The sequence below is a fragment of the Nomascus leucogenys genome, chromosome 7b (genome assembly GCF_006542625.1).
Source record: "Nomascus leucogenys isolate Asia chromosome 7b, Asia_NLE_v1, whole genome shotgun sequence".
NCBI lineage: Eukaryota > Metazoa > Chordata > Mammalia > Primates > Hylobatidae > Nomascus > Nomascus leucogenys.
Window position 1 is genome coordinate 73838106 of NC_044387.1, and position 288358 is coordinate 74126463.

Genomic DNA, 288358 nt, shown 5'->3' on the forward strand with positions numbered 1-288358 from the left:
AATGCATCCAAATTTACACTGTTTTCCCAAGGTTTTTAAGTTGGGAACTCTCATCTTCTCCTAAGATTTGATAAATAATTTCTTTTCTTCTAGGTTTTTTTCTTAAGTTGGAGATGAGGGGTGGTAGTTAAAAACTCCTGCTTAGCTTATTTTCCCATTAGGGATTCATTACACTTATTTCTGTCTCCCTTGCCTGTGTGAGGAAACCCCTCCAGCCCTGGAGCAACTTCTTGGGGCTTCTAAGTGGATTGAATTCTGGTCCCCAGAAGATATGTCTATGTAGAACCTCAAAATGTGACCTTATTTAGAATAAGCGTCTTTGCCATTGTAATTAAGGTAAGGATCTCAAGATAAAAATCATCCTGGATTAGGGTGGGCCTTAAATCCAATGGTGATTGTCCTCATGAGAGATAGAAAAGGACAGAGAGACACCACAGAGGGAAGGCCATGTGAAGACAGAAACAGAGATGGGAGTGATGCAGCTGCAAGCCAAGGAACACTAAGAATTGCTGGCAGCTGGGCGCGGTGGCTCAGGCCTGTAATCCCAGCACTTTGGGAGGCTGAGGCACGTGGATCGCTTGAGCCCAGGAGAGCAGCCTGGGAAAACTGGCAAAACCCCATCTCTGCAAAAAATACAAACATTAGCTGGGTGTGGTGGCATGTGCCTGTGGCAGTCCCAGCTACGCAGGAGGCTGATGTGGGGGGATCATCTGAGCATAGGAGGTTGAGGTTGCAGTGAGCTGAGATTGCACCACTATGCTACAGCCTGGGAGACAAAGTGAGACCCAGTCTCAAAAGAAAAAAAGAAAAAGAAAGAATTGCTGGCAGCCACCAAAGCTAGGAGAGAGGCAGATTCTCCTTCAGGGCCTCCAGCAGGAGCCCTACATTTGTGTTGTTTTAAGCTCATAGTAATATGTTATGGCAGCTCAGGAAATCAGTACAGGGCCACTAGGTATTTTTGTTGCTACTCTCCTTAGTTCTACCACTATATTTTGTTTCTTCTGTCTGTTCTTCATTCTCTGAACTAATCTTGTTAGAATTTTATTCTCCTAGTATTTGACCATTTCTACCTAGCTGAACATGTTCATTAACTTCTTTTTTTTTGAGATGGATTCTTGCTTTGTCGCCCAGGCTGGAGTGCAGTGGGGCAATTTCAGCTCACTGCAACCTCCGCCTCCAAGATTCAAGCAATTCTGATGCCTCAATCTCCCAAGTAGCGGGGATTACAGGCGTGTACCATTATGCCTGGCTAATTTTTGTATTTTTAGTAAGGACGGGGGTTTGCCATGTAGGCCAGGCTAGTCTTGAACACCTGGCCTCAAGTGATACGCCTGTCTCGGCCTCTTAAAGTGCTGGGATTACAGGCGTGAGCCACTGCGCCTGGCCAGAAAACTGAAACTTTGAGAAGTTAATGAACATTGGCGGGGCAGGGTGGCTCACACCTGTAATCCCAGCACTTCGGGAGGCTGAGCAGAAGGATGGCTTGAGCACAGGAGTTTGAGACCAGCTTGGGTAACATGGCAAGACCCCATTCCTAACACACACACACACACACGCTGGGTGCAGTGGTGCATGCCTGTAGTTCCAGCTACTCAGGAAGTTGAGGCGGGAGGATTGCTCGAGCCCAGGAGGTCAAGGCTGCAGTGAGCCATGATCACACCACTGTACTCCAGCCTGTGGGACAGGGCAAGACCCTGTCTCTTAAAAAAATAAAAATAAAAACGTAAACAAAGTTTCCATTTCCTTGTCTGCAGAATGAGTGTGAGTTCCTATGCCTGGGGTTGGTTGTGAGGATTAAATGAGTCCATACATGTAAATGCTTTAGAACACTACCCAGCACATAACAATGCTGTATTCATGTCATTACCATTATTACTAGGTACTGCTCACACTTTCCAAGGGGTGGCTCTGCTGGTAGCTTCTTCAAAATTAATGGTACATTTTCTTCCATCAGGGTTATTGATGAAATGTTGCATCAGTCTTGGATCTTGGGCAGCAGTGTGAGAAAGTCTTTGTATGGGTCCTGGGATTAATTCTGAACTAGGTTTTCAGCAAATCCCCTTATGATCTCTCCCAACAAATGGAAAACCTTAGTGGTGTTAAAATTAGTCATGGTTTACCTCAACGGGTTGGAGATGAGCAAAGGGCTCCCAGGCCATTACTTGGTCCACCATCGAAGCCGATTTACTGTTCTTCGTTCCACAGCTTCAGCCTAACTTTAGGCATCCTTTTGCAGGTGTGGGCCATTGGTCATATGGAGACCGAGCAAGCAACTGTAGGAGGCTTATAAAAAAACCCATTGGCCTGTTTGGAAAAACAGAAGTCCACACTGTGTTGATGTGTAGTTAGCAGCATCTTCTTCACTGCCTGACTACATATAAAACTGACTTTAGGCCTTGCCACCACTTTCTTTCTCAAAGAAATATGAAGAAATTATGTAGAATAATAAATATGGAGCTTCCACATAGTAAGTTTAATGGAATGAGTTTAGAACTTTTCACCTCTTTAATGGGTTGTGAGCTAACCTAAGATTATTTTTTATCCAAAATTTGCAATTCACTGAGGAACAGCTAAGCAAAACAAAATCAAAAGCCTCATCAAAGCTAAGAAAGATTGCAGCTTTCATTCCTTCTATTTACAAAGCCCTTCAATGTCACTGAAGCCTAAGTCTCTAGCTCCCCTCTTTATCAAGCCATGCTGCCTGTGCATCTGCTATGGACTCAGTGTTTGTGTCCTCCCTTAATCCATCACTGAAATCCTAGTCCCCAGGTGATGGTCTTAGGAGGTGGGGCCTTTGGGAGGTGATTAGGTCATGAGAGCAGAACCCTCATTAATGGGATTAGTGCTCTTATAAAAGAGACCGAGTGGCTCACACCTGTAACCCCAGCACTATGGGAGGCTGAGGTGGGTGGATTACCTGAGGTCAGGAGTTCGAGACCAGCCTGGGAGGTCAGGAGTTCGAGACCAGCCTGTTCAACATGGAGAAACCCCATCTCTACTAAAAATACAAAAAGTTAGTCAGGCGTGGTGACAGGCACCTGTAATCCCAGCTACTCAGGAGGCTGAGGCAGGAGAATTGCTTGAACCCAGGAGGCAGAGGTTCTAGTGAGCCAAGATCGCACCACTGTACTCTAGCCTGGGCAACAAGAGCGAAACTCCGTCTCAAAAAATAAATAAATAAATAAATGAGAGACCCAAGAGCTCTTTTGCCCCTTCTACCCTGTGAGGGCGGCAAAAAGACAGCTGTCTGTTAATGAGAAAACAGGCCCTCACCAATGTGGAATCTGCCAGCACTTTAATCTTGGACTTCCAGCCTCCGGAACTGTAAGACATCAATTCTGGTTGTTTATAAGCCACCCAGCTTATGGTATTTTGTTATAACAGCCCAAATAGACTAAAACAATATTCTTTTTATTATTTTAAAAAAGAAATTGAAGGATTCTAAAACACATAGTTTAAGCTTAGAGATTTGTGATTTCCAGAATCATCTGAGACTTAGGAGGTCTGAGCATTTGATATGGTTTGGCTATGACCCCACCCAAATCTCAACTTGAATTGTATCTCCCAGAATTCCCACATGTTGTGGGAGGGACCCAGGGGGAGGTAATTGAATCATGGGGGTTGGTCTTTACCATGCTATTCTCATGATAGTGGATAAGTCTCATGAGATCTGATGGGTTTATCAGGGGTTTCTGCTGTTGCTTCCCCCTCATTCTCTCTTGCTGCCACCATTCGCCCTCCACCATGATGACGAGACCTCCCCAGCCATGTGGAACTGTAAGTCAAATTAAACTTCCTTTTCTTCCCAGTCTTGGGTGTGTCTTTATCAGCAGCATAAAAACGGACTAGTACAGCATTCATCTATGTATTATCCAAAGGGCCTCTGTTGTGACTTCACCCAGTTCCATTCACCATATTTATATGGTCTCTTGACATGAGAATATAGTTTTATGTGTATATCATTTTTTTAAAAATCAGTAAGCAATTTAATGTTTTCCCCTGGTAAAGTGTTTTGTATGTTGGCAAATCAGGGACTTGATAATGAGTGCAGTACTGGATATTGAGCTAAGTCAGTTAATTGGGCTTCGGCTCTTTAGAAGGGTTTGGTGAAGCTCTGCTTATGGGTAATTGAGGCTTCAGGTTGCCAAGAGTTGGTGGCTAAGAGGTAGCTGTTTTGGATCAAGGGTAAAATTTTAATTAGATGATGAGCATTCTCAAAGGGCATGTAGCAATTTTCTGAACTGCATAATCTAATGGTTTGAAATTTAGAAAGTAGTGATGTCATCTCTCCATCTTTTAAAAGAACACACATCTGCCTCTGTAATCATTTTGTTTATTATTTTTAATAACAGCAATAGGCCAATGCTAAGTGATATGATGATCAGGAAAGAAATAGGCCCCGGGGATATGTGAAACAGCTTTGTCAGACAGTTTCAGCTCTACAGAGTTGTGTTTTCTTGATGAAATTTCTGGTAAAGTCTTCTTTCCATGTTTTCAAAGTCTCCTCTTCCTCCTTGTTCTCAGTTCATTTCCTGTTTCAACCTTCCAAGGGGTTTACCTATGTTAAAATGAACTAAGTTCAAACATAGTCCTTCCCAGATAAAAACTTGTGAATATCTCTTTTCTTGATTGATTTTAATGAAATATATGCTGAAAGAAGCAGGAAACTCACTGAGAATATCAAACATACTCTGCAGGTCATTATATACTCAGAGTTTACAGAGGGTAGGAATGATATCTATTAATACTATGATGAATCTGTTCGCTTGCAGAGTGGCTTTCTGACTTGTTGCCAGCCTGTGCCTGTTCCACACTTACACTTTTTGACATTTAAAATGCTTCTTAATAAATCTTAGTCAGTTATTATTATTATTATTTTCATTTGCATTGGAAAACAGCATTCTTCCTTACCTTCCATAGAAAGGGTGCAAGCAGGTCTACTGGCACCCACCTGCCTCACAGCGCCTGGAGCTTAATAGATGCTGAGTGATGCATAAATATAATGGATGAATTCATTTAATAAATCCTCTTTTTATTTATTTATTTTTTATTGTTATCATTTTTTTTAGAGACAGGGTCTTGCTTTGTTGCCCAGGCTGAAGTGTAGTGGTACCATCATAGCTCATTGAAGCCTCAAATTCTTGTTCTCAAGTGATCCTCCTGCCTCAGCCTCTGGAGTAGCTGGGACTGCAGGCAGGCACCACCATGGCCAGCTAATTTTTTTTTTTTTGAGATGGAGTCTCACTCTGTCGCCCAGGCTGGAGTGCAGTGGTATGATCTTGGCTCACTGTAATGAACCTCTGCCTCCTGGGTTCAAGTGATTCTCTTGCCTCAGCCTCCTGAGTAGCTGGGATTACATGCCCACCTAATTTTTGAATTTTTAGTAAAGACGGGGTTTCTCCATGTTGGCCAGGTTGGTCTCGAACTCCTTACCTCAAGTGACAGGCCTCCCAAAGTGCTGGGATTACGGGCGTGAGCCACTGTGCTCAGCCAGCCAGCTAATTTTTAAAATTGTTTTAGAAAATGGAGTCTCCCTATGTTGCCCATAATCATACAATATGCAACCTTTTGTGTCTGGCTTCTTTCACTTAGCATAATGTTTTAGGGATTCATCTTTGTTGTAGAACTTCATTTCTTTTTATGGCTGAAAAATATTCCATTGTATATGTATACAACAACGTGTTTATCCATTCATCTTTTGATGGACATTTGGGCTGTTTCCATCCTTTAGCTATTGTGAATAGTGCTGCTATGAATATGGGATGTACACATATTTGTTTGAGCCCCCATTTTCAATTGTTTTGGGTATCTATCCAGAAGTAGAATTGCTTGGTCATATGGTAATTCTATGTTTAGCTTTTTGAAGAACTGTAGAGCTGTTTCCCACAGCAGCTGAACCATGTCACATTCCACCAGCAATGTACAAGGGTTCTCGTTTCTCCACATCCTCCTCAACACTTGTTTTCTTCTCTTTTATTAAGAAAAAAAAAAAAAAAATATATATATATATATATATAGCTATGCTGGTAGGTATAAAGTGGCACCTCATCATGTGTTTTTTTTCCTTATTATTGTTATTATTTTTTAATACAGACTGGGTCTCACCATGTTCCCCAGGCTAATCTCTTAAGTCCTGGGCTCAAGTGATCCTCCTGCCTTAACCTCCCAAATTCCTGGGATTACAGGTATGAGCCACCACGCCTGGACTCATTTGGTTTTTTGTTTTTTTTTCTTCTGAGACGTAGTCTTGCTCTGTTGCCCAGGCTGGAGTGCAGTGTCATGATGTCAGCTCACTGCAACCTCCACCTCCTGGGTTCAAGCAATTCTCCTTCCTCAACCTACCGAGTAGCTGGGATTACAGGCATGCATCACCACGCCTGGCTAATTTTTGTATTTTCAGTAGAGACAGAGTTTTGCCATGTTGGCCAGGCTGGTCTCGAACTTCTGACCTCAGATGATCCACCTACCTCAGCCTCCCAAAGTGCTGGAATTACAGGAGTGAGCCACCGTTCCCAGCCTCATTGTGTTTTTGATTTGCACTTCCCTAATGACTAGTGTTGAGCATCTTTTCATGTGTTTGTTGGACATTTATGTATTATTCTTGGAGAAATATCTATTTAAGACCTTTGCCCATCTTTAGGTTGGGTTGTTGGTCTTTTTATTGCTGAATTGCAGGAGTTTTAAAACTATATCCTGGATACTAGAACCTTATCAGATCTATTATTTGCAAATACTTTCTCCCATTCTATAGGTTGTCTTTTCACTTTCTTGATAATGTCCTTTGAAGCACAAAAGGTCTTAATTGTGGCTTTGTGCTGTGGTTTCTGAGCACTTTGGGAGGCCCAAGCAGGAAGATAGCTTGAGGACGGGAGGTAAAAGCTGCAGTGAGCTATGAAGCTATGATCTGGCCACTGCACTCCAGCCTGGGTGACAGAGTAGGACTTTGTCTCTAAAGAAAGAAAAAAATTTAAAATTGTAATGAAGTCCAATTTATCAATTTTTTCCTTTGGCTGCTCATGGTGTCCTGAAGCTTTTTAAAATGACAGGATCCTAACACTTCTGAAGGCTGTGTCACGGGCGTGTCCTCAATCTTGGAAAAATAAACTTTCTAGGTTAATTGAGGGCTGTCTCAGATTTTCTGGGTTCACACACCTTAGGAGAAAACTAGATTCTTTCAAGAAGGTAACCTGTACCTTAAAGTCAAAACTGTGAAAGTATGGATGTAACAGCTCTTTTGGAATAATTAGAAGGATACAGGGGCCAGAAGGAGCCTCATATATCACTTAGAAAAAGTTCTGGAGGAAATTTAATTTAATACAAATTAAACACCAGTGGCAGAATCATACACATTTTCAAACTAACATAGATTAGAAAGGATAGCATTTGGGGATTATTATTTTTATAATCGCATCAGAAGGGCTTGAGAAAAAGTTTGTGGAAAATAAATACATTTCAACATTTTTCTCTGATAATTCATTTTGACAACTACTGTGTTCATTTTGATAACTACTATATCACTTTATAAATGATGAACTATTCCCAATGTAATGACTGTACTTTTCACAGTTTGTATGCCTATAATTTATGCAATGCCACACAATCAACCAAACAGCTCTTATTTTTACTTCAGTGTATTATTTAGAAATTATATAAGGAGGCCGGGTGCAGTGGCTCACGCCTGTAATCCCAGCACTTCGGGAGGCCAAGGCGGGCGGATCACGAGGTCAGGAGATAGAGACCATCCTGGCTGAAACCCATCTCTACTAAAAAAAAAAAAAAAAATTACAAAAAATTAGCCAGGCGTGGCAGCATGCGCCTGTAGTCCCAGCTACTCGGGAGGCTGAGGCAGAATGGCATGAACCCAGGAGGCAAAGCTTGCAGTGAGCCGAGATCACACCACTGCACTCTAGCCTGGGCGACAGAGTGAGACTCCGTCTCAAAAAAAAGAAAAAAAAAATTATGTAACGAATAAAAGCCCTACAGTTTACTTTCTGGTTCTTGGTTATTGTCAAAGGGTATTGGAATGTTAAGCTGGTGTAGTAGCTTTAAAAGTGGATTTAAGGCCGGGCGTGGTGGCTCACGCCTGTAATCCCAGCACTTTGGGAGGCTGAGGCAGGCAGATCACAAGGTCAAGAGATTGAGACCAGCCTGGCCAACATGGTGAAACCTCGTCGCTACTAAAAATACAAAAATTAGCTGGGCGTGGTGGTGCGCATCTGTAGTCCCAGCTACTCAGGAGGCTGAGGCACAAGAATCACTTGAACCTGGGAGGTGGAGGTTGCAGTGAGCTGAGATTGTGCCACTGCACTCAAGCCTGGCGACAGAGCGAGACTCCGTCTCAAAAAAAAAAAAAAAAGAGTGGAATTTAGTTAAGTTTGGGGGACAGAAAGAAGCCACGGCTCTCCTGCCTTCTTCCAAATATACTGAACTTCTGATATGTTTGATCAAATTAAATCCTTATGGTCTGGCATGATTACAGGTCCAAGCCTGTAATCCCAGCTACCAGGGAGGCTAAGGCAGGAGGATGACCTGAGCCCAGGAGTTTGAGGCTACAGTGCACAATGATTGTGCCTGTGAATAGCCACTGCACTCCACCTTGGGTGATATAGTGAGACCCCCATCTCTACACACACACACACACACACACACACACACACACACGAAGAAGAACATAGACACATCAAATGTGAGCCATTTTGCTGACTTGGGCATACAATAAGTCCATATCTCTGGGTTCTAAAGATGTACCAATCTTGCAGTGAGCTGAGATCACACCACTGCACTCCAGCCTGGTCAACACAGCAAGACTCTGTCTCAAAAAAAAAAAAAAAAAATAGTAGGCCAGGTGCAGTGGCACACTCCTGTAATCCCAGCACTTTGGGAGGCCAAGGCGGGCAGATCACTTGAGGCCAGGAGTTCAAGACCAGCCTGGCCAACATGGCGAAACCCCGTCTCTACTAAAAATACAAAAATTCACCAGGCGTGGTGGTGCATTCCTGTAATTCCAGCTACTCAGGAGGCTGAGGCAGGAGAATCACTTGAACCCAGGAGGCTGCGGTTGCAGTGAGCCGAGATTGTGCCACTGCACTCCAGCCTGGGCAACAGAGCGAGACTCCATCTCAATAAATAAATAAATAAATAAATAAATATAAAAAATAAAGATGTGCCAATCAAACAAGCGTTTGCTCTGTAGATGAGGTGAGTGCTCCTGATCAGATAGTATATTCAATAAAATAAGCATGTCATCAAACTAACTTTCTTGGCCTTTGTTCTTTGGTTGAAAAACTCCCGTTGACCTCATGAATACCACATTTATTAACCCTGGAAGACAACAGATAGCTAATGCAACATAAATGTCTGTGGCTTTAAAAATACATATTATTATGTGTGCAGTCTACAAACACTTTCCTGAAATTGGTCTTCTGTGGGCAGTGATTTAAACTTTTCAACTTGGACGCTTTTCCTGCTGGGGGCTGTAAAGATGAGAACTCGGCCCTTACTCTTCAGTGTTTCTCACTCCCGTCTCCCCTACTTCGGAATGAAACACAATATCTTAAGCAAACAGAGCCCAAAGAGGCTGATCATTGGCTCTCATTGTCCCCTGATACTGCAGCCCCGCCCCTTTGGCTTGTGCTGACTAGCTGTTTATATTTTAGTAAGGGCCACCCTTTAACTCGGCAGCTTGATGACTATAATGGGCCCAATTGTCTGCAGGCTGCGGGGAGCTGAGTCCCCAGATTGGAGGAGGCTGGCTCTGGTCTTTGATGCACAGGAGTGGCCGTTATGGAACGCAGGTAAGGACGCTTTTCAATGTGTGATAATTCTTTTTCTGGGCCAGCTGGTTAATCCGGGGCTAGGAGAAACAAGTTGTGATTGAGTTGCTACTTTTTCCTGGTTTTAATTTTTTGCCAGCTGAAGATGGAAGGAAAAGACTGGGATTTGCTGACAAAGCTCACAGTGAGCTCTGTTAATCCAGGCAGGAAGGGAGTAAGGAAGCAAAAAATCGCAGGAGAGACACAGCTGGATTTGACACCAAAGCAACATGAATGTTCCAGTGATGTTGTGAGACTCAAATGCTGTTTTATTTCCTAACATAGCTAGTCACAGTAAGGAGCTTAGCTGTGCCTCTCTGGGGTTTCTGTAAGCCAGCTGCTAGCCGATGTAACTCAGTCGACCCCGTTTGAAAGGACCTAATATCTGCTAGTATTTTCAAAGGACAAACTGTAGTAGTCTTGCATGTTATAAATAGGCCTATTCAGAAATGTGGGAACAGTTTAGAGCAGGCAGGAGACTGTAAAGTTTTACTGCCCCATAAAAGTGCTCAAAGGGTACTATGTCCCTCTGCCGTGGGGCTGTGGAATGAAGGAATAGCCCCAGGTGAATAGAGCGTTTGTCCTTGACTACCCAGGTGAGAAGTCAGCAGAGCCTGGGGACGCCATGTGAGTCAGCGGTGAAGCCTGACGTGGGCTCAGCCAGCCACACCTCGGGGTGCTTGCTGGTTTCCAGGGTGTGAATGGGTGAGGGTGGAAAACCACTCAGGCACCGGTCTTTGGTGCCTGCTTTATCTTCTTGGCTGGCCCATTCGGTGCTCAGCGAGGCACCTGTCGTAGCTCACGGGGTGCGCAAACGTCAAGGAAAGGGTTGTGCTGTCATTATGACCTGCAAGGTGGGGAGGGGGCTACAACATCTCGAGTCCTGGGAATTGCTTTAGAAAGTCCTCCTCCTCCTCCTCCTCCTCCTCCTCCTCCTCCTCCTCCTCCTCCTCCTCCTCCTCCTCCTGCTGAACAAAGAATCACCTACGGCAGCTTTGATCAAATAAGTTTCTGGTGAGCCCCGTGGTGTGGAGTCAGTGAACTTGTAGTTTGTGTTTGTTATCGACAGGAGCCTGATAAAATGAAAAAGTGAGATTTAATTTTTAGATAAAGCTAAAGGTGAACCATGGGACTTAAATACATTTAACGCTTTGAAAGTCTCCCCACCTCTCCAAATTCCCACAACTTGTATCTATTATCTAGGTACACCTTGTTTAAAGCCACCATGCTGTTTGTGGATCCTGGAGGTATTAAGTCAGAATACAAAGGGTATTTTTCAAATGAATTTGACCCCAAGCAACATGAATGCCTGAACCCATTGTATGAAAACAGGTGGTCTCTGAGTGAGGCCAAGATCTCCCAGAGGGGTCCTAGAGCCCTGGAGAGGGATGAGTCGCCCCACGAGGAGGTCCTGACAAAAAACGGAACTTCTGACTCTGCCAGTGAACTTTTGACTCTCCCAGTGAACTTTTGACTCTCCCAGGTGGGGTGGAGGCGCCAAAGGGAAAGGACAGGTGTGCATCATTCGCCCTCCAAGCCCACCGCAGGCCTCACAAATCCCGTTTGGTCAGGTCAATAGATTCTCACCTTCCCACCTAACTTAGGTGTCCCACAGTTTAACTCAATTCTGACACTAACTGCAGTATGTGCAGGCCCTGAGATTTAAGGGCTCAGTCCTACCAGGCTGCCTCGACCTCAGAGGCCAGTTGCAGGCTGAAGGTTGTCACTTGTGCTTCTGACCAGCTGGCTGTCCATGAGAAGTTCTCACGATCCTTCCTCAGGTAGATTACAAGCTGTATAACTTTGTCTAACTTTGTGCCGTAAGTCAGAGATTGACTTCTTGGGGTCACTCTTTTGTTAGCATAGCTCACGGAACTCAGGGAGACACTTAATTCCATTTACCCGTTTATTATAAAGGGTATTACAAAGGATACAGATGAATGACTACATACAGCCAGGTGAAGAGATGGCTAGGGAGGGTCTTGGAGCTTTCATGCCCTCTCCGGGCGCCACTCTCCCAGCGTCTCCATGTGTTCAGCTATCCAGAAGCCCTCCAGACCCGCTCCTTCGGGTTTTTATGGAGGCCTCATTACAAAGGCATGATTGATCAAACCATTGGCCATCGGTGACTGAGTCAACCTCCTGCCCCTCTTTGCTCCCTGGAAACAGGGTCAGGGGGTGTGTATGGGTGGAGTAGGGAGAAAGGGGCTGAAAGTTCCAACTCTCTAATCACTTGCTTGGTTCCCCTGGCAACCAGCCCCCTCCAGAGGCAATCCGGGAGCCCTCAGTCGTTAATGATCTCATTAGCATACAGAAAGGCTCTTTATCACTTTGTACATTCCAAGGGTTTTTCTTTCTCTTTCTTTTTAAAATTTGAGACAGGGTCTTGCTCTGTCACCCAGGCTGGAGTGCAGTGGCACAATCAGGGCTCACTGCAGCCTCGACCCCTTGGGCTCAACTGACCCTCCCGATCCTCCCGCCTCAGCCTCCCAAAGTGCTGGGATTACAGGTGCATGCTCCCATGCCCAGCCAATTGCAAGGATTTTAAGACTATGTGCCAGGAGGCAGAGACAAAACCAAATATATATTTCTTATTATAAATCACGGTATCACACCTTCCTCATGATTCACACTTCAGGTCACTTACTCACTGTGTAACTCTGTGCAAGTTCCCTAACCGCTCTGTGCCCCAGTTCCCTTATCTGTAAAATTCGCTAAATCCCAGGAAGGGCCAGCCACACTGGTAGGCGTATGCGGTGCGGTGGCCGATGGGGGACGGACGACACACAGAGGCAGAAGCCAAAGAACACGGGTTTAAAAACAAGGGGTTAAGAGCAAGAGCTTTGATTCAGACAAACCTGGAGTCGAGCCTCACTTTCGTTGTTTTACTTGTATGTTATTGGGCAAATTACCGAATCTCCCTAAGTCTGTATTCCTTCAGCCAAATAATGGGGATGACAATCTATTTCACTGGATGATTGTGAGGTTTAAATGTGGTCATGCATCAAAGTTCCTTATACAGCACTCAGTGCATAGCAAATATTCAGTGAATATTAATTATTTTATTATGACTGCTACCAGCATGTAACGACAGTCCTAAATACCGTCTAAGTTTACCAAATGTCTCTCTGATTTACTGGTGACATTGGAGAAAGGAAATGCTAAGATAATGCAGTGCAGTGGAAAGAAGGGCGGGCTGGACATCAGCGTTCTGGTCTCCATCCGGGACTGGCCAGCAGGTGGCTCTGGAAAAGGGAGTCCCTCACGGTTTTCTATCTGTCCTGAGGTGTGATCTTCAAAGTCCATTCTAGCTTCTATCTGAGACTTTAGATCTGACGGAAATCTCCCCGGAGGAACTCACGAGCCGTAAGTTAAACGTGGTTTGAAATCACCCTTAAGCTCCTTGCTGATCATGCTTATCCATGTTGAAGGCTCATCCAGGAATAATAGATGGGTCTTGTGTGTGGTTTGAAAAGTTCACTTCTGGCCAGGTGCAGTGGTACACACCTGTAATGCCAGCACTTTGGGAGGCCAAGGTGGAAGGATCGCTTGAGGCCAGAAGTTCAAGACCAGCCTGGGCAACATAGTGAGACTTTGTCTCTAAAAAATAAAAATAAAAAATTAGCCGGGCATGGTGGTACACACCTGTGGTCTCAGCTACTCAGGAGGCTGAGGCGGTAGGACCACTTGAGTCTGGGAGGTAGAAGCTGCAGTGAGCTATGATTGTGCCAGTGCACTCCAACCTGGGTAAGACCTTGTCTCAAAAGGAAAGTACACTTTTATTTTCACAGGAGGTAATGATACATTCAAGTTGGTTACTTTACACAAGAAGAAATTTGTGTAATTTCTTACACAAAGAAATTACACAATTTTAGATAAATTTATCTTTATCCAAAATTATAATAAATAATTTTATTATTTAATAAATAAATCTAAAACTCATTTATGTAAAATTTGTGTTTATCTAAAATTTTCATAGTAAATTGTATGGAAAATATAATATGCCATAGATGTGTCAAGACCAGAACATAGGTCAAACAGAGCTGAACTCGAGTCCCAGGTCGGCTGGTTGACTGCTAGTGACCTTGGGCAAGTCACTCACCCTCTCCAGTTCTTGTTTTCCTCACCTGAAAATGGGAACCATATTGTCTGCCTTATCAGGCTATGATAAGAATGGAAAGCTAGAACATGTAGACTGCCCTCCATAGTGCTTGGCATGGGGTCGTTCCTTTTCCCTCCCAGATGGAACACCGTATCCATCCCGATGGAAGTTTCTAGATGCTGATCCAGAGGATTCCAAGCAGAGAACATTTACAATTTCCATACATTACAAAAGTGTGAGCCTGCAAGGCAAGGTCTGGAGCTGGGAGCACATCTGGAGCAGTGGGTGGGTACTGAGAACCATATCCACACACACAAAGAAATGTGTTCGTTTAGAAGATTCAGCATCAATTCCTTCTTCCTAAGATTTGACAAGACTGGAGTCATTTCTTCACCAGGCCCATTTTATGAAAAACCCTGGGAAAAGTGAGGCGCAGCAGCCAAAGATCTAACACAATGGAATCAGAAAAAATGGTAGACAGGCCCCTGAAGGCATGTAAGGAGCAGGGAGCCTGGTGACCTTGGTGTACCCAAAGCCTCCCTAACTAGAGTAATGGAACACCAATGTGGTTTACATTCATAATCCCTTGCATTTGAGAATTTTTATATCTACTTAAGTTTTCAAACAAGGGACACTCCCACCACCTCCCACACTTATTAGCATGCTGTTTTATCACTCCAATGTGTTCAAGGGACCCACCCCCATAAAAGATGAAAGATGAATCAGAAAACTCAACTGGAATTGCACTCCCTAGAGTGGCCCTGGGAGTTATTTAGATATGCATAGTCTCACCTCAAGGCACCTGCTGGGAACAAGATCCCTTATCACACCTCCAGTCCTGCTCAGCTTTTTAAGGGAGCATTTCCTGATATATAGGTCTTTAACTACCAGGTGTATTTGCCCACTGTCCACCTGTGCCTTCAAGTACGGTACTTAACAAGTTGGAAATGAGGGAATGGTACACTTCACATTTTGCAACTGTTATGCAAATAGAACTTCAATGAAATTCCTCAAACTATTGACTCTAGAAACCACAGGAGACAAAGGGTCAGTGTCTGACTTCACAAACGTTACCAACTTGAAAAATGAGATCTTTTCCTTTGTGTGTGGGAGGAATACATTTAAATCTGTAGTACCCTCAAAGCCTCACTCTAAACCTGGTCTGGCACTCTTCCATGTGTGTTCTTTGATATGGTAAGTAGCTAAGTATATCCCACCAGAGACCTTCCAAGGATGGGTTTTTTTCCTCCATATGACTTCTCTCACTCTTTGCAGGAGAATAAAACAGAGTTTCAACTGAACTTTGAAGCTGTAACCTGACCTCAGAATCATGCACCATAAAGAGCATTTGTGCTTTTCAAGATACTTTCAAATCCATATAGTTTTCCAAGATACTCCTAGTTGCCACATTGGGTGATTTAATTTTTTTTATTTATTTTTATTTTTATTTTTTGAGATGGAGTCTCACTGTCGCCCAGGCTGGAGAGCAGTGGCGAGATCTCGGCTCACTGCAACTTCCACCTCCCAGGTTCAAGCGAGTCTTCTGCGTCAGCCTCCTGAGTAGCTGGGATTACAGGCACCCACCACCACGCTTGGCTAATTTTTGTATTTTTAGTAGAGACAGGGTTGTGCCACGTTGGCCAGGCCGGTCTCAAACTCCTGACCTCAGGTGATCTGCCTGCCTTGACCTTCCAAAGTAATGGTATTTCAGGCATAAGCCACTGTGCCTGGCCTGGGTAACTTAATTTTAAATGTAGGGACATCAAGCAAAATGTTGCTGAGGAGTCTCTTTCACAGCAAAAGTCCTGTGAAATCTGCAACGCCATCTTTTTCCATGGGTCCCCAAATGTTTTACAGGCAACTGGGCAATAATTGCATTTCCAGGAATGCCAAATGGAGCCAAATCATTTTAATAGCTCACTGACATGCAGGTTATTCCACTGGGGACCAAAAGGAAAGAATTAGAGCTCTCAAAATATTTGATTCTTGATTTGTGCTCTTCACTGGATGATTCTATTTTCTTGAGAGCATTTTTAATGAAACAGCAGCAATCAGTGATTTCTTAGAAATGTGGCCCCTTTAAATACACCTTCAGTGAGGCTAGCTCTTGTGTTTCCTGGACACTCTGTGTGTTCTGGACATACTGGAGGCACAGCATAAATATTAATTAATGCTGGCCATTACAAAAAGAAAATGAAAAGACCCCTATAAGGCAGCAGTGACCCTAGAAGCCCCAGAAGTCGTGTTGGAACTGTGACAAGGAAAGATAGTGACAAGATCTGAAAAAAGCAGCTCTTTTCCCAAACTCAACACATGCAGTAAACCCAGACATGCAGGGCACCATTGTCTGAGCTGTCACTGGAGGGCTGGGAGAAGACAGGGGATGGGGCAATGGCAGCCTGCCCACTCCTCCTCATCACTGTACAGGGGCATTCAGGAAACACAGGCTTCCAATATGAGGCTGCCTTTTTTTCTCACAAGTCATGCTCACCAGGAATCCATAGCAGTCATCTGCACACCGACCTGGTGGTGTCTCAAGCTTCCAGGTGTGGTTTTGGGGGCAGGGTCCTTGGGGAAGGGGGAGCTGCTGCCAGTGAGGTAACCTGAGGTCAGCTCTGGACAGGGCTGGGTGGAAGAAGAGTGTAGTGACTGCTGATCCCTGTCCTTTCTAGGAATTGGGGTTACTGGGTCAGAGAAACATCTCAATACCTTCCAGGCTTCCAAGGCTGGTTGTAAACCTGCTCCTTGATAAGAGAAACCACATCCAACCTTTAGGAGCAAGGTGGGGCAACATGGGAGCAGATCCTTGTTCATTTGTTCATTTGTTTTTGCTTGCCTGCTTGCTTTTTTCTTTTTCTTTTTTTTTTTTCTTTTTTTGAGACAGGGTTGCACACTGTTGCCCAGGCTGGAGTGCAGTGGTGCAATCATGGCTCACTGCAGCCTTCACCTCCCAGACAGGTGATTCTCCCACCTTAGCCTCCCAAATACCTGGGACTACAGGCATGCACCACCATTCCTGGCTAATTATTTTTTATTTTTTATTTTTTTTGTAGATATGGGATTTTACCACATTGCCTGGGCTAGTCTCTGAACTCCTGGGCCCAAATAATCTGCCCACCTGGGCCTCCCAAAGTGCTGGATTACAGGCATGAACCACCACACCCAGCCTACAAATTCTTATATGACAATTTGAATCTCTGCTTGGATTTGTTTTATCCTCTCTTGTGCTTGTAACTCAAACTTTAATACTTGAAAAGCTTCATCAAAATTTAAATATACTTTTCTAAATCTGTGAGAAGGCTGTCTCCCAAGATGGTTTGTTATTGCACATCTTTTCCCCCGGCAGATGGAAATATCCCTTCTCTATTCTCTTTCCCTTAGTCTTTCAAAAACTCAGAGTGAGGAGGAAGTGCCTGCTTCTAGCTTCTGGCGGTAGGCTACACTTCCCAGCCTGTCCGAATGGCCTCTCTGCAGGCTTCAACCCTTTATGAGAAATAAAGCTGTCCTTTAGCAAAGTCATCAAGCTAAGTGTCTGTCAACAGATGATGATTAAAGTGTGGTACATATACACCATGGAATACTACTCAGCCATACAAAGAATGAAATCATGCCTTTGGCAGCAGCAGGGATGAACCTGGAGGCCATTATCCTAAGTGAAATGAGTCAGAAACAGAAAGTCAAAAACTGCATGTTCTCAGTTATAAGTGGGAGGTACACAGTGGGTATATGTAGACATAGTGGAATAACAGGCATTGGAGGCTCCAAAAGGTGGGAAGATGGAAGGGGATAAAGGATGAAATATTGCCTATTGGGTATAATGTACATTACTCAGATGATGAGTACACTAAAAGCCCAGACTTCACCATTACACAATATTTCCATGTAAGAAAATTGCATTTGTGGTGGTGTATGCTGTGGTCCCAGCTATTCAGGAGGCTGAGGAGAGAGAATTGCTTGAGCCTGAGAGTTCGAGGCAGTGAGCTGTGATCACACCACTGCATTCCAGCCTGGGCAACCAAGCGAGACTCTGTCTCTAGGAAAAAAAGAAAAAGAAAGAAAGAAAAAGAAAAGAGGTGGATGCAGACTGGAGATTTAGGAAAGCCTTTTCAGCTCCTTTCTCTTGCCAAGTCTTGTTTGTGGCTTTGGTGGGTGGTTTTGTTTGGGGGCCTGTCTTCTTTATTCCCTTTTCTTTTTTCTCTTAATCAAAGCAGTCTGTTCTGATACTGCCAGTGAAACAACTCTTTCCAGTTCCTTCTCATGGTGGTTGTGCACGTAGCCTCCAGGCCTGGACTTGCATCAGTCATTTTGTCTATTCATACAAAGGGAAATTTAGGCTTTGTTCAGTTCATCTCCTACCAGGGTATGTACTTTCACAGCCACTGCCTGGGAAGCTTTGTGTGCATGAGATATCACCGGTCTGCCAGGCTACCAACTTAACTGTAAGTGGAGAGACTAACTGATGAAGCAATGACTGTGTGCCAGGAACTGTTCTAAGTGCTTTATGTGTATGAGCCAGTCAGCCCGCTATTATTGTTCTTCTCCATTTTCAGGTGAGGAAACTGAGGCTCAGATTGTTGAGAAAATTGTCCCAAGCCACACAGCTGGTCAGGGGCAGGCCAGCATTCAGGTTCCAGAGCCTGTGTTTTTAACCATTATGTGACGCCTCCAGGGTACATTATATTCTTTTGTATGAATGTGCAAAAATATGTCTTCATGCTTCTATTTGTGTTCATTTAACTTGTTTCAATTTTTTTCTATCATAAATAATACAGCAATGAATGTTTTTGCAATAATAGCTTATAATAATAGTTAACATTTGTTGAATTGCTAACAATGTGATGGGCTCTGTTTCAAGTTCTTTATGCATCTTAATTAATTTAATCTTTGTAGCAATCCCACTATTATTTTTTATTTATTTATTATTTTTTTTGAGACAGAGTCTCGCTCTGTCACCCAGGCTGGAGTGCAGTGGCACGATTTTGTCTCACTGCAACCTCTGCCTCCTGAGTTCAGCAATTCTCCTGCCTCAGCCTCCCAAGTAGCTGGGATTACAGGTGCATGCCACCGTGCCTGGCTGATTTTTGTATTTTTAGTAGAGACGGGTTTCACCATGTTAGCCAGGCTGGTCTCGAACTCCTGACCTCAGGTGATCCACCGCCTGGGCCTCCCAAAGTGCTGGGATTACAGGTGTGAACCACCGTGCCCGGCGAATCCTACTATTATTACTATTTAACTAATTTAATCTTTGTAACAAACCTACTATTATTACCATTTAACAGAAGAGGGAAATGAGGCACAGGACAGTTGGCTACATATTTTGTTCCAGATTGCACAATTAGAAAGTGGCAGCTTAGCACCATAAGACATGGTGAGGAAAAAAGAAAAAAAAAAGTGGATGGTGGATGGGCTGGCATTGAAACCCAGAGCTGGTACTCTTATGATAGTGTCTAGACAATATCTGCGACCACACCTCTGATAGTGCCTCAAGAAAGATTTTTAAAGTGAAATTACTAGAGCATAAGATATAAACATTTAAAAGATTTTTGATACATCTTACAAAAGTGCTTTTCAATAACACCGGTTGATCATGCTCATTTGCATTTCCACGAGCACTGTGTAATTAATCTAGGACTCTAAAAGTTAGATAAGCCACTGATAAATGGGGATGCCCCTCTAAGTCCCTGGGCAGTAAAACCTGACCAGCATAGGCTCCCATAACCTGCATAATGTTGAGGAGAGCTTGGATTTAAGAGATTAAGAGGGTCAAACTCTTTTCTGTCCATTTTAAAATATAAGTTTTATTTAAGAGGAACTATCTAATGCGCTGAAGACAGTAACAGGTATCTGTAAAATTGCTTTTTGTAACTCAGAATCTTGGAACAAAAGAAACAATAAAGAAAATTTGGAACCAGAACTGTTTACCCTAAGGAAAACTTTGGTCCAAAGCAGCCTCTCAGCATTCCACATCATTTTCATCATTATGAATAACAACAACAGCAACTAAGGTTTATATTGCACTTTTGACCGAACACATGTCTCTCTCATATTTGTTAGACCAAGCCAGTGTTTCTTGTACTTTCCTGAAGATAAGAAATACCAAGAGGTGTTGTTAGCTAGATCATCATAAATAATCAGGCTTCCCCTAGGTAAGTTCTGATTTAGGAGGTCTGGGTTGGAGCCTTAAATCTGTGTTTTGACAAGCATACTAGGTGATTTTTATTTTCTGAGAATTTTGGAAACTACTAGAAAACACAATAAAATAGCTGTAATAAGTTCTTTTTTCAATGTTAAGCTATTAACATTAGAATGCTTGCTTTTAATTGGAATCAGGTGTTACAGAGAAAATCTACAACGATCAGTCATTGCAACGGAAGTAACAATTATATACTAGCCTCGCTTAGCATTCTTCACCCACACTGGTTACCTAAATGTACATTTCTTGATTCTCTTTTTTTTTTTTTTTTTTTTTTTTTTTTTTTTTTTTTTTTTTTTGAGACGGAGTCTCGCTCTGTCGCCCAGGCTGGAGTGCAGTGGCACGATCTTGGCTCACTGCAAGCTCCGCCTCCCGAGTTCACGCCATTCTCCTGCCTCAGCCTCCGGAGTAGCTGGGACCACAGGCGCCCGCCACCGCGCCCGGCTAATTTTTTGTATTTTTTTAGTAGAGACGGGGTTTCACTGTGGTCTCGATCTCCTGACCTCGTGATCCACCCGCCTCGGCCTCCCAAAGTGCTGGGATTACAGGCGTGAGCCACTGCGCCCGGCCCATTTCTTGATTCTCTTGAATGTCCACTATACAGGCAGATGCAACTTGCAAATCACACTAACTCAAACGTACACTTCAGTGCCTCACTAGAACCCCTAATTGGCATCTTTTTCCTAAGTCAGTATACCTGGCATATGCCTGGCTAAAGTGCCACTTTCTCTTGTTTAGACCCTGAAGCTGATGTAGACTGGGAACTGATTACTGAGATCTAGACATAGCTCCTCCTCTCCTCCACATAGGCCCACCCACCAAGAATCCCTACATTGGAAACCCTTGGGGTTCAAGGATCATGAGTCTGGGACATGGCCGCTGGGATCACTGTTCAGAGCTGAAAATGCATTTCCCCATGGAAACATTGATGTTGATGTGGTGCCATTTTGCTAGAGTCCAAGTACATTTTCTGGTTTTTGTGGGCTGATCTGGGCACTTGCTGCCATTTATAATATTTCTATAAAAAAATATATCAGGCTCAAAACTACATTAGGGAGGGGTGCATCTGGAATGTTGGAAATATCCCAGTTCTTGTTCTGGATGGTGTTTTTACCCTGTTATGATCCCTTTGTGATATTTCATTGAGCTGTTGCCTTAGGATTTGTGCACTTCTCTGTTTTTAAATTATATTTATTAAAAATTTCAACGTATGAGGGTTTGCAAGAAAAAAGGTTTCTTAAAACCCTTCCATGTGGAATATAGCCTTTTGGAAATTAAAAACAGCATTGAAATCTATGATTAATATAAAGAATAAGAAAATAAATCAATTTTCATATTTTTTTCAGACTTTGGATGGAAGATTTCAAAAGAAACCCTTTCATGGTTCCTTTTATTTGTTTTTTCATCTGTAATTTGAGAATTAAACAGACATACAGTCACAATAGTCCCAAGCAATACGGTTCAAAAAACTTTTTTGCCTGTTTTTATTTTTTGTTGTTGTTGTTTTATGCAAGTGAGGTTTTTAGCTGGAAACTTCAAAAGCCTGACACATATTAAAAATAAGCAGATTTATGATGAGTGGGATTTTTGGCAAGCAATTGAGAAAAATCACCAAGACTCCAAAGAGAGCTGTTCTCTTTCTGTCTTGGCTGTTTCGTGTGCTCTTTCTTAATATTTGATTTGAAGCAGTGTATGGTTCTGTAATGTGACCTGAAGCCTCTATTGAGTAAGCCTCCCTGGAGACTAAGAAACATCTTTCTATGCTAATGGATTAGTCAAAGAAGATCAATGTATCATCATTTCAAGAAAATATTACAAGAAAGTATGCTCTTACTCTAATGGAAGCCAGTAGCAATTTCCTTGTCAATTTCCCAGCTATTTTTAAATATTATTTTAGTACTTACTTTCCTGTGCTGACTCTATGTTCAATCTAAAATTAATTGTTTGTCCCAGTTCACTTTCTTAGTCCCTAGACTCCAGTTGCAACTTTCATGATATTCTGTTCCTCTCCTGCAGAGGGTTTAAAGGGCTGCAGAGTAAGAGGGCAACTTGTACATTCTTTTGACAAGACAAAAGGAGGCATGTTTCTCAATTCTTCCCTTAGTTTCTATCCCCAGAAGTTCTCAAGATGAATGTCCAAGTCCAATTTGTGCTACTATAACAAAATGCCTGAGGCTGGCGAATTTATAGACAATAGAAATTTATTTTCAGTTCTGGAGGCTGGAAAGTTCAAGATCAAGGCATCGGGAGGTTTGGTGTCTGCTGAGGGCTGCTCTCTGATTCCAAGGTGGTGCCGTGAGCGTCTTTACATTGCGAAGGGGATGGAAGGACAAAAGGGCTTGCTAGTTCCCTCAAGTCCTTTTGTAAAGGCATTAATCCATTCGTGAAAGGGGAGCCCTCATGATCTAAACACTTCCTAAAGGCACCAATCTCTTAATACTATCACACTGGCAGTTAAGTTTCAACATATGAAGTTGGGGGCACACATTCAGGCCATAGCAATGAGATTCTGTGAGTTCTTTGATTTAGATGAACTTTGTTTAGATGAACTTTTATTTCTCCCCAACATCTTACCATAAGCACAGTCAATACAACTGAAAATTAAGCTTTGCTTTTTCCTTTCAAAGTGGCTCTTTTTTTCTGCTCATGTTTCTGTTAAATGACATGATTTTATTTTTTAATTTGTAAAATGTTTTGGGGTTTCTGCTAATTGAATTATGGGACCCTAGACATAAAGAAGACATAAACTCCCCAAGGAGTATACAGGGTAATAAGGAAATGAGGTGCATGTAGAGATAACCCAAGTACCCAGGAGGCTGGAAGTGCTGTCACTGAAATACAAAGTATATGGGATTCAGAGGAAGAGGTCATTCTCATCCATGGGTACCAGTTGAACTTCATCAGAAACGGGCAAGATTTGGACAGGGGAAGATGAAGGAAAGGCCACCCCAGACTCAGCAGGAACAGACACTTCAAAGGCAAGAAAGTGCAGGTCAGTTGAAACCGAGGGAGTCAGTGCAAGAATTGCTGTGAAGTTTAATTTTACAGCATAGGAGGAAGTTAAGTTCTAAAACCAGCACTTGAAAAAGAGAGTCATGGTGACTCAGTGATGCTTGACAATCTGAACATACTGCCTCTCAGTAATTCTCACACCACCAAGATGTCCTTCCAGTGTTGCAACAAATCATGATTTCTTTGATTGATCACCAGATGAAGCAGTTGGCTGTGTTTAGAGGCTATGTTGGAGAGCAGGGAGAGACAGAGAATAAGAATAAGAATGTTTTTTTGTTTGGTTTTTTTTTTTTTTTTTTTTTTTTGAGATGGAGTCTCGCTCTGTCGCCCAGGCTGGGGTGCAGTGGCACAATCTCGGCTCACTGCAAGCTCCGCCTCCCGGGTTCACGCCATTCTCCTGCCTCAGCCTCTCCGAGTAGCTGGGACTACAGGCGCCCGCCACCAAGCCCGGCTAATTTTTTGTATTTTTTAGTAGAGACAGGGTCTCACAGTGGTCTCGATCTCCTGAACTTGTGATCCGCCCGCCTCAGCCTCCGAAAGTGCCGGGATTACAAGCGTGAGCCACCGCGCCCGGCCAAGAATGTATTTTTAAAAAGTAAATCACACTTACCATGGCAGTATGCTCACACAGTCATAGCCACAGGGGAACCAAGATTGAGAAAATTTCAGATTTTCTCTAAGTTCTCCAAAGAAAAATGTACAAAGATCATGAATAGGCAATTTAAAGGAAATAGTAATGGTTAATGATCATATGTAAAATGTTCAACATCACCAATGATCCCATAAATCTAAATTTCAGAAGGAAGTTATTATTTTCTTCCTATCATTCACAAATATTTAAAAATAACACTGCTGGTGAATATGTGTATCTTAATTTCATGCATTGCTAATGAGAATGTAAATTGGTACAACCTTTGTAGAAAGCAGTTGTGCACAAGAAAAAATAGAGACTATAAATGGTAATGTAATTTATTCACTTATTCATTTGCAAATATTTATTAAGCATATTGTATGTCTGGCAATGGATTTATCTGTAGGCAGTGGATCTGTAAATGATTTCTGTTTTATGTCTTGCTGTGTCACCCAGGCTGGAGTGCAGTGGTGCAATCACAGCTCACTGCAGCCTTTTGCTCCTGGGCTCAAGCAATCTACCCACCTCAGCCTCCTGAGTAGCAGGGACTACAGGCATGCACCACCACACTCAGCTAATTATTTTATTCTTTTTGTAGAGACAGGGTCTCTCTACGTTGCCCAGGGTGGCCTCCAATTCTTGAGCTCAAGTGATCCTCCCACCTTGGTATCCCAAAGTGCTGGGATTCAGGTGTGAGCCACTATGCCTGACCTATTTTATTCTTTATACTTTTATGGATTTTCCAAATTTTCTAGAATATTTAATTGCCTTTTATCAAAAATACGCATTTTAATAAATCCTTTCCATCTTTTAGGGCCCAAGTCAAGTCTACAAGTCTACCCTTTCCATATAGTATTTCCTGGACTTTAGGAAGTGCTCTCTCATTTTTCTGTGACCCTTCCAAATGAGTCTTTTCATATATGGTCTTGAGTTGTAGCCACTTGTATGTATGACTTTCTTCCCAACTAGTAAGGGAGTTACTGAAGAGTAAGGATTGTGGTGTAGAAATCCTAAATTTTTAGGCAAAAGACTGGTTCTCCTTCCCTACCTTCTCCATGAAGCCTTTTCTACTACTCAAAGGAAAAAAAAAAAAAGGTGATTTCTTCTTCCCTGAATTCTCAAAACGGTTTTTTATGCCTCTATTATGGAGAGTAAAATACCCTGCTTTGCTTTGGATTACAGATGATTGTCCTTGTCCTGACCCCTCATTCTGCTTTGGATTATAGTTAATTGTGTTTATCTTAACCATAGCACCCATTAGTCATCCAACTCCTTACTATAGGAAACGAATCTCTTATCTCTGTGTGCCCAGGGTAGTGTTTTACATAAGGTGTGTGCTCAGTAAACATTGGTTGATCTTATGACAGAATGAAACTGGCTCTTTCCAACTATTTCAAACAGGTGCATTTCAGTTAGTCTGGAATCCAAAGTTTCAGAGTGCCATGCAAGAAGCAGACCCAACTGTTGAGGAGTGGCAGTCATAAAGCCTGATCCGCCAGAAAAAAATCTACCAGGAAATGAATTCACCTTAGACTTCTGATGCCCCAAATAATGCTATTTAGTGCCTTTATGGGTCCTGAGAACTTTATCTGTGAAGCCCTACCTTTTTTCACCATCTCACAAACTTCTAAAAATTGTTTCCCAAAAGAATTCCACCCTTTCATTCATAAATTAAACACCACAGATTTGCCCTGAAACCCAGTTTCAGGCCCTCATCTTCCACTGTGGCCGTTGAGAGAAAAGTTTAAAATCAAGGACTGCATAAGTATTTTAGAATTTTAAAAATGGGCCTAGAATGTTATCTTACACCTGTAACTCAACACTTTAGGAGGCCAAGGTGGGCAGATCACTTGAGCTCAGGAGTTCGAGACCAGCCTGGGAAACAAAGTAAGACCGTGTCTCCCTGAAAAATACAAAAATTAGCCAGGTGAGGTGGCATATGCCTCTGGTCCCAGCTACTCGGCAGGCTGAGGTGGGAAGATGGCTTAAGCTTGGGAAGCAGAGGTTGCAGTGAGCCGAGGTTGTGCCACTGCACCCTAGCTTCAGTGACAGAGCCAGACCCTGTCTCAAAAAAATAAAAATAAATAAAGTGAGTAAAATAAAATAAAATGAAGGAAATAGAGCACAAGATTCATTTCCATTTAATACATAATTATTGTATTCCAGGATTTTGCAAAGCCTTGTCCTGGGCACTAAGGATGATCCAAAGATTAAACAGGACGTTGATCTCCTAAGATCCCATGTGGCTATGGCAATGTAATTGAGGAAAGGGAGGAACAGTGTAAAAGGAGTCAAGAGACAGGGAGGTCATTGCCCTTGACTGCAGGGTTCTGGGCCAGAATTGGGTTAGAAGCGGGAAATAAATAGGAAGGCCACTGGTAACTGCTCATAATTGTGTTGGTGGTGACTGCTGATGCTTTGAGTCTGTGCCCAGTAAATATAAGATGTAGGTGGGATTCAGATAGAATGAGAAAAGCTTTAGGAAAAAATAAAAATCAAAGTTCTAAGGCAATATTGCACAGAAGATATGATGAGAGACAGGTTGTTATAGAAAAGGATGGCATTTAACAGAACACAGTGCATCTGTGAGTGTTCTCAGCTTCTGACAACAGACTAACTCTAGTTAGTTTGAAAGTAAAAGGAATTTATTAAAGACCTTTATTATGACACCATCAAGAAAATCAAAGGATAGCCCATAGAATAAGAACAAATATTTTCAAAGCACTTATCTGATAAGGAACTCACATCCAGAATGTGAGAATTCAACAATAAAAGACAAGTTTAAAAGGACAATTTAAAATGGGCAAATAGTGTTGGTTATACAACAATGTAAATGTACTGTTCACAGTATATACACATATATACATTTTGATATAACAAAATAGTAAATTTTGTTATATATATTTAACCCCAATTTTAAAGATAAATTTTTTTAAATGGGCAAAATTTCAATAGGCATTTCTACAAGGAAGATACCCAAATGGTCAACAAGCACATGAAAAGATACTTAACATTATTTGTCATTAGGGAAATGCAAAGCAAAACCACAGTGAAATACACTTCACACCCACCAAGAAATTGAAACCCTCATACATTACTTGTGGTAGTGTAAAATAGTGTAACTGCTTTGGAAAACAGTCTGGCAGTTCCTCAAAATGTTAAACGTAGAGTTAGTGTATGACCCAGCAATTTCACTCCTAGGTAAATACCCAAGAGAAATGAAAATATATGTCCACTCAAAAACTTGCATTCAAATGTTCATAGCAGCATTATTTATACTAGCCACAAGTGGAAACAATCCAAATATCTATCAAATGTTGAACAGATAAGCAAAATGTGGTGTATTTATATAATATAACATTCTTTGGCAATAAAAAGTCATGAAGTACTGACACACGCTACGTGGATACCTGAGTAAACTGAAAAAATTTTGCTGAGTGAAAGAAGCCAGACACAAAAGCCCACACATATTATATGATTTCATTTATATGAAATGTCCGAGTGTGGTGGTGTGCCTATAATCCCAATTACTCGGGAGGCTGAGGTGTGAAGATCGCTTGAGCCCAGGAAGTCAAGGCTGCAGTGAGCCATGTTTGTGCCACTGCACTCCAGTCTGGGCAACAGAGCAAGACCCTGTCTCAAAACAAACAAAAAAAACAAACAAATGCAGCCTCCTCTGGGAGGCCTTTCTTTGTTTCCTGCTTCTATGTTCCTATAACCCTCTGGGCATACATTTCTATCATTTTATAGTGTTTTGAAACTGTAAGTCGTCCCTCTCCACCTTCCCCCCGCCCCCCAAAGAAGATAAGGCCCTTGAAAGTAGACTCATGCTTTTTCCAGCTTTCTGTTCTCAGCCTTGTGACTGATGAAGGAAGGGAGGAAGGAAAGGAAGGGAGGAAGGTGAGGAAGGAGGGAGAGAGGGAGGGAGCGAGGGAGGAAGGAAGGGAGGGAGGGAGGGGGAGAGGGAGAAAAGAAGGAAGGAAAGAGAGAGGAAGGAAAGAAAGGGAGGGAGGGAGGAAGGAAGGGAGGGAGAGGAAGGAAGGAAGAAAAGAAGGAAGGAAAGAGAAAGGCAGAAGGAAAGAGGGAGGGAGGGAGGAAAGAAGGAAGGAGGGAGGGAGCGAGGGAGGAAGGGAGGGAGAGAGGAAGGAAGGAAAAGAAGGAAGGAAAGAGCGAGGAAGGAAGGAAGGAAAGAGCAAGGGAGGGAGGGAGGGAGAGAGGAAAGAAGGAGGAAGGGAGAAAAGGAAGGAAAGAGCGAGGAAGGAAGGAAAGAGCGAGAGAGGAAGGAAGGAGGGAAGGGAGGGAGGGAGGAAGGAAGGAAGGAAGGAAAAAGAGAAGGAAGGGTCCCTACTTCAACTTCTTTTACGGAGTAAAAAAGACCTATAGAGACAGTCATGGCTCATCATTTTCAGGACTGATTGTATCATACTTGACTCATTTGTTAGAATTCACTTGAAGGAAACGCAGAGATTTTTTTCTTCGCTCACATTCAGGAGCTGTGCTTGCTTATAATGAACTGTCATGATGGAGGCTGGCCCATTTCAGCTCTGAGCCCCGTCAAGCTAAACTCACTTCCCCTGAAAGGACAGTGTTTGCGTTTGTGTTTACGGGACTGGGGAGGAGGATGCGTTTTCAGGAGCCCTGAAAACCGAGCCAACCCCCTTTTCCTGCCCCCCCGTGCTGCGATTGGCCCATCCTGGAGGCTGGCTATAGGAGCCTTTAGTCATCGCACAGGGAAATCTTTCTGGAACCGGGCACCAACTTGCGTGTTTGTTTTCATGCTCTTTGTGCGGGGATTAGCTGTCGTGCCGGGCCTGAAAATGCTGCGAGCGCTGGGCGACATCTAATCCAGGATTTGCCTCTGCCTCGCGGTTGATGGAAAACAGATGTCTCACTGCTCTGGGCCTGAGCACAGAATGAAAATGACCGACCAGAGAGCCATTTGGAGCCGACGACAGCCGGTGAAGGCCCTTCAGAGTCCAGCCAGGAGGCCGACTTTCCTCCTCTGGTCTGTTTTTACTACTTGAGCCGCTCGCTCCGAAAACGGCCTTGGATAAAGCAGTTTCACCTTCAGATCGCCTGGGGCTGCAGAAGCGCCGCTGCGGGGGAGGAAAGAGGAGGCGGAGAGGAGCGGGTGCGAAGTCCTGGGTCGCCCGCCCGCCGCCTGATGTCGTGAGCGAGGGTACCTCGGCCCTGGCTGGGGGCGCAGCGAGGCCCAGGCCCGAGGGGTGAGGCCCAGTCCCCTCCCGAGCGCGCACTGTTCCTGCGAAGCGAGTCTCCGTCTCGCAGTAAGTCGTGGCTCCGGCTGTGCCCTGGGAACCCTCCCGCCCGGGCAAGGGCCGGTGGCCCGAGCGTGCGGGAAGCCTGCCCAGAGTCCATTTCCGGACGGGCGCTGCGGGGCTGGCAGCCGGCCTGGAGCGGGTGCAGTGGGTCGGCGCGGCGCGGAGCTGTCAGCAACAGGGCCGCTGAGCTGCAGAACCCGGACGCGGCGCGGCTCCCAGGCCCTGCCCGTGGAGCTCTCCCGGGAGTCGCGGACCTCTGCCGTCCTCACTCCCTCGCGTCATGCAACATAGCTTTCAAAGTCATTTTGCACTGAGAAAAAAAGATACTGAGCAAGCTGAAAGCAGGACTGTAGTAATTTTGAAAAGATTGGCTTCCTCTTTTTCTTTAAAAACATGTTTGGTCATTTTCCTAAAACTACTTTCCTTCCTTTAGCCTCCTCTTTCATCCTCTGCCCCAGCTCGTACTACAGTTCGGGCTTATTAGAGCGGGGAGATGGTGACTTTTGAGAGTTTGCAGGGCTCTTTCTGGTTGGTGCATGTATTCTGAAAATACTTGCCCGGCGTTCAAAGCTGCATGCCGCTGACAAAGTAGATAAAAGGCTGGGAGTGTGGAGGACGGTTCGTCTCAAAAATGCCTGTCAGATCCAAAGCATTCGGTGAACCCCAAATTCGTTCCGACCTGTAATCCAACCCCATGGAGCAACTGATATCTTCCACCAGGCCCCTTCGCTTTCCTGGGAAATCACCACCTTTAATTTATGAAACAGAGACAGCTTTAGATTCAAAGACTTTTAAATAGTTAATTTTAGAGCACTTAGAATTCCAGCCATCCAAAGATTAGGCTAGCCCCTTAGGGTGTGAGGGCTTGTTCTTGTGGCAGTATGCACATCTATGCCTTTTTTCATCGTTTTCTTCTAAAAATGGAGATTAAATTTTACATCAATATTTTTAAAATGTGGTTAAGGGTTGTTGCCTGACAACTTGTAATGAGGGTTCCTTTCCCAGGGGGTGGGAGGAGGTATTGTGCTGGGTCCACTGCTTCCCAGCTCCGCGTGACCTTTCCTCTCAAATTTCCACTTGATTTCATCTTTGGCAGAACTGGTACCTGCCCTTCAGCTCCAAGAAACAAAAGAGCAGGGGTGAGTCCGAAGGCTTTGACCACCTCACCCTTAACTAGAGATAGAAAGTATTTGATTAAATTCTTTATGATACACATTGCATTTCCTTCCCTTTCCAACTTCGGTTTATATAACAATGAAGGATCAATTAAAATAAACTCCACCTCCCTTCTCCGTTAGGGTAAATATGGATTCCCTTAGGGTTGAGTTGGGCAGGGCCATCTACACTAATGAAATGTCTTCTAGGTGAGGTAATCTGGCCTGTTCTGGGCTAGGTATAGAACACCACATCCCATTTGCCCTCATTAACTCATTCTTTTCCTAGCAGCCTCCCTTTTCTTTCCACCCTTTTCTATATAATCCCATTTAGCTACCACCATAACTCTACTTTGGATCATGGAATCTAGGATGCCATGACTGACAAGGTTTGTTTAGATGACTGTCCCTTATCAGTATTCCCTGAGAACATTTTTCCAGTTCCTGCCTTTATTTTCCTGGAAGATTCTATGTCGATTAAATCCTCCACTAGAAATTCCATTGTATCTGTCAAAAATAAGCATCACATCCACATCTTGAATATTTTTCTTGCATCATCATTTTAATGCTGACTTGCATGGCTTCCTGATTTCTACTTCAAATTTAAATACAAATGGAAGGAAGTTGTTATAAGACACTAAATATAAATGGGTTAGATAGTCTCAGTGAGAATTAACATCTTATGCTCTGACCTTTTCTTTGGTCTGTCCTTGGGTTGAATTCTATCCTTTCAATTTCTGACCATTGGCTACTCTAGAAAGAGGTTGGATAGTTACTTTGTGTGTCAGGAATGATCTGTTTACTTGGCCTTTTCTGAGCAGCAGTTACTCACCACCTCTCCTAGTGCTGATTGGTAAGAATTTGGCCTATTCAACGATGATAACCCAACTGGGTAATATAGCAAGGCCCTAGGAAGCTTTGAAAATGACATCTTGAAGCCCTGAAATCCTGGTGCAATAACATTATCAGAACTTTCTCCTTCTTTCATGACTCCATGAAAAATGACACTGCTTGGTTTATATCAAATATGTCTTAGATTATAAATTCCCAAAGACAGCTTTAGCTTGATTTGTACAGGTACTAAAAGTTTATGCTGGCAGGTCAGCACCTGGCAAATGCTTTTGATGTTGCTACTAATGATGAAGACAGGAACAATGATGGTTTCCCTTTTTTGTTTCTTGAGAAAAGACTTCCTGCTTACAATGTCTGTTCGAGAGGTTATTCTGTGAATGTTATCTTAAAAGGCTTGAGGCAAAGGCTGGCATAATACCATACTTAGTCCCAACATTATTTCTTATACTTTTACATTTTGGACCTTCAGGCTGACCTGTTAGTTGGCATGTCTGAAAAATTCCATCTATGAGTTTAATTTATTATTTTCTCTGGAAGAAAATGACAGGTCTTTTGAAATGGGTAGTTGGTTCAAGAGTTAAAAGAATTGGCAAGTGCAACCTTTGAGATAAATAGGTAGAGAGGAAATTAAGGGGAGTGAATTTCATAACCTTGAGCCACTATTTACTAGATACTCAGCTTTTATGTCTGGTTAGAGAGTTTAGTGGAAATTCAATCTCAGAAACTGAGCTTTTGTTGGCAAATATTTTGTATTACTAATATAGTTATTTCCTATGTAACACTATATTATTTTTGCATATTCTGCCTTTGGTTGTTTTTGGTTTTACTTTTTTAATTTTTTTAGAGACTCTGTCACCCAAACTTCAGTGCAGTGGCACAATCATGGTTCACTGCATCCTCCAACTCCTGGGCTCAAGCTATTCTCCCACCTCAGCCTCCCGAGTAGCTGGGAGTACAGGCATGTGCCACCACACCCGACTAATTTTTAAATTTTTTGTAGAGGCAGTGGCTCACTATGTTGCCCAAGCTGGCCTTGAGCTCCTGGCCTCAAGCGATCCTCCTGCTTTGGCCTCCCAAAGTGCTGGAATTATAGGCTCAAGCCACTGTGCCTGGCCTATGTCCTGCCTTTGAATCTCATCTTAATCCTTGAACAGAAATATCCTCTCCCTAGAATTTTCAATATTTTCCTTTTTCATAATATACTATATATGTAGATGAAATTTGTCTATGCAGAAGGGCTGGCCCAAGAGACTAAAATGTGTTCTTGAGTCAAAAAAATACCATATATGTCAGCATCTTTATTAATTTAAGACTGTTTAGAAATGCTCAAATAGAAGCTGTGGATACAGGTTTTGGTTCTGTCTTAACTGCAGTAAAACGAACTAACCTAAGACATGCTGACTTCTGGAACAAGGGCAATTTGTAGAAATATGCTGCAGGCAGTTGGAGTTCTGAGAGATGAATACCCTTTTAAATTGACATGTCCTGAGTGTGTTTTTCAGGTTTCAGAATGTCTGCTGTTTGAGGGATGCCTTTTTTAGTTTAATGTAGTCATTGGTCCAACCTAAAATATTAAGAGAGGCACAGAGTTGCTGACCTACTTATCTCCCATTAGGATGAGGACTAGCATTTTAGGACTCTCATTGCTGACCTTCGGGGATGATGACTTTGAGGACCAGGAAGCAAACAAAATGGAAAGTCTCTCAGATTAAGACTCCTGAAAAGAGAGATCTGATATAAGACCAAAACTTGGAAAGATTAGAACAAGTTTCCTTTTAGAATCTTCTGCCCAATCAGGTAGAAGAAAGGAAAGATAATTTTCAAGCCCATGCCCCAGTCTGTTAGCCAACAAGGATTTATTGAACAAATACTATGTTCTGAGCCCCCTGCTTATGATCTGGAAAGTACAATAGCCTAAAAGGCAAAGAACAAGTCTTGAAAGAATTTTCAAGTCCTGGTGGTACCTTTAGGCATTAGTGAGCATCCTTCTCCCTCCTGTTCTCTGAGCTCCTCAAGTATTTCTTCAGTGAGGAAATCAGCTCTGGCTGTGGTAGAACCCTCTGCAGTGGTTCAGCTGCAAACACTTACTGAGAGAATCAAGTTGGCCCCAACCTAAAATTTGTTTCCTTTGGCAGTGAAAGGTGTGTCGGTAAAAGGCTCTTTCAACATGACCTGGGTGAAGTGGCATTTGCTACTTAACCCCAAGACTCTTGTTCAGTGCATGGTTCTATTCCTAAAATGTCCTCTCCTCAGCTACCAGGCAATTCAACAGCAGCCCTGGGTAGCGCCAAAATAACCCATCATAGAAACACTGCTTGAGGGTGAATAGTAGATAGGCTTGAGCTTTGCCTTAATTAAGAGGATGAGATCGGGTCTCTTTAATCGCCAAAATAGCCTCTCAGACTAAACAAAGACAGAACTGTCTCTTTTGCTGACTACATGCAATTTATTTAAATTAGTGTTGCACATTCAACAATGGTGTGGAAGCTATATTTGAAAACCACCAAATTGAATGAGTTTTCTAGGTCTTTGGTTAGGGATAAAAAGGACATTAGCCACACTGAGTGGGATTTGCATCTCGTTAGCTTGCCTGTATGTCCTCGGCTATTGGACACAATGGAGGGTGCACGTCTCTCTTTTCAGCCGGGTAGTCTGCTTTAGTTGTGATTCTCCTGGGAATTAAAATTGTGAACTAGAGGCATAGGTGGGGGAAGGGGAAGGGCTGGAACTTGTCTGACCACACCCTCCCCCGCTTTTTGTAGTTCAAGATTATAATAGTTTGCCTTAGCAGCAGCAAAAGCTATCTCAGTGTTTAGTACTCTCCTCGGTATTGGCTGTGAACAATCTCCTTGCAGATATCGGGCAGCTGGCTCTCCTTATTGTTCAGCATATGTCCAGGGTTCCCTCCAATGCACTGGATTCTGCTTATGGAAGGCAAAATAATTACCATGATAGTCCAAGAAAAAGATTATGAAAGTGAACCTCTTATGCAAGGTAAACATTTTGGATATCCCCTTATTTAGCATGACCAATGAGATGTCACCCACAGAAAGTGGATAAAAGGGTACCCAAATGGGCTGAAGGCCACAGGATCAGCTACTCTCTATCCATAAACACCCTTGTCAACTGTGTGGATGCTTCATCTGACACCCTGTCCTTCCTCTCCTTCCAAGTATGAATCCATCCTTGTCACTCCATTTCCTTCACCACCCAAATCCTGGCCATATACTTAGTACTTCCTGAGACCTCTAGAACAGAAATACCCGTGGGTCCTCAGCCACTTTACCCCATGTGTGGGTCTGATGGCTAAGATGAGCTGTCCTGAATAGCTTTAAAAGTAACTCCAGGGAGAAAAACTAAATGTGTCTCACTAAAAGATGACACTTAATCTATACAGTTTCATAGAGGGTATTCTGGATGTTCAGATCTGGGTTGCTGCAGAAAACAAATGGCAATAACTGGGTATCTTTAGCTTCTCAATCTTAGCCAATAACAAAGCCAGCAATCAAAACTCAATTCAACAGTTACAGAATATGGTCTCCAGATTCCTGCCACCATTAAACAGAATTCTTTCTTACAAAGCTGCTTTCCATTTTATAAAAACAATGCTTTGTCCATCTGTTGTGGCACACACTCTGTACAGCAAATGAGCCTTCAGTGATAGATGCTCTCTTTTGCCCCAGGTCACGTGGCAGTCACAGTCATGTACAATCAAGTGACCATTTATTTAGAGGAAGGATGAGCAGAAGCTAACTGCAGTTTTTTTGCTGTTTTTCCCTATTTTCTGCCTTCAAGTAGCAATTAACCTTTGAGTATCCTTCATCCTTTTCCCCCCACAAATGATGTCTCAATCTAGTAACCTCACGTATAAAGCCACCGATGACTGAAGTCTAAAATCCACTCAGAGACCACAAACCACTCACTAAAACAACATGAAAAGATCTGGGAGCCTGGAAAGGGAAGAGGTGAGAGTGAGGGTATGTGGGGACCTGTGCAAAGTGCTGCTTTTTCTTGTGACATTTACTCTAAAGTCTCTGCTTAAGCTACAGACCCTGGAGAAGAAAGTATATTTTACTCATTTTTAACACAATTTCATTAAAGGACAAAGAAATTCGATTTCTTAGGGATTTCCTCTATAAGTATTTTTCTTGTAGTCCACATATATTGTTTCACTTAAACAAATATTCTGAATTTTTTTTGTTTCGTTTTGTCTTGTTTTGTTTTGTTTGAGATGGAGTCTCACTCTGTCACCCAGGCTGGAGTGCAGTGGTGCGATCTCTGCTCACTGCAACCTCCACCTCCCGGGTTTAAGCCATTCTCCTGTCTCAGCCTCCCAAGTAACTGGGACTACAGGTCCCACGCCTGGTTAATTTTTGTATTTTTTAGTAGAGACGGGGTTTTGCCATGTTGTCCAGGCTCGTCTCAAACTCCTGACCTCAGGTGATCCACCTGCCTCGGCCTCCCAAACTGCTGGGATTACAGGCGTGAGCCATTGCACCCGGCCAGATTCTGAATTTTTAAAGAGTATCTATTAGAAATCAAATTCATTTTTCTTTTTAAAAAGCCTTTAGACTTCAAGAAGGGGAAATAATTATTAAGCATTTGCTTGGAACAGTTGAAGTAGTTTCTGTAATAGAAGGAAGACAGATTTGCCAGGGTATGAAATTCCGAATCCCATCTGCATGGAAGCTGGTTTTCATTTGTAATGCGGTACAAAATATTCTTGGCATCTTTGGGGCTTATTGCACACAGTATGCTCCATGCTAAAACTAAATTTCGATAGAACTAAATAAATTTCTTTCCTTAGATATTTTTTTCTAAGCATTTTCTCTCCTTCAAGTCCCTTGGATAAATGCATTCACCAAGTACTGCGGGTCTTTCTACCTCTGCGAGGAGTTTAGTCTTCAATCTTCCTTATTCAGCCAGTTCATTCAGCTACTATCTGTTGATGGGGGCCGAGGGGGACAGGAGTTCACAGGCTAACCTGAGAGAAGAAGGCGAGGCACACACACCTCCTGCCTGTGTCCTAGATCTGTCTTTCAGTCTCTAGGGGCCTAGGCCCTGGCTTTCTGAATTTTACACATGATGACTGCTATGGTACTTACAGTCTCAATATGTTTGCCATCCACACTATTTTTTTTTTTTAAGAGACAAGGTCTTGCTCTGCTGCCCAGGCTGGAGTGCAGTGGCATGATCATGGCTCACTGCAGCCTTTGCCTCTCGGGCTCAAGCAATCCTCCCATCTCAGCCTCCCAAGTAGCTGGAACTGCAGGTGCATGCCACCATGACTGGCTACTTTTTGTATTTTTTTTGCAGGACAGGGTTTTGACATGTTGTCCAGGCTGGTCTCCAACTCCTGGGCTCAAGCGATCTGCCTGCCTTCACCTCCCCAAAGTGCTGGCATTACAGGCATGAGCCACTGCACCCAGCCCAAGTTCAGTCTTAAAACCAGTAGAATTCAGTTACAAAAACAAAAAACACACCAAACAAACACTTGTCTTAGGCATAATATATTACCTTGTTGATTTATTTTACCACAGCTGGAAATATGGGGACTGTCAGTTTCTTCTGAGAACCTGGGATACTGCATGCCTTAAGGCAGATTGAGGTGACATATGCTATCTGTCTTTCATTTATGAAGATAACCCTGTTGACCCACCAGGATATGTTTTGTAGTTTTCTCCATCCATCCTACCAATTTTTATTAGTTATGAAATTTATTGGCCCCTGTGGCACAAATCTAGAAGAACCAGCTCACTTGGTTCAAGCCTATAATTTCATCAGCATAGCAGGTAACTAGCTGAGCTCACTTGGAACTGAGATCATAATAATGATTTAACCTCTCATTTGAGCAAGGCTTTACTGTTTAAAAATCACTTTCATGTAAATAATTCCATCTTATCTTTACACTGTCCCTGAAAGGTAACATCTTAGAAGCAAGGAAACTAAGTTTCCAAGAAGTCGAGTGACTTTTCCAGTAAAGTCACTTTTCCAGTGACTTTTCCAGTCAGGACTCACACCTAGGATGTCTTTCTCACTAAAACACACGCTCAGGTATACTTGATTGGATGACGTATGATAAATGGATACAAGAATTGTGGGAAGCTCTAGAAGAAAGGATGTTATGTTGCGAAAACAAATCTAGGAAAGTGTCTGGAAAAGTGGTTTTCAATAGAGATCGTTTACTTTAAATTTAACTCTAGACCCAAGAATATCACATAAGAAACCATTAGGGAATCATGTGAACAAGACAATCAAGTGTCAACTCATATGATACAGACATTAAGTACAATGATGGTTCGGAAAAGAGAGCGAACACAATAAGGTAACAAATCAAGGACAATATAATTGAGGAAGAGGGACTAAAGTTAGAACTTAAAGAATATGCAAGATTTAGATGGAAGAGGGAAGTGGGAAGGGCACAATGGACATTGGGAACATCCCAAGCAAAGGTGGAGAGTCGTTTTCCAGACAGGGATTAGGAGCCAGACACATCTGATGGGAGGAGGGATTGAGCAGGTCTAGGCAAGGAAGTTGTGGGCATTGAGGTGAAATAAGGAGGTGGAATCAAAGAGGATCTTCAGTGCCTGTTGGAGAAATACAGACCTGATGCTTACGTGCTCTAAAGGGTGGCGGCATGAGGGAGAATCTGCTCCATGCCTCTGTCCTAGCGTCTGGCTGTCCCACGCTTCCCTTGGCTTGTAAATAGTGTTCTGTGTCTTCACATCATCGTCCCTCCATGCCTGTCTCTGTGTCCAAATTCCCCCTTTTTGTAAGGACGTCAGTCATATTGGATTAGGGCCCACTCTAATGACTTCATTTTAACTTGATTACCTCCCTAAAGACCTACACTCTACAGGTTGAGCATCCCAAATCCAAAAATCTGAAATGCTCCAAGTCCAAAGCATTTTGGGTGCTGACATGATGCTCACAGGAAATGCTCATTGGAGCATTTCGGATTTCAGTCTTTTGGATTTGGGATGCTCAACCAGTCAGTATCTGCACATATTCCAAAATATGAAAAAAATCAAAAATCCAAAAATACTTCTGGCCCCAAGCATTTTGGATAAAAGATACTTAACTTGTAGTATTTCCAAATACAGTCACAATCTGAGGTACTGGGAGACATCAACATATCTTTTTGGAGGGAGGGGGACACAATTCAACTCTAACAGCCACCATTAAAGAGTCATGAGTAGCTGGGTGAGGTGGCTCACGCCTGTAATCCCAGCACTTTGGGAGGCCGAGGCAGGCAGATCACAGGTCAAGAGATCGAGACCAGCCTGGCCAACATAGTGAAACCCCGTCTCTACTAAAAATACAAAAGTTAGCTGGGCATGGTGGTGCACGCCTGTAGTCCCAGCTACTCAGCAGGCTGAGGCAGAAGAATCGTTTGAACCCGGGAGGCAGAGGTTGCAGTGAGCCAAGATCATGCCACTGTGCTCCAGCCTGGTGACAGAGTGAGGCTGCATCTCAAAAAATAATAATAATAATAAATAATAAATAAAAATAAAATAGAGTTGTGAGCGGCACAGTGAGAGGGAAAGAGGTGTTTTAGTGAAAGTGGACTGACCCCAGCGTGCAGAATATGCTGGAGGGAAAGGAGGAACTAGAGGCCATAGATGGGGTGGGGGGTGTGGAAAAAGTAGATAAAATCAAGACACATTTCAAAGGAAGAGTTGAAAAGATTTAAGTAGTAGCAATGGTAATGTGTCATAAGTCTAGAACATAACAGTTTACAGAAAATTCCCATGTCTCCTGCCTCCTTTGTACCTGACTTAGGGTCTGAGTGGTGTCTTCGGGGTTTCTGGCCCTGGGATAAGCTCCAGTGATGAGGTCATCCACTCCAGTGAGAGTGACTGGCAAAGGCAGCAGGGGGAGACTCAGAGCTGCAGGTGCTGAATTGGAGGTGGTGACAGAGCCGGGTGGAGCTGTCCCCTGGGCCACTGGAAACCTAAGCCAGCTGCCCTCTCTCTAGACATAGATTTGGAAGTCAAATGCATTCCAGCAGTCATCTAATCATGAGAGTGGGTGCGGTCTCTGAGTGAGTGAATGTAGGAGAAGAGCAGTGGCTTGATGTTTTGGCAAATTCCCAGAGTTAGAAGATTGCTAAGAATGAGGATAAGATGCATTTAAAGTAGAGGAGAAATGGTAAATTTCTCTACCTCCAAAGCCGAAGAAAAAGAGTTTCCAGTAGAAGGTGGGAGGAGAAGAGGGGCGACTGGGAGAAGACTTTGGTTTAGCTAAAATGAGGACACGGGGAAAGAAAGTGCCAAAGAAAGGAAGGAAGGAAGTCGGATGATAATTACAGGGTGGCAGGATTTAGAAAATGGTGTGGCGGGCTTTTATTGGAAAGTTGTGGGGTTTTCTTTTTGAGATATTGATTACTTACAGTCAAATTCACTTTCTGGTGTTCAATTCTGTGAATTTTGACAAATGAATATAGTTCTGTAACCATGACTACTGTTGAGATAGGACCAATTATATCACCCCCAAAATTCTTTGTTGCTGAGGTGCTTTTTTGTTTTTTTTTTAGAGGAAACCAATGTGTATTTGAAGTCAGAAAGGAAGAAACCCATGGGAAAGGAGGAGATGATGGTGTTAAAGAGGAAAGGGTTGAAGGAGTGAGGTGTGGAGGTGGTGGGGAGGCAGGTGGGCCACTGAGAATGCTTCAATTTTGGTGGGAAGGAACATTTCCTCTCTTCCTATGAAGTAGAAGGAAGGATGGATGCATACATTCAGGGTCTATGATATCTTTTTATGGTTAATTCCAAAACTCCTGCCAGCAAAACCATTTCCTGCTGAGAGAGATGTTAAATGTTGCATTGCGTAATTTCTGCCACAGAGGTATGACTTCCCGTTGCAATCACTGTTTGCAGGAATTACATGCAAGGAGAGTACAGGCACCGGGCTGCTTTGCTTTGGGATATGTGCCCAAATCCTGCTCCCATGTAATACCGTAGCAATTTTAGAACTAACAACTTTAAAATTCTCCAAAGTTAAATGCATCTGCATCTTTTCCTGCACCATACAGTGAGAAAGCTTGGCAGCAATAATGGCTTCAATCCCCATAAATACTCCTGACAGGTGTAAATGAGTCACTGCGGAAGAGCTAGCTTCCACAGACATGTCCTTGGGGCATTATTTGGCAGAAGAGATTGAATTCTCATTTTATGCTCAAGACTCACAACCACTCAGAAGTGCAGTTTTCTCCTTGACATCTATGATGTCGCTTGCATCTCCCTCATCCTTGCAGTCGCACTGTGATTCAGGGGTGGGAGGAAAGAAGGTGTTGGATAGCAATTCCCAAACTATGGGCTTCATGAGCGGGTTGTGAATCAAGTTAGTGAGTTGCAGCCAGGCTACTGAAAAATGAAATAGAATAGGAAATAGCAGAGGGCATCAGGCTAAATGTGATCTCATGCAACCTTTGTTTCTGTGAAATATATATATCTATTACTGGACCACAACATAAAATACATTTCTGCTGTGGATCTCAGTCACAAAAGTTTGAAAACTGAATGTAGAAGTATGCAGATCCTTTATGATCCTAGAGAGGCTACTGAATGTCCTTGTGGCTTAGAGTCATTGTCTGTAAAATGAGGCTCATAAGTTACCTACTCTGTATGGCTGTGGAGAGAGTTAAACAGAAAATGCATAGGTAGTATTAGGTGCTGTGCCTGGTTAACAGTCAATGCTTATGATGATGATTTGTTTTCCTGCCTAGACCTATAGGTCAAATTTTTGTTCAATACCCAGACCTTTCTTCTGAGCCTGGAACTGTAACTCAGCAGCTATTTGACATCTCCAGGCAGTTGTTCTACATGCATCTTCAACTCAGCATGTCCAAAATGGAACTCAATTCATTGCCACTTTCTCTCTCCAATTCTTAACCCTCCCAGTACCCTGTCCCACCCTCGAGCACACAGACCCCTCTGCTGCCCCTGGCTGTGTACTTCATATGTGGTGCTTCCAAACTGCTTCTAGTTGGTCTTCCTCCACTAACACACATATATCTTCAGGTTTCCTCTGCCTTGAATGCTTGTTCCACTTTTTTGTTGTATGACTCACTCTTTCCCATCCTTCAGGGCTTAATACAAATTGGTTTTCCAGCCACAAAGATGTAGGCTTGAAGTCACTAATCATTGGTGACAGCTGTGTGACTCTGAGAAGCAAATTTCTGAAAAACTCAAAGTCAGTTTGTGCCTCTGTAAAATGGGAAAAGCTGTGCCTGCTTCATAGAGTTAAGATAATTTTTTTTTTGAGACAAGGTCTTGCTCTGTTGCCCAGGTTGGAGTGCAGTGGCATGATCACGGCTCACTATAGCCTTGACCTCCCGAGCTCAAATTCTCCTGCCTCAGCCTCCCAAGAAGCTGGGACTACAGGCAGGCACAACCATGCCTGACTAACTTTTTTGTATTTTTCATAGAGATGAGGGTTCACCATGTTGCCCAGGCTGGTCTCGAACTCCTCAACTTAAGTGATCCACCTGCCTCAGCCTCCCAAAGTGCTGGGATTACAGGTGTGAGCCATGGTGCCCCGCCAAGTTAAGAGAATTAAATGAATTATTGTGTGTATAGAACAGTACCCAGCACATACAAAGTAGTTAATACATGGCTATGATTCTTTTTCATTTTTAAAGAAGGCTCAATTCACCTCTTTCTAGAGCTTCTTACAGACCTGAATGTGTCAGGTTGTTGAAGAGCTTTGCAGTTTTGCACCAGCTATTCCTTCTGATCAGATTACCTTTTCCACACTTCTTCCTTTGAACAAGCCCTACTCCTCCCTCAAGGCTCAACCCAAGTGTCACCTCCTCCGGGACCCTGCCAACATCCTGTGCTCACCTCCGTCAGAATTCTTGGCCACCTGAACTACAATAACTTCTTTCCCCCTAGATTCTAAGTCTCCTGAGGGCTCCATGTGACATACAGTTTGTCACTGTATCCAAAGCTCCCTCAGTACATGCAGGTACTTAACATATAGTCATGCAGGTACTTGACATATTGATGAAATAATGCACGCGTGAATGAGTGAATGAGCAAATGGTTGTGATAACTTCCTTACTGGTGACCCTGCTTTCTCACTTTCAGGAAATTTATCCTATTAATTGCAGCCAGATTAGTCTTCTTAAAGCAGAATTTTGTCACTTGCCTGTGCTTCTCAGAATGCTCTGATGAGTGTACTCTGCTAACATTGGCAGTTAGTGATATGGTTTGGTTGTGTCCCCCCGCAAATCTCATCTTGAATTGTATTAGGTTTGTGCAAAAGTAATTGCAGTTTTTGCCACTGGAAGTAATGGTGTAAATCGCAATTACTTTTGCACCAACCTAATAGTTCCCATAATCCCCATGTGTCATGGGAGGGATCTGGTGGGAGGTAATCAAATCATGGGGGCAGTTTCCCCCATGCTGTACTCATGATTGTGAGAGAGTTCTCATGAGATCTGATGGTCTTATAAGCATCTCGCATTTCTCCTGCTTGCACTCATTCTCCCTCCTGCCACCCTGTGAAGAAGTGCCTTCTGCCATGATTGTAAGTTTACTGAGGCCTCCCTAGTCCTGCAGAACTGTGAGTCAATTAAACCTTTTTTTCTTTATAAATTACCCAGTGTCAGGTATTTCTTCGTAGCAGTGTGGGAATGCATGGATACAGTTAAGGCCATCCCCAACATGGCTTCTATTGCATGTTCTAGCCTTTTCTTCTACTTATCCTCATCTTGTACCTCATACCATGGAAAACTAGGCTCCTTACTCCCTCACTGTGCCCCATACCTCATTTCCTTCTATGCCTATTCATGCTGGCTCTTTCTGCTTAGCCCCACAAACCCACTAAAGCCCTCTCAAATGCTACCACATGACAATTCTAGAACCTTTACTGATCTACTTTTTTTAAACAAACAGTAGTAGTTGTCCTCAATTCTGCTTTGCATCCCACAGCAACCCACTATGGACTTTTCTTGTGGAGAAGATTGTCTTTTATATAGCAGTTTCTTTACATACTTGTTTTTTTATGGCAAGTTCTTTGAGTCTGAAGATTGTGTCTTTTTTCTTTTCTTTTCTTTTCTTTTCTTTTCCTTTCTTTTCTTTTCTCTTGAGACAGGGTCTCACTCTTGTCACCTTGGCTGGAGTGCATTGGTACAATCACAGCTTACTGTAGCCTCGACCTCCTGGGTTCAAGTGATCTTCCCACCTCAGCCTCCTCAGTAGCTGGGACTATAGGTGTATACCACCATACGTGGCTAATTTTTAAATTTTTCATAGAGATGGGGGTCTCACTATGTTGCCTAGGCCTGGTCTCGAACTCCTGGGCTTAAGCAATCCTCCTGCGTCGGCCTCCCGAAGTGCTCATGTAATATGCATGAGCCACCTCACACAGCCAGAGGATTATGTCTTAAACATCTTTGTAAACTTACAGTATCAAGGACGTTACATTGCTTGTCTTTTCTCATAAGTGTTTGAGGAAACAAATAGAATTGAAAATCAGCTAGTTTGGTTGTCCTTTCTGCTTGCTAATTTAACTTTTGGGGGCTGGGGTGTGGGAAATTAAGGTTTAACTTGTCTTTTGACTCTTAAATATATTTCTTCTACATGCAATTGGAGCTGGAGTTGCTACATTTAGCAATTAGACATGTAAACATTAGTAACATATTATAACCACATTGTTGTAGGCATTTTTGATTAATTGATTATTAATATTAATTTTAGTACTAATATACCTTTAATGCTATTGTTTATGGCTCTTAGTTACTTAGGAGTGTGCATACTAATAAAAAAAAAAAAAGAGTCAAGAGGCCAGGCGCAGTGGCTCATGCCTATAATCCCAGCACTTTGGGAGGCCGAGGTGGGCGGATCATGAGGTCAGGAGTTCGAGACCAGCCTGGCCAACATAGTGAAACCCCATCTCTACTGAAAATACAAAAAATTAGCCGAGGGTGGTGGCGGGCACCTGTAATCCCAACTACTCAGGAGGCTGAGGCAGGAGAATCACTTGAACTCAGGAGGCAGAGGTTGCAGTGAGCTGAGATTGCGCCATTGCATTTCAGCCCGGGCGACAGTGCAAGACTCCGACTCAAATAAAAAAGAGTCAAAATATATGAAATGTGAAAATGTAAATACATAAACACATTGATGAGTGGTAGTTATATACATACATACATACTTTCTACTTTATCAAAGTCATAGTATCAGGACATCTATGAATGGTCATACAAATATTAAAACTTAATTGTATCTTTTTTTCAAAAAAAACAGAAGGTCCATTGGTAGTATGTTCTCCAGCTCCCTCCCTCTGTGACTTACACCTTCGCTAGTCATTCAAAAGCTTCTGTGGGAGTGTGCGGTAAGTGACCTGCCATTGTGCGGAGTGGCAGTGGCATGACCTCAAGAGCCAGTTCTGAGTCCAGGTGAACCAAAGCTCAGTTTCTTTCATCTTTGAATCTGAACCTCTTACCTCCAAGAAAAAGGGCCCAGGAAGTTGGGCCTTCTTGTTTATTTGTCCTTCTGCCCCTCTCCCTATCTAACCCCTGGGTAAGGGCGAGTCTGAAGGTGATGGTGACAGTGGCTTCTGTGTGTGTGAGTCCACCCTCCAAGCAGTGCTCAGAAACCAGTCCATAAGCCAATTAACACATCATTTTTAGGGCAGATTTGCAACTTCTCAGTTGTTTACATGTTTCATTGAGTACTAACCTCCAAATTAATAAAGCATGACACATGACATCAGACATTTCACAATTTGTACCCAAGCAAAGTTCATGGAGGTAAAGGTAATGAATTAGCAGTTGTGAAAAATCACATATTCCTTTACTGGAGACAGGACAGACATGTAGAATATATTGGCAATGACCAAAAATTGATTTCTAAGTACATTTGAGGTTGGCCCTGGGAAGCATCGTATGAATCTCTGGCAAGGGAAAAAAGGACTGGACTCCAGGGAGAGGAAAAGCAAGTATAAAAGTATAATGGTTTAAGAAAAAGAGAGAACTGGAATAACCCAGGATTCTCTGGAGGCATAGAATGAGTACATTTTAAATCTTTTAAAGAAGACTTGGGCCGGGCGCGGTGGCTCACGCTTGTAATCCCAGCACTTTGGGAGGCCGAGGCGGGCAGATCACGAGGTCAGGAGATCGAGACCATAGTGAAACCCCGTCTCTACTAAAAATACAAAAAAATTAGCCGGGCGTGGTGGCGGGCGCCTGTAGTCCCAGCTACTCGGAGAGGCTGAGGCAGGAGAATGGCGTGAACCCGGGAGGCGGAGCTTGCAGTGAGCTGAGATCGGGCCACTGCACTCCAGCCTGGGTGACAGAGCAAGACTCCGTCTCAAAAAAAAAGAAGACTTGTTGGAAGGCAACAATCCTGGAGCCAAGAAATGTAGCAATTCCAGCTACAATCACACGCACTAGGCCTGCTGTGCTTAAATGTCCTGTGGTTGGGTCATGGGATTGCAGCATGTCCAACACTTGAAGAGGTTTGGATGCTTTAAGTCACTGCAAGAGGCCAGGAGATGGGGTCACAGAGACAGAAGAGACAGATTGTCTTGTACAGAGACCTAAGGGCTCTCTATTATGGACTGAATGTTCATGAATCCCCCCAAAATCATCTGTTGAAGCCTTAACCCCACTGTGATGGTATTTGGAGATTGAGCCTTTGGAAGGTGATTAGGGTTAGATAAGATCATGAGAGGTGGGTGAGGCCTTCTTGACAAGATTAGTGCTCAGCCTCCTTATTTAGAAAATAACTCTGGTGGCCGAGCGTGGTGGCTCACGCCTGTAATCCCAGCACTTTGGGAGGCCAAGGTGGGCGGATCACGAAGTCAGAAGATCGAGACCATCCTGGCTAACACAATGAAACCCCGTCTCTACTAAAAATACAAAAAATTAGCCGGGCATGGTGGCGGGAGCCTGTAGTTCCAGCTACTCAGGAGGCTGAGGCAGGAGAATGACGTGAACGGGGGAGGCGGAGCTTGCAGTGAGCCGAGATTGCGCCACTGCACTCCAGCCTGGGAGACAGAGTGAGACTCCATCTCAGAAAAACAAAAAAAAGAACTCTGACTTTGATAGACTTGTTTTGGAGATTTTATCATAAAGATGGTGCTCTCTCTCTCTCTCTTTGCCTTTCTGTTATTTTCTTTCTATTCCTTTCTAACTAAGAGAGAAAGTTATCCTCTATTTGTAAGTGTTAAAGAATGCAATCACCATGATACTGCTTCACATCCCCTTTAGTGTAAAAGTGCCTTGTGTCTAGTAAGCGGTTGCATCATCGTTGCATGAAAGTGGAATAAATGAATGAATACATGAATGTTAGAAGTAAGTGGCCTGCACCAGGTTTTCTTCTCGTTCTCTCTCTTCTCTCTTGTGTTTCTTGTTCTCCTTTCTCTTCAACAGATTACATATTTTATTAGGTATATACATGTCTCCTTTGTTCATCTTTGTCTTAATAAGAAACAACATTTTCGAGCAATATGAAATGTCTGTGCATGACAGCATCCTAACTTTCTTTCTTTCTTTTTTTTTTTTGTGAGATGGAGTCTCGCTCTGTCACCTAGGCTGGAGTGCAGTGGCTTTATCTGCAACCTCCGCCTCCTGGGAGGCAGGCTCAAGCAATTCTCCTGTCTCAGCCTCCCGAGTAGTTGGGACTGCAGTCACGCGCCACACGCCCAGCTGATTTTTCTATTTTTAGTAGAGAGGGGGTTTCACCATGTTGCCCAGGCTGGTCTCGAACTCCTGGGCTGAAACAATCCACCCATCTCAGCCTCCCAAAATGCTGGGATTACAGGCATGAGCCACCACGCCTGGCCAGCATCCTAACTTTCTGCAGCAATAAGTAGGATCCCTAATAAAGGCTGAATATCATACTCATACCCACAATTCCTTACTTGGTTTAAATAGAAAAGATTATCGCTGCCAAACTGTGCATAAGAATTGGTAGACTATGTTTGAAAATGTTTTCCTTTAATAATACTGCAAATACCTGAGGCCAGGCAATAAAAGTAGGACACAATATCTTATTTGGTAGTGTTTTCTTTTCAATATTGTTTTCAGACTCCCAATTGGAAGGAAGAGGTTTTGTATTATAGTTTATACTACATATTTGCATAAGCAGTAAATATTTTTCTCCTACTTAAAACAAAAATCGAATAATGTTTAGTAATTAGACTACCTTCAGCCACTGTGAAAGGACTTAGTTTAGGGTAAATGGTCTTTTCCTACATTGCTTCCATTATCAGTAGAAGGTTACTACCTATGCTTCTAGGGCTCTCCAGATTGTAACAGCTCATGAATTCAGAATACATGAAAAAGCAAGAGCGAACTACAGAATATCTAAACAGCTGTTTTAATTTTATTACTTCCAGTATTTGCATGTATCCAATAACCATATAACCATGTAAATGTATTATAAAGCATACCTCAATGACTGGAGGAGAATATTTTCAGTAAGTAGTATTAAAATCATTTCCCTGGCCGGGAGTGGTGGCTCACGTCTGTAATCCCAGCACTTTGGGAGGCTGAAGCAGGTGGATCACAAGGTCAGGAGTTCGAGACCAGCCTGATCAACATGGTGAAACCTCATCTCTACTAAAAATACAAAAATTAGCTGGGTGTGGTGGCGTACAGCTGTAATCCCAGCTACTCAGGAGGCTGAGGCAGGAGAATCGCTTGAACCTGGGAGGTGGAGGTTGCAGTGAGCCAAGATTGTGCCACTGCACTCCAGCCTGAGTGACAGAGCAAGACTCCCTCTCAGAAAAACAAACAAACCTTTTCCTGTAGAGTATGTGTCACTCTGAAGTAGGTTACACTGTCCTCATGATCTTGTTTACTCCATTTTCCTAACAGATCCCTTCTACAAGAGCTCAAAGGGATCTTTAGCTGATGTCCGATCATAACAAGTAGTTCTGAGGTGTTTCACATGAGTACCTGGTCTAGAAGGCTGTGTTCTCCAGAGCAGCATTGATCACACAGCTCTGGCTAATGTCTAGGCAGGCTGGACACCCAGTCCTTCCTCACTGCACACTGTTGGAAGCCATGTGCCAAGACTGCATCTGTGCTGCACCATCGTTGTGCAATTGTCCTGCCCCCTCCCCGATGGAGGTCACAGGTTTGTGGGCAAGACAGGTCTAACTAAACAAACAAATATTCCCTTAGGAACTGTGACTACTGTTTCAAATGGGGCAGGATTCAAACCGGGCAGAGTGATACATAACAAAGGGGCACACCCACTTAAGTCAGGAGGGTCAGGAAGGCCTCAGAGAGGAGGCAGCATTTGAGCATGTGAGCAGAGAACCCAGGGGGCAGGAGCAACAGCGGGGCTAGGAGGAGCGGGGACCTTGCCTTAAGAGCGCCTCGTTGCTCATGAAGATCCATTCATTTAGCCATGAGCTAAAAGAAGGCAGCCTCCTTTTCTGAACTTATCTCAGAATTTGGACCTGAGGAAACGGGTGCACAGATTCTTGAAAAGCCAGAAACAGTACAGAAAGAATGGAGGAGAGCAAAGCAGCCAGAGGCCACTCGTATGCCGGACAAAGGTCCCAGGATGCTGCTAGGAGAGCACTGGCCATTAGAGTAAACAGAAAAATAGAAATGAAACCTGTTTTTATAATGAATAACTTTTATAGTCTAAGTTTAAATGAAGGTTGGGTTTTCCCATTTCTGGGGGCAAACAAACATGTTTTAATAGCTTTTTAAAAATAGAATGGGAATTCTACTGAGGCCCATTATGGAACAGGGGGCAGGCACAGTGCCGGAACATGCTGGCCATCTGATGCCAACCACGTGAGTCCTTTGAATAAATCTGTGTGCTTTTGTCACTTCACCCTGCTCACCAATTTGACTGGATTAAAAGGCTTCATAACAGTCTGTACAACTGCTAATGGTGTCACTCTGCTCTTACATGTTTATTTTAGTGTTGGATTTTTATTGTCAAGGTCACTCCGAGGATATGCGGATTCTTAACTACACAAAGTTGGTCTTTAGCCTTGGTCTATTTTGTCTTGTATCTTTTTTTTTTCTTTCCTATTCCCAGGAGTCTGCCTTCTCTGTGAATCCCCCTCTAACAGGATGTCGTGGTTTATTTATTCCCTGCCCTTTGCCATGTGGATGGGCGGATTTTTAACCTTTTAGTACCATAATCCTTTGTGGTAGGTTCCTGTTTCTCTGCTATCTTGGGAACTCCTGCTGTTCGACCGTGGTGCTTGCATATTTATAAACTCTTAACCATTAACTCTTCAAGCAGACCAGCTGCGGCATGAGAGCTATTTGCTATTCCTCAGCATCGTTTTCTAGTCTCACTTAGCAAGACCTTTGCTTGTTGTATTTCCATTTGTGTCTGTTGTGGAACAGGCTCGACAGAACTACTGAAATTGTAAAGAAACTCAGGCAGCCTGCACAGACCTCCAGCTCCCTGTGTCTGCCTGTAAAGAGAGGACACCGGGGCAGATGGAGAGCAGCAGGCACTCGGAGTCAGGCCTGAGATCTGTGAATGGCTTTGCCACTTGCTGGTTGTAAGGCATGATGGGGGCTGGGATCAAATCACCTCCCCAGCTCTCTGTTTCTTTGTCTGTACAATGGTGATCAAACTGGATATGTCCACTGAGCACCAGGTGTCCTGAAGAGATGGGCGAGGGTGAAGGCAGCATGAGTAGGAGGTGGGCATGTTGGCAGGGGCCCCAGGGCCTGGGCAGCTCTCTAGAGAAAGGATTTCACGGCTTTAAAACCACAGGACTCTGTCACCTCTAAGGTCCTTTCCAACTTCAAATACACCTCTGATTCTATGAAAGGATGACAGTCTTGTGCCTTCCTGCTTCATCACTGGTGGAGCGGCCCTGCCAAGGCAAGGAGGGAAGTGGACTAGGAGGTAGGCCTGAGGCTAGGGTGGAGCCCCCAAGCTTCCTATCAGCACCACCAAACTGAACTGAAGCCCCCCACACGATTGGAAAGTGACAAAGAAGGTGATGGAGTTTATGCCCTTGATTCAGGTTGTTGGGTTTAAAACTGAAGATCCATATGATGGGGTGACTCTTTTCCTTGAGAGAGTACCAGTGCTGTGCCCTGTGGCAGAGCAAAGATGAAGGGCAGTGCCAGGTTCCTTGACCGTGAGCTTTGCTTCTTCATGGGTAGGGAAGAGGGGAGCACTGGATGCAGTTACATCCTTGCTAGATCCCAGATCCTCACTTTTTCCTTTTGAAAGAAGTCTAAGGTAATAGACTTGCTTTCTTTCTTCAACAGATAGTAGTTAAAACCAAGTGGTGACTTGATAGGCAGCCAGCTGGTTATCTATGACTCAAACTATTAAGGATGGAGACATCTGTACCTGGGGGATGTTCTTCCCAGAGGAGAGTCCTAAGTCAGAGGGCATTATTGTGACATCTGACCTTGAGGATGGTTCAACATGTCAATCAGGCTAGATAAGCAAATTCTTTATCTAGTAAAAATGGCTGGGCATGGATAATATGTGGTTTCTTATTCTCCTTCCTCCTCCCCCTCCTTCTTCTTTTTTTTTTTTTTTTTTTTTTTTTTTTTTTGTTGTTGTTGTTGTTGAGACAGGGTCTCTCACTCTGTTGCCCAGACTGGAGAGAGAGCAGTGGCACAATCACTGCTCCCTGCAGCCTCAACCTCCCAGGCTCAAGTGACCCTCTTGCCTCAGCCTCCCAAGTAGCTGGGACCACAGGCATGCGCCACCACTTCCTGCTAATTTCTAAATTTTTTGGTAGAAATGGGGTCTCCCTATGTTGCCCAGGCTAGTCTGGAAATCCCAGCCTCAAGCAATCCTCTTGCCTCAACCTCCCAAAGTGTTGGGATTACACGCATGAGCTACTGTGCCGCCGCCGTCTTCTTCTTCTTCTCCTTTTCCTTCTCCTTCCTCTTCTCCTTCCTCTTCTCCTCCTTCTTCTCCTTCCTCTTCTTCCTTCTTTCTTCTTCCTCTTCCTCTTCCTCTCCTTCTCCTTCTTCTTCATTTTTTAATTAGAGAGGAGGCCTCACTATGTTGCCCAAGCTGATCTTGAACTCCTGGGCTCAAGCAATCCTCCTGCCTCAGTCTCCAAAGTAGCTGAGATTACAGGTGTGTACCACTGCACCTAGCAACACATAGTTTTTTGAAGATGTACAAGAACAAATTTGATTCTTGGAATGGATTCATAAGAAAGCTTTGCATTTCCTCTGGGTCGAGGGAAACAAGTTTATTAATTGCAGTGTCTTTGGAACAGGTACATATTTTAATATTATTAGAGAAAGAATTTCTGGCCTGCAAATAATTTGATATGAACTAGAGAATAAACATCTTCCTACATTGCAGGAGAAAGTAAAACATAATGTCCTGTTTCTATCCACAGATACTTAAGAGGGAAAAGGAGAAGGAAAGGAAAGAATGGAATTAGGAATTACATGGTATAACTTGGGATACCTGTTTTATAGCTAAATCATTTGTGATCTGATTTCCATGTTGGTGGGACTTGGCCTGTTTCTGGCAGGTTCCTCCTGCCTTCCCTCATTTTCCCCAGCTTTCTTCATTCATCACACATTCTTTTTTCTCCCATCTTCTGTGGGTAAAATCTAGGGGGCTTGTGACCCTGAGATGGTTCTTGCTGCACGTCTCTGTGCACAGCACTGAGAAGCAAAGTACACACACAGTTCTTGCACCTGTCAGGAGCAGCTTGCCTCCACCTGCAAAACACAGGGTGATCATGCGTCTAAGGAACTGTCTTTTCCATTTCTTATCTCCTGCACAAGCCAATGGTAGGTTCTGTTTACTTACTTATCTTGGCTTATGCACAAGTAAACTGTAGGTATTGTTTTTCATTTACGAGGTTTTTGCTATCCTTGGGTTGGTTTATAATGTTGTTAGTCAGATCAGGTTGTGTCTTAATGTCCAGGCAGTGAATTAGGGTATTACGAACCCACCAATTGGATTTTCCTCTGAAGCAAAATTTACAAAAGGTGTGTCAGCCATTTTGTTAGGCTTGAGCAGGGGTGGGCAAACTATGGCCTGTGAGCCAAATCTGGCCCATGGCCTGTTTTTGTACAACCAGTGAGCTAACGATGGTTTTTATGTGTTTAAATAATTTGGAAAAAACCAACAGAAAAATAATATTCTGTGACATGAGAAAATTATTTCAAATTTCAGTGTTTATAAATATAATTTTATTGAACACAGTTATCATTCCTTTACCAACTGTTATTTATTTATTTGTTTGTTTACATACTTATTTATTTTGAGACAGGGTCTGGCTTTGTTGCTCAGGATGGCAGTGCATGGTGCGATTGCAGCTCACTGCAACCTCTCCTCCCGGGTTCAAGTGATCCTCCCACCTCAGCCTCCCAAGTATTTGGGACTACAGGTATTCACCACCATGCACGGCTAGTTTCTTTGTATTTTTTGTAGAGAGAGGGTTTTGCCATGTTGCCCAGGCTGGTCTCAAATTTCTGAGCTCAAGCAATCTGCCTGCCTCAGCCTCTGAAAGTGCTGGGATTACAGGCATGCGGCACGACACTCAGCCCCTTTACGTACTGTTAATGGCTGCTCTAACACTACAATAAAATTGGGCAGTTGCAACGGACACTGTATCGATTCACAAGTCAATAAAGTGTTTGCTCATCTGGCCCTTTACAGAAAAGGTTTGCTGACCTCTTTGCTTGTATAATTAAACAGCAACAATAGTTCACGTATTTTGAGTCTTCCTATGTGCCAGACAATGTGCTAAGCATCTTCTGGGCATTGTTTAATCCTCATAACAACCGTATAAAAAGTATCTCTTTTAAAAAGTAAAAAGTATCTCTTTTACTTTTTACAGAGGAAGAAAAGGAGGGTAAGATAGGTGGTGTAATTTGGCCAAAATGACACAGTTGGGCAGTATCAGAGCTGGGATTTGTACCCACATTTGTCTGATTCCAGAGCCTGGATTCTTATCCACCACAGAACACGAACATGCATGCATTTCCTTGGTGGGTCTGAAGTAGAGGCCACAGATAAAAATTGTTAATTGTCTGAAGCATAATTAACTTTTATTTCAAGTAATTTAGTTTATTATTTGAGATTTAGTATCTGTCTCTCTTATGAGAATGTATACGTTCCTTAAGGATAGTGACTATCTGTGGCTCTTAATACAGTTCCTAGCACATAGTAGAAGCTAAGTTAAAAGCCTGTTGAATGATGTGGATAGGGAGTAGGAAAGAGGGCAGGAGAAAGGGGGAGGAAGAATGGAGGATGAGAGATATTATCAAGGAAGAGTCAGGGTGCCCAGCATTGGCCCTGAGGTCATGGATGGCTCTGCTTGGCACTGGGCTCACCCTGACCCAGGGCTCACAGGTCCAGGCACAACACCCTCGGGTCAGGCCTCACCTGACTGTGCACACATTCCATCTGCTGCTGCTTGACTTCTATTCTTCCACCCTTGCTCTTCCCCTCTGCCTCTGGTGGCCTTGTGGCTTCCTGGCACTGGTCCAGATGCAATGCCAACCTTGAGATGTGCATCAATATTTGTTTAGAGTGCATTCATTTGGAGGAGGACGTGGAAGTGCGGCCTCCCATTCTCATGTCCAGAGATGATGACTTACGTCAAAGGGCAAAACTGACGCTGGAAGGGGACCAAAAGGAATCATTTCTCTTCTGATCTTCTTAAGAAGGCTGCTGGCTCTAAGGGAGAGATGCTGGCCAGTGAGGACTCATTTCCACAGGCCACTGACGAGCACAGAAGTCCAGGTTTCTTTCTCATGAGAACCAGTGGCAGGTAGGCATGAACAGACTCTCTTCCTTCCTGGGACTGGTCTGGGACGAGAGTTAGTGTGAGACCTCAGCAAGAGTAACAAAGTAGCACTGCAGCCTCTCAGCTGTGTCAAAACCAGCAGGGAGACACCAGTGCTAAGTGGCTGAGGATGCAGAGGGAGGCTGTGTCCAGCCTGGTGTGATAAAAGTGTCTAGGCACCAGGCGTGGTCACGCATGCCTGTAATCCCAGCACTTTGGGAGGCCGAGGCAGGCAGATCATTTGAGGTCAGGAGTTTGAGATCAGCCTGGCCAACATGCCAAAACCCCGTCTCTACTAAAAATACAAAATAATTAGCTGATGGTGGTGCATACCTGTAATCCCAGCTACTCGGGAGGCTAAGGCAGGAGAATTGCTTGAACCCAGGAGGCTGAGGTTGCTGTGAGCTGATAGCGCCACCACACTCCAGCCTGGGAAACAAAAAACAAAAACAAAAACAAAAAAAACTGTATAGGCATATCTCTTCTGATTTTAAATGATTCTGCTCACTCTCATTTATTGATGTATTTTATTTGGCTTATGAAAAGATGATGAGGTGTAGTGTTTTATTAAGCTATTCACATGTCCAAAAAAACCCCACAAATGCTTACTGAATCCTTAAATGAGCCCAGCTCCAGGAGTAAAAAAGTGAATTATCAGTCATTTCTAAAGGAACTCATAAATCTAGTAGTGGCCATAATAATGACAGTAATAATTTATGTTCTGACTGCTTATGATGCATCAGGCATTGGATCATGTGTTTTTTTTTTTTTTTTTTTTTTTTTTTGAGATGGAGTCTCGCTCTGTCCCCCAGGCTGGAGTGCTGTGACACAGTCTCTGCTCACTGGGGCGTCCGCCCCCGGATTCAAGTGATTCTTGTGCTTCCGCCGTGATTCTTGTGCTTCAGCCTCCTGAGTAGCTGGGATTACAGGCGCCTGCCACCATGCCCGGCTAATTTTTGTACTTTTAGTAGAGACAGGGTTTCACCATGTTGGCCAGGCTAGTCTTGAACTCCTGACCTCAGGTGATCCACCTGTCTCGGCCTCCCAAAGTGCTCAGATTACAGGCGTGAGCCTCTGCGCCCGGCCTGGATCAGGTTCTTCACATAGACTAAACTATTTCCTTCTCCTCACAACGCTATGTAGTCAGTACCCTTGTCATCCCCCATAGACTTGAGGTAATTGAGGAATACAGGTTAAATTACTTACACAGGGTTATGCAACTTGTAAGTGGCAGAGCCAGGATCCAAACTCATTCTTGGCTCTAGAGCCCAGCCTCTTCTCCACTACTGCACCTGAGACTTACTGTGCGTTAGGCATGGGGCTGACACTGACACACTGGATCATTTAATCATCACAATGGCATTAGGAGGTAGCATTTTACAAACGACCTAACAGAGACGCAAGGAGCAACCTGCAGATAAAGCAAATCCAGATGTGTCTCCAGAGCCCGTGCCTTAATCGCAGATGCATTCTGACTTTCATCATAGGATTCTAATCGTGGGTGAAGGTGACCCTGAGTTGTAGTGCCAGGCAGGCTGCTTAGGAAAATACTGTTCTGGTAACATGTTGGAGGGGCAGCCTTCTAAGGATGGTGTCAGATTCCCCTGTCCTCGGATTAGCCTCTTCTGCCAAGGTGCCCAGACTCCTACTTCAGTGTCACCTCCAGGTTTCAAAGCATGGAAACCCAGGCATGTTACTCAGAGAAAGTCCCACCCCCAGCATGGGCGCATCGGCTCAGAACCCTCCAGGGTTAGCAGGCAAAGAGCTGTCGACCCCGGACACGGGAAAAGGCCACAGTCGGGAGAACCCCCATTGCTGGAGGGCCAGGCCGGGGCGATCCCCGGGGCTCCCAGCTTTTAATGCCGTCACCGCGGGCCTGACTCCCTCCTCTTCCCCACATTGCCACCACTTGAATCAGTTCTTTTACAAAGTGGTTGTTTCGTGGTGAGACAAAAAGGTTAGAAAAGGAAACCTAGAGGGGGCGGGGGAAAGACAAGTTCGGAATACCGGCGCGCAATCACCATCTGGGTGAAGGGGACCCGCCTTCTTTTCTTCCGCCTGAGCGCAGCTCCGCTGCCGCCTCGGGGCGGGGCCTGTTGCCATGGAGCCCGGGCGCCCGGCAGAGCCGGCGGGGTGAAAGCCCCTCGGGCTCCGCCCGGCCTGCGTGGCCGGGGCTGTCTGAGATTTCCCCAGGTCTGTGAATATGACCGCAGGATGGAATCGTAGAGGTCGGGTGATTTGGTCAGCAGAGAGGAACATTTGTGAGGTTCTCTCTGAACTACATGTTGGTCTAAAAGTAATCCACTGTCTGGGACCGAGAGGAAAGAATGTGTGGAAGAGGCAGGCATTATTAGCAGCGCGCCCGCCTCGGCCACCTCCCTGCTCCCGCCCCGGCCCTGGGGGGCTCTGCTCAGCCTCCACCAGCTCAGTCGCCCACGGAGACTCCCGGACTCTTAAATCCCAGCCCTGTAGTCAAAACCACTGCATTAATTAAACAAGGTAAACTGGTGAGGCAAGCAGGAACTTGATACCGCCTTGAATTTAATTGTTAAAATGAGAAGTGTGGTAATGGAGCTCTGCTTAAGAGAAAAACAATACTTGATACCGATGTGCATGCACATCGATGTGGACACGGATGCAATCACGAACCCATAGCACCGGGAGATTACATTCCGGGTATACTCAAGATAGATAGAGTCAACTTTGAATTCTCCAGCCCAGACAATGGGCAAAACAAAAGAGCTTTGTGTTTGCATGCTTTTGCTTTTTGTTACAGTCAGAGCAGGACAAAGAATAATGAAGGGGTAGACATGTTATTACTTGGGCATTTAATAATCAGTGCATGGCAGAGCCTTGTGTTTTGCTTGTCTTTTTTTCTTTTCTTTTTTTTTAAGACAGGGCCTCACTCTGTCACCCAGACTGGAGTACAGTGGCCCCATCTCAGCTCACTACAACCTCGGCCTTTTGGGTTCAAGTGATTCTCCTGCCTCAGCCTGCCAAGTAGCTGGGACTACAGGCACGCACCACTATGCCTGGCTAATTTATGTATTTTTAGTAGTGACAGGGTTTTGCCATGTTGACCGGGCTGGTCTCGAGCGCCTGACCTCAAGGGATCTGTCCACCTTGGCCTCCAAAAGTGCTGGGATTACAGGCATGAGCCACCGCACCAGGCCTACTTCAGGCTTTTCTACAAAACTACAGAACTCCCTATCAAGAATAATGCTAGAGAAGGAATATTAATGGGATGGTTTGTTAGTATCTAGAAAAAAAAGCATCCTGAGTTCCATAAGAATAAATGATACCAGACCAACCAAAATTCCTCCTTGGATAGGGTTGCTGGGCATTAATTTATGTTCAATATGAGTCAATATGAGAAAAGTGCCAAGACCTCAGAGATAATTAATAGAAGGATAGAGCCTGGAGCAAGCAAAGTGATAGTCTTGCTCTGCTCTGTGCTGGGCAGATCCCACCTGGATATGTCTTCAGTTTGGGGCAGCTCCCTGTGGGAAACATACTGGGCCAGGGGTCAGGGGTGCTTGACCTGGGTCACCTTTACTGCAAATACAGCCCGGCTGCAAAGGGCTATCCTGATCCTTGAGACCACCAGTCAACACGACTCTGAGCTGGAGGCAGATAACTCAGTCCCCGGGAGTGATTTTGAGAAGTTCTGTTCATGTCGTTTATTTTTGTGTCACCAGTACCTTGTATACCACCTGGCACACAATCATTTGTGCAGTGTATAACATTAAAGGGTCATCTGAAGGCCAGGCCAGTTCTGGTGTGAATTCTTGGGTTGGAACTGGGTCAGCTGGTTCCCGATTAATCTACTCCTATCCACATAACCCCAATAGGTTAAGGCCAACTTGCACCTTTTCTCTTTTAAGGATACTTAAGAGAAAGTCCTTGCTGCTTCATTCACCATTACTTCCTGACAGTCCTGTTTGTCCTTAAAACCTCCCCCACAGCCGCTAATGAATGATCCCAACCCCTAAACATAGGAGGCCTCACCAGGACTACTGCCAGTAGAGAGGAAGGGGCTCAGCCTCTTGGGGTCCAAACCAAACCACTCAATCAAACTGACTACAGAGAGTCTGGACTGTCCAGAAGGAACTTGGCTTTGAGGTCCACACCTGGAGTTCTGACCTGTGGAATCCATCATAACAATACTTCCGGCCGGGCGCGGTGGCTCACGCTTGTAATCCCAGCACTTTGGGAGGCCGAGGCGGGCGGATAACGAGGTCAGCAGATCGAGACCATGGTGAAACCCCGTCTCTACTAAAAATACAAAAAATTAGCCCGGCGTCGTGGCGGGCGCCTGTAGTCCCAGCTACTCGGAGAGGCTGAGGCAGGAGAATGGCGTGAACCCGGGAGGCGGAGCTTGCAGTGAGCCGAGATTGCGCCACTGCACTCCAGCCTGGGCAACAGAGCGAGACTCCGTCTCAAAAAAAAAAACAAAAAAAAAAAAACAAAAAAAAAACAATACTTCCTCTCCAGTTGCTCATGCCTGAACTGAAGGCTGGAAATAATTACTTCTTACCATCTTCTTTCGTAAAACCATTGGGCAATACTTTTCATAAAGTTTTTATGTTTGTTTGTTTTCTTTATATCCTTAAAATTTTTTTCTACTTGACATGTTAATGAGGTACGGTGTGATGTTTCAATATGGATGCACATTGTGTAATAATTAAATCAGGATACTTAGCATATGCATCACCTCATACCTTTATTATTTCTTTGTAGTGAGAACATTCAAAATTCTCTCTTCTAGCTATTTTGAAGTGTACAGGCCAGGTGCAGTGGCTCATGCCTGTAATTTCAACACTTTGGGAAACTGAGATGGGCATATCACTTGAGCCCAGGAATTCTAGACCAGCCTGGGCAGCATGGCAAAACCCTGTCTCCATAAAAAAATACAAAAAATTAACTGAGCATGGTGGTACACTCCTGTAGTCCCAGCTACTGGGGAGACTAAGGTGGGAGGATTACTTGAGCCCAGGAGGTCGAGCAGTGGTCACGCCATTGCACTTCAACTTTGACACCCTGTCTCAAAAAATACAAATTAAAAAATGAAATCTACAATGCATTATTGTTAACTGTAGTCACTCTACTGTACAATAGAACACCAGAACTTATTCCTCCTATCTAACTGTAACTTTATATCTGTTGACTAATCTCTCCCTATCTGCCTTCTCCAACCCCAATAAAGTTTGTTGAAATAAGAGACACAGAAAATGAAATGATTGCATTAGGCAGCATTTATAAGCTCCTGATTTGTTTGCCTCTTCTAGTTGGTTATATTTATCTCACACTGAAACACATCACCTCTCTACTTAGCTGGCTTTGTTCTACTCTGGAGTTGCCTGATTACTGTTCCTGTTCTTGGACATCCTGGGGCAGGTGACATACTGAAAGAGGAATGGTGCCAGCCACAAGACCTGGACTCTAGTTCACCTCTGTTACATTGTGGCTACTCCATCCTGGGCTGGTCGCTTTACCTTTCTAAATCTCAATTTCCACTAAAATAATAATGCTTGCTCTACCCGTTTCTGGGTTAGCTTTGAGGATCAAAGAGAAAATCTATGAAGGTACTTTCTTTTTTCTGAAATGGCGTCTCACTCTGTCGCCCAGGCTGGAGTGCAGTGGCATGATCTCGGCTCACTGCAACCTCTGCTGCCCAGGTTCAAGTGATTCTCCTGCCTCAGCCTCCTGAGTAGCTGGGATTACAGGTGCCTGCCACTGCACCCAGCTAATTTTTGTAGTTTTATTAGAGATGGGGGTTTCACCATCTTGGCCAGGCTGGTCTTGAACTCCTGACCTTATGATCCACCCACTTTGGCCCCCCAAAGTGCTGGGATTACAGGCATAAGCCACCACTCCTGGCCTATGAAGTTACTTTCTAAATCATAAACTACCAGATAGGGAGAATTGCCTGTCCATAATGGTCTCTGATCCAACTAATTTTTCAATTCTGAGATGAACTTTGACCTTTATGTCATATTATGTCATTTGTTCATTCATAGGACTTTCATCATTCCCTATCTACTTATTGGGCACCTAGTATGTGACAGGCACTGCACTAAGGGTTAGTGAATTAAAGGTAAAAGATGGAACCTTCAACAGTTTCCAGCAAGAATGCTGTGGAGTACACAGGAGTGGTACTCAATCCAGACAGTGGGTGAGAGGATCTGGGCATCAGAGGAAGACTCAGAGAATCCTTCCTAAAGTGAGTGGTGGCTTTGCTGAGTTCTAAAGGAGTCCAAGAAGTTAACCAGGAGCAGGAGGCACGAGAGGCTGAGAGTGTTCCTGGCAGAACAAGTGGTAGGTGGGCCTAGAGATTAGTGTTTCTCAAAGGGGATGCTACTGACATTAGTGTTGTGGGGTCAGATGTACTTTTAAGGTACTCTCCCAAGCGTTGGAGCACGTTTGGCATCCCTACACATAGGCACTAAATGTTAGTAGTTACCCACCCCCACATACACTGGGTATGACAGCCACAGTGCCCCTTCACATTTCCAAATGCACACCCTACTACCCCATGGGAGGGGTTGGTACCATTCCTTGGCTGAGAGCCACTGCTAAAAAAATACATGTGGAATTGTCAGAGGTGTTTGAACCAGAGCAACTCCATCTTGAATAGGAGTCAGGGAAAATGAGGCTGAAACCTACTGGGCTGCATTCCCAGATGGTTAAGCCATTCTAAGTCATAGGATGAGATAGGAGGTCAGCACAACATACAGACCTTGCTGGTAAAACAGGTTGTAGTAAAGGAGCTGGCCCAAACCCACCAAAACCAAGATGGTCCTCCTCACTGTTACACTCCCACCAGTGCCGTGACAGTTTACAAATGCCATGGCAATGTCAGGAAGTTACCCTATATGTTCGAAAAAGCGGAGGCATGAATAATCCACCCCTTGTTTAGCATATCATCAAGAAATAACCATATAAATGGGCAACCAGCAGCCCTCAGGGCTGCTCTGTCTATGGAGTAGCCATTCTTTTATTCCTTTACTTTATTTATAAACTTGCAGGCCGGGCGCAGTGGCTCACGCCTGTAATCCCAGCACTTTGGGAGGCCGAGGTGGGTGGATTACAAGGTCAGGAGATCGAGACCATCCTGGCTAACACGGTGAAACCCCGTCTCTACTAAAAATACAAAAAAATTAGCTGGGCGTGGTGGCGGGCGCCTGTAGTCCCAGCTACTTGGGAGGCCGAGGCAGGAGAATGGCGTGAACCCGGGAGGCAGAGCTTGCAGTGAGCCAAGATCGCGCCACTGCACTCCAGCCTGGGTGACAGAGCGAGACTCTATCTCAAAAAAATAAAAATAAACTTGCTTTTACTTTGCACCGTGGACTCACCCTGAATTCCTTCTTGCAGGAGATCCAAGAACCCTCTCTTGGGGTCTGGATCGGGACCGCTTTCCAGTAACAGAATGTCTTATGAACAGAGTGTGACTAGGGAGGACAGAAGGTGGAAAATAATCAGGAAGCAGATGCCGGATTGTAAATTACCTTGTATGCCATCCTAAGATGTTTATTTTCTGGGATAAATTTTCTTGAGCAGGGATAGGCAGACTGTATATAAAGTGCATTGGATTGAACTTGGCACATCGTACAGGGTCAGTAAATACTGGATTGCTATCTGTCATGCTCCTGCCAATCCCAATTTAGTAGCATACATCCCCTTCTTATGCATAGGCACTGTCTGTATACTTCTCCAGTGCACAAATCATAGACTGGCTGATGACAGCTTAGCTCTGATCTCCATTCAGCTGGAGGGAAACAGTGGGAAGAGGCAAGACAGCTCCAAGAAGTCAATAAGGTGTACAGTGGCTATAATCCCAAGAATCTTGGGCTCTTCTTTGCCCTTTAGACCCCCGAGTCTAACCACTTGAGGGCACAATACGGGAAACTCCAACTCAGAAGCATAACCAGCAGCCACTATCACCATCTACCTACCTGTTTTCAGGAAGTGCCAAGGAGATGATGCTTGGCACTTCCGTGGGGGCCTCCCACGGTTACCCAAGCCCCAACTTATAAACAGTTGGATTCATTTGCCAAGACATACGCTAAAAATGAGGCTGCATTTTCCTATAATAAGCAATATTATGTGTGTTTGTTAGATTCACAGCTAAGCCCCCAAAACCCATTTAACCCATATAGTAGTTAAGCCATGGTGGTGAGGGTATTTGAAACCCAGCTATCCTATGTAATGCTATTTCCAGGGAAGAGATATTCCCAATTCCAGGTAAAAGAACAGATACAGATATCACCTGCATTTGTTCCACCTTGACCCCAGGCTTCAGCTATATTTAGATATTACTCTCAGGTCCCATGAGCCATCTCATGCCTTTGACTGTGCTGCACTCAGTGCCTGAAATGCTCCATACTCCTCCCTGGCCCTGCATATCCCTTCTATGGGTGCCCAGAGCATTTGCTTCCTCTTGCTGTCAAGCATTTACCACTCTGCATTGCAATTGCCTGCTTACTAATCCATCTCCCACACTAGATTGTGACCTCCCTGAGGGCTCAGAAATATTAAATTCTTCTCTGTATCCTCAGTGCCTACTCAGTGCTTGGAACACATGACACTCAACAAGTGTTCGTTGGAATGAATGATTGAATGAGTAAGTTAACATCCTCTGGCTGGAAGCCCAGCAACAAGACCGAAGATCTCTCCCACTTCTCCATCTTCAGAGAACAGAGACCTGGTCTAGTTATAGGTCTCAAGAATCTGGGTTGACTGGAAGAAGAGAATGAGAGAGATCAGGATAAAGAATGTGCTGGCGAGGGGGGTCAGCATTTGATGAATTTGGCTTTGGGATAGGCTTAGTAGCAGAATGAGAAGAAGAAAGGACTCCTGTTGTAGTAAGTCAGACACCTGTCTGATGGCCTGTCTTATGAAGAAGATATTGTAAAACTCAGTGGGGATAGCCTGCTTCCAGTTTTAGGAGTGGGTCCTAATTAAACTGTAAACTTCTAAAGCAGAACATATGTCCACACAAAACCTTGTGCACAAATGTTTATAGCAACACTGTTCATAACGGCCAAAATGTGGAAACAACCCAGTGTCCATCGACTGACGAACAGATGAACAAAATGTGCTAAATTCACACAATGGAATATCGTTCAGCCATACAAAGGAATGAAATACTGACACATGCTACCACATGGATGAACTTGGAAAACATTCTGCTAAGTGAAAAGAGCAAGACACACAAGACCACATATTATATGATTCCAGTCCAGAATAGGGAAACCTTTAGCGACAGAAAGTAGATTAGTGATTGCTTAGGACTGTGGGGATGTGATGTGGGAGGGAAGAGAGTGATAGCTAAAGGGTATGGGTTGGGTGTGTGTTTGTTTGTTTGTTTGTCTGAGGTGATGAAAACGTTCCAAAATTGGCTGCGGTAATAGTTGCCCACATCTTTTTTTTTTTTATTTAATAAAGTTTTATTTTTCCAAATGCACAGTTGGTTGGACCTATTCGTTCGTCTTCACCAGCAGCTGGAGCATCTCCGCCCTTGGTATTTCTGGTGTAAATTACTTGAGCTCTGTGCTTTGAAACCAGTTTGATAAGTCCTTTACTAAGGAGCTCCTGAAGGGCTGCCCTGGCCAGGGAGCCTCGAATCTTCAGTCTCTCAGAGACCACAGCTGGGGTTATAAGTTTATAGTTGGGAACTTCCTTACAGAGTTTGTCATAGGTAGCTTTGTCAAACAAGACTAAGTTATTCAGCTTGTCCCAAACTTTGCCTTTGGACCACTACTTCTTTTTGGCCTTGCCCCCGTATTTGTTCACTGGGTCTTTGTCTTTCTTGGTCGACTTTCCAGCGTCCTTCTTCTTCTTGTCATCCTTGGGCTGCATTGCGAAGCTCAGAGAGTAGCAGCAGACACCGCAGCCTCGCCAAGATGTTGGACAAAAAGGTCCACATCTATGAATATACTAAAAGCCATTAAATTGTACACTTTAAATGGGTGAATTATATGGTATGTGAATTACAATTCAATGAAGCTTTAAAAAAATCCACAAAACTTCTAAAGTAGGGTGTTAACTGGGATTTTGAGAACTATGTATCACCTAAAATGGCACACCAAAATTGGCGTGTATGTGCATTTCTGGGGTCAATTTCGCTGTATTCTCTGTGATCCCCCTCCTCCTACTACCACCAAAGGTAATCATCACTGCTCTGCAGAGCTGAGGCCCCTTCAAGGGCTCACTGTAATGCTTGACTGCGTGGAAAGAATGTGATAAATATTAATGTAATCAAATATGCAGATGCCCAGTTTTTTAAAATAAACATTATTAGCAATCCCTTTGAAACTAGTAACTAACCAAGGAATAGGATGCAATACTGTTCGCTGCCTTTATTGTTGTAGAAAAAGGAACAGTCGTGAATTCTACTGTCATATGTAAGATTTTTTATTCTAAATTATTATTTGTAATATGGAGACCTAATCACTGTCATATAGCTACTTGCTGATCATTTTTACATTATTTATACCTTTTAAAACTAAGTTTAATGACTTGGCCGGAAATTAAGTTATGTTATTTGTCAAGTTTCTCAACTTTTAACTGAAAACTTCATGATCAGAAAAAGAACAGGGTCTGGTTACCCCCGAATCAAAAAAATGTACCATATGATTTTTCTCTGAATCATTAGAACTACAAAAAGCAGAGAAATGTCATTGCATGATTTGACTTTGTGGAACCATATTTTATAGACCCTGCCCTAGGGTAAATACCAAGAGAGGAAAAGTAGTAGGGGCTTGTGGAACTGGACTGTTTTTTTGTTTGTTTGTTTGTTTGTTTTTTGCATTTAAAAAAGTTATGATATGTGTTTCAAGCTGCTTGAGACATCTAAGGAAATCAATCATCCCTCTTTCTAACGAGCAAGTGTGTGCTGTCACACTCACGCAAAGCACTTCTCTAAATGTGAACTTTTCATATTGAGGTACCACATGCCCAGTTTCTTCCTAGAATCTATTCTCACTGCGTTCACCGTTTGCGTCCCAACACTCCCTCCATCTGATTTGTAGCACTCCCTGTACCTGCCCCGGCTGCGTTGCGCGGAGACTGCACTGGTCGCCTCTCCCCTGGTTAATCCTGCAGTCACTTTCTGGTGATGGAGCTCAGCGGCCCAGCACGAGAGCATGGGAACAGCTGACTGCTGACTCAGAGGGAAAGCAAGCCACCCACGAATCTCATTGCAGCTCGCTGCTGCATCCCTATCCCATAATCCCTTGCCTGGTTTGCTGCAGTCTTTTCAACAGACGCTCAGTGAGAAAAAGATGTCCTGTAAGATCAAGACCGATTGGTGTGAATACTGAAGGGGGTCTTCCACTTGTTAATGACCCAGAAACATTCCTGCCGACTTCCAGCCTTCTCTCATTTCCTCCATTTTTCTCTTCCTCTGTTCTGTGCATGAACTGGCACATCACTACTTAGAGCAGAAGATATGCTGGGCTTCTGATGATGGCTGCACTGCATGGTAGGGAATTTTAACCAGTCTCTTTGCATGGTGCTTCCCAACTTGAGGTGTTAGCAGAAACGTGCGTTGTTCTTTTGGATTGCCGCGTAGCTGCAGCGACAGACTTGGGAGGATTTAACTATTTGCCTCGTTGGTTAGTCTGTTTGTCTTCAGAAATGGGTAGGTCCTAAATGTTCAGAGTATTTAGTATTGTGCCAGGTGGATAACTGATTTCTCCTGCTCTCTCGGTTCTTTTTTCTCCATCTCTCATGGCGATGCTGCATCCTCTGTAGCTGTAAAATAGAGACCCATTCTTTGCTTAAACAAAGGCACCAAATTAACAAGTATGGGGAGAAAGTCATGCAAGATTTTCTTATCAAGTTCTAATGTGATCTGACCAGATTTGTATTTTTACCAGTCTTTATTTTAGTGTGTATCTTGGCTTGTTTTAAATAGAAGAATTTTGCCCCCTGCATCTCTCTGTTGGATGCAAACATGGAGATGAAATATTTAATTTGCAGGATTTCTTCCTCGCTGCCCCAGGGTGGAGGAGAACGTGCGACCCTCCCCCCACTCTGTCCTCTATTAGAGAACCCTGGGGTTGAGTTCCATGGCTGGCAGTTACCATTGGAAACCCATTCATTCATAATGCATGACTCGACCCTCTGAATTCTGAATGCCATTGAGGGCCAGCAAACAAACGTGTAGGAGATAATTTGGTTTTTTTCTGACAATTTTTTTTTTCCTGCCTTTGAAGTACAGTCAAATCTGGGTGGAGCTCAATGATAGCATTACACAGGAAAAAAAAAAAAAAAATTCTTGGGTTTTGGGTTGGTCCTTAGGTCTGCTTCCTGAAACAGTGGGGATTATTTTTGTGTCAGAGCTTTCTCTACAAGTATGCCCCACCCTGTCATTATTCCTTCTTTTGGGGGGATAGGAGAACAAGTAGCAAGGCTCTTTGTTTTAAATTAAAAATTGAATGTTAATAAATGGATTTCTGAACCAAAAGATAAAATGGTATTTTTGTCTTAAGGAAAAGATAGTTTCAATGTAATAGCTTTCAGAATGAGGTGTTTAAAAGATTGTTTCTCTGGCTTAGATCGTATTACAGCAGTTTTATTCCTTATGAAAATTTGTTTTAAAAGAAGGTTTTAAACTCCAATATATATTTAAGGAGAGCCATTTGTTCACGCAGAATTCTTCAAATGACGTCTTAAGTGTTAGGATTCAGTTCTGCCTAGTGTGAATCTGTTTTCTGATGTCTTTCATTATTTCAGGCAGAAGCTTGAGCCCCACTGTTCCTAACCCACTATAATGTTAAATAATGCACACCCCTCCCGTGCAGCACACAATGAGAAGTTTCATGTGTGCTGTGGTATGAGAAAGCAGCTTTTGGATGCAGAGACATGAGTAGTAACCCTTCCTAAACCTTTAAGTGTTTCTGTCCAATTTTCTCCTAGGAAAACACAAGTGATTTGCATTGGAAAGGTTAAAACACAGCTAAATGTAAAAATTTTCTCTGATAGAACGTGCTGTTTCAAGATATATGAATGCAGCATATATAACCCACACATTTTTTAAAAGAAGACTAAAATCTATACACATTTTTTGCCATAGGTAATACTATAGTCCTGCAATGACTTCATTTTTTTTTATTATAACAAAAGCTTCATGGATTTTGTTGCTTGTGAAATAAAGTTAGAACATTCTTTCTTTGTCTTACTAAGAAATGAAAATGTTCTTTATCTGGGTATCCTTAGGCATTAATTTCTCCATAGTTAGGCCTTTCTTTTATCTCTTTTTATTAGGTAGGGGAAAATCCCAAATATGTAGCAATTTTTAAGACTCCCTTGTGCCTCTTTTAATTATTTCTCTTATAAAACTAAAACTACCCAAATATTTTATGTATTATTGAAATGTGTAGAAGAGAAATACTTTTGAATTTTAAAAAATTTGCTGCCAAATTATTTACTGTCATAGTTTTTTCTTCAAAAAATGTGACTTGAATTACTTTTTACTATGGCAAAATGATGATTTGCACATACCTGTGATAGCCTTTTTCTTTAATCTCTGGTGCCATCTCTGTCCCTTTATTACTTATATAAAGGCTTTAGTTCAGAGTAGAATTTGCTCCATTATAGGGTTGGCTATTAGGGTTTTCTGAATATTTTTATTGTGCAGATGGTCTGAATTCAACGGATTAGATTTCCTCATAGAAATTGGAGCTTTAGATTGGACCAGAAAGTGAGAAAATAATGAGCCAAGTATTCAAATAGCATCACTGCAGGAAACAGATTTCTGCTTTTAGTATGCAAATCTTTCTATTCCCTTCTACTTTACCTCTTCGGTCTTCACATTCTCGACAGCCTCCATTTTTCCATTAAGTGTTTTTTATTATTGTTTTTAAACATTATTAATTTAAGTACTTATTCTAATCAAAAACAGAATTAAATAATGTGCTTCCTATATACCAGGAGCAAACAGGAGGTTCCTATTATGTAGAGCTGTGTCTCTTAGTTCTATTGTGAAATAATTTTCTCTTTTCCCTTCTTGCTAGTTTCTTCCAACCCCTAGAATTGGTACCAGCACCTAGCCCCCTTGCTGACCTCTGCGTTTTTTGTGGTCCCAGAATACTTAGCCTCTTTGTGTAGTCCCCAAGCAAAGCAAGGGAGGAGACCTGGCAAAGTGATGGATGTGGAGAGAGGAGATCCTGAGCATCTTGACTGTCCCAGAGTGCTGTGAGATGAATGTCTATTAGCCTGACCACTTAACATTCCACCACACAGACCCAGCCTAATCTTAACAGTTGGCTGCCAAAGGTGAGGCAATGGCCTTCTTTATATACTAAAGAAAGAGGTAGAGGAAATATGCCTTTATGATATATCATAAAGACAAGTCAGGGGCTCAGCTTAAAAATCAGCTTCCATTTGGTAAAAACCAATTCATCTGAGGAAGCTGTCATACATCTGACTCTGAAAATAAGGAGAAAATGAACCTTGGAGAGCTTGGACACACCCTGCCTGAAGACAAAAGTTAAAGGGGATAGCTTCTGAATGCCTTCCCCGCAAAACACACACACACACCCACCACACACACACACATCATCATCATCATCATCATCATCATCAGGAAAGACAATGCATCTAGCCTTCTGATTTACAAAATGGCCCATCTGGGATAGAGGCTTGATTTAACTGGAAATGGGTCACCCTGTTTTAATTTCACTAAAGATTGTCCTCTTTTCTTCTAATTGAGACCTCAGTAACAATGCAATTCAATTGCAGGCAAATTATAATAGGCTCAAATTTTAAAAATTAAAAATACCCTTTTCATCATGTTTTAATTTATACCACATGTTCTGGCAGGTACAGGGTAGCATACTGTGATTTATAGATAATCCAAATGGTTCAGGATTTCCTTTCTATAAATGTACCAGAAGATTTGTAATTCCCTGGAAAGCAGATGTTTGCATGTCTGCATGAGAACAATAAAAAATGGGCCGAGCCGGGCACAGTGACTCATGCCTGTAATCCCAGCATTTTAAGAGGCCAAGACTGGTGGATTGCTTGAGCCCAGGAGTTCAAGACCAGCCTGGCCAATATGGTGAAACCCTCTCTCTACTAAAAATACAAAAATTTAGCCGGGTGTGATGGGGCACACCTGTAATCCTAGCTACGCTGGAGGCTGAGGCAGGAGCATCACTTGAACCTGGGAGGTGGAGTTTGTGCTAAGCTGAGATCACACCACTGTACTCTAGCCTGGGAGACAGAGGGAGACTCTGTCTTAGGAAGAGAAAAAAAAGGCATCTTAATAAATAAATCCAACTAAAGTGGCACCAAAGAGAAGCAATAATGCAGGAATGCCATAAAATTAGACTGTAGGAATGTAATTGAGTACCTTTAGGATGATGTATAATCAAATATATGACCTCTTACCCACAAATCACATGTTAAAATTTTATTTTTCTGTAGAATCTTGGCCTCTGTTACCCTACCACATTCCCTACAACAGGCAGACAAGATTTTGCCAGCTCCCTCCCCTTCTCAAGAACAGTGATTTAACTTTGGCTTTTCTCTGCCATTCTTTCTTCCTGCTCTTCCTCACTGTGGTGTCAGCAATAAAGAGTGTGGATAGTTTTCTGATCTAAATGGTATCATTTGGAATGGGAAATGTGGTCTAAATCTTACAATTGTGGACATAGGCATTTTTCTCTCATTTCAGCTTCTCCTATCAAGTTCTTTTGCATTTGGTGGTTAATTTCCACCAAATTGTAGGAGATTTGAGAAAGTGAGCCGGGAAAAACACCAGAGATGATGTGAGGGAAGAAACGCTGGAGCTGAATTTTTTTATGCCCAAGGATTTTGTTTTGTGATCATTGAATTGCTTTTCCCACAACAAGCTCTGTTTAGTTGGCAAGCCCCCATTAATAAGGGATTTATGTGCCAACCTTCTTAGGCTTTTTATTTCCATGCATATGTGTCTGTAATTGCCCAATGGTTCTTCTTGCCCAGTGCACAGTTACAGCCGATTTACCAAGACAACAGTATTGCAATAGAGAAAGAATTTAATAAATGCAGAACCAGCTAAGTGGAAGACTGCACTTTATTACTCAAATCAGACTCCCCCAAAATTCCAAGGCTAGGGTTTTTCAAGGGTAGTTTGGTGGGCAGGGGGCTAGGGAATGGGAAGTGTTGATTGCTTGGGTGAGGGATGAAATCATAGGAGGTCGAAGCTGTCTTCTGGCTGTCTTCACTTCCTGGATGGAATTACAAAACTCGTGGAACCAGTTTACTGGTTTGGGTGGTGCCAGCTGGTCCATCAGAATACAGGATCTGAACAATATCTTGAACACCAATCTGAAGTTTTACAATAGTGATGTTTTTTATTTTTTATTTTATTTATTTATTCAATAAAATCCAGACCCTGCACAATACAATAGTGATGTTATCTGTAGGAGCAATTGGGGAGGGTAGGAATCTTGTGACCTGTGGCTACATGGCTCCTTACTGAACCATAATTCTAACCTTGTGGCTGATTTGTTAGTTTTATAAAGGTGGTTTTGATCCTGAGCAAGGAGGGGCTTGTTTCAGGAAAGTTCTGTTATCATTCCTATTTTAAAGTTAAACTATAAACTAAATTGCTCCCAAAGTTAGTTCGGCCTACATCTAGGAATAAACAAGGACAGCATGGAGGTTAGAAGCAAGATGGAGTCACCTATTCAGATTCCTTTCACTGTCATAATTTTTCTATGCCAGATTTTTCTCACTGTCATAATTTTTGTGAAGGTGCTTTCATGTACTCAATAGTTCTGTTTCTTTTTCTGCATCTATGAACATGTTAAAATATGTCACTAATGTTTACCCTCTGGATGATGGCTTATGTTGCTAAGCATTAGACTATCACATGGGAGGCTGGGCGCAGTGGTTCATGCCTGTAATCCCAGCACTTTGGGAGGCTGAAGCGAGAGGATCACTTGAGCCCAAGAGTCCGAAATCAGCTGTGCAACATAGTGGGCCCCTTCTCTACAAAAATACAAAAATTAGCTGGGCGTGGTGGTGCCCACTTGTGGTCCCAGCTACTTGGGAGGCTGAGGTGGGACTCTTACTTGAGCCTCAGAGGTGGAGGTTGCAGTGAGCTGTGAGCATGTCACTGCACTGCAGCATGAGTGACAGAGAGAGACCCTGTCTCAAAAAGGAAAAAAAAAAGACTATCACATAGGGAAGCAGGTAATGTCCAAGGTTAAGTGCAAACATTCAGATGACTGGCAACAACCATACTCTTTATCATGGAATTCAGCAAGTGCTGCTGTTTGCTGCTGCTGTGAATAAGTCCGTTTCCATGTTATATTTCGCTAGTTTGATTCATTCAAAAGATAATGTCTACTATGTACCAGGACACTTCTAGGTGCTGGAACTACTGCAGTGAATAATCAGATGCAAATCTGTGCCCTTGTGGGCTTTACATTCTAGGGGGAGGGCGGAGACAATATCCAAATTATGTAAATTACATAGTATTTCGGAAAGCTTAGTTCCAGCTGCTATAACAAAAATGCCATAGATTGGATGACTTAAACAAAAAGAATGTATTGTCTCACAGTTCTAGAGGTTAGGAAATCTGAGATCAGGGTTACCCCCATGGTGGGTTCTAGTGAGGCCCTCTTCTGGCTTTATAGGCAGATGGCCCACATGGCAGAGAGCGGACAGAGTGGGAAAGAGTCTCCCTCTTATCTCCTCTTACAGGGGGCACTAATCCCATCATAAGGGCTCTACCTTCATGACCTAATCACCTCCCAAAGGCCTCACCTCCTGATCCCATCACACTGGGGGTTAGGGCTTCAACACATGAATTTGGGAGGGACACAGACATGGAGTCTGTAACAGGAGAAAAACCTAGCAAGGACTGGGGATAGCGGTGCTAGGTAACTGGTGGCAATATGCAATTTTGAACAGAATGGTCAGATTGAGCAGGTGACACTGAGCTGGACAAAGGGGAGTGAGCTTCTTTGTAAGAGGTCTTGCTGTTTGTTTTCCACAAACAGGGAACCTCAGCTAGTCTTCCATATGAAAACTCTTTTTGGCTAAGGTCAATATCAAACTAATGTTGACCATTTGTATTATTTTAAAGTGGTTCTTTCTGCCTTTGCTACCATTTCCTTTCTACTGGCTTTTTGTCAATGTGTCTGATGTTACTTCCTACATCCAAAAGCATTCAAGCTTCTTTACAGGCAAAGTCCACCCCAGGCATGTTTTCACACGGATCCCTTCACAGCTCAGTTGCAGTGAGCTGCAACTCTCCAGCATATAGAAGAGCAGTTCTATATTCTGATCTCTTTCATTATAGTGCACTGACTTCCACTGGTTATGTGGGTAAGAAGCGTCTCTGACAATTTAGAAAACAAGATGGGGAAAGGAGACCAGCAAAGCATCTATATAAAACATTTGTTGCTTTTTTAATCAAGGAGACCAGAAACTGTGGTAGTGCCCCAACACTTTGATTGAAGGCTGTTGTATATTGAGTGTATTCCTCATTACATATTCGGACTGATTCAGACTTCCCACGGTGCTTATTAGCTCATTCTGTGCTTCAGTTCTTCTGAGCACATAGTCGCATTAGGAGTAGTCAAATGTTCTTTCTAGTGTGGGTATCCAGGGAAGGATCATTATCCTGGCAAATTTGAGGATCTTTGGGGATTGGAAACCTTTTGTGTTGATTCTTGGAGTTCTAAAAATCTAGATGCCTTCAACAGGTCACTTGTGACAGATCTGTGATACTGTCATGATTTTAAATTAGTGTTAATGAGTAAACTTAATTAATTTACCATGCAAATTAACAATACTACAATATAGAGACTTGCTGTCACCCACTACAATAATTATCATAAAGTTAGAATGAAATGTTTTCATTTTTGGCTGTAGAGCATAAAATATTGGCTCAAGAAATTTCATTTTGTCAACGTATATCATTTGATTAAAACAAATTTTTTCTTGCCAAAAATACAAAATTCTAAGGTTAAAAAAAAAAAAAGGAATGAAGTCCAATATGATGCCTTCTGTCTGCTTTTTTCAATGCCCAGCATGGCTCTGATTATTTCAAAGGGTACTATGAAAAATTTCAAAAGCTATTCAAAATAAAATTATTTTTAACTGATTTTGATGGAAAAGTTTTTTTTTTGTTTGTTTGTTTTTTTAAGACGGAGTCTCGCTCTGTCCCCCAGGCTAGGGTGCAGTGGTGTGTCTTGGCTCACTGCAAGCTCCGCCTCCTGGGTTCACGCCATTCTCCTCCTGCCTCAGCCTCCCAAGTAGCTGGGGCTACAGGCACCTGCCGCCACGCCTGGCTAATTTTTTGTATTTTTAGTAGAGACGGGGTTTCACCGTGTTAGCCAGGATGGTCTTGATCTCCTGACCTCGTGATCCATCCACCTCGGCCTCCCAAAGTCCTGGGATTACAGGCGTAAGCCACCGCGCCTGGCCAGTTTAACATCTTTTTAAAGAAAATATGGAACACTTCACAAATTTGCATGCCATTCTTGCTTAGGGGCAATATTTTCTGTATCATTCAAATTTTAGTGCTGCAAAAGTGAGCACTCATCATTTTTACAAGTTACACACACACACACACACACACTCTCTAGTGAAGTGTTAAACTTACGTCATCGATTTATCAGATAAGGCAGAAAACTTGAAATCTGACCTTTCTGATTCACTGATTTTACTGAATGACCTTGGGCCAGTCATTTAAACCCTCAGGGTTGGTTTTGATTAAGACAGATAAGTCCATTCCTCCCCTAGTCTGATGTCATAGGGATGTGGTTAAGAAAACACACAGGCTGTCAACATTTTGAGCCCCTGAGAGATGAGCTACTTTAGAGAGACACTCTATGGAAAGTCTAGCAGATAATGGTAGCTGATTGGATGTCATACCTATACCATTTAACTATGCAGTGAGTTCTGTCTGAATGTGACACTCTTGTGTAGCAGGTGCTTCACAAGGTTCTATATGTTATTTTATTTTATTATTTTATTTTGAGCCAGAGTCTCACTCTGTCACCCAGGCTGGAGTGCAGGGGCACAATAATGGCTCATTGCAGCCTTGACCTCCCGAGCTGAAGCAATCCTCCCACCTCAGCCTCCTGAGCAGCTGGGACTATGTATGTGTGCCACCGTGCCTGGGTAATTTTTGAGTTTTTTTTTTTTTTTTTTTTTTTTGAGACGGAGTCTGACTCTGTCACCAGGCTGGAGTGCAGAGGCGCGATCTCGGCTCACTGCAACCTCTGTCTCCCAGGTTCAAGCGATTCTCCTGCCTCAGCCTCCTGAGTAGCTGGGACTACAGGTGTGCACCACCACGCCCAGCTAATTTTTATATTTTTGGTAGAGATGGGGTTTTACCATGTTGGCCAGGATGGTCTGGATCTCTTGACCTCGTGATCTGCCCACCTCAACCTCCAAAAGTGCTGGGATTACAGGTGTGAGCCACTGTGCCTGACCTTTTTTTTTTTTTTTTTTTTTTTTTTTTTGTATTTTTCTGTAGAGATGGGGATTCACCATGTTGCCCAGGCTGATCTTGAACTCCTGGGCTCAAGTGATCTGTTCACCCGAACTCCCAAAGTGCTGGGATTACAGGCGTGAGAGACAACGCCCAGCCTGTTTTTAAAATCATATCTTTAATAAACTTATCTAAAAGGTATAGAGTTGGAAAATGGGTGTGTCATGTTTGTAACTATACTCACATATAAACAGCAGAATTTTCTGGTTTTTTTTTTTTTTTTTTTTTGGCTAGTCAAGTGAAGCAGTGGGAGTGGAGAAGGAGCAACAAAATCTGTAACTGGTTGTGATCAGTTACCTGTAAATACCACTGCACTTAGACCAGCCAGCAGCCGAATTTTCCTAATAAAAGTTGATATGCTTTTTAAAAATTTGGTGACTTGGTAGGAAGGAGAACTATTATTTATATTTGGAAAAGAATGTTTTCTTTAGAAAGTGTGGAAGTGTTGCTTCGGTAAATATGGAGTATTTCCAAGCTTTAAAAACAGGCACCAGGCCAAGTTAAAGTGTCATATGTAAACCAAGCTTCTGTAGTGCAGCCTTTTTAAAACACAAGGTCAAGGGCGGTGTTGTGGTTTAAGTAGTGAAAAGGCCATGGGTTTTAGAGACATATACTCCTTGGGTTTGCATTCTGGTAAACTTCTTGACTGAGCCTCTGTTTTGCTTCTTCTAATCTGTAGAATAAGAATAGTAGTATGACCCCTCATGCCTGCAATCCCAGCACTTTGGGAGGCTGAGGCGGGTGGATCATGAGGTCAGGAGATCGAGACCATCCTGGCTAACACGGTGAAACACCGTCTCTACTAAAAAAATACAAAAAATTAGCCGGGCGTGGTGGCGGGCACCTGTAGTCCCAGCTACTGGGGAGGCTGAGGCAGGAGAATGTCGTGAATCTGGGAGGCGGAGCTTGCAGTGAGCCGAGATTGTGCCACTGCACTCCAGCCTGGGTGACAAAGCGAGACTCCATCTCAAAAAAATAGTAATAATAAAGAATAAAGAATAATAGTATGACTTCCTGCCTAGGGTCATATTAAATATTAAACCTCTTTTCTTTCCTTCCTTCCTTCCTTCCTTCCCTCTCTTTCTTTTTCTTTTCCTTCCTTTTTTCTTTCTTTTCTTTCTTCCCTTTCTTTCTTTCGTAACCACCCAACAGGTTCACCTTACCTGCTGCCTAGATAGAGCCAATTTATCATGACGGAGATTGCAATGGACAAAGAGTAATTCACTCAGAGCCAGCTGTGCAGGAGACCAGAGTTTTATTATTACTCAAACCAGTCTCTCTGAGCATTCGGGATCAGAGTTTTTAAAGATAATTTAGCAGGTAGGGGCTTGGGAAGTGGGGAGTGCTGATTGGTCAGGTTGGAGATGGAATCATAGAGGAGTCAAAGTGAGGTTTTCTTGCTGTCTTCTGTTCCTGGGTGGGATCACGGAGCTTGTTGAGCCAGATTACTGGTCTGGGTGGTGTCAGCTGATCCACTGAGTGCAGGCTCTGCAAAACATCTCAAGCACTGATCTTTGGTTTTACAATAGTGTTGTTATCCCGAAGAGCAATTTAGGGAGGTTCAGACTCTTGCAGCCAGAGGCTGCATGGCCCCTAAACCTTAATTTCTAATCTTGTAGCTAATTTGTTAGTCCTACAAAGGCAGACTTGTCCTCAGGCAAGAAGGGGTCTTTTTGGAAAAGGGCTATTATCAATTTTGTTTCAGAGTCAAACTATAAGCTCAATTCCTTCCCAAGGTTAGTTTAACCTATGCCCAGGAATGAACAAGGACAGCTTAAAGGTTAGAAACAAGATGGAGTCGGTTAGAAACAAGATGGAGTCGGTTAGGTCTGATCTCTTTCACTGCCATAATTTTCTCAGTTATAGTTTTTGCAAAGGCAGTTTCACTTTCTCTCTTTTATTTTTTTTTGGTAAAGAGTATTTCCAAAGGGAATTAGAGGGCTCTGGACACCTTACCAAATATTTAGAAAATGAAGAGGTAAATTTTAGCTCAGCCTTGGTTTATGCCGTTGGTGTAGAAGCCAGGAATTCTTTAAGGTGGTAAAAGGAGCTGTGTTTTGTGTTGTAACTTTTTCCTCTCTTGTGCTCTCAAACTCTCTGCTGTCTTCTCTTTCTCTGTTGCCCTCTTCTAATTCTCCTTTCTTGGCATGATCCCTAACATTTTGAAACCTTCTCTGAATTAATTCACTTCACCAGATCTTTCAAATGCTCAGACATGAATACCAACAGATATTTCTTCTAAATTATAGGAAATACCTCTGGCCTTTGTCCCTGCCCCATAGCAAATATATTTTAGTTTCAAATCTATAAACCTTTAGTCCTGAAGAAAACACTCTGAACCATATACAAAGTTTTTAATTAAAATTCTAATTATCACCCACATGCATATTGATAGCATGTAGGAGAGGAAAAACTTTTCTTCTGCCCTCCTAGAGTATGTGCCTAGGGTCTACAAATTAAAGTGACAAAAGACAGATTAACAGGAGAAAAAGGCATACACTTTTTTTGATACTATTTTTAATTTTACATTATCAAGGGCTTCACAACCTCCTCTTGGGGTTTTATATACCATTTTGACAAAGGACAATATATTGCGGAGAACTGCCTAGACGAAAGAAAGAGGGGTTTGGACTCCTGGGGCAGTAAACTGTAGGATATGTATGGTAGATAAGGTTTGTTTAGTAAGATCATTTTGCAAGATCATCTCCATGCAGTCTTCAGTGTTTAAGAGACTTCTCTTCCTGGCTCGGGAGAGAGAGTCACCTTTACAAATGGAAATTTCCTTTACAAAAGAGAAATTTATGCCCTGCTTGTAGGCAGATGGGGAAGGGCAGAGAGGTCCTCTTCTGTCTGTTCTTTCTATATAGCTTTCAGCTCAAAATAATCCTTATATCAAAGTGACATGTTTTGATGTGACACAGTCCAACCTCTTCAACTACGATAGTTGGAAAAACATATTCCATTTCAATAAGAATATAAAAGGTAAATACAAGTTTAAATACAGTCATGGCTAAAGGCATAAGCAGACATAGCTATATAAAGTATTTATCCCCTTAGTTACCACTACTTTGAAACCCAGCGAGCATACCTCTTTGTACAACATGCCCTCTTTTAATTTGTTTTGTTTGCATGGCGAACATGTGAGGATTTTATTGATTTACAAAACAAACAACAGGGAGCTCACTGTACTTGTACAGCAATCAGGGTTGGCTTATTGGTCGTTTTGAGGTCACTGACATTGACTTCTATCTTTATTTATTTATTTATTTTTATTTTTATTTTTTTGAGATGGAGTCTCACTGCACTCACCCAGGCTGGAGTGCAGTGGCGCGATCTCAGCTCACTGCAACCTCTGCCTCCTGCCTTCAGGCGATTCTCCTGCCTCAGCCTCCTGAGTAGCTCAGACAACAGGCACATGCCACCACCCCCAGCTAATTTTTTGTATTTTTAGTAGAGACGGGGTTTCACTGTGTTAGCCAAGATGGTCTAGATCTCTTGACCTTGTGATCTGCCCACCTCGGCCTCCCAAAGTGCTAGGATTACAGGCATGAGCCACCTCACCCGGCCGACTTCTGCCTTTATTTATAACACAATGCTTATGGTGAAAGAGCCAGTGATTGACTTGTACCTACAGATCATTATATGTTTTTCTGTTTTGATTTTCTGTCTGACAGCAGCAGCGTGCAGGGTCAAAGACAGCCGGCCCCCCATGTCAGTGGTCTAGGATGGCCAGTGAAGGCACCAACATCCCAAGTCCTGTGGTGCGCCAGATTGACAAGCAGTTTCTGATTTGCAGTATATGCCTGGAACGGTACAAGAATCCCAAGGTTCTCCCCTGTCTGCACACTTTCTGCGAGAGGTAAGCCTCCTTTGTGCTTGGAGAAGGGAGTTTCACAGGCTGACCTCCTACAACCTACTGCAGGATTCTTTCCCAGAATTCTACAATTACCTTTGAGAGAAAACTAATCTCTTGTGCTTCTGCCAGACATTAAAAAACAGAATCATGAGTTGCAAATAATTTACTTTATTTCAAACCATTATAAGCGGGAGAAAGCAATCCAGTGACTACTGATTCATTTACACAAGAGATGGAGCATTAAATAAGAATGTTAAGTTGAAAAATCTTTTAAAACTTCCCTTTGTTCTTTGTGAAACAATTTTTGTCCACAGCAGATCCCTACAGAGGGTCTTTGAGAGTCAATTAAAAAAATCTATCATTTCCTCCCATATAACAAATCAGGTAAAACATCTGCATACATGAGTGGTTACTTCAAAGGGTATAGCTTCTTTTCCAAAGATTCCTCAGACACATACTGTCACATTTGAATGCTATGATGTTTTAGATAAAGAAAAAATATATATATATTGAATAAATTACCTGACTATGTAATTTGCTGCATGTGAAAACAGACTTCCTTATTTATCTTCTTGATAGAGTATTTGTTTTTGGAGAGGGGCATTAATCAGTTATCAAAATATACTTTTACCCCATTGTTTAACTTGCCATGTAAGCAATTAAGCATAAGTTTGTTAGTAATTAGTTTATCTTACTTATAAATATTTCCCTAGTAAAGCTATGTATCTTTCTTAAAAATAAATATGGTAATTGTGTTTTATAGCATTCTGTTAAGTACATTTTTATCATTATTTAATATGTATACTTAAAATGCTTTACTTCCTGTGATAGAACTGGAAATCAGTATTTCAAATGGCTTCAAATCTATGCTGATTACGCAAATATCTGATTTAACATGTCTTTATTATCTGATTGACCATTTTTTGAGTTGATTTACTTTGCAAGCTTCAGTTGCAAAAGAATAACCATATCCTTCATGGTGGTGATGGATGGAAGGAGAAGGTAGATTTGTTACTAGTAGTTGTGGCTTTTTTTGTTTGTTTTGGGTTGTTGTGGGGTTTTGTGTGTGTGTGTGTGCTTGTGTATATGGGTTTTGGTTTGTTTTAGTGGTGGTATATAGGGCACTTTTTATTTTATTCATTTTATACTTTGGCTTAAGTGCTTGGTAATTCATATTACAAAATAATTAGAGTGTGATTCCTCCATCCCCTTAATGGGTGCACCTAAAACATGAATACCAGCTAATCGTCCATGTGTCCCTGGGCACACATGGTAAGATCATTACCTGATGTGCAGCGGTCGGCATAGCTTGGCAGACACTCTCTATAGAAGTGCATTCAGAGCCACTCAGTCTGAACTTGGCAGAATTGCCCCATATCCCAGTATTCAGTGTCCAGCCTGTCTATTGTTTGGGTCCTACTTCCTCACTCTGACGGGTGAGAAGCAGCACTCTGGCTGCCCTAGGTCTGCCCCTGCTATCTTCTTTGGGGGTCTAGCCCAACCCACTTCCACTCCCCACCCAATGACTGGTGGTGGAGATTTGTGAGATCCTGCTACAGCAAGTCCTTACACAGTGCTCTGTGTTAAAATTGTTCCAGCCTCATGCATGTTGAGATGATTTCCTCTTCTTTATTTTTTATTTTATTTTATTTTTTATTTTGAGACGGAGTCTCACTCTGTCACCCAGTCTGGAGTGCAGTGGCGCGATCTCAGCTCACTGCAAGCTCTGCCTCCCGGGTTCACGCCATTCTCCTGCCTCAGCCTCCTGAGTAGCTGGGACTACAGGCGCCCACCACCATGGCCGGCTAATTTTTTGTATTTTTAGTAGAGACGAGGTTTCACTGTGTTAACCAGGATGGTCTTGATCTCCTGACCTCGTGATCCACCCGCCTCGGCCTCCCAAAGTGCTGGGATTACAGGCGTGAGCCACTGCACCCGGCCAGATTTCCTCTTCTTTTATTTTTTATTTTATTCATATTTATTAATTAATTTCTTTTGAGACAGGATCTCACTCTGTCACCCAGTCTAGAGTGCAGCAGCACAATCACAGTTCACTGCAGCCTCAATTTCCCAGGCTCCAGAGATCTTCCCACCTCAACTTCTTGAGTAGTTGGGACCACAGGTGCACACCACCATGCCTGACTATAGAGACAGGGTTTCTCCATGTTGCCCAGGCTGGTCTCAAACTCCTGAGCTCAAGCAATCCAACTACCTCAGCCTCCCAAAGTGTTGGGCTTACAGGTGTGAGCCCCTGCTTCCAGCCAAGAAGATTTCTGTTTGAAGGTATTGAAGGTGCTGGCAACTTTCCTTAAAATGGGATTTTTATTTTATTTTATTTTATTTATTTATTTTTTAGATGGAGTCTTGCTTTGTTGCCAGGCTGGAGTGCAGTGGCGTGATCTCAGCTCACCACAACTTCCGCCTCCTGGGTTAAGTGATTCTCCTGCCTCAGCCTCCCGAGTAGCTGGGACTGCAGGCATGCGCCACTATGCCCAGCTAATTTTTGTATTTTTAGTAGAGACGGGGTTTCGCCATGTTGGCCAGGATGGTCTCGATCTCTCGACCTCGTGATCTGCCCACATCAGCCTCCCAAAGTGCAGGGATTACAGGCATGAGCCACTGCGCCTGGTGGGGAAATTTTTGTTTATGCAGAGACAAAACCTTACAGCTTGCCTCACTGTCAGGAGAGTGAGCTTTAGGACCCCCATGTTCAGCCTCTGCTGGACATTCATACTGGCTACTCAGTGAGCACCTTACAGTCACTCTTTTCTTTTTTTTTTTTGAGACGGAGGCTCGCTCTGTCGCCCAGACTGGAGTGCCGTGGCGCGATGTCGGCTCACTGCAAGCCCCACCTCCCGGGTTCACACCATTCTCCTGCCTCAGCCTCCCGAGTAGGTGGGACTACAGGTGCCCGCCACCATGCCCGGCTAATTTTGTTTTTTTTTTTTTTTTGTATTTTTAGTAGAGACAGGGTTTCACCGTGTTAGCCAGGATGGTCTCGATCTCCTGCCCTCGTGATCCACCCACCTTGGCCTCCCAGAGTGCTGGCATTACAGGCATGAGCCACCACACCCAGCCCTTACAGTCATTCTTATCCCACATCTTCCAAAACAGCATCAAAGGGCTTGAAGGAGAGCAAAGCCAGACACAACTGCTGACCCCTTGGAACTCACAGCCTAGTGAAGGAGCCAGTCACTAACCCCCTAATTGCTCAGACTAATGTGAAATTAAACCAGTGACAAGTGCTGTACAGCAGAAGTACACAGGAAACAATATAATAGAGAAATTTGCCCTAATCAAGGAAGGCTTCCTTGCAAAAGTGATGATTACACAGAAACCCCAATGATGAGTAAAAATTAACTACACAAAGGGGAGTGAATAGAATTTCAGGTAATGTGCAAAGGTGCTGTAGTGGGAGGTTGCTATAGTGAGTGAGAGGTGCTACAGTGAGAGGGTTATTCAACACTGGGGAAGAACTTAAATAAGTCCACTGTGGCTGGTATGCAGCAAATGAGGGGAAGAGACAGAAAGTATGTAGGTGCTAGGCCATATGAGATGTGTAATCCATGTTGCCATATATGGATTTTTGTCTTTGTTGTAAGAGCAGTGGAAGTGGAAACCATGGCAGGGCTTTCATCTCAGATGGTGTGGGAGGGAGATTTAAATGGCTAGCTTTGAGTTTTGAGAAGGTCACTCTGGTTGCAATGTGGAGAATTGTTAGAGGGTACAAAGATGGTAACATAGCAGGGGATGAAGAGAACTGGAGAGGTTAGAAAGATATGTAGGCATTTGGACATGCTTTGGTAATGAGTTGGATATGGGAAATGAAGGACAGTAAGGGAATTACTATCTTAAGAATGACTCCTAGTTTCTGGTTTGTTTAAATAAATGGATGGTGGTGCTATTCATCATGAATGGGAGAGGATACAGTCTGGGGGCAGATCATGGGTTTGGTTTTGTTCATGTTGAGTTTTAGGACCTGCAAGACATCTAAGAAAAGATGTCAAGAAGTCAGTTAATGAGGCTCAAAGGAGATGTCTGTGGGAAGAAATCTAATTTTGGGAGCCTTATGCTTGTAGCCACACATGTGATGTGAATATAATATTCCAGAAAGAGAAGAGGTCTCATGATGAATGGAACCTTGAGTAACTCAAAACTGTATTGACTCAGAAAAGATAGAGCAGACAGGAGAACCATGTGAGTGTGGTGTCATAAAGTCAAGGGCAGAGAAATTTTTCAATAAAAAGGAAGGTGAGCAGAGCAATAGTCAAGCTTAATGGTACTTCCCAGAAGTCTAGTAAGATAAAATTGAAAAACAGCTGCTGGATTCAGACGTCATTAATGACCTTAGCAAAAGCTGTTTCATGTCTGGTTTGGTTCAAGGCTAGCTACCTCTGTGACATAGACAAGATCAGTGAATGTCTCTGATGTCAGGTCTATTCATCTGCAAAATAAGGGGAATGGGGCTAGGTTGGTGTGTTTTGAATTGTTTGGCTAGGTACTGGAAAAAATTGTATAGTCTAATTATTGAGAGCTTAAATTATGGTGTCAAACTGCCTGTGTTTGAATTTGTACTCTGCCCCTGACCAGCTAAGTATCCTGGACAAGTACCCCGGCCTGTCTCTGTCTGTTGCATAATGTGTCTTAAGGAATCATAACAGTACCTATCTCATAGGCTCATTGGAAGTACTTAGAATTCAATGAGCGGCATATGTATGAGTCATTATTAGTGACACACTTCTTTAACTAAATGAGTTAAGTTGATACCTGTTGAGTAGAGACAAGGAGAAGAGATGGTATGGCTCTGACTCTGGGTGTCCCATCCTTGCTTCAAGCAAACATTTCCATTTTGATGTGTTTTTCATATCTCATTATGATTTTGTACGTAAGAAGAATTTTATTGCTAACAAAAATATTTGATGTGTTTCTTCCAATTTCAAAGTCCATACATTTGTGAGCCCACTGCTAGATATTGTGGGCCAGTGCTTCTCAAACTTTAACATGTATGCAAATCACATGGGGAGCTGACTCAGCAGGTGTTGGATAGGGTCTAAGATTCTGCATTTCTACCAAATGCACCCCCCAGGGAGGCTGACGCTGCTCATCCATGGACCACACTTTGTGTGCCAAGGCGCTAGGAAACACTACAAAAGTCAATGACATTTTTTATTTCCTTGAGCATAATCATTTGCCTGATTAGTGTGAGTACAGCTTACCTGTTGGTTTCTGAAATATTATTTTCCTAGTAAAGGAGACTGGGATGGGAGTTTCTGCCAAATACCTTGTGTAGTCACTGAGAACATGTATGGTACCTGCGAGAAGTGGAGGTTCTGCACTGTGCTAAGCTCTCCACCTCTGCTTCTGCAACAGGTGTCTGCAGAACTACATTCCTGCCCACAGTTTAACCCTCTCCTGCCCAGTGTGCCGCCAGACCTCCATCCTGCCCGAGAAAGGGGTGGCCGCGCTCCAGAACAATTTCTTCATCACAAACCTGATGGATGTGCTGCAGCGAACTCCAGGCAGCAACGTTGAGGAGTCTTCCATCCTGGAGACAGTCACTGCTGTGGCTGCGGGAAAGCCTCTGTCTTGCCCAAACCACGATGGGAATGTAAGTGGCTCGGATGGCAGATGCTGCCCGGGAGCATGACTACTGTGGCCTTGGGGAGGCTTTGGGCACATCAGAGATTACACATTGAAACAGAACTCCATCTGGAAAAATGAGTAATTAAAAAAGATTTTTACCAGCCCTCAGACTACTTTACCTGCTCACTTTCTTTGAGCAGAACTATTTAAATAACGAAATCAATCTCCACTGTGTCTCCTTCACACATATTGTTGGCATCCCCAGGACAGCAAACCAGTAGCTGACCTACATAAACATCTGTGTAATAAATTATGGATATAGATTTAACAATGGATAAGTTCTGTAAGTTGAGAATGATTATTAAAATGTTAATTAGAGTTCTTTATTTTTCTTGGGAGGGAAATTTTCTCATGCTACATTAGACCTTATTCCTTATTAATAGATAGAATTTGAAGCTATGTGAATCCCTGATAATAGATTATAGATTATGAATTCCAAACATATTTCTTGCTACTAGTGAGTACAATAACTGTTAGAAGCTCAGGAGGACCTGTGGGTACCATCAAGTAACTGATTCACAATAGCTATGTAACCTGAAGAGGCAGCATGGTGCAGTGTCTAAGGACACTGGCTTTGGAGTCAGGCTGCCTGATTCAAATCCTGCTCTTAAACTTAACCCCTGTGCCAGCTTCGGCAAGTTTATTAAACTCTCTGTGTCTCATTTCCTTATCAGTTAAAAAAAAGTAATAATAGTATTTACCATGTAGAATATTGGAAGAATTAAATGTTCAAGTCATGTAAATCATATAGTAGGATCTTGATAAATGTCAGCTTTAAAATTTTTTAATTAGTGACTTTATATTCATCTCATTTGTATATTGGTCACTTCAAAAGTATTTGAAACTGCTTAAAACAAAAGGCCCAGGTATAATAAAACCACTAAGACAAGCAAGCAATCATTAGAGCAAAGCAATTCTTATTAGCCACACTACTGTTTATTTACCTCATCTCCCAGCATTCTCTCTGCACGCTGTGCTGGAGCCTCACCAGCCTCCTAGAACCTGCCAAATGGTTTCCTTCCTCAGGGCCTGGCTGTTCTGTTCCTTCTGCCTGGGTTGCTCTTTGTTCCCTCTTTATGTGGTGAGCTCATTCTCTTCCTTGAAGTCTCACTGAAAATTTCTCCTGCACACAGCAGTCTTCTCCACCTGTACCATCTAACACAGGTTGCCTCTTAGAGCTGGTTACCCTCCATCATGTCCCTGCTTTCTTTCCTCCCTGGTGCTCACTGTGGTCTGCTTGTCATCAGCTGTGTATTTGTGTACTTATTAGTCCTGGCTTTCCCTCTAGAATGTGAGCTCTGGGAGGGCAAGTACCCTACCACTGAGGGCAGTGTCTTATACATAGAAATCAATACCTATTTGTTGAACAAATTTGCCAGACACTGTATTTGGCTCCTTAAACCCCCCTCTGCAAAGTAGTTGTTGGTTACTTTCAGTTTATAGATGAAGAAACTGAGGCTGGAACAGTTTAAGTCACAAAGCTTGCTGGGCACATCATAAAAGCTAGCTAGCCCTGGAGGAAATAGCATCCTGAGCTTTCTGGTAGCCAAAACAAGAGAAGGACACCATGGCTTACACATCTGTAATAATTTAATTAACAGCACACACCAGGCTATTAATAGCTATCAGTTTTCCATGCATTTTATGCCAAGGGAAATTGATCATGTAAATTTTGTAAAAAGAACTTTTAAATGCCGCCTTTGAAAGCAGTTTGAGTATTTTCCTCATGACCACTTCTCACACTGGCACTTAGTGAATGCTGAGGCTGTCTTTGCCTGGAGCTTGCATTCCAAATACTAGTTCTGGGAAGTATTTCTATCAGGTGTAAGATTGCCCCTTAAAATGAGGCTCTCTGGAGATGTGACTTGATAGAGGAGTAAAGTCTTAGAAACATTAGGTTGTTTTGTTTTTAATGGGTTTTTTAGTTTTTGTTTTTGTTTCTGAGATGGAGTCTTGATCTGTCATCCAGGCTGGAGTGCAGTGGCACGATCATGGCTCACTGAATCCTCAACCTCCTGGCTTAAGCGATTTTCCCACCTCAGTCCCGTCCTCTGCCCCAGTATCTGGGACTATAGGTGCATGCCACCACGCCCAGCTAATTTTTGTATTTTCTGTAGAGACAGGGTCTCACTATGTTGCCAAGACTGGTCTCAAACTCCTGGGCTCAAGTGATTTGCCTGCCTTGGCCTCCCAAAGTGCTGAAATTACAGGTATGCGCCACTGTGCCCGGCCAAGCTAATATTTCTGTCATTATTTCTCATTCTACATGACAGCCCCTTCATATCCCAAATTTACACCAGTGTATATAGTAGGTCTCCTGATGTTTCTAAGGGCCAGACATGGTGGCTCATGCCTGTAATCCCAGCACTTTGGGAGGCTGCGGCAAGCCAATCGCTTGAGCCCAGGAGTTTGAGACCTGACTGGGCAACATAGCGAAACCCCACCTCTACCAAAAATAAAAAAATCAGCTGGGCATGATGGGGGTGCACCTGTAGTCCCAGCTACTCAGAAGCTGACGTAGGAGGATCCTGTGGGCCCAGATGTTGAGGCTGCAGTGAGCCATGATTGCGCCTCTGCGCTCCAACCTGGGCGACAGAGCAAGACTCTGTCTCACAAAAAAAAAAAAAATAAGAAAAAAATAAACGTTACCCCCATAAGTAAAGTGAGAATGTCATGAAATTCAGGCAACAGCCTATAGCTCAAGGAAGAGGCTAGAACACGGAGACAGCGGAGGTGAGGGTGGGACACAGGTGGGCCTGAAAAGATAGATGGGGAGAGATTGGGACCAGCTGTGAATATCATTAAGAACATGTTTGACGTTAATTTCTTACATTGCAAAAGCATCAAAGCCTTCTGAACAGGAGATAGGTATTTTATTGACATTTTGGAGGAATGGGGTGGCAGACACTAAAGGCTGGGAAACCAATTATGAGTTTACTGAATTGTCCAAATGAGAGATAAGAGGTGGAACTAGAATAGCATCAATGGGCCTGGGGAAGACAGCGTGAATTTCAGAGAAAAGAGTACTCTTTGACTCAAGAATCTGCCTCCCACAAATAAAAAGACATGTACCAAAGTCTGTTAAGCTAAGCTATTAGATCGTGAGAACCTTAGCAACTCAAATTAATCGTGTACTAGGTCACAAAGAAAATGCCACTATATTTTCCCATTGTGTAAACCAAGTTCCTGCCCTACAATGTACTAAAATTACATTAGTAACACGTGTTTATGGGGAAAAAACAAATCTCCTTTAAAAGTTAATAATTATTTAATCAAAGAAATAATAGAAAATAATAGAAATAATAGAAAATTGGACTATTTACAAAATATTGGAAGTGGAAACTTTTTCTATCCAATGTGTAGGGTCAAATCTCTACCCAGGAAATTTTATGGGTTTAAGTATTTTCCTTTATTTAAAAAGAATTCCAGCCTGGGCAACATAGTGAGTCCTCATCTCTACAAAAAAATCAAAACATGAGGCTGAGCACGGTGGTTCATACCTGTAATCTCAGCACTTTGCGAGGCCGAGACAGGTGGATCACCTGAGGTCAGAAGTTCGAGACCAGCCTGGCCAACATGGTAAAACTCTGTCTCTATTAAAAATACAAAAATTAGCTGGGTGTGGTGGCACATGCCTGTAGTCACAGCTACTCAGGAGGCTGAGGCAGGAGAATTGTTTGAACCTGGGAAGCAGAGATTGCAGTGAGCCAAGATCGTGCCACTGCACTCCAGCTTGGGCAACAGAGTGAGACTCTGTCTCAAAAAAAAAAAAAAAAAAAAAGGGTGGGGGCGGAGCAGGAGGATTGCTTGAGCCCAGAAGGTCAAGGCAGCAATGAGCTGTGATCATGCCAAAGTACTCCTGCTTGAGTGACAAAGCGAGACCCTGCCCCTACCCCTACACCCCCCAAAAAAGAATTCAACTCAAGTTAGAAAAAGAGTAATAAAATAAACATATGGAACAGACACAAAGAAAGAAAAGAACAGAAATATCTATACATAGTATAGTATGTTTATTAAATACATAGTATATATATTTCTGCGTTGTCGGAAAAGCTAGAAAGGTCTCCCATTTCATTTGTGATACGCTTATAACCCTGATACCAAAACCTAATGAAGATAGAACAAAAAGAAAATCATTAGTAGCTTAATTTATGACATTGGCTGTAAAATTATTAATTAAAATACCCCAGCAAATTCCTTTTTTTTTTTTTTTGCTGGGTCTCACTCTGTCACCAAGGCTAGAGTGCAGTGGCACTATCTATCATGGTTCACTGTAACCTCCAACTCCAGGGCTCAAGTGATACCCCTGCCTCAGCCTCCAGAGTAGCTGGGGCTACAGGAGCATGCTACCGTGTCTGGCTAATTCTTTAAGTTTTTGTTGAGACAAGGTCTTATGTTGCCCAGGCTGGTTGCAAACTCCTGGCCTCAAGGGATCCTCCCACCTGGACCTCCCAAAGTGCTAAGATTACAGGCATGAGCCACTATGTCCAGCCCCCCCAGCAAATTTTTTTTTTTTTTTTTTTTTTTTTGAGACGGACTCTCGCTCTGTTGCCCAGGCTGGAGTGCAGTGGCACAATCTTGGCTGACTACAAGCTCCGCCTCCCGGGTTCACGCCATTCTCTTGCCTCAGCCTCCCGAGTAGCTGGGACTACAGATGCCCGCCACCACACTCAGTTAACTTTTTGTATTTTTAGTAGAGACGGGGTTTCACCGTGTTAGCCAGAGTGGTCTCAATCTCCTGACCTCATGATCTGCCCGCCTCAGCCTCCCAAAATGCTGGGATTACAGGTGTGAGCCACCACGCCCAGCCTGCAAATTCTTAATATGTAAAAGCACTTACAAATTAAGAAAAATATGAGCATCATAAAAGAAAATGAGCAAACAACTCAGAAAATCCACAGAGGATATATAAATGCCTAAAAATCATATATGGAAAAATGTCAAGCTTCACAGATAATTCTTCTCAAATTAACTACAAATTTTTTAAAAGGTAGTAACCAGCCCTCTTGAGGGTATGTATGGTGAGACATTTTCATATGCTGTGGGTGGAAAGGTAAATTGCTCTTCAGAAAGTTTACGTCAATTTGACAAAATATAATGAGTGTTTTACACAACCTCTCATCTTTTAATCCAGTAATTCCACCAGTGGAAATATTTCTAAGGAAATAGCTAGAGCGGAAGATAAAGATAAAAAATTGGAAATAATCTAAATTTGCAACATTAGGGGACAAGAATGCTTGGCAAATTAGCAGCATGTGCCCTAAATCATTCTATTGCTTGATTATAGATTATAGAAGTTCACTGCTGCTGTTTTGAAACAGAAGTCTTCATTGCATATTCAAGCCAAATGCATGCAATGTTCCAGATAAATTGCTGCAGTTAGTTGCTGTGAGTAGATCTTTAAAAACAACCCAAGCATCTGAGGGTTAATAAAATAAATTCATTAACAATAAAGCAGGGTGCTGCCATCCCCACTGTCTGATGCTGATTGGCACGTGTGGATGAAAGCCTGTCATCAACTTTAAGTGCTATGACACTATCTGTCTTCTAATTAAACTGCCATGGTGCCATTGTTCAAATACAAAAGAAAAAGAAGAATAATGGTCAGTGATCTAACAGGTTCTTTGCACTTAAAGCAGACACTTGAACTCATGCCTCATGGTCCCCGGAACACAAATGATCATTAAACCCTGTTATTGGTTGCTTAGGCACCTGACTATCAAGGGTGTCAAAGGTACAAAGGAGAGGTCCTCATTAAGACTGCCCTGCCACTAACAAGTTTCCACTTCCACATCAGGATCAACTGTCAGTGCCCTTAAGAAGCCTCAGGGTTGGCTGCAAGGCCTTGACCATCTTTTTTGCATGTTAGGAATGCATAGGATCCTGCCAATCTCTTCTGGTGAGCATAAACGGTGACTATCCATCAACAGCAAGCTCATCCTGGCTTTTGGCCTGCCCACCCACCCCGGGCCACACCAGCATCATCTCACTGGAGATGGATGAAATGGATGAGCTCAGCAGAATTACACGCCCCGCACAATTAGCTCTCAGCTTGAACCAAAGCTGTCAGAACCGAAGCACGAGCCTTTGAAAATGACTAGCTATTGATACTTCAAAATCATTTCAGGGCCTTGGCTTCCCAAGACACAATTAAGATATTGAACTAGGAATAATAACCCAGGTCTGCTGTTGTCTCTTCAAAGCTGTGATCAATTTTTGTTTGTTTGTTTCTGAAGTAAAATTCAGGCTGGGCTTGGTGGCTCACTTTGGGAGGCCAAGGTGGGAGGATCACTTGAGGCCAGGAGTTTGAGACATGCCTGGGCAACAAAGTGAGACCCTTTCTCTACAAAAGTAAATAAATACATAAATACACGATAAAAAATAAAATTCACATCACATAAAATTTAATATTTCAACAATTTTATTTGTTTGTTTGTTTGTTTGTTTTCAGACAGGATCTCACTCTGTCACCCAGGCTGGTCTCAAATTCCTGGGCTTAAGCAATCTGCCTGCCTCAACTTCCCAGAGTGCTGGGATTACAGGTGTAAGGCACCGAGCCTGGCCTGTTTTTGTTTTTGTTTTGTTTTAATGTTTTTTTATTTTTAATTTTTTTTTAGAGACAAAAAAGTCTCACTCTGTCACCCAGGCTGGAGTGCAGTGGCATGCTCATGGCTCATGGCAGCCTCAACCTCCCAGGCTCAAGTGATCCTCCCACTTCAGCCTCCCGAGTAACTGGAACTATAGGCGCATGCCACCAACCTAATTTATTTTTTAAGAGATAGGGTTTTGCTGTGTTGCCCAGGCTGGTCTCGAACTCCTAGGCTCAAAGGATCCTCCTGCCTGGACCTCCCAAAGTGCTGGGATTACAGGAGTGAGCCACTGCATCACGTCTCAACCATTTAGAAAAGTACAACTAATGTGGTTTTTAGTATAGTCACAAAGTTGTGCAAACATCACCACTGTCTAAATTCCAGAACACATTCATCACCCCAAAAAGAAACCCCATGCCCATTAAGCAGTCACCTCCTACTCCCTCCTCCCACTAATCCCTGGCAACCATCAGCCTGCATTCTGTCTCTGGATTTGCCACTTATGGACATTTGATATAAATGGAATCATACAATATGTGAGTTTTAGAGTCTAGCTTCTATCAATTAGCATGTTTTCAAGGTTCATCCATGTTATGGTATATTAGTACTCTTTTTAATGGCTAAATAATATTCCATTATATAGATATACCACAATTTATTGACCCATTCATCAGTTGATGGACATTTGAGTTGTTTCCACTTTTTGGCTATTATGAATAATGCTGTTGTGAACATTCATGTACATGTTTTTGTGTAGACATATGCTTTCAGTTGTCCTGGGTATGTACCTAAAAGTGGAATTGCTGGACCATATGGTAATTCCATGTTTAACTTTTTAAGGAATCGTCAACTGTTTGTTTTTTTTTTGTTTTTTTTTTTTGAGACAGAGTCTTGCTCTTTTGCCAGGCTGGAGTGCAGTGGCAGAAACTTGGCTCACTGCAACTTCTGTCTCTCAGGTTCAAGCGATTCCCTTGCCTCAGCCTCCCAAGTAGCTGGGACTACAGGTATATGCCACCATGCCCCATGAATTTTTTGTATTTTTAGTAGAGATGGGGTTTCATCATCTTGGCCAGGATGGTCTTGATTTTTTTTTTTTTTTTTTTGAGACAGAGACTTGCTCTGCTGCCCAGGCTGGAGTGCAGTGGTGCGATCTCAACTCACTGCAGCCTCTCATCCCGGGTTCAAGAAATTCTCCTGCTTCAGACTCCTGAGTAGCTGGGATTACAGGTGATTGTCACCATGCCCAGCTAATTTTTGTATTTTTTTTTTTTTTTAGTAGAGACAGGGTTTCACCGTGTTGGCCAAGCAGGTCTTGAACTCCTGACCTCAGGTGATCTGCCCACTTCAGCCTCCCAAAGTGCCGGGATTACAGATGTAAGCCATTGCGCCCGGCCTGTTTTTTGTTTTTTGTTTTTTGTTTTAGACAGAGTCTCACTCTGTCACCCAGGCTGGAGTGCAATGACGTGATCTTGGTTTACTCCAACCTCTGCCTCCTGGGTTCAAGTGATTCTCCTGCCTCAGCCTCCTGAGTAGCTGGGATTACAGGCACCCACCACCATGCCTGGCTAGGTTTTTTTGTATTTTTAGTAGAGTTGGGGTTTCCGCCATGTTGGCCAGGCTGGTCTGGAATTCCTGGCCTCAAGTGATCTGCTGGCCTTGGCCTCCCAAAGTGCTGGGATTACAGGCATGAGCCACCATGCCCGGCCAGGAACCACCAACTATTTTCACAGTGGCTGCACCAGTTTACATTTCCACTAGCAAAGCATAAGGGTTATAATTTCTCAGCATCTTTACCAACCCTTATTATTATTTGACTTTTTGATCCTGACTTTTGATTCTAGTGAGTATGCAGTGGTATCTTGTTGCAGTTTTGATTTGCATTTGCCAAATGATTAACAATGCTGACCATATTTTCATGTGCTAATTGACCGTTTGTATATCTTCTTTGGAGAAAGTCTATTCAAGTCCTTTGCCCATTTTTGAATTGGGTTGTTTATCTTTTTGTTGTTGAGTTGTATAATTTTTAATATGTTCTGGATTGTTATACCCTTATCAGATATATGATTAGCAAATATTTTCTCCCATTTTGTGGGGTTTCTTTTCACTTTCTTATTAGTGTCCTTTGATTCAAAAATACTTTTAATTTAATGAAGTCTAATTTCTCTATTTTTTTCTTTTGTTGCTTGTGCTTTTGGTGTCATAGCTAAGAATCCATTGCTGATTCAATGTCATGAAAATTCACCCCGTTTCCTTCTAAGATTTTTATAGTTTTAGCTTACATTTAGGTCTTTTATGTATCTTGAGTTAATTTTTGTATGTGGTTTGAAGGAAGGGTTTAATTTCATTCTTGTACATGTGAATTTCCAGTTACCTCAGCATAGTATGTTGAAAAGGCTATTTTTCCCATTGAGTTTTGTTGACACCCTTGTCAAGAATCAATTGACCATAGATGTAAGGGCTTCTTTCTGTACTTTCCATTTTATTCCATTGATCTATAGATTCTATTTTATTCCATTGATCTACTGCCTATTCTTATGCCAGTACTACATTGTTTTGATTACTGTAGCATTATAGTCAGTTTTAAAATTGGTAACTATGAGTCCTCCAATTTTGTTCTTTTTCAAGATTGTTTTGGCTATTTAGTAGTTTTCAGTATTCAAGTCTTGCACTTCCTTGGTTAAATTTATTCCCAACTATGCTATATTCTTTTTGATAATATTGTAAATGGATTTCTTTTTTTAAATAGAGATAGGTCTCACTATATTGGCCAGCCTGACCTTGGGGCAAGCAATCCTCCTGCCTCAGCCTCCCAAAGTCCTGGGATTACAGGCATGAGCCACCATGCCTAGCTTGGCATTGTTTTCTTAATTTCACTTTTGGATTATTCATTGTTAGTGTTTAGAGATACAACTGATTTTTGTTTGTTAATCTTGTATCCTGCAACTTTGCTGAATTCATTTATTAGCTCTAATTGTGTGAATGTGTGTGTGTGTGTGTGTGTGTGTGTGTGTGTGTATTCTTTAGGATTTTCTGTATATAAGATCATGTCATCTCTGTATAGAGAAATTCTTAATTCTTCCTTTCCAATTTGGATGCATTTTATTTCTTTTTCTTGCCTAAATGCCCTGGTCAGCACCTTCAGTACATTGTTGACTAGAAGTGATAAGAGTGAATATCCTCTTGTTCTTGATTAAGTATGATGTTAGCTGTGGGTTTTTTGTAGATGCTCTTTATTAGGAGGAGGAAGTTCCCTTCTGTTTCTAGTTTGACATGAAGGAATGTTAGATTTTGTTAAATGCTTTTCCCACATTAATTGAGATGATAATGAGTTTTTTTCTTTCATTCTATTAATGTGATGTATTACATACAGTAATTTGTCTAGGTGAGCCACCCTTGCATTCCTGGGATAAATCCCACCTGCTCATGATGTATAATTTCTTTAATATACCACTGGATTCAGTTTGCTAGCATTTTATTAAGAATTTTTTCATCCATATTTATAAGGGCTATTGGTCTGTAATTTTCTTGTGGTATCTTTGGCTTTGGTATCAGGGAAATACTGGCCTAATAGAATAAGTTAGGAAGTATTACCCCTCAATTTCTTCTATTTTTTTAAAAGAGTTTAAGAAAGATTGATGTTAGTTCTTCTTAAAATATTTGGTTGAATTGACCAGTGAAGCCATCTGGTCCTGGGCTTTTCTATGTTGGAAGTTTCCTGATTATTGATTCAATCTCCTTACATATTATAGGTCTATTCAGACTTTGTATTTCTTCATGTCAGTTTTGGTAGTTTGTGTGTTTTTAGGAATTTGTCCGTTTCGTCTAAACTATTCAGTGTGTTGGCATAAAACTATCCACAGTATTCTGTTATAATCCTTTTTATTTCTATGATGTCAGTAGTAATTTCCACACCACTTTCCTTCCTGATTTTTATAATTTGAGTCTTCTCTCTCACTTCTCCAACACCACCCCTGCCACACACACACACACACACACACCACCCCCCACCCCCCTGCCACCTCACTCTCTCTCTCTCTCTGGTCAGTCTAACTAAAGTTTTATCTATTTTATAATATCCTTTCTGTCAATTATATACTATCCAACTTTTGTCTGAAGTCTATTTTGTCTGATATTAGAATAGCCACTCTATCTCCCTTTTGGTTACAGTTTGCATGAAATATTTTTTTCATTCTTTCACTTTCTTTTCTTTCTTTTCCTTTTTTTCTCTCTCTTTTTTTAGGAGATGGTCTTGCTCTGTTTCCCAGGCTGGAGTACAGTGGCATGATCATAGCTCACTACCGCCTCATAATCTTGGGTTCAATTGATATTCCTGCCTCAGCCTCCTGAGCAGCCAGGACTACAGGCACATGCCACTATGCTCAGCTAATTTTGGATTTTTTTTAATAGACAGGGTCTCTCACTATGTTTTTCAAGCTGGTCTTGACCTCCTGGACTCAGGCAATCCTGCTGCCTCTTTCTCCCAAAGTACTGGGATTACAGGCATGAGCCACCACATCTGGCCCATCCTGTCACTTTCAACCTATTTGAGTCTCTGGATCTAAAATTAGTCTCTTATAGAGAGCATATAGTTGGATTATGTTTTCAGTCCAATCTGCCAGTATCAGCCCTTTGACTGGAGAGTTTAATCCATTTAAATTAGTTAACTTAATTACTGGAAAGAAAGGCTTTCTTTCCTTTTGCCATTTACTATTCTTTTTCTGTATGGCATATCTTTTTGTTATTCTATTCCTCCATTACTGCCTTCTTTTATGTTTAATAGACATTTTCTAGTGTACTATTTTGATTCCCTTCTCATTTCTTTTACTATACATATTTTTATTTTTCTTTATTGTTTGCCCTGAGGGTTATAATTAACATTTTAGCTTATAACGATTTAATTCAAATTAATACCAACATGATTTCAATAGTATGTAAAATCCTTGCTTCTTTTAGCTTATATTTATATGTTGTATGCTCATCTACATAAGTTTGTAATTATAGATTATGCTGTTTTATGCAGTTTTATTTTATGTCATGTAGGAGTTAGAGACCAAAAATACGTTAATACTGATCTTTATATTTATCTATGTAGTTACTTTTACCTGTTTTCCTTATTTTTTCATGTGGACCCAAGTTACTTTGAAGTGTATCAAATTAGGTCAGCTTACAGGAATCCCTTTGGCATGACTTGTAGGGAAGTTATACTAGCAACAGATACTCAGTTTTTGTATTTCTGGTAATGTGTTAATTTTTCCTTCATGTTGGAAGGATAGTTTTGCCAGATAAAAAATTATTAGTTGTCAGGTTTATTTTTTTTTCAGCAGTTTGAATATGTTACCCCATTGATTTCTGGCCTCTGTAGTTTCTGATGAGCTATCTGCTATTAAAAAATCTACAGCCGGGCATGGTGGCTCACACCTGTAATCCCAATACTTTGGGAGGCTGAGGCAGGTGGGTCACCTGAGGTCAGGAGTTTGAGACCAGCCTGGCCAACAATGGTGAAACCTCGTCTCTACTAAAAATACAAAAATTAGCCAGGGATGGTGGTGCGCACCTGTAGTCCCAGCTACTCAGGAGGCTGAGACAGGAGAATTGCTTGAACTTGGGAGCTGGAGGTTGCAGTGAGCCGAGATTGAGCCACCGCACTCCAGCCTGGGTGACAGAGTGAGACTCATCTCAGAAAAAAGAAAAAAAAATCTGCTTATGGAATATTTCTTGTACAAGATAAGTCACCTCTCTCTTGCTGCTTTCAAGATTCTCTCTTTGTTTTTGTCTTTTTATGGTTTGGTTATACTGTTTCTTGGTTTGGATCTCTTTGAGTTTCCTGTTTGGAGTTTATTAAGTTTTTTGGATTTGTAGATTTGTGTCTTTTATCAAATTTGGGAAGTTTCCAGCCATTACTTTTGCAAATATTGTTTCTTTCCCTTTCTCTCTTCCTCTCCTCTGGGACTCTCATTAGGTATATTTGGTACACTTGATGGTGTCCCACGGGCCTCTTAGATTTTGTTACTTTTTCTTCCTTTTTTTTTTTTTCTGCCTCACAGACTGTATAATCTCAATAGCCCTATCTTCAAGTTAACCTTCTTCTTCCTGCTTGAATTTTCTGTGAAACTTTTCTAGTGAATTTTTCATTGCAGTTATATTTTTTAACCCTACAATATTTCTATTTGGCTTTTAAAAAAATAATTCCTATCTCTCTATTAATATTCTCCGTTTAGTGAGACATTGTTCTCATAGTTCTTTATATATGGTTTCCATTAGCTCTGTGAGCATACGTAAAGGAGTTAAAGTCAAGTAAGTCCAATCTGGGCTTCTTTAGGGAGAGTGCCTATTAATTTCTTTTATTCCTCTTTGTGAGCTTTGCCCTTTTTTGTGTGCTTCACTTTTTTCCAATGGAAACTGAACATTTAAAGTACTATATTGTGGCAACTCTGGAAATCAGAGTCTCCCCTCTCCCTAGGGTTTTTTGTTGATGATTATTATAGTTTTTGGCTGTTGTGGTTTGGTGACTTTTCTAAACTAATTATTTTATATTTTGTCATTCCCCACTTTTATTATCCAATGGAACTGATTTTGTAAAGTTTGTATTTTTTGTCATGTGTGGCTAATGTAGTCTGTTCCAGTAGATTAGCTACCAACCAGTGACATGACATAGATTTTCTTATGCAGCTCTTTTCAGTAACATCACTTCCCTGCAATCATTTAAAAATATGAATTAAAAAGAAGGATAATAGTAGTAATGGATTCTGATCTTTTTTCCTACATGAAGAACTCTGGTCTTGAGGATTTTTACATTTTCAGTGACTCTATATTATTTTGCATCCTTTTCTCTCTTCCAATGAGTGCTCTTTGTCATCTCGCTTCTTACACTGCTGGGGAACTTCAACTCAGACCACAAAATGCAACAAATATGGTATAGTATTTGCAACTTCTAAATGCAGTGTGCACACTGATTCCCAAGTAAAATTTGCCTTTGGACTAGACCCGTTCTAAACATGAGGCCATGCTCCCTTCTTCCAGTGAAGATGTGGGAACTCAATCCCAGGCTAGATTGGTCTGGGAAGAGTGCCAGTTGGATTGACTAAGCACTGTTAATGTGGCATATTCTCTCAGTCCATACACTTATATTCGCCCCAACACCCTAAACAACCTGAGGGAAGAAGTCTTTTCACATTCTATTTTTGGGCTGTCCTCTGGTACATATGACTGGCAGTGACAACCTGCTTTAAAGAGACCTCCTGAGCACTGACCATTAAGATGAAATATTAGTTATATATAGTCTAGAAATAAAATGTCTGGTAAAAGTAAACCACCTCTGGCTGAAGCTCAGCCTTCATAGGAACTATGTTTCACAAAACCCAGGGGATGAAATTTTTCTAAAGGAAATCTCAGAATTTAGTAGGGAATGCTCATTTATCCTGCCTTCTGCCAGCCCTTTGAAAAACAGGGAACCTCTTGGATTAAGAATTTTTTTCTAATAACAAGTAAAATATTTACGATATGGGGCTTATATATTGTTACCAAGCATTTGCTGACACTGCATATAGTTTTAGATCATTCTATTTCCTGAACACATGAAGGCAAGCAATATGATAAAATACACAAATGCAAACCAAAGTATAGTCTTCCCTCACTGGGGAAATCCCTTGGAAGTACCCCTTAGCTCATATTGCCCCTCAGCAAATAATTATTGAACAGCTTCTATAAGCTGTGCTTTCTGCTGGATTGTATCAGACTTGTACCAAAATAAGGTGCAAATGACCAGTATTATAGTCTTTCTGTGGGATATTTGAATTTTCATTTGAGTTTGTTTATTAAAACATATTTTAATGAGAAGCGTGAATACTTTTTTGCTTTTTGAAATAGGGTCTTGCTCTGATACCCAGGCTGGAGTGCAGTGGCACAATCATGGCTCACTGCGACCTCCAACTCCCAAGCTCAAACAATCCTCCCACCTCAGCCTCCCAAGTAGCTGGGACTACAGGCATATGCCACCACATCCAGTTAATTTTTAAAATTTTTTTGTAGAGACAGAGCTTTGCTGTGGTGCCCCAGCTGGTCTCAAACCCCTGGCCTCAAGTGATCCTCTCACCTTGGCCTTCCAAAGTGCTGGGATTACAGGCGTGAGCCACTGCACCCAGCTGAGAAATGTTTTTGAGCAGAGAATGCATAAAAGAAACTTCCAATTGATGTTTCAAGCCTGTTCCTAAAAGGCCTGCAGAGGAGCAAAGTACATGAAATTACATCTTTATATGACAAAAAAAAAGTGTCTTTCTAAACCTCTTACTTACTATGTACCTACCTGAAACTATGATAAATATGAAATTTAAAATTATCTTGGACATGGTTTGAATGACTTTTATCTGAATTTGGTTCACCAGAAAAGATTTTTTCCAAAACTCATGTAGTATGAGCAAGCTGAGTGCTTTATTCCTAGAAGAATCTTCTCCAGAAAGCACTATGTAACATAGTGAGTCTTAATGAGGAAGGAGGTGTCCCTTGGTTGGTCTCACACATGCCACCTGAATCATGGCTAAGAGCCTCCTCTCATTTGTTAATTCAGTAGTGTTATTGAATACCTACTAAATGTATGATATTAGCTAGGCTCTGGGTGGGAGAGTTCCTGGGCTTAGGAATTTAAAATCTTTTATTTCATGAATTGGATATAAATAAAATTGATTTGGTGACTGCCTCCACTTTGTGAAAATCCATCAAGCTACATTGAGATTTATGCCCTTTTCTGTACTGTGTTATATGTCAAGAAAAAGTTCCTCCTAAAAGTGCTTTGGGAATTGAAAACTGGAAGACATTATTTCCAGCTGAGAAAACAGGGTAATACCTCTACAAAGAAGCTAACTTTCTGGCTTTATATTACATTGTTACTGACAGTTCATCATTGTCAGGGTAAGATTTTTTTATTTTCAGATAAGCAGATGATGTCATCGTCATCATCATCATCATCATCATCCTCACAGCAGCTACTACATATTAAGAACTTATTACGTACCTAAGCCAGGTGCCATCTAACTTATTATGTACCAAAGCCAGGTGCCATACTAACCTACTTATTCTTCATAGTAGCCCTGTGAAGTAGGTTACTGTTACTGTCTCCATTTGACAGAGGCAGAAGTTGAGACACAGTGAGGCTGAAAATTTGTCCAAGGTCATTCAGCTAAATAAGTGGTGAAGCCAGGAGACAAACTGCTCAGTCCAGACTTCTTATTTGGATAAGTCTCTTAGCCAAACAGTAGCAGTTCTCAAAGTGTGGTCCAGGAACCCTTGTGGGTCCCAAGACGTTTTCAAGCAGTCTTCAAGGTCAATACTATATTCATAATCATATGAAGACATTATTTACTTTTTTCACTCTCATTCTCTCAAGAGTGTACAGTGGAATTTTCCACAGGCTATGTGATGTATGCCATCACAATGAACTCAATGCAGAAGTGGATACAAGTCTCCAGCCATCTTCTGTTAAGCCAGACGCTGCAGATATTTACAAAAAATGGAAAACAATACCGTTCTTCCCACAAATGTTTTTGTTTTTCACAATATATTTATTTTCATAAATTACATTATTCACATTAACATTTAATGGGCTTATTACTGCTTTTAATAAATTAAATACTTTAAAATTTTTATCAGTTCTAATTTTTAAAAATTTGATTAAATACTAATTTTAAAATTTTTTGTAGAGACAGAGTCTCGCTATATTTCCCAGGCTGGTCTTAAACTCCTGGCCTCAAGTAATCCTCCAGCCTTGGCCTCCCAAAGTGCTGGGATTATAGGCATAAGCCACTGCACCCAGCCTAGTTTCCATTTTTAATGTAAGAAATATCTATAAATATAACCCACATACACAAAAGCTCTTTTGGAGTCCTCAATAATCTTTAAAGATTATAACGGGGTCCTGATATAAAAATGTTTGAGCACCACAGCCCTATACTGTTCTGCCTTAGGGCAGTGGATACCCAAAAGCTGGTTTTATGGTTATAGAAGCAGCTTAGAAGTCAGCTCCATTTCTGAGACCTGTCACATAAAAATGTATCCTTCCTTTTCTCCTGTGAAGCTGGACTTAATAATGTTGACGTTCTGGGGTGGCTCTCATTTAATTATGAGAGACTGCAAGGCAAGTGCTTAGTGTAGAGTAAGCCCTCAACCCGTGACCCAGAACCAGGAACTTTTCTTGTGTCATCCACAGGTGATGGAATTTTACTGCCAGTCCTGTGAGACTGCCATGTGTCGGGAGTGCACGGAGGGGGAGCACGCGGAGCACCCCACAGTTCCACTCAAGGATGTGGTGGAACAGCACAAGGCCTCGCTCCAGGTCCAGCTGGATGCTGTCAACAAAAGGTGGGGGACCCATCTCCAAACCCCCAACTGGCTGCCTGTACTTGAGGCCTGGCCTCATGGCCTCTTGTCTAGGTACAACAGTAGGTTCATATTTCCCTTGAGATATCAAGCTTTGTGGGTAAATAAGTTCTTTTATCATGGACTTGTTGTCATAAACTAATGAGTGAGGAAGGCTGTCTTCTGCCTGTTAGTAGAACTCCAACCTCCTTATGTTATGAGTGGCATTTTTGTTTTAGTACCTAAGTATGATTACATGAATTAAAGTACACTCAAAGAAACTGCTCTCAGGAGAGTTCTGAAATTCATCCCTGAAACCAGGCTCTCTGAGGAGCCTTCCTTATCTGCTGTTCCTGACACACATACAGGCCATTTTGTTGGCTGTGATTGGCTCCTTTCTGTCTGAGCTCTGCAAAATGGTCTTGAGCAGTGATTGCTAATTTTCCTTGTTTTCTTGCTTCCAAGTTCCTTCTTTGGCACAGAAATGAAGGAACAGAGTAGCTGAGTGGTACATGAGAAAGACCAAAGAGAGGAAATGAGAAGCCAGCAGAAAAGCAGACAAAATAAATCTCTCCACTGATAGCTGTAGTGAGAAAAGTGTAGTTGTCCTGTAGTAATTCAAAGAACTTGGAAACTTATGAGAAGCTCTCAAGAAACTGAGTTTGAATAAGTGTTTTACGTGGCGAGGGGAAAAGATACAGCTATCTAGAATAGTGGTTCTCAGCCATTCGGCAATGCCTGGAGACATTTTTGGTGTCACAACTGTGTGTTGTGGCAGGGGATTGGGGAGAAGGAGGCAGGGCAGGGAGAGCTATTGGCATCTGGTAGAGGACAGGATGCTGTTAAACATCCTACAATGCACCAGATGGCCCCTGCAACAAAGAATTAACCTGGCCAGAATGGCTTTTAAGAGAGCTTCAAGTCTTTATACACTTAATTAATTATTAAAATTGGACAATTGACAGTAGATTGAAATTGACAATTTTGATTGTCTCTGAAGAGATGAAGTCTCTCCTCTCAAGGCAGTAATTATGTCATATCTTATTCTGTTCTCTGCTTATTGTTTTTTAAAGATGATGAAAGGCATAGAATTTTCTTAAACAAAATGTAGTGTTTAGATAGATTTTGGAATATTTCTGGGTTGAGGTTAAATAACAACCTTTAACAACTGTCCACCAGGCTCCCAGAAATAGATTCTGCTCTTCAGTTCATCTCGGAAATCATTCATCAGTTAACCAACCAAAAGGCCAGCATCGTGGATGACATTCATTCCACCTTTGATGAGCTCCAGAAGACTTTAAATGTGCGCAAGAGTGTGCTGCTTATGGAATTGGAGGTCAACTATGGCCTCAAACACAAAGTAAGACCAGAATCATTACAGATGTCCTAGAAGAGACATGATATCCAAGGGCACTAGCTTATTGTTTCCTAACAGCAACAAGGGGTCCTTAAGTGTCATCATTGTATAGTAAACTATAATTTTCACTGAATGTAATGTCCAGCTATTTTTTTCCCTATTTTCAGCAAAATTCGGTGACTGTGACTTTAAGTACTAGTTTATAATTTGACAAGAGGCAAGGTTGAATATAATGAATGCTTTTAGGGTTTAGAGTTAAACTGGATTGTTTTCATTCCTCAATTATAACGTGAAATAGTCTCTTAATTGCTCTCTCACCCACACCAACCTGTTAGTCAGCTTCAAAATGAACCCTGACTGCAGCCTTTGTTTAACTCTGCGTGTCTGTTCACAAAACAGGGATGAAAAACGTCTGATGTTCAGGTGTGGAGAGTTTTCATTTGTTTACTTCCTGTTCCTTTAGGTGGTGATGGACATGGGGACATGGGGAAAGATCCTGAATAATGAATATTTCAGATGTCAGGCATAGCAATTAGTTTGCTATGCTCTTGGTAGTGACCTTTCTGTTTTCCCCTCTCCAAAACACATGAGCCAAGAAATACATGTGTGGAAGAGAGGGTGAGGCGGAAGGGAAACCTCGAGAAGGTACTGGGAATGCAGTTTAGGACTTTGCGGTAGCACTGGGTTCCCTGGGTTGACAAACACCACTTGCTCAGAGCCACCTGCGTGGGCAGGTGTAGTGTCTCCTCCTCTCCGGGGGAGGGCACTGCCCCGGGCTAGGCCCCGCCCTGTGGGACGAGCTCACCATTCCTCCGGTTTTCCCGCAGGTCCTCCAGTCGCAGCTGGATACTCTGCTCCAGGGGCAGGAGAGCATTAAGAGCTGCAGCAACTTCACAGCGCAGGCCCTCAACCATGGCACGGAGACCGAGGTCCTGCTGGTGAAGAAGCAGATGAGCGAGAAGCTGAACGAGCTGGCCGACCAGGACTTCCCCTTGCACCCGCGGGAGAACGACCAGCTGGATTTCATCGTGGAAACCGAGGGGCTGAAGAAGTCCATCCACAACCTCGGGACGATCTTAACCACCAACGCCGTTGCCTCAGAGACGGTGGCCACGGGCGAGGGGCTGCGGCAGACCATCATCGGGCAGCCGATGTCCGTCACCATCACCACCAAGGACAAAGACGGTGAGCTGTGCAAAACCGGCAACGCCTACCTCACCGCCGAACTGAGCACCCCCGACGGGAGCGTGGCAGACGGGGAGATCCTAGACAACAAGAACGGCACCTATGAATTTTTGTACACTGTCCAGAAGGAAGGGGACTTTACCCTGTCTCTGAGACTCTATGACCAGCACATCCGAGGCAGCCCGTTTAAGCTGAAAGTGATCCGATCCGCTGATGTGTCTCCCACCACCGAAGGCGTGAAGAGGCGTGTTAAGTCCCCGGGGAGCGGCCACGTCAAGCAGAAAGCTGTGAAAAGACCCGCAAGCATGTACAGCACTGGAAAACGAAAAGAGAATCCCATCGAAGACGATTTGATCTTTCGAGTGGGTAAGGAGAGGGCTTCTGTGCCCGACGCCTGAGCTGGCACTGGTTAAGGGGTAACTGGGCACGTGTCATTGCAAATAGCAACACTGCAGCCCAGAACTCTACCTGCAGGTGTTGGGAGATGTACTGCTATAAAATTTGATATATTTTGTTAGTCGAGCTTATGCAGTCTCCTCCAGAGATGATATTTCCTTCTCCTCCGCCTCTAGTCTCCTCCCTACTCCCTCCTTTCTCTTCTTCCTCTTCCTTAAGACACAAGTGCTGCACATTCATTGTAGGAAATTACAACCTGAAAATAAGCAAAAAGAGAAATAGAAAAATTATAGCACCCGTAATCTGAAAATCTTAAAGGAAAAATTGGCAATCCTCCCCCCAACCCCCACCACCAACGCCCCTCTTCCCTGGGAGGGTCTTTTGTGCCAGAGCTGAGGCTGTACGGTTGGCAGAGCGTGTGGTGCCTGCATGTCACTGCTTCTGCATTGCAGGAGGGAGGGGATGTGTGCATTGCAAGTTGCAACCACCTCCAGCTGTGTATAGCTGGAGAGCAGCCCCAAGGAGAGGAGGAGGGGTGGAAACTTGGAGAAAGAATGGGGTTGGGGCGGGGTTGGGGTGGAAGCAAGAAGGTGCCAGATGAGCCAAGAGAGTTAGGAATGCAAATAGCCCTTCCCTCGTCTGATTTCTGGTCTCTCTCTTTTTAAACTTTCAGTATTCTCAGTAGAAAGCAACTAAATGTAAACAGCAAAGGGCTTGATAATTCTTAAAGGGAAAAAAGTCTGCATTTTAGTTAGCTTCAAAAAGTAGCTGCAGCAGACTTCCCTTCCTCCCTCTTTCATCTAACAATGCAGTACCTCTGAAAGGGTGCTGCACTGTATATTAGCTGGCACATGTAGAAAAACAATTCTATGGTTCAAATACATTGGGGAAACCTTAGGCTAAATGAAGGAAGTGGACTTTTTTAAATTGCAGTACTTCTTAAAACCTTTGGAATCTGCTGATGTGCATTGTAGGTCTCTGAGGCAGGAGAGGGATAGATAACAGGCAGCACATTCCAAACTTCCAACCATAGAACTTTTTCCATGGAACATCTTGGGAAATGAAGGCTCTGTGGAACATTCTTGGGCAGAGCTGCTCAATGTTAATGCTTCAGGCTGAATCTTCGCAACGATTGTGATATGATATGTAACTTGTCTGTTCAGAGCATGGAAGCCCTCATACATTCACAGCCAGATGTGTGAAATGGGTGCAGGGGTTGTTGATTCTCCACCAGAGCAGAGTGGACGAGCTTGGGTGGATGCAGGACTGGGAGGCGCCCAGGTCTGCCACTCCGGTTCAGCCGCTTACTTGAGCCTTGGGCAAATCTTTCAGCTTCCCTGTACTTCAACTTCTATGTCCATGAAATGAAAATGCAAAAATATCTGCTTATCGGAACTATTCTAAGTTCCAAGCTGAATGCCTGACATGTAGGAGGAGCTAAATGAATGAGAGCTATTGTTTTTGTATGTATAATTGTTAAGGCTTTTAGATTATCCCTACTACCTTTTCTTTTCAAAAAACTTGCTGGCTCCCCACTGAGCTCTTGCATTACAAACAAATTCATTTTCCCATTTAAACCTCCACCCCCCCGCACCTCTCACAAAGTGACCCCAGTCTACTCCCCTAGGCCATGTGCAGTGAAAGACTCAGAACTGGAACTGGGCAGATCTGGGTTGGAATCTTGATTCTTCTCACCAGCTGGGCAACTGGCTTACTTACCCTTTTTGAACAGTGTTTTCTCCTCTGTAAAACAAAGGGAATGAAATATTACCTAAATCTTAAGGTTGCTGTTGGGGGTGAAATGAGAGAATTCTTGTAATTTGCCTGGCATGTGCCTGAGTACAGCAAGAGCTCAATTAATGGTAGCTAAGATTTTACTCTTGTTATTCATCATTATCATCGTCATCATCATCTCTGATACCCACTTGAGGAAAGAGACATGTCTTTCAGGGGTTTCCTGTACTCAAACTGTATTGGTTTTGAGCCTCCAGCTCCCACCCCAGGGACAAGGGGTATATCTTCTCCCCTCCTACCTATTGAGAAATGCAGCCATAGTGATGTATTGGCACTGCTGGAAAGGTGTTTAAATGTGTAAACATTTGTAAAGAACTTAGAACAGTGCCTGGCATGCAGCACGATGTCTGAGTTTATCAGTGAAGTAAAGATGCTGTCTTAGTTTGCTAAGGCTGCTGTAACAAAATTCCACAGTCTGAGTGACTTAAATGACAGACATTTATTTTCTCACGGTTCTGAAAAACTGGAACTGTTTTAGAGTTAGAAGTCCAAAATCCAGGTGCTGGGAGGGTGGGTTTCCTCTGAGGCCTCTGTCCTTGCAGCTGGCCACCTTCTTGCCTCTTTGTCCTCACATAGTCATCCCTTTGTGGCTCAGCCCCTACTATCTCTTCCTCTTCTTAGAAGAACACCAATCATACTGAATTAGGGCCCTGCTTTAACAGCCTCATTTTAATTTAATCACCCCTTCAAAGACCTAATCTCCAAATATATATATATTCATGGTGTACAACATGATGTTTTGATATATGTATACCTTATTGAATGGCTAAATCAGGCTAACATATGCATTACCTCACATATTTATCATTTTTTTTATAGCGAGAACACTTACAATCCACTCTTTCAGCAACTTTCAAGTGTATATAATATATATTTTTTTCTTGTTATTGAAACAGGGCCTTCTCTGTTGGCCAGGCTGGAGTACAGTAGTGTGATCATGGCTCATTGTAGCCTCTACCTCCTGGTCTCAGGTGATCCTCCCACCTCAGCCTCCCAAGTAGCAGGGACCACAGTTGCATGTCACCAAGCCCAGCTAATTTTTGTTTTTGTTCATTTTAGGGGTTGGGTCTCGCCATGTTGCCCAGGCTGGTCTCAAACTCCTGGGCTCAAACAGTTTGCCCATCTCAGCCTCCCAAAGTGCTGGGATTACCGGCGTAAGCCACCATGTCTAGCCATAATATATTAACTACAGTCACCATGATTTACAATAGTCTCTTGAACTTATGCCTCTTATTTAACTAAATTTTTCTGTCTTTTGATCAACATCTCTCCAGTCCTTTTACCCCCACCCTCCCCAGCCTCTGGTATCCATCATTTTACTGTCTGTTGCTATGAATTCAACATCTTTAGATTCCTCATATAAGTGAGATCATGTATTATTTGTCTTTCTGTGCCTGGCGTAATGCCCTCCAGGTTCACCCATATTGTCACAAATGACAGGATTTCCTTTCTTTTTGAGGCTGAATAGTATTCCATTGTGTGTGTGTATATATATATATATATATATATATACACACACACCACATTTTCTTTATCTATTCATTTGTTGATGGACACTTAGGTTGATTCCATATCTTGGCTATTGTGAACAGTGCTGCAGTGAAACATGAGGATGCAGATCTCTTTGACATCCTGACTTCATTTTCTTTGGCTATGTTAGATACAGTGAGTTCTAGATTTCTTTTCAAAGAATCAGTATGTCAGTATGTTCAGTTCTTTGTCCTCCATTTTAAAGTTTAACTTCCTTGTAGTTTCAGTAAACAACTTTTTCCATCAGTTTTAATCGGTAGTTCACATCTGTTCCCCTGGTCACCTGCTCCGTCCTGACTCATCCCGATCACTTGCTTTGACCCAAGTCACCCCTGGTCACCTGCTCTGACCTAAGTCACCTCTAGTTACCTGTTCCTAACGGTCCTTCCCGCCAAACTACTAATCCCACCACTCTGGCTCATACCCCTACTCTTTAAAATAGCCAATCAGAATTAGCTTAGACTGTGTGGTCCAACACTAGTCAATAGGGGAACGACACAGCAGTGGGAGCTACCTGCGTCAGGAATAAGAATCCCTTCCCCTCCCTTGTCCAGGTGTGTTCTCACCATTACTCCATTTGCAAGTTGCACCCTTCTATAGAAGTAAAAATTGCCTTGCTGAGAAAATTAAATTTATGTTTGAGTGCTATTTCTTTGCAACACCGAAAATTTCTTTCTAACAGATATATACCCAGTACTGGGATTGCTGGTTCATATGATAGTTGTATTTTTAATTTTTTGAAGAACTTCCATACTGTTTTCCATAATGGCTGTACTAAGTTACATTCCCACCAACCTGTGCCAGGGTTCACTGTCTCCACATCTCTGCCAGCACTTGATATCTTTTGTCTTTTTTTTGAGACAGAGTCTCGCTCTGTTTCTCCAGGCTGGAGTACAATGGCGAGATCATGGCCATTGGCAATATCAAACAGCACTGGCCTAAGAACTTGGCTTTTCAACGTCCGTACCTTTGACTACAAATCAGTAGAGTTTATGTTATCATTAAAAGAGTTCAACTTTTGGCTGTACGCAGTGGCTCATGCCTGTAATCCTAGCACTTTGGGAGGCTGTGGCAGGCGGACCACCTGAGGTCAGCAGTTTGAGACCAGCTTGGCCAACATGGTGAAGCCCTGTCTCTACTAAAAAAAAAAATATATATATATATAAAAATCAGCCACGCATGGTGGCACGCACCTGTAATCCCAGCTACCTGGGAGGCTGAGGCAGGAGAATCGCTGGAACCCAGGAGGCGGAGATTGCAGTGAGCCAAGATCTTGCCACTGTACTCTAGCCTAGGTGACAGAGTAAGATTCTGTCTCAAAAAAAAAAAAAGAGTTCAACTTTCTTCTACAATTATGCCTTTGTGCTGTTAGGTATGTGATAACCGAACATGTATGAATTGAATAATATTTTGTGCATGTGTTGAAGCCTGCCACATGTAATCCAGAAATCATTCAAAGCCAATCACATACGCATGTGAGATGGCAATGGTGATTCTGCTTTTCAGCCAGTAACATACATACTAAGCTTTTTGTAGCATTAATTTTATGCTTAAAGATACATCATTTCATAAAACATGTATTGGTGTTTATACAACAACCCTAAATACATGTATTAATTTTATAGATTCATGACATTCATCATTTTCTGGGCAATACCTTTATATTTTTTGGGGTAATTTCAACTCAGATTTTCATCTTTGCCGATTCATTATCCAGCCCTCTAGTTGGATGTGACTGCTGTTTGAGTACCTTCTATGCTAGGTTGTCCTTATAAAAGACGATGAGATGCTTACTCTGATCTAGAGGAGGCCACAGTTTAGAAGGGGACAGACATGTAAAAGATGGAGTGCCTTCAGTATAAATCAAGGCACAGAAGTCAGGATGGTGTGGGGAGGAGGCTGGCATGTGGAAGGAAGTTAAGGAAGGTTCCTAGAGATGACTTTTTTTTCTTTCTTTTTTTTTTTTTTGAGACAGTGTCTTGCTGTGTTGCCCAGGCTGAAGTGCAGTGGCACAATCTCAGCTCACTTCAGTCTCCACCTCCTGGGTTCAAGTGATTCTCTTGCCTCAGCCTCCCAAGTAGCTGGGGCTACAGGCATGCACCACCACGCCTGGCTAATTTTTGTATTTTCAGTAGAGATGGGGTTTCACCATGTTGGCCAGGCTCATCTTGAACTCCTGGCCTCAAGTGATCTGCCCGCCTTGGCCTCCTAAAGTGCTGGGATTACAGGCATGAGCCACCATGCCTGGCCCCTTGAGATGACATTTAAATTTAAGCTGGGTTTGAAAGAGAAATAATTTATCAGCTGGAAGGAGGAAAAGAGTGTTTTAGAGGAAGGGAAAGCAGGTACAAAGGCATGAAAGTGAGAAACTGAGTAGTTTGAGGGACTGTAAATGATTCCATTATCTTGGACCATCAAATGAAATGAGATACAAGCAGAGAGGAGGTTGTTTCCTTGTTAAGGAGCTGAGACTTTGTTCTCTGAACCTGTGTTCCTCAAAGTGTGGTCCATAAACCACATGCACGAGAATTCCTTGAAGTGCCTGGTATAATTTAAAATTTCTGAATTCCAAACTGCACTTACAGAATTAGAATCTCTTGAGATGGACCAAGGATCTGCATTCTGCAAGCTCCAGTGCTACTTATGCACACTAAGGTTTGGAAACCATAGTTATTATATAGGTAGTGAGAAGGCTTTGAATGGTGTAATGTAGTGTAGTGACTTACTAAGATATTTACTTTCCAGAGAACCTGGAGGCATTATAGGAGATCTGTTGGAAATGTTTCCCAGGAAGCAGGGAGATGATTAAGAAGCTTTTGCAGTAGTCCACATGAGCTATTATAAGAGCCAGGATTAAGAGTGATGTGATGGGGTAGAGAGAAAACAGCATGTTTATAAAATGCTTTGGAAGGAGAGAGAAATTTGGTGAACAATTTAAACTCCCAGCTGTTAGACTTGAGTGCTGTAGGGAAGTGATGCAGTAGAGTAGATAGTTAAGGCTGTGAAGCTAGACTGCCCGAACACTGCTACTTTTCTATCTGTGCAATTTTTGGTAAGTTGCTTAGCCTCTCAGTGCCTCGGTTTCCTTTATAAAGTTACAAAGTTTCCTTTGTTTTGAGAATTAAATTACTTAACACCAAAAAAAGCTTGGAACAATGCCTGGTATTAAATAGTGTCCAATACATTTTAGAGAGGCAAAGTAGGTAGTACTAGTTAGCATATTCATAGTTGTAGTCTGGAAGTAATAGTTAACATAAATAGAAATATGGTAGATAAAGAGCTTGTCTCAGTCCATTTTCTGTTGCTGTAACAGAATACCTGAGACTGGGTAATTTATAAAGGAAAGAAGTGTATTTGGCTCATGGTTCTGGAGGCTGTGAAGTCCAGAGGCATGGTGGCAGCTTCTGGCTAGGGCTTTTGTACTGCATCATAATATGGTGGAAAAGCTGAAGGATAAGTGAGCAAATGCAAAAGAGACCACAAGAGCAAGCTCAGCTCCCTTTTAAAACAACTCATTCTTGTGAGAACTCACCCCTCCAAAATGGTATTGATCTATTCATGAGGGCTCTGCCCTCACAACACAATAACCCCTTAAAAGCCTCACCTCTCAACACTACCACATTGGGAATTAAGGTTCTAATAATAGTAACTTTTTGGGGGGACCCATTCAAACTATAGCAAAGATCAAAAGTTTAATTGCTCATGCCTGTAATCCCAGCACTTTGGGAGGCTGAGGTGGGCGGATCATGAGGTCAGGAGTTAGAGACCAGCCTGACCAACATGGTGAAACCCCGTCTCTACTAAAAACACAAAAATTAGCCGGGCATGGTGGCGGGTGCCTGTAATCCCAGCTACTCAGGAGGCTGGAGAATCCCTCAAACCCGGGCGGTAGAGGTTGCAGGGAGCCAAGATCATGCCGTTGCACTCCAGCCTGGGTGACAGAGCAAGACTCCATCTCAAAAAAAAAAAAAAAAAAGTTTAATTGCTCAGTTTGAATCCCAGCCTGCTATTATTAGCCATATGACTTAGGGGAAATTACTTAACCTCTCTGTGCCTTAGTTTCTTTATCTGTAAAATGGGAATGATATTAATGTATACCACATACGGTGAGGATTAAAATAATGCATGTAAAGGCTTAGAACAGTGCAGGCACATGGTAAGGACTCAATAAATATTGACTGCTATTGTCATTATCATTATTAACCAAGAAAAGGAAGCCAAGATGAAGAGCAGATATGTGTCAGTTTTGATCTTCCAGGTTGAAGTGTATAGTAGGCAGTTTGCAGTATAGGTTTGGAGCTCAGCAAAGAAGTCAGGGCTAGAGACATCAATTTGGAAGCAAAAAGTATAGAGAAGTTACTGTAAATCAGGAGCTTCAGTGAAATGTCAAAGATAGGCATTGTAGTTCAAGAAGGAATAGATGGGGAATGGAAGCAGGAGAAAGGAACAGGCATTCTCTGAGCCAGGCAAGAATTGCTACTTGCAATTCTTAGTAGATATAATATACTTTCCATTCCCAATAACCCTACAGTATCATATTTGTTATGCTGGAGCCAGGCCATACTGGCTTATTCAGTGACTTCATGTTGGTAGCTTACAACTGGCCTTGATGAAAGCATTTACACTATAGAAATGGGAAATGCTATAAATCAGAAACTCCCCTGGCCTCCCAGGCTCCCAGTCCTTGCCCTGCCAAGAGCCAAATTACTAGGACAACATATAATTATCCTTACTGTTGAAGAAATGGAAGCTTAGAGAAGTGAAGCCCCTGCCTTTTAAATTGCACAATGATTCCTCTTCATTGAAAATGCCCTTTAACTAGGTTTTCCAAAGCTGATATATTTGATGCTTCTCATACTTGAAAACTTAATTGTATGCCCACTGTGAGTGGGTTATTACATTACTCTAATATTGTATTAGAAAACAATCCTGAATGAGTTTAGAGAAATAGCTTAGAGCATCTGTTGATGATGATTTAAAACACAGGGATTATATTTCCTTGACTGTTAAAGAGTTGGCTGACTAGAAGCCATGAGCTGGTTTTATTAGCTATTATACTAAAAAGAGTCATTGAACAAAGGGGAAGTCAGATGATGTGGGAGGGAATGAAAGAATTACAGGTGAATAGTCTCAAATTATTTAATTCATTATACACCATGCCTTAATGAGTCGATGAGAAGTTGAATGAAACACTCATTTTAACTCTAGAACAGTGTAATTTAAAATGGATGTGTAAAATCGCTCAGCATGAATTCAGAGACTTTATAGGAAAAAAATGTATATGTATATATTTTACTTGTTTCTAAAGTACAAATTCAGTTTATTAATCTGTTTATGACACTGTACACAGGAAGCAAAGTGTTTCACATCATAGACTTCACTTCCAACTCCTTGGAATGTTCATTTATTTGGCTTACAGGAGAGACTAGACAGGAAAGCCAGGCAATGCTTAGGCAACTAAAATGAGGCTGGGGGCAAGGCTAACGTCTTCCTCACAGGAACAGCCACAGGGACTGTTAGTCACAAGCTGGTTTTCTAGACCTGTTAGCTGGAAGCATGGGGAGCACCATTTCTGGACGCTCATGCTGTGTCGGGCTTCAGCCATCTCCACCACACAGGTATAGTACCCTTAGTGTCTTGCTGGATGTAATAGTACAGGGACTTGCTGTACTTTCTCTTGAATTCAGACCTAATTTTCAACATGTCCACTTCATTGTGGGAGACCATGATTCTGATCAGGACCTTATCTTGAGTCCCCTTGCCCTTCATGGAGTTGTACAGCTGGTCAGCAAAATACAGGGACTTGTTCTGAATTCACCGGACCAGGTTCAGGAAAGCATTTTCCAGGTCTCCTTTAACCTCTTTCTTGATGCTCTCCAACATGTCATGAGGACTGTAGCTCTTGTAGCTATCAAATACTTTCTGGAAGTGAAACATGCTCCGCTTGGTCATGATGCTGATCCACTTGGGAACATCAGTTCCTTTCCTCTTCACCCCAGCGTCATAGAGATCCTGGGCATCTTGTTCAATCAGTTCGTAATCAATGACAGAGCCATCCTCTGCTCTTCTACCCTTTGCCAGGGCAACCATCAGCTTGCAGAAGTCACCAGATGTGTCCGAAATAATGTCCTTCTCCAGATCAGTCTTGTACATTTCCTTGTAGACTCTGTTAATTTCCTGCAGCTCCTGGTTGGTTGTTGAGCAGATGATCTCAATGAGGGAGTCCTCATCGGTTCCCAGCCCCTTCATGGAAGCTTTTAGCTCAGAAGCGTCATACTGAGCAGGTGTCTTTAATAGGCCCAAAGCCACTATCTAGGTGGCCAGATAAGGCTAACTTCAGTGCTGATACAAGTTCCTTTTTGGTCCTTCTCTGGTAGGTGAAGGCAATATCCTGTCTCCGTGCATTGCTGTGGTTAGTCAAAATGTCGACAGTGGTGATCTCATCTACACCTTTGGTCTTGATGGCCATTTCAATGTTCAAAGCATCCTGCTCAGGATCAAAGTTGTTGTAGGCTTTGGCTGACCCATATGCACTTGGGGGTGTAGAGTGTTCACCCTCCAAGCTGAGCTTGCACAGGATTTCATGAACAGTAGACATTTTGGAGGAAGCTGGGCTGGGCACCGAGAACTGAGAGCATCCCCAGATGCTGAGCTGAAAATATATTATTCTATGCCCCTCTCCCCTGCCCCACCTCTGCAAACTACCACCTTTCCTCCCTAAAATATATGAGGAGGGAGGTCATGCTAAGTTGGCATCTTAGGTCATTATAGGACCATCACCCCATCCTTGAGAATCTCATCCTTGGGAACTCTTCTTGCATTTCAAGTGGAAAAAGATGCAACTAATATTGACTAAGTGCTAGGCACTATGCTGTGTTATAGGGTGCAATGGTGAACAGGACAGATGTTGCTCCTGCCCTCAAGCAGCTTACAGTGTAGTGAAGGATACAGACAGTTAAATAAAGTATCATGTGTTAAAGGATGGGGTTTTCTAAAGGATTTTAAAGAGAAAAAATGATTCATGTGAGCCCCAAATGTAATTATCTTCACTCCCAAAACCCAGAATAAGCCATGTGTGTATTGGGGAAAAAAGTGTTATGTAAAGGATCAGGAGAACCAGGTTTTATTCTTCCCCCGTCTCTGACAATCTCTGTCTAGCTTCAACTTTCTCATCTATAAAATGGGGATGATAATGTTTGTCCTGCTATCTCATGGGATGGTATGTGAGAAAATGTACATGAAAGTGCTATAAATATGATTGAACATTTTGTTTTCCAGTGATATAATGGGGGTTGTAAATTTACTCACTCATTAATAACTTATTCATGCACTTTTTCATCCAGCAAACATTTGTTAAGCACCTATTTGATTGAAGATTCTGTGTTAGATCCTACACTTGGCTCAGTTTCATCTTGTTGCATGATTCCATTCAAAACATCTAGATTTATTTAGCGTTAACTTCCTTTTTTTTTTTGAGATGGAGTCTTGCAGGCTGAAGTGCAGTGGCATGATCTCAGCTCACTGCAACCACTGCCTCCTGGGTTCAAACAATTCTCCTGCCTCGGCCTCCTGAGTAGCTGGGATTACAGGCATGCGCCACCATGCTTAGCTAATTTTTTTTGTATTTTTAGTAGTAGAGATGGGGTTTCATTATGTTGGCCAGGCTGGTCTCAAATTCCTGACCTCAAGTGATCCACCCACCTTGGCCTCCCAAAGTGCTGGGATTACAGGTGTGAGCCATTGTGCCCAGCCAGCATTAATTTCATATTAAGTTGGAGTGGGTGGTGAGAGGAAATCTGCATTTATTGATCCCCTATTTCAGTCTAAGGGTTCACCTTATGTAATCTTCCTGGAGGGGTAGGCGGAAGTGACCAGGAAGAATATGGGTGAGAAGCTGTTGAAATAAAAATTCATTTTGTGCTTCATAGGCTAGACTTGCATCTGGAAAAACAAAATGATTTCATTATGGAATTATAGAATAATTATCAAATTGATTATAATTACTTTAAAAATTCTTGTTATTCATTTTACTAGCTAATATGTAACCATCAAATGAAATCTTTTACATTAAAGTAGATAGAAAAATATTTTATAAGTATTATATGTGTTTTGTGTTATTTATATTTGTTATGAAAGAACTAGTTTTTATTATATATTTAGAATACTTAGAGAGGAGAGACTTTCTACAAATGAAATATAATTTACTGAAAAGCTTGAAGAGTAAGGCATGATCCCAAATTATTTCTAACTTCTGGAATTGTCTTAAGACGCTTTACAAACACTTGAACACTTCAGAATAATGACAATCTGCTGTAGTGCTGCATCACCATCAAGATATTTCTAGTTTAACTGTTGGTGAAAATAGTCGGCATCAATTGTCTTCCCAAGTATATGCTAGTGGTGTCCTTTTCATCTTCAGGAGTAACACACTGATTCTGCTGTGCTTTCAGATAGAGTTTAAAAAATAATAATAATCAATAATCTCCAATACAACAAAAGAGGACCGTAAGAATCAGATGTTACCAGGAATCCCAACCAGCCATTCAGAAACTCAGCCATGGAACTTAAAAGATTTTTTTAAAACACATATTACAAAATAAAAATGGTAGTGCCTGTTTCATCTAGCTTCTTTCAAAAATATATAAGCAATGTTAGACAAACAGATTCTCCTCTGACCTTGTGATTTAATTTACATGTGGGCAACAGACTCGAGCTCTCCTTAAATTCAAGAGTAAGAGCTGGGCCAACACATTGCCCTTGAGTTCAGCAGAGGTCATGGAACCTCTTTCCAGCAGTGTGGTCTTTTGCAACACAGTCCATTGCTCTTGTGACCTAGTATTAGCAGGTATGGGACATCTCACATTCATTTCAAGCTAGGCAGAGAGCCTTCCTTCTCCTTGCTCTGAATGGTATATTACTATGGAATCCAGCTAAATATTTTCCCAAGTTTTAAAATTATACTCCAAAATACAACTATTGCCCATTTCTACTCACATTGAAAAAATGTGCATTTATTTCTGTAAAGAACAAAAAGCGTTAGTATTTTTTCCTCATATTTTCCCTCCTCCAATATCACGTCCATATTTTCAAAAGGAAAACAGACTCTTTTTGACTAAGACACCTCCTTGACTAGTACTAAAGCACTATTTTCTCTGTTTTTTTTTTCTCTTCCTTTTATCAGCTGCTACTACCTGCACAGTCTTCTGAATAAAATAGGCATCATTCTAGCAGGATAGACAAAAGTTTAGAGGAAGGAGAGCAGCAGGCAGTTTTTGTCACTACCTGGACCACAAGGACAGTAAATCAGTGTTCATCTATTCTGTTCAGGTGCTTTTTAGCCCCTTCTCTCTTGTTTTTCAGTATTTCTTTCCCTTACTTGTATGCCCTCTAAGCCCTGGGTGCACTTTCAATTTTATATAAGCAAGAATCTAGAACAGCCTGGGTTTTATAGAGTCACTTCTTTGTTTTATGGTCAATTCTCAGTTAATTGGTCCTCATTTCCTCATCTTGTTTAATTCCATGCTTGTGTTTATCAATTTTTTTTTTTTGTAGAGATGGGTTCTCACTGTATTGCCCAGGCTGTCTCGAACTCTTGGCCTCAAGCAATCCTCCTGCCTCAGCCTCCCAAAGTGCTGTGATTACAGGCGCAAGCTATGATGCCTGGCCTATAAAATGTTTTTGATAAATGAAGTTTTTATTCTTAAGAGACCCTGGCTTGTCCATACCACCTTTGAAAAATTATTTCTAAGCTGAGCATTTTAGAATTGCTTCTGTTTCTAGCCCATCTGTTTTGCTGTACCTGTCACCTAGCTATTTTCAGACATGGGGGAAAGACCAAAAATAATATTTGTTTTAAAACAAATATAAAATAAAAATGGCAGTGCCCGTTTCATCTAGCTTCTTTCAAAAATATATAAGCAACGTTAGACAAACAGATGTTCCTCCAACCTTGGGATTTAACTTACATATGGGAAACAGACTCAAGCTCTCCTTAACTTCAAACCATGTTGGCACATATCCCCTTCGAGGGCCAACCACTCCGTTCCTGCTCCCCACTACCAGAAACAACTCGCCATTTCACGAGTGTTCACTGATTCCATATTCATGCATATTATTGGGATTCTATGTGGATCAAGTATCAAAGATCCTTTCTTCTGATACATTTGGATTAAAATATGAAGGTATCCGGATCTCAAATTTTTCTTTCATGCTAGTGTGAGCAGATGAGATGCAGAGTTAGTGAGTAAACTTGATAGGGTCCATGATTCAATGAACTGACCACCACCTGGGGTCTGGTGAGAACCAGCTCATCTATGATGATTCTGCCCAGCAATTTTGTTGTTGATTTTATTCTAAGTTTAATCCATCACCAATTTCAATTCTTAAACCCAAAAATCTGTTTCTGACAAGTCTATTCCCAAACAGTGCTTAAGCAGGTGTTTGACATTAGCCATCACCAGTGCATCCTTGTCTACCCTTTCCTAAGGCACTGCATTGATGTCGAAAAACAAAATAGCAAATGGCTCTTTTTTTTTTTCTTTTGAGACAGAGTCTTGCTCTGTCATCTAGAGTGCAGTGGTGTGATCTCAGTTCACTGCAACCTCCACCTCCCATGTTTAAGCGATTCTCCTGCCTCAGCCTACCGAGTAGCTGGGATTACAGTCACACACCGCCACGCCCAGTTAATTTTTGTATTTTTAGTAGAGATGGGGTTTCACCATGTTGGCCAGGCTGCTCTCGAACTCCTGACCTCAGGTAATTCATCCATCTCAGCCTCCCAAATTGCTGAGATTACAGTCATGAGCCACTGTTCCTGGCCCAAATTGCTCTTTTGAATATAAATGAAGTTATAAACCTGAAGAATGGTTCTCTCTAACTATGAAAAATTTAGCTTTCTTCCTGGTCATTTTTGAGCAAAATTCATTGTTTCCATTAATTAATATTTACATCATCCTATTGAAATAAATCATGAAAACTTCTTTTGAAACAAAACTAGATGTCTGTTAACCTATAGATGATTTGCTGTTTTTCTCTCTGTCTCATCTATTCTTTTAAAAGAGAGTCTAGTATGGCCAGGTGTGGTAGTTATTGTGGTATGTACCTATAGTTCCAACTACTTGAGAGGCTGACAGGAGAATCGCTTAGGCCCAGGAGTTTGAGACGAGCCTGGGCAATATCACAAGACCCTGTCTCAAACAAACAAAACAAAACCAAAAAAGAGTCTAGTATGGGTGGAAATATTGTCTTGGATTAATGAATTTCCTTTTGCCTTTCTTATTTAATCTACAAAGCACGCTGTGAGAATATCGTTTTGTAATTTCAGGAAGAATATCCAGCCTGTGAGATATTGAATCTTTGAAAATAATCTATAAGTAAATCCATAATATGAAAATCGCCTACTATTTTTATAACATCTGTGGCCTTCGGTTTGTTAAATGTACTGAAAGCCAAACGTCCACGTTTCTTCCGAGAGCTGCTGAGTGAGAGGGTAGAATTTTGGCAAAACTGTAAAATAAGGCCCCTCTCCTGTTGCATATCCTTAGGGCAGGGCTCCTTTGCCTGGTTCCCCTCTCCCACTAAAACCCAGAATGGCAGGACCCAAACAGTCTGAACCATCCCAAATGCCCCACACACCCCAAATGCAAACCAGGTCCACAAAGATAGAAGACAGAGGCAGAGTGAGCAGGGTGAGAATGTTTATTGCCATGCCCAAGGCAGCACCGACCTGGCAGATAGCAGTGCCATAAGGTAAAGTGGGAAAGCCATGTCAGATAAAGGCAGGCCGTATTAGTTTTTATTATGATGTCTTTGTGGGATCTAAGAATATTTTAAACATGTTAATATGCAGCTACAAATTAATAAGAGAAGATTGACATTCACTTAAAAAAGTGATTTTGCAGAGACTCTTGGTCAGGAAGAGAGGTTTAATAGCATATGGATTAGGTCATTGGGGAGGGAGGGTGCCCTTTTTTTAAAGTATGTTTAAAAACAATGCATTCTCAGGTACCTGTGGAAATCTGAATTATTCTCTTGCTGAAACAGAGAAATCTAACCCTTTAGTGCTTAATTTTTATGGTTTTATCATTTATTTTAGGTACCAAAGGAAGAAATAAAGGAGAGTTTACAAATCTTCAGGGGGTAGCTGCATCTACAAGTGGGAAGATATTAATTGCAGACAGTAACAACCAATGTGTGCAGGTATAGCCCCTAATTATATACCTTTAACTACTTATATTGATAAAAATAGATATAGTTACATATATTCCTACTTTAGACTTAAGATACATGGTGTAAGGAAAAAAGCTTATGTGTGTGTAGACTTTTCTTCAAACAGAGTTTGCGTGTTCTGATCTCTGTATGTATGGCAGATGTTTTTGCCTATACCTTCCTCAGCGATGCCTGTACTAGTTCACATTCCAATGAATGTAATTTATTTTACAGATATTTTCCAATGATGGCCAGTTCAAAAGTCGTTTTGGCATACGAGGACGCTCTCCAGGGCAGCTGCAGCGGCCCACAGGAGTGGCTGTACATCCCAGTGGGGACATAATCATTGCCGATTATGATAATAAATGGGTCAGCATTTTCTCTTCCGATGGGAAATTTAAGGTAAGATTAACTACTAATTGTTCACTAAACAATGGAGAGAAGGAATAGGAAATACAAGATGAAATTGTGTTTCTTTTTTGAGATGCAGTGCAACATTCAACAATTCTTCATACACAAAGACATCTGGACATCTAAGTTTGTGAAGTGAGAGTAACAGTGATAATTTCATAAGTCTATTTGCACATATCCTAAATGTGGCTTTGTATTTTAAAGCAATTAGGTTGCTCAGTCACTTTTTTTCTTTAAAACCATAGATTTAGAGGGAAACTGGTCCTGTTACCTCAATTCAATGAAAAACAACAAGCTTTTGAAAAGAGTTATTAAGAGGCAGTTTATATTTCTCAAATTAGTCTACATGTTGTCACTTAGGAAGTACTTTTTACTTTCTCAGGCCTGTGACAGATGATATGGGAGAAACAGAATTGTAAAAAATAGTTTCTACCTTTTAAAAATGTACAGGCCCACTTTGGGAAAAAGATTCATACACAAGAAATGACAGAAAACAATTTATGTCAGTCTCTAATGAGTCGTACACTGATACAATCTGAAAACATACGTATATAATACAGGATTTGGAAAAAAAAAGAAAAGGCTGAATTTCAGAGAAAATGCAAGTGGAGCTACACTTTGAGGGATCCCATTGTTTGATATATTTGCTATCATTCCCAGCATCAGCTTTTTGCAAATAAAAATTTAACTCAATGTCTTCACCTAATTGCCAAAGAGTAGAGAGCCCTCTGGTGATAACAGAAATCTCTCTTATGAAGTGTCATCAAAGAATTGTATCAGCCCGCCCATTTTCTACATTTGTTCATAAGAAAATTGTGAGACACCTCGTCAAAGATCTTTGTAAGGGCCAGTTGCACTATGCCTTATATATTTCCCTGTCCAGCCTATTAGAGGCTTCTATTTCTGTTGACAACATGAGTTTTAACTCAGATCAACACATTGCCATCCCAGCTTATTACTGTTTGGCCATCGGCAAATCGTAACTTCCTTGAGCTTCAATAGCCTCGTTTTTAAAATTTTGATTTAAAAAAAATCTATCTTGGCCAGGCGCAGTGGCTCAGCCTGTAATCCCAGCACTTTGGGAGGCCGAGGTGGGTGGATCACAAGGTCAGGAGATCGAGACCATCCTGGCTAACACGGTGAAACCCTGTCTCTACTAAAGATACAAAAAAATTAGCTGGCTATGGTGGCGTGCACCTGTAGTCCCAGCTGCTGCGGAGGCTGAGACAGCAGAATGGCATGAACTCGGGAGGCAGAGCTTGCAGTGAGCCAAGATTGCGCCACTGCACTCCAGCCTGGGCGACAGAGCAAGACTCTGTCTCAAAAAAAAAAAAAAAAAAAAAAAAAAAAGATCTATCTTGCCTGGGCATGGTGGCTCATGCCTGCAATCCCAGCACTTTGGGAAGCTGAAGCAGGAGGATCACTTGAGCCCAGGAGTTCGAGACCAGCCTGGGAAACATGGCAAGATCCTGCCTCTACAAAAAATAAAATTAGCCAGGTGTGGTTGCGCAGGCCTGTAGTCCCAGCCACTTGGGAGGCTGAGGTGGGAGAATTGCTTAGCCCAGAAGTTAGAGGCTGCAGTCACTCATGACTACACCAGTGCACTGCAGCCTAGGTGACAGAGTAAGACCCTGTCTCAAAAGAAAAAAAAGACCTATCTCATTGGATTTAAGCAAAGACTAAATGAGATTTTATGTGCCACATACAAAATAAGGATCTAAGAAATGAATAGTCTTTTCCATGCCACTAGTAACCCTGTCCAAAAAAATGAAGTCTTGTTTGGTCAGCTATGATTTGGGCTTCATGTCCTCATGCAGGCGCCTGGTGGTCGTCACTTTCTTGTCTAGGAGTTTGGAGATGCTGCTTTTCATAATCCATTCTGGAATTCTAAAGATTACTCAAAGTGTACTCATTGGTTTCTTATTGGAAGAATTTCTATTTTCCTTTTTAAAGTCTTCAGATTGCTGTAGTCCCCTCATTGTTTTTATGAAATGAGTTATGTAATTGTGAAACTCTCAGATTTGAGCCTCTGTTTTGTGTGAGGCAGCATCTTGTCAATTTTGGAGACTGAAAAGCTGTCATTTTTTATTCCACAATATTGCATGCAATTCTTCAATCACCCTTGAATTTTTGATTTCACTAGAAATTTAATGGCTCCGTATGATGACCACATATACATAAAAATCTCCTGCCTTTCTGTAGCTCTAACTTCTTCCCCTTTTTTGCATTTTAATAATTGTATATATGGTAAGACATACCCAAATATGACAAGTTTAATATGAATATTTATGTCTTGAATATCTTGAAAATGTTTACATAGTTTGGAGGCAACCCATTTGTTTATGTTTTATACTCTAGCAAAACTGCGATCTGTCTTTGTAAATTCAGAAGCTAATACTAAAATAGTTTCACTTACGGAGACAGGAGTTTTATGTCTAAGGAAGAAGGGCTCTCTAAGCATTTTTTGTTCAGTGGTTCAATAGTCTGTCTGTAATAGACACTCTTAGAAGAACTGGGTTCTTAGAGTTGGAATATTAAAGGTAATAATGAGATTGCGCCACTGCACTCCAGAGTGTTCCAAAGAACACTCATGCCCCCTAGAGGATGGGGGGAGTGGAGGTGGTATAGTTTCAGCAGTACCCTTTTCTATGACAGGTGTTGATCGAAACCCAAAGGGTAAAAGGATAGCACGTGAAAACACTTTAGGACCCTCACAGGAGTTCATCCAAGTGAAACATCCACAGGTATAGACAGAGATACTTATTTTCTTCTTTTTCTTCTTTGGTGGGACTCAGTAAAATTAAACAGGTGCTGAGAAAGACATAGGTTTAACACCAGTGTAGACTCTTTGTATTTATTCCTAGTAGTTCCAGAGATGTAACATCTTATCTCCTTTTCTTTCTTTTATTCACCAATTTATTAGCCCTAATTTTTATTTCTCTCTGCCTCCTCTAAATTTATTCTATCTTCCCCACTGCCTCCTATCTTCCAGCCCATCTAGAAACCTTTTCTATCCAAACAAATAGAGACACCTCTGGCCACCTTACTCTAAAATATCTCATCTCTTTCCTGTTCAATTTAAGGACATATTTGTTGAGTTAAATACCCTGATTAAACCATTCCAAAGGCAGGGTTAAAATATTTTTGCTGGGCCGGGCACAGTGGCTCACACCTGTAATCCCAGCACTTTGGGAGGCTGAGGCGGGCAGATCACCTGAGGTCAGGAGTTCAAGACCAGCCTGGCCAACATGGTGAAATCCCATCTCTACTAAAAATACAAAAAAAGTAGCTGGGCATGGTGCAGGCGCCTGTAATCCCAGCTACTCGGGAGGCTGAGGCAGGAGAATCGCTTGAACCCGGGATGCAGAGGTTGCAATGAGCCGAGATCCATTGCACTCCAGCCTGGGCAACAAGAGCAAAACTCTGTCTCAATTTTGTTTACTATTCTGTTTAAGATGGGGTTGACAGAATCAGGGAAATGCAGGGATCCTTACCTTTCACTTGGTTGAATCCAGTGCAGCTAAACTAGGAGTGATGAAGGGAAGTGGAAAGAAATTTTGGTTCAATGTTTAAGTTATTCTTTTAGATCTACCCTAGTTGTCACTACATGATAGAATGGAAGTAACCCTTTATTTTCTCTTCTTATTCTAGATAATTATCCATTTGATATTATTTGGTTGAGTCATCTAAGCAACTACAAGTGTTCATAATGTTAGGTAGTAATGATAGTCTTGTTTTAATCATCGAAGTGCCTTCTCTCCCTTTTGATCTCTGCTGACTTACCCTCCATTTAAACATGAAACAACAAATGCCATTTGTTTACCCACCATTATGTTATAGCCTCTTTGATCTTTGGGCTAGATTGGAGAATCAGAATCAAATTTACACAGCAGTTTCTCTTGCCAAGAAAACCACTGTTTCTTTCCTCAGTAATTGTGTTCCTTTGCTCTAAAGAGATGAAATCTGAATCTCCATCATTTATAAACTTAGAAGAATAAAAGGAGCATATAAAGTCTAAAGTCCCCATCATGGAAAAGTCCCATCCTGCTACTAGAAAATTTAAAAATACATATGTGGTTCACATTATGTTTCTATCAGACAGCACTAATATAGAGAGATAAAATAAGAAGGCTAAAGCCTAATCTATGAGAATATAACTTTTTGGGTTTTCTAAGATATAGACGCTGATTTCTCACTTTTCCTTCCAGAAGTCTATGTACATACATGCACACATATAACACATGTGGACTCAGACTACACTCATTGTTCCCTACCTTAATTTGTTTAATAATATGTCTGAGAGTTTTTGTTGTTGTTGTTTTTGAGACAGAGTCTCGCTCTGTCACCCAGGCTGGAGTGCAGTGGCGTGACCTCGGCTAACTGCAACCTTCATCTCCCGGGTTCAAGTGATTCTCCTGCCTCAGCCTCCTGAGTAGCTGGGATTACAGGCACCCACCACCACACCCAGCTAATTTTTGTATTTTTAGTAGAGATGGGGTTTCACCATCTTGGCCACACTGGTCTTGAACTCCTGACCTCAAGTTATCCGCCCACCTCAGCCTCCCAAAGTGCTGGGATTACAGGTGTGAGCCACCGCGCCTGGCAAAGAGTTCTTTCATAAAAACACATAGATCTGTTCCCCTCCAACACGTCAAGCCTGGGTGCCAGGGAGAACTGTGGTTCTTATAGTTTCCCTGACTTAACATACCTTCCTGCTGTTCCCTCACCTGGGGTGCTCCTTCGCCTTCCTTGTCTACTGTGGCCTCATCAGGTTATCACTTCACATGCCTTCTGAGATGGCCTATTTGAATTCTCCCAAGTATATTAAAATGAAGACTCAATACTACACTCTTTAAAGAGATACAGTAGACATGTTTGTCCCTGCAATGTGACTGAGACATACTTGAGGGCAGGAGCTACGTCTTATTTGTGTGTTTGCCATGTGCCTAGAATACCGTGTCAGGCACATATTTGGTGCTTGGGCAGTGTTTGTAGAATTAGGAAATAAATTAGTGAATGAGTGAAGCACTTCTTTATATGTAGTCTAGAAAATGAAGCTATAGAAAGAAAAGTAAATGTACAAGACCTGTATCTCATGGCAAATAGACATTTAAATACACACCACAGTCTACTCAGGAACAGGAATAAAATTTAAAATACGGTATATGATTGATAGAAATCAAATGCTTTTCTCCTATTTTAAAATATAATAAAAAGTGGAGCCATTTAATCATCATGATTGCCCTATAATAATGCTAGACTTTTAAAATTAATGTATTCAATAGATATTCATTGAATATTTATTATGCACCAAGTAGTGTGTTGCCCCTGAGTACACAGTGGTGAATAAAACAGATGTGACTCCTGCCCAAGGAGGACTTAATTCTCGTAAAGTTCAATGCTAGATGCCTGGCAATTTTGATATTAATTATGATCTGTAACAATGACAGTGATGGCTTCCCTACAGTGACTGCTTGCTGTGTGCTACACTCTACAATAAACCCTTTACCTACCTTATTCTACTTAATACATCTTCCGAAAATGCCATTGGGAGTTGTCGAGTTGTCATTTTTTGGACATTTTTTAATGTATAAGGAATCTGAAGTTTAAGGAAATGAAATCCATCTGTGCTATTCCAGGTGTGTTTAAAGCAAGCAATGGAAGTAAGCCAGTCTTCTGAGTCATAATCCAGTGATCTTTCACCAGATCACACCGCCTCTTCGGCAGGGAACTGTGACCCCAGTTTAGGGGATCCTAGAGTATTTTTTTTTTGGTGGTGATCTCTTTTAAGAACAATGATTTTAAGGGCTGGGCACAGGGGCTCATGCCTGTAAATCCCAGCACTTTGGGAGGTCAAGGCGGGTGGATCACGAGGTCAGGAGTTCACGACCAGCCTGGCCAACAAAGTGAAACCCTGTCTCTACTAAAAATACAAAAAAAAATTAGCCGGGCATGGTGGTGCACGCCTGTAGTCCCAGCTACTCAGGAGGCTGAGGCAGGAGAATTGCTTGAACCCAGGAGGTAGAGGTTGCAGTGAGCTGAGATTGCACCACTGCACTCCAGCTGGGGCAACAGAATGAGTCTTCGTCTCAAAAAAAATAAATAAAGAATAAGGATTTATATAGATATCAATAGCAGATAATGGATGTGACAAAGCCAGTTTTCCAAGACAGAAGTTCATTGTGATGTATGAGTAGCTGTGTACCCGTTTGAACCTTCAGGTAAATGTTGACCAAAACAGTGTTTATCTTCATGTTCTGTAGTGGTTTAAACTTTGACTCTATACTGTACTTCTATTTCTGTACTTGTTTCAAACAGACAAAAATTGGATCAGGAAAGCTGATGGGACCCAAAGGAGTTTCTGTGGACCGCAATGGGCACATTATTGTTGTGGACAACAAGGCGTGCTGCGTGTTTATCTTCCAGCCAAACGGGAAAATAGTCACCAGGTTTGGTAGCCGAGGAAATGGGGACAGGCAGTTTGCAGGTACACTCGATGGTAATATGTAAACCCCCTTTTTTATGCTTCTTCTGCTCACATTTGCATGATGTTGGAGCATGTTGAAGACACCGCATCCCTACTGTGTTTGCTGGCTTTGGGAAAGATGCTGGGGATAAAATCTAAGCAAAGGCATGGTTCGTTGCTTGAGTCTCAGTCACCCCCACCCACCTGGTAGTAAGTTGAGCTGCAGTCCCTGTGTGGTTTTTATTGGTGGCAGTTCACAACTCAGAAGTCTAGCTTTGAAATATTCATGTTAAAGTATAAATTTTAAAATAAAAATATTTGAAAAACAAGGAATAACTACTATTTCAGCCTAGCTGTAGCTTTGCTTAAAAAGCGACTGAATGAGAATTTTTTTTCGCCTTTCTAGGTTATTGTAAGAGAACAGGAGTCTAGAATATTTGCTAGGTTTAAGGAAGGCAGTCTGTTTTACGTCTCTTTGGTGTAACACTTTGCAGTCACAAGCTTATTTAGGTTTTTGCATTTGCAAGAAGAGGCTAAAAATAGCTTATTAATTTTCTTTTTGAAGGGATGCTTTTGGCATTTACTATTAATTTGCATAATATTTGTTTGTGCTTTGTATCCAGTTCTGCCAAGGTTCTGAATGTCACCCAGAATTATAGTGTGGGTTTTCTGTTGTTTTGTTTTGTTTTGTTTTGTTTTTTGAGACAGGGTCTCGCTGTCACCCAGGCTGGAGTGCAGTGGCATGATCTCAGCTCACTGCAGCCTTGACCTCCTGGGTTCAAGTGATCCTCCTGCCTCAGCCCTCCAAGTAGCTGGGACTACAGGCGTGTGCCACCATGCCCAGCTAATCAATTTTTTAAAAATTACATATTGGAGTCTCTTTTCCAATGCCGAGTTGCCACGTGTTTCCTCAGTGGGAGCTGAGGGCTCTAAAATGACTAACAGATACTCAGGGAAGCTGGCAGATGTGACTTTTAGATGCTGGCACGGAGAATGAATTCTGATGCTTACTGCTCCTCCCACTTCATTAGGGCTGCTAGAACTCCCAGCCTGATTGGGAAGGAGTCAGAATAGACTGGCACAAGTAGAGAATAATATAGGATCCATGTTATCTGGAACTGGAGGTCTGGCTGAATGATCTTTCAAAGACTGAGTCTATGATTCTTTGTACTTTCTTAAATAACTAAGTTAATATATTAAGTTTGTTTGTTACAGTAACTGCTATATGTAATCACTTTTGTTGTAGTCATCACATATTTTTTTCCATCTTTATTGCAGGTCCCCATTTTGCAGCTGTAAATAGCAATAATGAGATTATTATTACAGATTTCCATAATCATTCTGTCAAGGTACTATAAGCACATGAGTTGTTGTTAACTTTTAACTGCTTTTATGGAGAAATTGGTCTGCAAGAAAATAATGCAATACTTACATATGGCACCAAAAGGAGTTAACCAGAAGAGTAGACTTTGCTTCTGCTCAAAGATTCCAGTTTTAATTTGGACTTACAGACCTTGGAAAGTCAGGAAATTGAACAAAATATGCTGGCAATAAGTTGCTTAATTTGAAACTGGTGCAAATGAAGAGGACTTGAAAATTATATTTTAAAAAGCAATTCGTTGAACTTAGAGGCAGAACTTTCTGACGCTTAATATTCTGTGGCTAGTCAATACATTAAAATCACTTTTTCAATTTTCTGCATCTTTTTGTTAAAAAAAAAATTAGATATTCGACCCTGTTACAACAACAGACGGCATGGGGAGGGGGATAATCCTAGCATACATTCATACAGTATATTTTATACTTCTTAGAATGCTTTCATACCTTTAGTGTTCTTTAGAAAACAGTGACCTATAGTATATCTTTCTTACTAGGTACCAGGGGAGAGAGATTTGAATTTTACTATGAGAAAATCAGGAAATAATAAAATGGTTCAAAACAAATTACTCACTTACTGAAATGATGAGAAAATATTTAGTAATATCCTAGATCAAGCTTCTCACGGTGTGATGCATGTTCCACTGAAGGTATCATCAGTGGCCATAGGCAGTACACTGGTGGATATTTTTATTTTAAGGTATGCATTTATTTTAGGGCTACCTTTTGTTTACATCTAGTGATGCTGTTTTGCACTTACAGACATAATAAAGTTTTTCTTTTAAATACATTCATCTAAATTTTAAAAGGTGAGTCATTTTAAAGGAAAAACAATAAGGAAACAGCAGAGGATGGTATGCCAGTGAGTAAAGTTTGCACTTAGAGACAATGACTGAGCAACCAAAATTAATAATGACTTATCAGTGCTAATGACTGCGATAGCTAGATAAGGGGTAGGATTTTTAACACCCAAAGGTACTCTCTGTGATGTCCTTTCCGCATCCTGGAAAGCCTCTAACCTGAGTAAATGGAGAGGGCTTGGACCTTTTTGATGGGCGCCAAGTCCCTGTGCAGACAGTAGCGCACAGTGGGCTGCAGAAATGGGGTCAGGATAAGGGAACAGGGCACCCACTGTTGCTTTTTTCTGAAACTGCTCCCTGCCATATTGTCTCTCCAGAGATGCTCACATTGTGGCATAGGTCCCCCCTACACTCAAATGCAGATAATCTGCATTCTCTGCTGACACTATTGTCCATGGGAAGCGTCTTGGTAAAAGGAATAGGATAGTGGAAAAAGTTGGTAGCCAAAGAAGGACAGAAGTAGAGAGCAAAGAGGCAGCAGGAACCGGGCTGGAGACTGCCTCCCCGGGAGTTATAACAGTGCTGGAGAATGAGCACAACTGTCAAAGGATAACACAGGTTGTTCTCATACTTCCTACTCTCACTCACTTTGTAGAGGAATCATTCATATAACTACAGGGCATTCAGCAAGAAGAAAACCCATATGAGATCCTAATAGTACCAAGGCCAGCAAATGCTTGCATAGGTTCTGCCCACTCCCAACTGAAAGACAGTCATAATTAATCAAGTTGCTCTTTTCCACTAAGCGCAACTGTGATCTCAGAGCCTTTCCTGTCCAGTGCTCCAGGCAACCTCTAAGAATCAACTGGCATTGGTATGTGGGATGGCTCCTATTTACCAGTCCTGGCTGACACTGTAGAAAGAATTAAAACATATGTAAGTAACCAAAATGCAAGGCAGGTAGCACTAAATAGTTTCATAAAATAGGTACATATAAAGTTTCCTAACCTTCTGGAAGAAAAGAGAAAATTTCCTTAATTAAGATTATCAGGGGAGACTTCCAAGTGGAGATGGTATTTGACATGAACAGAATTTTGAAATCAGGAAAGGGCTATCATCAAGGTGATTTTTTAAAAAACTTGCTTTAAATATTTATTGTAAAAAGAAAAGCTGTAAAAAAACTATTTAAGCTCATACTTCTGCCTCTTAATTTGTTTTCATGTGAATAATTTTTAAGTAATTAAATGGCATTTTAGTCAGGAAAAATAGAAAATACGAAACATTTATAATTCTTAAGATTCTGAAAACTCAAGTTTTCAGTATGGTAGAAGTAGATTATTTAACTATTTATTTAAACTCAATTTTCTTCTTGTTTAAAAAAACCATAGCCTTTCGCTGTTGTTTCTCTTCTTTTTGACAACTATTGCCAAATAAGTTTTATGGAATACTTGGGTTTTTCTTCCCCATGTAATGCTGGGCAGTTAGCAATAGTTCTGAATTCAGGTCACTTCTCTGTTGATAAGTGTAAAATACATATCTATAGGTCAGTGCTAACAAGGGGTCTAGTTAGCTCCTTAGCTATCTGCAGAATGTATTTTCTTTTCATCACAAAACGAGTAAGACTAGATTTGGCATCCTTCATTATCCCAAAATGAAGCAAAACCACTTGAGTCATTTGGATTATGCCCAGGAAAACATATTGACTCAGAAAGATAAACAAGGCTGGGTGCAGTAGCTCACGCCTGTAATCCTAGAACTTTGGGACGCCAAGGCGGACAGCTCACCTGATGTCAGGAGTTCGAGACCAGCCTGGCCAACAGGGCGAAACCTTGTCTCCACTAAAAATACAAAAATTAGCCGGGTGTGGTGGCAGGCACCTGTAATCCCAGCTACTCAGGAGGTTGAGGCAGGAGAATTGCTTGAACCAGGAAGTGGAGGTTGCAGTGAGCCAAGATTGTGCCACTGCATTCCAGCCTGGGTGACAGAATGAGACTCCATCTCAAAAAAAAAAAAAAAAAAAGAAAGATAAACAAAAAGATTATTTGTAGGACTTAATAAGGGAAAAAATAGAGAATAATAAATTGTGTCCAGCATAAACATGTTCCCACTGGTCTTTAAAACTAGAATGTGTTATGTAAAAGGAGACAAAAAGAGTCAGAAAAAAAAATTTAAACATTGCATCTTAGTAAAAGCTGGTTGTTCTTGCCTTGGTCCTTTCTAAAGAACCACAGAGGTGGCTTGCTTTCTTGGCAAGTATGTAATGAATTCAGGAAGTAGCCAGGACTCTTTTTTATCGTAATGTGAGTTTAGCCTGTAGAGATGGAAGTGTCCTACTTTCCCAAGGTACTTACCTAAAAGTAATGGTCATTTTGATCTTTTGTAATCAGAGATGACAACAGGTGGCTCTCTAAAAGGTCTTGAGATCATCCCCAAATGAAGATCTACACTCAAATATAGTGAGCTCTTTCAGTTCTACATTTGAGGAAATCTTACTCTCAAAGTGCCTTGTACATAATACTTTCAGATTTGTCAACGAATATTTCTATGCATCTAGGCATCATGACAATGGAAGTTAAAAATAATGTCCTGGAGACATTTCAAAACCATTAGGTATCATCTGGATCATCGAGATACAATTATGCTTACTATCGTGTTATCATTAAACATTAACATTTACTTTTTTCAAAATCAGTGATCTGTATTGATACATATTTAGTAGCACTCTATTAATAAGAATATGTAATTAACCACAGCACTCCACTGCTTGACCATATCAGATGTTAGAGAATTTGCTTAAGAGTTCTGTTTAGCCCCCTACTTCTAACAGCTTCCCTTCTCTCTACTGAGAGATAAAAGAGTAATAGAAAATAGAGTAATAGAAACTACTTTTATATTCATCAAAGCCTTAGGATCATATAAACTCTCAAACTAAAATATCTTCTGAGGGCAAATAAAAAAGCCCTTTTCTTATTTCTCACCTGCTGCTACCACACATGTGCACACACACATGCAATGAATTTCTCCCATTGTTAAGTATGAAGTCCAGCCTACTCTTTCTAGTTATGTTGATATAGTAAAATGATAATAAATTCTGAGCATCTGGCATAACAAAAAACTCCTACTCTCTGATCCAACTTTTAATGGTCATCCATCCTATTAGAAATATAAATACAATGCCCATTCTTGAAATTTAGCAATTTCTTTAAAGGTGGGAAGAATAGTATTATTGAAAATTATACCACTTCTTATTCATACTAACTTGTACAGTATTTTATAATTTATAACAAAGGTATCATTCACATAAGGATTTAATAACCAGATATAAGCCCAAAAAAGGGATAATTTAACAAATGATAAATCAGATTTATACAGTAATTTAGGGAACCACAATGATATGCAGTCTGTCTTGTAGATTTCATTTTCTTTTTTTAGAATGTCTTAAATCATAGGTCTTGTTATAAATAACCTGCTCAAATAGGTATTTTTTTAATCCATAATGTTGATTCAAGTATTTTGATGTAAAACAAAATAATTTAAAAATATTTCATACAGGTGTTTAATCAGGAAGGAGAATTCATGTTGAAGTTTGGCTCAAATGGAGAAGGAAATGGGCAGTTTAATGCTCCAACAGGTGTAGCAGTTGATTCAAATGGAAACATCATTGTGGCCGACTGGGGAAACAGCAGGATCCAGGTAGATCAACGTGCTAACGTATATGGTTAGAGTGTTTGGTATTTGTTAAAAGTGAAGAATTTGCTGTCCCCCAAACTGGAATGTTTTCTCTTTTCCACTGGTTAGGACGTAGGACCATAGATACTCTCACCAGAAGGACCAAACTCAGCAAGATGGAGTAGAAAAAATGTTACCAGAGTGAAACCCTCTAAATTGGGGTTTTAACATGGACCCCACAGACCCCCCAAAGGGTCTGAAGATAGAATTCAAGGGGGCCATTGAATAAAAGTATTACATTATTATATTTATGAACCTCTGGCTGAAAATTATCATTTCCCTTAATCATGAATATAAGCAACAATCATAGTAATTTTAGTAATACCTATGACTTTGTCACCAAGAAAAATCACAGAAATTTTCATATCATATTGTTGCAAAAATCTTGAATTGTCACTTATTCTCATCACTACTTCAAAATTATAGTAATTATTAGACCCATTACTATTTCTTATTATTTAATGTGCTAATTTTTAGAAGCATACACATATTGCTCTATCACAACTTAGTATATTTCAATAGCTATATTTTAATATGATTTTTTACAATCCCATGTGTTTTGTTTTATGAATTTAAAAACACTATTGTGCTAAATGACCCATGAGTCAAAGAGGAAGTCTCAAGGAAAATTGTAAAATATATTGGACTGAATGAAAATGCAAACAGAACTTATCAAAATTTGTGGAATTTAGCAAAAACAATGCTGAGAGGGAAATTAATATGCTAAATGCTTCTATTAGAAAAGAGGCAACATTTTAAATCAATGATCTAAGCTGCCATCTCGAGAAGCTAGAAAGAAAAGAGCAAACCCCAAACAAGCAAAAGGAAGCAAGGCCGAAATTAAAGGCCGGGCGCTGTGGCTCACGCCTTTAATCCCAGCACTTTGGGAGGCCAAGGCAGGCAGATCACTTGAGGTCAGGAGTTCGAGACAAGCCTGGCCAACATGGTGGAACCCCGTCTCTACTAAAAATACAAAAAATTTGCCAGGTGTGGTGGCAGGCACCTGCAAGCCCAGCTACTCAGGAGGCTGAAGCAGGAGAATCGCTTGAACCCAGGAGGCAGAGGCTTCATTGAGCCAAGATTGCATCATTGCACTCCAGCTTGGGCAACAGAAGGAGACTCTGTCTCAAAAAATTAAAAAAAAAAAAGAAATATGAAATTCAAAACAGAAAAGCAATAGGGAAAATCCATGAAATAGCGAACTGGCTCTTTGAAAAGATAATAAAACCAACAAAACCCTAGCAAGACTGACAAAGGAAATAAGAGAAAAGGCACAAAATACAAATATTAATACATGTCCTGTAGACATCAAAAGGATAATAAGGGAATTCTGTGAACAACTCTACATACATAAGTTTGACAACTTAGGTGAAATAGACAACTCCTCAAAAAATACCAGCTCCACAACTCCAGTATGAAATAATTTGAATAGCCCTATAACTGTTAAGAAAATTTAATTCATAATTTTAAAACACCAAAAAGAAATGTCTAGATGGAGATGATTTCACCATGGAATTCTTCCAAATGTTTAAAGAATTTAGTAACAATTGTATACAATTTCTTCCAGAAAATAGAAGATAAGAGAATACTTCCCAACTCATTTTCCAATCAGCTTTTGAAGCCCTGTTACCAAAACCAGGCTAAGAGAGTACAAAAAAGAAAGCTACAGACCAATATTCCTTTTGTGTGTAAAAATTCGTAAAGATTTATTAACAAATATAATTCAGCAATATGTAAAAATTGCTCCATGACCAAGTGGAGTTTATTCCAGGACTGCAAGACTGGTTTAGTATTAGAAAATCAGGGAGTCTCTGAGCTACTCTGGCTCGGGAGGCTGCCCTTTAAAAAATAAAAATTAAAATTAAAAAAATCAGTCAATGTAATAATCCACCATATTAAAATCCTAAAGAAGAAAAACTATATGATCATATCAATTGACACTGAAAAATCATTTGACAAAATTTAATACCCATTCATGACAAAAACTCTCAGAAAACTAAGACTCTCTCAACTTGATAAACAACATCTATGAAAACTTACAGCTAACACCATACTTCATAGTAAAAGACTGAATGCATTCCTTATAGAGCAAGGATGTCTGCAAGGATGTCTCACCATTCTTGTTCAATATAATACTAGAAGTTCTAGCCAGCACAAAAGGTAGAAAGGAAATGAAAAGCTTATAAATTAGAGTAGAAGAAATTAACCACTCTCCCTGTTTGCAGATAACATGATGTTTACATAGAAAATCCCAAAGAATCTACAAAAACAGTTCCTAGAATAGGTGAGGTCAGCAGGATTGCAGAATACAAGATCAACATACAAAAATCAATTATGGTCGGGCACGGTGGCTCATGTATGTAACGCCAGCACTTTGGGAGGCCAAGGTGGGAAGATTGCTTGAGGCCAGGAGTTTGAGACTAGCCTGAGCAACACAGAACGACCCTATCTCTACAAAAAAATACAAAGATTAGCCAGACATGGTGGCACATGTCTGTAGGCTCAGCTACTCAGGAGGCTGAGGCAGAAGGGTTCCTTAAGTCTGGGAGCTGGAGACTGCAGTGAGCTATGATTGTGCTACTGCACTCCAGCCTGGGTGACAGAGAAAGACCCTGTCTCTTAAGAAAAAACAAAAAAAAATTATATTTTTATAAACTAGCAACTAACAGTGAAAACCAAAATTAAAAATACAATACCATTTAGAATCACTGAAAAAATATATACTTAGGTATAATAACAAAACATATTCAATATTTGTATGCTGAAAACTATAAAATGCTGGCAAAAGAAATCAAAGAAGGTCTAAGTAAATGGAGAAACAACTGTGTTCATGGATTGCAAGACTCAACAATGATGTCAGTTGTCTTCAAATTAATATACAGGTTTAACACAAAATCTCAGCAGGATTTTTTGCAGATATAAATCTTATTTTAAAATTTATATGGCAAGGCAAAGGAAATAGCTAAAACAATTTTGAAAAAGAAGAATAAATTGAGAGGAATCACTCTACCCTTACTAACCCGTAGAGTAAGTTATATGACTTACTATATAGTTACCATAATCAAGTCTACGTAATATGGTGGAGGAATAAACACATACATCAGTGGGACAGAATAGAGAATCTAGAAATGGCTCCCACAGTTGTACAGCCTATTGCATTTTGACAAAGGTACAAAAGCAATTCAATGGAGGAATGATGGCCTTTTCAACAAATGGGACTGGAACAGCTAAGACCACCACAGAGGAAAAAAAGAATGAATGTTAATTTGTACAAAAAGTTGACTCAAAATGGACTGTAGATTTAACTGTAAAAGGTAAAACTGTAACATTTTTAGAAGATAATGTTTGAGGAGATAAACTTTTAGAATAATTTAAGAGAAAATCTTTGGGACCTAGGGCTCCATGAAGAGTTTTTAGACATAATACCCAAACTATAATCCATAAAAGAAAAACAATTAACAAATTGGATTTCATAAAAAAAAGCTTTTGCTCTGTGAAAGATCCCTTTAAGAGGATAAAAAGATAGGCAACAGACTGAGAGAAAATATTTACCAACTGAATTTCTTACAAAGGAATTATACCTAGAAAATGTAAAGATTCTCAAGACTCAGCAGTAAAATAATTTAACAATCCGATTAGAATAATGAGCAAAAGGTGGCTGGGTGCTGTGGCTCACACCTGTAATCCCAGCACTTTGGGAGGCCAAGGCAGGTGGATCACCTGAGGTCAGGAGTTTGAGACCAGCCCGGCCAACTTGGCGAAACTGCGTCTCTACTAAAAATACAAAAATTAGCTGGGTGTGGTGGTGTGTGCCTGTAATCCCAGCTACTTGGGAGGCTGAGGCAGGAGAATCACTTGAACCAAGAAAGTGGAGGTTGCAGTGAGCCATGATCACACCATTGCACTCCAGCCTGGGTGACGAGTGAAATTTCGTCTCGAAAAAAAAAAAAAGAAAAGAAAAATGAGCAAAAGGCATTAAGAGAAATTTTACCGAAGAGGATGTATACATAAAAAGATGTGCAATATCACTAGATGTTAGGGAAGTACAAATTAAGATCATGGTGAGATATTACTGCACACTTATAAGGATAGCTAAAATTAAAAATATTAATAATGCCTAACACTGGAGAGCATGTAGAGAAACCAGATCTCTCATGCATTGCTGGTAGAAATGCAAAACTACACAGTCAGCCTTGAAATAGTTTGGCAGTTTCTTTAAAAACTAAACATATACTTACCATACAACCCATAAATTATACTCCTGGGTGTCTGTCATAGAGAAATGAAAACTTACGTCCATACAAAAACCTGTACATTGTTGTTCGTAGAAGGTTTATTTATAATAGCCCAAAACTGAAAATAACCCAGATGTCTTTCAATAGGTTCATGGCTAAACAAACTGGTATGTCTATACTATGGAATATGACTTGGCATTAAAACGGAACAGACTAATGATACACTCAACAACTCAGATGCATCTCAAGGGCATGATGCTGAGTGAAAAAAAGCCATTTTCAGAAGGTTACATACTATATGATTCTATTTGTGTAACATTCTCAAAAAATAACAAAATTATAGAGAAGGAAAACAGATTAGTGTTTGGCAAGGATTAGAGATGTGAGCAAAGGGGAGTAAGTATGACCATAAAGATGTAGCAAGAGGGAGATCTTTATGTTGATGGGATAATTCTGTACGTTGGTTGCAGTGGTAAATCTACACACACGATAAAATGACATAAAACTGTATACACACAACCCAAAGTCAATGTATTGGGTTTTGTGTGGTACCATAATTATAGAAGATGTGACCACTGGAGGAAACTGAGTGAAGAGTACACAGGACCTTTCTCTACTATCTTTGCCACTTCCTATGAATCTATAATTATTTCAAAATAAAAATTTAACAAAAGTAACAAAGCAGAAACCGATAGACCAAAAGAAAGTGATTTCACATCCAAATATATGATCAGGCCCCTGTACCCCCAAATCCCACATTTGTGAATTCAACCAAATACAGATCGAAAATTTCAGGAAAAATAATTTGTTAAATACAATGATTAAAAATAATACGAATTGTAAAAATACATAATGTTATTTACATTATATAGCATTTACATTGCTCTAGGTATTAGAAGTAATCTAGAGATGATTTAAAATATATGGGGGGATGTGCACAGGTTAGGTGCAAATACTAGGCTATTTTATATAAAGGACTTGAGAATCTGAAGATTTTGTATCAATCTCCTGGGATACCAGGGGATGGCTTTGCATGTTGAACCATTGACTTCTTACAACCCACTCTTTTCTAAAAAGGAAAAAATAATTTCTACTGTCTCATTGCTATTATGACTCAGGAACATTCTTCCATCATCTAGTTGCTGATTTTTCCCCTTATAATTGGGGAGGAGGAAAAGGATGTGAGGCTGGAAGTGGAATAAGTGAAGATTTAACATGAACAATAAGGTTCATTCATTTTTTAAGCACCATCTAGGGCCCTTCCCACCCAATATTTGTTGTGACCACTATAGGAATACAAGTGAAAGCTAGCAGCCAATGGCATATTCTACTCCACCAACTGGAAATAGACGGGGAGAGGAGAGAAAGCAAGGTAAGTGGAGAGTAGGATTATAGATATGATAGTGACATAAACAAAGACATATCCATAGATGGATAGGTGATTACTTAAGTGCTTTTTTGTTTTGTTTTGTTTTGTTTTTCTGCTTTTTTTTTTTTAAGAGACAGGGTCTCACTATCTTGCTTAGGCTGTTCTTAAACTCCTGGCCTCAAGAGATCCTCCCACCTTCACCTACCAAAGTGCTGGCATTATAGGTATAAGCCACTGCACCTGGCTTATGCTAATGTTTTAAATATAAAAGCATATATACTGGGCATGGTGGCTCATGGCTATAATCTTAGCACTTTGGGAGACTGAATCAGGAGAATCACTTGAGCCTACGAATTAGAGGTTACAGTAAGCTGTCTTCACACCACTGCACGCCAGCCTGGGTAACAGAGTGAGACCCTGTCAAAAAGAAAGAAAAAAAAGAAAGAAACAGAAAAACATTAGCATCAAGAGTTTTCTAACTCATGTTCAGCATATAACTTCTCCTATAACATTCTGACTTCCTATTTGTTTACAGGTTTTTGATGGGAGTGGATCATTTTTGTCCTACATTAACACATCTGCTGACCCACTCTATGGCCCCCAAGGCCTGGCCCTAACTTCAGATGGTCATGTTGTGGTTGCAGACTCTGGAAATCACTGTTTCAAAGTCTATCGATACTTACAGTAATGGTGGGCAGCTGGATACGCACTTCCAAGGTCTTGCACTATAAACTGGAATGGATTTCTCAATGCGGGACCAGATTATGACTAGAGTTTTTATGCCAGAAGGAATCATTGGTGAACTTTCCAAGGTTATTTCTGAATGTAACAATTTCCTTAAAAATTGCTTATCCAATTTCTGTATTTCACCTTTAGGGTTAAAAAAAAAAACTCTTCTACTGAATCTATAAAAACTGCAGTTTTACATCTGTGAACTATGGCTTAAGGGACAGGATTTATGTAGCTAAACTAATTTTGCAAATCAAACAGACACTTAAAAAAACTAGCATATGTAAAGGTATTTGTTAATCCTGTGAATGATAATGGTAGCTTTTGCACAGAACTTCCAAAAGCAAAACAAAAACAAAATCTATTGTAGTTATATACTTCATTTAACCTAGGTCACAAGACCCAGGCAATCTTCTAACCTCACTTTTACAGTAGGTATTACTCTTGTGACATTTTTTTGGTTATCAACAACTACATATAAATTACTTTAGAAAAAGTAAGGCTGTCTTGCAAAATGATCCCAGCTCTGATTAGCAGGCCTCTGGAGTTCAGAACTTAAGAATCAGTGCAAATTTCTCAACCTTTCTGGGTTAGACAAAGATCCTTTTTTGTGTGTTCTTTTCACCACCCCTTTGGCTCACCTTGTATCAGAAAACAAAGTACTTCTTCAGGGAAACCTGAAATTTCTAATGTTTTGAAAAGCATATTACAAAAGTAATGCTACCTTTTGGGAAACAAACTGCCCTGTTAACTCCAGATCATTGCACTGGAATGTAATCAAGAAAAAGTTAGTCATGTTTTATGTACCATGTTTTCACACGTGTCTCTTCTCTTCGACTTCATGAAAGCGAAAGCTTTACCTCTTGCAAATGTCGGCACATGTAGTAGGACACCAGTATCCTAGGACAGAGAGCCATAAGTAGCCCTTTGGAGGACTGATGGTGTCAACCAAAGGCACGTGATTGATTAATGATTTCCCCTTAGAAAGCAAGTGTTACCAAAGTTGTGTTATCTTGAAAGCATTACAGGTAAGGGCATGTTATGGTTATTTATCATTGTTTAATGAATAGTAGAGGTGTCAAGGGACTATGTATACATGATTAGGGTAAGATAGAATGTATTATATATATATATATACACACACATATATATAGCTGAATCTTTGGTGTATTGAAATAGGCAGCACTCTGAAAGACAGAAGCTTCGTCCAGCCATTCTTCAGCACATTCCTTTACTAAGCAGTTTAAAGCCGTCCTAGTGGAGCAAGCCCTAAAGCAGATTTAATTTTTGCCATTTTCCAAGAATGACGGTGGTGGCTGACTTTTAGTCAGAAAATGGCCTTCTGTGCTTTCAAAAAAAAAAAAAAAACACACACACAAAAACCCAACAGGTCAAAATAAAAGTTGAACTTGAGTTATATTTAATTTAAATATAAATGCATTTTGAGAAACGTTAAGAACTATTTAGTCAATCGTTCATCTGTCATTGGTACTGTAAAATAAGCTGTGGTCTATTTCCACTGTTTAATTTTCTACTCAGTTCTACCAAATAGGATGTCATGTTTGACATTTTCGATAGTGACTTTGGGGTCTTCTTCACTGAAAGCACCTTAGAACTGTACTATAAGAAAACATTTCCCCTATGTATAATTATATGAATGTGATGTTTATTGCTTATTAATTTATAATTCAGTCATTCTCTATATAGGACTTCTTAAAATTTAGAAGGGAAATCTAGCTACTTCAAATTGTCTATTAAATTTATTATGCCCAAATCAACCTCTGAAAAAAGGTTTTTCCAGGAAGATTTACATTTAGGTTTAATATTTTTTTAGTTAGGTAGAGTTTTAAAAAATATTTGAGCCTGTCTGTGATAAAGCTATAAAATTCAATAACTTTTTAGAATGTTAAATGAAGACACTGTTTCCTAACATCAGTGAGATACATCTTTGAATTTAAACATTCATATTTACTGAGTACCTACTAGGTACCAAGTACTCTTTTAAGCACTGGAAATACAGTGATGGACAAAACAGGTAAAAATCGCTGCCCCCTCAGAGCTGACATTCTGGGGTGGGAATTTCATTTTGCCATGTACTAACATTCTGCACAAAAGACAGGCTAGACTCTTGTCTAGATTGTTTAAAAGAAACTTTTTAAATTGGTTACATTAATTTTAGTTTATTTTCACAAGTAAAAATGGCTTTCTATTTAGATTCCTTCTGTCCCTGGCTGTTGATCTTAAAACTAGTTGATTTAAAGAGGTTTTTTGCACAAAATTTAAATTATATTTGTGAACTTAGAAATTAACTTACAGTCTAACCAGCCATCATATCATATCCTATCAGGCTAGATATCTCAATAGTAGACTGAATACAAAGCTAATTTTTTTACATGTCAATATTGGCACAAACTGGAATGAAAGAATAGTTTGATTCAGACCTGCTCCACTATGTGTTGCTAAAACACACGCTATGGGCACTCCAGGAAACACTATACTTTTTCCAAAAAATATGTGATTATATATGTTAAAGTATAGATAACATTTCACACTTGGATACATATGTGCATTTACTGTATTTCTTGGTAAGCATATTTTTGGGGGAAAGTGCTGCTGATATGATACAAGTAGACAAAATTTAAATGAAATTTTGTCACATTCTATGGAAAATGGTTTCTGGTAAACTGAGAAGGATATTAAAATAAGTGGCTTTTTTCTGGGCTACCATTATTGTTTGATTTCTCTTTGTCAAGTGTATAGAACCTGTCATACATTCATGATAAGTAGCACTGAAAAATTACTCATTCAAATTTCCCCTGGGCACGTAAGGCAAAATATTGCTGGTTGGGATTTCAAGGTCAGTGACGATGCATTTCCTCCCGGTACAGACCCCCAGCCCCCCTTGCTGGACATGGGGAGGCAGAGAGTCACTTGACCATCCAGAAATACATGACTACAAGTCCTTTATGACTGTTTGCCATTTTTTTAATGGTACTTAGTATTTTGATCAAACTTTAGTCTCCAGAACTAAACAAGTCCCTAAGTTTCCTTATTTTAATTTACTGTGACTAGATTTGAGGCAAATAAATACTCCAGATCCATGCAGCTAGAACACACTTGCTTCCACTACTAAATATACAGGGTATGTCCTAACATGGAGTTAACTGGAATAGCAGTACACTAGCAAGTATCTGTGACTCCTTAGCACTGAAGGGTTAACAGAAATGCTTTGGTAATACCTACTTAGTTAATTGGAGGAAGTAGTAAATAAACATTAGGTAATCTGCAGATTACTTCAAATGGGAAAAATCTTTTTGTAGACTCTATAGTATCCTCTCTATTCACTAGCTTCTGAAAAGGGAGGAGTATTTTTAGTTTGATAATTTAATAATTTAAAAACAAGACATCTCCAGGTAGGAAAAAATGAAAGCTATTTCATGCAAACATTATCTAATTTAGCTTAAAAGCAAAAGTGGTAATACTGTTGGTTTCTGTAAATTGTTGCAGGGTTTTAAACTTTATAATTACTTTAATATTTTTGATAACTAGAAATCTAGTATTGCCATAAAGGAAACTAAGTGCCCATCAAAGATTTGTTTGGTATAAATAAAGAATTATTTGTTTTGTTTTCAATGACAGTAAGCTACAAATCATGATGCTTAAAAACTTTCTAAAGATGAATTGTGTGGCAGTGATTGTGTGGTCTGTTTGTGGAGAATGTATGAAAGCTATTAATATTCTAGAATAGATTAATAAATTGGCTATGTTGTTCCAATGAATGTACAGCACTTCCATTAACTTTGAAAGCAACACAGCCTTAAACTCAATGCTTTTGCTTTATGACATGGGAATGTTCTGTCATCAATGGAGTGTATTCTTGTACTAGAATTCTTTATATCGTTCTCAATTCTATAGACTTTCAAGCCTATGTATGAATATGAAGGGTTTTTTTTTGCTTTGTTTTCTTTTTAGATTTTGTACATTCCATCTTTATAGGTCTGTTTCATATGTTTTATGTATAGAACACTAAGTCTTGCACTCTCTGACATTGATACTGATATATTCTCGTCATTTGTTCTTTTATGAATCAAAATGTTGACTGCCTATTTAAAGAAAAGAATGAACGCTGTGCATCAAAGTGTTTGTATGTTCGTAGCTACATACGTACCACAGTATTTTGGATGCTTTAGTCTACAATGAAACTTTCAATTAATTCTGTCTTGAAACATAGGAGAAACAGGATTCATGTGTATCTCTTTACCATGCACAAAATCTCAAATCATTATAATAAAGCTTGTTTTCTCCATTTGCAGAGTGAATATTTATTTATTTAATATTTCTCCATTTGCAGAGTGAATATTTATTTAATATATTCTCTACCTGAAGGGAAATTGAGGAACGTCCTGGAATCTGTGGAAGATAGCAATACTGCAACCAGACTATTTATACTAGTGAGGAAAAGCTCAAGAAAATTTTTGTTATGACATTAATAATCCATTAGTATTTAGGATGTATCTTAAGTAGGAATTTGGAAAATCCTGATACATATGTAGAACATGTACATTTAGAGAGTTATAGAAGTAGAACAACCTTACTATCCTTTTTTTTTTTTTTTTGAGACAGGGTCTGGCTCTGTTGCCCAGGCTAGAGTGCAGTGGTGTGATCATGGATCCCTGCAGCCTCGACCTCCCTGGCTCAAGCAGTCCTTCCATCTCAGCCTCCCAAGTAGCTGGGACTACAGGCACTCACCAACATGCCTGGCTAATTTTTAAAATTTTTTCTAAGAGATGCGGTCACTACTTTGCCCAGGATGGTCTGAACTCCTGGGCTCAAGCAATCCCCTGCCTGGGCTTCCCAAAGTGCTGGGATTACAGGCGTGATTGTGAACAATGATGGAACACAATAAAATTTTGTTTTGTTTTCTTGAGGGTTAAAAAAAATCCAGCATAGATGGAAACTCTGAAAGAGGTTACACATAAGTCAGTCTTGGAAGGAGAGATGAAACAACAGACATTAGAAAGACCTAACATGGAGCTAGGCATGGCGGCAGCGCCTGGAGTCGCAGCTGCTTGGGAGGCTGAGGTGGGAGGATCACTCGAGCCCAGAAGTTTAAGACCAGTCTGGGCAACATAGTTAACAGACTGTGTCTTTAAAAAAAGACCAAATGTGACACTGCTGATGATGAACTGTAAATATTAATATTATTGAATTCTACTTCCATTCTTCATTTGTTTTTTCTTTTACCCAAGCAGGCCACCATCATGGGCTCCTTGGAGGTTTTCAGAATCAGAGAGAGGGTGGGTCCCTCCATAAGCCATTTGCCCCATGTTTTAGTTCAACATATCTGAGATTGTCCTCCAGGAGCACATTTCACATGAAGCCAGATGCATCCCTTTCCAGAGGAGAGAACGAGTTCAGTTTTGCCTAAGGAGACTGGAAGGGCAAGTGGACATTTAATGTTCTACTCACTCTTCTGTCTGTTTTTCACTGTTAAGTCACTGACCAAACAAACGTCTAAGCACCTTTGGTCCACCAGCCTTTTGGCTAGGTGGATGGGATACCAGGATGAATACTGAAGCCTGCACCCTCACAGAGCTTACAGCCTGCTTGGAGAAACAGACCAGATACTTACAGTACCATAAACTGCTTTATTCATTAGCAAATATTTACTGGGTGTAGAATGTTCCGGTACTATGCTAGTCTCACTAAGGAATAGCAGTAAACAAAAAAAGCTCCTCTTCTCACAGACTTTTATGTTACTGGGATGAGACAAATAAGTGAATACATATAGAGCTAGCTACATAATTTATAGAGCCTGGTGCAAAATGAAAATGCAAGGCCCCTTGCTCAAGAAGTATGAAAAAGACGTTTTCCTTTCTTCTGTGGTGTCTCCACTAGTCACAGTGTTTTTTATTTGCTACTTAATGTTATACTCTCTTGGCCACAAGGATACTTGCTGGGTGAGTGTAGACCCTCACAGGCACCTGGAGTCACCCTGGAACTCAGACTCCCCCCAGGCTTGTGCTAAAAGAGGGCACCAGAGCATGAGTTGTTCAGGGAATAACAAATAGTCTGATGTGGCAAGACCACAGAATTTCTCAAGAAGAAATTACTGATGAGGCACAGTTATAAAGAATATGTTACTGTGCCTGTTCTTAAGGAGTTTACATTCCAGATGGAAAGATTAAAAGAATAACTATAAAACGGGGAAAATTAAAGAGCCACGGACAAGGGTTAATAAAGTATAATGGAAGTTCCAAGTTATCACATAGATGATGGGGACAATCCTCTTTATGCCTGTGTCCTAGCGTAAATAGGAATAGCATTCCCTTCCGTTCTCAGAAGTGTCTCAGTTCCGATGATAAATTATATAGTCACTAGACACCAGTCTTTCTCAACCTTTTTTCTCACTACCATCCCCATAAAGAACCTTTTTAAATGTTTTTTCCCTGTTCACAATGCCATCCCCAGTCCCATGAAATTTTAATACCAGAGATATACTGTACATCTGTTTATGTACCGAGAGCCACAAACCACTGGAGCACAAACCATCTAAGATCTTTTTGTCTCCCAGGAATCCGTTTTGATGTCATCCCATTGAGAACGATGCCCTACATAAATGACATGATTGCACTGTCATTTCTAACTCAGAAGCTGTGTTGTGACTGACAGTTGATAATGTTGACTATTTCTTCCTTAAAATTGTTAAATAAGCAGGAGGCCATTGGCTTGAGGCTGTCTCCATACTTTGAGTTCCTACCTAAGGAGTTGTAAGGAACTGCAACCTAACTTGGTACACAGACAAACTGGAAACCAAGCATGGTGTATAACAAACCCCCAATCCTCAGTCAATCACAAGTAGCTGAGCTTCAGCCCACAGGCTGCCGACAGTAGCCAAACGATTCAAACAAGGAGCTGTAATCAGTCAAGCTATTTCTGTAACTCACTTCCCTTTTCTGTCTATAAAAACTTCCTGTTGGCTAGGCATGACTCACACCTGTAATCCCAATACTTTGGGAGGCTAAGGCAGGAGGATTGCTTGAATCCAGGAGTTCTAGACCAGCCTAGGCAACATAGGGAGACACCATCTCTATGGAAAATTTAAAAAACATTAGCCAGGCATAGTTATGCACATCTGTAGTCCCAACTGCTTGGGAGGGCAAGGCAGGAGAATCCCTCGAGCCCTGGAGTTCTAGATTGCAGTGAACCATGATTGCGCCACTGCACTCCAGCCTGGGTGACAGAGTGAAACCCTCTCTCAAAAAAACAAAACAAACAACAACAACAAAAAACCTCCCTGGCCAAGTTGCAGGGTGGAACTCATTTAATTTGTCTAAAGTTTTTCTTTTAAAATTTTCTCCTCTCTTGGTTTTGCATTCTCCTACTTCTTTTCCTACATTGTAGACTTTTTCCTCAGTCTCTTCCAAGTGACTTGACTTTGTTTTCCTATTTCCTTTATAAGCTCCCCCTGCCAGGCACGGTGGCTCACGCCTGTAATCCTAGCACTTTGGGAGGCCAAGGCGGGTGGGTCGCCTGAGGTTGGGAGATCGAGACCAGCCTGGCCAACATGGTGAAACCCCATCTCTACTAAAAATACAAAAATTAGCCGGGCGTGGTGGCGGGCGCCTATAATCCCAGCTACTCAGAAGGCTGAGGCAGGAGAATCGCTTGAACCTGGGGGTTGGAGGTTGCAGTGAGCCAAAATCATGCCACTTCACTCCAGGCTGGGCAAAAGAGCGAAACTCCAACTCTAAATAAATATGTTCTCACTCATAGGTGGGAATTGAACAATGAGAACACATGGACACAGGAAGGGGAACATCACACACCAGGGACTGTTGTCTGGTGGGGGGAGGGGGGAGGGACAGCACTAGGAGATATACCTAACGCTAAATGACGAGGTAATGGGTGCAGCGCACCAACAGGGCACATGTATACAGATGTAACAAACCTGCACGTTGTGCACATGTACCCTAAAACTTAAAGTATAATAATAATAAAATTTTAAAAAAGAGAAAACATAAATAAATAAGCTGCTCCTATAGGTCATGCTTTTCAGAATGTCAAGGAAAGGGCATCAGAAGGTTATCTGAGGTTTGAGGTATTTGTACTGAAAATGCAAAGGAACCAGAGGCAGTATAATGTGTCTCCTTTCCTAGGTGGTGGTCATTCCCAGGTTTGGTTGATCAAGACTGCAGTGCACACCGGGAATCTCAGAGAACTGTCACAGCAGCTCTCAGTGACACTTAGGATACAGATGCAGCTTAAGTGACCAACCCTTTTTTATATCCATTTAGCACTCATTTTTCCCAAGAGAAGACCTGTTTGGGTCAATTTGTTACTGTCCCAGGGCAGGCTTTTGCACTGTGTCGCTTTAGAGGCAGGGGCGTAGGAAAACTTGGGACTGTAACATTAGTACTGCACAAAGCCCTCTTCTGTATACAGTGTAAGCACTATTCTATAAAATCCCCAGCAAGCCTTTGTTTCCTTGCAGTCAGCTCCTTTTCTGCTGATTCTGCCCATTGCTCTCTTGCAACGTATTTTCGTGCTTTCTCTAATGATTCTGCTTTTCTTTACTTACAACTGTCTTGGTAAATTTTTTTGCCGCAGCGCCACTGGCCTCAGATAGTCACCAGTCACCTGCAACAAGCCTGAGAGCCAATTAAGACAAGGCTTTCCCCAAATAGCACAAATTTATATACCACTACTGTAGTTACTTAATGTACTCATTTATCATTTTAAAATTACCTTATGTACCATCAATTACATGGTATAACTCTTACAGGAAAAACCAAATTAATGGAACTCTGCAATTCAATGTACCCCTTCCTCTGCCTCCAGCAGAAGCAACAGGGGACATAAATTCCGATTTTAGATGCTACTCTTATAGCATCTACACGACTTACTATACTGTGTGTGTGTGTGTGTGTGTGTGTGTGTGTGTGTGTGTGTGTGTGTGTGTTACAGAGTCTTACTCTGTCGCCCAGGCTGGAGTGCAGTGGCACGGTCTTGGCTCACTGCAACCTCTACCTCCTGGGTCCAAGCGATTCTCCTGCCTCAGCCTCCCGAGTAGCTGGGATTACAGGCGCCCGCCACCACGCCTGGCTAATTTTTGTATTTTTATTAGAGATGGGTTTTCACCATGTTGGCCAGGCTGGTCTCAAACTCCTTACCTCAAGTGATCTGCCCGCCTCGGCCTCCCAAATTGCTGGGATTACAGGTGTGAGCCACCGCGCCCGGCCGTACTTCTTACACCTAAAAATCGTTCAAAACACCATAGAATAATTTTCAAAATAATTGAATTCTCAGTTAAAATTTTTCAGCACTTTCAGGGGCCTGAGCTTTTGCTATGAATCTGGATCTATTCTCAAGCCATGAAGTAGCGTATTTTTGACCATTTTGATTTGAAATTCATTCCGTTGTTTCCTTCTTTTTTAAAACCTAAGGGAAAAACAAACAGACATACACAGAATTTGAAAAGCTGGAAAGCAGTGGGTAGTGGCTAGGGAGAAGATGAGGGGTCAGATTAGAAGACCAGAAAGGAATCCAGTCCGCCCCAGACAGGACAAATGCGGAAGGATGGAGGCAGCGTTTCCTTCCTCAACAGCCTAAACGCCTCTATTTTTTACATCCAAACTTAGGCCACATTTCTGCGGCGCCAAGAAAACGCAGTAAAAGCAAAGGCAAGATGTCCTTTAAGAAAAAAAAAAGGTCACATTCACAGAATACCGAGGAGACGGAGGCAGCTCTGCAACCCATCCACTGAGACGCGGACAGACTGCCCCAGCCCCGGCCCCAGGCCCGCGCCCCATCCCCGACCGGCGGCTCGGATCGGTCGCTAGGGGTCGCTGCGCGCCGCGCGAGCAAGGACGGGCCTTTTCCCCCACCTCCACCGTCTCGCTGCTCCGCCCCCGAGGCGTCGTCGGCGCCAAAATCAAACGCGCCCTGGCCTGTCCCGCCCCTCGCCCCAAGCGCAAGCCCAGCCAGCGGAATCCCCAGCGCCCGCGCCATGGTAAGGACTGAGGCTACGGTCCCGCGTCTTCTTCCTCCCTAGTGTGTGGGCTTCGCCGCCCCTCGGCTGCGTGTGGATCCCGGCCTGGCGTTCACCGCCATGCTGGGCCGCGGGAGCGGTCGCCCGGCTCTCGGCCTCACCGTGTAGGGACCCAGCCCAGCCCCGCCGCAGCCACTCCGCACTCTGCGGCGTTCCCCGCCGCTCCCGTCCGGAATCCCGAGGCGCGGGGGCATCCGCGGCCTCCCCGCCGGCTGCACCCCGCGTGTGTCCCCAGGTCCCGTTCGGGCGGTTTAGGTTAGAACGCGGGAAGCGTTCGCGAACGTGACCCGAGAACCTCACCAACCCGGATTTATCTAAAAGACCACGGGGCCCTTGAGAACCTGGGCTCCCTACGCCTCCAGCTTCGGCCCCGCGTGGTGTAGCCCCCTCCATTAAGAACGGGGAGAGAAAGCGCAAGTGGGCGGGAGGGACTGCGGGGAGCGAACGTCTTGATCCCAAAGCGCACTCCTGGTTTGTCACCATTGAGTGGTTTTCTGTATTGTAATACGTAGAGCACATTCCAGAACTGCTCAGTTTCGAGTTACCTAATGGATCTTCACTGTGTGCCAATTAGTCGCTTTCTGTGAAAACGCCCCGGTTTCTGCCAAAGGGCAGGAGTCGCTGCTCTTGTGCCGGGCGCTGCTGGTTGTGTAGGGCGCTGTTGCTTTTTTAAGGACACTCTGCACTGAATTAGGCTTCCTCGTACGTCATGATCGGTTAAGTCCCGGTAAGATTCCAGATCGGCTTTGTGAGCTTAACGTCTTTCTGCTCATCAAATCATTTTCATAAACCTTCAAAGTTTCATGCCGTTTTTTCTGCTTCAGTTGGCGAAGAATCAACATCTGGTTAAATGGATCTAAGATTTTAATATCTTCATTTACTTACGTGGCCGTTAAATGTTGCCGAGCTAAGGGGGGCGGGGTGGGACACCAGGATCCAGTTGTATGGTATTTATTTGAAGATACTTGTCCAGATGTAGTTATAAATGATAACGGCTTCTTTGTGGTTAAACTAACAACCCAGCCACCTGGGCGTAAAGTGCTCTAAGAAGCCAAACAGGACTACAGTTAAAACAAATCTGTTAGCAGTGCCCTTCTGTGTTACCATTTTTCTCTGCAGAGTTGCTGGCCTCGTATAACTGACTTGGAGAACTGTGTAGCTCAAACGCGCGTTGTCCTTTTACCAAATCTATCTCTCTACACATGAATCACCTGCTAATAAAATGTGTTAACTTCAGAAGCTTACCTCTGATAATAGAGAATCCTTTTAAAATATTAAAGCTTTTGATGTGGACTTCCTATTTTTTAATATGTGATCAAGAAATAAATTTAATGTTGGTCAAAGGTAAACTTTTGATTGATTACGAATTAATAGCTGTTTTCATTTGGTTAGGCATCCTAAGTAAATAGTTAATGAGTTCAGGCAATTTTTGAAATTGGAGAAGTGCAGTGCTGAACTCTGAGAGCAGCAGTGACGTCTACTTAATAAGTCTTCATAATTTTATCGTAATTGATTAGTAGGGCTGGCTGTAGGAATTTCATAATTTCTAATTGAGAAGGTTCCTCAGATAACATGATTTTTTAAGTGGTTTAAAATACTTCCAGAAAACTTCATAGTCCTTGAGTCAGGTTTTGAGTCTCCTTACTTAATAATTTGAATGCATCTCTAACTTATACTATCAGGTTTTTCCTAGTCTTAATTAAATATTAAATAAATCCTCATTGGTTTTTGAGAAGTTTCTAAATATGAGTATTAATATGGCATCTTTTTACATTAGTTATTTTAATTCTGGCTATGATACTCCTACTGTGGTTAATAATAGAAATTCTTTCTAGTCATAAAAGAGACTGATGAATAAATCAGCCTGAAAACAATGTAAATGGATGATACAGCACATCCACATTTCTTGAGTAACTTTCATAGCTGCTGAGCTGAGTGTTGAGAGCTTTCCTAAAACTGGGTACCCCAGGACACTAGATTCTCCTCATTGCCTGCCTCTGGGGGGCAGATTCTTGTGGAGTGCAAGGAGCTGTTTCGAATATCAAAATGTTAGGAGTCTTTCCTAACACTTCAGGATCTGCTTTCTGCTAGTGTAGCCACAGACTGAAGTTCTAAAGGGATTCCCACTGCCCCACAGCGCCCTTGACATGGCCTTCAGATTCTGGGCTGACAAAAGTAGGGTTCTCATCCCTGGGGCACAATTAAAAAATATGTTGGAGAGGATTTTTAAAATATGTTGGAGGATTTAAAAAATATGTTGCCCAGGTCCCATTCCAGAGATTCTGATTCCATTCATTTGAGATGAGCCTGGGCATGGGTATTTTTAAAAAACTCCTGAGGTGATTCTAATGTATGGCAGTTTAGGACCTATTGGACTAGAAAAATATGTTGAAGGCATCTTCTAACTGTTATGAATTTCATGCTTGATTTATCAGATACTGCAGAGGCGAGAATGAAGGGAGGCAAATAGAGCAGTCCTGGACCCTAGCTCTCAGCCCTAGGTTTAGTGAGCAGGTCTGTATGGGTTCCTGAAGTTTGCCTACCTGAAATTTCTCTGATTTATCTCTCCAAGCCAGGCAATACATGGTGTCACTGAATTCACTACGATTAATTCACCTGTTATCATATCTATGGGAGTATGGTAGGTGTTGGGGGGCTTAGGAGCCTGAGCAGCCTCAAATTTTAAAGTTGGGGGCTTTAGATACATGGTCCTAAAATTAAGAGCTTTATGTCTCCCCTGTCTAACTTGGCACTAAGCCCTGGAACGGCAAAGGCAGTTCATGTTCTGAAGAAGTTTTTCAGTGTGCTGAGAGAGACAAGTAAACATCTTTTCAATGTAGTGAGTGATTTGATGAAGGTGTGTTCTGGGAATACATGCTCAGCCTGTGAACTCAGGGAAGTTCTGGAGGGAGAGTGCCTAAACTAAGCCTTGGGAGATGTTTTGGAGTTTTGACTAGGCAAGAAGTGAGGATGTTCTAGGTGGAGGAACATTTTTTTTAAGGATGGAAATGAGAGCATTCTTCGAGTAGATAATTACAAGCTGTTTTTGTATTACAAGTTGCTTAGGTCTCCATACTATTAACGGCAAAATTTGAGGTGGGGTGTGGTGGAAGAGGCTATAAAAGGTAGGTTGGGGTTAGGTGATAAAGGGCCTTGTATATCATACTGGGGTACTCAGATACGTCTGGATGTCTGGGAGCCACTGGAGGGTTTTGAGCAAGGCAGAGGGGAAAGGTCTTATTTACGTTTTCCCAGTGCGGAATGTGAACATAGAGGGTGAGTCAAAGTGTGGTTAGGGGACTGGAGGTATATTGCAGGAGATAGATGATGAAGGCCTGAATGAGGCAGTGGTAGTAGAGATAGAACAGACAGGACAGATGAGAGAAATAATTAAATGCTGAAACTGGCAGAACTTGGTGATTGGTTGGATGTGAGATAAGAGAGGTGAAGGTACCTAGGATGACTGTCAGGCTTCTGGCTTGGGTCACGAGATAGTATCTGAGACTCAAGGTCTAGAACAGCAAGTTTGTGGGGAGTAGATATGAGAGAGGAAGAGTTCAGTTTAGACTGATGGAGTTGAAGTTTGTCCAGCAGGCGGGTAGCTGCATGAGACTGAAGCTCAGGAGCACACCCAGGGGTGAATGTAAAGATTTGAGGTCTCAGCATAAGTGTTAATTAAAACCATGAAAGCAAATGAAATCAAAGATAAGATATTAGGAGATGGGATCAGTAGTCAAACCCAGCAGAAAAACTGTTTGAGGGTGGACCGAGAAAGAAGAGAAAAATATAAACTTTAAGCTATTTATTTACCCATATTACTCATCAAGAAACACCTGATCATTTTATTCCTGTGGGAATGAGTTAGTGGGTTGTTGTTTTGTGTTTTCTTTTTTTGTGGGCTTTTGTTTTGAGACAGTGTCTTGCTTTGTTGCCCAGGCTGGTCTCAAACTCCCAGCCTCAAGTGATCCTCCAGCCTCAGCCTCCCAAAGTGCTGGGATTACAGGTGTGAGCCACTGCCCAGCCAAGTTAGTGGGTTTCTAGGTTTTACAAGAATTAAGACTCACTCACTCCAGTATGTAGCCACAATGGCAATTCCAAATCCTTGTCTTCACTTATGTAAACTCAGGTTTTCTGATGTAAACTCAGGTTTTCTGATGACGTTTTTGGTTGGATGGGGCAGTCTTTAACTGTTGTTTTATGTCTGCTTTTTAAGCAAACAATTTATGTTCCTTTATAATCTCCTACAATTTTTGAGAAAGATGCAGATCACATAAATATTAGTGGGGAATTTTTTATTGGAGAACTGGAGGTGATAGTTCTCACTCTTTTTTTTTTTCTGTAAACCTTTGGTTTGGAGGAAATTTGGCTCCTTTCTCTTTTAACTTAAGATTTAGCTTTATATATTCTATATACAACATATTGTAAAATTTATTATTAACATATATTTCAGCTACATATTGTCTTAATTTCAAATTGGCTAAAGGGTATTACAGAAGAATAACCTGAGTGGGCTTCCGTTTTCTACTTGGATAGGCCTTTCCTCCTTCCATCTTGTCTTCCACATTGCTGCTATAATTAACTTAACTAAAATGCAACTCTAATCTTGTCACTAGTCTGCTTTAGAAATTACTCAGCAGCTCCTCATTGTCTAGAATGAAGTCCACTGTCAGCTGGACAGTCAGCTTTCCATAACCTGACCCCACACCTTTCTCATCCCATCTGCTACTGCCCCTACATACTTCATACAATAACTATCCCCCACTGCTTATCTTTCTGGGGAATTCCATGTGCTTCCATAACATTGTGCCTGTATGTGGTCTCCCCAAGATGTGCTTCTAACCATTTATCAATTTGCCAAAATCCTTTTAATCTCTGTCCTTAGGTAACCCTTCTTCCTCTGCATGGTGGAATTCATTGTGTTCTGGGTATTTATGTAACAACTGGTGCATGTAGCTGTTCATTAGCTATAAATAGTTGCATCTGTATATTTTCTCTGAGAGATTGTAAGCCTTTGGAAGGTCAATACAGTGGCTTATCATTGGTTTACTTTATAAATACTGAATTTCTACAAAATGCCAGGCTCTATCTCAATTTACAGTTACCATCTTGGCAGCACCTACCACAGTGGTTGGCAGATAGTAATTAAAATGAGTCTTTAGGTCTGACTTTGAGAGTATCAAACCTGTTGGTATCAGATAAGCCCATGCATAAAATTTCAAATGTTGCAAATCCAGTTGTTTTCAAAATGTGTTTAAAAGCATTGTTTACTTTTTAATTTTTTTGCTTTAGTCAAAGAAAAAAGGACTCAGTGCAGAAGAAAAGAGAACTCGCATGATGGAAATATTTTTTGAAACAGTAAGTCATTTTCTTTAACACTTATAATTTTGTGTAATTTTCATCTTAAGTATATGTCATCCAATGTTAACTGTCCCCTCCTTGTTAAACATCAATACTGATCAATTTCTTGAAGAATGGGTAAGATTCTGCAAATATTTGTGGTTCCTGTGAGTTATGGAGTGTGAAAAACCATATCCCACTGTTGATAGAGTCTCTTTCACCCAAGCAGTCCTGCATACTGGCACTAGAATCTTCTGATGCGTATATTTGATTGTCTCCTCTTTCTGCCTGAAAAATAATAATGATGAAAGCCCACATCTCCTGAGTGCTGCCTAGGTGCCAACCAGTCCTGGATCTCAAACAATAGAAGCCATAATTCCAGGATTCAAACCAGGGAGGATCATTTGATTTCAGAGGGAGTACCAAATACTATGTCTTTACATTTTAAGTCTGTCTATAGTGTAACACATAGTCGATGGTACACAGGCCTCCATTTATTCCAGATATTTGTGCCTGCCACCAACAGGAAATATGTTTAAAGTTTCATCTCCTAAGTGACAGAGCCAGAGTTCAAACCCAGGTACCTGGCTCTAGAGCCTACTGTCTCATGGCTTTACCCTGTTACTGGAAGGCTTTTCTTTGTCTTCAGGTTAAAGGCCACATAAATCTTTGAACTAAAAAAACACCGATTTCATATGGCTTGGCAGGACCTGCAAAGCCTAGTTGGCCCCGGTCTACTGGCTATTTTCATCATATACAAATGTGAAGAAGATGGGGAAAAGTGGTAAACGTGAATATTAAATTGATAAAATCCCTTTTCACTTTAAGGTAGATTCTTAGTAAAAAAAAAAAAAAAAAAGCAAAATACACGGAATTTGCCCACTAAGTATAATCTTATTCTTAAAGTCATTGGCAATTCAGAACAGGGTATCATATTATGATGATGATATGGTTATGAAGATAAATTGGTGAAGTCTCTATGTGAAAATTATAGCAATTCTTCTGCTGAGTTGAAATATTTTTCCTATGGTCTCAGCAAGAAAAGTAGGTTTAATTCCTTCAAGACAGTAGAAAGCTGAGGAGAGTGGTTGGGGAAATTATTTTGTCATTTACAATATTATTAATTATCTCAAATATAAAAATTGGCTGTTTCTAACCGAAAAATTTTAAAGCTTGTCCTCAGTAACATCAAAACATGAAAGACTCTGAGGATCAGCAGTTTAAGGAAGTTCAGTAATTAGTGAGGTTTTCCATAAAGCTGGGAATTAATTGTACTGATTGATTTATTTCATATATTCCTGTTTCTTTTTTTCATTATAGCCTAATCAGTTGCTGCTCATTTAGTCTATCAGTTTTTTGATGGAATTGAAAAGTATAAGAGATTTGGGAAAAGTAATGGAGGCCCTTTCATTTGTTCTTTCATGAATGGGATATGGTATATCCGGGATCCAGACTGATGTCGAAAGTTGATAAATATTAGATTTGCTTCAACATCTCAAAGCAAATCACCAATAATGGTGCAGAGTGAAAAGCATGGATTCTGGAATTCAGATTCAGGAATCTGGATTCTAATTTCGTTGTTGCAATTGGCAAGTAAAAATTCCAACAAAATCAAATATGGCTACTCAAGGATTTGTTACAGAATTTGATTTTCCATAGATGTCAATAGTAGCCCCCTTTTCAAGACTTATGCCATGGGAAAATGGTTATAATTTAATGTTAAGTAGAAAATGTAGAATATAAAAAACAAGGCATGATGACAAATATTAACAATGGTAAGATACAGGTGGATTTTGTTTTACAGTCTTTTCTTTGTTACCTATAGTGAACAAATATTACCTTTTTAATCAAATTAGAAAATCAACTAATGAAGCAGCATATACTATATTGCTTCTAATCATAAGTGGGCCGTCTGTGAGGTTTTGGAAACCTTTTAAAAACACAGTTGTTGGTAATAATGACAACTCATAGAGAGGGTAAGAACCTTCAGGGACTGTTTGAGGCACAAAATAGGCCACCAATAAATGTTTTGAGCTTTTTAAAAAATTACTTCAGCAAACACTTAAATGAGTAGCTTTCCATTGGCACACAGATCTCTGGAATGGCCATGCTTATGCCCAGATAATTTAATATAAATATATAAATGGAGAAAAAGAGATACAGACATGATCATGTATGGATGGATATGTGTGTGTGTGTGTGTGTGTGTGTGTGTGTGTGGGTTTTGGAGCTGCTAATGTAATAAATTCTTTGCCCGTTGCACTTAGGAAGAACATGAGAACAGTATAGCTCAATAATTGAAAGCTTGCATCTGGAACCTGTTTAACTCAATAGCTTTGTGACCTTTGAGCAAGCTACTTGACCTCTCTATGTCTGTTTCTTCTTCCCTTAAAGATGATAATAGTACCCAGCTCACAGTGTTGGTATGGGGATTAAATAAGATAATATGATTAAACAATGCCCAGGTCGTAAGTGCCTTATTAAATGTTATCTAGGACCAGGTGCCACGGCTCACACCTGTAATTCCAACATTTTGGGAGGCCAAGGCAGGAGGATCTGTTGAGCCCAAGAGTTTGAGGTTGTAGTGAGCCGTGATCACACTCTGTCACTCAGGCACTCTAGCCCAGGTAACAGAGTGAGACCCTACCTTAAAAAAAAAAAAAAAAAAAAAAAAAAAAAAACAACGATATTATTAGGATTATACGTCTTCCGTGGTATCTTACACATAGTTCTTTTTACGTTGTCTTCATCCCTCCTTGATTATCTCTGCTTAATGCTGGGGAGTCTAAGAACTAAGATTTACTTGAGATCATTTGCTCTGTCCACTTCAATGACCGCACTTCAGTTCTGAGGCTACTTTTTTCCAAGCCTGTTTATTTATACAGCAGCCCCACTGGGGCAGCCAGTACATCTGGAGCTCTTCCTTGGTGACTGCATTTAGGCAGATATCTCAATGGTTCATGTTCTTTTTCTAGGGAATTTAAAGTATTTGCAAAGAGGTTTGATTAACTGATGTTTCTAATGCATTAAAGACTTAAAGTCAGTAATTTATTACATTTTCCCTGAGATTCTATTGTGTTTAAATAATTTATTCCTCGATGAGCAAAAATTGATCTCATAATTGCACTAAGTTCAATGACTTAATATTTTCCTAAATTTACTCTTAGGTGTAGTGAGATGAAATTTTTTCAACATTTTATTATGAAAGTTTTCAAACATACAGCAAAGATTAGTTTTTTGGTGAATACCCATATGCCTACCACCTAGATTCTACCATTCACATTTTATTCTACTGACTTTATCACATATATATATATTCATCTATCCACTTCTTAATCTCTCCATCAACTCTTTTTTATGTACTTCAAAGGAGTTCTTTATATATGTATATCCTGAGTACCAGGCCTTTTTCAGGTGTATGTTTTGCGATTATTTTAATCTAGTTGGTATTTGTCATTTCATTTTCTTTACAGTGCCCTTGGATGAGTAGAAATTTTAAATTTTTATGAAGTATAATTTCTATCCAATTGCAATTGCCCTTTCAAGTTTTTTTTGGAAGAACCGTATCCCATTTTTTTCATAACAATAATCAAAATATTTCCGGGTTTTTTTGTTGTTGTTTTGTTTTGTCTGTTGCCCAGGCTGGAGTGCAGTGGTATGATCTTGGCTCACTGCAGCCTCCACCTCCCAGGTTCAAGCGATTCTCGTGCCTCAGTCTCCCGAGTAGCTGGGATTACTGGTGCCCACCATAACGTCCAGCTAATTTCTGTATTTTTAGTAGAAACAGGATTTTGCCATGTTGGCCATGCTGGTCTCGAACTCCTGAGCTCAAATGATCCACCCTCCTGAGCCTCCCAAAGTGCTGGGATTACAGGCGTGAGCCACCATGCCCAGCCACAATATTTCTGTTCTAATTACTACATACTTTAGTTTTTTCAAATGATTTAACTTTTGTTATGCAAGTTCTTTTCACCACTTCAACCAAGGCTTATTAGCAGTAGAAAATAATATTCTAGACAGGTTTTTTTTTTTTCTGGCCATAAGATTTAAATATTCTACACGCATATCTTCCCTTAATGTTTTGCTTTGCATATGGTGGACATGCAACATGTATATGTGAATGATTGATAGGTAGCCATGAATTGTATAATTTCCCTATTGTTTAGGTATAGCTCTTCCACAAAACCTTAAACGTAAACAAATTTTGACAGTTGCCTGTTTCGCTTTTAGTTAGAACTGCTAAATCTGTGCAGTGTCATACATGTTAAGCAAAGCACTGTCTGTGTTTTCTTAAAGTGTCAGAAAAGGTAATTCGTTCCTGTTACCAAGTGATCCAGTATAACTAGGATGGTGGTTTTTTGTTATTTTTGTTTTGTTTTGTTTTGTTTTGTTTTTTGAGACAGAGTCTTACTCTATACTCTTGCCCAGGCTGGAGTATAGTGGCATAGTCATAGCTTACTGCAGCCTCAACCTCCCGGGCTCAAGCGATTCTCCCACCTCAGCCTCCCATGTATCTAGGACTACAGGCACGCACTACCACACCCAGCTAATTTTTTTGATTTTGTAGAGATGTGGTGCAAGAGTGGTCTCACTATGTTACCCAGGCCAGTCTCCAGCTCTTGGGCTCTAGCAGTCCTCCCAAAGTGGTGGGATTACAGACAGGAGGCACCGTGACTGGCCTATAACTAGTTTTTATACTTAAGTGGGAAGATTGTTCTTTATATTCCGATCTCCAAGAACTTTAAATAATTATATGCTGCTGGCCAAGCATGGTGGCTCATCTCTGTAATCCTAGCACTTTGGGAGGCTGAGACGGCAGGATTGCTTGAGTCCAGAAGTTCAAGACCAGCCTGGGCAAAATGATGAGACCCTATCTCTAAAAAAATTTTTAAAAATTATCCAGGCATGGTGGTGCATGTCTGTAGTCCCAGCTACTCAGGAGGCTGAAGTGGGAGGATTGTTTGAGCCCTGGAGGTCAAGGCTGCAGTGAGCCATGATCGTGCCACCGTACTCCCATCTGGGCGATAGAGTGAAACCATGTCTCAAAAAAAAAAATTGTATATATATGCAAATTGTAAATGTATGCAAAAATCTCTTCATTTTAAGTTCTATTGAGGGTATGGAATGAGATTATCAAAGAGTTTCTTATAAGCTCTAAAATGCTTGATTCTATTATACTGTTCATTTCCAGGCCAATTTTTTAAATACAATTTTTCATGAACATAAAATTATGATGTATATATAAATATATAGTAGAACACGACAGGGTGACTATAGTTAACAATAATATATTGTATATTTTAAAATACTAAGAGTGGAATTGGAATGTTCCTAACACAAAGAAATGGTAAGTGTTTGAAGAGATGGATACCCTAATTACCACAATTTCATTATAACACATTGTATACCTATATCAAAATATCACACATACCCTGTAAATGTATATAACTATTATGTACCCATAATAAAAATTTTTAAAAAAGAAAATATACATAGTAGAAAATAAATACTTGCTTTTCATTTTCTTTAAAACCCTTTAAACAGAAAGATGTATTTCAATTAAAAGACTTGGAGAAGATTGCTCCCAAAGAGAAAGGCATTAGTAAGTACCAAAGTTATACTGGAATGTTTTGGGAAATATACCGGGATGTTTTGGGAAATATCTTAATATTCATTAAGTCATCTTTTCTGCAACAGTCTTTCACTTTATGGAAAACCTAAATTTCTAGAGACAAAGAAATCATCACCATCCAAAGATAACCACTGTCATGTTGTCCTTTATTTTTCTGTATAATACATCTTGTATATTACATTTTGAATATATATCCCGTCATTAAATATCCTTTTATAACATAAATGATTGTATAGTATCCCATTGCAATAAAAAAATACTTTTAAAAATCTAGTTGATAAGCTGGGTGGTAGCACACACACCTGTAGTCCCAGCCACTCTGGAGGCTGAAGCAGGAGGATCACTTCAGCCCAGCTAGGCAACATAGCAAAATCCTGTCTTTAAAATAAAAATCCAGTTATTAGACTGGTTTCCAATTCTTTTGCTATTGAAAACAATGTGTTGACAGGCATCCTTCTACATATCTATTATTATTTTGTTTGGCTGTATTTATAAGGTGGAATTTCCCCATTAAAGATATGTATAAATCGGGCTGGGCGCGATGGCTCACACCTGTAATCCCAGCACTTTGGGAGGCCGAGGCAGGTGGATCATGAGGTCAGGAGATCAAGACCATCCTGCCTACTGAAACCCCGTCTCTACTAAAAATACAAAAAAAACTTAGCCGGGCGTGGTGGCGGGCGTCTGTAGTCCCAGCTACTCAGGAGGCTGAGGCAGGAGAATGGCGTGAACCCGGGAGGCAGAGCTTGCAGTGAGCTGAGATCGCGCCACTGCACTCCAGCCTGGGTGACAGAGCGAAACTCCATCTCAAAAAAAAAAAAAAGATATGTGTAAATCTGAAGTTTTAGATACAGATTGCCATTTAGATGCAGTATTGCCACCCATACTGATAGTACCCATTCAAGTATCCTTGAATTCTTTATTGTATTTTTTAGTGTTTTTAATTTGGTAGTCAAGTCATGTCTAATTGCTTTATTTTGGATTTCTTCAGTTATTAATGGGGTTGAACATTTTTCTCATATATTGGCCATGCATATTTTATTTATTTATTTATTTATTTATTTGAGACAGAGTCTACTCTGTCACCCAGGCTGGAGCGCAGTGGTGCAGTCCTGGCACACTGCAACCTTTGTCTCCCAGGTTCAAGCGATTCTCCTTCCTCAGCCTCATGAGTAGCTGGGATTACAAGCTCCTGCCACCAAGCCCAGCTAATTTTTGTATTTTTAGTAGAGACGGGGATTTGCCATGTTGGCCAGGCTGGTGTCAAACCCCGACCTCAAATGATCTACATGCCTTGGCCTCCCAAAGTGCTGGGATTACAGGCGTGAGCCACCATGCATATTTTATAGATGCACATTGATGTATTTTTTCTGTGTCTTTTGTTGTGTTGTTTCAAAATGAAAAAACCTCTTTTATTGCGACTATACATACAAGTGAAACTAATCACTGAGAGTCCCCCACACTTTTATGTACACCACATAATTATTCTCTTAACAGTCATCAATGAACAGTTGGTTCTGCTACTTCTTAAAGATATGCAAATTTCTTAAGTTTAAATGCACAGTTGACCCTTGAATAACACCTGTGTTGTTCAAGATTGGGATACCAATCCCCCACACAATTGAAAATCTGCATGTAACTTTTGACTCCCCCAAAACTTAACTACTGATAGCCTGCTGTTGACGGGAAGCCATACCATGTATTTACTATTCATTAAGTGGCAGTGGATCATCATAAAGGTCTTCATCCTTGTCATCTTACGTTGAGTAGGCTGAGGAGGAGGAGGAAGTGGTGTTGCTGTCTCAGGTGGCAGAAAATCCATGTATATAACTGGACCCATGCAGTTCCAACCTGTACTGTTCAAGGGTCAACTATACAATATTAATTACACCAGTGTCCTAATGTCCCCAAATTGTAGGTAATGGAATCTCAACTGTATCTTGAAGGATCAAAAACAAAAAACAAAATTCAATCTAGTCTACAAGATGGAAAAATTTATTGTATTAACTAAATTCCTTTTCTTCTTCCCTATTTTCCCTCCCAGTTATTGACAATTTTTTTTCTACAGTATAAGATGATAGCCAAATTACCCAACATCTTTTTTAAAAAAGAAACATTATTTAGAAAAGGAAAAGATACCATATAGCAACAGACTATGAGTGTTAACACTATTAAAATTATTTACTAAGCACTGATGCTAGTATCTTCTGTTACTACATAATCTATTGGGAGAGAAAAACTTGCATTTCTGTAGTTTTGTTTTACTTTTTCAAAGGCTTCTCACAAGTAACATTTTATTGACATTACCGCTGTGCACCAAAATAGGTATGGAAATGATCATATCTAATAGATTTTTTAAATTAGGCATAAAGAACAATTTGCCCTAGAGTCATCCAGTGTTACTGCTAAGAGTTAAGATTAGAACTCAGGTCCTGTTCTTAATCCTGTATATTACCTGTTTTCCCCTAAGCTCCTGTATAAGTCATGCTTTGCTTAAGGATGGGGATACATTCTAAGAAATGTTTCCTTAGGCAATTTCATTGTTGTGCATGTTGTTATTTTTAAGAGCTTATTATTAACTTTTTAACTCTTGATTTATCATATGTTTTGCAAGTGTTTCCCCAGTTATTTGTCCTTTAATTTTATTTATGGTGTTTTTTTAACATAGAGTCTTTAAAAATTGTCTCTTAGCTGCTATGTCAGTAAAAGACGTCCTTCAAAGCCTGGTTGATGATGGTATGGTTGACTGTGAGAGGATTGGAACTTCTAATTATTATTGGGCTTTTCCAAGTAAAGCTCTTCATGCAAAGAAACATAAGTTGGACGTTCTGGAATCTCAGGTAAGCTGCCGCAGTTAAAAAGAATAGATTTGCTTTATAACAGAGTTGTTTTACTTCATCCTCTTTTCGTTTAGCAGTTTCTTTTGAATTTTTGATATGCATTATTTGACTGAAAGTCTAAAGATAACTAACATCTCTTTCTCCTAAACAGTATGAGGAACTTAGAACGTTTTAATTTTCGTCTTCCCATATGTCAAGATACTGTTTTTGTTGTTGCTGTTTTTATTGTTTTTTAATTTTCTCTTTATCAATAGATGGTTTTTTGGGAGCAGTTTTAGACTTACAGAAAAATATTGGTGGAAAAGTACAGAGAGTTCCCAAACGTGCCCTTTCTCCCTCACCATGCACACAATTTTCCCTGTTATTGACATCCTATACTAGTGTAATATGTTTGTCACAATTGAGCCAATATTGATTTATTATTAACTAAATTCCATAGCTTACATTAGGGTTCAGTCTTGGTGTTATATATTATGTGAGTTTTGACAAATGCATGATGACGTGTATCCACAATTATAGTATTGTACAGAATAGTTTTGCTGCCCTAAAAGTCTGCTGTTTCCTACTTGTTCATCCCTCCCTTCTCCCAAAACCCTAGCAACCACTGATCTTTTTACTGTCTCTATAGTTTTACGTTTTCCATATAGTTGGAATCATACAATATGTAACCTTTTCAGATTGGCTTCCTTCCCTTAACAAAATGCATTTGAGGTTTCTCCATGTCTATTAATGGCTTGATGGCTCATTTCTTTTTATTGCTGAATAATATTTCGTTATATGAATATACCACAGTTTGTTTATCCATTGAGCTATTGAGGAGCATCTGGGTCATATCCAAGTTTGGGCAGTTACAAATGAAGCTGCCATAAGCATTCGTGTGTAGGTTTTGTGTACACATAAATTTTCAACACATTTAGTACCAAGGAGCATGATTGCTGGATTGTATGGTAAGTTTATGTTTACTTTCTAGGAAACTGCCAAAGTATCTGTTTTTGCATTCCCACCTACAGTGGGTAAGAGTTACTATTGATTCACATCACTGCCAGGATTTGGTGTTGTCAGTGTTTTGTATTTTAGCCATTCTAATAGATGTGTAGTGGTATCTCATTGTTGTTTTAAATTGCCATTCTCTAATGACATATGATTTGGAAGATCTTTTTTTGTGTGTGTGAGATGGAGTTTCACTTTTTTTCCCAGGCTGGAGTGCAATGGCGCGATCTCAGCTCACTGTAACTTCTGCCTCCCTGGTTCAAGTGATTCTCCTGCCTCAGCCTTCCAAGTAGCTGGGATTACAGGTGCATGCCACCGTACACCCAACTAATTTTGTATTTTTAGTAGAGACGGGGTTTCACCATGATGGCCAAGCTCGTCTTGAACTCCTGACCTCAGGTGATCCACCCACCTTGGCCTCCCAAAGTGCTGGGATTACAGGCGGGAGCCACCACGCCCAGCCCTGGAACATCTTTTTTTATGCTTATTTGTCATCTGTGTAAAAGGAGGTGTTTAGATCTTTTGCCCATTTTTTAATTGGGTTTTTGTTTTCTCATTATTGAGTTTTAAGAGTTCTTTGTATATTTTGGACACCAGTTCTTCATCAAATATGTGTTTTTCAAAGATTTCCTCTGAGTCTGTGGCTTGTCTTTTCATTATCTTAACAGCGTCATTCACAGAGCAGTTTTCAATTTTAATGAAGTCCAACTGGTCAGTTTTTTTCTTTCCTGGGACATTCTTTTGGTGTTGTAACTAAATAGTCGTGGCCAAACCCAGGGGCATGTAGATTTTCTCCTATGTTACCTTCTAGGAGTTTTGTAGTTTTGCATTTTACACTTAGATTTATTATCCATTTTGAGTTAATTTTTGGGAAAGGTATAAAGTGTGTGTCTAAATTCAATTTTTTCGTACATACATATCCAAAGTAACTGTATTTTAGTATAATTTACTTCTTTTCTGTATGTGTGTGTATATATATACACATAAAAATACACACATACATATATACACAAAAAATATAAATATTTTTATATAAATAAATATTTTATATAAATAAATAATATAAATTTTTTGTGTGTGTGAGATAGGGTCTTGCTTTATGTGTATATGTATATACACATATATACACACATATACACATATACACATACATACATATATACATATATACACATATATATATAAAACTACTAAAGTACCCAGGGTCTTGCTTTCTCACCCAGGCTGGAGTGTAGTGTCACAAACATGGCTCACTGCAGCCTCGACCTCCCAGGCCCAAGCCATCCTCCCACCTCAGCCTCCTGAATAGCTGGGATTATAGGCGCACCACCATACTCTGCTAATTTTTGCACTTTTTTGTAGAGACAGGGTTTTGCCATGTTGCCCAGGCTGGTCTTGAACTCCTGAGCTCAAGTGATCCACCTACCTCAGCTTCCCAAAGTGCTGGTGGGTGAGCCACTGCGACCGGCCTTAACCCTGTGCACTTTATGGATTTAAAAACACTTCAAGAAGGAATCCATACTGAAGGACATCCTTTAGTAATTTGTTCAGCCAGAGTTTAAGAGTGGTAAACTCTCAATCTTTGTTTGAAAATGTCTAATTTATCATTGCTTCCCGAATATAGAATTCTTAGTTATTTTTCCTCAGCATTTTGAAAATAATACTTCATTGTCTTGTGGCATATGTTGCTAATGAGATGTTTTGCTATCATTCTAATTGTCTTGTTTTCCTTAATAGTCTCTCTTCTGTTTGCTTTTAAGATTTCCTTCAGTCTTTGATGTTATGTTTTGATGTTTTATCATGAATCCGAGTTTGCATGTTTTTTTTTTTTTAATTTTTTATTTTTTTTTATTTTTTTTATTTTTTATTATACTTTAGGGTTTTAGGGTACATGAGCATAATGTGCAGGTTTGTTACATATGTATCCATGTGCCATGTTGATTTCCTGCACCCATTAACTCGTCATTTAGCATTAGGTGTATCTCCTAATGCTGTCCCTCCCCCCTCCCCCCACCCCACAACAGTCCCGGAGTGTGATGATCCCCTTCCTGTGTCCATGAGTTCTCATTGTTCAATTCCCACCTATGAGTGAGAACATGCGGTGTTTGGTTTTTTGTCCTTGCGATAGTTTACTGAGAATGATGTTTTCCAGTTTCATCCATGTCCCTACAAAGGACACGAACTCATCATTTTTTATGGCTGCATAGTATTCCATGGTGTATATGTGCCACATTTTCTGAATCCAGTCTATCGTTGTTGGACATTTGGGTTGGTTCCAACTCTTTGCTATTGTGAATAGTGCCGCAATAAACATACGTGTGCATGTGTCTTTATAGCAGCATGATTTATAGTCCTTTGGGTATATACCCAGTAATGGGATGGCTGGGTCAAATGGTATTTCTAGTTCAAGATCCCTGAGGAATCGCCACACTGACTTCCACAATGGTTGAACTAGTTTACAGTCCCACCAACAGTGTAAAAGTGTTCCTATTTCTCCACATCCTCTCCAGCACCTGTTGTTTCCTGACTTTTTAATGATGGCCATTCTAACTGGTGTGAGATGGTATCTCACTGTGGTTTTGATTTGCATTTCTCTGATGGCCAGTGATGATGAGCATTTCTTCATGTGTTTTTTGGCTGCATAAATGTCTTCTTTTGAGAAGTGTCTGTTCATGTCCTCTGCCCACTTTTTGATGGGGTTGTTTGTTTTTTTCTTGTAAATTTGTTTGAGTTCATTGTAGATTCTGGATATTAGCCCTTTGTCAGATGAGTAGGTTGCAAAAATTTTCTCCCATTCTGTAGGTTGCCTGTTCACTCTGATGATAGTTTCTTTTGCTGTGCAGAAGCTCTTTAGTTTAATGAGATCCCATTTGTCGATTTTGGCTTTTGTTGCCATTGCTTTTGGTGTTTTAGACATGAAGTCCTTTCCCATGCCTATGTCCTGAATGGTATTGCCTAGGTTTTCTTGTAGGATTTTAATGGTTTTAGGTCTAACATATAAGTCTTTAATCCATCTTGAATTAATTTTTGTATAAGGTGTAAGGAAGGGATCCAGTTGCAGCTTTCTACATATGGCTAGCCAGTTTTCCCAGCACCATTTATTAAATAGGGAATCCTTTCCCCATTTCTTGTTTTTGTCAGGTTTGTCAAAGATCAGATAGTTGTAGATATGCGGCATCATTTCTGAGGGCTCTGTTCTGTTCCATTGATCTATGTCTCTGTTGTGGTACCAGTACCATGCTGTTTTGGTTACTGTAGCCTTGTAGTATAGTTTAAAGTCAGGTAGCGTGATGCCTCCAGCTTTGTTCTTTTGGCTTAGGATTGACTTGGCGATGCGGGCTCTTTTTGGTTCCATATGAACTTTAAAGTAGTTTTTTCCAATTCTGTGAAGAAAGTCATTGGTAGCTTGATGGGATGGCATTGAATCTATAAATTACCTTGGGCAGTATGGCCATTTTCACGATATTGATTCTTCCAACCCATGAGCATGGAATGTTCTTCTATTTGTTTGTATCCTCTTTTATTTCATTGAGCAGTGGTTTGTAGTTCTCCTTGAAGAGGTCCTTCACATCCCTTGTAAGTTGGATTCCTAGGTATTTATTCTCTTTGAAGCAATTGTGAATGGGAGTTCACTCATGATTTGGCTCTCTGTTTGTCTGTGATTGGTGTACAAGAATGCTTGTGATTTTTGTACATTAATTTTGTATCCTGAGACTTTGCTGAAGTTGCTAATCAGCTTAAGGAGATTTTGGGCTGAGACAATGGGGTTTTCTAGATATACAATCATGTCATCTGCAAACAGGGACAATTTGACTTCCTCTTTTCCTAATTGAATACCCTTTATTTCCTTCTCCTGCCTGATTGCTCTGGCCAGAACTTCCAGCACTATGTTGAATAGGAGTGGTGAGAGAGGGCATCCCTGTCTTGTGCCAGTTTTCAGAGGGAATGCTTCCAGTTTTTGCCCATTCAGTATGATATTGGCTGTGGGTTTGTCATAGATAGCTCTTATTATTTTGAGATACGTCCCATCAATACCTAATTTATTGAGAGTTTTTAGCATGAAGGGTTGTTGAATTTTGTCAAAGGCCTTTTCTGCATCTATTGAGATAATCATGTGGTTTTTGTCTTTGGTTCTGTTTATATGCTGGATTACATTTATTGATTTGCGTATGTTGAACCAGCCTTGCATCCCAGGGATGAAGCCCACTTGATCATGGTGGATAAGCTTTTTGATGTGCTGCTGGATTCGGTTTGCCAGTATTTTATTGAGGATTTTTGCATCAATGTTCATCAAGGATATTGGTCTGAAATTCTCTTTTTTGGTTAAGTCTCTGCCAGGTTTTGGTATCAGGACGATGCTGGCTTCGTAAAATGTGTTAGGGAGGATTCCCTCTTTTTCTATCGATTGGAATAGTTTCAGAAGGAATGGTACCAGTTCCTCCTTGTACCTCTGGTAGAATTCAGCTGTGAATCCATCAGGTCCTGGACTCTTTTTGGTTGGTAAGCTATTGATTATTGCCACAATTTCAGAACCTGTTATTGGTCTATTCAGAGATTCAACTTCTTCCTGGTTTAGTCTTGGAGGGTGTATTTGTCGAGGAATTTATCCATTTCTTCTAGATTTTCTAGTTTATTTGCATAGAGGTGTTTGTAGTATTCTCTGATGGTAGATTGTATTTCTGTGGGATCGGTGGTGATATCCCCTTTTTCGTTTTTTATTGCATCTATTTGATTCTTCTCTCTTTTCTTCTTTATTAGTCTTGCTAGCGGTCCATCAATTTTGTTGATCCTTTCAAAAAACCAGCTCCTGGATTCATTAATTTTTTGAAGGGTTTTTTGTGTCTCTATTTCCTTCAGTTCTGCTCTGATTTTAGTTATTTCTAGCCTTCTGCTAGCTTTTGAATGTGTTTGCTCTTGCTTTTCTAGTTCTTTTAATTGTGATGTTAGGGTGTCATTTTGGATCTTTCCTGCTTTCTCTTGTGGGCATTTAGTGCTATAAATTTCCCTCTACACACTGCTTTGAACGTGTCCCAGAGATTCTGGTATGTTGTGTCTTTGTTCTCATTGGTTTCAAAGAACATCTTTATTTCTGCCTTCATTTCATTATGTACCCAATAGTCATTCAGGAGCAGGTTGTTCAGTTTCCATGTAGTTGAGCGGTTTTGAGTGAGTTTCTTAATCCTGAGTTCTAGTTTGATTGCACTGTGGTCTGAGAGACAGTTTGTTATAATTTCTGTTCTTTTACATTTGCTGAGGAGAGCTTTACTTCCAACTATGTGGTCAATTTTGGAATAGGTGTGGTGTGGTGCTGAAAAAAATGTATATTCTGTTGACTTGGGGTGGAGAGTTCTGTAGATGTCTATTAGGTCCACTTTATGTAGAGCTGAGTTCAATTCCTGAATATCCTTGTTAACTTTCTGTCTCGTTGATCTGTCTAATGCTGACAGTGGGGTGTTAAAATCTCCCATTATTATTGTGTGGGAGTTTAAGTCCCTTTGTAGGTCACTGAGGACTTGCTTTATGAATCTGGGTGCTCCTGTGTTGGGTGCATATATATTTAGGATAGTTAGCTCTTCTTGTTGAATTGATCCCTTTACCATTATGTAATGGCCTTCTTTGTCTCTTTTGATCTTTGTTGGTTTAAAGTCTGTTTTATCAGAGACTAGGATTGCAACCCCTGCCTTTTTTTGATTTCCAGTTGCTTGATAGATCTTCCTCCATCCTTTTATTTTGAGTCTATGTGTGTCTCTGCACGTGAGATTGGTTTCCTGAATACAGCACACTGATGGGTCCTGACTCCTTATCCAGTTTGCCAGTCTGTGTCTTTTGGTTGGAGCATTTAGCCCATTTACATTTAACGTTAATATTGTTATGTGTGAATCTGATCCTGTCATTATGATGTTAGTTGGTTATTTTGCTCGTTAGTTGCTATAGTTTCTTCCTAGCCTCGATGGTCTTTACAGTTTGGCATGTTTTTGCAGTGGCTGGTGCCGGTTGTTCCTTTCCATGTTTAGTGCTTCCTTCAGGAGCTCTTTTAGGGCAGGCCTGGTGGTGACAAAATCACTCAGCGTTTGCTTATCTGTAAAGTATTTTATTTCTCCTTCACTTATGAAGCTTAGTTTGGTGGGATAGGAAATTCTAGGTTGAAAATTCTTTTCTTTAAGAATGGTGAATATCGGCCCCCACTCTCTTCTGGCTTGTAGAGTTTCTGCTGAGAGATCAGCTGTTAGTCTGATGGGCTTCCCTTTGTGGGTAACCCGACCTTTCTCTCTGGCTGCCCTTAACATTTTTTCCTTCATTTCAACTTTGGCGAATCTGACAATTATGTGTCTTGGAGTCGCCCTTCTCGAGGAGTATCTTTGTGGCGTTCTCTGTATTTCCTGAATCTGAATGCTGGCCTGCCTTGCTAGATTGGGGAAGTTCTCCTGGATAATATCTTGCAGAGTGTTTTCCAACTTGGTTCCATTCTCCCCATCATTTTCAGGTACACCAATCAGACGTAGGTTTGGTCTTTTCACATAGTCCCAAATTTCTTGGAGGCTTTGTTCATTTCTTTTTATTCTTTTTTCTCTAAACTTCCCTTCTCTCTTCATTTCATTCATTTCATCTTCCATCAGCGATACCCTTTCTTCCAGTTGATCGCATCTGCTACTGAGGCTTCTGCAATCTTCGCGTAGTTCTCGAAACTTGGCTTTCAGCTCCATCAGCTCCTTTAAGCCCTTCTCTCCATTGGTTATTCTAGTTATCCATTCTTCTAATTTTTTTTCAAAGTTTTTACCTTCTTTGCTATTGTTTTGAATTTCCTCTCGTAGCTCAGAGTAGTTTGATTGTCTGAAGCCTTCTTCTCTCAACTCATCAAAGTCATCCTCCATCCAGCTTTGTTCCGTTGCTGGTGAGGAACTGCGTTCCTTTGGAGGAGGAGAGGTGCTCTGTTTTTTAGAGTTTCCAGTTATTGTGCTCTGTTTTTTCCCCATCTTTGTGGTTTTATCTACTTTTCGTCTTTGATGATGGTGATGTACAGATGGGTTTTTGGTGTGGATGTCCTTTCTGTTTGTTAGTTTTCCTTCTACCAGACAGGACCCTCAGCTGCAGGTCTGTTGGAGTTTACTAGAGATGCACTCCAGACCCTGTTTGGCTGGGTGTCAGCAGCGGTGGCTGCAGAACAGCGGATTTTCGTGAGACCACAAATTCAGCTGTCTGATAGTTCCTCTGAAAGTTTTGTCTCAGAGGAGTACCCGGCTGAATGAGGTGTCAGTCTGTCCCTACTGGGGGGGTGCCTCCCAGTTAGGCTGCTCAGGGGTGAGGGACCCACTTTAGGAGGCAGTCTGTCCGTTCTCAGGTCTCCAGCTGCGTGCTGGGAGAACCACTACTCTCTTCAAAGCTGTCAGTCAGACAGGGACAATTAAGTCTGTGGAGGTTCTTGCTGAGTTTTTGTTTGTCTGTGCCCCGCCCCCAGAGGTGGAGCCTACAGAGGCAGGCAGGCCTCCTTGAGCTGTGGTGGGCTCCACCCAGTTCGAGCTTCCTGGCTGCTTTGTTTACCTAAGCAAGCCTGGGCAATGGCGGGCGCCCCTCCCCCAGCCTCGCTGCCACCTTGCAGCTTGATCTCAGACTGCTGTGCTAGCAATCAGCGAGACTCCGTGGGCATAGGACCCTCCGAGCCAGGTGTGGGACACAATCTCCTAGTGTGCCGTTTTCCAGGCCCATTCGAAAAGCGCAGTATTAGGATGGGACTGACCCGATATTCCAGGTGCCGTCTGTTTCCCCTTTCTTTGACTAGGAAAGGGAACTCCCTGACCCCTTGCGCTTCCCGAGTGAGGCAATGCCTCGCCCTGCTTCGGCTCGCACACAGTGCGCTTCACCGACTGTCCTGCACCCACTGTTAGGCACTCCCTAGTGAGATGAAACCTGTACCTCAAGCAGAAATGCAGAAATCACCAGTCTTCTGTGTCGCTGGGGCTGGGAGCTGGAGACCGGAGCTGTTCCTATTCGGCCATCTTGGCTCCAACCCCCGAGTTTGCATGTTTTTATTTCCTCTGCTTTAGAACCCTGGCTGCTGCTTCCATGTAATAATTAAAGTCTCCTATTATAGAAAATTCTGGCTGGGCGCATTGGCTCACCCCTGTAATCCCAGCACTTTGGGAGGCCGAGGCAGGCAGATCACGAGGTCAGGATATTGAGACTATCCTGGCTAACATGGTGAAACCTCATCTACTAAAAATACAAAAAAAATAGCGGGGCGTGGTGGTGGGTGCCTGTAGTCCCAGCTACTCGGGAGGCTGAGGCAGGAGAATGGCATGAACCCGGGAGGCGGAGCTTGCAGTGAGCCGAGATTGTGCCACTGCACTCCAGGCTGGGCAACAGAGCAAGACTCTGTCTCAAAAAAAAAAAAAAAAAGAAAATTCTAAGGTGGTATTACTTAAGCTGTTTCCTATTCGCTAATAGCTCTGTTCTTTCCTTCTGGGATTCCTATTTGTATCCTCGTTCTATCATCTATGTTGTTTAAAAACTCTTTATTTTTCCATGCCTTTCCATGTCTGTGATTCATGCAGTTAATTTTCTCAGCTCTCTTTCACTTACAGTTCTTTCCATAACTATTTCTAATCTGCAACTTAGCTGTTCATTAAGTCTTTTTATATTAATAATTAGATTTTATCTCTAGAAATTCTATTTAGTCCTTTTTCAGTTCTGCCTGTCCTGTTTTTCCTACACTGTTCTATTTCATTATGGCTTCTATTGCTTTCATCTCTTTTATAACTTTAAACATACTGATATGGCTTGGATCTATGTCCATTCCCAAACTTCATGTCAAATTGTAATCCCCAGTGTTGGAGGTGGGGCCTGATGGCAAGTGATCGGATCTTGGGGGCGGTTTCTCATGAATGGTTTAGCACCATCCCCTCAGTGCTGTTCTTGTGATAGTGAGTGAGTTCTCATGAGATCTAGCTGTTTAAGTGTGTGGCACCTCCCCCGCATTCAGTCCTGCTCCTGCCATGTAAAATGCCTGCTCCCCCTGAGTAAAGGATCCCTGAGGCCTCCCCAGAAGCAGAAGCCGCCATGCGTCCAAGTAGAGCCTGCAGAACCATGAACCAATTAAACCTCTTTTCTTTATGAATTACCCAGTCTCAGTTATTTATAGCCATGTGAGAACAGCCTAATACACATACTTAACTTACATTTTCAGATTACTTAAATACGTCATATTTGGGGAGGGCTATTAATTTGATCGGTGTATCTGCTGGCTACTACCATTTGTATTTTTTTTAACCTGTATGTTTTTTAGTTTTTATTTATGAGCTCACATTCAATTGGTGATGTTTAGTCTGTGGGAGCCACAGGTGCTCCGTGAAATAGTCGTTTAGGCTTGTTTTTTTTTAGAGTCTCTGGGTACTTTAGTAGTTATGGACCAATTTTTATGTTAATTTCTTGGCTTACAGGTCCACCGCCTCATGTTTTATACAGGATGAGTACTGCATAAAATTTAGTATGCATGTCTATACATGGCATGGATTGAGAGATTTGTTTTCCTATAGGTGACTTTCCCCCACCCCCACATGAAGTGCAAGATGGAGGTAAGCTCCTTGTTATTTTCCATGGAGTTTGCTGTACTTTGAGCTATATGCTGGAGCTCAGTTCTAGCTTTCTTTGTCTCATGACCCTTCACACATGCTTTCCTGGTGTGCATGTTAGACTCTTAGCCCCTAGTTACTTTTCTATTGTTGCTCTTTGTTTTTTCATTTCTGTCACCTGGGGATAGTTCTTTTTTTTTTTTTTTTTTTTTTTTTTTGAGGTGGAGTTTCGCTCTTGTCACCCAGGCTGGAGTGCAGAGGCACAAGCTCAGCTCACTGCAACCTCTGCCTCCCAGGTTCAAGCAATTCTCCTGCCTCAACCTCCTGAGTAGCTGGGATTACAGGCGCCCGCCACCACGCCTGGCTAATTTTTGTATTTTTAGTAGAGACAGGGTTTTGCCGCTTTAGCCAGGCTGGTCTCGATCTCCCAACCTCAGGTGATCTACCCGCCTCGGCCTCTCAAAGTGCTAGGATTACAGGCATGAGCCATTGCGCCCGTCCTTATTTTACTTTATTATTCATCATTCAAAAAATGGTTTTGCATGTTTTTTGAGTAACAAAAGATGTGCTGGATTTTGGAAATACATGCCCTCAGAGAGTTTTCAGTCAGTTGTAGCAGGACAGTGGGAGAAAAGGAAGAGGCTAGAGAAGGATTGGTGAAGAGATAGGTAGAGGCCATGTCTGATAGGTTCCTTGGTGGCATGATCAGGAGTTTGGACCTACCTAAGAGGGATGGAAAGCCAGTGGAAATTTTTACCAGAGAAGTTACATGATGATAAATGCCTTTCTGAGGACAGTATGAAGAGCAGGTTGAGGGAAATGGAGCCTAGGATCAGAGAAATCAGCTATGAGGCTATTGTAATTGCATGGTTAACAAATGAGGACCCACATTGAGGTATCTGCACACTCACTAGGATGGCTACTATCAAAAACACAGAGAGGGCCAGGTGTGGTGGCTCATGCCTGTAATCCCAATACTTTGGGAGGTCGAAGTGGGAGGATCACTTGAGCCCAGGAGTTCACGGCCAGCCTGGACAACACAGCAAGATTTATTACAAAATAATAATAATAAATTTTTTTCAAAAGGGAATAATAAGTGTTAGCAAGGATTTGGAGAAATTGGAGCCCTTGTGCACTGTTGATGGGAATGTGAAATGGTGCAGCTGCTGTGGAAAACAGTATGGTGGCTCCTCAAAGAGTTATAAATAGAATTACCCTGTGATTCAACAATTCTGTGGTGTGCATCTGTGGTCTCAGCTACTTGGGGGCCTGAGGTGGGAGGATCACTTGAGCCTAGGAATTCAAGACCAGCCTGGCAACATGGCAAGACTCCATCTCTACAGAAAAATTGTAAAAGTAGCTGGGGATAGTGGTAGGCTCCTGTGGTCCCAGCTATTCGAGAGGCTGAGGTGGGAGGATCGCATGAGCCTAGGAGTTTGAGGTTGCAGTGAGTTGTATTCATGCCACCGCACTGCAGGTTAGGCCACAGAGTGAGACCCTGTTTAAGAAAAAAAAAATTCCATTTTTGGTACATATCCAAGACTTGAAAGCAGGGTCTTGAGGAGCTATTTGTACACCCACATTCATAGCAGCATTACAGTAGCTGAAAGGTAGAAGCAACCCAAATGACTTTCAATGAATGAATAAACAAAATGTGAAAGTAGAATATTATTCAGTCTTAAAAAGGAATGAAATCCCTTTTATTTATTTATTTAGAGATAGAGTCTTACCCTGTTGCCCAGGCTGAAGTGCAGTGGCACAGTCATAGCTCACTGCAGCCTCAAACTCCTGGGTGTAAGCGATTCTCCAGCCTTAACCTCCTGAGTAGCTGGGATTGCAGGCTCATCCCATCACAAGGAATGAAATTCTGACAAATGCTACAACATGGATGAACCTTGAGGGCAATATGCTAAGTGAAAAGCCAGTCATAAAAAGACAAATACTCTATGATTCCACATATATGAGGTATCTAGAGTAGTCAAACTTACAGAAATAAAAAATAGAATGAGGGCTGACATTGCTGACCTTAGAAGATAGTTCCACTGGCACTCCTGTCCCTGACTAAAGAACCAGATGTCGTTGCCACCAAAAAAAAAAAAAAAAGAAAAAAAAAACTATCCAAGCTACCAGTGACAATTCTGGAAGGTATGTGTCATTGGCTAAGCCTGGGTCACGTGTCCACACTCTAGTTGCCAGGAGAGCTGGGGAAGTAAATAATTGGGGTTTCTAGATTCTGTAGTAGGAGTTAGCTGCTTCCTGTTGGCACAAACAGTTCCCCAAAACAGAGACAGGGTTCAGATGCTGAGCAGCACCCTTGCTCCCATGACAGATAATCACAAAATAAGAGAAAAAACTCTAGAAAGGAACACAGGACATGGAGTCAAAATAACAACAAATTTATTGAATATCACTATCTATTGTGTGTTAGATACTGTTCTAGGCACTTGGGATCCATTAGTTAACAGGTTGAAAGCAGGGAGATCAGATAGGTTATTGGAATAATCCAACTGTAAAGTTACAGTGGTTTTTTATTTATTTTATATTTTTTATTTAAGAAAAAGGAAAGAGAAGACCTCAGAAAAGAGATGATCTTTTTTTTTTTTCTTTTTAAGAGATGGGGTCTTGCTCTGTCACCCAGGCTGGAGTACAGGGGCACAATCATAGCTCACTGCAGCCTTCAACTCCCGGGGTCAAGCAGTCTTCCACCTCAGCCTCCCAAAGTTCTGGGATTACTGGTGTGAGCCACTGTGCCTGGCCATGGTAATGATGGTTTAAACCAAAGCAGTGGCAGTGGATTTGTGAAAAAATTGTTGGATTCTGGATATAGTTTGAAATTAGAGCCAATAGGATTTACTTATGGAATGGATGTAGAGTGTGAGGTCAAGAAAGGAATTGTATTAGTTTTTTATGGCTGCCATAGTAAATTAGTGCAAACTTGGTGGCTGGATTGGGACCTCCTATCTTTGGGGGACATTATTTAACCTACCGCAGCAGTTGTGGATGAATTTTTTAAAAATTCAACTAAGATAGGGAAGACTGCAGGAGGAGCAGTTTCCTGAAGGAAAATCAGAAATTCAGCTTTGACCATGTTAAGTTTGAAGTGACTGTTAGATGAAGAAGTGGAAATATCAAGTAGACAATTAAATATATGAATCTGTAGTTCAGAGACAAGTCTTTATAATTTAACCAACTGCTTCACTAATCTCACTGCAGATGGGGGAGTCCTCACTGAACCCTGACTCTCAAGTTGTTCCACATTTTCTTTGAAGTTATATATTTAGAGTGTTATTGGTTACAAGTACTAGGACATTACTCACACTAGTGGGTTTGTTTTAAGGAACTAGAAATAGGAATGGGAAGACATGTAAGAATAATAACTGGTATTTATTGAGCACTTGTGCCTGGCAGTGAACCATGGTCCTAAATATATTATCTCATTTAATCCCCACAGTATTATGAGGTTAGTATTATATTTGTTTTATAGATGAAGAAACTGAGGCACAGAGAGATTAAGAGCTTGTCCAAGGTCTCACAGTAAGTGTGGAATTGGGATTCCATCTCAGGTATTTTGACTCCAGGGTCCTCATTCTTAATCACGGCTTCTCAAAACAGGTAGCCTGTCTTTCCATTCTCCCCTCCTTACTCTCCCCGCCTCTGCCCTTGGCTGCTAGAGTTGGGTGGAATAGAAGTCTCAAAAGAGCTGTGGCTGGGCAGATATTCTAAAAGTGCTCACCTTATCTCTCTTTTTTTTCAACAACCTTGCTGAGATATGGTTTATATACCATATAATTCACCCATTTAAAGTATATGATGTAATACTTTTTAATATGTTCATTGATAGATGTACAGTCATCACTACAGTCAATCTGAGAACATTTTCATTACCTCAAACAGAAACGCTCTATAGCTATTATTCTGAATCTTCTCAGCCCACTCCTCCCACACAGATCTGGGCAACCACTGATCTACTTTCTGTCACTGTAGATTTCCCTGTTCTGGACATTCTGTATGAATGGAATCATATAATATGTAGTCTTTCATGACTGACTTCTTTCCCTTGTCATAGTATTTTCAAAGTTCATGTATGTTGTAGTATGTTTCAGTACTTCATTACTTTTTATGGCCAAATAATACTCTGTTGTACACATATACCATATCTAATTTATCCATTTACAAATACACCACATCTCACGTATGCATTCATCTGTTGATGGGCATGTGAGTTTTTTCCACTTTTTGACTATTCTGAATAATGCTGCTCTAAACTTTGATGTACAGGTTTTTGTGTGGACATATGTTTTCATTTCTCTTGGGTGTATACCTAGGAGTAGAACTTCTAGGTCATATGGTAACTGTGTTTAATTATGTGAAGAACTGCCAGACTGTTTGCCAGAGCAACTGCGCCATTTTATAGTTCTGATAACAGTGTGTTAGGGTGCTTATTTCTCCATATCCTCCCAAAACCTATCTGAATTTTTGATTCTAGCCATCCTAGTGGGTATGAAGTGGTATCTCATTGTGGGTTTGGCTTCCATTTCTCTGATGACTGGTGATGTTGAGCATCTTTTCATGTGCTTCTTGGCCATTTGTGTATCTCCTTGAATAAATGTTTATTAATATTCTTTGCCCATATCTCTTCTCTTAAACGTAATGCTGTATTTTTCTTTCCTGCTAGGAAACAACATGCATATTCATCACTCAGTAAATTTTTAAAATCTTAGTTATGAATTTAGAAACTTTATACAGGGTAATTTACTTATGAGCCTTACTGAACTTCCCTGTCTTCATGTTTTTTTGTTCTTGCTTTTATCCTTTTTGAGAATTCCCTTTTCTCTCCTCTCTATTTAGCCAAATTCTAAACATCTCTCCTCTCAGAAACCTCCTCAAGCTCTCATTGCTTAAAATATTCTTACCCTTCTCTAACCTCCTGTAATATTTTTTATCACAAGTAAAATATATTGCTTTGGCATGTACTGCTGGTTGCCTAGCTAGTAAACATTGTCCTCCTCTTCTTTACTAACAAAACACTTTGTTAAGGGGTAGTGTGTCTTACTAAAAAATACTCATCTTTCCAGACTCCCTGGCAACTAATGGTGGCAATGGGAAGCAGGTCTGATAAATGAGATGTAAGTAGAAGACTAGCTTTGACTTTCCTGGAAAAGTTTTCACTTTCCTGAAAAAGGCAAAGCTTCTTTCTTCTGTTTTCTGTGATACTGCGTTACCGAGATAAAAAGCATAAGGATGACGGTTCTGTTCATTCATGTCCATATCACATTCTCAAAGAATGACAGAGCCTGGAAGAAAGATCTTGGGTCTCTGGTGGCATCATGAGATACTGTACTAGCCTTATTTAATCCAGTTTTAGTTAAATATTGTTATTTGTGGCCGAATGTGTATTCTAAATGAATACTACTATTTTGTAGCCTTTAAAAAAAAAGTGTGATTTAGATTTTGTATTAGTTATCCTTTGCTGTGTAACAAAAATATGTACTCCAAAACAGGGTGACTTTAAGAAATAGGGGGTGACTTTAAGAAATAGACATTACTATCTCACAGTTCTTGTGACTCATGAATCCCAGCATGGCTTAGATGGGTATGTCTGGCTTAAGGCCTTACGTGAGGTATAGTCAAACTGTTGGCCAGGGCCATATTCTCATCTGAAGGTTCATCTGGGAGAGAATCTGCTTCCAAATCCAATCGTGTGGTTATTGGATTTAGTTCCTTGCAGGGTCTTGGGCTGCAGATCTCAGTTCTATGATGGCTTTTGGCCCAAGGCCTCCCTCAGCTCCTTACCACATGGTTTTCTCTGTAGTACAGCTCACAGTATGGCAGCTGGCTTCCCTCAAAGCAAGCCCATGTGTGAGAGTCCAAGACAGAAGCAGTAGTTTTTTTGTATCTTAATCTAGGAGACAACATCCCATCACCTCAGCCACATTTTATTCCCTAGAAACAAGTCATTAAATTTAGTCTACACTCGAGAGAGGAGATTACATGTGAGCATAAATACAGGCATACCTCAGATATTGCAGGTTCAGTTCCATACCACCACAATAAAGGGAATAATACAATAAAGTGAGGACACAAACTTTTTGGTTTCTCAGTGCACCTAAAAGTTATATTTACACTATACTGTGTGTGATAACATGTTTTTAAAAACTAATGTACATTAATTTAAAAATACTTTATTGCTAAAAAATGCTGATGAGCATCTGAGCCTTCTGTGAGTTGTAATCTTTTTGCAGGTGGAGGGTATTACCTTGATCTTGATGGCTGCTGACTGATCAGGGTGATGGTTGCTGAAGGGTAGATGGCTATAGTCGTTTTTTAAAAATAAGACAACCGTGAAGTTTGCTCCATTGATTGATTTCACAAAAGATTTCTCTGTAGCATGTGATGCTGTTTGATAGCTTTTTACCCACAACAAAACTTTGAAAATTGGAGTCAATCCTCTCAAACCCTGCCTCTACTTTATCAATTAAGTTTCAGGAATATTCTAAATTCTTTGTTGCCATTTCAACAACGTTCATAGCGTCTGCATGAGGAATAGATTTCATCTCAAGAAACCACTTTCTTTGCTCATCTATAAGAAGCAATTCCTAGGACCAGGCTCAGTGGCTCAGTTGTGTAATCCCAGCACTTCGGGAGGCTGAGGCAGGCAGATCACTTGAGGACAGGAGTTCGAGATGAGCCTAGCCAACATCGGGAAACCCTGTCTCTGCTTAAAATACAAAGATTAGCCGGACGTGGTGGCATACGCCTGGAATCCCAGCTACTCAGGAGGCTGAGACAGGAGAATCACTTGAACCTAGGAGGCAGAGGTTGCAGTGAGCTGAGATCACACCACTGCGCTCCAGCCTGGGTAACAGAGCCAGACTCTATCTCAAAAAAAGAAGCAATTTCTCATCCATTTAAGTATTATCATAAGATTGCAGCAATTCAGTCACATCTTTACTCTCTGCTTCTCCTTCTCATTCTTACTCTTGCCATTTCCACCACATCAGTTACTTCTTCCACTGGAGTCTTGAACCCCTCAAAGTCATACTTGGGGGCTAGAATCAACTTCTTCCAAATTACTATTAATGTTGATGTTTTGACCTCCTCCCCCTTAATCACAAATGTTTTGTTTTGTTTTGTTTTTTGAGATGGAGTCTCACTCTGTCATCCAGGCTGGAGTGCAGTGGTGCGATCCTAGCTTACTGCAACCTCCGCCTCCCAGGTTCAGGTGATTCTCTGGTCTCAGCCTCCCGAGTAGCTGGGATTATGGGCATGCACCATCACACCTGGCTAGCTTTTGTATATTTATTAGAGACAGGGTTTCACGATGTTGGCCAGGCTGGCCTTGAACTTTTGACTTAAGTGATCTGCCCACCTCAGCCTCCCAAAGTGCTGGGATTACAGGCGGGAGCCACCATGCCTGGCCATAGATATTCTTAATGGCATCTAGAATGGTGAATCCTTCCCAGAAGGTTTTCAGTTTACTTTGCTCAGATCCGTCAGAGGAGTCACTGTGGCAGTTATAGCCTTGCTGAATGTTTTTCTTAAATAATAAAACTTGAAAGTTGAAATTACTCCTTGATCCACAGGCTGCAGAATGGATATTGGTGATATTGTGTTATTAGGCATGAAAACATTAATCTCCTTGTATATCTTCCTCAGAGTTCTTGGGTGACTAGTACATTGTCATTGGGCAGTAATATTTTGAAAGAAATCTTTTTTCTGAGCAGCAAGTCTCAACGATTGGCTTGAAATACCCAGTAAACCATGCTGTAAATAGATATGCTGTCATCTGAGCTTTGTTATTCCACTTATAGGACACAGGCAGAGTAGATTTAGAATAATTCTTAAGGGCCCTAGGGTTTTCATTGAGCATTGGCTTCAACTAAAGTCACCAGCTGCATTAGCCTCTAATAAGAGTGTCACCCTGGCCTTTGAAACTTTAAAGCCAGGCATAGACTTCTCCTCTCTAGCTATGAAAGTCCTAGATGACATCTTTTTCCAACAGAAGGCTGTTTTGTCTACCCTGAAAATTTTTTGTTAGTGTAGCTTGGCTAGGTCTTCTGGATAACTTGCTTCACTTCATAGTACTTGCAACCTCATCTTGCACTTTTACGTTATGGAGATGGCCTCTTTCCTTAAACCTTATGAATCAACCTTTGCTAGCTTCCAACTTTTTCTGTGCAGCTTCCTCACCTCTCAGCCTACAGAGAATTGAAGAGAGTTGAGGTTTTGCTCTGGATTAGGCTTTGGCTTAAGGGAACGTTGTGGTTGGCTTGATCCTCTACCCAGACCACTAAAACTTTCTCTATCTCAGCAATAAGGCTGTTTTGCTTTCTCATCATTTGCGTGTTTACTAGATTAGCACTTTCAATTTCTTTCAGGAACTTTTCCTTTGCACTCACAACTTGGCTCTTTGGCACAAGAGGCCTAGCTTTCTGCCTGTTTTTGCTTTTTGCTGTATCTTCCTAATTAAGCTTAATCATTTCTGGCTTTTGATTGAAAGTGAGAGATGTGTGACCTTTTTTCACTTGAATGCTTAGAGGCCACTGTAGGGTTATTAATTGGCCTAATTTCAATATTGTTGTGTCTCAAGGAATAGGGAAGGCCAAGGGAGAGTGAGAGATGGGGGAACGGTGAGTCACTGGAGCAGTCAGAATACACACAGCATATATTAAGTTCACTGTCTTATGTGAGCATGGTTTGTGACACCCCAAAACAATTACAGTAGTAACATCAAGATCACAGATCACCATGACAGGTATAATAATAATGAAAAAGTTTAAAATAATGCAAGAATTACAGAGACAAGAAGTGAGCACATGCCATTGGAAAAATGACACCGATAGACTTGCTTGACTCAAGGTAGCCACAAACTTAATTTGTAGAAGACACACTATCTGAAGTGCAGTAAAGCAAAGCACAATAAAAATGAGGTATGCCTGTACAAAGAGGGATCGTTCAGGCCAACTTAGAGGACGTCATAGGATTTTTTTTAAAAAAAGCTTTTTGTGTGTATATATCTTCTTAGTTTTTTAAAAGCAGCTTTAATGAGAAATCAATGACATACAAAAACCTGCTCATATTTAAAGTGTATTCTTTTATAACTTTTGGCATATGTATGTGTCCATGAAACTATCACCACAATCAAGGTAATTGAACATACCAATCAACCCTAAAATATTTTTTAATTCCCCTTTGTAAAATCATTCTCTTCCTTCCCTACACTTCTCCCCTCCCCCTATCCCCAGGAAACTGTTGCTTTGCTTTCTGCCACTATTCATTAGTTTGTATTTCCTGGAATTTTATATAGATGGCATCATACCGTAGTATGTACTTTCCCCCACCCCCACCCCCAGCTTCTTTTACTCAGTAAAATTATTTTAAGATTTACCCATGTTGCTTTATTTATTCATTTATTTCTGTTGCTGAGTGCAATTTCAGTGTATGAATATACAACAGTTTATTGATGAACGTTTGGGTATTAAGCTCTTTTACTGAATGCATAGACATTAAGGATTATGTGCCCTTGATGTATTTATCGTTATGAAATGACTTATTTATTCCAGGTAATATTCTTTGTTCTGGTGTTATATAGGAACTCTTTCTTTTGAGTAACTCTTTCTATAGGAAATCTTTTTTTTTTTAATAGTAGCATGGCATATCTTTTTCTGTTTACTTTTAATATTTGTATTTTCATATTTAGAGTAAGCTTCTTATGTATAGTTGGGACTTGCTTTTTTTGTATAATCTGACAATTTCTGCCTTTTAGTTAGGGTGTCTAGACCGTTTACATTTAGCGTGATTACCTATGTAGTTATGTTAAATCTGCCATCTTATCTCAACTAGTCTCTAAGTTACTTGAGGACAAGAACTGTATTTATTCAACAAATAATTATTGAGCCTCAAGTACTTACCTTCTTACTAGACAATCATTTCTTCCTACAACTAGGCGTAAGGGGGGCTGATTCAGCATTTCTTGATTGACTTCAGAGGAATTCTTTGCATTTGAGGGAAAAGGTCAAATACACGGTTTTTATTTCTTTACTTCTGGATTTCACATAATTTCTACTTAGAAAGTGGGGGATCTTGCCAAATCTTAATAGAAGTAAGCAAGGAATTCTTGTTAGTTCAGTGAATCTAACTTTTAAAAAATTGAGCTTAATGTCAGTGTTTATTAATTCTGAATGAGAGAATTGGCATCCAGTGTATTTTGTGACATGGCCCTCTTTCCCCACTCTCATGTACCGGAGATCAAAGCTTAATCTGACACACCTGCTCATAAGTTGAAGTCACATCAGAGGCTAACACATAGGTAGATCCTATACCTCCTGTTCTAAGCAGTCCAGAAATAAATGAAGAGCAAGGTTTTGATACATCATTTGTAAAAGGTTGACAGCCCTTGGCATTTGCTATAGATAACTGTTTTTTTAACTCAAATAAAATGACCTTAATGCCATTTCGCAGACCTAAACCTACTTTCATCTTTCACTGGATATTGAGAAGTCATGAGAGTATCACACTGTGCCCCTTCAGCCATCATTCTGAAGATCACTTACCATTTTAGAGAAGCAATATGGCTTCATGGAAAGAGAAGTAGTTAGAAAGCAGACATGGATGGAAATCACAGCTTCACTTCTTGACCAGCTGTACAATATTAGAAAAATATCTTAAGCCTTTTAAAGCCTTGGTTTCCTAGTTTGTGAAAGAAAGCTTACACCTACTTCAAGGGGGTTGTAGTGAGGGTTAAGTGGTATGTGTAAGATGCCTGGTACTTTAGGCACTCAGTATATGGTGGCCACAGATCAGCTAAATTAGTATTCACTCAGGAATAAATACCGTAAGCTTATTCATTTAGTTAGAACAAATATTTGAGGGTCTACTGTGTGTAAAACATTTTACCAGATACTGAAGGTAGTTCTTAAAAGTAGAGGTCAGGGTCCAGACTTTATAAGAAGGAACTTGTAACCTGTGCTGAAGAAGAGATATATACACTTGAAAGAGTAAAATGAGTGAAAAGTAATACGTGCCAAACTGCCTAAATGAGCATTAGAGATGAAAAATGCTTCAAGAGATGGTGGGATTCACATAAAGATAGAAGCCACTCAGTTTATGTTGGATTGAAGTAGGTTCCAAACTTAAGGTTATAGTAAAGATCAGCTTACTCTACATATTGCCAAATTATAATGTTAACTTCCCTTGAGTTTCTTGTTAATTACTTCCAGATGGGGGTTGGGGAGACTCTTTAATTTTTTTTTTTTCATCATTCTCTTCTGCCAGTGATTCCAATTATGTGCAGGAATGTTCCTTGTCCCTTGAGAACAGACATTCTTATAAGCTGAAAAATCAGGAAACATTTTTTTCTCTTGCCTTTAGGTTGTATGTGTTGATCATTATTAAACAGTCTATAAGCCTCATGGTTATAATTAACGTTTCTCTTTAACATCTTCTAAGATAGCAAACAAACCAGCAACTGCTCATTGGTTGTGTTAACTTTGGCGGTTATTTTCTGTGTGGCTGCTCTGTGCATGTGCTGTGCTAAGTTTTTTGGGCAATATAAAAATAATAGAATATGAGGTTCACATCCAGAGAATTTACACTTTAATTGGTAAGGCAAAATAAATTCCTGATATAGTTAATTAACTTATTGGAAAAAGTTATTTAACTGTGTAATGTTTAATGTATACTCAGTGCCAAATACTGTCTTTGCTATGGGTCCTGATTGTTATACAAGTTTAAAGGATGGCAGGATTTTTATACATTTATATAGCTATGGGAGACTTCTTAGAAATGATTATTTTGAGCTGAAAATTGGGTAGGTTTAGATGGATGGAGGAAATTCCCAAGGGAAAACAGAAGGAATATTTATTGAGCACTTAGGTACAGTTTTAAGAGCTTTTGCATGTTTTATATCCTTTGATTCTTACACTTGCATGAAGTAGGTATTGCTACTAACTCTGTTTTATGTAAGAGAAAATGGAGGCACTAAGAGATTGAATAACTTGCCCAAGGTGACAGTATTAGTAAATGATGAAGCAAGATTCAAATCCAGGCATTCTTACTCCATAATCCTTGTTTGTAACCACAGATAAACAAAGCTTTAAAGCGATTACATTTAGTGAATAGTTGGTGACCAGCTTGGAAAGGATATGCAATTTTTTGTTATATAGTAATGGGAAAATAAGGTTGGAAATCAAATGGAGGCCATAATATGAGGTGTTTTAGTGTTTGGTTGAATTTTGTTGTGTACATGTACACCAAGCAGAGGAAGCTGGAAGTTTTCCTGTCAGAATGTTTTTATATTCTTTTGCTTACCTAATTGGTTAAAACAATTAGATTATATGTAAGCTTAGAAAATAGCTGTTATATTCTGATATTAAGCAAAAAATTTTCCTTCTCTGTATACGTGATTGAATTTTGCTGAAAATAATTTGAAGTGTAGTAATTTATTCCTGCAAAGCTGAAATAAATCTTTGTATTGGCTTGGAAAACTAATTGTTAAACTAACCTCTCTAGCTGTGACACATATGCATTTCTGAAGACTTTTAACATAAATTACTAATTTTAATGGGCAAGAAAAGCTTTATGTGGAAGTGATGAAAGTGGTAGTGCATGTTCTAATCTGCTAGTTCTCCTGAAATATATGTAAATATTTTTAGTATTTGGATGATAGTGAAGCAGCTATTTTGGCTCGACAGATAATAATTATAAAGATTAATTATGTTGCAGAAACTTCCAAGTGAAATGACAGTTCTCTGTATGCTGAAGAATATATAGAAATTATTGAAAGTCAAGAGATGACTTTTTCTTCTTGATAGCTGTTTCTAGAATTTTAGCTGGAACTTGTTCATTTTCCCCCGTGTGGTAATGATTTAGTCACTGTGTGTGTGGATGTGTGTTTGTGGGTGTGTGTGCACACACACTTGAAAGAAGGAGTAAGTGTGTTTGTGGTCTTTCTGAATATTTTTTGTAAGGAAAAGCAAGGTAAAAATGTGTAAGGATAGGTTCTTCCCATCATCTTCTGGTTCTCTTCTTTGCCCCTCCCAAATAACTTGGTCTTAAGAATGAAAGAACAATTCAACTTCAGGGGAATGACTTCCTCCATTTTACTCTGGCTTGTGTTAGTGGACATGGCATGGGGTCCTGTGATGTGCACACAGCCAGGAAAGAGCAATGTTGTAACTGTTATTTCTAACCTGCTATTCCCCTGGAGTCACCTGGCAATACAGGAGGTAACTGACCACTACTGACTTGAAATGCACATTTTTTAGTCTTTTTCCAAAAAGAATAGAATTTCCAAATTTTATTTTTGTATTTGTACCCCTGTCCATCCCTTCCACACTTCCTGTTCTGACTTACATATTCCTTTTCTCTGGTGCTGTGGTACCCCGAGCATAACTCTAACCTACTGGACTATGCTACAGTTGTTGGCTTACTCAACCCCATGTCTTAGTCAACTTGTATCAGTACCTAGCACCGTTTTTGGCATGCGGTAGATTCAAGTATTTGACAAGTGAATGAAAATTAAAGGAAATAAAGGGTATGAAATTATTCTTAACAAAAACCTTATACCAATTTGGAGAATTTTATTAATATGGCAGCAAGTCTATGTAGTGGTTTTTGACTGAGTTTTATTTAAAGTTAATGGGTCAGAATTATGAAAATCAAAATCTTTATTTTATTTTCTTCCCCTGCTGACCTCTTCCTTAGTTCTTCATCCAAGTTCTGGTTTATACCCCACTTATTGCCACTGGAAGGTAGTTTGGGGACATATTTTTTAGGGATTGGCTTATGATAAGAATTACATTTTGAAATCCATACTAAGCTGAATTTTAGATATTGTGTATTGGTTTAGGGAAGACACTAACATATTCTTAGGAGAACTTAAGTATTTGTTTTGTTTTGTTTGTTTACCAATTTTTAGAACTGAGTATATAGAATTCTTTATAGCTAAAACTGAGTGCATCAAGAGTAGGTCCACTATTGGGCTGTGTAGATAACTTGAAATGTTTTTGAATAAAAATAGGCATCTCTACTGAAGTTTATTCAGTTCTGTAAATGTTTAGTGAATGCTTGCTATGGCAGGCATTGTGATCGATGAGAGGGACATAAGAATGAATTAGGTAGTTTCTGTTCTCTAGAACCTCTCACTCTAATGAAGAGATGGCCATGTCAACAAATCATTGCAATATGGTGTGATACATGCAATGCTGAAAAATAATGATAGTACAAAAGAGGGTGAAAGTCAATTCTGCTTCCGAAAAGGCTTTATAGTTAAGGAGATGTGTAAGTTGGTGCTGGAAAGATCTGTGGGAGCTCATAAGAGAATTGAAGGGTGAAGGGCACTATAGCGCAGTGATTTAAGGGAGTAGACTGTAGACCTAGACTCTCTAGATTGAAATTTAACTTCGGCCGTTTACATGCTGTGCCTGGCTTTTTTCTTTTTCTTTATCTATAATGGACCAATTATAGTTGTATGTGCCTTGTTCTTTTTACTTGGAAGTTTTTAAATTCCTTCCTCCTCAGCAGAGTATAATACTTTTTTGTGCTGTGACTGTTTTTTATATATACATATTTTCTCAAGTGAAGTCCTTATGTGCCTTGTTTCTATGGCAGACTTTCTTTGAAGGCAGGGTCTGTATCTTCATCATTTTCTATCTCCCACGTGGAATGCAGTCTCTGAGACACACTGAAACATGTAGAAACATGATAAGTTTTGAGTGAATGCATAAATCAATATATCACAGCCTTGTTTCTGTCCCAGCTATTGTGTACTGGGTCCAGTAGTCTTACTCCCTGGCCCATACCTTTTCTTTGACTCCCAGTCTACACATACAGCAGAAAAGGTGGTTTCCATTAAATAGTTATTTTAGTAATCTTGATTTTTTTTCTAGAACTCAGCTTCAGAAATACACATTGTATAGGAATAATTAAATGTGAATTTTTAACTTTTTTTCTACTACCTTACCTGAATTACATTTTGCTGGGCCTGAGCTCAGCATTACCCAAAGTAATTCTGTGGAATGGATATATGGTAAGTGTTACATAAAAGGGGGTTCTATAATCAAAGGAATTTGAGCAATCCTGGGTTGACAAAGATAAACTAGTTCGACTTTTCTAAAGCTTTAATAGGCCAGCATGCATTGTGAATCTTATTCAACCCATTTTTATGAGGGATTGGTGATCCATGGAATACACTTTGGGGAAATGCTGCCTAAGTTTATGGGTTCATTTTAGCAAATAAGACTATTTACTGTCCTAGACTACTTTTTCTCCCCAGAGCTGACATATATTCTATGTTGATACCTGGAATAGTCTCACCAGTTGGCAAATCATATCCCAACATGTGCAAAGTGCTGTTGATAACAACTGGTGTTTTTTTACTCCTTTGCTAATTAAATATACCTGTATGGAGTGTCTGAAAGAGCCCAATCCATATTCCTTATCCTTAACAACTCCCTTCTTATACGGGACTTCAGTATAGTAGTCAGCTTTCTTAGTGTATGTATAAGTGTCTATAGATTAAACATCTGTTCTCTCCACCGATGTAGCATACTTTAAATTTGTATCTCTAACATGATATTAGCAAGTGAGAACTTTTGAAACCACAAAAGTGGGCTGCACGCGGTGGCTCACATCTGTAATCCCAGCACTTTGGGAGGCCTAGGTGGGTGGATCATGAGGTCAGGAGATTGAGACCATCCTGGCTAACACGGTGAAACCCCGTCTCTACTAAAAGTACAAAAAAAATTAGCTGGGCGTGGTGGCGGGCGCCTGTAGTCCTAGCTACTCAGAAGGCTGAGGCAGGAGAATGGTGTGAACCCAGGAGGCGGAGCTTGCAGTGAGGCGAGATCCTGCCACTGCACTCCAGCCTGGGCGACAGAGCGAGACTCTGTCTCAAAAAAAAAGAAAAAGAAAAAAAACCCCACAAAAGCTACATATTCTATTTTAAAATATTTATATTTCCATTTTTTAAGTAAGTCTGAACTGGACAGAGCCATTCTAAAAGGCCAGGAACAGTGGCTCACGCCTGTAATCCAGTGCTCTGGGAGGCCAAGATGAAGATGGCTTAAGGCCAGGAGTTTGAGACCAGCTTGACCATGATCATCTCTGCAAAATAAATAAATAAATAAGAAAAATTAGCCAGGCATGGTGGCTCACGCCTGTAATCCCAGCACTTTGGGAGGCTGAGATGGGTGGATCACGAGGTCAGGAGTTCGAACCAGCCTGACCAGCGTGGTGAAACCCTGTCTCTACTAAACATACAAAAATTAACTGGGCATGGTGATGTGTGCCTATAATCCCAGCTACTCAGGAGGCTGAGGCAGGAGAATCGCTTGAACCCGGGAGGCAGAGGTTGTAGTGAGCCGAGACCACACCACTGCACTCCAGCCTGTGCAACAGAGCAAGACTCCATCTCAAAAAAAAAAAAAAAAAAAAAAAAAGCCAGGTGTTGTGGCGCACACCTGTAGTCCCAGCTGCTCGGAAGGCTGAGGCAGGAGGATGGCTTGAGCCCAAGAGATTGAGGCTACAGTGAGCTATGATTGTTCCACATATTTCAGTCTGGGCAACAAAGCACAACCCTATCCCCCCACACCAAAAAAAAGTTATTCACTGTAGATGAAAATAATAAAGAAAATTAAATGGTCTGTTATTCTATCATTCAAAACTAATTACTGTGGATATTTTTATATAATTTTTTTCTCTTTTATATGCATGAATCAGGATATTTTTAGCCACAAATAACAGAAAAGTAGATCAAAGTTGGCTTAAATAATAGGAGTTGATTATCTTATGTAACAAATTTGGAGGTAGCTTCTTTCAGGATTTGTTAATCCCACCACACATTGATATCAGAGGTCTGGTCTGGATTTTTTTTTTTTTTTTGGCATTTTTTGGATTTTCCTTTTTACATGCAAGTAGTTACTGCAGCTATTATGTCCTACCATGACAACGTCAAAGCAGAAAGAAAGATGAACTGTCTTCTTGGACATCTGTCTTTATCCAGGAGAAGTATCCCAGAATGCCTCCTGTCCCAAGTAGGCTTTCTTTTATGTCTTATTGGCCAGATCTGAATTACTTGCTCACGCTGAAAGGATCTAAGTGAAAAAAATTCATGCTCTGGGAAGGGACCATCCTCTGAGCACATTACCACCTCAGTCTGAACAGAAATTGTAGTTCTGTTAACAAAGAAGGGCTGGCTTTGGAGAGGCAACTAACAGGATCTGCCAAATTATATCTCTGTGCACTTAAAAGTCACTTTTTCTAAACTGAATTGTGTTACTACTTTTCTATTGACCCGGATAATCCAGAATTAGATATATAATTGTTGAAATTAAATGACTCAAAGATTGTGGGGGGAATAAGGTAAATAAACTAAGATTTTTTTATTGGTAAGTTATTTTAAATAATGCTGAAAAGTATAATATTACAACTCTGAAGCTTATATGAATTTGTGTGGTATAACTTAAGACATCAGAGATTTTTTTTTTTTTTCTTTTAAGGCAGACTGCCCAGGCTGGAGTACAGTGGTGCGATCTCAGCTCCCTGCAAGCTCCACCTCCTGGGTTCATGCCATTCTCCTGCCTCAGCCTCCCGAGTAGCTGGGACTACAGGCGCCTGCCTCCACACCCAGCTAATTTTTTGTATTTTTAGTAGAGACAGGGTTTCAACGTGTTAGCCAGAATGGTCTCGATCTCCTGACCTTGTGACCCACCCACCTTGGCCTCCCAAAGTGTTGGGATTACAGGCATGAGCCATTGCGCCCGGCCAGAGATTTATTTTTATATTGATTGTCTGTTTTGCTTTTGTGGCAGGTAGCTTTGGGCTGGGCTTCCAAACCTTCCTCCAGCAATGATTCTCCTTTGCTGTTGAAGCTATTTGGTAGATGAACCTGAGAAGGCTGACCCTACAGCTATAGAATTCCCATTCCCAAACACTCCTCAGTGTTTCATATGAGATACAGGTTTGTGGCAGCCATTCTTCAAAAATATACTCCCCCCAAATCAAACAACCTGGAAAAGATTTATTCTACAAAAAAACTGGGCCTACAATTTTGATGCTGCTACCAGGTAGTGGCAGAGTGTCAAAGTTACATATATTCTTGCTTTCCTGGAATAGCCTCAATTTCAATTTGTTTGGGCTGTTTTGCTGCCCCCAAAGCATATCAATATTTTATAAATTTTAAAATTTCAGTATTCATAACATCTCTGGCTGCTATATATATAAAATAAACAAATATATATATATATATATAAATTTTTTTTTTTTAAGAGATAGTCTTGCTGTGTTTCCCAGGCTGGAATGCAGTAGCTGTTCATGGCCATGATCCCACTACTGATCAGCACGGGAGTTTTTACCTGTTCTGTTTCCTACTAGGGCTGGTTCACCCCTCTTAGGCAATCTAGTGGTCCCCACTCCCAGGAGGTCACCATATTGGTGCCAAACTTAGTGTAGACACCTGATCAGCGTAGCACACAACAGCCTAGAACTCCTGGTCTTAAGTGCTCCTTAGCCTCCTAAGTGGCTGGGACTGCAGGGGCACACCACCACACCAGGCTGTGTACTTAGAAGTTTCATAAAAATAACCTTGTTAGGAGGGTGCTTTTTTTCATTTAAAGTCTAGCTCTTACTTGACTCAAGGGCATGGTTTAAACATCCAGGCCTGTATTTCATCACATTCAGATATGGGGCCTTGTTCAGGTTCCTCAGTATTTATATTTACTTAACCATAACTTTTGTATACGATAACTCTTTGAAAAAAATAGCTTAACTTTAGATCCGAAACAAAGCAATCTCCGTTTTAAATTATATTAATTGTTATTTTTTAAAGCTATATGCATTCACCTTTCAAACAACCTCTAACACTTTGGTTTACCATCAATCTTTGTTTGGTGGGTTGCTCACAACTCTTGAGCTAGTTTGCCGTTGAATGTGTTCTCTTGCTTTCTTCGCTCTTCTTTAGCTATATAGCCCATGGAAGGGAAGGCGTTAGTTTGCCCTTTTAATTTTTTGAAATCCGAGTCCTCTTGAACCATTCTACTGTAAGAGGCAGAAGTAGAAAAGTAAGAGCATTATTCTCTTAAAAAGATAAAAGCCTTTATGGCCAGGTACTCTAATCACTGAATATTTCTCAGACTTTATAAATTTAATGGGAAGTTTATTTTAACCTGATCTAAATAGAAGTTTAAATCTTTAAGTTAATTCTATTTAAGTAGAAATTATAGTTTAAACTCTTAACTGGTGTTTCTTAGCAAATAATTTGTTTTATTTTAGATCGATGTCTTCTAATAAACAAAATTAAAGGAACTGAATAACATTACATTAAAACATTTAAAATAGTAATTAAACAATATTTTCATTAGAAATTTCAATGGTGGACAATCTTAATTCTCATAAGTATTCAGAAATGCCAGGAGTAAAACTGAATCAAGTATGAGAAACTTTCAGCCTAGACAACTTTAGTGACATGATGGAGACCACTGAATTGGCTAATCTTTTAGGCCTGTTCTTGTCCAATGCTCTTGGAAAAAAAATAGGAAAAAAGCAATTCCATATGTGAAAATAATTTTGCTGATCTTTAGCATCTATGTAGATCTGTTGGGAGATTCTTTCAGTTTTTATAATACGTAAAAGTAGGACCTTGGCCAGCAAGCCTGAAATTTGTTGAGTATATGAGTATTTCCATGGACTGCATGTGACCCACACACAAAAGTGGGAGAACAAGAGCTCACCTCGAGCTGTGTTAAATTCTGTCCCAGAGAAGGGCATTGAAACCTAATGGAGAGTCTGTGTACTATGAATCTCTGAAAACCCAGGCTGGAAGGAGATTGGGGGCAAACAGAGAAGCCGGATGGTGAGAGGTGGAATGTTGGGTAGCAATCAGAAAAATTGAATGTGTTTTCTACATCATGTGGATTGCAGCTGGGGAGTGTCCAACAGGGACACCCACAAAAAACCCAGAAGTGTGGCCTAAAAGGATTTAGCTTACATATCTCCTAGGCCCAGAGAACACTGAGGCATCTTAACAACAATACTTGTTAAGTGTATTTCCTGTCTCATTTACCTCCTCTCTCTTTCTCTCCATTTCTCCAGGCCTTGGTTGGGATAAGGGACAGGAAGCTGAAATTGCAGTCAGTGGACTGGAATAACTCTAGACTAAAAAAGAGACAAAAATTACGTGCCCCCCCTAGCAGACTGCTGTTGTGACTCCTGAAGCACTCTCCATCATGTCCTTATTACAGAGGTAGCACGAAGGAGAGAGGGAAGGGTAAAGGGCCCATCCGCTTCCAACATCTGATCCCATTTTATTGGACAAAACTTAGTCATATGGCTACACCTGATTTGAAGTAGGCAGGGAAATACAGTTTCTTGTTTTTTTGTTTTTAGCTAGGCCTATTGTCTGAGGTCCTGTTACTAAGAAAGAATGGATATTGGTAGACAATTAGTGGCCTCTGCAACTTAGCCCTCATCTCTGGATTTGTTATAGGAGAACCCATTTCTCAGGTCTAAACAGTCTGTAAACATTCATAAGTTTATATGTAACTTCCTTCATGCATCAGTTGGATTTTGCATGTCTTTGACTCTCAGAATATCTGAATGATTTCTAACTGGATTCTACGTAAGCCTTTGACTGTAGCCATGACTAAGTTCATTGTCCTGACACCGTTAGGCTTCTGTTGGATCTTTCATATCTCTTAACTACTTTTTAATATTTTTAATCCTTCCTAGAAGTTAAAAATGGTTCCTTTTAGAATCTGCCTGCTTTTTTTCTTCCATATTTCCATTTCTTCTTTCTGCTTTTTTTTTTTTAATAGCCAAGGCCTCACTCTGTTGCCCAGGCTGGAGTGTAGTGGTGCAATCATGGCTCACTGTAGCCTTGACTTTTGTGGCTCAAGTGATCCTCATTCCTCACCCTCACCCTCTTGAGTAGCTAGGACTACAGGTGCATGCCACCATGCCCAGCTAATTTTTAATTTTTAATTTTTTTTTTTTGCCAGAGATAGGGTCTTGCTCTCCTGGCCAGGCTGGTCTCGAACTCCTGGCCTCAACCGATCTTCCCACCTTGGCCTCCCAAAGTGTTGGGATTACAGGCATGAGCCACTATGCACGGCCTATTTCTACTTTTATTAGTTTAGTCTTATTATATCTAGTTGAGGTACTAGTCACTTGTTAGGCTCTGACTCTGCGTGACAGTTTGTTTTTTCACATTGTAATTGATTGTGGTCCTATCTTTAGCAGGCATTATTTTATGTGTGTCTCAGCATGTACTTATTAAGTGGCTTCACTTGTCCTTTATGTTTCTTACTTGATGGGATATTCATACTCTTTCTATGTCCATTATTTAGGACTTCTGGACTACATTTCTTAATTCTAGGTTCTTAATGTGTTCCTCAGAGTTGGATTGTTGGAAATTTAACCCTCTGGTTAAGTGGAACATTAATATGCTGTATTCTTGCTAGCTTCACAGAGTGTTTTCTTTTAATGACTACTGTCTTACAGCATATAATGAAAAATAAGTTAATCCAAAAATATTCAACAAACATCCAGTACTCACTACATGCAAAGCAATACCTTAAGTTGTTCATTACCCAGCTATATTTTGTGAAAAGATCTGAGCCAATAATACTGTAACTGTATATGTAGTGGGTACTTTATAAATGCTTACTGAATGAAGAGCTTTCCTGGCATGCATTACTTTATTCCAGACACTCTTATTCTTGGACACTTTGTTGTATGTCCCAAAATAGAGGAATAGGATGTTTTAAATTTGATATCTCCCAAAATTTTTCACAGCCTTCATAGTTGGCCAGCACTATATGAAAGAGATTATTATTAAAGCTTCATGCATTGTAACAGTTAAAATATTTACTGTGTTAAAGGCAGAAAATCCAGGTTTACTTTGCTTAAAAGATAGAGGGGAGATTGATTTAACAACGTGTTTAAGTTCAAATTTTTCAAAAGTAGAGTATGGTCCAGGCACAGTGGCTCATGCCTGTAATCCCAACACTTTGGGAGGCCAATGCAAGAAGATTGCTTGACTCCAGGGGTTCAAGACCAGCCTGGGCAACATGGTAAAACACTGCCTCTACGAAAAATACAAAAATTAGCCTAGTGTGGTGGTGCACACTTGTTTTCCCAGCAGCTCGGGAGGCTGAGATGGGAGGATTGCTTGAGCTCGGGAGGTTGAGGTTGCAGTGAGCCACGATCATGCCACTGCACTCTAGCCTGGGTGACAGAGACCCTGTCTCAAAAAAAAAAAAAAAAAAGAACAGAAAAGAAAATGGTAGAGCATGTTTCAGACATCGTTTAAGACTCTGACTCCATTTCTCTGCGTTTATCTTGGCTTTGCCTTTTGTGCGATGCCCATGTCCTCAGGTTGGCTTTCTTCATGATGACAAGGTGGATGCCAGCAGTAATTTGGGCTGTTTGCCTCGTTGTAGCTATGTAGTTTAGAATCCAGAGGGCATGGAGAGTTGTTTCCCACAACCACTGAACAAAAGACTTTGAACTCATGTAGACAGTGGACTTTGGATGATAATGATGTCAGTGTAGGTTCACTGATTGTAGCAAATGTACCATCTTGTGTGGGATTTTGATAGCAGAGGAGGCTGTACATATGTGGAATTAGGTCATATATGGGAAATCTCTATACCTTTCATTCAGTTGTACTTTGAACCTAAAACTGCTCTAAAACATAAAAGTGTTTGGTTTTTTTGTTTGTTTGTTTTTGTTTTTTTTTTTAATGAATGAGTCCAGGCTTGGTGGTTCACACCTGTTATCCCAGGACTTTAGGAGACTGTGGCAGGAGGATCGCATGAGGCCAGGAGTTTGAGACCAGCCTGGGCAACATAGTGAGACCTCGTCTCTACAAAAAAAAAATTTTAATTAGCCAGGTATGATGGTGCACACCTGTAGCCCTAGCTACTCAGGAGGCTGGAGCAGGAGGATCACTTGAGCCCAGCAGTTTTGAGGCTACGATGAGCTATGATTGCACTAGTGCATTCCAGCCTGAGCAACAGTGGGAGACTGTGGATCACGAGGTCAGGAGTTTGAGACCAACCTGACCAACATCATGAAACCCCTTCTCTACTAAAAATACAAAAATTAGCCAGGCATGGTGGCACACCCCTGTAATCTCAGCTACTCAGGAGGCTGAGGCAGGAGAATCGTTTGAACCCGGGAGGCAGAGGTTGCAGTGAGCCGAGATCACGCCACTGCACTCCAGCTTGGGCGACAGAGCAAGACTCCATCTCAACAACAACAACAAAAAAGAAATCAAAGTAGACCTAACTATATATGCAGATGTGGAAATTTCTCTGAAAATAGCAAGGCGTAAGACACTACGTAAAGGATAATCCCCTATATGTTTTTAATGTTATCCATATTGATCTATATCTAGATGTAAAGCAAAGAAATAAGAAGGATGCACACTGGGCTTTACAGAAGTCACTCTGGGGAGGGGGTTGTAGGGATGGTGCAGAAGTGGAAAGACAAATGAGGATTTTGCTTTGAGTCTTTTAAAACAAGAATGCTCACATTTTAATCTTTTGAGAATATATTCATATAACTTAAAAATAATTTTTAAAATAGTAGTTATATATGCTCATATAGAAAACTTAAAAGTATGTTTCACAACACAGAGATAACCATTGCTTAGATTTAATGCATTTTCTTGCAGTGATTTTTGTTTGTTTGTTGTTTTTTTGGTCATAGGTAGGCTCTCAATGTATTACAATTTTCCTTCTAGCTTTTAAAAAACTGAGTTGTATCCCACGGGAATTTTTCATTAAAAATACTTTGAAAACACTTCCATTGGTTGTGTAATTATGACATATTTATACCATGAAATATGAACATTTTGCTATTGTTGAGACAAGTATATTGCTCCCATCTTTATATATAAATATATCTTTACAGTGCTTATTGTTTCCTTATGATTAATTTTTAAATGGAATATTACCTTTATTAGAAAATACAGATTTTAAATTTTAACATAAACAAGGCCAGGCTCAGTCATTCATACCTGTAATCCCAACACTTGGGAAGCCAAGGCAGGAAGTTTACTTGAGCTCAGGAATTGGAGACCAGCCTGGACAACATAGCGAGACCCCATCTCTGCAAAAAAATGAGAAATAAAAAAATTAGCTGGCATGGTGGTGCCTAACTGTAGTCATAGCTATTCAAGAGGCTGAGGTGGGAAGATTGCCTGTGCCTGGGAGATTATGATCACACCACTGCACTCCAGCCTGGGTGACAGAACGAGACCCTGTCACAAAGCAAAACAAGGAAACAAAAAACCCAAATAAATAAATAAATTGTGTGGCTTTTTTTTTTCTTTTTAAAGCAGAATGGAAATATAACCTTTTTTTTTTTCCCACAACATAGTGCACGAATTTTGATAAAGCAGTAGGCTGATCTAGTTGCTTTTGCTATTATCTCTTTCTCATTCTCTGTTCTTTGGCATTCTTTCCCATCTGTGAACGTCTCTATATTCTTCCTTTAATGCTTCAACATTTTTTTAATTTCTAAAAAAGAATAAATCAGAATTCCAATGCAGCCAGCTTGAATCAATCATTCTGTGTCTTATGAATAGTCAGTTCCTCCAGGCAATGAATTAGCCCTTTAGAAAACATTGGCATTATGTTTCTCAATCCTGATTATCTATATAAGTGACCTGGAATGCATTTAAAAAGAAGCATTGTGTCAGTTCCTCAGATATAAAGATGAAATCCTAGGCTGGGTGTGGTGGTTCATGCCTGTAATTCCAGCACTTTGGGAGGACAAGGTGGGAGGATCACCTGAGCTCAGGAGTTTGAGACTGGCCTGGGCAACATAGTGAGACCTTGTCTCTACAATAAAAATAAAAAATTAGGCATAGTGGTGCATGCCTGTAGTCTCAGCTACTCAGGAGGCTCAGGTAGGAGGATTGCCTGAACCCTGCATTTCAAGGCTGTAGTGAGCCATGATCATGCCACTGCATTCCAGCCTGAACAACAGAGTAAGACCCTGTCTCAAAAAAATAAATAAAGATGAAACTCTGTTTTTACTAATTATAAGTAGTTTTTATTGTTGCAGCTGCAGTTTTGTTCTGGGTTACTGAGTTTTTAAAAATTATTATTGGCTTTAGTGAAATTTGGAAGTGGATTTGTTACAGTATGTAATTATGACACAAGATTTTTCTCAGCCACTTTGCCAACTGGAGACCTCCACAGCCAGCAGCACTCCACTCGCCCCCACCCAGCCCTTGCTCAGCTTCAGGCCTGCTGCTGGAGGTACCCTGCCCACTCAGCCCACCTGTGTTACAGCTTGTACTGCCATTGGCAGTTCCTGAGCTCTTATTCTGCTTCCAAGAAGAACAAGAATATGCTGACAGTTGAAGGGTAAGGATGGACAGAGAAGAATTTCATTGAGTGACAGAACAGGTCTTAGTGGAGAGGGGACTCAGGGAATGGTCCCCTACCCCATAGTCCAATGATTTCTCTCCCAGTGTGGCTGAATCTGGGGCTTTTATGGGCACAGAATAGGGGAGTACATACTGATTGGTTTGTGAGTATGCAAAGAAAGACTAAAGGCACCACTCAAAGGTGGGCACAGCAATATAGAAAACCAATTAGGAAAGAGTAGGTATATGTAAAATAGGTGAAGGGTGGGGATCAGAGGAAAGCCACCAAATGGGAAGACAGGTTCTCTGTCTAGTCCGTGGATTTAATTTGTAGCTTGGCTTTCAGGCTTTAAACTGTTGCGGCTTGGAGGTGGGGTTCCACCAGGGACCCGCCTCTATCTGCCTAGGCATTTTTCTGCCTCCTGCCATTATCAATTGCATTATAGAATGTTGAAGACTTTGCTCTTTAAAGGAATATTATGGTAAATACCTTTTTATTTATTTATTTATTTATTTTTATTTTAGATGAAGTCTCGCTTTTTCACCCAGGCTGGAGTGCAGTGGTGCGATCTTGGCTCACTGCAACCTCTGCCTCCTGGGTTCAAGCGATTCTTCTGCCTCAGTCTCCTGAGTAGCTGGGATTACAGGCATACACCACCACACCCAGCTAATTTTTGTATTTTTAGTAGTGACAGGGTTTCACCATGTTGGTCAGGCTGGTCTCGAACACCTGACCTCAAGTGATCCACCTGCCTTGGCCTCTCAAAGTGCTGGGATTACTGGTGTGAGCCACTGTGCCCAGCCCATGCCTTTTTAAAAATATAGGCTATCACCTCTCTATTTTTGTAAATGTGGACTTTTGTATTTCTCTTAAAGACAAACATTAAGATGTTTTCTACTTCGGGCTACAGTATTTAGCAGTAATTCATCTTTGTTTGTGAACTAGATAATATTTTTCTATATATAAATATCCTGTGTGTTTTAGTTGGGTTTGTTACTGTAAGAAAATAGATTCTTGTTTAGTTCACTAATTCTCAGAAATGTGGTGTCCCCAACTAGCAGCATCACCTGGGAACATACTAAAAATGCACATTATTGGGCCCCACCCCAGATGTGCTATTCAGAAACTCAGGAGGTAGAGCCCAGCAACCTGTGCCTTAAAAAGCCCTTTAGGATCCACTATATGCTAAAGTTTGATAACTACTGGTTCAGATAGTTTATATACGGTGACTAGAAATCTCAGCTTTTATCACTTGAGGACTACATTTGGTTTATTTCCAAGGTGTAGGTTAGGAACTATGGCAGTAATGCAGTTGTATAGATGAAAAGCTGATAGCATGGGCAGCCCCACAATAATTGCTTTCATTGTTTGTTTCCAGTGGTTGGGATTTTAAGAACTATGCAGTGAGCCAAGAATCCTTCATTATTGAGTTGAACCAAATTGTTTCAGTACTTAGGATAATTAGCAGACGCTTTTCCTTTAATAACATCATTTGGATTTTGCCTTCCTCTATTACCAAGATACTTTAAATGACAAAGCATAAATTCCATGCTTCACATTTGAAATATGTAAGACTATTTTCATAATTAAGGAATTTCTGAATGAGCTCTCTTTCAAATGCTTTTAAGTTGTAAATAATTCCAAACAGATGTATAGTACCTGAAAGGCTCTTAATTAATATAATTAAGGTATATATCCTGGCTGGGTGTGGTGGCTCATGCCTGCAATCCCAGCACTCTAGGAAGCCCAGGTGCACGAATTGCTCAAGCCCAGGAGTTCAAGACCAGCCTGGGCAACATGACAAAGTTCATCTCTACAAAAAAAATACAAAAATTAGCTGGGCATGGTAGCATGTGTCTGTGGTTCCAGCTACTTGGGAGGCTGAGGTGGGAGGATTGCTTGAGCCTGGAAGGCAAAGGTTGCAGTGAGCCGAGTTCGGGCCACTGCATTCTAGCCCCTGTCTCAAAAAACAAAACAAAAAAACAGAACTAGCCCGTCTCACAAAAAAAAAAAATATATATATATATATATATATATATATATTTGTGTGCGTGTGTGTGTGTGTGTAAATATATATATATATATAAAATGTCCTTTAATTATTGGCTTTTATATAATTAGTAACTTTTTGGATAATGTCTGTCTGATTATTTTAAAAATACTTCTAATGGAAAAATGTTATGCTAAAATATGCATTTTTTTAATTGGAAAAAATTATTTACTCCTAAATTTAAATGTTATGTATATATTTTAATTAGTTCAGGTAGGTCCTTCAGGATGGAATATTAACTTCTTTTTTTTAATTTTTTTTATTTTGAGATAGAGTCTCACCCTGTTGCCCAGGCTGGAGTGCAGTGGTGCGATCTCAACTCATTGCAACCTCTGCCTCCCAGGTTCAAGCGATTCTCGTGCCTCAGCCTCTCGAGTAGCTAGGATTATAGGTGTGCGCCACCACGACTGACTAATTTTTGTATTTTTAGTAGAGACAGGGTTTCCCTATGTTGGTCAGGCTAATATTAACTTTTAAGTTATGACTTTATTTTATAAATGGGAACTCTTTTTTAAAAGAACTAGACTCTGGCCGGGTGTGGTGGCTCACGCCTGTGATCCCAGCACTTTGGGAAGCTGAGGTGGGTGGATTGCTTGAGGTCAGGAGTTCGAGACCAGCCTGGCCAACATGGCGAAACCCCATCTCTACTAAAAATACAAAAAATTCGTCGGATGTGGTGGTGGGTGCCTGTAATCCCAGCTACTCTGGAGGCTGAGGCAGGAGAATCGCTTGAACCTGGGAGGCGGAGGTTACAGTGAGCCAAGACTGTGCCATTGCACTCCAGCCTGGGCAAGAAGAGTGAAACTCCGTCATAGATAGATAGATAGATATACACACATATACATACATATATACATATATATATATATATATCACACAGCAGATTTTTTTTTTTAACTCAGGAAGATAATTACTCGCAAGGAGAGGTATAACTGGTTTGTAGTGGTGTCTGCCTGGCATTATCTATAGATCTTGTTCATGCTATGGATTAGAATCAGTGACTGGAGAACTGTTAAAGGAAAGCTTGCAACGGTCCCTTTATGTGTACTGAGAAGTGAAAGATTTCCCAAAGCAAGGATAAACCTACCAACTTTTTGAAGATAGTATTTCTGAATTTTAAGCAAAAAAGAGTATCTAAATATTATCCACTCTTTACATATAACTAGATCATATTGTGAACAGTTAGTTTTTTGTTGTTGTTTTTTTTGGGGGGGCGGTTTAGTTTTTCTTTTGAGATGGAGTCTCACTCTGTCACCCAGGCTGGAGTGCAGTGGCGCGATCTCGGCTCACTGCAAGCTCCACCTCCCGGGTTCACGCCATTCTCCCACCTCAGCCTCCCAAGTAGCTGGGACTACGGGTGCCTTCCACCACACCCGGCTAATTTTGTTTTTATATTTTCAGTAGAAACGGTGTTTCACCATGTTAGCCAGGATGGTCTCGATCTCCTGACCTCGTGATCTGCCCGCCTCAGCCTCCCAAAGTCCTGGGATTACAGGTGTGAGCCACCATGCCCGGCCGTAAACAGTTAGTTTTTTATAATCAGCCAACAGAAATTAAATCTATCCAATTATTAATTATTTTCTAAATGTTTATAATTCAAGAGTGAGGGAAGAGTGGAATATTTTTTAAGAAGGCCCTTACCTAATCACACGAAACTGTAATTTCTAACTAGTTTATAGCAAAAGATGTGGAGAATTTGGTATTCAGAATTCCCTGTGATTATCTGTTTACTTGTAGACCCAGGTGAGATTAATAAAATTGAGAAAAGAAGCCAACACTCTGAAATTAATCAGTCCTTTTTGATGTGTAGGCCTACCCACATGCCAATCAACATTCAATATCTGTAGTCTCCTTATGCTAGTATTGTTTAATCCATTTCCACATATAACTTACCTACTTTCTAAGCTGAGTAAAAAGTTTGAACTGATGACTTTTAAGACACATAAAACAGGCGGAGTACCAGGGTACACACTTGTGATCCCAGCATGTTGGAAGGCCGAGGTCGGAAGATTGCTTGAGCCTAGGGGTTCAAGACCAGCCTGGGCAACATGGCGAAACTCCATCTTTAGAAAAAATTTTTAAAATAGCTGATTGTGGTGGTGAACACCTGCAGTCCCAGCTACTGGGAGGTGGAGGTTGGAAGATGGCTTGAACCTGGGAGGCAAAGGTTGCAGGGAGTCATGTTCGTGACACTGCACTCCAGCCTGGGTGCCAGAGTGAGACACTGTCTCAAGAAAAAAAAGAGAAAAAGATATAAAACATAGCTAAAATTGGCAACAGGCTAACAGATTATTTTCTTCTTTGAGAACATAATATGTAACTATGCAATTCCTTGTAAAGTACTTTATTTAATAATAAGTGACAAATTTATTATTGACTTAGTGAAATAAGTCAGGTATTTTGAAAAGACTTTAGTCAGAAGTGAAATAAAATTTGCAGAGAGAATTTATATAAAAGATTTTTTTGGATTTTCAAATTCAATTTCTTTCTTTTTTTTGAAACGGTCTCACTCTGTCACCCAGGCTGGAGTGCAGTGGGGTTATCACAGTTCACTGCAGCCTGAAGCTCCCAGGCTCAAGCAGTCCTCACAACCTCACACCTCAGCTTCCCGAGTAGCTGGGACTACAGGCTCATGCCATCATGCTTGGCTAAATTTTTTTGTATTTGTTGAGATGGGGTTTTGCCGTGTTGCCCAGGCTGGTCTCCAGCTCCTGGGATCATGCGATCTGCCTGCCTTGGCCTCTCAAAGTGCTGGGATTACAGGCATGAGTCACCGTGCTTGGCCTTCAAGTTCAATTTCTAACTAAATAATAGACCTCAAGTTACTTGGAGTAGGAGTGGGGAACCTAATAAATGGAGACTCTGTGGAAAAGATTAAAGGCATGATATTCGTTTTATCTATCTGCATGGAATAAAAACAAAATGTTTTTTAAACTCTTTTTTTTTTTTCAGTGTACCCTAATGATTCATGGTCCTTGGTTTTCTTCAATTGGAGAAATTAGTTCCCAGTATAGTGTTTGACTTTGTTTTCTTTTTTTTTTTTTTTTGAGACGGGGTCTTGCTCTGTCGCCAGGCTGGAGTGCAGAGGCGCAATCTCAGCTCACTGCAACCTCAGCCTCTCGAGTAGCTGGGACTACAGGCGTGCGCCACCACGCCCAGCTCATTTTTGTATTTTTAGTAGAGATAAGGTTTCACCATGTTGGCCAGGATGGTCTCCATCTCTTGACCTTGTGATCCGCCCGCCTCGGCCTGGGGCAAGTGCTGGGGTGTGAGCCACCGCACCCCGCGGACTTTGTTTTCATCAACTACTACGTGTCAGTTTATCTTAGCAAGCTGTTTTATTTGTTTTTGATTCTCTAGTTGTCTGAGGGAAGTCAAAAGCATGCAAGCCTACAGAAAAGCATTGAGAAAGCTAAAATTGGCCGATGTGAAACGGTAAGTTTGTGTCTATAGATTCTTTTAATAATGGCAATTCTAAATATTAGAGTAAGGACACAGAGCTTCCTGTGAGAAGGATGCATTTCTACCAGAAGAGAAGGGGATCATAGCCAAGGATAGGAACGTTTGATCTCGTAGGATTCACTAATTGTGAGTCTAGATTTTATTATTATTATATATGGCAGCATAGCATAGAAGCATAAACCCTAAAGCCAGACTGCCTGGGTTTGAAAGTCTCCTAAATTCTGTTTTCACTTTTCTCTACTGCAAAATGGGGAATAACAAAATCTATTATACTTCATTGGGTTATTGTGTGGATTAAACTAGTTAATATTTGCAAAGCACCTAGAAGAGGACCTGGTACATGGTAAGCCCTAGATAAATGTTTATGTAAATTTTTAAGAGTCTTTTAAAAATTTTTTTTGCATAGAACAAACTGAAAACCATCAACATAGTATCTTTGGCCTTGTAATATTTTAAAATTTTTAAAATAAATATTGACCTACTATTTTATTTTTTAAAGTACAATATTTTTCTAAGTATTAGGTTAGAGATTTTGAAAAATCATTTCACTTTCTGTTTTCATCGTTATCTAAACTATAGATTTATGACTTTAAAAAATATTGAAGATCAAAATGAACCACTAAGCATTTCATCCGGGTCTCTATTTGTATCACTTGATTGGGAAAGAAAGCAACTGGAAAACTTGTCGCATAGTAGAAAGGGATATAGCAAAGCTTTACAGCGGCTTTATGCTTTCAAAGTTATTTCACGTACATTCTTTTATGTGAATCATCAGCACAGTCACAGATAGGAATTGGAGAATAGTCATTTCTGAGGAATATTCAAGGAAAAGTAAACTGGGCATAACCTGAAGCTGTTCTGTTTCCTCTTCAGTTGACAGTACCAACTACCACTTCTTTATTTGTTCCTTTTGTTTGTTTTTTTTAAACACTGGCAATAACTTGTAGAACTACCTTCAACTAATGGTGACATATGCTTGCCCAGAAGTTGTCAGCCAGTCTACTGTTAATCCACTGGAACAAGTGCATCTTGGGGGAAAAACCCACTAGCAAACATAGTTGCCGCCTGCAGATATCAGAAGAGTTTAGTGGTTCAGAAACGTTCCTAAGAAGGATGAAGTCTTGTGCTCATCCTGATCTTACCAGCCAGGACTTTTCAGAACTACCTATCCCCTATCTGCTAGATATTATTCTTGATGATGGTGGTGATCCTGCTGTTGGTAAAGAAGAAAAATAGCTGACATGTGTATTCTGCTTACTCTGAGCCAGGCAACTACTGTTCTAAATGGATTTTGTGTATTTATTGAATCCTACCAGCAGTCTAGGGAGGTGGCTACTGTTATTGTCTCCATTTTGCTTTCAAGGAACTGGAGGTACAAAGAGGTTAAATACTTTGGCAAAGATCTCAGTGATAGTGATTGTCTAAGATTGTTTGAATGCATTATACCTGGAGAACTATCATTATATTCACATTGGATGTTCACTACTCTGCTTCTCCTGTCTTTTTTTCTCCTCTTGATTTTGTTTTGTTTTGTTTTGTTTTTTGGTTTGTTTTTTAGAGATGGAGTATCTCTGTATTGCCCAGGCTGCCCTTGAACTCCTGGGCTCAAGTGGTTCCCCTGCCTCAACCTCCTGAGTAGCTGGTACTACAGGCAGGCACCACCACACTTGGTGACAGTGTTCCTTTTGAAGCATGTATAATTTGGGTATTGATGGCAAATAATGACCATCTTCTTATATTCTAGTTATTTTAAAATCTCTCCTGAGCTGTGCTAATACGACATACACTAACCATGTGTGGCTATTTATATTTAAATAAAAATTAGCTACAATTAAATTTAGTTTCTCAGTCACAGTGGCCACATTGCATATATTGAGTAGCCACATGTGGCTAGTGGGTCTTGCAGTGAAAAGTGCAGATCTAGAAAGTTTTCCTCACTGCTGAGAGTTCTGCTGGGCTATGCTGCTTCTGAGCGTGCTGCTCTGTATATGCAGTCTCTTGTACAAATGCTAGCAAAGGAACTCTCTTCACTTTGGAACCAAAAGGAACAGCTAAAAGCAAAGTAGAAAAATACAAATAAAAAAATACAAGGTAGCTAGCAACCTTAAGAGTCGTGTTAGGCAGTTTGAACTTTACTTGATTTTGCCTCGGATTTATCCTATGATTCTGTACTATAATCTTTGTCAACATTTGGTTTTTGTTTGGGCTTACTTTTCAGGTTTCAGAAATACAAATTGAATATGTATAGCACTATGACTTCTACCTGCTAGTGAGAAATATGGCTAGACATTTCAAATGGTTTTTATTGGATCATATTGTATTTTGAAGCTTTATTCTGGTTTACCTTTAAAGAATAGGTGGTGGGAGGCCTCAAGCTACAATTGTATTATTTCTTTAAATGTATATAAAATATAAAGGATATATTAAAATATTCTTAAAAATTGAAAAATTGTCTAGAACACTTTTAAAGATAATTGTATAATGATTGATGTTGTCTTAAAATGTTACTTACACATATAGACATAATCTTGTGAAACTACTCAAAAAGTAGTATAATTTTTTTCTCTAACATACGACAACATGGTCATCTTAGAGTTCTAACATGAACCTCTCACCTATTTATGATCATTCCATTCTACATATTAACTCTCATTTAGTTATTCAATATATATAAAAGATACTTGAGATTTCAGGACAGATGAGAATTGAGCTTGTTCTTATATGTGAATATCTGTGTGTGTATACTTATATATATAATGTCAAAAGTCTAATGTACATCATTTATAAGAAATAAAATGAAATTGTTATAAAATGTATTACCTTACAACATATAGAATTTTGTTTGTCTTAATTGAACATAAAACTATCTGGAATGCAGGAAGAGCGAACCAGGCTAGCAAAAGAGCTTTCTTCACTTCGAGACCAAAGGGAACAGCTAAAGGCAGAAGTAGAAAAATACAAAGACTGTGATCCACAAGTCGTGGAAGAAATACGTAAGTTTGTGTCATACCTTAGGGATCTTTAACTTTGATAATGAAAAAGACTTTATATTTCTAGTTGCCTTCTAACCATTCTCCATGTATATGAGAAAATAAAACCAGTTAAGATAGTATTCTGTTTGTAGTACTCTAATTTTGTATTTGTAACATAGTAGGAAAATATTGCTTTAGTATTGCCATTAAGAAGTCTTAATGTGCCGGGCACATTGGCTTACGCCTATAATCCCAGCACTTTGGGAGGCTGAGGTGGGTGGATTGCTTGAGCTCAGGAGTTCAAGACCAGCCTGGCCAACATGGTGAAATCCCATCTCTACAAAAAAAAAACACAAAAATTATCCAAGCATGGTGACAGATGCCAGTAGTCCCAGCTACTCGGGAGGCTGGGGTGGGAGAATCCCTCAAGCCCAGGAGGTTGAAGCTGCAGTGTGCTATACATGCCATTGCACTCCAGCTTGGGTGACAAAGTAGAACTCTGTCTCAAAAAAAAAGAGAGAAGTCTTAATGTTAGAGCATTGAACAGTGACAACTTTGAAATTATAAGCATTTTAAAATTAAGGAAGATGTGTGGGATAGAAGGATAAAGACATAAAATATAAGGTTAGAGAACTGAGGAGTCAGAAAAAGAGCTAATTTGGCCTCAAGAACTTTGATTCTGTAAAGAAATCCATCATTATCTTCTAGGAAAAATGATACCATAAGTAGAAGAGTTTGCAAGTTGCAGAAAATCAGTCTGTACATTGAGTTGCCTTTTAAATATACCAGTAATTTTTTTTTCCTTCTTTTAGACCAGAGTCCCCAGAGCCTTGTTTTGAATAATGTTTATATTTTTTTAAAGATAGAAATGTGAATATTTGAGGAGATAAAAGAGTGTATTATAAAGACATAGCATTTAATTATTTGGGAAAATATTTATAACTTTTTAAATAATTTTCTGTCTTAGCCTGTCTTTTATTTAGGAAACTTCACCAAGTGAAACTTATAGAAAAACTGATATTATAGTGTGTGATAGAAGGCTTTGAAAGAAATGGAAAATATTTGTTATGTTAAAATTAACCTGAGGATAGTTTGATTGCAACTAAGCTGGCCTAGTCCTTGGCAGTGGTCTTTACAATTAAAGAATTTTAAGCAGTTCAGTTAGTGTAAATCTAAAGTTAAACTTCCATTTTAGAGACAGGTCGCTGCTTTGCACAACTCCAGGAGGCACCATTCACATATATGGAGTACATAGCCTAGGTGGTGATATGTAGTGCCACTGGTTCAGCTGATTACCCAGGGCGATTATCAAAGAGAGTTGGAGGCAGAAGAACTCCCTGAGCCAGTCATTGTCTGTAAATTAAGTATTTGGAGAGACATGTCAGCTCTTTTATGCTGACCACAGATTCATTTGTCATCATCCTGCAGAAGAAAGTGCTAATCAAATCTACACCTACAAAAATAAACACCTTAATCTGTTTGAAAGTTTTAACTAATACCAGATGATCCTCAGTGAGCACAAGCACATCACAACAGGAGAGTACTTCACAGGTAGAAGGTTACTGTTAGGAAGCTAGGCCTGCGTATGATTCATCTTCAAAAGGAAACAGACTGCTTGTTCAGGAGGACTTAGAACATTGTGTACCTTATCTAGAGCACCTTCTCATTCTCTTGCAAGAGAACTTCAAGCAGTTTTCTTAACTAGGTTGAATACTTTCAGGTGATTTATTTTCAGGATAGCATGACTGTGCCCTCTAGCAGTTCATCATGAAAAATCTGAGTTTCACGATAACCAAATCTGACCCTTCATTTACTCTTACTTGCCTTTTTTCCTGATTTCAGTTTCGTGTGATTCTTGTACTTTTTCTTTGGTGTGCTACCTCTTTGCTTACCTGTTTCATTCTCTTTTATGTCTAGGACCTACAACTCTTAGGTATACCCAAAAAGACGTAAGCTTTTCCACTCCACAGCTGTACTGCCACAGCTATTTCCTTGGGCAGGTGACCCTCACTGACATCACCTCCAATTGACTCCCCAGTCCTTTTCTTAATTTTGATACATTCTGCCCACTCAGGAATGAATAAAACTCTTATTTAGGCTTACTAAACTACTGTAACCTACACTGATAGTGACCCTGAGCCAGTGGATCACATTAAGGTTCAGGAAATTAACAGGGATAGGGAATTGTGCCAGACCGATTCATGAAGTGGGGAAAACTTGTATTTTAGGCATGTAATTTAAGATGTTGCCATTCCTTGTAGGTCTGATTCAAGTAGCACTTTTGGCAAACACATCACCTCTTAGGTAATAAAACTTCAGAAAAGAAGTTCAGGGTATACAAAGGACAGTGAACTTTCTGGGGGGTGGAATAACACAGTTGAGGAGGCAGCAACTGAAATTTTAAACTGGTTGCCTGCATTCTGCTGTCTATCTTAGCCCTTGAATTTATAACTTTGGAAATTTATTTCCCAACCCAAGGAAAACACGCCATTGTGAATGAGTATATCAGTATATGAGGTCTCACTGAGAGAGCAAACCTGATATTTTCTGGTTTTCAGTGAGTTTTTTTTTTTTTTTTTTTTTTTTGGAGACAGGGCCTTGCTCTGTCTGCCAGGCTGAAGTACAGTGCATGATCAGGACTCACTGTAGCCTCAACCCCCCCAAGCTCAAGTCATTCTCCCACCTCAGCTTCCCAAGTAGCTGGGACTACAGGCACATGCCACCACACCCAGCTAGTTTACTTTTACTTTTATTTTTTATAGAGATGGTGTCTCGCTATGTTGCCCAGCTGGTCTCGAACTCCTGGCCTCAAGCAATTCTCTCCCCTTGGCCTCCCAAAGTGCTGGGATTACAGGTGTGATTCACCATGCTTGGCCTTTATCATTTTTCATCAACATCAGACTAGGTTATCTTTTAATAGTTATTTATGCAACCATGTAAAGATGGATCCTGGAGAACTTGTAATGGAGTCTATTAGAGATATATTTTTTACTTGGGAATGAGAGAGTAAGAATCCTTCCTTCCTGGCTTTGTGCATTTTTAAAAATTTATTAAAGATTATCACCTTTTTTGCAAGGCACAGTGGCTCATGCCTGTAATCCCAGCACTTTGGGAGGCTTAGGCTAGGAGTTTGAGATTAGCCTGGGCAAGAGAGTGAGACCCTATCTCTACAAACAATTTAAAATTAGCTGGTCATGCTGGCATGCACTTTAGTCAAGTTTTCTTCCTCCAGTTTTATTACCTTTCTACTTGAGAGGCTGAGATGGGAGGATTGCTTGCACCCAGTAGTTCAAGGCTGCAGTGAGCTATGGTCATGCCACTATACTCCAGCCTGGACAACCGAGTGAGACCCTGTTTCTTGAAAAAGGATTAACATCTAGCAAGATAAAATTCATTATGTCTGGCATACAAGCAAAGACTACCAGGCCTGGAGAGAAGTGGGTAAACATGATCTATAATGAGCAGAATACTCCATCAATCAAAACTGACCCAGAAATTAGGATCAGAAGACCAGAACATTTAAAAAGTTATTATAACTGTATTCCATATGTTCAAAAAGTTAAGTGGAAATAGAGAAGATATAAAAAAGACCCAGGTCAAACTTTTGGACATGAAAACTACAATGTCTGACATGAAAAATACACTATGGTAAATTACCAGCAGATTAAATTTTGCAGAAGAAAGAATTGATGTTAGTTGAAGATATAGCAATAGAAACATCCAAAATGAAACACAGAAAATAAAGAATTTAAAAAATATGAAAATGGGGCCAGGCTCAGTGGCTCACGCCTGTAATTCCAGCACTTTGGGAGGCCAAGGTGGGTGGATCACTTGAGCCCAGGAGTTCGAGACCAGCCTGGACAGCATATGGAGTCCTTGACTCCCATATAAATAAAATAAAAATTTAAAAAATATGAAAATGGCATCTGTGAGCCTTAAGACAACTTCAAGGGACCTAATATATGTGTAATTACAGTCCCAAATGGAGTATGTTTTGGTGGGAGGAGAGGTTGCTGAGCCAGAAAAATATCTGAAGAAATAAAAGCTAAAGTTTTTCAAATTCAATGAAAAGTATAAACCTACAAATCCAAGAAATTTAAATATTTAAGTAGTAGATGCCAGTGATCCCCTTATCACTAACTTTAGAGAACTTCTTAAGACTTTAACCTCTACTCACCCCAAATCTCCATTCCTCAATGAAATTATTGTTTTTAAAATGCACTTTTTGATAGGGGTTTCATGGGATTTCAGCTATCATGTTAACGCAGAACAGATTATACTGGATTAAAGGCTTATGAGTTTCACAAATTGATTTTAATAGGATTTGGTTCTTAGTAGCATGGCTATAGCCCCCCATATTATATCACTCAGGCTTATGTCTAAGTCTGTCATGATTTATTCAGAGAACAATTTGGTGACTGTAGCCATAACCATTTGTTCATACGGGGCATGGCTATGTATTTTCTTATTTCTCACTAACACCCGTGAGAAATACGTATATTTAATTATGCCAGTTGAATTATTGATATCATTAAGCAAGTATTTAGGAGATTAATTGCTTTGGAGGCAGAGGCAGGCGGATCACTAGGGGTCAGGAGTTTGAGACCAGCCTGGCCAACTTGGTGAAATGCTGTTTCTATTAAAAATACAAAAATTAGCCGGGCATGGTGACATACACCTGTAATCCCAGCTACTCTGGATGCTGAGGCAGGAGAATCGCTTGAACCGGGGAGGCGAAGGCTGCAGTGAGCCAACATCACGTGCTGCACTCCATCCTGGGTGACAGAGCGTAACAGTCTCAAAACAACAACAACAGACATTAATTGCAATATCCAAGAAGTGATATTTAAAAGCAACAATTCTTTAAACAATTTTTAAATTTAGCTATTCTGACCATTATTCAAATGTGACCAGATAAAACATGTTAGTAGAAATTAAATTCCCACCAAAATACTTGAAAATATCTTAGAGGTACTTAAGTAATTTTCTTAGAAAAAAATGCCAGGATGACAGTAAAAAGGTGGAGTAAGGACTTCTGAAACTTTGCCCTTTCTGAAAACTTGAAAAAATCGTTGTAGTCAACTTTTTCAGAACTCTGGAAATTCACCAAAGGCTTACAGGAGCCTACTGAGGAAAATTAGCAGACTCTGAGTAAGAATAATGAGCTTTGTGGTATTGAATTTGCCTATACTCATTTCCCACTCTCACCTCAGCAGTGACCTTGAGGGATAACAACCCGGCATTCCTACTGTCTAGGGGAGCAAAATGCAGCTGGAGCTCTGTAAGAGCCTTGATCCCAAAGAATTGTCATTATTTACATGTTTGCTGGTTCCCTGGAGGACACCAATAGGAAAAACTGTCTTTATTTGATCTGGCCTGGGGTATGCCCAATGCTAAAATCCTCTCTGTGGGGAGTGTTTGTCTATAACAATTATAAACAATAATTTTAACTTCTCAGTTAATCATTGTTGATGAGTAACAGTTGAGGCAAACAGTAGACTAATCAAAAAGCTTAGAAGGGCCAGATGCAGTGGTTTATGCCTGTAATTCTAACACTTTGGGAAGATTGCTTGAGCTCAAGAGTTCAAAACCAGTCTGAAGAAAATGGCAAAACTCCATCTATGTAAAAAATTTAAAAATTAGGCATGGTGGCATGTGCCTGTAGTACTAGCTACTCAGGAGGCTGAGGTGGGAGGATCACTTGAGCCCAGGAGATCAAGACTGCAGTGAGCCATGATCGCGCCACTGTGCTCCAGCTTGGGTGACAGAGTGAGACCCTTCTAAAAAACAAGGAGAAACTAAATGATATGTTCATGAGAGCCTTGAAGAGCAACATATTCCTGGAAATATAGAAGGCCTACATGCATGTTTAGGGTTGTTCACATTCTCAGTAAAGACCTGGGACAGTCCCCACATCTAGCTGACCTTGATGCTCTGTGCAAGCAAGAAGCGAAGACTGAGTCAGAGTTACAAACTGCCTTGCTGAGAACGCATGTCGCAGCACATGCAAACCCTCTTAGCAAAGACAGCTGAGCCCTTTGGAAAAGAGAGCCTCTTCATGGAGGTTTAGTCCAAGCGTTTAAGGAAATCTCTGTTCAATTAATAGCTTGACCACTAAGCTAACCAAGTAGAGACTTCAGTGGCCACACTTAAGAACACAGACTTTACAGATTGAGTTCAGGAAAATTACTAAACAAATTGTAACAACTACTACAAGCAACAATCCGGGGGAGGGGGAAGAATCTGCTTTCTAGGGTTGCTATTTATATATATATATATATATATATATATATATATATATATTTTTTTTTTTTTTTTTTTTTTGAGACAGAATCTTGCTCTGTAACCCAAGCTGGAGTGCAGTGGCACAATCTTGGCTCACTACAACCTCTGCTTCCCAGCCGGGTTCAAGTGATTCTCGTGCCTCAGCCTCCCAAGTAGCTGGGATTACAACGTAGCCTTATATTATTTTTTTAATTGATTATTACTTTTTGTTTTTGAGACACTCTCACTCTGTCGCCTCAGCTGGAGTGCAGTGGCATGATCATGACTCAGTGCAGCCTCAACCTCTTGGGCTCAAGCAATCCTCCTGCCTCAGTCCCCTGAGTAGCTGGAACTACAAGCACATGCTACCATGCTGAGCTAATTTTTGTATTTTTTGTAGAGACAGGATTTCACCATGTTACTCAGGCTAACATTATTTTAAATGTCCAGTTTGCAACAAAAAGATTGCAAGACATAGAAATAAACTATGGCTCACACACTGGAATAAAAACGTTTCAATGGAAACTGTTTTCAATGGAAACTGTTCCTGAGAAAGCCCACGTGTTGGACTTACTAGACAAAGACACTTTAAATATATTCAAAGAGAAATGAAAAACGAGAAAATCAAAACCAAAAATTAGTTTTTTTGTTTTTTTGGTTTTTTTTTGAGGTGGAGTCTTGCTCTGTCGCCCAGGCTGGAGTGCAGTGGCGTGATCTCAGCTCACTGCAACCTCCGCCTCCTGGGTTCAAGCAATTCTTCTGCCTCAGCCTCCTAAGTAGCTGAGACTACAGGCAGGCGCCACCATGCCCAGCTTTTTTTTTTTTTTTTTTTTTTTTGTATTTTTAGTAGAGATGAGGTTTCACCATGTTGGCCAGGATAGTCTCGATCTCTTGACTTCGTGATCTGCCCACCTCAGCCTCCCAAAGTGCTGCGATTACAGGCGTGAGCCACTGCGCACGGACTTTTTTTTTTTTTTAAACAGGGTTTCGCTCTTGTGGGAGTGCAGTGGTGCGATCTTGGCTCACTGCAACCTCTGCCTCCCGGGTTCAAGCGATTCTCCTGCGTCAGCCTCCTGAGTAGCTGAGATTACAGGTGCCCACCACCACGCCTGGCTACTTTTTTTTTGTATTTTTAATAGAAACGGGGTTTCACCATGTTGGCCAGGCTTGTCTCGAACTCCTGACCTCCAGTGATCTGCCCGCCTCGGCCTCCGAAAGTGCTAGGATTACAGGCATGAGCCACCACACCCTGCCCAAAAATTGGTTCTTTAAGCGGATCACAAAGTAGACAAACCTTTAGCTAGACGAAAGAGAAATAGAAAAAAATTAGTAGCTGGGACTAGAAGTGTGCACCACTACACCTGGCTAATTTTTTTTTATTATCTTTTTTGTAGAGACGGGGTCCCACTATGTTAGCTAGACTGGTCTCGAACTCCTGGGCTCAAGCAGTCCTCCTGCCTCAGCCTCCTAGAGTGCTAGGAATCCAGGTGTGAGCTATTGCACCCGGCTGAAAGACAATATTATTAAGGAAATACTCCCCAAATTGATCTACAGATTCAATGCTAAACCAATCAAAATTTCACCTGCTTTTTTGCAGAAATTGGTAAGCTGATCTTAAGTTTCATATGGAAATGCAAGAGATCCAGAATAGTCAAAAGAATCTTGAAAAAGAACAAAGTTACAGACTCAAATTTCCCAATTTCAAAACTCGCTACAAGGCTACAGTTATCAAGACAGTATGGTAGTAGTATGAGAATAGACATACACACTTTGGGAGGGCGAGGCGGGTAGATCACGAGGTCAGGAGATCGAGACCATCCTGGCTAACACGCTGAAACCCGGTCTCTGCCAAAAATATAAAAAATTAGCCAGGCATGGTGGCAGGTGCCTGTAGTCCCAGCTACTCGGGAGGCTGAGGCAGGAGAATAGCGTGAACCCAGGAGGCGGAGCTTGCAGTGAGCCGAGATCATGCCACTGCACTCCAGCCTGGGCGACAGAGCGAGACTCTGTCTCAAAAAAAAAAAAAAAAAAATAGACATATAGATTAATGGAATGGAATCAAGAGTCCAGAAATAAACCCAATTGATTTTCAACAAAGGTGCCAAGACCATGGAATCAGGAAAGAAATCATGTTTTTAGCTAATGGTATTGGGCACAACTGGATATCCACATGCAAATGAATTAATCTGAACCCCCACCTTAAATCAAAAAAATTAACTCAAATGGATCAAAGACCTACATGGAAGAGCTGAAACTATGAAACTCTTAGAAGAAAACAGATTTATATTTCTTTTTTTTTGAGACGGAGTCGCTCTGTCGCCCAGGCTGGAGTACAGTGGCGTGATCTCGGCTCACTGCGGGCTCTGCCTCCCGGGTTCAGGCCATTCTCCTGCCTCAACCTCCGAGTACCTGGGACTACAGGTGCCCACCACCACGCCAGGCTAATTTTTTACATTTTTGGTAGAGACGGGGTTTCACCGTGTTAGCCAGGATGGTCTTGATCAGACCTCGTGATCTGCCCACCTTGGCTTCCCAAAGTGCTGGGATTATAGGCGTGAGCCACTGCGCCCGGCCGGATTTATATTTCTTTATCCTTGGGTTAAGCAACAATTCCTTGAATATGACACCAAAAGCAGAAACAACCACAGAAAAAGTAGATAAATGGACTTCATCAAAATTAAAAAGTTTTGTACAATATCAAGAAAGTAAAAAGAGGCTGGGCGCGGTGTCTCATGCCTGTGATCCCAGCACTTTGGGAGGCCGAGGTGGGCAGATCATGTGAAACCAGGAGTTTGAGACCAGCCTGGCCAACATGGTGAAACCCCATCTCTACTAAAAATACAAAAATTAGCCAGGCGCAGTGGCACACACCTGTAATCCCAGCTACTCGGGAGGCTGAGGCAGGAGAATTGCTTGAACCAGGAAGGCGGAGGTTGCATTGAGCCGAGATTGCACCACTGCACTCCAGCCTGGGTGACAGAGACTCCATCACAAAAAGAAAAAAGGAAAGTGAAAAGTGAACTCAGGATGGAAGAAAATACTCACAAGTCCTGTATCTGACAAGTGTCTAGTATCCAAAATATATAAAGAACTCATAATACAACAATAAAAAGACAACCCAATTGAAAAATGGGCAAAGGATATGAATGGACACTTCCCCCAAGAAGATACACAGATGGCGAATAAGCACATGAAAAGATGCACAAAATCATTAGGAAATGCAAATAAGAACCCCAGTGAGATACTACTTCACACTTGTATTAGTCTGTTTTCACACTGCTAATAAAGACATACCTGAGACTTGGCAATTTACAAAAGAGCTTTATTGGACTTAGGGTGCCACGTGTTTGGGGAAACCTCACAATCATGGCGGAAGGTGAAAGGTACGTCTCGCATGGTGGCAGACGAGAAGAGAGCTTCTGCAGGGAAACTCCCATTTTTAAAGCCCTCAGATCTTGTGAGACTCATTCACTATCATGAGAACAGTGCAGGAAAGACCCGCCCCCATAATTCAATCACCTCCCACTGGGGTCCTGCCACAACACGTGGGAATTGTGGGTGTTACAATTCAAGATGAGATTTGAATTGGGGACACAGCCAAACCATATGAACACCCATTAGGATGGCTATAATGTAAAAATAGAAAATAATGAGGCCGGGCACGGTGGCTCACGCCTGTAATCCCAGCACTTTGGGAGGCCGAGGCAGGCAGATCACCTGAGGTTGGGACTCAGAGACCAGCCTGACCAACATGGTGAAACCCTATCTCTACTAAAAATACAAAATTAGCTGGGTGTGGTGGCGCATGCCTGTAATCCCAGCTACTCGGGAGGCTGAGGCAGGAGAATTGCTTGAACCTGGGAGGCGGAAGTTGCAGTGAGCCAAGACCGCACTATTGCACTCCACCCTGGGCAACAAGAGCAAAACTCCGTCTCAAAAAAAAAAAAATAGAAAATAATAAGTGATGAGAATGTGGAGAGACTGGAACTCTTAGATTGCTGGTGGTATTATAAAGTGGTGCTACCACTTTGGCAAACAATTTATCTCTTCCCCAAAATATATACCCAAGATAATTGAAAATATATCCACACAAAAATTATTCGTATTAGCAGAAACAGCCCAAATGTCCATCAGCTGATGAATGGATAAGCAAATTGTAAAATAGTACTTAGCATAAAAAAGAATGAAGTATTGATACATGAATGAACCTTGAAAACATTGTGTTAAGTGAGAGAGGCCAGACCTAAAAGACCACATATCGTATGTTTCGTTCATATTAAATGTACACAAAAGGGAAATCCATAGAGAAGAGACAGCAACTAGGTTAGTAGTTGCCAGGGGACGGAGGGAAAAGGAATGTGGAGTGAGTGCTAAGGTGCACAAGAGTTTTTTTTGGGTGATGAAAAAATGTTCTGGAATTAAATAGTAGTAATGGTTGTACAATTTTGTGGCTATCATAAAAACCACTGAAAGCCAGACTTGGTGCCCCATACCTGTAATCCCAGCACTTTAGGAGGCCAAGATGGGGTGGATCACTTGAGGCCAGGAGTTGGAGACCAACCTGGGCAACATAGCAAGACCCCTATCTCTACAAGAAATAAAAAATGAGCTGGGCATGGTGGCACATGCCTGTAGTCTCAGCTGCTCAGAAAACTGAGGCAGGAGGATTGCTTAAGCCCAGGAGTTTGAGGCTACAGTGAGCTATGATCACACCATTGGCACTCCAGCTTGGGAGACAGAGTGAGACCCAGTCCCTAAATAAGTAAATAAATAAATAAAAATTACTGAATTATATAGTTTACTATGCTGAATTTTGTGACATATAAATTATCTTTCAATTAAAAATGCCATCATTGTAAGTAATAGTTAATGCCCCATTAATCATGGCATTGTTATGTGCTGTGCAGATTCACTTGAAGTACATAATATACATACAGATACATTTGATAGCACGATGTGTATTTAACTCTAAAGTAAAAGTAAATACTTCCTGCTATGAGATTACTTTCTTATCACTAAAATTTTTTTTAGAGTCACACTTATCGTGGTCTTACAATGCCTATATAGTAAAATTCTTATCGTTAAATTTAACATATTTTGTTGTATCTTGGTATGGTGAGTTGTTTGAAAAACATCTCATTTAAACTTACATGTTGTCTTTAAAGGAGCAAGTACAATGATGATGGACACTTAGGAAAGGGAAATTGTTCACTTTGACTTTCCATTAATTACTAATATTACTGCAACTCCCTAAATTTCCTTGGGAATTTGCAAGAGTTTGTAAAATACAATATTATGTCACTATTTCTGCTTTTTTCATAGCCATTTTATACATAAATTTTATAAAAATTTTGTTCATATGAAAAAATATAAATGTATACATAGCTAAAGATAATTATATATATATATATATATATATATATATATATATATAAATACATTTCATTTTATATATATAATTTTTTTTTCAGGCCAAGCAAATAAAGTAGCCAAAGAAGCTGCTAACAGATGGACTGGTATGTACTATAATAATGCTGATAAACTATAGCTAAACTCCCTTCACACTGTGATGTGAAATTCAGATACCTTGTGCTAGCTTTGTTCAAGAAAGGACGTTAATGAAAAATGTATGCATTACTCAAATGTTTACATATTAAATTATTTCAGTTATTTAAGGTTTTTTAAAAAATCTTATGAGTCATTTTGTAAAGCATAAGATATTTTTGTAAAACTAATGATTGCTTCCAGTTGAACTTCTGTGCAACTTTTCCCAAGATAAGTCACTTGGGCTAATCACTTAACTTTCTTTTTTTTGAGACGGAGTCTCGCTCTGTCACCCAGGTTGAAGTGCAGTGGCGCGATCTCAGCTCACTGCAAGCTCCGCCTCCCAGGTTCATGCCATTCTCCTGCCTCAGCCTCTCCGAGTAGCTGGGACTACAGGCGCCCGCCACCACGCCCGGCTAATTTTTTGTATTTTTAGTAGAGACGGGGTTTCACCATGGTCTCGATCTCCTGACCTCGTGATCCGCCCGCCTTGGCCTCCCAAAGTGCTGGGATTACACGCGTGAGCCACCGCGCCCGGCCCAACTTTCATATATATTAATTTAAGATACACTTTAAGATAATGAAATCTTAAAGATTTATTGTCTTAATAATAATAATAATAGCTAAGTTTTGTTGAAGACTATTTGCCAGTTATTGTAATGTCTATGGTTCATTCTCATTTTATCTCCATGATGATCTTGTGAGGTAGATATGATTATTATCCCTAATTTAGGAGACAAAACTAAGACCCTCAGGAGTCCAAGGCCACACATGTGTCAGACAGCAGAACAGGAATTATAATCCAGCTTTTTTGGCTGGACTTAAAGTGACTATGTTTAGTCAAAGGCGATTAGTCACTGGAAGAACACACGCTGGAGCCAGGTTTCTCTGACTCGCTGTCCAGGCCTCTGTTTCACACAAAAAATATAGTAATTATTTTTTTCCTACTCTATTTTAGAATTAAATAGATTGGTAAAATCAATATAATTGGCCTTTTGGATTTTTTTTTTTCTGAAATTGCAGTTTTATTTATTACAAAGTTATTTCTTAAGTAAGGTAATGGTTTAGTGATAAGAACAGAGGGTGAAACAGCAAACTGACATGAAATAAGTGTCCCACAAAGCATAAATAAATGTGGATTTTTAGGTTAAAAATAAGATAGGAATCCAAGGTAATTTCCCCCAGTATTTTCAACAAAGAGGCTCAGCACACAGTAGGCACAGGCAGCATGTGTGTGTAGTGGGAGGAATGTGGCTTTGAAAAGAATCCAAGCTGTTCTCCTTACTTGCTGTGTGACCTCTTGACTCTCTCTCAGCCTACTTCCTCATCTGTTCATCGTGGATAAATAATACCTACCTCCCATTTTGGGAGGATTAAATAAGAGTTTGTAAGCCCTTCAGCACCACGTTGGACACGTAGATAAATACTCCCCTTTTCCTTTTCTTCTCTTAAAAAAGTTCATGTTTTCCAATTGATCATAAACTTCCAAAATTATAATTGGAAAAACATTTGGAATGGCTTTTTTTTTTCCTATCCTATTAGCTGCAGAAGAACCTGGGACTTTTAAAACCATGAGGAAGAAAGATATTTTTAGAACAGCAGAAACAGCTGTTAAGAAATATATTTCCATTTAAAGTTACAGCTTATTCCTTCCAGCTTCCAGCTTAAACATGTGTTATGAAAAGACATAGATAAGAGAGAAAGCATCACACCTCAGAAAACTGCCACCTTCACAACAAACAAAAAGAAAACAGTAATAAGAATTATTTTTTTCCTAGTCTATTTTAGAATTAGGTAGATTGGGAAAATCAATATAACTGGCCTTTAGTTTGTCTTTTAATGAAATCGCAGTCTTATTTATCATACAGCTTTTAAAGTTTGTTTTAATATTCATATTAAAATTATCATATAGAAAGAAAGTTTGCTTTCTTTTTACTTAAAAAAGTCCTGGCCGGGCGTGGTGGCTCATGCCCGTAATCCCAGCACTTTGGGAGGCCGAGGCAGGAGGATCACTTGAGGTCAGGAGTTTGAGACCATCCTGGCCAACATGATGAAACCCTGTCTCTACTAAAAATACAAAAATTAGCCAGGCATGGTGGTGCACACCTGTAATACCAGCTACTCAGGAGGCTGAGGTAGGAGAATTGCTTGAACCCAGGAGGCGGAGGTTGCAGTGAGCTGAGATCATGCCACTGCACTCCAGCCTGAGCAAGAGTGAGACACTGTCTCAAGAAAATAAAAAAGTCCTTAAAAATGTAGCTAGAATTGAGAATATATACTGTTCAACAATTCAGTATCTCAGTTTTATAGGATGAGAGATTACCTCAGAGTCTAAGTATAGAAATGCCACATCTAAATGTTTTGTGATATTAAGTACACTTTAAGTGTGACTTCAATTATATCATATGAAACCTTGCTTAATAATTAAGATGGTGAGGTTTTTGTAAACACATATGAGAGGGATCTTAATGAGTGAAGCAGGATAGGTGTTGTGAGGGCCTAACCTAGATTCATTGCAAATGATACTGCCCATCCTATTCCTATAGGTATCTTTGCTGTGCCACCGTATAAATCAAACAGAAATTCTGCCAGTCTTAAGGTTGTTTCTTTAAAAGAAAAAATTTATTCTATATCCATTTATAAAAATTTCTACATTAAATAGGGAAATTATTTGACAGAGAATGAACTATCAAGATTCTCAGTGACATTATCTTGAAGGCCGACATCCAGTGGCCCAAAGAAATGTTTAATCAGAGTCTTCTTTGAATTGCTCCATTAGGCATTGTTGTGGAGCGGTTTTTATTTGTTCTTTTTCTTGCTTTTAACCTTTAAACATTTATAATGAAATGATTTCTTATCTTCCTATGAATCAGGAAATCCTTCCTGTAGAGGCTATTCAATAGTCTTACCCTGGTGCCTCATTCTCATTTCTGATCCAGGTTTGAAGTTTGTTTCCTGCAAGCTTCCTACATTGTTGTATCTGTTCTCTCATTTCCTAGAAATCTTTCTATATTCATGAAGCCTATCCTGTAAGCTATACATATAAGACTTGGCCTTTTCTCTCTGAGACACCTATCACTTTGTAATTGTTTAGTAATAAATTATTTTTTTTCACTCTTATGTCAACTTGAAGGCATAGGTTTTTCACATTCTGTAGTACCTGCAGTGCGCCTGATACTTGTCTTATGTAGCAGCAGACATAACATTTGGATGTGAGTAGCAAGAATGTACTGGTTGGGCAGAGACTGGTAAAAATTATCCTAGAATATCTTATGGTGTTATTTTAACATTCTCTCTTAGGTTCTTAGGAAAAGTAAAGATTCATTTTAGATTGTTACAAAGAGTAAAGATCATTTTAATATCTGTTGACATTCCATAACACTTTGATTGAAAGAAGTTAATTTTGTTAACATTATTCTATTTGATGCAGTAGTATTCTCCATAAAATTCATTCCAGAAAGGTGTTTATCAATATTTGACACTTGGAAATAAACTTCCATAGAAAAAACATTTTAAAAAGTGATCAAACTCCAAACTCCATGTATTAGTTTGCTAGAGATGCCGGAACAAAATATCACAGATAGGGTGGCTTAAACAACAGAAATTTTTCTCACCATCCGGGAGGATCAAATTTCAAGATCAAGATGTTGGCAGGTTTGGTTTCTTCTGTAGGTCTTTCTTCTCCCTGTGTCCTCTCACAGTTTTTCCTGTGTGTCCAGATTTCCCTTTTTTTTTGGAAATGGAGTCTTGCTGTGTCGCCCAGGCTGGAGTGCAGTGGTGCAATCTCAGCTCACCACAACCTCCACCTCCCTGGTTCAAGCAATTTCCCTGCCTCAGCCTCCCGAGTAGCTGGGATTATAGGCTCACACCATCATGCCCGGCTAATTTTTTTTGTATTTTTAGTAGAGACGGGGTTTCGCCATGTTGGCCAGACTGGTCTCTCAAACTCCTGACCTCAGGCAATCTGCTTGCCTCGGCCCTACAAAGTGCTGGCATTACAGGCATGAGCCACCACTGCAACCAGCCAATCCTTTTCTTCTTCTTTTTTTTTTTTTTTTTTTTTTTTTTTTTGAGACGGAGTCTTGCTTTGTCGCCGGGCTGGAGTGCAGTGGCGCGATCTCAGCTCACTGCAACCTCTGCCTCCCGGGTTCAAGCGATTACCCTGCCTCAGCCTCCGGAATAGCTGGGACTACTGGCGCACGCCACCACATCCAGCTAATCTTTTTGTATTGTTAGTAGAGACAGGATTTTACTATGTCGGCCAGGATGGTCTCGATCTCTTGACCTCGTGATCCTTTTCTTATAAAGACACCAATCCTACTGGATTAGGGCCCGCCCCAATGACCTCATTTTAACTTAATCACCTCTTTAAAGATCTGTTTCAATATAGTCACATTCTGAGGTAGTAGGGGCTAGGACTTCAACATACAAATTTAGAGGGAAATGATTCAGCCCATAACATTCCAGAAGAACCTATTCTAACCCTTTACTTCATTATCACTACTAATAGAGTGTTTAACATTTTACAGAATACCCTGACAAGCTATAAAGTCTTATACCATTATTTTTTCTGTGTGTATAATACATTTTCATCATAAAGGTTGTGTATGTACATTAAAGAAATGTATGAAATTAAGAAAAGGCTGGACACAGTGGCTCACACTTGTAATCCCAGCATTTTGGGAGGCCGAGGTGGGTTGATTGCTTGGGCTTAGAGTTCGAGACCAGCCTGGGCAACATGGTGAAACCTCATCCCTACAAAAAATACAAAAGTTGCCAGGTATGGTGGCGCGCGCCTGTTGTCTCTGCTACTCGTGGGGCTGAGGTTGGAGGGTTGCCTGAGCCTAGAAGGTAGAGACTGCAGTGAGCTGAGATTGCACCACTCACTGCACTCCAGCCTGGGAGACAAAGCAAGATCCTGTCTCAAGGAAAAAAAAAAAAAAAAGGAAAAAAATCCACTGTTCCTCCCACCCTCCCCAGTGCAGCCACTGTGAGCACACTGGCACGGTCCTGCCTCCCTCACTAGCTTCCTGATGAGTAGACATTTAGATTGCTTTTATTTTTTCTATTATGGCACTGGGATAAAGACCCTTGACCAAAAGTCCTTGTACACAGATTGTTTTATTTCCTTGGGATAAATCCCTTGAAGTAGACATACCACTTTTTTTCAGTCGTTAATGCATTTTAAATCCCCCCAGGAGATGCTGAGGACATTTCTGTTCTTAGTCTTAAGAGAACCCCTTTCCCTGGTCCCCACCCCCTCTCCCTAGTGCTGGCCTGATTGTCTGGAAGCCATTACTGTCTGTGGGACAGGAAAAAGGGTCTGGAGAGAATGTGTTCCCTTTGGGAACAGGAGCAACTTTAATTCCTGAGGCAACAGCCCTGGCCTCTGCTGTGGAAATGTAGAAGAGACACCATTAACCTGTCCCTGTTTTTGTATTATTCTTAAGTCTGGTATTTAGCAGCAAGCAGCTTACAGAATTTTTAAGTATGAGATCTATTAACTTGTTCATAACAGTATTTAAATACTTTTTTTTGATACGGAATTTCACTCCTGTTGCCCAGGCTGGAGTGCAATGGTGTGATCTCGGCTCACTACAACCTCCGCCTCCCAGGTTCAAATGATTCTCCTGCCTCAGCCTCCCGAATAGCTAGGATTACAGGTGCCCGCTACTGACCATGCCCAGCTAATTTTTGTACTTTTAGTAGAGATGGGTTTTACCACATTGGCCAGGCTGGTCTCAAACTCCTGACCTCATGATCCGCCCGCCTCGGCCTCCCAAAGTGCTGGGATTACAGGCATGAGCCACTGCACCTGGCCTTAAGTACTTTTTAATTAGTTGCCATTACTCTTAAAAATACAGAAAACTCCTTATTTTGATATATCTGAAAGTTAATAGAAGGAAGTAAAAGAACAATGAAGATAATTATACTTGAAATGTTTTATGATTGTGTTTTTCTCAAAATTATTTCTCAATTTTCTTTATAGATAACATATTTGCAATAAAATCTTGGGCCAAAAGAAAATTTGGGTTTGAAGAAAATAAAATTGATAAAACTTTTGGAATTCCAGAAGACTTTGACTACATAGACTAAAATATTCCATGGCGGTGAAGGGTCTACAAGCTTGTGAATATGTAAATTTTAAACTATTATCTAAGTAAGTGTACTGAATTTTCGTTTGCCTGTAACTGTATTTATCATTTTATTAATGTTAAATAAAGTGTAAAATGCAGATGTTCTTCACCCCTTTTGGTAGATCAAAAGCAGGATGATAACCACATCCCCCCAGTGCTTGTCAAAGTAGGACAATACAAATAAAGCCATCCATCTCAGTCCAGGCAGATTTACAAATGATTTTTTTTAAGATCAAAACCATGACGTGATAATGCTTTAGTTTTGTTTAAATTTTAATATTAACTATTAAGGGTGTATTTGGGCTGGGCATGGTGGCTTGCGCCTGTAATCCCAGCACTTTGGGAAGCTGCGGCAGGCAGGTCACTTGAGCTCAGGAGTTCAAGACCAGCCTGGCCAACATGGCAAAACCCCGTCTCTCTTAAAAATACAAAAAGTAATTTCAACTACTTGAGATACTGAGGCAGAAGAATTGCTTGAACCCAGGAGGTGGAGGTTGCGATGAGCAGAGATTGTGCCCCTGTACTTTAGCCTGGGCAACAGAGCAAGACTCTGTCTCAAAAAAAAAAAAAAGTGTATTTGAAGGATCCATCATACATATACACACACCTAAATGCTTGGAAATAACCTTTAAAATCCTAATGGCTGCTCTCCTATTTCCCAACAGTGACCGAACTCAGTATTCTGCATTATCTTTGCAAATTTCCCACAAAAAAAAAATACAGAAAGTTGGTATTCCTCAAATTTAGTTAAGTAGTAATTCCTCAGACATGAAAACTACTTTTTTCTTTTGAGTTTTTAATACCTTTCTCCTAGAAACAACAAGTGCATGGCCATTTATCCTGATTTATGCACTTTTTATAAGATGATATACAGTCATGTGTCACTTATAAATGGGGAAATGTTTTAAGGAATGCATCATTAAGCCATTTTGTCATTGTGCTAACATCACAAAGTGTACTTACATAAAGCTACATGGTATAGCCTACTACACACCTAGACTAGATGGTATAGCCTATTGCTCCTAGGCTACAAACCTATACGGCATATTATGGTACCGGAGACTGTAGGCAATTGTAACACAATGGTAAGTATTTGCATATCTAAACATAGAAAAAATATAGTAAAAACACAGTATGGGACCGCGCGCAGTGGCTAACTCCTGTAATCCCAGCACTTTGGGAGGCCGAGAAGGGCGGATCACGAAGTCAAGAGATTGAGACCGTCCTGGCCAACATGGTGAAGCCCCGTCTGCTAGAAAAGAAAATACAAAAATTAGCCAGTCGTAGTGGTATGCGCCGATAGTCCCAGCTACTCAGGAGGGTGAGGCAGGAGAATCGCTTGAACCTGGGAGGCAGAGGTTGCAGTGAGCCTAGATTGCACCACTGCACTCCAGCCTGGGCAACAGAGTGAGACTCCATCTCAAAAAAAAAAAAAAAGAAGCTGCTCTGAGTGAGTGAGTGGTGGGTGAATGTGAAGGCCTAGGCACATGACTACACACTACTCTCGACTTTGTAAACACTGTACACTTGGGCTACACTAAATTTATAAAACTATTTTTTCCTGTAATAACCTTAGCTTACTACAGTTTTTTACTTTATAAATTTAAATTTTTTAAATGTTTTGAATCGTAAAAGATGTATTTTAAAACATATACAGCTGTACAAAAATATTTTTATTAATAAAAATTATTAAATATTTAAAATAATAAATATTTTAAAATTTTTGAGGCCGGGTGCGGTGGTTCATGCCTGTAATCCCAGCACTTTGGGAGGCCAAGGCAGGTGGATCACCTGAGGTCAGGGATTTGAGACCAGCCTGGCCAACATTGTGAAACTCCGTCTCTACTAAAAAAAAAAAAAACAAAAAATTCGCCAGGCATGGTGGCGGGGGCCTATAATTCCAGCTACTCGGGAAGGCTGAGGCAGGAGAATTGCTTGAACCTGGGATGCGGAAGTTGCAGTGGGCCGAGATCACGCCACTGCACTCCAGTCGGCAACAAGAGCGAAACTCCGTCTCAAAAAAAAAAAAAAAAAAATTTATCTGCATGTGGTGGCTTCCACTTGTAATCCCAACACTTTGGGAGGCCGAGGCAGGCAGATCGCTTGAGTCCAGGAATTCGAGACCAGCCTGGGCAACATGATGAAACCCTGCCTATACAAAGAAATTTAAAAATTAGCTGGGTGTGGTGGTACGTACCTGTAGTCCCAGCTACTCAGGAGGCTGAGGTGGGAGGATCGCTTGATCCTGGAAGTCAGAAGTTGCATTGAGCTGAGATCATGCCACTAACTCCAGCCTGAATGACAGTGAAACCCTGACTCAAAAAAAAAAACCTTTTTATTAAAAACCAAGGCAAACACACACATTAGCGTAGGCCTACACAGCGTCAGGATCACCAATATCACTGTTTCCACCTCCACAATCTGTCCCACAGGAAGGTCTTCAGGGGCAATAACGTGCATGGAGCTGTCGTCTCCTATGAAAACAATTTCTTCTGGAAAACCTCCCGAAGGACCTGCCTGGGGCTGTTTTACAGTGAGCTTTTTTTGTTTTGTTTTGTTTTTGTTTTTGTTTTTGTTTTCCTTGAGGCGGAGTTTCGCTCTGTAGCCCAGGCTGGAGTGCAATGGCATGATCTCAGCTCACTGCAACTTCCGACTCCTGGGTTCAAACGATTCTCCTGCCTCAGCCTCCTGAGTAGCTGGGCTTACAGGCATGTGCCACCATGCCCAGCTAATTTTGTATTTTTAGTAGAGATGGGGTTTCTCCATGCTGGTCAGGCTGGTCTCGAACTCCTGACCTCAGATGATCTGCCCACATTGGCCTCCCAAAGTGTGGGGATTACAAGCATGAGCCACTGCACTCAGCCGAACTTCTTTTTAATAAGTAAAAGGAGTACACTCTAAAAACATGGAAAATACATAAACCGGTAACATCGTCATTATCATTGTCAAGTATTATGTACTATACATACTTGTATTGCCACACTTTTATTCAGCTGGCAGTGCAGTAGGTTTGTTTACACCATCATCACCACAAACACATGAGTAATGTGTTGCACTAAGCCATTGCCGCAGCTACGATGTCACTAAGTGGTAGGAATTTTTCAGTTCCACTATAATCTCATAGGACCACCATCATATATGTAGTCTGTTCTTGACACTGTTGTTAAACAGTGCATGACTGTAGTTGTCTTTGTATAGCACACATCACCAACTATATAGAATTTTAGGGTTTTTTTCAGCTATCTAAAAAAGAGTAAATTAAAAATGACATATCCCGTGTATATCTTTTTCCAGTTCAGCTTGGCTATTTAGATAATTTGCAGGCACTCCACATCTAAAGAAATAAAATCAAAACGTATGTAATGCCCTTTACACACATGCTTATTTTTTTTTACATTGTCCAATTTTGATATTCTTTTAAGTAACTCGAGTGAAATACTCCATATGTCTGAAATGACCCAAATGGCATCCAAACCATTTGTTAGTGAATCTGGCCTTTGTATTGCATGGAGTTGCTCTGGGCCTACTTAATCACTTCCTGGAGGTTGGTGGAGAGCAAATTGGCCTATCTTTGTTCATGAGGCCAGTTTATGTTGCCTTAGGCAACAGCTCTTCTGACATGAGAAAGTATTTGATGTAAGAGACAGAGGACAAAAAATAAAAATAACCAATTTTTCTAAAACTAATCATGGGAATTCCAAAACTTCTCAGGCCCAATTTGCTATTGTTATAAAAGATACTTGTTTAGAAAGGAGGTATGTGTGTTCAAAAAAGAAACCATTTCTAATGATCTCTAAAAGATGCCATTTAATATTTAGGTAACTTTTAAGAATTTAGTTCTCTATAGGGCTAGCACGAGAGTGAGTGAGATGGGGGTCTATACATGAGCTAATCAGAGGCTGTAGCATCTTCTTTGGCCAGCAGCGTGCTGCTAAATGTTTAATAGCTGGCTGTCTGGGAGAGGGAAGCTGACTTACAGTGTTTGCCTACTTGCGTGGTGTTTAAGTACTGCCAGCATAGCCCATTTGAGGTTACCAGTGCAATGCCAGTAGAGAAGGGGAAGAGATGGTCGGCAGCACACCATTATGTGGTACCTCCACCGTACAGATGCAGTAGATAATAAAACTCAACAGCACAGGGAATGGTAAAATGTAGTGAAGTACTTAGGGAGTGATCACTCTTCAGTATTTGGTGTCTTTGTTTTTAATATACAGTTCATCATCCTTTATATAACTTCATCTTTAATGCTGGCTGTGTTTAACCACTGGCTCTCTGTTAAACAGTTGACTTACCTGCTCCTGTCCATCACTATTGTTAATCTTTAAGAGCTGTATTTGGGTTTGTTCTCACCTGAAGTTCGAGATACTAGTTAAGAAGGCAGGAAGCCAGGCATGGTAGCCTGTGCCAGTAGTCCCAGTGTATTAGTCCGTTCTCATGCTGCTAATAAAGACATACCCCAGTCTGGGTAATTTATAAAGGAAAGAGGTTTAATTGACTCACATTTCAGCATGGCAGGGGAGGTCTCAGGAAACTTACAATCATGGCGGAAGGGGAAGCAAACATGTCCTTCACGTGACAGCAGCAAGCAGAAGTGCCAAGCAAAAGAGAGGAAAGCCCCTTGTAAAACCATCAGATCTTGTGAGAACTCACCCACTATCCCGAGAACGGCAGCATGGGAGTAACTGACCCATGATTCAATTACCTTTCACTGGGTCCCTCTCACGATACATGGGGATTATAGGAACTACAATTCAAGATGAGGTTTGGGTGGGGATACAGCCAAACCATATCACCCAGCTACGGAGGAGGTAGAGGTGGGAGGATTGCTTGAGCCCAGAAGTTCGAGGCCAGCCTGGGCAGCATAGTGAGACCCTGTCTTTTAAATAAAAAAAAAAAAAAGAAAAAAAGCAGCAGCCCAGGAGCATGAGTCTAGCTAAGCTCAAGGTAATCCTTAGTCTTGGGTTGGTTTTGTTACTGATTTGAAGATTTAGGACAACTTGGGTAGACCCAGAATCATATTACAAGTTATCCAGGACCAAATTTGATTCAGTAAATCATGCTATAAATGATAATCTCAGTATCTTTTCAATGAATTGTGAAGTTTAAAAGGCATCTTATCAACCTCTACATGTTTTTTTTTAATCTCAAATAATATCTGTCCTATTCTTAAGGGATTCTAAAAAATTTTTTTACAGTCTCCTGGTAAGTTTCACAACTGTCCAAGGCCAGATCAAATCCGTGAAATGTCTGTTCTGAGGTTAGACCAGGACCAAAGCACTCTGTAAGGATGACTTGGGTAAGACTTTTCTCCTGATGTTTGCCACACCATTAGTCTAGTGGGATTATACAGTTCTTGGCCTGTCTCAGAAATACATGCTATTGTTCTTTACTTTATCAAACATGATTTTCAGACATGCACAGTGGCTCACACCTATAATTCCCAGTGCTTTGTGAGGGCCAGGTGGGAGGATCCCTTGAGGCCGGGAGTTCGAGACCAGCCTGGGCAACATAGCGAGACCCCATCTCTATGAAAAAAAAAATTAGCCAGTTGCGGTGGCGCACACTTGTAGTCCCAGCTAACAGGAGGCTGAGGCAGAAGCATCACCTGAGCCCAGGAGTTTGAGGCCACAGTGAGCTGTGATTGCCCCACTGCACTCCAACCTGGGCAATAGAATGAGATCCTGTCTCTAAAGAAAACAGAAACATGATTCTCTTTAAAGGGTTAGAAAAGGAAACGAGTATAGCTGCCAGCCAAGAAGCAAGAACCACCCTAATAATTCTTGAGCAGAAAAGTCTAAATTGTAAATCTGATAATACTGTTTTTTGAGAGCCAAGTATCTAGAAAACATTTTTCAGTTGATATGGTATCATCTGTAAGAGCAGTTAAAACGTGACAGATGGTGGGATGACATCGCAATATTATGCATAAACTCCCTTTCAGGATATGCTTCTGGATATTGTTTATTTGCCAGAAAGAAAAAGCACTGCATTACAAAATGACCCACTGCAGTGAATCTATATATTATACTTATCCCAGCATAAGTTTAAAAAAAAATTGTGAGAGAAGGCTGGGCACGGTGGCTCACACCTGTAATCCCAGCACTTTGGGAGGCCAAGGCAGGCAGATCACCTGAGGTCAGGAGTTCAAGACCAGCCTGGCCAACATGGTGAAACCCCATCTCCACTAAAAATCCAAAAATTAGCTGGGTGTAGTGGTGGGCACGTGTAATCCCAGCTACTCAGGAGGCTGAGTCAGGAGAATCCTTGAACCCAGGAGGCAGAGGTTGCAGTGAGCCAAGGTCATGCCATTGTACTACAGCCTGGGTGGCAAAGAGAGACTCCAAAAAAAAAAAAAAAAAACTGAGAGAGGTCAGAGATTGAAGTGGCTGGCGGTCTCCTTCCAAGGTACTCATTGTCGAATCTCAAGGCTAATGGTTTCTGTTAACCAAAATTAGTAAATTACCACACTGAGGGCCAAACCCAAGGTCTATTTTTTTACTGTCTTTTTACATTTTTTAATGATATAGAAATAAACAGGAATATGGGACAGAGACTGGTAGGGGCCTACAAAGCCTAAAATATTTGCTATTTGACCCTTTCCAGAAAAAGTTTACCAATCCCTGAAAGGTCAAAAACAGCCTGTGAAGTAGATATGATCTGCAAGATGTATTTTATTTTTCCCAATATGTATTTTATTTTTCATTTAAATTAGTTGCAAATATATTCAGACTGTAAAATGTCACTTGCAAATTGAGATGTTCAGCTTCTTTTGGAAACTGGATGATTTGGCAACCCTAAGTCTTCATTCCATATGGCAGCAAATCAGCTAGAGGTAAGTAGGACTGTCTCAATAGGATTATAAGGTGGTGAGTTCATGTATTAGAGGGACACAAGCATGCTTTCTCCTTTAAGTCACAGTTTTGTTCTGAGTTGACAAACTGACTTGAGCTGAAACTTTAGTTTCAACTTTCTAATTCCAGGAAAAATACCTGCCTTGAGGCTGTAATCCTAAGAAATGAAGCCTCCTCTTCTCTTCTTAAAAAAAAAAGGGGGGGTCTATTTTTTATTGAGATTGTATTACATTTATAAATTAAGCAGAACTGATATCTTGATGATGATGAAACATTCTATCCAAGAAAAAAGGATGCCTTTCTATTTGCTCAAGTACATTTTTATTTTTTCTGGTAGTTTTGTCGTTTTCTTCACATAGATTTTTCACATTTCTCATACATATTCCTAAGTATTTTGTTGTTGTTGTTGTTGTTGCCATTCTAAATGGGGTGTTCTCTTCCATTTTTTCTCCTAGTTAGCCTTATTTATGTATCTGAAGCCTATTGATTTTGCACATTACTTTTATACTCTGCTTCTTGTTAAATTCTTGTTTGTTCAGTTTATTTTATAATTAATTCTCTGAAAATTTTCAGGTATATTGTCTTTTTCCAGGTGTAATCTTTTTCCAGGCATAATCTTCAAATGGACATAGTTTTAATTCTCTTTCAATCTTATCCTTCTAATTGTTTTCTCTTATCCATTTGCATTGGCTAATATTACTCATAAAACTGTAGTGGAGGCCAGGCGCAGTGGCTCACGCCTGTAATCCCAGCACTTTGGGAGGCCAAGGCGGGCAGATCTCCTGAGGTCAGGAGTTCAAGACCAGCCTGGCCAACATGGTGAAACCCTGTCTCTACTAAAAATACAAAAATTAGCTGGGCATGGTGGTGTGCACCTGTAATTCCAGCTACTAGGGAGACTGAGGTAGGAGAATTGCTTGAACCAGGGAGGCGGAAGTGGCAGTGAGCCAAGATCATATCACTGCACTCCAGCCTGGGCAACACAGCAAGACTCCATCTAAAATATATATATAGTTAGACGTTTTCCTTCCTTTCATAGGTCCCAAAACAATTTATGTAGCATTGGGACTATTTGGTCTCTAAAGATACTCAACTATAGGCCAGGCACGGTGGCTCACACCTGTAATCCCAGCACTTTGGGAGGCCAAGGCAGGTGGATCACGAGGTCAGGAGTTCAAGACCAGCCTGGCCAAGATGGTGAAACCCTGTCTCTACTAAAAATACAAAAAATTAGCCAAGCACGGTGGCAGGCGCCTGTAATCCCAGCTACTCAGGAGGCTGAGGCAGGAGAATCGCTTGAACTTAGAGGGCAGAGGTTGCAGTGAGCCAAGATCACACCACTGCACTCCAGCCTGGGCGACAGAGTGAGACTCCATCTCAGGGGAAAAAAAAAAAAAAGATACTTAACTATAATTTTAAAACAAGAACAAAAACAAAAATTAGATCATTCTGTACATATTGGTCAACATTTTTTTAATCTTTCATTTAAAACTGTTACTGAGCCAGTTACAGTGGTTCATGCCTGTAATTGCAGCTTTGGGAGGCCAAAGTGGGATGATCAGTTGAGCCCAGGAGTTCAAGACTGCAGTGAGCCATGACCGTGCCACTGCACTCCAGCCAGGGCAACAGAGACTTCCATTCAAAATATAAGAAATAAATTAATGACCCTGATTCAAAAAACAGTCAATAAAATGATTATTGGACATCTTCACATATTAGTCATAGATTTACCTCGTTTGTCTTACTTGCTATATAGTATTTCTTCATAAAGATATACTGTAGTTTATTGGCCAGGCATGGTGGCTCACACCTGTAATCCCAGCACTTTGGGCGGCCAAGACGGGCAGACCATGAGGTCAGGAGATCGAGACCATCCTGGCTAACATGGTGAAACCCCGTCTCTACTAAAAATACAAAAAAAAATTAGCCGGGCGTGGTGGTGGGCACCTGTAGTCCCAGCTACTTGGGAGGCTGAGGCAGGAGAATGGCGTGAACCCAGGAGGTGGAGCTTGCAGTGAGCTGAGATCACGCCACTGCACTCCAGCCTGGGGGACAGAGCAAGACTCTGTCTCAAAAAAAAAAAAAAAAAAGATATGCTGTAGTTTGTTAAACCAAAATTGATGAACATTTGGTTTGTTTTCAGTTTCATGGTATTTCAGACAATATTTTCAAGAACTTTTTTTTTCTTTTCTTTTCTTTTTTTGATATGATCTTACTCTGTTGTCCAGGCTGAGGTGCAGTGACAGGATCACGGCTCATGTCACCACACCTGGCTCATTTTAAAATTATTTGTGGAGATGGGGATCTCCCTATCTTGCCCAGGCCAGTCTTGAACTCCTGGGCTCAGGTGATCCTCCTACCTCAGCCTCCCAAAGAGCTGGGATTACAGGCGTAAGCCACCTTGTCTGGCTTCAGAGAACATTTCTAAATATATCTGTTTGCACATTTGTGGGAAATCTAAGGATGAACTCCTTGACAAAAAAGAAAAAAAGAGTCCATATTCAGAAAGAATTGATCCTCTAAAAGGAATGTGAGATGTAAGACAGAGCTGAATTTTATAGAAAAGAAGAGGAAAGGTAATGGCTTTGAGGACTTTTAAAATTGCTTTTTCCAATGGGTTTCAGAAATGAATTCTTAAGTAAGTTTTTTATTAAAAAGATTTGTGGGCTGGGCACAGTGGCTTATGACTGTAATCCCAGCACTTTGGGAAGCTGAGGTGGTCAGATCACCTGAGGTCAGGAGTTCGAGATCAGCCTGGCCAACATAGCAAAACCCCATCTCTACTAAAAATACAAAAATTAGCCGGGCCTGGTAGTGCATGCCTGTACTCCCAGCTACTCCGGAGGCTGAGGCAGGAGAATCACTTGAACCCGGGAGGCAGAGGTTGCCGTGAGCTGAGATCGCGCCACTTCACTCCAGCCCTGGTATCAGAGCAAGACACCTTAAAAAAAAAAAAAAAAAGATTTATATAAAATGAGCTGGGTATCTATTATAAAAAACATATTTATTGGCCAGGCACGGTGGCTCATGCTTGTAATCCCAGCATTTTGGAAGGATGAGGCGAGCGGATCACAAGGTCAGGAGTTCGAGACCAGCCTGGCCAATATGGTGAAACCCTGTCTCTACTAAAAATACAAAAATTAGCCGGGTGTGGTGGCAGGCATCTATAGTCCCAGCTACTCCAGAGGCTGAGGCAGGAGAATTGCTTGAGCCTGAGAAGTGGAGGTTGCAGTGAGCTGAGATCGCTCCACTGCACTCAAGCCTGGGCAACAGAGTGAGACTCCATCTCAAAAACAATAAATAAAAAATAAAAAAAATAAAATTTGTTAAAAATACTACCTTTTAGGGTCCTGTGCGGAGGATTACGCCTGTAATCCCAGCACTTTGGGAGGCCAAGGCAAGTGGATCGCTTGAGCCCCGGAATTAGAGACCACCCTGGGCAACATAATGAGACCCTGTCTCTACAAAAAATTAAAAGAATTTATTTGGGTGTACTGGTGTGTGCCTGTAGTTCTAGCTACTCGGGAGGCAAGAGGGTCATTTAAACCCAGGAGTATAATGCTGCAGTGAGTCATGATTATGCCACTGCACTCCTGAGTGACAGAATAAGACTCTGTCTCAAAAAAGAAAAAACAAAACAAAAACAAAAAAAACCTGCCTTTTGGCCAGGCGCAGTGGCTCACGCCTGTAATCCCGGCACTTTGGGAGGCCGAGATAGGTGGATCATGAGGTCAGGAGATCGAGACCATCCTGGCTAAAACGGTGAAACCCTGTCTCTACTAAAAATACAAAAAGCGGGAGAATGGCGTGAATCCAGCAGGTGGAGCTTGCAGTGAGCCAAGATCACACCACTGCACTCCATCCTGGGCAACAGAGCGAGACTCTGTCTCAAAAAAAAAACAAAAAAAAAAACAAAAAAACTCTGCCTTTTAGTTGGAATTAATGCAGAAGAAAATTTGTAATGAATATTTTTATGTCTTTAGGTTAAAAATTGGCTTTCTAGGCTGGGCGCAGTGGCTCACACCTGTAATTTCAGCACTTTGGGAACCCAAGGCAGGCAGATCACTTGAGCTCAGCAGTTCAAGACAAGCCTGGCCAACATGGTGAAACTCCATCTCTACAAAAAATACAAAGATTAGCTAGGCATGGTGGCCCATGCCTATAATAATCGCAGCCACTCAGGAGGCTGAAGTGGGAGGACCGCTTGAGCCTAGGAGGTCAAGGCTGCAGTGAACCATGATTGCACCACTGTACTCCAGCCTGGGTGACAGAGCGAGGCACTGTCTCATGAAAGAAAAAAAAACGGCTTTCTAAAGTTAAATCCCAAATGCTTTCTGGAAAACCTCTTTAGAATATAAGTTACCAGTTTGGAGACTGGATCTTATGCAGAAAGGGTGAGCTGTTTTGCAAGCCTGAACTTGGAAGGCATCATGTTTCTCACAACATTTTGAAAAGTAACTATGGGAACTTTTAACTCATTCAAATTGAACAGAGGTGCGGTTTTTTTCCTGTCCAGTTGTGGTTGTTGCCGTGTTTAAGTAAATGTACTTCTTGCTTGCATGTGTTTCTTGTGAGCTCTGGAAACTCACACCTGACTGAATTTAACTTGCTTAGATTTGATTTGATTCTTAGCTCAACTGGAACAATTATTTTGCCTTTAAGTACCCTAATGAAATGTTTATATGTACAAGGATCAAAAAGGCCTGTTTGTTTGTTACAGATAAAAATATAGTTTTTATAATGATGCTTACCTTAATACGATCCAGAAAAATAACTTCTTTTTTGGAAAAGTGTCAGTCTTTGATGTAACACAGCTTCAGGGAATGAAATTATTTTGCATAACCATAATTGAAAGTGCTATATCTTCAGCAGGAAGGTAGGATAAATAAATTTTTGTTTAGAACAAAATTTTTTAAAAAGACAGTATGGGCCGGGCACAGTGGCTCACACCTATAATCCCAGCACTCTGGGAGGCTGAGGCAGGAGGAGCCCAGGAATGTGAGACCAGCCTGGCCAACATGGTGAAACCCAGTCTCTACTAAAAATATAAAAATTAGCCTGGTGTGGTGGTGTGCACCTGCAGTCCCAGCTACTTGGGAGGCTGAGGTGGGAGGATCACCTGAGCCTGGGGAGATTGAGGCTGCAGTGAGCTGTGATCGTGCCACTGCACTCCAGCCTGGGTGACAGAGTAAGACCCTGTCTCAAAAAAAAAAGTTAACTTTTCACATATTTCAACAGAATATTTAGAAGCAGTGACAACTATATTGCAATGTTAACAATGTTATAATAAGGTCACTTCAGGAGTAAGGTGGTATGTTGGAATTAAATATACTTTGAAGGGACAGATGGCCTTCTCCCTACAGATAAAAGCTCCTTGAGGGCTTGTTGATTTTCATCTCTGTAGGCCCATAGTGCCTCACAAAGTTCTTGACATAAAAGAACTACAACTTCATAATTTCCAGTGTTAAATGGACTCTCAACATTGCTTATCAATGCCTTTACTTGAGTTAATGTAATTGCCCTTATTCCAGAAGGGCTGTAAGGCAGCTGTTACATTTCAACCAGCTTTCCTCTCAGTCCCTACAACTATGTCGAATATTTGCCACTCAGGCCTCTTTACTCAACCACACTTTCCTCAGTTTTTTTCTATTTAAAAGAAATTTTTTTGCAGTGGCTCACGCCTGTAATCCCAACACTTTGGGAGGCCGAGACAAGCGGATCACGAGGTCAGGAGATCGAGACCATCCTGGCTAACACGGTGAAACCCCGTCTCTACTAAAAATACAAAAAATTAGCCAGGCGAGGTGGCAGGCACCTGTAGTCCCAGCTATGCGGGAGGCTGAGGCAGTAGAATGACGTGAACCCCGGGGGACGGAGCCTGCAGTGAGCCGAGATCGCGCCACTGCACTCCAGCCTGGGCGATAGCGAGACTCCGTCTCAAAAAAAAAAAGAAAAAGAAAAAGAAAATTTTTGGCCAGGCGTGGTGGCTTACACCTATAATCCCAGCGCTTTGGGAGGCCGAGGCGGGCAGATCACGAAGTCAGAAGATCGAGACCATCCTGGATAACACGGTGAAACCCCGTCTCTACTAAAAATACAAAAAATTAGCCGGGCAGGTGGCGGGCGCCTGTAGTCCCAGCTACTTGGGAGGCTGAGGCAGGAGAATGGCGTGAACCCGGGAGGCGGAGTTTGCAGTGAGCCAAGATCGCGCCACTGCACTCCAGCCTAAGTGACAGAGCGAGACGCCGTCTCAAAAAAAAAAAAAAAAGAAAAGAAAATTTTTGTTTTCTTTTAAAATTTGCTCTTTAAGCATAATCTCAATTTACTAATCTCTGTACCCAAAATTATTTTCACATCCATACTTCCTGTTCGGGCCAAACTCTCCACCATTGCCCATGACCCCAGCTCCCTTAGGGGTGCTCCAAGACCTTGCTTCGTGTTTCTCCTCCTCCTCTCCCAATGTCTTCATTCGTTCTCCTCTTCTCTACTGCGTGATCTTTCTTAACACATCGCCACAGTGTTTCGTCAAACTCTATTGCCAGATGGAATAAATACCATTCTTTCTCCTGATATTCTGATACCCTAAGGATCAGCTAAATCTAAATCATTCATTATACATGTTATTCACATTCATTCAACAAATGTTTTTCTCCATTAAGTCATTTGAACAGCCATTAAGTCACTTGAACAGCCATTTAATATCAAATATGATATTTGCCAGGCATTATGTTAGATGTTGATGCCACAAAGATGAGGGAGCTCCGTAGTCCTTGCCTCAAAGAACTCACCGTCAGGTGGATGAGGCAGACACATAAACAGATCATTACAAAATTATGAAGAAAGGCCAGGCGCAGTGGCTCACGCCTGTAATCCTAGCACTTTGGGAGGCCGAGGTGGGTGGATCACCTGAGGTCAGGAATTCGAGATCAGCCTGGCCAACATGGTGGAACCTCGTCTCTACTGAAAATACAAAAAAAATTAGCCGGGGGTGGTGGCAGGCCACTGTAATCCCAGCTACCCTGGAGGCTGAGGCTGGAGAATCGGCTGAACCTGGGAGTCGGAGGTTGCAGTGAACCGAGATCATACCACTGCACTCCAGCCTGGGCAACAAGAGCAAAACTCCATCTCAAAAAAAAAACAAACAAAAAACGAAGAAAGCCAGGCATGGTGCATACAAGGTGTTATGGCAACACTGACGAGGAGCATTCATCACCCTAAACCCATGCTTTGTGTCTGGGGTCAGAAAACAGATTCTGGTGAGTTTACCTCTGGAAGTTACTGTCCCTATTCTGGACCCCCAATGCTTGATATTTGTTTGGTAAAACCACACTGGAAAACACCCTTATATTAAATAAGTAAATGTAGTCATTTTAAATAGTAAAGTAGATACATGTATAAAGTAAATTATTACTGTTTGAAATTTTTACAGGCCATATGCTAACTTTTAATAAGTAAAAGGGGGAATAAGAATACATATACATAAACATATATATATATATTTATAATTGCTTATCTGTTTGCAAGAAAAAGGATGCATGGAAAGATGACTAACAGTGGTTATTTATGTGAAGTGGAGGGATTTTTCCTTCATTCTTGTTTATAAATTTTTAAAATTATGATTATTTGTTCAAAAAACTAAATTATAACAAATTCTAGAGGTCTGTGCACCTTCTGGCCCCAGTATTTTCAACTTCCACTCTAAATTTTAAAAATCATTAGCATGCAAATATGCTTCTGTGAGCCCTCCATCGGGCATGCCCTCTATCTAAACCCATTTCTTCAAGGCACAGCTTAAGTCCATCCTCCTTGATGAGGCCTTCCGTGATAATTCCAGGTCACAGAAACCACCCTTCAGCTCTTACTCTGAACTAAATAACAATGTAAGGTATGTACATTCCTGACACTGGTCATCTGCATAAAGTTACCCAAATGTTCATGTTTGAATGTCTTGTATCCACTACATTTCTAGCACCTTCCTCCTTGAATGGTCCACATAGAAGGCACTTAATATTTCTTGAATGAGTTAATCCAGTCCATTCATTGCGGGCGATGATTATTGCCTTAGTTAAAGCTGTTAACTGGGAAACTAAATAAGCTGTTGGAAATGTTCCTCAAATCTCTGGAAAAGAGTGTAGAATAAGTGGATTTGGAGTAAAGCCAGCTTGGGTTCAAGTTCTGGCTCTAACTATATAAAGTTAGGCAAGTTACTTAACATTCCTAAGCCTTCATTCATGTCCTTTTTTTTTTTTCTTTTTGAGACAAGGTCTCTTTCTGTTGCCAGGCTGGAGTGCAGTGGTAAAATCACAGCTCACTGCAGCCTCTACTTCCCAGGCTCCAGCAATCCTCCCACCTCAGCCTCCTGTGTAGCTGGGACTACAGGCACATGACACCATGCCTGGCTAACTTCTGTATTTTTTTTTTTTTTTTTTGGAGATGGGATTTCACCACATTGCCCAGGCTGGTCTCAAACTCCTAGACTCAAGTGATCCTCCCGCCTCGACCTCCCAAAGTGCTGGGATTACAGGCATGAACCACTGCGCCCAGCTCGTGTCCTCTTTCTTGAAGGCAGATAACAATTGACCTCACAGACGTTGAGCGTGCTTGGAGAATTAAGAGAAATAAGGTAGACACAGCAATTAACTCTGTGCTCTAGTATAGAGTATATGATCAATAGAAGGTAGTTACATCATTCTGAACTATTTAGGGAGTTCCTACTAGAAAGAGATACATCCTCGATGTATAGCTGCAGAGGTTACTGGCACATGTGCACAGCCCTGCAGGGCCCAGACTCCACCAGAGTTCACTTCCATCTCAGAGTCCTTACTTTTGCACTGGAACAGCCTACTTTTCCCTGCCCACCCCACTACTACCTCCCAACCTGCCTCTGTACTTCTTTACTGGAAGTCAGGGCATTCTGCACACTTTCCAGGGCAAGGGAAGAGGAGTTACAGAAATTGCAACTTAGAAGTTGGGAAATATTTTCTTATAGAAAAGCATTGTTATACATGGTGGTTATCTTTAGTAAAATTACTTAGGACTAAATAGGCTTCTTTGGCCATATCTGGAAATCTAAACCACCACGTCTAAAATTGTTTCTATGGGAAACTATGTTCTAAGTTCCTAGCAACTGACTTAGAAATGAACTATTGGAATGCATCTTGTTTGGGGACAGTCTGTAGGTCAACATTCATAACTCATTGTCAGTGAAAAAGGAAATGACATTTGCTCTGCCATTACTGAAACATACTGCACATATATTTCTGTAACTGTTTCTTGTTGACACCAAGTATCTAAAGTTATTTAAAACAGCAACATAAACCTATCAGATTTAATTGATATCTGGATGTTATTGTATTTCAGCTACTAACTCCCCAGCATCTAAGATGTGCATATTAGGTGTCTTTTAGACATTTTTAGAATTTAATACTTTGAAGGAAGGCAGAAAGAGCCTTTTGCTTTTGCAGCGCTCCTTGTGTGTTATATAACTGCTGTGCTGCAGCGATGTTCTCCCTCCCCCTTTTCCTCCTCGGAGCTTCTCTGCCCATGTATGGTAACTGTTCCACAACAGTTTTTGGTACTGAAGTAAGCAAGTAGAATCCTTATTAGGATCCAAGCTTAAAAGTCAAACAGTTTTGGAGCTAAGAGTAAGAATCTTTCATGTGTAGAATCCTGTAGATACCCTATGGATCCACAAAATTAGGTTTAGGACAGTTATTCAAAGAGAAAGAAAAATGTATGAATTTTGATCTGTATGAGATTAGTGTCCTAGCAAAAAAACCAATCAGTTGCCCTGTTTTAAATTTCTCCTAAGTCCCAAGAAAGCATTTTTCTAACTCTTTTGTTTCCACTTTTGTGTGATTACCATGAAGAGAATCAGAAATGTCTTGTATTTCCTTTTTCTTCTCTTTTTTATGTCCTAGTGTATGTGGACAAAAGCAACTTCCATGTACTCTTAGCTGTTTATTACAGGCTTACATTCAGTGCCCCAGTTACTCACCCTATTTTTTTTTTTTTTTTTTTTTTTTTTTTTTTGAGACGAAGTTTCGCTGTTGTTGCCCAGGCTGGAGTGCAATGGCGTGATCTCAGCTCACCGCAACCGCCACCTCCCAGGTTCAAGCAATTCTCCTGCCTCAGCCTCCCTAGTAGCTGGGATTACAGGCATGCACCACCATGCCCAGCTAATTTTGTATTTTTAGTAGAGACAGGGTTTCTCCATGTTGAAGCTGGTCTCGAACTCCTGACCTCAGGTGATCTGCCCACCTCGGCCTCCCAAAGTGCTGGGATTACAGGTGTGAGCCACTGTGCCCGGCCCACCCTCTCTTTTTAGATCAGTTTCTCTAAGAGAGAGAAGATAAAAAGCAGAATTAGAGCATTCATTCTTTTTCCACCTGCTTGTCAAAGCCAGCTCTCAAGAAGGGTTGGATGTAAGCATTATTTAACATATTACTGTAAAGCTTAAGAAGAAACCTCGCCTGGAGTATTTGCCTTGTTCTAAGAGATAGTTGTAACTTTTTGAGAACTATGGAAATTAAACAATCTGAAACTTTTTTTTTTCTACTAAAGAGATTCTTGGAACACCAGAGCTCTCCAGTTACTTTTGAAATGCCTACTTTATACCATTCACAAAGAGGAATGGCAAGGTCTGAGTCCGAAAGATAATCAGTCTTGGTGCAGAAACAGAAATGGAATTGGTAGTGACATGTCAATGAGCACTGTAATAAAGATTTTCAGAGGATACTGGGGAGGTCAGGAGAAAGACAACTGTCCAGGGGCATCTTAATTGCCTTGTAGAGGAAGAGATCCACCATCAGGGCTGAGCTTTAAGGGTACAGTGTTCACAAAGCATCATGTTCTCCATAAACATGTATGATTATTATTTGTCAATTAAATTTTCTTTAAAAGGTAAAGTGTTGGCCGGGCGCGGTGGCTCACGCTTGTAATCCCAGCACTTTCGGAGGCCGAGGCGGGCGGATCACGAGGTCAGGAGATCGAGACCACGGTGAAACCCCGTCTCTACTAAAAATACAAAAAATTAGCCGGGCGTGGTGGCGGGCGCCTGTAGTCCCAGCTACTCGGAGAGGCTGAGGCAGGAGAATGGCGTGAACCTGGGAGGCGGAGCTTGCAGTGAGCCGAGATTGCGCCACTGCACTCCAGCCTGGGTGACAGAGCGAGACTCCGTCTCAAAAAAAAAAAAAAAAAAAAAAAAGGTAAAGTGTTTTCCTGTAGTAGGGTAGAAGAGTACAAGAAAGACCAGATATTCTATGAGGTGATAATTTGAGGATTCTCTCATGAAGTAAGTGTGGGGTGAATGTTGGTACTTTCATTCAGTCTTTCATCAATGAGTATTTACTGGGCACTTAGTAGGTGTTGGAGGTTACAGTGGTGATCAGATTCTCATCAAGATTGTGGCCTAGTTTGGAAGATGTTGAACAAAAATCTATAAATAGCACCTGTAATACGTGCCCTGATGGGAAAAGCAGGGTGCTAGAACAGAGTTTAACTGAGGATTGGAGTGGCATGGGGTCAGAGGAAGTTCAGAGAAGAAAATGACATTTAAACTGAGACCTAAAGCTTCATGGAGGCAGAGGGAACAGCATCTGTGAACATTTCCCATGGGAAAAACCTGACTTTGAAAGGACAGAAAAGTCAGAGCCCTGTGCACAGAAAAAGGAGTAGGTTGTAGGGAGAACCAGAGAATTAGATGCATCCTTGTAGGAACTGTCACAGATTTTGGACTTTGTACATAATGGGAAACCATCGAGTGGTTTAGGATCTGTATTTTTAAAATCACCCTGGGCCAGACATAGTGGCTCATGCCTGTAATCCGAACACTTTGGGAGGCCAAGGTGGGCAGACCACTTGAGGCCAGGAGTTCAAGACCAGCCTGGCCAACATGGTGAAACCTTGTTTCTACTAAAAATACAAAAATCAGCTGGGTATGGTGGCACATGCCCCATAATCCCAGCTACTCAGGAGGCTGATGCATGAGAATCACTTGAACCCGGGAAAGCAGAGGTTGCAGTGAGCCAAGATTGTACTACTGCACTCCAGTCTCGGTGACAGAGTGAGACTCCATGTCAAAAAGAAAAAAAAAATCAAATAAATAAAAAATTAAGTCCAGGCGCCGTGGTTTACACCTGTAATCCCAGCACTTTGGGAGGCCAAGGCAGGCAGATCACAAGGTCAAGAGATTGAGACCATCCTGGCCAACATGATGAAACCCCATCTCTACTAAAAATACCAAAATTAGCTGGGCGTGGTAGCGCATGCCTGTAGTCCCAGCTACTTGGGAGGCTGAGGCAGGAGAATCTCTTAAACCCAGGAGGTGGAGGTTGCAGTGAGCCAAGATCATGCCACTGTACTCCAGCCTGGGTGGAGACTGCGTCTCAAAAAACAAAACAAAACAAAAAACAGAAAATGCAAGCCAGGCGTGGTGGTTCACACCTGTAATCCCAGCACTTCAGGAGGCCGAGGCAGGAGGATTGCTTGAGCCCAGGAGTTCGAGACCAGCCTTGGCAACATAATAAAACCCTGTCTCTACAAAAAAAAAAAAAAAAAAAATTAGCTGAGCATGGTAGCACGGGCTTGTAGTCCCAGCTACTGGGGGTGCTGAGGAAGGAGGGTCACTTGAGCCCAGGAGGTTGAGGCTGTGGTGACCAAGAACCTGTCTCAAACAAGCAAACAAACAAAAAAGAAAAACAAAGTGCAGAAATAAACTTTAGTGTAGCATGTCCAGGCAATTCTACACACTTTGGAATAGCGGGGTGTGAATGAACGAGGGTTAACCATGCCACCACCCTATAATGAAAAGATACAGAAGGGGTAAGTTCTCAGTCCAAGTCAGAGTCATTTAAACAGAGTCAACTGAGATGAGGCTTAGAAGCTCATATAGGGGAAAGGTTTGGGATTTTTTTTTTTTTTTTTTTGAGACAGAGTCTCACTGTGTCACCTAGGCTGGAGTTCAGTGGTGTGATGTTGACTCACTGCAACCTCCGCCTCCGGGTTCAGGCGATTCTCCTGCCTTGGCCTCCTGAGTAGCTGATACTACAAGGGCATACCACTACACCTGGCTAATTTTGTATTTTTTGGTAGAGAAGGGGTTTTATATGTTGGCCAGGCTGGTCTCAAACTCCTGACCTTAGATGATCTGCCCACCCCGGCCTCCCAAAGTGCTGAAATTTTTTTATGTTTTGTTTTTTTTTTTTTTTTTTTTTTTTTTGAGCCAGCGTCTCACTCTTTCACCCAGGCTGGAATGCTGTGGCACTGTCATGGCTCACTGCAGCCTCTAACTCCTGGGCTCAAGGGATCCTTCCACCTCAGCCTCCCAAGTAGATAGGACTACAGACCAGCTGCACCATGCCTGGCTAATTTAAAAAAAAAAATTTATAGAGACAGGATCTCACTAGGTTGACCGGGCTGATCTTGAACTCCCGGCCTCAAGCAATTCTCCTGACTCAGCCTCCTGGGTAGCTGGCATTACAGGTATGAGCCACAGGATTGGAATTTTTGACAGGAATTTTTGAAGGCCCTAATGAGGTTTTTGGCTTCAGAGGTAGCTTACCCAATAAAGCTCTATTTCATTTTTACTTTTCGAAAAGCCACCGTTGAGGTGAAATGGGGACCCGTAGCTCTCCAGAGAAACAGCGGGAGGCACAGCCTCCTCTGTGAAATTCCTCTGTGAGTAGCCAGAGAGCGCCAGAGAACTCTGGTGGTGGAGAGCAAATGAAAGCAGCCAGAAGGGAGACCGGAAGTTCTCGCCCAAGGTCTGTGGTGTGAAAAAGTGCCAAGAATGACCAATGAGAACTGCAAATATGAAGAGTAATACTGAAAGTAGAGCATTGTGTTTGGTGTAAAGACAGCCTGCCAATGCCTTTTTTGAAATGGAACTCAAGACGTGAAGACAGCCAAGCATGGCATGCCTGTAGTCCCAGCTACTTGGGAGGTTGAGGTAGGAGGACTGCTTGAGCCCAGGAGTTTGAGGCCACCCTGGGCAACACAGTGAGATCTTGCCTCTAAAAAATAAACAAATGAAAAATAAAGATGTGAAGGCAGAGAAAGTAGCAATAGCAGGTAGACAAACCCAGGAGAGGTGTCGGGGAGAAATGAAAGGGAAATGACAGGGAAGGAAGAGGAGAAAGCATTACTCCCACGTGGGGATTTCTTATGGGAGGGGAAGTGAAAACCACAGAAATTGAAAGAGGAACTTGGGGACCAGAAGGCTTTATTTCCCAGTGTGCTCCCCAATGCCCCTTCCTCAAAAGAAACCATCATGTTTGGGGAAAGGTACAAAGAAAATGTCCTATTTGTGCTTAGACCCTGATTTTGAGACTGGGTAAGTTTCCCTTTCTTTGATAAGGGATTGCCTAGGTTGAAACGGTAGGAGGGAGTGTTCCCAGAGTGGAATGCAGCCTGACTGTGTTCAGGAGAAGCATGAAGGTCCCATCCTACTTTGATACTAATACTTGAAAAAGGAGAAAAAATTACAAACTGTCACTTTTTATGTGGTATTCATGAGGGAAGGAAAGGGGGTGGGAAAGTAGGAGGAAAGCACCATCTAAATCAAGTCTTCCAAGAACTTATTTTATCATGCATTTAATCAGCTCTTGCTCAAAGCTAATCATAAAAGTAAACTGTGCATTTTTACCTGCAGGCAGCTTGCAAACTGCAGGTGTGTTTCAAGAAAGCCACTGTCAAGTCCCCAGTTGCAATTCAAAAGATATTAACCAAGAGCTAAACCAAATTTATGGGTCTTACATTATAAGAACCAGACATAAATTACCACCCTGTTAAAATATCTAGAAATGAGCCAGCAAGTGAACTGTCACCAGATGAGGGCCTACACTTTAAAAAAAATTTTACTTTGTGGTTAAATATGTATGAGTAAAATCTACCATTTTAACCATTTTTAAGTGTGCAGTTCAGTGGCATCAAGTGCATTCACATTGTGCAGCCATCCCACCATCCATCTCCACGACTATTTTCCTCTTCCCAAACTGAAACTCTGTACCCATTAACAATAACTCCCCATTCCCCCCTCTCCCCAGCCCCTGGCAACCACCATTCTACTTTCTGTCATATGAACTGACTACTGTAGGTACCTCGAATAATCGGAATCATACAGAATTTGGCCCTTGTGATTATTCAATAATGTTCACCCATGATGTAGCAGGTTCAGAATTTCCTTTTTTAGGCTGAATTCACCTACACTTTTTAAAGGGAGACATGGTATTAAAAATCGTTTTCTAAAAAAAAATTGCAAATCCACATCATTTTTTAAAAACTGCCACAGCACAGCCGGGCACAGTGGCTCACACCTGTAATCCCAGCACTTTGGGAGGCCGAGGCAGGCAGATCACGAGGTCAGGAGTTTGAGACCAGCCTAGCCAACATGGCTAAACCCCGTCTCTACTAAAATACAAAAAAAAAATCAGCTGGGCTTGGTGGCGGGCGCCTGTAATCCCAGCTACTTGGGAGGCTGAGGCAGGACAATCGCTTGAACCCGGGAAGGTGGAGGTTGCAGTGAGCCAAGATCGCGCCATTGCACTCCAGCCTGGGCGACAAGAGCAAGACTCCATCTCAAAAAAACAAAACAAAACAAAAAAAACTGCCACAGCATTGAATAGGCTTTTTAGCATTCATTAGGTTGCAAAAGGAGACTGGAGCTGGACTTCAAGGTAGCATTGTTAAAAGTCCTCTTACTTTCTAGGGTGGGATTTTTGTTGTTGTTGTTGTTGTTGTTGTTGTTTCGTTTTCCTTTGTTTTGTTTTTTGAGAGGGAGTCTCACTCTTGTCGCCCAGGCTGGAGTGCAGTGGCGTGATCTTGGCTCACTGCAACCTCCTCCTCTTGGGTTCAGGCTTCTCCTGCCTCAGCCCCCTGAGTAGCTGGGATTACAAGCACCCACCAACACACTTGGCTAATTTTTATGCTTTTAGTAAAGACAGGGTTTCGCCATGTTGGCCAGGCTGGTCTCGAACTCCTGACTGCAGGTGATCCGCCCACCTTGGCCTTCCAAAGTGCTGGGATTACAGGCGTGAGCTACCGCTCCTGGCCTGTTGTTTTTTAGAGAGGGCTGTCCCTGTGTTGCCCAGGCAAGAGGGCAGTGGCTATTCACAGGTGCAATCACGATGCATGGCAGCCTAGAACTCCTGGCCTCAAGGGATCCTCCTGCGTCAGCCTCCCAAGTAGCTGAGACTACAGGTGTGTGCCACTGCACCCAGTTTAGGGTGAGTTATTCTTAATTTCACAGGCAAGAGACCAAATTTAGACACTTTTCTCAGTTAGTGGATGAAACTGAGCATTCAACTAAATCCTCCATCCCTTTGATCCCTGTTTCCGTCCCCTCTCCCGAACCTTTACCCCCACAATGGTTTTCTGTTTGGAATACATGGTAACACAACTAGGAGGAGGCATGCATCTGTGCCTTCAAGTGGAATTTACCATTACAATAAAGTTATCACCATTGGAAGATATGAATTTGACATCCATGGCCTCGGGGCCTCCTTAGCCACCACAGGGTTTCTCCTCTCCGTACACTGTGTTCTTATGAAATTCTGCTTTGCTTCCCCCAAAACTTCAGTAGTTTCTCGTCAGCCCCACAGTCACTATAGCCAGGTCCCTGCCTAACATTTTATTTTATTTTGTTTTGTTTTATTTATTCATTTATTTTTGAGACAGAGTCTAACTCTGTCGCCCAGGCTGGAGTGCAGTGGCACAATCTCGGCTCACTGCAACGTCAGTCTCCTGGACTCAAGCAGTCCTCTCAAATGGAGTTCTTTAGACAGGAATTCCTCTCCTGGACCCAAATTTTGAACACTTTTATTTTATGTGTTGAACTGGGTTCTGGTCTTTAGAGAAACGGATTAATAACTTTCTTCCTCTCAGCTCTATCCTTAATCTCAAAAGTCTGTGACTTTTACTAAAATAACATTCTCCTTGCCATAATGGCGTCTTTTGACCTTATTCCCCAAAACCAAAATTTTCTCCCTCCCTCCCTCCCTCCGTCCCTTCCTTCCTTCCTTCCTTCCTTCCTTCCTTCCTTCATTCCTTCCTTCTTTCTCTTTCTCTCAAGACAGAGTCCCACTCCGTCACTCAGACTGGAGTGCAGTGGTGCAATCTCGGTTCACTGCAACCTTCGCCTCCTGGGTTCAAGCAATTCTCCTGCCTCAGCCTCCTGAGTAGCTGCGACTACAGGTGCCCGCCATCACACCTGGCTATTTTTTGTATTTTTAGTAGAGATGGGGTTTCACAATATTGACCAGGCTAGTCTCAAACTCCTGACCTCAAGTGATCCTCCTGCCTCAGTCTCCCAAAGTGCTGGGAATACAGGCTTGAGCCGTGGCGCCCCGCCACAAAATGTCCTTTTGCTGCAGGGCATCTGCTGTAATGGCAGCTGGGGAGGCATGATCAGTCTCACCTTGATTTTTAAATGATCAGCTGGCCCTGAAAATAGTTTCCAAAACTCATTGAGCTATGAAATTTCTGTTAAACACAGCAACGAGGCATCACCAAGATTTATTAATAACACAGTGGCCCATCTAGTAATGCCCAGAGCAGGAACCTAAGAAAATATCAGCATTTACTTACAGCCAATACACAGATCTGTCTCCCATGGATATAACTCAGAAATTACAAAAGGGAAATAGTAGACACTATAGATTTTAAGCCTTTTAATTTTTGTTTGTTTGTTTGTTTGAGATGGCATCTTGCTCTGCTGTCACCCAGGCTGGAATGCAGTGGCTTGATCATAGCTCACTGCAGCTTTGAACTCCTGGGCTCAAGGGATTCCCCCCCAACCTCAGCTGCCTGAGTAGCTGGGACTACAGGTGTGGGCCACCATGCCTGGCTAATTTATTTTTTATTTTTGTAGTGACAGGGTCTCACTTTGCTGCCCAGGCTGGTCTCGAACTCCTGACTTCAAACAACCTTCCTGCCTTGGCCTCCCAAAGTACTGGGATTATAGGTGTGTGCTACCACGCCCAGTCCCTTTTTGATTTTTAAAAGATTTTAGATTTTTTTTGAGGCAATCCTTTTACATTTCTCACAGGTCATCATGAGTTGTTTTAATGTAAAGTTATTTCCCAGCAGATTGAAACAGTAAAGACTTCTATTTTCGAGGAGGGCAAGAAAGTCAGTGTTTGTTCTGCCTCTTCAAGATAGCTGAAGGAAAGGAAACTGTATAGCTCCCTGCAGTTTAGAAGTTAGTTGCCCACTGATTGCTTCATGAATAAAGCTGGAAGATCTAAGTTTGGGAGTGAAGGAAAGAGGATCTGTGGCTGGGCGCAGTGGCTCACGCCTGTAATCCCAGCACTTTGGGAAGCCAAGGAGGGCGGATCACAAGGTCAGGAGATCAAGACCACAGTGAAACCCCGTCTCTACTAAAAATACAAAAAAAAAAAAAAATTAGCCAGGCGTGGTGGTGGGCGCCTGTAGTCCCAGCTACTCAGGAGGCTGAGGATGGAGAATGGTGTGAATCCGGGAGGCGGAGCTTGCAGTGAGCTAAGATCTCACCACTGCACTCCAGCCTGGGTGACAGAGCAAGACTCCGTCTCAAAAAAAAAAAAAAAAAAAAAAAAAAAGAGGAACTGGAAGAGAAAAATCGGAGAATACAGTCCCAGAGATTCATATTTCTAGACCCAGAACTCATGGACATTTTTGCCTGATGTGAAAAAACATTGTCCTGACCAGGCGCAGTGGCTCACGCCTGTAATCCCAGCACTTTGGGAAGCTGAGGCGGGCGGATCACCTGAGATCGGGAGTTGGAGACCAGCCTGACCAACACGGAGAAATCCCATCTCTACCAAAAATACAAAATTAGCCAGGCATGGTGGCGCATGCCTGTAATCCCAGCTACTCAGGAGGCTGAGGCAGGAGAACTGCTTGAACCCAGGAGGCGAAGTTTGTGGTGAGCCAAGATCACACCACTGCACTCCAGCCTGGGCAACAAGAGCAAAACTCCATCTCAAAAAAAATACACTGTCCTGGCCAACCACACTCACTGGTTCACTGCTCCCAAACCTTGAATAAAATTCTACAAGAAGATGGTGTATTGATTATCCATTCTATGTCTATCATTCTGCATCTGACTTCAAGCCTGTCTTCTAACAGTTTCCATGTCTCCTTTTAAAAGCCCTTTGCTTTTGCAGGAAAATGAAAGATATTACCAGTCTTACAAAAGCACATGGCTTCATATATTTTGAGTGCTATGAAATATTAATTTTTCTAAAACTGACATTATTTAGCAATCAGAAATGTGTTAGCTCCAACTTTCTTTTATGGGTACTTTTCTGTGGTTATAATATACAAAATTAAATTTACCACTTTGATCATTTTTTGGTGTATAGCTGTGTGGCATTAAGTACATTTTAAGGGCATTTTAAAAATCTCCTCCTGCTCTCAGTGCAGAGGTTCCTTCCTGCTTTCTCTATAAGTCATATCCAGCAGATGGTATTTAGAAACCCTTCATTTCTCAACTTTGTTTTGACAAAATTAGGAGTAATTCTATTACCTCTTTTTAAAAATCGGGATTCTAGGCCGGGAACAGTGGCGGACGCCTGTAATCCCAGCACTTTGGGAGGCCAAGGCAGGCAGCTCCCTTGAGGCCAGGAATTCCAGATCAGCTTGGGCAACATGGCGAAACTCCATCTTTGTTTTTTCAAAAAAGCGATTCTAAAGTGGAGCAGATCAAGGACTATGTCTTTCTTACTGGTTTATTGCTCCTCTGTGACTTTTTATTCACTAAAGATCCCTGTTAGGTAGATCTTAAACTTTCTCTCGCTCAAACTAAGTAATTTCAGTTTCATTGTCTATTAATAGATACCTTTGCCCACACTTTAGTCGTGGGGTTCTCACAGTGGTTCTTCTCTGACACCTTGCCCAAAGTTATTTATATCCTGTTAATTTAAAAGTCTAGTAGTAGTGTCTGTAAACTCTGCTTAAAATAAAACAAAACTCACCAAGGGTTTGCCAGAATAGGTTTCTGGAGAATGGCTGGTGTGAGCAGGAGCTCTGTCCCAGTGGGGCTGCTGAGTGTCGCCCACTCCTGCACTGCGATTTTCTCACCGTCAGTCCCACTGCTTCCTGCCACTTGGTCTGGCTGGTCTCTTTTTTTTTTTTTTTTTTTTTGAGACAGGGTCTTGCTCTGCCACCCAGTGCCCAGGCTGCAGTACAGTGGCATGATCTCGGCTCACTGCCTGGGCTCAAGAAATCCTCCCACCTCAACCTCCTGAGTAGCTGGGACTACAGGCACATGCCACCATGCCGGGCTAATGTTTTTTTTGTGTGTTTTTTTTTTGTAGAGATGAGGTCTCACTATATTGCCCAGACTGATCTAGAATTCTTGGGCTCAAGAAATCCTCCCGCCTCGGCCTCCCAAAGTGCTGGGATTCCAGGTGTGAGCCACCATGCCCAGGCTGGTCTCATCATAAAAGCAACCGCCCAGATGAAGAAAAGCACTGTTTTCTTCAGTTCCTTATAGTTGAAACAGTATAACAGTAGGATAAACAAGGGAGATGTTAAACTAAATTTTCCAGAGCAGACCTGATTTCAAATACCCTGAGCCATTGTCATACCTCATGTCAGGCAGCTGATTTGCTTATTCAGAAAACGTCCAAACTATCAATGGAGGCTAAATGGAGGAAAAGGCACCCAAGCACCCCAACAATAAGATGCCCATCGAGACCATCTTAGTGCTCACTCGTGCCCCTCCCAACATGGTCCCTTTAACGTTGGTCCTTGATGAATATTTGTTGACTGAATAAATGAGTGCGGGATGGCCGGGTGCGGTGGCTCACACCTGTAATTCCAGCACTTTGGGAGGCTGAGGCGGGTGGATCACCTGAGGTCAGAAGTTTGAGACCAGCCTGGCCAACATGGTGAAACCCCATCTCTACTAAAAATACAAAAAATTAGCCGAGCATGGTGGTGGGCGCCTGTATTCCCAGCTACTCAGGAGGCTGAGGCAGAAGAATCGCTTGAACCCAGGAGATGGAGGTTGCAGTGAGCTGAGATCGTGCAACTGTACTCCAGTTTGGGCAACAAAAGTGAAACTCTGTCTCAAAAAAAAAAAAAAAAAAAAGGAGTGGGGGATGGACAGGTTTTAGAGACGTAACAGCCCCTGGTGAGCAGAATAACCCAAAAGGGGAAGCAGGGGCAAGTTCGGCAAGTTAGAGTGAGAGTAATCTTTGACCTAATGCAGGTGGGGAAGAAAACGAAAGCCTGAATAGGTTTGAATTTGATCATATCATCCTGGCTGTGACAACCCTAAATGATTTACAAATGGAAAAAAAAGGTGTATCGTCAGCATCCTCAACAAGAAAAAAAAAAGCAGCAAGAAAAAAGAATTCTCTTTTGCCCCTCCTACCCCCATTTTTGCATGCCTGTCACCCCTCATGGACGCCATCCTCACTGTTCAGCGTCCTGTCCCCCTGACGCCCCATGGCTCTCACTATACACTGATACAGCCAAATGTATCAGGAAGAACCAAATGTCTTCCTCCAAACTACATTTTGTCCTAAAACTATTCCTTTTAAAAACACACTTCAAGTAAAGTTTTCAATTCCTCAGAGTTGGAAAACTATCTGATTGCCTTGTTATATGCATATTTAAGCCATACTCATCAGGTACTTAGTGATCAATACATGTCTCCAATTACTTGATTAAAATACTGTAAGTCTGAATGACTGATAGGTTTCATTCTCCCAGGGAACATCTGTGTTTTCTAAATTTCATTAGCCTAAATGAATCTAATTGATAAAATATATTAGGACCCTTCTGTGACAATTGTGGGTAATGTTCTTTGTCTACTGTCAGGCTGGAAATAGAGGTGTCAGTGACTTGGTATTCCAGTTTTATCCCGTTATAGTCTGTGGGGAGCCATTGTACATCAGTAGGGGAAAAGGCGTAATACAAACATTTTAGAAAGTTTACTAGAGCAGGCTGGGTGCGGTGGCTCACACCCATAATCCCAGCACTTTGGGAGGCCAAGGGGGGTGAATCACCTGAGGTCAGGAGTTCGAGACCAGCCTGGCCAACATGGTGAAACCCTGTCTCTACTAAAAATACAAAAAAAAAAAAAAAATTAGCTGGGCATGGTGGCACGTGCCTGTTAATCCCAGCTACTCAGGAGGCTGAGGCAGGAGAATCGCTTGAACCTGGGAGGTGGAGGTTGCAATGAGCCGAGATTGCGCCAATGCACCCCAGAGTGGGAGACAGTGTGAGACTCTGTCTCAAAAAAAAAAAAACCAAAAAAGAAAGTTTACTAGAGCAGCAAAGTTTGGTCTAGATTTCCAGGAGGACTCTACGACGTGATTTCTACTGCTGCTGGTCCTGGTGCTCATTGCCATCTAGGCTGAGTCCAGCGGAGGAAAGTAGGTAGATTCCGAGCTCAGTGATCCTGAAGAGTGCTACCTGGTTCTGAAACATGCACCAAACACCTAGGATGTACCAGGGGTTGGGGATACAAAGTAAGTGAGATAGAAAAAGGGTGATCAAGTCTCCCTGAGGGGAACACACAAGAGAGGGTGGCCAACTCTGCCTGAGGGAATAGACGCGACAAGTAACCAAGTCTACTTTGAGAAAATGTAGACAAGAAAGTCATCCACTCCACTTGAGAAAGCTGCAGAAGGCTTCACCAAATAGAAAGGACTGAGCCTCACAGCACTTGCCATCTTGTTCTCGTGTCATTATAAAATCTTTTTGCTGGGTGCGGTGGCTCACGCCTGTAATCCCAACACTTTGGGAGGCCAAGGTGGGCGGGTCACCTGAGGTCAGGAGTTCAAGACCAGCCTGGCCATACAAAAATTAGCTGGGTGTGGTAGTACATGCCTGTAATCCCAGCTACTAGAGAGGCTGAGGCAGGAGTATTGCTTGAACCCAGGGGGCGGATGTTGCAGTGAGCTGAGATCACGCCACTGTCCTCCAGCCTGGGTGACAGAATGAGACTCTGTCTCAAAATAAAATAAAATAAAATAAAATCTTAATCTGGCTTTACTACTCTGCTGCTCCTTGAGGGCAGAGATTGCTCGTTCCATGGTTTAGGGTAGATTAACGTACTACTTGGAGTAGTGTAATCATTGCTAAAATTACTATTTTTAAATTTATTATTTATGTATCTATTTTTAGAGACGTGGTTTCCCTATGTTGCCCAGGCTGGCCTTGAACTCTCGGGGACTCAAGTGATCCTCCCACCTTAGCCTTCCAAATATCTGGGACTAACTATAGGCATGAGCCACTGTGCCCAGCTGTAATTATTTTTGAAAGAGTTGACATCTTCTGTGTTGAAAGATGAGTAGAAATGCATAGGAAAGAAAGGATAAGGTACCACATATGGAGAGAGAACACCATAGCAAAATCATGGAGTTGGGAAATCCAGTGTGGTTGTTAGGAACACAATTAATTCATTTCTGGGGTTTGGAGTGACTGGGGGATGGGGATTGGAATAGAGGAATGCTAGAAGTGTGGCCAAGGATCAGTGTGAAGGTACTTATAGGCTCTGCTAAGAATTTGGACTTCATTCTGCAACAGGAACCCATTCACAGTTTTAAAGCAGGGAATTAATTAGGTCAAATCTGTTTTAGAGGGATTACTGGCAGCAACATTGAGACAGATAGCAGTGAAGGGAGATTAGAGGCAACAGTCGGCAGTCCTTTTGTGAGTGGGGAGTGGAGGGACAGACATTTGAGAGAAAATTCAGAGTAGCACTCTTAGGATTAAGAGAATAGAAGGAGTTGAAGATTACATCAAGTTTTTAGTTTGAATTTGAGCATTTGAGCATATAAGAAGAGAAGCAAGAAGGGGGAAGGAAGGAGAGATGATTAATTCAATTTTGAATACTTTGAGTTTGAGGAGCCTGCACATTGCAGGGAGAGCCATTGTATATGCAGCTGGTAGCCTGGAGGACAGGTGGGGGCCAGAGATACAGTTTGGGCTGCCGTAGTTGGAACCATTTGATTGGGTGAGGAACCCAGAGAGATTACATGGAGAGAGAATAGAAACAGTCGAGCCCAGGGGAAACTGAGATTCCCTCCATTCTTTTTGAAAGTTCAATGTCTTTCTCCCTTTTATAGAAATTATCTAAAAACCAACAACAGATCACAGTAAGTAGAAATGCCCATTTTTTTCCCCCTAGAAATTCTTTAACTTCTGGCACTCTAAGAGGTGAGCTGGCACTTTCAGATTCAGGAGTGCTTGTCTGGGAGTTGACAGTTATGTAACTTTAGGTAATGCAAGGCCTTTGGTGGAATCAGCTCATTCAGGAGTCTACCAACAGTTCTTGAAATGTCTGCACATGAATCCTCAGGTGCAGGAGCCAGCCCGGCGCAGAGGGACAAGCTTGAGTCAGAGCATCAACACAATGGAGCTTTCAACATCCCTGTTCTTTTTTTGTTTTTTCTTTTTCTTTTCTTTTCTTTTTCCCTTGAAACGGAGTTTTGCTCTGTTGCCCAGGCTGGAGTGCAGTGGCACGATCTCGGCTCACCACAACCTCCACTTCCCGGGTTCAAGTGATTCTCCTGCCTCAGCCTCCCGAGTAGCTGGGACTGCAGGCGCCTGCCACCATGCCCAGCTAATTTTTGTATTTTTAGTAGAGACGGGATTTCACTACGTTGGCCAGGCTGGTCTTGAACTCCTGACCTCGCGGTCTGCCTGCCTCGACCTCCCAAAGTTTTGGGATTACAGACGTGAGCCACCTTGGCCAGCCTCAACATCCCTTTTCTTATTCGCTATCCTGAAATGTCTGAAGACTTTGTGATGGCAAGTGGTTTAAGCATTTTCTGGTGGTGACCACTGCGGGGAACCACAGGCCAGGTGAATGAGAGAGGCCTCTCTATCCATTCCTCTCTGATCTCATCTTCTGTACTCTCGGCCTCATCCTGCTCTAGTCACACTGTCCTCTTACAAGTCACTCTCCTGCCACAAAAGCCTCGGCTGTGCTCCACCTGGAGTACTCTTCCCAGATAGCTGCAAGGTTAACTCCTGCCCAAATGTCATCTTTTTAATGAGGCCTACCTTGGCCTCTTTAGTTTAAATTGCATCTGTCCAGGCCGGGTGCGGTGGCTCATGCCTGTAATCCCAGCACTTTGGGAGGCCGAGGTGGGCCGATCACCTGAGGTCAGGAGTTTGAGACCAGCCTGGCCAACATGGTGAAACCCCATCTCTACTAAAAGTACAAAAATTAGCTGGGCATAGTGGTGCATGCCTGTAGTCCCAGCTACTCAGGAGGCTGAGGCAGGAGAATCGCTTGAACCCAGTAGGTGGAGGTTGCAGTGAGCCAAGATCACACCACTGCACCCCAGTCTGTGCAACACAGTGTGACTCCAGCTCAAAAATAAATAAACAAATTGTATCCGTCCTTGTCTGCAACTTACACCACCACCAAGTACCTCCTCCTTGAAGTTATGCGGGAGAAATTTCTCCAGCTCTTCTAAAAGGGGTTGCGAAAATACTCTCATCTCACAACCAGCTAGAGCAGACCTCTTTTCTTCCAGAGAGTTCCAACATTCTGGCTTGGGACTCATGTCCATGAGTCCAATTGTTTTTTTTTTTTTAATTATACTTTAAGTTCTAGGGTACATGTGCACAATGTGCAGGTTTGTTACATGTGTATACATGTGCCATGTTGGTGTGCTGCACCCATTAACTCGTCATTTACATTAGGTATATCTCCTAATGCTTGTCCAATTGGTTTTTACAGTCAAATGCTGACCGTAATATCTGTTTACTAAAATAAATAGAAATAAACATGGGAGAACATTTCTCAAAAGGCCCTTTTAATGTATAGACTTACTTCTTGATATTTAAGAAGAAACCACTTTTTTGCTATACAATTACACAGTTTAAACCTAGTGTTACAGCCATTGTTCATAATTTGATTTTTTAGGAAATGAAAACACCTATTATACTTAAAAAGACTTGAATTGGGCCAGGCGCAGTGGCCCATCCCTGTAATCTCAGCACTTTGGGAGGCCAAGGTGGGTGGATTACCTGAGATCAGGAGTTCAAGACCAGCTGGGCCAACCGGACGTCGTGACAGATGCCTGTAATCCCAGCTACTCAGGAGGCTGAGGCAGGAGAATTGCTTGAACCTGGGAGGCGGAGGTTGCAGTGAGCCAAGATTGCACCATTGCACTCTAGCCTGGGAGATGAGAGTGAAACTCTGTCTCAAAAAAAAAAAAAAGACTTGAATTGTTCCTTCCTATAAAACCTTATGTATTACCACTCCTAAACAGATATAATTATACCTTTAAAAAATTACAGAATAGGCCAGGTGCAGTGGCTCACACTTGTAATCCCAGGACTTTAGGAGGCCGAGGCAGGCAGATCACGAGGTCAGGAGTTCGAGACCAGCCTGACCAACACAGTGACACCCCCGTCTCTACTAAAAATACAAAAATTAGCTGGGCGTGGTGGCTTGTGCCTGTAATCCCAGCTACTCGGGAGGCTGAGGCAGGGGAATTGCTTGAACCCGGGAGGCAGAGGTTGCAGTGAGCCGAGATTGCGCCACTGTACTCTAGCCTGGACGACAGAGTGAGACTCCATCTCAAAAAAAAAAATTATAGAATAAGGTTAGAGTTCATTTATTTTGATAATATATACTTCTCCTTCAAATGTTATTATTTTCATTCCCTAAAGGTTTTAAGTTAACCAGAGCAAAGAGATCAACCTAGAAATAGACATTAAAATGTTTCAACGTCTCCATTTTTTCTATCAAAGAACTAAAGACCTGGAGAGCATCAGTGGCCTGCCTGAAGTCGCTCAACTGGTTGACCATAAGCTAATCCCGGAAGCCAGGCCACGTGAAGGCTACTAGAATCATGTCTCTGTTATCCCAGACCACCTCCAAAATAGTATGGGCATAATTATTCTGTTAGCCAGATTGTATTTATTTATTAGCTAACACTGGCTAATAAATTTGGGGAAAACCAGACCAAGCCACTATTACAGCATTACACTAGCACTCTTACATATGCAATGAAATTTAATTTGAGAATATGCAGAACCCTCTTCTATAAATTTTGAGTGCATGCTCTGGCAGTTTACCCTCTGGCTTTAGCCAATTTATCATAAAGTATTTATTACCTCCGTGTTTCTGTGTGTGCGTATGTAGCTATTTCTCAGGATTAATGAGGAAGAGTTGGATCAAAAGGAATGGGCTTTGTATTCTCAAAAACGGCTGAGCGGAGTTTAAGGGTTCTCACTACAAAAAATAAGTGTATGTGGTGACATCTGTGTTAATTCCCTCCATTTAGCCATTCCAGAATGTATACATATTTCAAAACCTGTTGTACATGATAAATATATACAATTTTTATGTCCATTTAAAATGATTAATTAGTGTTTTTAAAGGAATGAGCTAAATGTTCACCACATAAAGAAACATCAGAGACCTTGTGGAGTGAAATTATTGGAATGAAATAGTATCACCATGGTCACCAAATTGAGGCTCCTCAGACACTGTGGGACCAGGGACCTCCAAGCAGATTCCATTAACCTCCTGCTTCTCCTTAAGATATTCTCGATGGCAGGTTGCTAGTGACATTTGGTCCCTCTCCTCCCCCTTTCCACTTCCAGTTCTCAAAAGTCACAAACATGAAGACAAGTTTTAGCCATGTTGCTCTGTTAATCTACACACTTACTTCAAGGAAAGAATAAATTGATAGGCCGGGCACGGTGGCTCATGCCTCTAATCCCAACACTTTGGGAGGCCAAGGCAGGAGGACTCCTTCAGGCCTAGAGTTCAAGACCAGCCGGGGCAACATAGTGAGACCTCGTCCCTACCGAAAAAAAAAAAAATTAGCCGGGTGTGGTGGCACACACTTGTAGTTCCAGCTACTTGAGGGGCTGAGACTGGAGGATCATTTGAGGTCAGAAATTTGAAGCTGCAGTGAGCCATGATTGTGCTGCTGCACTCCAGCCTGGGCAAAAAAACAAGACCCTGTATCTTAAAAAAAGGAAAAAAATAAATAAATTGATAGTAAACTCCAGTCTCCAATATGGAATGGCACAGAGCTGAAAATATATTATTCCTTATCTGTCTTCTGTGCTAGGAGTTCATTTGTTAGAGTAACTGCAGAGATTTTGCAACTGTTTATACAGCATTTGAAATCCTAGACTTTTACTCCCATGAGACTACCATAGTCAGACTGTTTACGTCTCTTAGCAGTAGAACGAGAGTCACTTTATGATCTTAAATGTGAGCTCCCCTCATCTTGCCCTATTTCCTGATCACCAACCTTCACCAAGAGATTGGAAGAGACATTAACAACTGAGGAGACTGGGGAACTTTAGGTAGCCCATTGTCACTAAGGTATAGCTATTTTCCAGAAAAAAAAATTCTAAAGAAGCAAAATATTTTTAACAAACTTATTCATGCTCACACCAAATTAAAGGGGGGACCACAGCAAATTCTATTTTACAGTTGGTTGTCCCAGAGGCTTGACTATTTGGAATGCAGACTGTGCCCAGTTGGCAGGAATTTGGAATCAATTTACAGTGTGTGATATGATAACACACGTTCTGGATCAGCGGCAGAGGAATGTTTGGAGCTGGAATTCTGTCCATCTCCCCATTAGCAGGAAGCCATGCTAAACTCACAGCTGGAGAAGGGCCTAAAAAGAACTAGGTTCTTTGTGTGTGTATGAGAGTGTATTTATAAAGACAACACAAAACCCAGCCCCAGGGATAAATGCTAAATTAAGGCCATCAAAAATGAAACAGTACATTCATCACATGGATAAATTGGTATCTCATTGAGATCACTACTTTTCTCAGCTAGAAGCGTGGCTCTATACCCTTATACATCTGGGCTTTGTGTTACAGGGGATGTTTAACAACATTAGAGAAAGAAAACCCTAGACCCATTGGCAAGCAGAAAGTTAAATGGAAAGTGTTCATTTTAATAAGGCACAAAGGGATGTATACAAGATTCAAATAACGTGAGTTGAAACCTGATATCCCTGAGGCTTGAGGTAAAAACGGACTCTTGGCTCTGGTGAGCCAAACATTAAGGAAACATGTAAGTGCGTGTAAGTGCAAGCATGAAGCTAGCATAATTCAGCAGGCTTCGTGACGCCAAATGCTGAGCTTAGGCAAGAAAGGCTGAACATTGTTCTTTGAAAAGATGTAAGTTATTGGCACATCGAGGTTAGCAGAAAAAATGATTTATATAATGTAGTCTTGCTTTCATCTCTCTCTCTCTCTTTTTTTTTTTCCTTTTTTGAGACAGGGTCTTGCTCTGTAGCCCAGGCTGAAGTGCAGTGGTGCAATCACAGCTCACTACAGCCTCAACTTCCTGGGCTCAAGTGATCTTCCTGTCCCAGTCTTCCAAGTACCTGGGACCACAGGTGCACAGACACAATGCTCGACTAATATTTTTATTTATTTTAGAGACAGGGTCTCACTACATTGCTTAGGCTGGTCTTGAACTCATGGGCTCAAGCGAAAGTGCTGAAACTATAGGTGTGAGCCACTGCGCCTGTCTTCTCTCTCTTTTTTTTTTTTTTGAGACAGAGTCTCACTGTGGAGTGCAATGGCACAATCCCTGCTCACTACAACCTCCACCTCCTGAGTTCAAGCAATTCTCCTATCTCAGCCTCCTGAGTAGATGGGACTACAGGCGTGCACCACCACGCTCAGCTAATTTTATGTATTTTTAGCAGAGTTGGAGTTTCACCATGTTGTCTAGGCTGGTCTTGAACTCCTGGCCTCAAGTGATCCACCCGCCTCGGCCTCCCACTGGGTTCTCTTTTCTTAAAGTCCATAGTGTTCTGTACTTTTCTAACGGCTTCCTACTTTAACAGTACTTACATAGACACAGCACTTCTCTCATGATTATCCTGAATGAATGAATTAGTGATTATGTTATTTAAAATATTCAGACTATGAAAGTGCTGAGGTTGGCCGGGCGCGGTGGCTCACGCTTGTAATCCCAGCACTTTGGGAGGCCGAGGAGGGCGGATCACGAGGTCAGGAGATCGAGACCACGGTGAAACCCTGTCTCTACTAAAAATACAAAAAATTAGCCGGGCGAGGTGGCGGGCGCCTGTAGTCCCAGCTACTCGGAGAGGCTGAGGCAGGAGAATGGCGTGAACCCGGGAGGCGGAGCTTGCAGTGAGCCGAGATCGCGCCACTGCACTCCAACCTGGGTGACAGAGCGAGACTCCGTCTCAAAAAAAAAAGAAAGTGCTGAGGCAGTCACGGTTGATTTGGTGTTTTTATACTATTTCACTAATTCACAACATCATCGATTTAATTATGGCTGGCTTAAAGTCACCAAAAATCTACTAAAAAGTCAATCTGGTTTAATAATCAAGATAATATCATAGCTTCAGATAGGAAGATGATCATGATTTTACCATCACTTGTTCAAAATTAGAACCATAAGACTTTGTAAAACCATCGACTGATTTAGAGTATAGTTAAAGAACACTCTGGCTAACTGCAGTCTTTTTGTAGAGGGAAGCCCTAGTTTTCAGGGCAAGGATTTATAAAGCATTTTTCTGTTGGCAAAATGCTTCTACACACATTTAATTGAATCCTCTCGACCTTGTATATTTTACTCTAATATACCATTTGGGCTTCTTCTTCAGAGGTGATCAGAAGTATTTGGTCTTAGTATTTGAGCAACATTTTTCCAGAGTTCTGTCTTCATTACATCAACTTCCTCTGACAGCTAGAAAGACTGTCTTAGCCATTTCCTCTTCAGAGCCCTGTTGCTTTTGAGCCAGTGACCTGTGTACCAGTTTCCTGCTCCACAGATGCCTTTAGTGAGAAGAGTCCAGTCGCTGACTCCGTTCCCATTTGGGTCACAGCCCCAACCCGTCACTTCTCTTTGATGACCCACTCTACAATCTTCCAGTTTGTATCCCATTAAACCACACACAAGTTTTCCCCACTTTCCATTGAAAATTAAAAATCATATGATAGAAAAATACATAAACTAACAAGTTGCTTATGACCACAGCATCCGAAGGTTTTTGGTTCTCGGTTTGTGTTTAGGTGGACAATCGTCATCAGCGTTGATCCTAGCACTCACACACCTTGCAAGTGGAACTGTGTCGACCTCCCTCCTCAACCCCACATCCTGCTCATGTGGGAAATGCTTTCCTCCGCCCTTACTCAACTTTATAGCCTCCAAGTCCCTTCTACTCCAACCTCCCGTGTGTGTATAACATTCTCTTATGGTTTTTTCTCTTTACGATATTTTAAAAATCCTTTGTCATTGTTTTGAGTAGTTTCTTACTGAAGTTATTGTAGTATTCTTTGCCATTTCCATGTTAGTGGATTTATTTTTGGGTGTTTCCAGTTTGGAGTTATTACAGATAACATTGCCATAAATATCTGGTAAAATATTTTTCATTTAAAATTATTTTCTCAAAATAAATTTCTAAGAATACCATTGTGGCAAAGGGTATAGTCTTTTTTTTTTTTCTTTTTGAGATGGAGTCTCATTCTGCCACCCAGGTGGGAGTGCAGTGGCACAGTCTCGGCTCACTACAATCTCTGCCTCCCAGGTTCAAGTGATTCTCCTGCCTCATCCTCCTGAGTAGCTGGGGTTACAGTCGCCCACCACCACACCTGGCTAATTTTTGTCTTTTTTAGTAGAGACAGGGCTTCCCCATGTTTGCCAGGCTGGTCTTGAACTCCTGACCTCAAGTGATCCGCCCGCCTCGGCCTCCCAAAGTGCTTGGATTACAGAAATGAGTCACTGTGCCCGGCTGGGTATAGTCATTTCTATGGCTGTTATTCTGTATTCAGGTTGCCTTCAAGAAAACATACTGCCAGCGTGGTGGCTTGGGCCTGTAATCCTAGTGCTTTGGAAGGCTGAGGCAGAAGGATCACTTGAGGCCAGAAGTTCAAGACCAGCCTGGGCAACATAATGAGACCCTGTCTCTATTTAAAAAAAAGAAAAAGAAAAAGAAAAAAAAAGCTGGGCATGGTGGCATGTGCCACCTGTGGTCAAAACAACAAAAAAGTACCAACTTATCCTGTCCTTGGCACTAGAAGAGTGGGCTTCTTTGAGTTACTTCCAAAACTGGGTTTTATAACAATTCACTTTTATTGTTGTTCTTAATTATTATAAAATGATACTACAGAGATCTTAATTTGCATTTTGCAGTGAGGCTGATCTATCAGTATAAAATTTCAGCCTGAACCAATCTTTAACATAAAGGGAAAATAATTTCGAAGGAGGGTGGGGTAGGTCATTCCTTCAAATGTATTGGGCAAACTCAGAACTGGCCTCCACCTTGCAGAGAGAAAACCCTGGATTGCTGTGCAGTAACGCGCTGTCACCCTCTAGTCTAGATACTTATTTCCTCACGCACAGATGATTGCCCAAGTCTCTTAACCAATTCACCAAACTTCCAGCTTCAGCTCTCCAAGTCATCTACCACACAATTTCCAGTTTGATGTGCTCACAGAGGACGTGCGGCCCTAGGGAGGGGACAAGGGCCGCAGGCAGCTCACACTGGAATCTAAGTCCCCAGATCCTCAGTCAGCGTCCTTTCTCCTACATGTTGCCCTTCTCACTACTTTCTGGGAGTTCCGACGTCTCAGCAGGGCTGCTGGGCGATGCCGTAGCCTTTCTCTGCAGCCCTCCGGCAGCAGCCGCCAGGACCACTGCGTGAGGTTCACACACCCGCTGACTGTGATTCTGCCCCCTTGGCTCTGGCGGCCCGGAGTCCTCGCGCCTCTGAGAGCTGCATTGGCTCGTCTGGGCTGCGTCCTGCTGTTTCCGCGAAGCTACTGTTGGCAGCTGACTTGCTTCAGGTTGTGTTCTCCACGGCCCGGCCCGTTTGCCTCCTGCCTGGTTTCTCTTCCCGAGCTGATAGACCCTGCTTTCTGTGTGTCTGCCACGGCCAGCCAGGGTGTGAGGATTGTGATTCGCATGGAACTAATTTTCTTTGCTGGTGGAGGCCCCCTCTGATCATGTTCTGCAGCTTCTTTCCTGAGGGAAGGGTAGAGGGAGGTCTGCGCTCACACTGATGTGGAGTCAACTGTCAGGTTCTGTACGCTGTGAGGGTCCTCTTCAACCATCCAGCAGGCATTCCTCTCAAACCATTTAGGGTGGACTTTTGTTCTCTTCTTCAGACACACACACACACACACACACACACACACACACACACACACGCTGAATTTAGTCTGTCGTTGGCTCAAGATGTCTTGGTTAGTAGCACACAAGCACACACTCTGGAGCCAGACTGCCAGGTTTGAATCCTGGCTCCTCTGCTTAGATCTGTGACCTTGGGAAGTTACTTAACCTCTGCCTATGTAAATGTTTGCTCCTATTATTGATTAGTCCTTGAAGAGAAAGGGAGATTTTAGAAGGATAGACAGATCAGGCCTTACCTAAGGTGCTCCTTTTTCAATTGGTGGTCTGTTTTATTTTGTAATTGGAGGAAAAATAAGGAAGCCCTATCTTGGCTTGGGAGCCTGAAATTTCAACATGTGTCTAAATGGAAGAACTGAAATGGGGTCATTTTCACAATATGAGGGCATTAGTTTCATGTTGGCCTGGCATTAAAGTTGACTTGGTGGATGCATTTAGTGGGCCATCACCTGAGCTCTTCTGACAGGCCCATCCAAACTCATAGGGTTTGCTTTCTTCTGGTTCTCACTGTGTTTTTGTTTTTCTTTTCTTTTCTTTTTTCTTTTCCTTTTCTTTTCTTTTTCTTTTTCTTTCTTTCTTTCGCTCTTGTTGCCCAGGCTGGAGCTCAATGGCGTGATCTCAGCTCACTGCAACTTCCACCTCCTGGGTTCAAGTGATTCTCCTGCCTCAGCTTCCCAAGTAGGTGGGATTACAGGCGCCCGCCACCACACCCAGCTAACTTTTGTATATTTAGTAGAGACGGGGTTTCACCATGTTGACCAGCCTGGTCTTGAACTTCTGACCTCAGGTGATCCACATGCCTCCGCCTCCCAAAGTGCTGGGATTAGAGTCTTGAGCCACTGCGCCCGGCCTGTGTTTCTTAATATAGGAAATAACAACAAAACAACATTGCATAACACTTCCTATGTGCAGGGCACTCTTCTATAGCCTTACATATATTAACTTATTTTTCTGCCACAACTTGCGAGGCAGACTACTTCACAGTTGAGAAATGAAGGCACAGAGAGGTTAAGAAACTTGCTGAAGGCCCCACAGGACACCAGATTCTATCAGCTTAAACTTGGCCAAGTGGCCCTAGACTGGCAGGCTAGGTGTACAACAAAGGAAAGAACAGATCTTCCTTTATCACTCCTTTTTCCTAATATCTGCCTCCCACTGCTGACCTGGCAGCTTTTTATTTGAACTTTAAGTGCCAAACTTAACATGATTGTAATTTGAAAGCACGCAGATTCAGGAAGTTGTGGAGTTGCTTTACTTGGTGGATTTTGAAGCAGTAAGAAATGATTGATTAAAAAAGTTCAGGCTTCCTGCTGACAAGCTTACAGGTCGAGACAGAAATTCATTCAATGTTAGATATGGAAAGGACCTTAGAGGTGACATCATTTTTTGGCTTTATTTTACTAGGCAAGAAAAAAGGTCCATGCCTTGTTCAAGGTAGTGAAGCATATTTTCCAAAATTACAATTAAGATTGTTTAGATGGGTAAGTCAGATAAATGTTGCTGAAGTACTACAATTAGGGTTCTATCTAATTATGGAAATTAATGTATGATATTAGTTTGGGGAGTTCCTACAGCATCAAAGGTTCATATGACTTAATTCATATATCGAGGTTACCTCACCTAGACAGAAAGGTCCCATATCCACTACTGAGCATGACATCGTTTCTGGAACTATGAAACATGCAATAGGCTGGGTGCGGTGGCTCATGCCTGTAATCCCAGCACTTTGGGAGGCCGAGGTGGGCAGATCACAAGGTCAGGAGATCAAGACCATCCTGGCTAACACAGTGAAACCCCGTCTCTACTAAAAATACAAAAAATTAGTCAGGTGTGGTGGCAGGCGCCTGTAGTCCCAGCTACTCGGGAGGCTGAGGCAGGAGAACGGCGTGAACACGGGAGGTAGAGCTTGCAGTGAAATGAGATTACGCCATTGCGCTCCAGCCTGGGCAACAGAGCAAGACTCTGTCTCATAAAAAAAAAAAAAAAGAAACATGCAATAACGAGAAGTTGGTTATGTAGTATTGGCATCCTCTTAAAAACAGATTTTGTGGTGCCATAATGGCTTTTATTTAGTGTTTTCATTGTGCACATTTCTACTGATCACTGTTACACCAGTGGTCAGCACTGACCTCCCACTCACTCAAGGGTATAAAGGCAGTATTGCCCTGGTGGCTGAAAGCAAGGATTCCAGAGCTAGCCTGCCTGGGTCTGAATTTCAGTTCTGTACTTACTGGTTTATGACTTTGGGCAATTATACCTTACCTATGTGTGCTGTGGTCTGAATGTTTGTGTCTTCATAAAATTGATATGTGGAAACCTATTAATAATTCCCAAGGAGATGGAGGTAAGGCCTTTGCAAGATAATTAGGCATAAGAGCATAGTCCTCATGTATGGAATGAGTGCCCTTACGAAAGAGTCCCCAGAGAGCTGCCTTGCCTCTTCTACCATGTGAGGACACAATGAGTAGGTAGCAGCTACAAACCAGGAAATGGGCCCTCACCAGACACCGAATCTGCCTTGAGCTCAGAGTTCCCAGCCCCTAGTACTGTGAGAAATAAATTTCTGTTGTTTATAAGCTACCCAGTCTGTGGTATTTTGTTACAGCAGCTAGAATGGACGCAGACATTGTATCTCAATTTCCCCATCTGTGAAATAGGCATAATGATTGCATGGGGTTGTTGGAAGGATGAAATCATTTAATATACGCAAAGCACTTAGGAAAGGGCTGGGCACATCATAAGCACTACACGAAGGTTTCTATCGTTATTGCTAAAAGGAGAAGCTGAGTTACTGTGGAATCACTTCAGATTGTTAAATGATGATGGAGCTGACTAGGGGGCTAGGCCTTGTTTTATAGCTTAAGAGAGACCTTTAAAAATAGGGTCTTTCCAAGATCATCTACTAAGAAATTGACTCAATTTCCAGAATTAAATGCCAATATCCTAAAGTATACTTCTATATCTTTTCCAATAACAAGGAAATGAGAAAGAAAACAAGGAAAAGAAACATAAATTCGCCAGGTGCGGTGGCTCACGCCTGTAATCCCAGAACTTTGGGAGGCCGAGGCAGGTGGATCATGAGGTCAGGAGATCGAGACCATCCTGGCTAACACAGTGAAACCCCGTCTCTACTAAAAATGCAAAAAATTAGCCGGGCGTGGTGGCGGGCAACTGTAGTCCCAGCTACTCGGGAGGCTGAGGCAGGAGAATGGTGTGAACCCAGGAGGCGGAGCTTGCAGTGAGCAGAGATCATGCCACTGCACTCCAGCCTGGGCGACACAGCGAGGCTCTGTCATTAAAAAAAAAAAAAAGAAAAGAAAGAAACAAATTCTACTCCCTGGTCTGCATTTCAAATCCACAAGTAGAAGATTTCAATAATAAGTGCAAACCATTAAGTATATTAATGCAGTTATTATTTTAGAGGTTTACACAGATAACTTTCCCAATAGACTATAAGCTAGTATGTACAAAAGTATGTGGAGAAAAAAGGGGGAAAAAGTATGCAGAGGGACAAGAATTCTATGTTTTAAAGTGTGGAGACTCAAAAGAAAAATGACAGATTTTATTAGATTTTGTACTGCCCTTAATTTATCAACTGGAGATGATATTGGGTTTTTTTTTTTTTTGAGACGGAGTCTCGCTCTGTCACCCAGGCTGGAGTGCAGTGGTGTGATCTTGGCTCACTGCAAGCTCCGCCTCCCAGGTTCATGCCATTCTTCTGCCTCAGCCTCCCGAGTAGCTGGGACTACAGGCGCCTGCTACCACACCTGCTAATTTTTTGTATTTTTTTTTAGTAGAGACAGGGTTTCACCATGTTAGCCAGGATGGTCTCGATCTCTTGACCTTGTGATCCACCCGCCTTGGACTCCCAAAGTGCTGGGATTACAGGCATGAGGCACCGCGCCCGGCCTTGGGGGGTGGGTATGTTTTATAGCTGTATGTCACAATAGTAACTTACTTTTTTTGTGTGTGTGAGACGGAGTTTCGCTCTTGTTGCCCAGGCTGGAGTGCAGTGGCGTCATCTCGGTTGACGGCAACCTCCGCCTCCCGGATTCAAGCAATTCTCCTGCCTCAGCCTCCCAAGTAGCTGGGATTACGGGCATGCACCACCACGCCCGGTTAATTTTGTATTTTTAGTAGAGACAGGGTTTCTCCATGTTGGCCAGGCTGGTCTTGAACTCCCGACCTCAGGTGATCCACCCGCTTCAGCCTCTCAAAGTGCTGAGATTACAGGCGTTAGCCACTGCGCCCAGCCAGTAACTTAATGACTATAGCTGGGCCTTCATAGATTTTTCTACCTATGAGCATCCTAAAATAAGTAGAATTAAAACATTAAAAAAAAGGAAGTTTCAAAGTGTGTTCCTGCTTCTTTGTCTTTAGAGACAGTATGGCACAATGAAGTTGGAGGTCAATTTTAACTCTGGATTGGCTACCTACCCCTCTCAGTCTCAGTTTCTAACATGTAAAATAAGGACAGTAACATGATTCCTATCAGATTTTTGTGGGGTTTACATAAGACACGCATGCAAAGTAAGTGCTCAGTGACTGTTCTCCCTTTTCCTTACACATAAGAAAAACTTTTTTTTTGTTGTTTTGTTTTTTGTTTTTGAGACAGGGTCCCACTTTGTTGCCCAAGCTGGAGTGCAGTGGCAGCATTATTGCTCACTGCAGACTTGACCTCACAGGCTCAAGAGGGGCGAGGGTAGAAGTTTGGATTTCATTCTAATCGTATAGAAAACCACTGGAGGGTTGTATACGTAATCTGAATTGTATTTTAAAAGATCATTTTGGCACTTATAAAATTGAGATGTAAGGGGCAAGAGTAGAAGCAAGGAGACCACTAGAAGGCAACTATAGGAGTCTATGTGAGAAATGAGTTCTTTTTTTTTTTTTTTTTTTTCTGGAAATGGAGTCTTGCTCTGTCGCCCTGGCTGGAGTGCAGTGGTGCAATCTTGGCTCGCTGCAATTTCTGCCTCCTGGGTTCAAGCAATTCTCCTGCCTCAGCCTCCTCAGTAGCTGGGATTACAGACATGCACCACCACACCTGGTTAATTTTCACATTTTTAGTAGAGACAGGGGTTTCACCATGTTGGCCAGGCTGGTCTTGAACTCCTGGCCTCAAGTGATCTGCCTGCTTTGGTCTCCCAAAGTGCTGGGATTACAGGCATGAGCCACCATGCCCGGCCAAGAAATGAGTTCTTAGATCAGGGTAGTGATGAAGAAAAAGGCTAGGTATGGGAAATAGTGTGGGGGAGGGCACCATAGGACTAATTGATAGATTTAAAGGCTGTGAAGGAAAGAGGAATTAAATATGACTCCTTGGCCTTTTTTTTTTTTTTTTTTGAGATGGAGTCTTGCCCTGTTGCCCAGGCTGGAGTGCAATGGCACTATCTCAGCTCACTGCAACCTCTGCCTCCTCGGTTCAAGCGATTCTCCTGCCCCAGCCTCCCAAGTAGCTGAGATTCCAGGTGCGCGTTGCCACGCCCAGCTAAGTTTTTGTAGCTTTAGTAGAGATGGGGTTTTACCATGTTGGCCAGGCTGGTCTCGAACTCTTGACCTCGTGATCCATCCACCTCGGCTTCCCAAAGTGCTGGGATTACAGGCGTGAGCCACCGCGCCCGGCCTGACTCCTTGGCTTTTTAAAGAAAATAATCATTAGTTTTTTTTAGAGATGCGGGTCTTGCTCTTTGTCCAGGCTGGTCTCAAACTCCTGGGCTTAAGCCACCCTCCTGCCTCAGCCTCCTGAGTAGCTGAGACTACAGACGTGCACCACCACGCCCTGCTGACTCTTTGACTTTTGGCTTGAGCAACTAGGTAGATAGTGGTGTTGTTGACTTGAAGTTAGAAAGACTGGGGATTTAACAGCTTTGGAAAGGCGGAATCAAGAGTTTTGAACTTGTTAGGGTTTAAGATGCTTATTACTGTTTAGAAGAGATACACTTAAATAGACAAGTTTGGTTAAAAGTATAATAACAGGATGGGAAAATATATTACAAGCACGCACCATAGAATTCAGAGGAAAAAAGCTCAGTGGATATATGTGTGCGGAAATTCAGGTCAGGGCCAAAAGTATAATTTGAGACTGTATTAGTCTGTTTTCATTGCTCAAGTCAATACCAGAGGCTGGGTAATTTATAAAGAAAAAGAGGTTTAATTGACTTAAGGTACTGTAGGCTGTACAGAAAGCATGGCACCAGAATCTGCTTCCAGTGAGGGCCTCAGGAAGCTTCCAATCATGGCAGAAGGCAAAGGGGAAGCAGGCATGTCACATGGGGAGAGCAGGAGCAAGAGAGAGAGGGAGGAAGTGCCAGGCTCTTTTAAACAACTGTGTGAACTAACAGGGATGGGGAGGGCACCAAGCTATTCATGAGGAATCTACCCCCATGACCCAAACACCTCTTACCACCTTCATCCCACCTCTAACAATGGGGATCACATTTCAACATGAGATTTGGTGGGGACAAATATCTAAACCATATCAGGGATAGTATTTAAAGACATAGGGCTAGCTGAGTGAATCCAGAGAAAGAATAAAGAGTGTCAAGGACCAAGACCTGAGGTACTCTTACTTTTAGAGATTGGCCATAGGAGGAAAAGGCAAGAAAGCAGACTGAGGAGGTAGGGGGAAATGATCACAGATGGTATCCAGACCCATAGGTGGCACATGCCAGGAGTGCCGTTGGCATACACTTAAGGTGACGGTCCTGGTAACAGCAGATTGTCCTTGGAAGAATAAACTAATTTACTAACTAATAAGCAAGGCTGGGTGTGGTGGCTCATGGTTGTAATCCCAGCACTTTGGGAGGCCAAGGCAGGTGGATCACCTGAGGTCAGGAGTTCGAGACCAGCCTGGCCAACGTGGTGAAACTCCATCTCTACTAAAAATGCAAAAATTAGCCAGGCGTGGTGGTGGGCACCTGTAATCCCAGCTACTTGGGAGGCTGAGGTAGGAGAATCACTTGAACCCGGGAGACGGAGGTTGCAGTGAGCCGAGATCACACCATTGCACTCCAGCCTGGGTGACAGAGCAAGACTCTGTCTCAAAAAAAAAAAAAAAAAAAAAAAAAAAAAAAAAAAAAGCACTGTTTCTCTGCAGATATCTAATCGGTACTTTTAGTACTTTGATTTATTTTGCTAATTTAATTGACACAAAATGTTTGTTTTTACTTGCAGTTGTAAAATAAACTAAGTACTAGTTTGCTATTTGTCTCATATGCACATTCTGTTAACCTCTTTGAGACTGGTTTTTGTTAATGATCATTGTTTACATTCATTTTTGTTTTGATTGACCTTTTTTTTTTCTGTCACTTGGGAATGTTTCTGGCTGCAAGTAACAGAAAACTTGACCATAGTAAGAAAGAGTTACTTTTGCTTATAAAACAAGATGACTAAAAGCAGTCTACAATTCCATAATTCCACCAAGGATCCAGATGTTTCCTGCCATTCCAATCTACCATCCTCAGCCTGTAACTTTCTTCATCAGGCTTGCCTGATGGCTGACAAACCTCTGGGCATCGCATCTGTGTTCCAGCAGGAAGAAGGACACAGAGCAAAAGGCTTGTGTGAGTCTATTCCTTTTCATCAGGAAAACAACAGCTCTCCTTGAATCCAACCTAGTAGAAGTCTACTTATATTTCATTGACCAGAACTAGGCCACATAGCCATGACAAGGTGCAAGGGAGGCTGGGAAGGTGACTGTTTTCTTCTCATTCATCTATCATTCATTCAATCATATTTAAATATTTAGCAGGACCACACCCAAGGCATCGTATATAAACCACATTCTAGCTTTCTTAAAAAAAATTTTTCTTAGGGCTCTGTTCTGTTCCATTGGTCTATATCTCTGTTTTGGTACCAGTACCATCTCAGAAATAATACCACACATCTACAACCATATGATCTTTGACAAACCTGACAAAAACAAGAAATGGGGAAAGGATTCCCTATTTAATAAATGGTGCTGGGAAAACTGGCTAGCCATATGTAGAAAGCTGAAACTGGATCCCTTCCTTACATCTTATACAAAAATCAATTCAAGATGGATTAAAGACTTAAATATTAGATCTAAAACCATAAAAACCCTAGAAGAAAACCTAGGCAATCCATTCAGGACATAGGCATGGGCAAGGACTTCATGACTAAAACACCAAAAGCAATGGCAACAAAAGTCAAAATTGACAAAGGGGATCTAATTAAACTAAAGAGCTTCTGCACAGCAAAAGAAACTACTATCAGAGTGAACAGGCAACCTACATAATGGGAGAAAATTTTTACAATCAACCCATCTGACAAAGGGCTAATATCCAGAATCTACAAAGAACTTAAACAAATTTACAGGAAAAAAAATCAAACAACCCCATCAAAAAGTGGGCAAAGGATATGAACAGACATTTCTCAAAAGAAGACATTTATACAGCCAACAGACACATGAAAAAATGCTCATCATCACTAGCCATCAGAGAAATGCAAATCAAAACCACAATGAGATACCATCTCACACCAGTTAGAATGGCAATCATTAAAAAGTCAGGAAACAACAGGTGCTGGAGAGGATATGGAGAAATAGGAACACTTTTACACTGTTGGTGGGACTGTAAACTACTTCAACCATTGTGGAAGAGAGTGTGGCGATTCCTCAAGTATCTAGAACTAGAAATACCATTTGACCCAGCCATCCCATTACTGGGTATATACCCAAAGGATTATAAATCATGCTGGTATAAAGGCACATGCACACGTATGTTTATTGCGGCACTATTCACAATAGCAAAGACTTGGAACCAACCCAGATGTCCATCAATGATAGACTGGATCAAGAAAATGTGGTACATATACACCATGGAATACTATGCAGCCATAAAAAAGGATGAGTTCATGTCCTTTGTAAGGACATGGATGAAGCTGGAAACCATCATTCTGAGCAAACTATCACAAGGACAGAAAACCAAACACCGCATGTTCTCACTCATAGGTGGGAATTGAACAATGAGAACACTTGGACACAGTGTGGGGAACATCACACACCGGGGCCTGTTGTGGGGAGGGGGGAGGGACAGCATTAGGAGATATACTTAATGCTAAATGACGAGTTAATGGGTGCAGCAAAACAACATGGCACATGGATACATATGTAACAAACCTGCACGTTGTGCACAAGTACCCTAGAACTTAAAGTATAATAAAGTAAAAATAAAAAAAATTTTTTCTTTCATTTTCAAACTTTGAGCTTTTTTCAAACTTTCAAACTTTTCAAAAAGTTATTTAAAGTTCTAATTTAATCAATTTATTTTTAAATTACAGTAAAATTTACTCTTTATTTTACAGTTTTATGAATATTTTTTAAAATAGAGAATAATAAACTGTGAATACTGCTGCTACTAACCCAAAATTACATTACAGTCCCATAACAGAAAAGGCCAATTGTTTAACACAACAGAGTTTGAGAAAGGAGAGAATCCTTATCCTTATTCAATGCATTTAATTGAGGCGTTATAAGATGAGATGGAATAAAGTTATAGTAAGAAGGGTCCTCTAGAGGTTGGGTGCGGTGGTTCACACTTGTAATCCCATCACTTTGGGAGGCCCAGGCAGGAGGATTGCTTAAACTTAGGAATTCAAGACCAGATCCTATGTCAAAAAGAAAAGAAAAATAAATAGGTAAATAAATAAATAAATAAGTAAATAAAAACCAGTAGAGATTTAGCCATTCATAGGTCTTTTTTTTTAAAAAAAACAAAACCATTTTATCTTATATGAATCTAACTTAACATTGATATACTCCACTAAGACATCACCTTAATGCCTCTTCCACACTTTAGTTGTGTGTATATAATTTTCTTTTCTTTTTTTTTTTTGGAGACAGGGTCTCACTCAGTCACCCAGGCTGGAGTGCAGTGGTGCAATCTTGGCTCACTGAAGCCTTGAACTCCTAGGCTCAAGCAATCCTCCCACCTCAGCCTCCTGAGTAGCTGGGACTACAGACTACAGGTGTGTGCCACCACGCTCGGCTAACTTTAAAAAATATTTTGGGCCAGGTGCGGTGGCTCATGCCTGTAATCCCAGCACTTTGGGAGGCCGAAGTGGGTGGATCACGAGGTCAGGAGTTCAAGACCAGCCTGACCAACATGGTGAAACCCCGTCTCTACTAAAAATACCAAAAAAAAAAGCCAGGCGTGATGGTGGGCGCCTGTAATCCCAGCTACGCAGGAGGCTGAGGCAGGAGAAATGCTTGAATCTGGGAAGCAGAGGTTGCAGTGAGCTGAGATCGCGCCACTGTACTCCAGGCTGGGTGACAGAGTGAGGCTCCATCTCAAACAAACAAACAAACAAACAAACAAAAATTTATAAAGACAAAGTCTCACTATGTTGCCCAGGCTGGTCTTGAACTCCTGGGCTCAAGCGATCCTCCTACCTTGGCCTCCCAAAATATTGGAATTACAGGCGTAAGCCACCTTGCCTGGCCTATAATTTTCATATTGACTTAATTTGTGTTTACATTAATTTTTTTTCAGTTAACATTATTTCATATATACTTCTCCATAACTCTGCCACTTAAAGCAGCTCTGGCTGGACAGGGTGGCTTGCACTTGTAATTCCAGAACTTTGAGAGGCCGAGGTGGGTATATTGTTTGAGCCCAGGAGTTCAAGACCAGCCTGGGCAATGTGGTGAAACCTTGTCTCTATAAAAACCCAAAAATCAGCCAGGTGTGGTGGCCTGCATCTGTGTTCCCAGCTGCTTGGGAGGCTGAGGCAGGAGTATTGTTTGAGCCAAGGAGGCAGAAGTTGCCGTGAGCCAAGATTGGGCCACTGCCTTTCAGCCTGGGTGAAAGAGTGAGATCAGAGTAGTAATGAAGAAAAAGGCTCGGAATGGGAAATAGTATGGAGGAGGGCACCATAGGACTAATTCATAGATTTAAAGGGTGTAAAGGAAAGATGAATTAAATATGACTCCTTGGCTTTTTAAAGAAAATTATTATTAGTTTTTAGATCTAGGTATTTCCCATACCTAGCCTTTTTCTTCATCACTACCCTTGTCTCAAAACAATTTATAAATAAAAATTTTTAAAGGAGTTCTATAACTTGGATTTTAAAATTCTCTATGGGCTTTGGTTTCTTCTGTAAAATGAGGCAGTTGGGCTATTAAATGATTTCTAAAAAATTTCCAGCTCTAATATTCTGTGACAATATCTAGGATTGACAAGGGGAATAATGCAAATATAGCACAAATGACACAGGAGTCTTCTTTGAAGAACAAGATTACTCCAAAACATGGATGCTGCTTAATGGGCCATAACTTTCCTGTTGTCCATGAGTCAGCATGAAAAATAACTCCAGAGGAGGCTAAGTAGGTCAGATTTATCTAAGAAGACAGCTGTGTAATCCCGTATCCCTCTCCAACCCCATGGCACTGCAGATACATGCTTCTGGCTCTGTGAACAACAGTCAAATAGCATTACCCATTTTGTAAAGTCTACAAGACCACAACTTGAAAAATCAAGCTGGCCTTACAAAGTTTCAGAAAAAGCTACAGCAGTATTTACATATGGTCCATAGCAATGTTACTCTATCTTTTAAGTCATTTCCATTGATGCTGTGATACTCGTTAATGTGGGAAAGACCTTATTAGTAAAAGAGTAAAGTAATTTAAATGTTAGCAAAAAAGTTTTGTATCACAACTTTGAATCTGTTTAACAAAACCGGTTAGGCTGTTAATGTTTGCTTGCTTTCCTTTATACGTATTATAGTCATACGAGGACTTAAAATTACATTCTGTAAATAAATAGGCCCATGAGAGAACTTTCATTTAGAAGCAAACTTTGAAGGTGCAGTTACTGCTTAAGTGGGCTGTGCAAATATTCCTGTCACTGGAGGTCCCTTTAACTCCGTGGGGGACCTTCAGAATCCAAGGGGCAAATAGAAACTTGGAGAACTGAAGAGAAAAAAAGGGCACATTGAGTTGGCACTGCAGATCCTTGCTAAATAAAGATGGTGGCAAGGAATACAGAAAAAAGTATGGAACAGAGACTACTGGAGGTATTCAAGTTGGAAAATGCAAAGTGTCCTTTTTTTTTTCACATCAACAACTTACGTTTATGCTAATCTACTTAAATGTTAAGTCTGGCCAAGCAATTAGACTATTTAACTTTGTTTAGAGTTAAATGCAGACAGTGTGAGACTGTGTTCACAGTACTGTATTATGTCTTTAGGAGAGAGGATCTAGATTTCATTTTATCCTTCTCAGGATTGTGTCTGCTATGCAAGCACTAGTTTTCTAGAGTCTGGCCTGTAAGGCACCAGGAGCAATTAAACAGAGGATTAAGGTAAACAGGTGTGTCCCATCACATCCCCTCTTCATACTATATTGTTCATATTCTCTGAATTTCATACAAGCTACAGTGGAAGCAGTAAGTTAACTTTAAAAAATCATAAGATTGCCCATACTTCTAGGTTATGCAAATTGGTTTCTGAATAAGCCCTTGTTTGTGACACCGCTGGTAAAGGCAGGATGTTAACTTAAAGAGATGCCAGATTTTGGACTTGTTAGTTATAGGCATCGAAACCTGGAACTAGGAAATGTATTTCCACGTATTACTTCCATTATCCTACTAATGCTAGAAACAGGCAACTAGCCACATCCTCGACCCCAACCATATTTCAGGAGAGGCTGGCTGAATTTTGCAATATGATTCCAAAAGGGAGTATTTGCAGGGTCTTTGAAGCTATAAATCCCCTGGGAAGAGTCTTCCCCACCTGTCAGGACCTGGACAGTGTCCACAGAGGGTGCCGGGCGCACTACCGCCACGCGGCGCTGAGGTCTGCCTCTCGGGTTTTGGGAGAGCTCTTTTTATTCTAAATTACAGACTTTGCAGCCACCGGATATCCTCGCTGCATAACTGGCAGTGGCCATGTGGCTGCACTCGCGTTTCCTGACAACCACTGCATTATTTCCACTAATATCCTGTGTCCAAGGCCTCTCGCTTGGCGACTCCTCGTTCCCACCTCCACCGCCACCTCTTCCCTCGAGGGTAATCTCTCTCGACCGTGGCGCAAGCGCCTCAACAAAGCGGCAACCACCCAAAAGTTCATGAAAACGCACTTGGCAAAAGTGGGCCGCTAGCCCCGCGGACAGCTCTAAGCGACCCCGTCTCAGCCGAGGAAAGCGCCCGGGCCCCGCAGAGTGCACGCTGCGGAACGGGCCCGCGGCCTTGTGCTCCGCGCCGGGGCGGGGCGCCCGCGGGTTAGCATTGTCCACTTTCCCCCGCACCCCGCCGCGTTCCGTCCCTCCCTATCTGCGGCGCACACGCGCTCAGAGCAAGCGGCGCGCCCGGGGCTGGAGCTGCAGCAGCTGCGGCGGCGGCGGGGGTGGCGCCGGGCGGGGCGGGGCGGCACGGGGGCGGGCCCGGGGCGAGGCAGCTGGGGCGCCAGCGAGCTAGTGGCTAGCGCGGTGAGCACCGGAGAGGAGCGCGAGCACCAGCATGGCGGGGCTCCGACGCCCGCAGCCCGGCTGCTACTGCCGCACCGCCGCGGCCGTGAACCTCCTGCTGGGCGTCTTCCAGGTCCTGCTGCCCTGCTGTCGCCCGGGAGGGGCTCAGGGACAAGGTCAGCCTTGCGCCTCTGGGCTAGCTCTGCCTCTCCACCCCGCCCCCGCTCTTTCTTGTAGGGAACTGCTGAAATCTATAAGAGGGCGAGGGGAGGAAAGGGAAAGGGGCAGGAGGAGGAAGGAAAGCTGTTGCAATTCTCCGCTGATAACATTTTCTGACCACAGCGTCCCCTCCCGCGCCCCACTGCCCGGTACAGCTGGAGAGCGGGGCAGTCGCGGGGCTTGGGGACCGCTAGCCGCTCGCGCCCTGGAGCCTTTGTGCGCGGGCGCAGCCCCCGCTTTGTGTGGCGCGCGCGGGTGCCCAGCCGCGGCCCGGCTTCCTGCAGCTTTGTTCCCCCGAGCCTGGCCGCCCAGGGTCCACACTCCAGATGCTCGGGCTGCGGAGCCCGGAGTGCCTCGTGGGGTGTCTTCACTCCACTTCGTCCCCCGCCAGCACGAGCACCCCGAGCCTGCACGCTGTCGCCTTCGCGTCCGAGGGGCCGCCGGCTCACACCCCGCCCATTGTATTTTTATCCTTGGCTCGCCCCTCGGATGGCCTCTGTTCCTAGGAGGAAAAAGAGACGTGTTGTGGTGAGGCGGGGGGGCACGGAGGGACGATAGGGGAAACAGGAAGCGTTTCTTTAGCGTGCATTAAAAATGTGGTGTATTTTTTGGTGTTCCTGCAGCGATTGAGCCCTTGCCGAACGTGGTGGAGCTGTGGCAGGCAGAAGAAGGGGAACTCCTGCTGCCCACTCAGGTGAGGACGACCAGGTGACAGGGCGGCTGTGGGTGTACGAGGGAGGAGAGGCGGGGAGGCCGCCGGTCCTCCCCACCCCCTGTCCAAGCGGCACAGGCGTTCGGGCCACTTTGCAAGGCAAATAAACGTTAGGGGCCGAGCCTGAACACCTGGCAACGGTGGCCTTCCCGGCTCCTCCCACGCCATGTGACAGGGCGTGAGTCAGGCCGGCCCCAAGTTCAGAAGGTGGGAACCCAGGCCACCTCAGCAGGGACGCGGCCAGCGGTCTGCTCGGCCGTGGGTGTCCTGGGTGCACACTGTTCCCTAAGTGAGCTGGTGCTGTGTGGATGGCAAGTGGCTAAGAGGTTGAGGACAACAGGAGTATTGATTTCAGAAATGTTAGAGTGGTATTTGCCATTAGCGTTAAGTAGCTTTGGGATGAAGATGTGACTTTAAAGGATTGTCATCTTGGATTTTCTCCAAGTGCCCTTAATTCCTGTTAAAATACACCCACTTAAGAACTGGAATTTCAGGTTTTTTTCTCTATATGATATGATGATTGCATGTAGAAAAATAATTACTGACATTTTATTGGGAATCCGTAGCATCATAGAGGGTTTATTGCTGCAACAGATATAGTACTGCAAAGCTTTTATCTTTATCTTTTACAAGAAATTCCCATTGACTGTGAAGTGTGCACATTTAAATATAATATTGTTGACTGCCTTTCACCAGTAACGGTAGTGATCCAAAATGCATATTTTTGGGTGGGAGTGGCTTGAATTATAAGGAAATATTCAGCTTGTGTGCAATACTTTTTCAGATGTTGATTACTTCCCGCGTTGGTGGCAGCACTTAATTCTGTATTGTGTCTTGCGGCTGTTTAGAAAAACAGGATGTCTAGCTATAACTTTACCGGAGAGGCTGTCCAGTTTTACATTTCAGTTTTCTCCCTCCTATGTGAAACATTCAGAGTGCTGGTTTTGAGATATTTGGAATATTCATTTTGATCAGGGCTAGTGAATAACAGCTTCAAGGCAGGAGAGGTGATTTTAGAGGAGAATTTTCCTGGACCCTCCTTGAAGGCCAGCAGCCTGAATGAGACAGGTCTTTTGAGAAAAGGCCCCATCAGGATGAGGAGCAGATAGTTTTTCCTTCTCCTAAAAATGTATTCCCAAATGGATTTTTTTCCCCGATTTTAAATAATATACATATGTGTTTTTGAAGGTTTGGAAGATACAGAAAGATAAAAAAAAAAAAACCAAAATAGAAATCCATCGTATTCCTACTGCGAGAACATTTAACGCGATTTATTTATTAGAAATTATGTTTTTGTATATCAGAGTTGTTCCACAGTGGCACTGGTAACATTTTGGGCTAGAGAGTTCTTTGTTGTGGGGGCTGTCCTGTGCACTGTGAGATGTTGAGCAGTTAGCATCCCTTGCCTCTACCCACTAGATGCCAGTGGCACTCACTGCTGCTTCCCCCTCTCCCCCACCCCCTCCTGATTTTGACAACTAAAAATGTTTCCAGACATTGCAAAATTGCCCTGGTTGAGAAGCACTGGTGTATATCTATGTATATGTATTTGCATTTTTGCTCAATTATAGTTTCTACCTCTTACTGGCTAGTGTTGGAAGCCAACCCAGACTAAAAGGAAAGTAAATTATAGATGACTGAGTCGAGTATTATATACTGTCATTTGTTAGAGCGTTAGTTGAAGATTTAGTAGGTGTGCTCAGAGATGGAAATGTCAAGGCCTAAGTGATTATTTTATTTATGGGCTCAAAAGTTATTTTATACATTTCTTAATTTCTGGTTTATTTGTATAATACAATTTGTTTTGATAATAGATGTCAGAATTCAGAAGCTGTCTGGGATAATCAGTATAGAGGAATTTATAGCTAAGCTATTTTAATCAAAGCTATAATGAAAGTGAAACTGGTATTCAAAATAATTTTCTAAGTACTTCATCTATGTCTCTATGTATACCTTTTAGAAACTATCTTGCCCTGCTTATACCTGGGCCAAGGGTAAGGGAGATACACACACACACACACACACACGTGTGTGTGTGTGTGTATATGTATCTCATAAGCTACAGAGAGTTTTGAAGAAAGTTATTTTAAATGAATTATTTTCAAAGTATTTTGAATTTTTTCAGCAAAAATTCCCTCATGTGTCAAACGGAGTCTGTTGAAAAGAGACTATTTATAGGTGTTATTTAAATTTGAGGGTTTTCTGCTTAATTAACCAGTACATTGGGTTTCTTCCATGCAGTAAGACTGAAAGATGGCTTCAGAGGCTAAGATTTGTCAGTAGTAGATGAAATAGGAACTTTAGAGGATGTGGCATTAAATAAAATACTGGCCAGGCTGGTGGCTCACGTCTGTAATCCCAACACTTTGGAAGGCTGAGAGGGGTGGATCACCTGAGGTCAGGAGTTTGAGACCAGTCTGACCAACATGGAGAAACCCCATCTCTACTAAAAATGCAAAATTAGCCGGGCATGGTGGCGCATGCCTGTAATCCCAGCTGCTCGGGAGGCTGAGGCAGGAGAATTGCTTGAACCTGGAAGGCGGAGGTTGCAGTGAGCTGAGATCGCACCGAAGCACTCCAGCCTGGGCAATAAGAGCAAAACTCCGTCTCGAAAAACAAACAAACAAACAAAAAAAACAGTAACATATTTGCCAACACTGTTTGTATAGTTATTTATTTTGGACATGTCTCCTGTTGATTAGGTCTTTTTTTTTTTTTTTTTAAACGACGGGTCTCTAAGTGATCAAGACTGACTTACCATTAGTAAAACCAAATACGACAACTAAATTGTTGTAAACTGTCAGAACCTCTGGCCAGGTCTCCTGGGTTTGAGTCTCAGCTCTATCCCTTTTTAGCTCCATAAATTCACCTGTTTGTCCCGTTTTCTTATCTGCAAAGTCTGGGGAATTATGGTGCTGGTTTCAGAAGACTTTGAGAAGATTACGTGCCTGGAACTTAGTGAGCACCTACTGTAGCTTACCTATTATTTTAGTGGTCCCTGAGCTGACTGGTAGACTTGGTCATAGGAGAGCATGAACGGCTTTCTTGTTTCGAAAGGTCTGAATAGTACAGATAACTCAGCACTATTGTGTGCTCTATGATTGTAAAGTTGTACTATTCATATCTTTTTGTTATATACTCTCATGTCATAAAATCATTTGGTGTAGGAACATACAAACTGTGTATCCATGGTGATCATGAGAGGAAGGAGGAAAAATATATGTGATTTTATTCTTACATTTACAGAAATTTTCCTCTGCCCTGACTGTACATCAACACACTGAATGCGAAGTGGTGATGGTGTGGAAACCAAACAGATGTTTCATTAGCTTATTTTCAAGAAGTAATTGGGTGTATGCGGGATACGGCTTTGTGTACCTTCTTACTTTGCCTTCGAAGTCAGAAACTGCGATTCCATGTGATCCATGGATAGGTGATGTCCACCTGACCTGCTCTGCCCTGCAGGGCCTTCCGTGTCAGTCCTCTGGGACACCCACTCCAGCCCGACCCTTGGCCAAGCATGTCCAACACGTATCTGTTGAATTAATGAATGCAACAGCCCCGCTGGTCATTCAGGGCCTGTCCTTCCTGACTCCTGCCCTGCAGTGGCATTGTCATCATTTCTCCCTCTTTGAGTTTCCTGTAGTGTCTTCGGTTTTTTTTGTTTGTTTTCTTTTTTTTTTTTTTTTTTTGAGACCGAGTGTCGCTCTTGTCGCCTAGGCTGGAGTGCAATGACGTAATCTTGGCTCACTGCAACCTCCGCCTCCTGGGTTCAAGTGATTCTCCTGCCTGAGCCTCCTGAGTAGCTGGGATTACAGGCATGCGCCACCACGCCCGGCTAATTTTTGTATTTTTAGTAGAGACTGGGTTTCACCATGTTGGTCAGGCTGATCTTGAACTCCTGACCTTGTGATCTGCCTGCTTTGGCCTCCCAAAGTGCTGAGATTACAGGTGTGAGTCACCGCGCCCGGCCCATGTCTTCGTTTTTCTCCTTTGTCTTGTGCATGCCTTGTTGCCTTAACTGTGTTCTCCTTTGAGGGGCTGGGTTGCTAAGGGTTGGTGCCCTGCTGTGGCCACAGCAATATACAGTATACAGTCCTGCATACAGTAGACATTCAGTACTGCCCATGAAGTCGTCCTGGTGCAGGAGAGGCAGTTGTCAGTGTCTTGCCCAGTTCCCCTATTTATGAGGTTGGCTAAGTCTGCAGGTAACAGGTGGAATGCCTTAAATATTGATTTCCTAGTATTGTTTGACAATCACATTTTAAAAAATCAGTTCTAGCTGCAAGAAGAGCAGTCTAGAATCTGTTCTTTCAATCCATCCAGACTTTTTTGAGAAGAGAAGGATCACTCCTGATGCCCTTTGGTTAGCAGGTTTGGGAACCAGGGACAGGTGCTGAGTAGGAGCAGCCGTTACCTGATACAGAATCATGTTGGTGCTGGGCAGGGCTGGGCAGGCTCAATGCTCCACTGCCCTTATTTGTTCGTTTAGCAAAGATAGACCTTTGGGGCGGGCCCAGTTAGGTCCCCAGAGATACAGTGATGAATAAGAAAGAATCTGCCTTTAAAAATATCAAGTTTATTTTCCCGCATCTTAAGTCAGAGGGTGTAGATAACGGAAATTGGTAGAAAGTGAAACAGGAAATGATACACTGAGATTCTGAGTTTTTGTTATCACAGGTACTCTGTTATGTAATAGCATCTTGCTCCAGTGAATCATTGACCAGTATTTGGTAATCTTTTTGTCATAGAGATTTATTTTTGGTTGAATCAACTTCTATCAACATTAAAAAAATAATAACTAACATGGGTTGGGCACTTCTGGCATCATTTAAATGCTTTATGAGTATTAACTCATTAACACACTAAAGACTATGAAGTTTACGGATGATGAAATTGAGGCACAGAACAGCGAAATTACTTGGCTCAAGGTAATAAGAAAGTGACAGTGCTAGGATGTTAAACCAGTAAGTGTTTAACTATAGAGCCCATGTTTTTAGCCATTACGTATGTTGTGTGTTTCAGTACGGTTTGACCAGGAAAACACTATTATGGTGGTAAAGTTTCTATGTCTGAGGGGAAAGCATGTCACGTTCTATTTTGATTTAGAAAAAGTTGCTTAGTGAAGTTCCTATAATAGTCATATCCACATGTAGGTGAGAAACAGCTGGCTTGTACTTAGCTCTGCAGATGTTTATTGAGCACGTACGGCAGGCCAAGCAGTGCTTTAGGTGTCAAGGATGTTACAGTAGACAAAAAAAAAAAAAAAAACCAAAACACCTGCCCTTGTGATGCTTGCAGTCTAAATGGAAGCATAGAGATAGACAGTAAACAAGACAGAGAATAAATTTTAAGTAATTTAGTCTGTTCGAAGGGCATACATGTTGCGTGGTGGCAATGTGGGGTGGTGATGTGATTGCGGTTTTGAGAGGTCAAAGTGTACCACTCTGAAAGGGCAATATTTGAGCCAATCTTTGAAAGTGGTGAGAGAGAACAGCCAGTGCAAAGGCCCTGAGGCACTTCCCAAGAGGCAGTGGGGGGATTACATGCTTTTGTCCCAGCCCTTTGTGGTTGGCAATAGTAATACTGGTAATACCCTGGAACCACAGTCAAGTGCTGAAAATAGGAACTGAGAGAAGAGTCACCCCACTTTGGAGAGGTCAGCTAAGGCTTAGGGACAAGGAAGGCCTTAGAGATATGCAGCAGCAAGTGTGTGCCTGGGGCCTAGCTCAGAGCCTCGCCTGGTAGACAGTGAAGTTCAGCGTTTTCCCTCGGACATTTTAAATTGGAGCCCAGGTGCCTGCCGCTCCAATTTAAAATGTGGTTGGTAGGGGTAGGGCTGGGTGTGTCAGGGCCTGTGTGGGACAGTGCTGCATGCTATTGAAGAGCTTGGTGTGCATCTGACCAGTTGGAGGGAGCCATCGTAGATTCTTGAGCAGGGACTGACGTGATGACATTGAGTGCTGGGTCCTTACTGTGTGATACGGGTGATAAGGAGTGAGTGAAGTGAGGAGACTGGTCTGTGCTGCACAGAGTGCAATGGTGCACAGGATGGTTGCAGGCAGCAGTCTGCAGGCAGAGGAGAAAGCTGTGTTTGTCTTCTAATACAGCCGGGGCTACTGGTGGTGTGGGCTGCTGTGTTGGAAGAAAGGACAGGTAGGAACTGGATTTCCCATGAGTGGGTAGGTCTTTCTGGTAGGAGGTGAAGGGAGGAGAGCAGTGCAAGATGACTATAAGATTTGCCCAGGGGTGGCTGGGCACAGTGGCTCACGCCTGTAATCCCAGCACTTTGGGAGGCCGAGGCGGGTGGATCACAAGGTCAGGAGTTCGAGACCAGCCTGGCCAACACAGTGAAACCCTGTTTCTACTAAAAATACAAACATTAGCCAGGTGTGGTGGCACGTGCCTATAGTCCCAGCTACTCGGGAGGCTGAGGCAGGAGAATTGCTTGAACCCAGGAAGCGGAGGTTGCAGTGAGCCGAGACCCTGCCATTGTACTCCAGCCTGGGTGACAGAGCGAGACTCTGTCTCAAAGACAAACAAACAAACAAAAACAACGGTTAACACATGTTCTTTTTCAATAGGGTGATTCTGAAGAGGGTCTGGAGGAGCCTTCTCAAGAACAGAGGTAAGGAAAAAATGGGGGTGGAAACCTGCATGCTGAATTTCCCTGCCCACTTTGGGTGCTCTCTGAAGTCTCAGCATATGTCCATGTTTATGTATTCAGTAGTACCTGTAATACACCTTTCTCTTTAGCGTTTGTCGTATCTGTACCCTCTAATACGTTAATACGACTTTGTTTTAAAATAAGGTTGTGTAGAAAGCTATTAGAAATAGCCCCTCCTTTGCCACTCACCAATTTCACTTTTTCCATGATGTGCTTGTGCCCTCCCTCTTGTTTATAAACATCTGTTGAGTGCCAGGCACCGTGCTGGGTGCTGAACATGAAACACAAATAAGACCTCTGTTTCATGTAGTGGGCAAGTAAGACTTTACTGTAAGTAAAATAATTATGCTTATGACAAGAGCTATCAAGAATTAGTTTCCTGTGGTAGAGAATAATGAGGTGGATAGGGTGGTCGGGTGAGGCCCCTTTTAGGAGGTGACATTCCAGCTGAAGCCTGGAGGGAACAGGAGCAGCCACACAGCAGCGGGAACGGTGCTTTGGTCAGAGGGAATGGAGGTGCAAAGGCCCTAAGGCTGGAAGCCCTGCCTGTGATCCAGGAACTTGGAGAAGGCCAGTGTGGTTTGTAGGATGGTGAGATAAGGTATGTAGGCCTTTAGAAGTCGCAGTAAGGAATTTGGGTTTTGTTTTTAAGTGTGGTATGAATTGTTAAAGAATTTTAACCAGGGGACTGGAATACAGTGGTATGATCTTGGTTCACTGCAACCTCCGCCTCCTGGGTTCAAGCAATTCTCCTGCCTCAGCCTTTCAAGTAGCTGGGATTATAGGCATGTGCCACCATGCCTGGCTAATTTTTGTATTTTTAGTAGAGGCGGGGTTTCTCCATGCTGGCCCAGGCTGGTCTCGAACTCCTGACCTCAAGTGATCTGCTCGCCTTGGCCTCCCATAGTGCTGGGATTACAGGCATGAGCCACTGCACTCGGTCCTGTGAATTCCATTTTTAAGAGAATACCATGGGGCAGTCTTGGCCACTTGTCAAACTGGGTTCCTTAGAGGTACACGAAGACACTCTAAGTGGTGTATAAGTAGGAGGATAACTTGCAAGGACTAGGCTTCCAGATCCCCAGGGTGTAGGTGTCTCCTAAAGCTGATCTGAGTTGTAAGTTACCATTTTCTACCTCTGCTTTCACAATCTCATTTCTCCACTTTACAAAAGAAAGCTGTATCTTTCACCCAGCCCCAATCCTGCTGTTGGCTTCATCTTGGGCAAAGAGGCAATTTGAAATATTGGTGTTTGTTAGGAAAAAGTGATCCACTCTGATTAGATGACAAATTCTTTAGTAACTTTGGTGGTTTTCAGATCATTGCTTTTAGTAAAATTGAAGGAGGACCCAATGAATTTGACAACTGATAGATCATTCAAGTTACTTTTTTTTTTTATTTTTTATTTTTTTGAGATGGAGTCTTGCTCTGTTGCCCAGGCTGGAGTGCAGTGGCGTGATCTCGGCTCACTGCAAGCTCCGCCTCCTGGGTTCACGCCATTCTCCTGCCTCAGCCTCCTGAGTAGCTGGGACTACAGGTGTCCGCCACCACGCCCGGCTAATTTTTTGTATTTTTAGTAGAGACGGGGTTTCACCATGTTAGCCAGGATGGTCTTGATCTCCTGACCTCATGATCCGCCCACCTCAGCCTCCCAAAGTGCTGGGATTACGGGCGTGAGCCACTGCACCCGGCCTTCAAGTTACTTTTAATGATGGTTCACTGTGTGATTTTTAGATGAAACACTGAGGTAGTTTAGAGAATATACAGACAGTGCTGTAATAAAGCTGTTTCAGTACTTACAAGCTTTTTCAGTACTTACATTTAAAAAAGTTAAAAAAGAAAGGATTAAGTGGATAAAAAACCTGTCTCATTCTAGTAGTAGGTAATGTCCACATGAACCAGTTGCGGGGAAAACAGCTCTGTTCATCTCATTAAAGGATGCATTTTCAATAAGATTTTACTTTCTATGTTTAATTACCTATCAAAATTTGTAAAACTTGTTGGTTTGATCAATTGTATGCAGTCAGCCCTCTGTATCTGTGACTTCCGCATTCGTGGATTCAACAAACTGGATCGAAAATACTCAGGAAAAAAAAAAAGTATCTGTACTGAATATGTACAGAGTTTTTCTTGTCATTATTCCTTAATACAGTATAAAAACTATTTACATAGCATTCACATTGTATTAGGTATTATTAGTAATCTAGAGATGATTTAAAGTATACAGGAGGGTGTGCATAGGTTATATGCAAATACTGTATGCCATTTTATATCAGGGACTCAAGCATCTTCAGAATTTGATATTCTTGAGACGTCCTGGAACCAATCCCTCAGGGATTCGACTGTACTAATACAAATTGTATTGATAACTTTTTTTGTTTTTGGAAATAGTGTCTCACTCTGTTGCCCAGGCTGGAGTGCAGTGGTGTGATTTCGGCCCGCTGCAACCTCCCCTTCCTGGGTTCAAGTGATTCTCCTGCCTCAGCTTCCTGAGTAGCTGGGATTGCAGGTGCACACCCTCACGCCCGGCTAATTTTTGTATTTTTAGTAGAGATGAGGTTTCACCATGTTGGCCAGGCTGGTCTTCAACTCCTAACCTCAGGTTATCCACCGGCCTCAGCCTCTCAGAGTGCTGGTATTACAGGCATGAGCCACCACTCCTGGCCTGAATTGATAACTTAATTCAGAAGAAAAAAATTAATATTTAGACCTTATGGTCAGAGGAAAAATGTTTTAAAAACCTGAAATTTCAATTTATATTTATAGTCTTGTAGCAGAAGGCTTTGAACATAAATATATATTCAGTTAAAATTCCTTGGGTAGGGCCAGGCGCAGTGGCTCACGCCTGTAATCCCAGCACTTTGGG

At 41.5% G+C, this 288358-nt stretch overlaps 2 protein-coding genes and 3 pseudogenes across 13 annotated transcripts; 2 read left to right on the plus strand and 3 right to left on the minus strand.

Moving 5' to 3' along the window:
- The first annotated feature begins 9647 nt into the window (after positions 1-9647).
- Positions 9648-142596, plus strand: TRIM2 (tripartite motif containing 2). 9 transcript variants are annotated; one of them, XM_030816245.1, is made up of 12 exons: positions 9648-9794; positions 77944-78128; positions 83496-83733; positions 100557-100708; positions 101885-102065; positions 102890-103613; positions 119062-119165; positions 119409-119576; positions 125904-126084; positions 127330-127400; positions 131781-131921; positions 138097-142596. In XM_030816245.1, exons 1-12 carry the CDS (start codon positions 9765-9767, stop codon positions 138247-138249), a joined length of 2328 nt encoding a protein of 775 aa, XP_030672105.1. In that variant the 5' UTR covers positions 9648-9764; the 3' UTR covers positions 138250-142596. The 9 variants fall into 9 exon arrangements, with proteins under 9 accessions (XP_030672105.1, XP_003257898.1, XP_030672106.1 ...); XM_003257850.4 differs by having other exon boundaries at positions 125904-126072; XM_030816246.1 differs by having other exon boundaries at positions 9672-9794; positions 77947-78128.
- On the minus strand, positions 63185-63677 carry LOC100602471 (annotated as a pseudogene). The gene has a single exon (XR_004031044.1). The product of XR_004031044.1 is annotated as a 40S ribosomal protein S25 pseudogene (transcript).
- Positions 73217-73311, minus strand: LOC115836140 (annotated as a pseudogene).
- On the minus strand, positions 112271-113749 carry LOC100602795 (annotated as a pseudogene). The gene has a single exon (XR_121145.4). The product of XR_121145.4 is annotated as an annexin A2 pseudogene (transcript).
- Positions 142597-148217: 5621 nt separating the features above from the next.
- Positions 148218-224715, plus strand: MND1 (meiotic nuclear divisions 1). 2 transcript variants are annotated; one of them, XM_003257852.4, is made up of 8 exons: positions 148256-148302; positions 153631-153696; positions 159223-159280; positions 162002-162150; positions 203496-203570; positions 206476-206590; positions 218305-218349; positions 224367-224712. In XM_003257852.4, the coding sequence occupies exons 1-8, from the start codon at positions 148300-148302 to the stop codon at positions 224471-224473; spliced, it is 618 nt and encodes a 205-aa protein (XP_003257900.3). In that variant the 5' UTR covers positions 148256-148299; the 3' UTR covers positions 224474-224712. The 2 variants fall into 2 exon arrangements, with proteins under 2 accessions (XP_004088586.1, XP_003257900.3); XM_004088538.3 differs by lacking the exon at positions 206476-206590 and having other exon boundaries at positions 148218-148302; positions 224367-224715.
- The last annotated feature ends 63643 nt before the right edge of the window (positions 224716-288358 follow it).

Excerpts from the sequence above, each read along its gene's own strand:
- TRIM2 (XM_030816245.1), top strand. The coding sequence starts at position 9,765 with ATGCACAGGAGTGGCCGTTATGGAACGCAG. Across the intron at positions 9,795-77,943 it reads GTGGCCGTTATGGAACGCAG|CAGCAGCGTGCAGGGTCAAA; the intron begins GTAAGGACGCTT and ends TCTGTCTGACAG. Across the intron at positions 103,614-119,061 it reads CGATTTGATCTTTCGAGTGG|GTACCAAAGGAAGAAATAAA; the intron begins GTAAGGAGAGGG and ends CATTTATTTTAG.
- MND1 (XM_003257852.4), top strand. Across the intron at positions 153,697-159,222 it reads TGGAAATATTTTTTGAAACA|AAAGATGTATTTCAATTAAA; the intron begins GTAAGTCATTTT and ends CCCTTTAAACAG. Across the intron at positions 162,151-203,495 it reads TGGACGTTCTGGAATCTCAG|TTGTCTGAGGGAAGTCAAAA; the intron begins GTAAGCTGCCGC and ends TTGATTCTCTAG.